This window comes from Petromyzon marinus, chromosome 51 (genome assembly GCF_048934315.1).
Source record: "Petromyzon marinus isolate PM22_M1 ecotype Great Lakes invasive population chromosome 51, UKy_Petmar_22M1.pri1.0, whole genome shotgun sequence".
NCBI lineage: Eukaryota > Metazoa > Chordata > Hyperoartia > Petromyzontiformes > Petromyzontidae > Petromyzon > Petromyzon marinus.
The window spans coordinates 13,880,236-14,133,204 of record NC_133717.1 but is presented as its reverse complement, the minus strand read 5'-3'; the positions used below and the strand labels follow the sequence as shown (position 1 = coordinate 14,133,204).

Sequence of the window (252,969 nt, the reverse complement as noted above, 5' to 3'; positions counted from 1 at the left end):
CAGGGGCACAACGGGGACACGGGGGGTGGTGGCGGCGGTGGCGGTAGGAGGGGGGTGGGTGGACGGGAATGGGAGGGAGGGAGGGGAGAGAGTTCGTAAAAAAAAGGGAAAGTGTTCGTCTGTGCGTTGTGGGGAGGGGGGAGCAGTGGCGCAGTAGTTAGCGCACTGTGCTGCCAACTCGGGCTTCCCGAGTTCAATTCCCGCTCGCTTGTCAACGTCGGTGACGAATAGTCTGGACAGGTTCTGAGCCTCACCTGGGTCGACTCAGACTTAAAACGAGCACCTCAGAAGGCTGGCACGGCACACGAGGGGGTGCGGTGGCCAGCACCGCGCCTGACCGCCTTTGTCTCCCCAGTGGCGATGTTTACACACCACACAAGATACTCATTTGAGTAGGTTTAGATAATCGTCACTGGTGTTGGCCGTGAGCGGGAATCGAACTCGGGTTACCAGGTTCGTAGCGCGGCGTAGCGCTAACCGCTACACGCTACACGTGCACACACGCGCGCACACACGCGCACACACACGCGCACACACGTGCGCACACACGCGCGCACACGCGCACACACGCGCGCACACACGCGCACACACGCACCGGATAACAATGAGCACGTGGGTATGGGACGTCAAAGCGCAGCGCTCATAGGAGAGGAGCGGGCCACGATACAACAACAACAACAATCCATAATGTTTTGTTTATTTGGGGGGTTGGGGGTTAGATCGCGTAAATATAAATGTGTCGTTAAACCCGCCACACCCGACACAGCCAATTAGTAAGGTCTGTCACGTAAACAGAACGTGGCAAGGTTTGTCACGTAAACAATACGTGCCAAGGTTTGTCACGTAAACACAACCTGCCAAGGTTTGTCACGTAAACAATACGTGCCGATTCGTGAGGAGTTCAGCACTCACCGGTTGTGTGTTGGAGCGTAAAACCCACTTCAACGTTTTGCCGGTAATTACAACAACAAAACCAACACGTAGCATCATCAGGCAGCAGCCACAATTATTGAATCCTCCTCCTGTTTCGGGATTAAAAACTGTGATGTCGTCACTTGGATATTACGTGTTAAACTCGCAATCATAATAACAATGACAACAATAGCAAAAAAATAGCAATAACCACACGAGGCCTCATTGTGCGCGTGATATGGACGGCTCGCCAAGCTGCGAGCTGCGGGGACGGGCCCCAGCGGTCCTCAGGCCTCAGCTGGCCCGCGTGGTCTTCAGACCTCAGCTGGCCCGCGTGGTCCTCAGGCCTCAGCTGGCCCGCGTGGTCCTCAGGCCTCAGCTGGCCCGCGTGGTCCTCAGGCCTCAGCTGGCCCGCGTGGTCTTCAGACCTCAGCTGGCCCGCGTGGTCCTCAGGCCCCAGCTGACCCGCGTGGTCCTCAGGCCTCAGCTGGCCCGCGTGGTCTTCAGACCTCAGCTGGCCCGCGTGGTCCTCAGGCCCCAGCTGACCCGCGTGGTCCTCAGGCCTCAGCTGGCCCGCGTGGTCCTCAGACCTCAGCTGGCCCACGTGGTCCTCAGATCTCAGCTGGCCCACGTGGTCCTCAGACCTCAGCTGGCCCACGTGGTCCTCAGGCCTCAGCTGGCCCGCGTGGTCCTCAGGCCCGAGCTGGCCCGCGTGGTCCTCAGACCCCAGCTGGGTCGCGTGGTCCTCAGGCCCGAGCTGGCCCACGTGGTCCTCAGACCCCAGCTGGGTCGCGTGGTCCTCAGGCCCCAGCTGGGTCGCGTGGTCCTCAAACCCCAGCTGGCCCGCGTGGTCCTCAGGCCTCAGCCGGCCTGCATGGTCCTCAGGCCCCAGCTGGGTCGCGTGGCCCTTGAGCACGCGGTACAAACTCGGGTGGTGGAGGGGATCACGACACTCATGTGGCCAGATCATTACGTGCCCTAACCCGCCCCCCTCACCCCAAAGACAAAGATCCCCCGTATAGCCTGTAACAGACTATAGGGACAAGTGCTGTTAGCGAGCAGCTATGAACGCCGGCACAGCACACCAGGGGGTGGGTGGCCAGCACCACGCCCGGCCACCTTTATCTCCCCAGTGGCGATGTTTACACACCGCACAAGGTACTCATTTGAGGCTGAGTCTACCTAGGGGAGGCCCATGACCGGTTCAGTGAATCGTCACTGGCGTTTGCCTTGAACGAGAATCGAACTCGGGTCTCCAGGTTCGTAATGCAGCGTGCTAGCCGCTACGCTACCGCTCTCCACTCACCACATGCACACACACAAATCGATTATGAATTATCAGTAAATAATTGGTATATAAAGTAAGGTTGTGACGTTATGCAGAATTATGGCCAGACGTATATATTACATATATATTGTATGACATAATATGTATTATATAATAAGAACTCTACGGTCTGTGTCATCACATACAAAAATAAAATTAATTGTTTTGTCTGCGAGCCTCCTGGCTTTCTGAGGCCAAACATTCCCCAGCAGCAATTCGTTTCAGCAAGAAAGCCCTGTCCTGGTTTCGGCCTGGCTGGGTCTCATCAGCAGAGTCAGGCTCCTTAAACAAAGCCTTGCAGGTCGCCAGACGCTGCTGGGAAGTGCACTCTGGGCAAAACCATGAACTTCGCTCGCGTAAACAAAACTCTGCCGGACAAAAATATTGGCCTGGTAAGCCAATAGGCCGATTAACTACACCATATATTTATTTGTGTTTGTGGAAACACACCAAGGGAGTTCGTATGCGGTGTGTATATATATGCAAATCTAAAGCTTCGCTGTCAATCCACTGCTGGATGAAGGCCCAACCCATGCACTTTTGGGTAGCTGACCAATACATCAGCACGCTGGTCAGTGCAGTTTGGGGAAGGGCCGTGGGTGTTCATGGCCAGTTCGGATACTCAGTCGCCACTGATGTTAGCCGTGGCGGGGGTATTGAACTCAGATCGCGGACTTCACGGCGCTGTGCTGCTTGAGCCACGGCGCCACCGCTCCAGGCCGCTTGTGATGCTCCTGTTGACACACGCACACACACACACTATAGAGAGTGATACGCATTTTATTTCCAGCATCAGCGTTGTGGGATGCAATTGCGCGAATGACGCTGTATAAAATTTAGTTGTTATTATTATGAACCCAAAATGATGATGGGCTGAGTGCATCCCAGACCCGTGATTTGAACCTTGCGCCCTAACCGTAGCATCGCTATTCATAGGCCAAGGAGCAGCCCCGCAATGTCTCGCGCACGCCACTGCTGGGGCCGCGCGCGTCACGGCCACCGGAGGAGAGGGGGAGCACGGCCGAGGGTCCAGGGGTGGTGACGGAGCGGCAGCAATAGGAGGGAACGCGCCCGAGAGCGCAGACGCCACGGAGGAGACGGAGCGGCGAAATCAGCTCCTGTGTAGGTGCTAAGACAATAAATGATCGGACAAAAACAATGCCACCTTCCAGTGTCCTGCACCTCCGATTATATAGCGCGGTTGGCTGAGAACGGTGCGAGAGAAGTCCAGCATACGTACATCTGTCCCTCACGTAGTAAAAATGTCAAACAAATGTTGTACACATCCTATCAGCCACATGGCGCTTTGGGAATGCGTAGCTTCAGCAACATTGGTTCAACGCAAGCAAAACTCCGGACCGGTGCTGAGATTCAGTGTCTGATCAGCAGCGTCACGCTGCGTGATTGTTTATGCCGCAGGATCCTGAGAGTTGGCGACAGCTTAGCGAGAGGCCTTCGTCCAGCGGTGGATTGATCATGGCTCATGACGATTTACTCAAATTGTGTACGCGATTTTGCTCACGCGGGGAACGTCAGGCATTGGACAGCGATGAGTAATGATTCATAATAATACAAAACTATTTGGTTTGGCCACGTGGCGACGATTTGGCCCCATGCCTCTGTCGTGAGGCCCTCCACGACTCGAATGAAATAACTTGCGGTGGGCGAGGCGCTCGCCCACCGCAAGTTAAAGAACAATTCTTGACAGCGTCAATTGTCGCCGTCAGACACACACAAAGATCCCCCGTGTAGCCTTGACAGACTGTAGGGGCAAGTGCTGTTAGCGAGCACCTATGAAGGCCGGCACGGCACACGAGGGGGTGGGTGGCCAGCGCCACGCCCGGCCGCCTTTGTCTCCCCAGTGGCGATGTTTACACACCGCACCGGGTACTCGTTTTAGGCTGAGTCGACCTAGGGGAGGCCCATGACCGGTTCAGATAATCGTCACCGGTGTTGGCCGTGAGCGGGAATCGAACTCCGGTCGCCGGGTTCGTAGCTCAGCGCGCTAACCGCTACACACACGGGCACACACACACGGGCACACACACACGGGCACACACACACACGGGCACACACACACACGGGCACACACACACACGGGCACTCACACACGGGCACACACACACGGGCACACACACACACACACGGGCCCACACACACACGGGCACACACACACACGGGCACACACACACGAGAACACACACACGGGCACACACACACGGGCACACACACGGGCACACACACACACGAGCACACACACAAACACACATATATACACCGCGCTACGTTTCGCTCGCGAATTGTGCACGAAACACCTACGCGCTCGGCAGTGAACAATCACGACGAAGCAACGGGAGACGGGCGGACGGACGCCGCGCTCTCATCCCACGCGTTGCCCATCTGTGCATGCGGGCCTCGTTCTCATCCCCGCTCGGGCAGAGACGGGAGGCGAGAGAGGGGGAGTAGAGGGAGGCGATAGAGGGGGAGTAGAGGGAGGCGATAGAGGGGGAGTAGAGGGAGGGGAGTGGAGGGAGCGAGGGACGGAGGAGTGGGGGGGGGAGAGACTGGATGGGAGTGGATGGCGAGGAGCCGAGCGGGACGCGCGGTCGGAGCGGGAGAGATGGAGACGGAGGCTGTAGGGAGGGGAAGCGATGATTAATCGCTCCCCTCGCGGCGGCTGTGATCGGCAAGGGCTGGCGGCAGGAGAGCAGCAGCAGCTGATGCTTACGCAGAGCGCAGGGTGACGATTGTGCAGCCCATGTAGCCGTCACGAGCGCGACCGCGCGTTCATGTGTGTGTGCTCACGTGTGTGTGTTCACGTGTGTGTGTTCACGTGTGTGTGTGCACGTGTGTGTCTGTGCACATGTGTGTGTGTGCATGTGCGTGTGTGTCCACGTGTGTGTGTGCACGTGTGTGTGTGCACGTGTGTGTCTGTGCACATGTGTGTGTGCATGTGCGTGTGTGTCCACGTGTGTGTGCACGTGTGTGTGTTTGTAGGGAGCGGTAGTATAGCGGTTAGCGCGCTGCGTTGTGAACATGGCCATTATGAGCCCACTGACACACACACTCCCTAGGACCAAGCCAGGATCTCAGCAGCGCTAATTCAGTGTCACTGACATGGTCATTATAAACCCACTGACACATACAGTCCCTAGGACTAAGCCAGGATCTCAACAGTGCTGGCTTAGTGTCACTGACATGGCCATTGTGAGCCCACCGACACAGTCCCAAGGATCAAAGCCAGTGGCGGCTTCTCTCTGACACAACATTCGGCCCCGTTGATCCACCCGCTCACCCCTGGCACCACTCACTCGAAGCTTCACCTTGAGACTTCCCCACCATCTCCGCCGACTCGCTTCGCTCCGAGCGTGCAAACCCAGACGGACAGACAGAGACGTCGCAACAAACGCGGCGCCGACAGCTGGGGTCCTCTCTCTGATGGACAGACTGACAAGGGGCCGAGGCCGCGGTCTGTGGGAAGGGGGCAAGTTGCTGAGTTGAGCGCTTTGAGTGACAGGGCCCCTCACAATGGCCAGGGGGTGTGAGGACACGCAAGGTAAACACGGCCGGACAGCGAGGCAAGTGACTCCAGTGAAGTGTCAGCGCGTAGCCCCCGCATCCTTCTTCATTAACGCTTTGTTCGCGCTTTCTGTGGCCTCCGCCCGTGACAAATGTGATGACACACAGCCCTCCAAGTTAAGACGCGCGCGCGTGCACACACACACATATACACGCATACACACACATACACACGCACACACGCATACATACACACGCATACACACACACGCATACACACACGCATACATACGCACGCACATATACACGCATTCACACACGCATACATACATACAAAGCTTCAAATCAGTACCTGGTGCGGTGTGTTAACATCAATGGAGAGACAAAGGCGGCCGGGCGTGGTGTTGGCCACCCACCCCCTCGTGTGCCGTGCCGACCTTCATAGGTGCTCGCTAACAGCACTTGCCCCAACAGTCTGGTAAAAGCTCTACGGGGTATCTTTGCTTTGAATTGTTGCCCGTGACACGTTCACGTGATTCCTGCAGCCATTAGTGGCCGCTACGTTCATAACATTAAACAAACGAACAATCAATCGATTGCTAAATCGAAATACCGGTCTGTGAAAGGAGTGGCCGAATCTTGCCACCGCCAATGCACAGTCCATAACACAGAGATCAAGGTACAACTTAACTGGAGCGGTGGTGCAGTGGTTAGCGCACCATAACACAGAGATCAAGGTACAACTTAACGGGAGCGGTGGTGCAGTGGTTAGCGCACCGAGCTCAATTCTCCACCTCACTCCCAACATCGGTGACGAATCTCTAAACGACCGGTCCTGGGCCTCCCCGAGGTCAACTCAGCCTTAAATGGGCAACTGGTGCTGTTTGTGCAAACGTCAGTGCTCTGCACAGCACATGCCCCGACAGCCCGTGCGAGCTACCTGGGGACCCGTGTCTTGCGCCGTTTCCCGCACAATTTCTACCACAGTGCAGAAACGCAACGCGAAGCAAATTATTCAATCGTGAGACTAATTTTTAACTTACAGATTTTATTTTTGTTTGAACAATGCTCTTTTAAAACGTTCCGTCTCCAACGTCCCATCATTTTGCTTAAATAGAATCACCGTATTGCTTACGACGCGTACAAAAATAACATTTTACATTTCCTCCGGATGTTGTCTCGTGTCCATATGAACGCACAGTTGCAGCATTAGAACACATTCGTGCGTGCAGGCGCACGCGTGTGTGCGTGTGTGTGTGTGCCGTTCCGGCCTTCGTAGGTGCTCGCTAACAGCACTTGCCCCAACAGTCTGTATGACTATTGCACCAGCCTGTGTTCATCTACGTGAATGTGTCTTTGTGTATCTTGTAAAAACAAAGTTTCGTAAACCTGTGAACGCAACGTTGTATTTCTTTGCAGTCGCAGATATTAGTCCCGTAGGCATTTTAAATCACTAAACCATTCGCAATGAAAATCACACACGACACCCAAAATAAACATGGAGTTGTCGCCGCGTGGAGAGGTCATGCAGGTAGACGAGATCGATCATTCCTCCTCCTCCTCCGCATCCACAACCTCCACATTGAAAAGCATGAAACATTATCTGGTGATGCTGTTGCGTTGGTTGCACAAGCACAACTAAAAACAACAACAGACTCAACACATTCGTCAACAACACCGTGGCCTTAAAATAAAACACATATACACAACAGGTGACGTTTCAAGCAATGGCCCTTTATGCTTGACACATGAGGAACCACTGGTTAGGATTGCCTGACGGATGGCCGATTGGCCTGACGGGATGTGTAAAATATTCTTCTTTTTTATCATGGAACCTTTTTGCCAGTATCAAGGTACATAAAATAACCAAGAATAGGTTTCTCCCTTTCTGGCAATAAAACAGGAGGTATTAAGATGTCCAAACGCCAAATAGAAACTTTTGGAAGGAATCAAGTCTGCCACGTGGTGAACTTGCGAACAAACATTGCTCTGGTAACAATAAATGGGCATTGTCTTTGAAACGGATTGGCCTGCACCAGAGGTAGACTTCTTCATGGCCTCGTCCCAACACTGGCAGACGCTAAATTGTCAAACTAGTTTCGGCAAACATGATCATTACGTTAAACAGTATATAATCCCCGAATAGCCCTCCACCAACACCACCATCATCATCAACGTATGAAACAAGGAAGTCATACACTCTATTAAATGAACCAGTTATTTATTGTTATGATGTCAAGTGAGATCTGGTTCAAGTTCCATCCGTCAGCTTTGATGGTACACGTGATCAGAATTATAATAATAATAGTCACGATGAATCACACCACGCACGGACGATGCCCAACGCTATCGTGTAGATTTCTGCATCTCTGCGTATTTACTTTATTCCATTAAACATATATACACACACACGCGCGTCAATGTCGCAGCCTAAAAAAAAACACGTACAAGTCCATAATATTAACATCGAGAAAAGGAAACCCCAACAAATTCACCAACAACACTGCCAATTTGAAGAAGGGCCGTTGCCCAAAACGTCGGCTATTGATAAAAAAAAATTGTGGCCACACCGTGCTGTTGATAATGAATGCGTTAAGTGTTGTTGTTGTTTGTGTTGTGCACCGCTGCCAACGCGTTAAGAGTCGGACTAGCATCTTGTGTACTGTTCAACTTTGTTTAACAGTACACAAGAAAGTTAACCTGGGTGTGTCTGCCCAGCGGCAAAAACTGAGCCACGTGCGGACAGACACACACCAACCACGTGCGGACACACACACAAACAACAGCCACGTGCGGACACACATACAAACAACAACCACGTGCGGACACACACACACAACAACCACGTGCGGACACACACACAAACACAACAAGCACGTGCGGACACACACACAACAACCACGTGCGGACACACACACACAACAAGCACGTGCGGACACACTCAAACACACAACAATCACGTGCGGACATACACACACAACAACCACGTGCGGACACACACACACACAACCACGTGCGGACACACAAACACACAGGAGCACCATGGGATTGGAGGACGCATTTCCACCCACCCCCCTCTGTATTTTAAAGCAAAGTTGCGATTCGGCGTTGGAAGTGGAGCACAATCACAATGACAGCAGCCCCGACGCATTTGTCAACAATAACAACAACGATAACACTGTGGCCTTATAATTAATATATAATTAGATAATATACAATAGGCGACGTGTCGGGCAATGTACCTTCTTCATAGTAGTGAGATGAGAGAGAGATTATATTCACGTGGCTGTCTTTTTTTTTGCACGAGTGACCACATTTTATAGAACTTTATTGGGGCTGGGGAAGCACAAATGTGGGCGTGCGTCTTCTTTTCTGAAGCGTCTTATAATCCGGAGAGAATGGGGAAATCGCTATTCACGATCATTTATAGACATTAGCAAAACGACATCTATTCGTTGTGTTGGTCATTCATTAGTGCCTTAGGAGGAGGAAGGGGGGGGGGGGAATAATCGTTAAATACATTTGTCTGGGACGACCAGTCACTGGGAATGGGCATGTGTGTTGTAAAAATGGTTCAGATACGAACGTTGCATGCATGCATCATTTAAAGTGAGATCACTTATTTATCGTAATGCAAGTAGCACTTGTGAAAATATAATCGGTGAATGATTCAGCACGGTCGATGTCGAGAGGGACAGTGCAACGCCGCGTACAAGGCGTCTGTCGGAGTTGTTGGACATCGCGAGAGAAGGAATCTGTGACACCAGGAGGCGCGATTACTGCGCCGGATATGGGCCACGTGACGGTCGGATATGCGACGTTGCAATGCATTCGCGCAGGTGACTCGACATTTTTAAAATGTAAAATCAAATTCTGCATCGGCAGTGTTAAAACTTCGGACAAAGAGAGGTTCCCGTCTGTGCGCTGACTAGCCCCTGGCCATGTGATCGTGGAATTTACACCACGACCAGCAACAGGCAAGGGCGTCAGGAATACTCCTTGGACAATGTTCCACGCGTGCCTTGCCATCCTGTCCCCTGGCATAGGGACGTGGATGGGCGACAGCCAAGTACAGCAAACTCGTGGACAGTGCTGACAAGTACATTGTTATGCACCCTCCCCAGCTTCGACCCACGCAGACCCTGCGTGGAGAAGGATGGTCATCATACCTGTCAACCCCTTATCAGTGCCCTACCATATTACAGACAAATTCAGACCTTATTGGTCACCCCGTGCCCCTTATAAATCTCAACGTTGATCCTACAAAGTCCCACCACAAGGGAGAAACACAAACAAATAGACACAACATGTGGTTGTTGCCCGTAGTGAAACGGCTGTACGCCGCATGAACCTGAACACTCAACTTGCCCGGACAAGAACACGGGGTAAACCGCATGGATTGACAGCTGTGGGTCACATGACCCTCACAGGCCATACAAGTCGTGGCTGGGAGAGGTTCTCGCCCAGCAAAATGGCCTGCACATGGTACACAAATGTTAGACGTGTGTGCACCAGGGCCCAGTCCCCTCCCCATCAGCCTCCCATTTTTTTTCCCAAGTGTCCAACCAACCTTTCTCACTTCAAGAAACCTATCAAACTTCGTATCTATCACAATTTTAACAGTGCTGTTTGTTGCTGGCAGATTGGCGTTATTTGGGATTTATTTGTGTGGACAGCTCCGAAAGCACAACAAATAAACACGCAACGAAGACGTAAACGCGCGCCCAGATGTTGATCAACCAACGTGAAAACAAAGGGACACTTAAAAAAGCGCGCACACACGCACTTTTGTTTTCCACGGACAATCTTGTTGCTGGTGGATGTGGCGAGCCACACACAACAACACCGACGTCTGCGTCTCTCGAGTTGACGAACAGTTCAACCGTGGCGCGTGCGAGGGAGAAAGGGGACGGTTCCTCTGTTCACTTTGCGTCGCCGGGGATGCGCGGCGCCACGATGTGAGCGGGGATCTGCAAGCACAGCGCGCAGGCGCACGGGAGCCCGCCGCCCCACGGGTGGAACACGGAGCCGAAGGAGCAGGGCGGCGCTTTGAGCTGATGGTGATGATGCTGCTGCTGATGATGATGTTGTTGGTGATGCTGATGGTGATGGTTGAGCGGCCCGTGGCTGTGCCTCGCGGCCCCCGTAGGGCCCGGAGCCGCCGCTAAGCCCGCGGCCACCCCGGCTGCCAGCGAGGAGGTGAGCGCCGCGTGGTGGTGCAGGGGGTGATGGTTCCCGATGGGAGCGCACGCGTGGAAGGCCGAGTGGTGGTGGTGGTGGTGGCCGCCGCCGCCGGCACCACCACCACCTCCGCCACCGGCAGCACCGCCGCCGACCACGACGCCGCCGCTCCCGGCGCCGCTGGCGGCGGCGGCGGCGGCCGCGGCGGCGGCGGCGGCGGCGCCTCCGACAACGGCGGCGGCACCGCCGCCGCCACCGCCGCTGCCGCCGCCACCGTAAATTTCGCTCAAAAGCCTCTTCATCTCGTCCAGGGAGCTGTTGAGCATGAGGATGTAGTTCCTGGCGAGGAGCAGCGTGGCGATCTTGGAGAGCTTCCTAACCGAGGGCCCGTGCGCGTACGGCATCACCTCCCTGAGGCCGTCCATGGCCACGTTCAGATCCTGCATCCTCTTGCGCTCGCGGCTGTTGATCTTCAGCCTCAGCTCCTGGCCGCACGGCTCGCCAAGCTGCTCCTGCTGCTGCTGCTGCAGATTGTCCAGGTCCTCCTTGGACAGCCTGGAGCGAGATCCACCCCCACTTCCGCCCAAGCTCTTCATCTTCATCATCGACGACGACGCCGATGTACTACCGCCGGTGGTCTTCGTGGTGGCGGTCGTGTTGGTGGTGTTGGTGGTGGAAGAGGAGGAGGAGGTTCCCCGACCCTGAGCATGGTGGTCTCCGTGGGTGGCTCGAGGTTTGCCCGGCACGCCGGCCGTGTAGGCGGTGGACACCGCGGCGCGGCTCGTGGTGGAGGAGACGGTGGACGAGAGGCCCTGGAGGTCGGACGAGGCGCTGATGAAGACGTCCAGCTCCGGCGAGGAGGATCTACTCGACATTGAGCTGTTGTCCGAGTCCATCTGACGGATGGAGGCACGGAGGGGGAGATGTTAGCGCGACATACTTAGAGAGATGTTAGCGCGACATACTGACAGAGATGTTAGCGCGACATACTTACAGAGATGTTAGCGCGACATGCTTAGAGAGATGTTAGCGTGACATACTTAGAGAGATGTTAGCGCGACATACTGACAGAGATGTTAGCGCGACATACTTACAGAGATGTTAGCGCGACATGCTTAGAGAGATGTTAGCGTGACATACTTAGAGATATGTTAGCGTGACATACTTAGAGAGATGTTAGCGCGACATACTGACAGAGATGTTAGCGCGACATACTGACAGAGATGTTAGCGCGACATACTTAGAGAGATGTTAGCGCGACATACTTAGAGAGATGTTAGCGCGACATACTGACAGAGATGTTAGTGCGACATATTTACAGAGATGCTAGTGTGACATAAGTATAGCCCTCTTTCAGACCACGGCTGCATGAAGGCCTCCACTTTCCTCTGCTGGATGAAGGCACCCCCCTATCCACCGCTGGATCAATGGATGACCCTACCTACGCCGTGTGCTCGCGGGGCGTAGTTTGGCCATGCTTCATCACAGCCGGTCAGTGTGGGTTCGTGAAACAGGCGTGGGTGGGAGAAGACGCTCTGCCCGGTTCAGCTACCACTTTGCCACTGATGTGCGCCGTGACTGGGAGTCGAGCACATCGCTACCGGGTTGGTAGCGTGGCGCGCTAAGAGCTGCACCACCGCTCCCCCACTCAAAACGCGAACGTGTTGACACGTGCTCTTGCTAGGGGTACAATCCAGCAGTGGATTGATCATGGCTGATGCAATCACTGTGACTTACGAGCACTATAAAACACACTTTTTGGCGCTTACACGAACACATTCCATATTCGTTATTTCACGTCTGCATTATGTCATGAAATATACATTATATAATCATCAGCAGCCATTGTAAAGATTAGCAGAGATACAATGTTTTATTACGAAGACCGTGACTATATGTGTGTCTTACCAATGCATGCGTCATATATAAGCAGAGGTCATAACGTTCATAGCAATTAACACGCGCGTAATGCAGCGAATGAGCTCCACACCGGCATAGCGAATGTAATCCAGTGTGTGTGTGAATAAGTAGCCAGCTACCGAGATAATAATGTGTATAAGAACCATCCCGGAACGTTCTAACGTTGGGCCAACGTTCATTCAACACCAGGCAAACGTTAGACCAACGTTCGTTCAACGTTGGACCAATGTTCGTCCAACGGTAACCCATTGCTCAATGGTCACGAGAAATGTACTGTGTGAGTGTGTGCGCGCTCGCTCGCTAACAGCACTTGCCCCAACAGTTGGTAAAGGCTGTTCTTCACGCGGTTGTTCCACCTGATGAAGATTGCTTGTGTTGCGATCGAAACGTCGTGATTTGTTTAGTTTTATTTCTACCTACGTGACTTTACCGAAAGAACCAAAGAGTATGTACGGGGGATCTTTGCGTGAAAGTGTGTGTGTGTGTGTCAGTGCATATCTATATATGTATGCTCTACGTATACATACTTACAAACATTGCACGTGTGTGTGATGTACATATATATTCCCTTTGCTGCATGCGTATATGAACTCGCCTGTACAATTACACGGATTTGACTGTACATACGAATTCGATTGTATATTTAAACGGATGCTGCGTGAATATACAAACTCGCTTGTACATTTACACGAATGCTGCGTGAATATGCGAATGAGTCAGAGTACACGTGCTAGACAAATGTACGTGTGCAGAGAGACGATGCGTAAAAAAGTGAACGTGCATGTGTTCACGCGTGCGCATCTGTGTGCGTGTGGCTAACCAGTGAACGTGTTCACGCGTGTGGGCGCGCGCGGCTAGCCAGTGGACGTGTTCACGCGTGTGCATGTGTGGGTGTGCGTGTGGCTAGCCAGTGAACGTGTTCACGCGCGTGTGCATGTGTGGGTGTGCGTGTGGCTAGCCAGTGAACGTGTTCACGCGCGTGTGCATGTGTGGGTGTGCGTGTGGCTAGCCAGTGAACGTGTTCACGCGCGTGTGAATGTGTGTGTGTGTGGGTGTGCGTGTGGCTAGCCAGTGAACGTGTTCACGCGCGTGTGGATGTGTGTGCGCGCGTGTTCGTGTCGGTGTTCGGCAGCTTCAAGGGAGACCTTGGCGGGCTGGCGGGCTGGCGGGCTGGCGGGCTGGCGGGCTGGCGGGCTGGCTGGCTGGCGGGCTGGCGGGCTGGCGGGCTGGCGGGCTGGCGGGCTGGCGGGCTGGCGGGCTGGCTGGCTGGCGGGCTGGCGGGCTGGCGGGCTGGCGGGCTGGCGGGCTGGCGGGCTGGCGGGCGGGCTGGCGGGCTGGCGGGCTGGCGGGCTGGCGGGCTGGCGGGCTGGCGGGCTGGCGGGCTGGCTGGCTGGCGGGCTGGCGGGCTGGCGGGCTGGCGGGCTGGCGGGCTGGCGGGCTGGCGGGCTGGCGGGCTGGCGGGCTGGCGGAGTCTTCGGCTCGGGGCTCTGCGTGGCCGCTCGCTGCTGCTGCTCCTGCAGCGGCTCTCCCGCAGAAGTCGCTGCTCTGCCCAATGCCTCCGCAGTCTTTATCGGGGCTGCACAATGCAGCAGCAGCGGCAGCGGCGGCAGCAACAACAACAAAAAAACCCCACAATGGATTTTGTTTCTCTCGCCCCCCCCCCGCCCCCCCCCCCTTTGGGGTTCTTTGTGTTCTGGTCGGCTCAGTGGCGCCAATGGCTGGAGGAGAGAGAGAATAATGGGGGGGGGGGGGGGGGGGGTTGGTTGCTCTTGCTCGCTCGTTTGCTTCGTGCGAACACTCCAAACAGACGGTGGGCCATTCCACGTTCATGCGGCAAGAGCTTGGCATCTCAAGTTGTGTCCATCGCTTAGCGACCCCCATAAACAGGACGATTCAGGTTGTTCTGCATCGGACACTCGCTCCAACGAGCGGTGGACATTCCACGTTTCTGTGGCAGGAGCTCGGCGTCTGCATACAACTACGACTGATGGAGTTTGAATTTCCATTGAGTTGTGTTCTGCGATTAGCGATCGCATGAAGAGATTAATTCAGGTTCTGCTCCGTCGAATACTTCAACGAGCGATGGACATTCCACGTTCCTATGGCAGAAACCGGTTATATGCATGGGAAACTCGCTGTTGAATCTCTATCAAGCGGTGTTCTGTTGTTTAGTCCACCCCCTGCGAGATGATAGGTTCGGAAATGTGTTATCGAGCTTGGGGAGCCCTTCAGCCAGCAGTGGATTGATCATGGCTGCTGCGAGAAATAATATTTCAGATATCACTCGCCGTCGATGTTACCCGCAGCCTGGGATCGAACTCGGGTGACTCGCTGCGCTGTTCGTCGTGCAGTGCGCTAACCACTGTGCAACCGCTCCGCTTCCTAACTATGAATCAATTCTTGTTATTTTGAGAAGTGCTGAACGAGTCCGTGATCGTCACCTCGCGTGGAGTGGTGGCGCAACGGTTAGCGCACTGCGCTACCAAAACACCGGTGGCTCGAGTGATATTTAGATCGCACCTGGGCGCTACCCTTTCCCCTTGACGCCGACACGAGCATGGTGAAGTATGGTTACCGAACATCCGCGACAAGCACGCTATTGGGGAGACGCTGCATCCAGCGGTGGAATTATGATGCTAATTGGTATTTAGTTGGTACGGGCGCTGTTGTAATCATAATTTATTTCTGGGTCGATAAAACGCGTACCGTTCTGTGATACTTCAAGTGGGTTCATGGCCTACTGCACTCACAGCTATCTTCACCGCAATGTATATATATTTAATACAACACTCGAACAAAAAACTTAATTCGATTCTTTAATTCCAGGGTGATCCGGAATCGCGGACCAATCATCGTTTCGCTTTTCATATATATGTGAATGTATGTTTAACTTCTTTCGCACCGTACATAGCCAATCGCGCTCATCGGAAGTGCGGGGTGAGGATAACAAAACTAAACATAAAAAGCGGTTCGAAAGGAATGAGTTCAACAAAATACGTGCACATGTTTGCTTATTAAGTGCCGTGATTCATTATAAATGTAGCCCTAACGGACGATCAGTGAGTGAGTGTTGTTATCAGGCAGTGTGTGTGCGTGTGCGAGAAAATCCCTTAATGTTAAGTAACGTCTCTCTAAAGGACAGCCACTGTGAACTTTCCACACAATGGTGGATATTTTATCTACCCCGGAGAGATGATTGATGATGGGCTAAATCGACCCCCCGATTGGAAATTGAACTCTCGACCCTTCGCTTGTATGTGATTGGGTCATCGTCAACATCCTTATCATCATCACGAATATTATCCGAATCATTATTATCATGAACACCATCATCACCATCAAAGTAAAAAATCATCCGTTATCACGAGTAGTATTGTTATTACAATTATAACATCATCGTTAGGAATTAATTTTAGCCGGGTCTGTCCAGGTTGGAGACCCGGTACCGGATTATTCTCATAGCACAAGTAACTACTACACGTGTAGTAGCTACACGTGTAGTAGCTACGGGACCCGCACTTTCAAGGGCCCTGCGCTAAATGCTTTCAAACTTTCAATTTCGGTTCAGTGATTCTGCACTTGCTCTATTACTATAGTACTGTGCCGTCTTCAACTTTTATGAACGACTGGGTGTTTAAGGTTAGTGATTTGTCGCATTATGTGGCTCTATAGCAAATGAAAAAATACAATTACTTTACTATGCAAGTAAAAAATGTGTTTTAATATGTTTGTGTGTTTTTTTTTTATTTAGGGCCCCTTTATAACATCATACTACAGGCCCCGCACGAGCTTCATCGGGCACTGCCCGGCAACCCCACACTCATGGGAGCTCTCGCTACAGCTGTGGCTATAACTGGTCACGTGCCGTCAAACCGAAAAATTGTTCAGTGGAAATTAAGCCCATCGTAATATTATCATCATCATCACCGTCATGAATGTTGAGTGTGTGTGTGCTGCTGAGCGGTAGTGTAGAGGTTAGCGCGCTGCGCTACGAACCTTGGCGACCCGGGTTTGATTCTCGCTCACGGCCAACACCGGTGACGATTATCTGAACCGGTCCTGGGCCTCCCCTAGGTCGCCTCAGTCTCAAATGAGTACCCGGTGCGGTGTGTAAACATCCCCACTGGGGAGACAAAGGCGGCCGGGCGTGGTGCTGGCCACCCACCCCCTCGTGTGCCGTGCCGGCCTTCAGATGTGCTGCTCGCTAACAGCACTTGCCCCAACAGTCTGCTAAGGCTATACGGGGGATCTTTGTCTTTGCCTTTTGTGTCTACGCGCGTATGTGCGGTTGTGTCCGTCTCCGTGTCTGTGTGTGCCAGGTGGCACAGTGCATCTGCCAGTCATCTCAGCCAGGCAACCCGTACCACCTGGGCCCATCCCGTAACCTCCTGCCAGCAGCGAGCCTCCCACACGTCATGCGATAGCCTCACGGTGCACCTAGCCTGGCACACGCGCCTCGAATGACGGCTGCTGTTGTTGTCGCTGCTATTGTTATAATTATATGTACGCGACGGTTCCCGTATAAAATAAAGAAAGAAACAACGGGCTCCCGCCATAGGAACGTGCAATATTCTTCCCCCACCGCTGCGTCCTGGACCCCCCAAGGGTCAGACGAGATGAGCGAATGAACGAATCTCAGTGGGGGGTTCTCACCTGGTTAAATAAAAAAGGACAATCAATCAGTGAGCTAGCGAGCTCGTCAAACCAACCCACTATAAACGCCAGCCTCCCGTACAATGCAACAGATGCTACAAAGGGGGGGGGGGCAGGAGGAGTCGGGGGGGGGCACAGTTGGGGTGTCGTCTCTCGAACCCGCACCGCCGCCGTATCGCATCGTGCACATTATGCGAGTATCAGCGGTTCGAGCGCCATCCATTGCGCGGCGACTGCGGTAACTCTTCCACATGGGGCAATAATAATAATAATAAAAACGGGCCTCGGTTAAGAAAGCGTTGAGGGTGAGACATTACTGATTAAACGGCCAGGGGGTTCGTGTCGAGCGTGGCGCAAAAACACGGCCGCCTGATTTGCCGTGCGGAACAGCAGACCAAGCCAAGTGAAACAAACAACCAGCCCGTTCTGGACCACTCCCCCCCCCCCATCTCTCTCGATCTCTCGAGTGTGTGGAAGGCACCACCGCCAGCAGTGGCGTGAGAAGCAATTGCAGGGGACTGCGCTTTTGCCCTGTTAGCCGAGGAGCGTGACGCATGCTTGCACGTTTTAATGCGGGCAGACAAAAGTTAAACTAAACTAAACCAAACTAAACCAAAGTACTTTTTATTGTTAGCAGGGAAGACACCACCGAGTCATACAGAAGCGACCCGCCTATCGCAAATGATAGCTTAACAAAGTGGCTTATCATCGTGTGGACATTTACAGCAGCCAAATCCTCTAAACTCGTCTTCGAAATGTGGAGGGGAAACCCAGAGGACCCGGAGAATGATCCAAGCGACCATGGGGAGACAGAGAGAGAGACGCGTAAACTCCAAATATACAGCAGCAGACGTCAGGGTCGGGATCTAACACACGACCTCCTGCATACCTGGCGAGATCGTTAACATCTCCTAGCCTCCGCAGCGGTGGGAGTAATAGTGGCGATTTGGCGATATGACGATTTATCGCACTATATATCGCACGATATTCGGTCCACGGGGATGCTGCTGCCGTTGTGTATAATGGTGAAATGGTGTGATGGTGTGATGGTGTAATGGTGTAATGGTGTGATGGTGTGATGGTGTAATGGTGTAATGGTGTGATGGTGTAATGGTGTGATGGTGTAATGGTGTGATGGTGTGATGGTGTAATGGTGTGATGGTGTAATGGTGTAATGGTGTGATGGTGTGATGGTGTAATGGTGTGATGGTGTAATGGTGTGATGGTGTGATGGGTCCCCAGTGGGGTCCCCAGTGGGGTCCCCAGTAGGCTCCCCAGTGGGGTCTCTAGTGGGGTCCCCAGTGGGGTCCCCAGTGGGGTTCCCAGTGGGGTCCCCAGTAGGGTCCCCAGTGGGTCCCCAGTAGGGTCCCCAGTGGGGTCCCCAGTGGGGTCCCCAGTAGGGTCCCCAGTGGGGTCCCCAGTGGGGTCCCAAGTAGGGTCCCCTTTGGCAGACAGAAGAGTCGGGGCACGTGACCAAAACGCAGCGCTGCGGAGGAAGCAGCGAGGGTTTGTGGATCACCGCACAGATGTAGTTGTTGTTGTGAAACTCCCTTCCCGTGTGCGTCCATGGAGGTTCCGCAACCCTGGCTCTCCCCAAAGACGGCGATACGGCAAGTGGACTCATCGCCAACTTTTTCCATCTGTACGGAGTGGATACAGCGTTGCCCCCTCGCGCAAGGCGTTGGGATTCCTCTGCGTGCTCGGGCGTCCTCCTCACTTGATGAAGAATAATAATAAACACGGGGGCAGGACCCTCCAGCAAAGAGTCCCACGACTTAGAATGGCTCTCGTGATCAAATAAATTCGTTTTATAAGTTCGTTAAATAAGTACATTAAAATAGATTTTAGACGGTGAGGTCGTGACCGATTCTATGAATTTCAAGTGCTCGTGGCAAGGCCTCTGTTGAGTTAAACTGCAGCTGAATAACTTTAGGAATTATCTTTGCACGCACAACAGCTTAAGCGACACACAGTACGATAAAACTGTGAAATATAATTACAGTACACAGTTATGGGGGGGGGGGGGGGGACCGGTATGACGATAATCGTCGTATCGTATGGATTTGATGATCGTATCGTGAAAAAATGACATCGCAGCAGCCCTGGTTTAGCACTCAACAATATTTATTATTTCTCAGTGAGGCAGTGACAAATCACAAAATAACAACCGACAAAAACCCCCACAACAATATGCATGCACTGTGCGAACCTACCAGAACAAATGTATAATAGGCGACGTTTCGGGCAAACGGCCCTGATTCTTCAGAGCACGCGAAGTTTATATCGCCCTTGCCTCTCTGTGGACTGCACAAGAAAGTGCCGAGGGTGGTGGCGGGGTTGGCTTCGGAGGCAGAGGACGCGCGACTGGTGAAGGATGACGGGCCTGTGAAGTGCCTGTGAGAGTGTCAGTGTGTGTGTGTGGAGAGTGTGTGTGAGTGTGCGGAGACTGTCTGTGTGTGTGTGTGGAGAGTGTCAGTGTGTGTGTGTGGAGAGTGTCAGTGTGTGTGGAGAGTGTCTGTGTGTGTGTGTGAGAGTGTCTGTGTGTGTGCCTGTGACAGTGTCAGTGTCTGTAGAGTGTCAGTGTGTGTGTGTGAGAGTGTCTGTGTGTGTGTGTGTGAGAGTGTCTGTGTGTGTGGAGAGTGTCAGTGTGTGTGTGTGTGCTTGCCTGTGAGAGTGTCTGTGTGTGTGTGTGAGAGTGTCAGTGTGTGTGTGTGGAGAGTGTCTGTGTGTGAGTGCCTGTGAGAGTGTCTGTGTGTGTGCCTGTGAGAGTGTCTGTGTGTGTGCCTGTGAGAGTGTCAGTGTGTGTGTGAGAGTGTCAGTGTGTGTGTGTGCGGAGACTGTCTGTGTGAGTATGTGTGAGAGTGTCAGTGTGTGTGTGAGAGTGTCTGTGTGTGTGTGCCTGTGAGAGTGTTAGTGTGTGTGTGGAGTGTGTCTGTGTGTGCTTGCCTGTGAGAGTGTGTGTGTGTGTGGAGAGTGTCAGTGTGTGTGTGTGGAGAGTGTCTGTGTGTGTGTGTGGAGAGTGTCTGTGTGTGAGTGCCTGTGAGAGTGTCAGTGTGTGTGTGTGTGGAGAGTGTCTGTGTGTGAGTGCCTGTGAGAGTGTCTGTGTGTGTGTGTGGAGTGTGTCTGTGTGTGCTTGCCTGTGAGAGTGTCTGTGTGTGTGTGGAGAGAGTGTCAGTGTGTGTGTGTGGAGAGTGTCTGTGTGTGAGTGCCTGTGAGAGTGTCAGTGTGTGTGTGTGGAGAGTGTCTGTGTGTGTGTGGAGAGTGTCTGTGTGTGTGTGTGTGGAGAGTGTCTGTGTGAGTATGTGTGAGAGTGTCAGTGTGTGTGTGTGTGGAGAGTGTCTGTGTGTGAGTGCCTGTGAGAGTGTCAGTGTGTGTGTGTGGAGAGTGTCTGGGTGAGTATGTGTGAGAGTGTCAGTGTGTGTGTGTGGAGTGTGTCTGTGTGTGCTTGCCTGTGAGAGTGTCTGTGTGTGTGTGAGAGAGAGTGTCAGTGTGTGTGTGTGGAGAGTGTCTGTGTGTGAGTGCCTGTGAGAGTGTCTGTGTGTGTGCCTGTGAGAGTGTCTGTGTGTGTGTGCCTGTGAGAGTGTCAGTGTGTGTGTGAGAGTGTCAGTGTGTGTGTGTGTGCGGAGACTGTCTGTGTGAGTATGTGTGAGAGTGTCAGTGTGTGTGTGTGAGAGTGTCTGTGTGTGTGTGTGGAGAGTGTATGTGTGTGTGTGCCTGTGAGAGTGTCTGTGTGTGAGTGTGTGGAGAGTGTCAGTGTGTGTGTGTGGAGAGTGTCAGTGTGTGTGTGTGGAGAGTGTCTGTGTGTGTGTGTGGAGAGTGTCTGTGTGTGAGTGTGTGGAGAGTGTCAGTGTGTGTGTGCCTGTGAGAGTGTCTGTGTGTGAGTGTGTGGAGAGTGTCAGTGTGTGTGTGTGGAGAGTGTCAGTGTGTGTGTGTGTGGAGAGTGTCAGTGTGTGTGTGTGGAGAGTGTCTGTGTGTGTGTGTGGATAGTGTCTGTGTGTGAGTGTGTGGAGAGTGTCAGTGTGTGTGTGTGGAGAGTGTCTGTGTGTGAGTGTGTGGAGAGTGTCAGTGTGTGTGTGTGGAGAGTGTCAGTGTGTGTGTGTGGAGAGTGTCTGTGTGTGTGTGTGGAGAGTGTATGTGTGTGAGTGTGTGGAGAGTGTCAGTGTGTGTGGAGAGTGTCAGTGTGTGTGGAGAGTGTCTGTGTGTGTGTGAGAGTGTCTGTGTGTGTGCCTGTGACAGTGTCAGTGTCTGTAGAGTGTCAGTGTGTGTGAGAGTGTCTGTGTGTGTGAGAGTGTCTGTGTGTGTGGAGAGTGTCAGTGTGTGTGTGTGTGTGCTTGCCTGTGAGAGTGTCTGTGTGTGTGTGTGAGAGTGTCAGTGTGTGTGTGTGTGGAGAGTGTCTGTGTGTGAGTGCCTGTGAGAGTGTCTGTGTGTGTGCCTGTGAGAGTGTCTGTGTGTGTGCCTGTGAGAGTGTCAGTGTGTGTGTGAGAGTGTCAGTGTGTGTGTGTGTGTGCGGAGACTGTCTGTGTGAGTATGTGTGAGAGTGTCAGTGTGTGTGTGAAGAGTGTCTGTGTGTGTGTGCCTGTGAGAGTGTTAGTGTGTGTGTGTGTGTGGAGTGTGTCTGTGTGTGCTTGCCTGTGAGAGTGTGTGTGTGTGTGTGGAGAGTGTCAGTGTGTGTGTGTGTGGAGAGTGTCTGTGTGTGTGTGTGGAGAGTGTCTGTGTGTGAGTGCCTGTGAGAGTGTCAGTGTGTGTGTGTGTGGAGAGTGTCTGTGTGTGAGTGCCTGTGAGAGTGTCTGTGTGTGTGTGTGGAGTGTGTCTGTGTGTGCTTGCCTGTGAGAGTGTCTGTGTGTGTGTGGAGAGAGTGTCAGTGTGTGTGTGTGGAGAGTGTCTGTGTGTGAGTGCCTGTGAGAGTGTCAGTGTGTGTGTGTGGAGAGTGTCTGTGTGTGTGTGGAGAGTGTCTGTGTGTGTGTGTGGAGAGTGTCTGTGTGAGTATGTGTGAGAGTGTCAGTGTGTGTGTGTGTGGAGAGTGTCTGTGTGTGAGTGCCTGTGAGAGTGTCAGTGTGTGTGTGTGTGGAGAGTGTCTGGGTGAGTATGTGTGAGAGTGTCAGTGTGTGTGTGTGGAGTGTGTCTGTGTGTGCTTGCCTGTGAGAGTGTCTGTGTGTGTGTGAGAGAGAGTGTCAGTGTGTGTGTGTGGAGAGTGTCTGTGTGTGAGTGCCTGTGAGAGTGTCTGTGTGTGTGCCTGTGAGAGTGTCAGTGTGTGTGTGAGAGTGTCAGTGTGTGTGTGTGTGCGGCGACTGTCTGTGTGAGTATGTGTGAGAGTGTCAGTGTGTGTGTGAGAGTGTCTGTGTGTGTGTGTGGAGAGTGTATGTGTGTGTGTGCCTGTGAGAGTGTCAGTGTGTGTGTGTGGAGAGTGTCTGTGTGTGTGTGTGGAGAGTGTCAGTGTGTGAGTGCCTGTGAGAGTGTCAATGTGTGTGTGTGTGGAGAGTGTCAGTGTGTGTGTGTGGAGAGTGTCTGTGTGTGTGGAGAGTGTCAGTGTGTGTGTGTGGAGAGTGTCTATGTGTGAGTGCCTCTAAGAGTGTCAGTGTGTGTGTGTGTGGAGAGTGTCAGTGTGTGTGTGTGGAGTGTCAGTGTGTGTGAGTGCCTGTGAGAGTGTCAGTGTGTGTGTGTGGAGTGTCAGTATATTTGTGGAGAGTGTCAGTGTGTGTGGAGTGTCAGTGTGTGTGTGTGCCTGTGAGAGTGTCAGTGTGTGTGTGGAGTGTCAGTGTATTTGTGGAGAGTGTCAGTGTGTGTGGAGTGTCAGTGTGTGTGTGTGCCTGTGAGAGTGTCTGTGTGTGTGTGCGGAGACTGTCTGTGTGAGTATGTGTGGAGAGTGTCTGTGTGTGTGTGTGCCTGTCAGAGTGTCAGTGTGTGTGTGTGGAGAGTGTCAGTGTGTGTGTGTAGAGTGTATGTGTGTGTGTATGGAGAGTGTCTGTGTGTGTGTGTGTGGAGAGTGTCTGTGTGTGTGTGTAGAGTGTCTGTGTGTGTGTGTGTGGAGAGTGTCTGTGTGTGTGTGTAGAGTGTCAGTGTGTGTGTGGAGTGTCAGTGTGTGTGAGTGCCTGTGAGAGTGTCTGTGTGTGAGTGCCTGTGAGAGTGTCAGTGTGTGTGTGTGTGGAGAGTGTATGTGTGTGTGTGTAGAGTGTCTGTGTGTGTGTATGGAGAGTGTCTGTGTGTGTGTGTGGAGAGTGTCTGTGTGTGTGTGTAGAGTGTCTGTGTGTGAGTACCTGTGAGAGTGTCAGTGTGTGTGTGTGGAGAGTGTCTGTGTGTGTGTGTGGAGAGTGTCTGTGTGTGAGTGCCTGTGAGAGTGTCAGAGTGTGTGTGGAGAGTGTCTGTGTGTGTGTAGAGTGTCTGTGTGTGTGGAGAGTGTCTGTGTGTGAGTACCTGTGAGAGTATCAGTGTGTGTGTGGAGTGTCAGTGTGTGTGAGTGCCTGTGAGAGTGTCTGTGTGTGAGTGCCTGTGAGAGTGTCAGTGTGTGTGTGTGTGGAGTGTCAGTGTGTGTGAGTGCCTGTGAGAGTGTCTGTGTGTGAGTGCCTGTGAGAGTGTCAGTGTGTGTTTGGAGAGTGTCTGTGTGTGAGTGCCTGTGAGAGTGTCTGTGTGTGAGTGCCTGTGAGAGTGTCAGTGTGTGTGTGGAGAGTGTCTGTCTGTGTGTGCCTGTGAGAGTGTCAGTGTGTGTGTGGAGTGTCAGTGTGTGTGTGTGCCTGTGAGAGTGTCAGTGTGTGTGGAGAGTGTCTGTGTGTGAGTGTCTGTGTGTGTGTGAAGAGTGTGTGTGTGTGGAGAGTGTCTGTGTGTGAGTGCCTGTGAGAGTGTTAGTGTGTGTGTGTGGAGAGTGTCTGTGTGTGAGTGCCTGTGAGAGTGTTAGTGTGTGTGTGGAGAGTGTCTGTGTGTGAGTGTCTGTGTGTGCACGCGTGAGTGTGGGGAGCGGTAGTGTAGTGGTTAGCGCTACGCTGTGTTAAGAAGCCGGCGACCCGAGTTCGACTCCGGCTCACGGCTAACACCAGTGACGATTATCTGAAACGGTCCTGTCTCCCCTAGGTCGACTCAGCCTCAAATGAGTATCTGATGCGGTGTCTAGACATCGCCACTGGGGAGACAAAGGCGGCCAGACGTGACGCTGACCACCTCCCCGCCCTCGTCTGCCGTGCCGGCCTTCATAGGATCTCGCTAATAGCACTTGCCTCAAGTCTGTCGAGGATAGACGGGGAACCTTTGTCTTGTCTATGTTACAGCCCTTTTGTCATTCCACTGCTGGATGAGCGCCACGCTAAGCCGTGTGGGTCGTGGGGGTTGGGATTTGAGAAACTTGCAGAAATTCTTTGAACTGCCGCGACCAGAGATCGAACCGAACTGGCGATCTTTGGATTGCAACGCGTGTCCGTGCGAGTCGCGGGGCTGCGGTGGCAAGGCTTGTTCTTGCAACTTGTCGACCCGTCCCGCTGGACATCTGAGCGTAAAGAGCTTCACGGCTCATCGGATTCCTTGGAGATAAAAAAGAGATGTTGATTCTGTGGATCCCTTCTGTGCGTGTGTTATATGGTATGTGTGTCTAAATAAAACACGCTGTTTTGTGTGTGTGTATGTAAATATTGTGGGGAGCGGTAGTGTAGTGGTTAGCGTGCTACGCTTTGAAGCTGGCGACCCGGGCTCGATTCCCGCTCACGGCGAACACCGGTGACGATTATCTGAACCGGTCCTGGGCCTCTCCTAGGTCGACTCAGCCTCAAATTAGTATCTGGTGCGGTGTGTTAACATCGCCACGAGAGAGACAAAGGCGGCCGGGCGTGGTGGTGGCTACCCACCCCCTCGTATACCGTGCCGGCCTTCATAGGTACCCGCTAAAAGCACCTGCCCCAACAGTCTGTTCACGCTATATGTCGGATCTTTGCCTTTGTGTATAAATAAAACATGCTGTTGTGTGTGTGTGTTGTGTTCAGCTTGTACTCTGTGTACCAACTCGCCGTGCCGTAAAGCATCTTGGTGGGGGCTGCGGGTCACATCGTAAAGCGAAAATGATTGAGAGTGCCAGAATCTCCGATCTGCTCTCTGCTAACATCAACCTCTCTCTGCCCCTCTCTCGCTCTCACGTCATCACCACCATCAACACCATCATCACGTTCCTCCTCTTGGTGCCACGTGCAGTCATGGTCAATCCACCGCTGGATGAAAGCCTCCCCATGCCGACGTCAATTCTCACGATAATAATAGTGATAATTATCCCCCGGGGCACGCGAGGCGCTGATCCCGTTGCTCCTTCTCCTTGGTCGCGGTCTGTCCTTTGCCTGCCATTCCGTCACCCGTCTTGTCCACTGGCCATCATCTCGTCTTGCGATGGATGCTGCCCAATAGATGAATTTGTCTTCATCCACACCGTACAGGGCACAACAAATCGACGTCAGCTCGAGCCTCCCGTAAACCACGTGGCATTATGTGTGGCCACGACCACCCTGAGCCCCTCTCCCCGCCCGCTGTGAAAACAGACGCCGCATCCTTCTCCTCCGTGCAGCAGCAGCATCGAGGTCCTGATGCAGCTTCTCCCTGCTCACCTCTGCTCACCTCTGCTCACCCCGTGCTCCCGTTTCTCCGCTCCTTTCCCATCCCCTTCCTCGTATTTCCAAGATAAATTCTCACGGTTATCTCCCTCGCGTGACACGACGACCCGCGTGCTCTCTCTCCCTCCCCGTGGTGGTCGCGTGGATTTATTATTGTCGCCTTCCTCCGGTCTTCCCCTCCACATTCCGAAACAGCGTGCGTTCAGATTCTTTGGCTGCGACTATAAATTGCCACGAAAGGTAACACGCCACTTCGATGGGCTATCGTTGTGTGGCCAGATCGCCTCTGAAATATACCGAATAGCTCAGAGGGCTTTACCTGGTAAATAACTTAGTTTAGTTGTAGTCTCTCTCTCTCGCTTCTCTCTCGCGGTTCCTTTTTCGAGTGCACATCGGTTACATTCTTGACTCCCGTCTCGTCAAAGAACCGGTTTATAAACCGGTTTAGTTAATTTAGAAACCGGTTTAGTTAATTTAGAAACCGGTTTATAAATCACGACTCGACGACGCATCGCCCCCCCCCCCCCCCACTCGTCCGGGTTTGACCCGGCACGGCGCGGCAATTGGCGTCTCTGCATGTCGGGGGTGGCATGGATTGGATTTGTGCCGACGGAGATCCGATGCTACAGAATAACTGGCATGTATCCGAGGCCCTATTAATCCCACCGCGATTCCTATTATCCGCTGCGGCTGTAGGCGCCAAGAAAACTCCAATTCATCGGCGTTCCTATTTATTCCAATCATCCGTGGTTATCCGCGATTTTATCCACAATGCACAGCAGGAGCAGCTGCTCGATACTCCGCGGGGTTTCCTGTGGACGAGAGGAGCCGCGTGGAAATGACTCCGAGCATACGTGGGTAGTTTGACGCTCTGTCGCTACTCCGATTATCCGCGTTTTTTTGCGGATAAGAAGAGGCGAATTGTAAATTGTATGCTATTATCCGCTGGGTTATATTCTACAATTGTTACCCCGCGATTAATGGAAATAAATTCGCGTTTTTTCCCAGCGGCAACCACCCACCCATCAACCAAGACCTCAGAAACGCTGCCGACTATTCAAGCCCCGATCCCCCTTCTCGGATCGCGCTGCTGCTGCTGTCACCATCCTAGAATCCCACCCAGATCCGGAACAAACAAAAAGAAAACCGCTGTCAAACAGAGTCGGACGATGGTAGACGTCCAGAAGAATAAAGACGTCCTCATGCGAGACTCACACATCATCGCACCACCTCCTGGCCTTGAGATTCCTCCTCCTCCTCCTCCTCCCCCTGGAACGCACCGGTGGCAGAACCACGAACCGCATCAGAACGCCAACAACAGGCCGATATGCGCGCGATCTCCTTCATCGATGGAAAATTAAAGACGCGAGCCACGGTGGTGCGAGTGGCGAGATACTTTGAGAGTCTTTGGGGAGGCCTTCATCGAGCAGTAGAGAGACCATGGCTGATGATGATTACGATGATGACGAGGCACCTTTGATCACATCCCTCCTTGCCACAGAAAAAAGCCGCCACGACCCAAACGCAGCCACGAGTCGCCCCCATCCAGCCTCCCCGATATTAACATCCAATTATTTGTGAAATGCCACATTTGCATTCAGTGCCATACACATGTTAGGCCTTTGTGCGAATGCAAACGCTCAACGCTGATTCATACCAACATTAATCACTGTCTCTTAGTGTGCGTGGAGTCATACAGAGAGGTTGGCTGCCCCTAACAATCCCCAGTTTTGAGACCAGAAATTCGGCCATACACGCACAGACAATGGGAGTTTACGCCGAATTAAGCAGCGGAGGTCTCCCTTTGAACACTAATGATGGACATAAGTCACACCAGGGTGACGGAAAAGTTTGTGTCACAACACTCACGGGGAGCGGTGAGTGGCCTTGGTCAAGCTGTGACTCTCTCTCTCTCTCGACCAGGTTCCCTTGAAGTGGGCTGCAACCCGATCCATTGCCATCATCATCGCCATCATCGCCACCACCATCATCATATTCAACGCCATCATCATTATCACCATCATCATCGCCATCACCATCACCATCATCGCCATCATCATTATCACCATCATCATCGCCATCATCATCACCATCATTATCGCCATGATCATCACCATTATCATCATCACCATCATCGTCGCTATCATCATCATCATCGATGTTCCAAGGCGTTCATCCTCCACGCGCAGAGGAACTCCGCGTCTCGCTCCTCACTCCACTCGCAGCTCCGCCACTCCGAGCGCCGCTCTCCTCTCGCCCTGCGAGTGATTCCCCGGCCGCGAGTGAGACGCACGGCCGAGCGAGTGTGCCGATTCACTCTCCACGTGTCCCTGCATGGATGTGCCTCTTGCTCTTTTTCAAACGTCTCCCATTTGTAGTTAACACGCAAACACGATCATCGCAAGCAATGATTTAAATAAACAAAAAAAATGCCGAGTAAATCGGTTTGCTCTTCTTGATCATGTTTCGCAATCCTTTGAATGCCTTCACCCGCACCTTCGATTAACACGGTTGGCTTCGTAAGGTGCGAAAGAAGTTCAACATTCATACATAGTACATACAATACATAATTTCAGCCCTTACATCAATCATCCGACATCTCTCACCGACAACTGCTGAATCATCATCATCAACAACAACAACAACCAGTTTCAATCCGCTACTGGATGGATCGAGACTTCCCCAACTCCCAAAGCTGTGGCCGCTCCAAGGGAGCGGAGAGCAATGGCTACCGCATATCATTATAACTACCACAGAGCATATTAATGTATTGATTTATATATAAATATATTTTATATTGTGCTTAATGTAGGACCCGATTTTAAAAGCTTGAAATATCGGGAACAACTTCCTCTTGGGGAGCCTCTGGCTACACCTCTGTCATCGAGTCATAGTACGGTGGCTGTGAGATGTTGACTACCTCGCCTGGTACACAGGAGGTCCTGGGTTCGATCCCGACCCTGACGATGCCTGCTGCATATTTGGAGTCTGCGTGTCTCTCTCTCTCATCATCATCATCACGGTGGCTAGAAGATGTTAACTACCTCGCCTGGTATACAGGAGGTCGTGGGCACCATCCCGACCCAGACGCCTGCTGCTGCTGTATATTTGGAGTCTGCGTGTCTCTCTCTCCCCGTGGTCGCGTGGATTTTTCTCCGGGTTCTCCGGGTTTTCCCCTCCACACTTAGAAACACGAGTTTAGAGTATTTGGCTGCTATAAATCTCCACGTGATGATGATAAGCCACGAAGTTGAGCCATCGCTTGTGGCCAGGTCTCTTCTGAACACGAGCTACGTAGCTCAGTGGGACCTGACCTGGTAAAATACCAAAAAAAGTCGAGTAGTAATTAAGCAGTCAATGGGGGGTTTGACCATACTTCACCACTTTGGTCAGCGCAGACTGATACGTGAGAGAGGCCATGACCAGTTCAGACATCGCTCCCCTCTGACGCCAAACATGGACTGGATTCGATCGCAGGCTCCCCGCGTCCAGAGCACGGCCACACGGCCACAGGGGTTGTTGTTGTTCTGTTGCCGGAGTATTCACCTCGACCAGCGCGACAACTGAATAACTCGCCACACTCTACGTACTTTATTACCTCCCGACTAACAACTCGCCTTTGTAAACTAGCGTTATTCAAACAGTTGTAGTCCATCGTGCGTGTATGTATGTATGTTGAACTTCTTTCGCGCCGTACGTAGCCAACCGGTGCTCATCGTAAGGCGCTGCAACCGCAACAAATGTAAGAAACCGGTTTTGTGTTTTTTTAAATAACCGGTTACCGTTTTGGCGCACGTTCGGCACTGCGTCGAGCGATCGGACCTCATCGACGTGAGGTCTGTGACTGAGCCAGGGCGCTGTGACGGTGTCAGCGCCCTGGACCTGGCGCTCACGAAGCGCGAGGGTTCGACTCCCACCCCTGGCCTGGCGGCTGTTCAAGCCAATGTCGCCAAATTGTTCCTGAGGTCAGTGCATTCGATTCGGTTACCGGTTCACGACGTTCCGAACCGGGAAACGAGTTTAACGCGTGGTAGGGCTTTCGCAATCAATATCATTCGTAATAGAGTTTTTTTTTTGGGTTAGATCGCGTAAATATGAAAGTTTTGTTAAAGCCGCCACCACCCGACACAGTCATTTCGTAAGGTTTGTCACGTAAACAGAAAGTGCCAATTCTTTACTGGTACAACAGCATACCGGTGTGTTGAAGAGCAAATCCACAACATTTATAATCTGAGTCCGACGTTTCGCCAGTAATTACAACCAGCATTATCAGGCGGCAAATCTGGCACGTTCTGTATACGTGACAACCCTTACTAATTGGCTGTGTCGGGTGGTGGCGGCTTTAACGACACATTTATATATTTACGCGATCCAACCCCCCCCAAAAAACCAACCTGTATTACGTAAAATTCTTATTTGGTGGTGCGATAAAGAAGCGCTCACGCCACGACCGGCTAGAATGGCCTCCAGCAGAGGGTCCCATCGAGAGGCTCCGGGCTCCGGGCGCGGCTGTCCACTCTCCCACGCTGGTCACACGCGTCTCGGGAGGGGACCCCCACGTTCTACCCCACTACGCGTAACCTGCCGACCGGTCGATCGATCGATCGACTCAACTGCGGCTGGGGAGTGGAGGGAGATGGAATCCAAGTTGGCGAGCCAATGGATCGCACGTCCGGAGCGCGGCTGCCCGTTGGCCCACAGTGGCGTGGTAACTCGCGCGGCTCTGGGCCTCCCCTAGGCTCACTCGGCCTTATGTAAATAATCAACCTCGTGCGGTGGGTAAACGTTGCCACTGTGGAGACAAAGGCGGCCGGGCGTGGTGATTGCCCCCCCCCCCCCACCCTCGTGTGCCACGTTGGCCTTTCATAGGTGCTCGTTAAGAGCACTTGCCCCAAAAGTCTGTTAAGGCTACCCGGGGGATCTTTGTCTCCATTGAGGAATTTGTTGTTGTTGTTGTGATCTTGTTTCTGCTTTACCAGTAAACGCTGGGGAGCAAAACACCGGTAAAACGGACTACCGATTTAATGTCTGGAGCCACAAACACAATCCCAATGTGAGCGTGTCTCTGTTGGACTGAGAAGCGCAGCGAGATGATGGTGCCACTGTGGTGGTGTGGTGGTGAGCAGCGAGATGGTGGTGACACTGTGGTGGTGTGGTGGTGAGCAGCGAGATGGTGGTGACACTGTGGTGGTGTGGTGGTGAGCAGCGAGGTGGTGGTGACACTGTGGTGGTGAGCAGCGAGATGATGGTGACACTGTGGTGGTGAGCAGCGAGATGATGATGCCACTGTTGTGGTGAGCAGCGAGATGATGGTGACACTGTGGTGGTGTGGTGGTGAGCAGCGAGGTGGTGGTGACACTGTGGTGGTGAGCAGCGAGATGATGGTGACACTGTGGTGGTGTGGTGGTGAGCAGCGAGGTGGTGGTGACACTGTGGTGGTGTGGTGGTGAGCAGCGAGATGATGGTGTCACTGTGGTGGTGAGCAGCGAGATGATGATGCCGGTGTGGTGGTGAGCAGCGAGATGATGATGCCGGTGTGGTGGTGAGCAGCGAGATGATGGTGACACTGTGGTGGTGTGGTGGTGAGCAGTGAGATGATGATGCCACTGTGGTGGTGAGCAGCGAGATGATGATGCCACTGTGGTGGTGAGCAGCGAGATGATGGTGACACTGTGGTGGTGTGGTGGTGAGCAGCGAGGTGGTGGTGACACTGTGGTGGTGAGCAGCGCACGGCGCTCCGGGTCGACTCCATCTCGCGGCGCGGCGGCAGAAACCATGGGGCGACGTGCTGTGTGCACTCGGCGCGTTCGTTTCTAGCGTTCCGCTGTAATCGGTTACCGGTTCAAGATTACGAACCGGTAACCGATTTTAAAGTGGTTACCGGTTATTGCAGAACAACCGTAGCTTGGAGTGAGCTATTACAGAGATATGCCGATAGTCACGACACGACAATACCGTAGATCGTACAATATAACCGCGATTATCGTAGCGTCAGATTGGCAACATATCATCATATCGTGATTACAGTGTATCATATATATAGCATCTTTGATCCTGACAAAATCTATTATGGAAAAACTAAATGGCAATAAAGTAATGCAATCTCTACATTACGAGATAATACCCGTGACATGACGTAGTTTTCCTTCACGTCTTCCGAAATAATGCTATTGTATTATGACGTCATCGCGTTCATTGTTTAATCATGGATTGCGTTATACACTTGCGATGATTAAACGCATTTCCAAACATATATAAATGAAGCATATACAGTATTTAAAATATTCATTAAACATTACTTTTTTAATAAATGTACAGTAATATATATTCAACTATATAAATAGAATGATAATATATTACATATATTCAAACAATATTTCAAATACATGAAATATATGAGTATATGCATATTAATACTCCAAACTCTTCGCAGGCCTATGCTGAGCAGTTAAATAATTAATCAACATTCCGTACTAAAAGTACAGCATCAACAACCGCAACATAACAGACGTTGTGGAATAATAATTACGGAATCGATATTTGGGTTTAATCCGCCGACATGTCTGTCACAAGAGGCACCTCTCACACGTCGGGTGGTGGAGGGTCCAACTTCCGACAACGTGGCCGGATTTCAAAACAAAACAACAACGACAACGACGATCACGAATCACGAATCACGACGAACGTCGAATCGCAGTGGCGAGTGACCGCCAATGGTTTCCCATCTCTGCGCAATCCGCCGACCCCCGGCCCCCAAGCTCGCGTCACCGCTTGGCACTTGGCCACCCCGCGCGCAGTCACAGCTCTAATTGCCCTGATTACTTCCTGCAGTAAACGCCGCGCGCATTCGGTTAAACTTTCTCCAAGTGTCCCCCCCGCCCGCCCCTTTCTCTAACGCCTCTCTCATTCGTTCCGCCTCTTCCATTGCCAAAGCAGAGAGCGCTGTCTCGAGGTGACGAGGTGCGTGCGCGTGCGTGGGACCTGACGAGCGAACGTGCGAGTGTTCGAGTGTGCGCTGGCGGTTCGCCTGTGAACCCGGGCCACCCGAGTTCGACTCCCGTTCGCGGTCACCAACAGCTGTGACGAATTATAACCTGCGTCGGTGCTGGGCCCTCCTCTAGGTCGACTCAGCCTCAAATGAGTGCCCGGTGCGGTGTGTAAACGCCGCCGTCGGGGAGACAAAGGCGGCCGAGCGTGATACTGGTCACGCACCGCCTCGTGTGCCATTGAGCACCTTAATAGGTGCTCGCTGACAGCACTTGGCCCACAAGTCTGTTAACGATTATTTCGGGGTTCTTTGTATTTGGGTGCAAGCAAATGTGTGAGTGCGCTTGTGTCTTGGTCTTTGTGTGTTTGTACACGCGCATGTGTGTGTGAGTGAGCGTCCTTGCGTTTTGGTCGCGTTTGTGTTATGAGTGCATGCGTGGTCTTCATCCAGCAGTGGATTGACCATGTCGGATGATGACGATGATGATTAAATGAAGCGCCAACGATACAGACAGAATTAACTTTTAAAACCCACAACTCTCCGACCCCTAGGTTGCTCGGTAGTTCAGACAAAAGCGGTGGTCCAGAACCACCCACCCAATGTATATATTCCGCCACGAGGGAATGGCCTGCATCAGATGGTGCCAATCACGGGCGCAGTTACCATGCAGATCGGCAGACAGATGGACAGAGGCACAAAGCACTAATAATTGTAAGGAGGCACGTGGGTGCACCACAGCCATGTATCACGCCTGATTAGGACCAGGGCCAGGCCAGCAGATGGATGCTGGCCTGGGATAAGGACTCTGTGATTTAGTGGAATTTACTACTCCAGTTTATAATAATGCCTTTTGTTAACTCGGGAAAGTCCGAGCCGTGCCTCCGAGACTCCATTATATATGTTTTATGTGGAGGAGGGTTTAGGACACACCTTTTTATTTAAGCAGTTATGAGTCGCGAACATCGGTGGTCGCGACAGCCTGCGTGTTAAAATGTAACGCCGGCCTCTATGGGGCTAGCCAGAGGGTCCCGTGACGTTTAGCCATCTCTGGCACGTCGAGAGTTTTGCCTTCGCGTGGGAGGAAACGGCAGCGCCCGAAGAAAGGCCGCTCATACGAAGAGATACCTCCTGAAGCAATACCCAGATACGTGTCAAGAACCCGTGCCGTCATCTCCTGGCCATCTTTACCACCGCAGCCCGTGACACCTGGTATTGCCCCGCAGTCTCTGCCACGTGCCAGCTGGGCAGTTGTGAGGTTCAATTCAAGTCCTACCCTTGCACACGGGAGCAAAGGTGTCCAGGAGCTGCATGGAAACGTCTCGGTTTGCTGGCCACGAGAGGAGAGCTTCACGTGACGTCGTCGTCGTGTTTCTGACGTTCCTCCTCCATTGATGGAGCGCAGACCACAGCGGCGTTACTCCGTGGCCCATCGTTTGGGTTGCAAGGCCACAGATTTAACTGTGGCCTGTGTCTTTCATTTTCCATTCATGAAGGAGATGTGTACATCGGCCTATTGATAATGTTCTGGTGCGGTTGATGGTTTCACCAGGGGCATTTGAGGATGATCAGGACGAGGAGGAAGACAGAAGGTGCGGTGTTTGGGTCTCGATCGAGGCGCTAATTCTGGACGTCTACGTTGTTCTACTATTTTTTCTCCAGCGCTCTTCTGGATCTGGGTGAGATTCTAGGATGAGGTTGAATGAACGGCAGGAATGGGTTTATCAAGGGGAGTGGATGCTATTGTGTAAGCAGGTAGGGGTTTTGGTGGACTACCCGTGGCAACTGAGGAAGAGCGGAGGAGTCACTTTGAGCATTGAGAGATTGGCGTGGACAGCAGCAGGTGAAGGGGTTTGTTTACACAACTAATGCCAGCCACCATCGTCCTACCTCTTCACTTACCCAAACATCCATAAACCTACCTACATACCCACCCAATCACTCATAGATTGTACCTACCTACCAAACCACCCACTTATCTACCCATCCATCTACTTACCAACCTACCCACCAATCTACCTACCTACACACACACCTACCTTCCTATCAACCCACCTGACCACTCACCTACCAAGCCACCAACCAAACCACCCACGAACCTACCCACTCACACATCCGCATACCTATTAATCTAACCCATTCGCCTACCCTACCAACGAAGACGAATCACCTGGTGAGACAGAGGCCGCCAGACAGCGACTTGTGTTTTCAGGGCTCAGGCCGCCTCTGCCCACGTCGCTGTCCCTTTGCCCCTGGGAGTGGCCATCACGAGTCCGCGCTGGCTGACGCGCGCACACGGACAGATGGCCACGCAGCACACCCGTGGACATCCGCGGCAGCACCCGTGCAATCGGAAATCTGCGGTGCAGCAGCAATGCCGGCAGACGCAATCACATTAGCAGCAATTGGCATAACTGGCAGACATTTATAGCAGCGGAAGAATGTATTATCGTCGACAGAAACGGCATCGTTATCATTTGCAGCAACAGTTTTGTTATTATTGTTATTATCATTATCAGCAGCAGTAGCGTTATCGTAATGAAAGTGCAGTATCAGCAGCAATAAACTCGTAATTATTACCCAGTGGCGTAGCGTGGTTGGTGTGGGCCCTGGCCCAAGGAATTCAATGGGGCCCACTGTCCGACGTTCCTTCGCCCGCTTTGTAGCTTGGCCCCTGTGGGCCTTGGCGCAGTTGCACCGCCTGCACAATCAGCATCCATCATCGTCATCATCACCACGTACACCACCACTAACGTATCAACAGCATCATCTCCAATTCATTGACCAATTTAAGCGACAAAATAAATACGCGAATTATAATTCGCCCCCTTCCAATATATGTCCCTCCGCATGAAAAAAATACATGGCACGTGCCCCCCCCCCCCCCCCCAATGATCCGATCGAAATCCCTAATTTCGATCAGATCATTGGGGTTTATTAGTAATAAATCGGCATTTTGCGACCCCCACTGCCACTGTGTAGCATATTTATTACGTGCCAGGGACTCTATGAAATGATAGGACAATATTCTGAGTCCATAATTGGCAATAAGTAACGGCAAAGCGGTGCGGTTATAAGTGACACAGAATTGTGCGCAGTTGCGTATAGAGTTCACGACTTCCTTGAAGGCATCAACACCTTCAGCGAGCGCGATGCCGATCACACAACGCGGTTCGAATTCGACCTAGGGACAAGTCCTTTGGTAACAACTCCTCTATCATTTGTCATTGCTGGAGGGGTTGCCCCCCCCCCTCCCCTACCTGAAAATCCTGGTTCCCGTCATCCTCACGACCCACTAGGAGAGAAGAAATGTAACAGCATTGGTGCTAAAATTCTTACAGGAAATGATGGATGTGTGTGTGTCTTTGGGGAGCGGTGGGGCAGTGCTTAGCGCACTGCGCTACGAGCCCGGCGACCTGAGTTCGATTCCCGGCCACAGCTGACAGGCCCGTTCGTGGCGGAGTTGTCCTAACCGCTGCACCACCACTTTCCACACGCAAATAGGCAGAAAATAAACACATTCAGACACACACAAAGACAACGATCCTCTGCCCCAAAGACTGTTCGGAACAAATGCTCTGAGGACCTATGAAGGCCGACAGAGTACACGAGGGGGTGGGTGGCCAACAGCACTCCTGGCCGCCTTTGTCTCCCCAGTGCTGATGTTTACTACACACCGCACCAGGTACTCATTTAAGCCTGCGTCGATCTAGAGGAGTCCCAGTACCGGTTCGGATAATCGCCACCAGTGTTGGTCATGAGCGGGGATTCGAACTTGGCTGGTGGATCTGTGGCGCAGCGCGCTAACCGCTACGCTACCGCTCCCCACACGACCTCAAACACAAAGATCCCCCACATCACCTTGCACCGACTGTTGGGGCAAGTGCTGTTAACGAGCACCTTAGAAGGCCGACACGGCACACGAGGGGCTGGGTGGCCAGCACGACGCCCGGCGGCCGCCTTTGTCTCCCTCGTGGCGACGTTACAATACACCGCACCAGGTACCCATTTAAGCCTGGGTCGACCTGGGGGAGTCCCGGTCCAGATAATCCGTCACTGGTGTTGATCGTAAGCGGGAAATCGAACTAGGGTCGCCGGGTTTCTCGCGTGGCAGCAGCGCCACCGCTCCCCGCTGACCACAACGCGCGCGGCTCCAGGGACGCACGGAGCCAACCGGCAGCCGCGCGTCCGCGCCTCGCCCCGTGCACGCTGCTGGCGCGCCGCGGACACAGAGGGCGTCGTCGCGCCCTTGACAAACGGCCCCGGGGATGAGACGCGGCGGCTGAATGCTCTGCGCGGGAACGCGTAAAACACAGGGCACGTGTTCACGTTTACAAACGTGCACACGTGCGACTCTCCACCGCATGCGGATCATGGCATGGTCATAGAGCCCCCACCCCCCCCCCACGCGCCCCCTCTTTGCATTCATTGTCGCATTCGCCATGCTACTGAGTAATGCATCACAATATGGAATGCATTACAGGTGGTGGTTGTTGTTATTTGCACCTCCCGTATTTGACATTCCTCCTCCTTCACTTCGAAAATCCGATTGCCACAGGGGTCACTTCACTTCCTACTGCAAAGTTCAAATCAAGGTTGTAGGTTCGTCTCAGGCCATCATCATCACGATCCCTATTAGGGGAAGGGGGGGTGTCAATAAAGCGAGCTAAGACTTTGTGCCAAGTCTCCCGTGGTTATCCTTGGGAGAGACTGCCCCCGCCATAGCAATGTGGAATTTCCACCGCTGTGCTCGGGACCACCAACGCTGCACGCTCGTTTGAGCGGGAGTTGGGGGGGAGGCGGAGGTGTGGGGGGAGACCCGTCGACTCTGATGGCGTTGCGACGTGGGCCGAGTCAATATATCGGAATGAACTTTAGTCCCTTTCATTGACAAACCCTCGCGCGTTCTTAGATCCATCATCGTGCGCGTCCTTACAGCCCTCCACACGACCAGTCCCGGAGACTCCCACAGCCGCGCAGCGAGAGGATCCCTCTCGCACAATCGCTCGCTGTTTTTCTTCTCTTCTCCCCTCTCCTTCTTAGACCCCCCCCCCCCCATCACGTCGCGAGGAATATTGAGAGGATGGGAGGAGGAATCGAGGCAGGAAGGAGGCGTTTGTGTTGGCCCAGATAAAAGGAATCTTCTGTCGGGGTGAGATTGATGCCGGAATGATTTGCTTGTGGCTCGGCCAACAATGCTCGGACGGACGCAGAGACGCCGGGCAACGGCACCCTGGACACTTCCACCCGAATCTCGCGTCCCTGTCACCCTCTGTGCCTCGCTCGCTCACTCACTCTAACCAAGGCCACCCAGAGCTTGGGCCACCCTCACTCAAAGGGAACAGGTGTCTGCGGCACGTGTCGCCGCAGTTGAAGAATCACTTGGGGGGGGAGGCATTTCCTGGTGACGGTGAAGTGACGTGAGTAGCGATAAGTGGCAGTGGGGATGCCATCATCCAGCAGTGGATTGACCATGGCTGATGATGATGTACAGTCCTCTCGCATCTATGCTCCCCACCTTCACCAAGCTGCACCTGCACCGACCAGCGTGGTGAAGTGTGCATTTATTTAACACTGTTACTTGAGCAGCAAGCCCAAAGGGACAGCGCATCGAACGGCCAGACACACGCACAGCACTATTGCAGATGTAACAGATCAAAGTTGACTACGTTCCGTGGAATAAGCAAGGTTGTGATTGGAGGAGTTTGGGATAGGAAACGATGGGGGGAGGGGGGATTCCAAAGTGTAGCACTGTTGAGGGAAGAAGCAGAGAGAGCAGTGAGGTGAGCTGCAGTGTGGTGAGTGAGTGAGTGTGCTATGGGGAGCGGTAGTGTAGCGGTTACCCCATAACACCGCTACACTACCGAACCTGGCGACGCGAGTTCGATTTCCGCTCACAGCCAACATCAGTGACGATTATCTGGATCGGTCCTGGGCCTCCCCTAGGTCGACTCAGCCTCAAATGAGTACCTGGTGCGGTGCGTAAAAACATCGCCATTAGGGAGACAAAGGCGGTCGTAGTGCTGGCCACCCACTCCCTCGTGTGCCGTTCTGGCCTTTATATGTGCTCGCAAACAGCACTTGCCCCAACAGTTTGTTAAGGCTATATGGGGGATCTTTATAGTGTAGCGGTTAGCACGCTGCACTACGAACCCGGCGACCCAGGTTCGATTGCCTCTCACGGCCAATCCCAGCAAAGAACATCATCGACAAATATCCTGGGCCTCCCCTAGGTCGACTCAGCCTCAAATAAGTACCTAGTGCAACTAGGGATACAAAGGCGGTCAGGCGTGGTGCTGGCCACCCCCCCCCCCCGTTCAACAGTCTGTTCATGTAATTATGTTGAGCACTGTACGTAGCCAGTCGTGTTCATCAGGGGTGGGAAGTACACGCGACTAAAGAGAGAACATACAAAATCAAAAATACAGGAGTCAGGGTCGGGATCAAACCCACGACCCTCTGTATACGAAGCGATGTTTACACATCGCCTTTATAAGGTGCTCGATAACAGCACTTGCCCCAAAAATTTGTTGAGGCTATACGGGGGATCTTTGTCTACGTGCTGCCAAGTACCAAATGTGTCCTGAGCTAGTGGCACTGTGCTACGCTGTGGGTTTTATGTGTGTGGGTTGCATGGGATGAGTATGTGAGTCGCCCGACGCACGTTAAGCTGTGGACACAAACTGTCGTGGAAAAATAATTTCACCCGGCAAAGTGAAGCAAAACGTGTCGTTTTGTAAGCACATTAATCCCAAGCACCCGCCATGAACCCACTCCGCTAATCCACGCATCGGCATTCTGCCAACGAACTCCAGCGGCCCAGACGCGAGTTCATGAGACGTTCCACTGCAGCCTGGAATCTTACGGGGACGACGGGTAAATTCTATAGGGCCATTTTTGTTTTGTTTGTTAACGCTTCCCAACTAAAGATTTGCATGAGGCCAGTCTGTCTGTTACGGGAGGCGGGGGGGGGGTCACGGTGACTCTCGTAAGGATAACCCGATATGAAGACAACATGAGTGTAAGGTTGTGCTGCGCTTAGGAACCTGTCCTGCGATTGAATCTCCACCGCGGTGATCGAAGGGCTTTGCCAATAACGTGTGGCCACGAGTCAAGGGATGACATGACCCTCCAGTCGGGTTACAGCCTTCCGGGCTGAGCCGCTATCTGAGCAAGCTCGTGGTCTCATGCCCAGCAAACGTGGGATGTTGGACCAACGTTAGGCCAACGTTGGGCCAACGTTGGCCCAGCGGTCCCAACCGCATGTCAACGTTGAGTCAACGTTGTCTTGCTTACTGGGTAGCGGCCAACAGATGCACTGTTCCCTGCACAAGTGGCGCGTGGGAGTGACCGACATCGTCCACAGGCCGTTTGTCGGTCCACCGCTGGATGAAGGCCTGTCCGCGCCGTGTGGGTTACGTAGTTGCGATTTGAGCAAACATTGTCACGCTGGTCTGCGATGTTTGGTGAAGGCCACGAGAACCGATTGCTGGAATTTTCTGCACTGCCCTCTACTGATAACGTAGCCCCACAGCAGCCCATAGCACCTGTTTGTTTGTACTTCGTGGTCGCGCATACAAGCACTATTCAGATTCGTTTCTGCTTAGGTTCTGAGATCTGGCAAGATCGGGCGCGTTCTGGGTTATTTGGTCTTAGGTGATATTCTAATTACTATATGAATATAATATACTAGGGGTTGTTCGGGAGTTCCTGCGGCGGCCCTCACAACCATTTACGGCCTTCGGCCAGGAAAGTCACAAAACAATTGCACACGAACGACGAATTCACGCAAGCATCCGATGCTCCGTTTTGAAGTTTTAAAATGAAACACCTTTGAATTGTATTATGTTTAGAATTAGAAAATTGTATTTCTTCATTAAAAGCGTATATAATTTTACATCTGGAAGACTTAATTGAAAAAGACATTCCGTGTGCATTTTCTCTCGTCGTTAAAGTAGATGGCCTTGCTGGGGGTTCGGTTCGACGCGGACTGTCACCTGGCTGGGATTGCGGGATCGAGATAAGGCGACATCGAGCTGCTGACCGTGCGAGAAGACCGCCGTCTGCAGATCGATTCCAACGTGATCGAACGTCTGTCCCTCCGCCTCCGTCGTTCATGCAGGGGGCGCGTGGGTTTGTAGCGCCCCCTGCATGAAAACGACGGAAAGTGTAGCGTTCATAACAGATAAAGTTCTGCGCTTATATAATTATGAATATATACAGTATTGGGAATGCCGTGAGGTTTAGTTTCATAATCGAGAATCCCACGGGATAATGTGTCATGGCCTTCAATCCCACTGATTTATCTCACTTGACCAGCGATCCCAAACTATTAGTTGTCAAATTCTCTTGGGAATGTATTTTTCAGTCTCCAATTCAATGGGATCACGTTTCATAATCCTGACTCCCACGGTATTCCATCGAGTGGCAAATAATCCAATCGCAAAGTCAACCCAGCCCATCATCCCTCTGGTGTCGTTAAAACAATAATTGTTGGTCATATTAGAGACACATGCCTCCACTATGGGAATGTGGAATTTCCACCACTACACTGATAATATAATAATTTACACCTCTAAAGCGCCTTTCACCCGGAGGTCACAAATCGCAGTACAAAACACACAGACACAGCTAGCCTCATGCCAATCAGAAACAACCCCCAAGACAAAGGATTGAATAAATAGAAAAATTTATTTTAAAATAAGTTGCGTCTTAAGGCGGGATTTTAATAAAGCGAGGGGGGGATTCAGCGGAGCGACTGTCCGGTAGGGAAGTAAATTCCACAGCCTGGTAGGCTCCGTATGGTGCGAAAGAAGTTCAACATACACACGAGGAGAGGCCTGCTCACCCAGAATCGTCGCACAGAGACGTGGCCTGGCACAGGACTGTCGAGTTGCGAGTTTGTTCGCAGTGCGAGAGACTCTGACATGACCTCTGGCTCTGCTCAGTGGGGTCGGTGCCGGTTAGCAAGAGTGCCCCTTAGTGGGTTCTTGCTGCCACTGCACCTCTTGAATCGGATTCCTTAATGACAAGCCTGCCTGCCTTACTGCTCGATTTTAGCCTATAGCTGGGCACATGCTAACAAGTCGAGTTGTAATTTATAAACGTCAGTATTCAATGTGAAAAAACTCAGCTCTGTTGCACAGAATGACTGTATTTTACAAACTTAGATCTATTACACGTATTCATTGTTAAAAACCGTTGACATAAATTAAGAGATCATTGGTTATATTGCACAATTCATTGCCAAGCTCGTTATTTAAATATGGAAGTTGCCGCGTAACTTCGTGGTCATAGCATTGAGCTGGCACCTCTGAGAGCCTGGGTTCGAATACACGTCTCAATCCGCCAGTGATGAACCCGGGATGTAAGTTGGCAGTCTCAGCGCAATCGCAAATGACTGAACAAAAAAGCTAGAATATTTTATCTGGGGGGTACCTCTTAATTTGGAAATTAACGCCTTTAGCGGGGCATATGATTTACGTGGGCACCAGTGCTGGTAATGTTAGAGGCTAATTGGAACATTATTTAGGAGTATGCGTTTAGAGCATTGGGCTGCTATACATGTGGACGTGATACGCCACTTCGTTGAGCTATCATTTTCGGCCAGGTCGCTTCTGAAAAAGAGTTGCATAGCTCAGTGGGCCTTACCTGCTAAAATCAAAATGGTTAAGTTAGTTAAGTTACAAGCAGGGTTGTTCTATGGCTTGCTGCGGAGACATTATTGTCTCGGGACATGATGCCGATAGCACAGGTGGAACGTGATCATATCATACTGTCATAGAAAACGAGTTTTGCTGGCTGGAGGGAGGGACGGGCGGTCACGTCCAAAGTTAGATGCGGTGCTGCTCGTTGGAAGAAATAAAGAAAAGGGCATTCAAAGATGCAGATTTGCACCACTCACGGTGAATGTGTGCCGTCTCGTGGCGATTGATGGTAATTGCAGCCTTACACATCACACGTGCAGTCCGCATGGCCCTGGTGCTGAAGCTGTACATCCAGCCGGGTGGGTCCACAGCTGAGCGATCACTCGCATGAAACCACGTTGCATGCAATTGCATCAGTCAACCTGGTTGCATGCTACTTGGGATGCAACTTCGATCGGTTGCACGCAACTTGTACATTGGCTTCGTACGACTTGTTTGCAAACATGGATCGGTTGCATGCAACAACACAAATAATTAAACTTGGGTTTCATGCAACTCTGTTGCATGCGAAAGAATTGCAATAAATGAACCGTGCCAGTGTCCAGCATTTGTTACTCCCACCTTTTCGGCGTCGCAATCTTCTATTATTAGCATCATTGTTGTTGTTGTTCAACGACTTCAGAACTCCGTTGGCTCCTTCAGCTCAAACGCAATGCTTATTTGTGACACGGAAAATCCCGTTTCACCAGTCACCCAGCCCGTGTGGGTGGCGACGGTCCGCAGCATCCACCACGGACAACAACAAGAAGAAAGAATTGCAATAAATGAACCGTGGTACTATAACAACAAGAGAGTTGTTGCTGGGCTCGAGAAGAGCTCGCCCGCCCCAGCCAACAGCCAGCCTGGACACTCGATGCTCGCATTATGTTGTTGTTGCTGCTGGTGCTGCTGGGGCTGTCGCGACCAATATCATCCATAATACAGGTTGTTTTTTTGGAGGGGGGTTAAATCGCGTTAATATATGAACGTGTGGTTTAACGCGCCACCACCCGACACAGTCAATTAGTAAGGTTTGTCACGTAAACATAACATGCCAATTCGTTACCAATACATTTATAATCTGAGTACTCAGATGATAAATGTTGTGCTTTTGCTCTCCAACACACCGGTGTGCTGTACTAGTAACGAATTGGCACGTTAATTTTACGTGACCCTTACATATTGGCTGTATCTAACCCCCCCCCCCCCCCCAAATACACCTGTATTACACACCATGTATGTTTAATCGTGTAGCCTCATTTTATCCCCACCCCCCCCCCCCCCAACGTGTCGCTCGCTGCACGAAGCGAACGCAGCGCTGCCTCCTGGAGAGCGCGGGCTGAAGGAGGCAACGTCAGCTGCTGCTGCTGCTGGGGCTGCTGCTGCTGCTGCTGGGGCTGCTGCTGCTGCTGCTGGGGCTGCTGCTGCTGCTGCTGCTGGGGATGCTGCTGCTGCTGCTGCTGGGGCTGCTGCTGCTGCTGGGGCTGCTGCTGCTGCTGTTGCTGCTGGGGCTGCTGCTGCTGCTGCTGGGGCTGCTGCTGCTGCTGCTGCTGCTGGGGCTGCTGCTGCTGCTGCTGCTGGGGCTGCTGCTGCTGCTGCTGGGGCTGCTGCTGCTGCTGCTGGGGCTGCTGCTGCTGGGGCTGCTGGGGCTGCTGCTGCTGGGGCTGCTGCTGCTGCTGCTGCTGGGGCTGCTGCTGCTGCTGGGGCTGCTGCTGCTGCTGGGGCTGCTGCTGCTGCTGCTGGGGCTGCTGCTGGGACTGCTGCTGGGACTGCTGCTGCTGCTGCTGGGGCTGCTGCTGCTGCTGCTGCTGGGGCTGCGGCTGCTGCTGCTGCTGCTGCTGGGGCTGGGGCTGCTGCTGCTGCTGGGGCTGGTGCTGCTGCTGCTGGGGCTGCTGCTGCTGCTGCTGGGGCTGCTGCTGCTGGGGCTGCTGCTGCTGCTGCTGGGGCTGCTGCTGCTGCTGCTGCTGCTGCTGCTGGGGCTGCTGCTGCTGCTGCTGGGGCTGCTGCTGCTGCTGCTGGGGCTGCTGCTGCTGCTGCTGGGGCTGCTGCTGCTGCTGCTGCTGGGGCTGCTGCTGCTGCTGCTGGGGCTGCTGCTGCTGCTGCTGGGGCTGCTGCTGCTGGGGCTGCTGCTGCTGCTGCTGCTGGGGCTGCTGCTGGGGCTGCTGGGGCTGCTGCTGCTGCTGCTGCTGGGGCTGCTGCTGCTGCTGGGGCTGCTGCTGCTGCTGCGGCTGCTGCTGCTGCTGGGGCTGCTGCTGCTGCTGGGGCTGCTGCTGCTGGGGCTGCTGCTGCTGGGGCTGCTGCTGCTGCTGCTGGGGCTGCTGCTGGGGCTGCTGCTGCTGGGGCTGCTGCTGCTGCTGCTGCTGGGGCTGCTGCTGCTGGGGCTGCTGCTGCTGCTGCTGGGGCTGCTGCTGCTGCTGCTGGGGCTGCTGCTGCTGCTGCTGCTGGGGCTGCTGCTGCTGCTGGGGCTGGGGCTGCTGCTGCTGCTGCTGCTGGGGCTGCTGCTGCTGCTGCTGCTGGGGCTGCTGCTGCTGCTGCTGCTGGGGCTGCTGCTGCTGCTGGGGCTGCTGCTGCTGCTGCTGGGGCTGCTGCTGCTGCTGCTGGGGCTGCTGCTGCTGCTGCTGGGGCTGCTGCTGCTGCTGCTGGGGCTGCTGCTGCTGCTGCTGCTGGGGCTGCTGCTGCTGCTGCTGGGGCTGCTGCTGCTGCTGCTGGGGCTGCTGCTGCTGCTGGGGCTGCTGCTGCTGCTGCTGGGGCTGCTGCTGCTGCTGCTGGGGCTGCTGCTGCTGCTGCTGGGGCTGCTGCTGCTGCTGCTGGGGCTGCTGCTGCTGCTGGGGCTGGGGCTGCTGCTGCTGCTGCTGGGGCTGCCGCTGCTGCTGCTGGGGCTGCTGCTGCTGCTGCTGGGGCTGCTGCTGCTGCTGCTGCTGGGGCTGCTGCTGCTGCTGGGGCTGGGGCTGCTGCTGCTGCTGCTGCTGGGGCTGCTGCTGCTGCTGCTGCTGGGGCTGCTGCTGCTGCTGCTGCTGGGGCTGCTGCTGCTGCTGCTGCTGGGGCTGCTGCTGCTGCTGGGGCTGCTGCTGCTGCTGCTGGGGCTGCTGCTGCTGCTGCTGGGGCTGCTGCTGCTGCTGCTGGGGCTGCTGCTGCTGCTGCTGGGGCTGCTGCTGCTGCTGCTGCTGGGGCTGCTGCTGCTGCTGCTGGGGCTGCTGCTGCTGCTGCTGGGGCTGCTGCTGCTGCTGGGGCTGCTGCTGCTGCTGCTGGGGCTGCTGCTGCTGCTGCTGGGGCTGCTGCTGCTGCTGCTGGGGCTGCTGCTGCTGCTGCTGGGGCTGCTGCTGCTGCTGCTGGGGCTGCTGCTGCTGCTGGGGCTGCTGCTGCTGCTGCTGGGGCTGTTGCTGCTGCTGCTGGGGCTGTTGCTGCTGCTGCTGCTGGGGCTGCTGCTGGGGCTGCTGCTGCTGCTGGGGCTGCTGCTGCTGCTGCTGGGGCTGCTGCTGCTGGGGCTGCTGCTGCTGGGGCTGCTGCTGCTGCTGCTGGGGCTGCTGCTGCTGCTGGGGCTGCTGCTGGGGCTGCTGCTGCTGCTGGGGCTGCTGCTGCTGCTGCTGGGGCTGCTGCTGCTGCTGGGGCTGCTGCTGCTGCTGCTGGGGCTGCTGCTGCTGCTGGGGCTGCTGCTGCTGCTGGGGCTGCTGCTGCTGCTGCTGCTGGGGCTGCTGCTGCTGCTGCTGCTGGGGCTGCTGCTGCTGCTGCTGGGGCTGCTGCTGCTGCTGGGGCTGCTGCTGCTGCTGCTGGGGCTGCTGCTGCTGCTGGGGCTGCTGCTGCTGCTGCTGGGGCTGCTGCTGCTGCTGGGGCTGCTGCTGCTGCTGCTGGGGCTGCTGCTGCTGCTGCTGGGGCTGCTGCTGCTGCTGCTGGGGCTGCTGCTGCTGCTGCTGGGGCTGCTGCTGGGACTGCTGCTGGGGCTGCTGCTGGGACTGCTGCTGCTGCTGGGGCTGCTGCTGCTGCTGCTGGGGCTGCTGCTGCTGCTGCTGGGGCTGCTGCTGCGGCTGCTGGGGCTGCTGCTGCTGCTGCTGGGGCTGCTGCTGCTGCTGCTGGGGCTGCTGCTGCTGCTGCTGGGGCTGCTGCTGCTGCTGCTGGGGCTGCTGCTACTGCTGCTGGGGCTGCTGCTGCTGCTGGGGCTGCTGCTGCTGCTGCTGGGGCTGCTGCTGCTGCTGCTGGGGCTGCTGCTGCTGCTGCTGGGGCTGCTGCTGCTGCTGCTGGGGCTGCTGCTGCTGCTGCTGGGGCTGCTGCTGCTGCTGCTGGGGCTGCTGCTGCTGCTGCTGGGGCTGCTGCTGCTGCTGCTGGGGCTGCTGCTGCTGCTGGGGATGCTGCTGCTGCTGCTGGGGCTGCTGCTGCTGCTGGGGCTGCTGCTGCTGCTGTTGCTGCTGGGGCTGCTGCTGCTGCTGGGGCTGCTGCTGCTGCTGGGGCTGCTGCTGCTGCTGCTGGGGCTGCTGCTGCTGCTTCTGGGGCTGCTGCTGCTGCTGGGGCTGCTGCTGCTGCTGGGGCTGCTGCTGCTGCTGGGGCTGCTGCTGCTGCTGGGGCTGCTGCTGCTGCTGCTGCTGGGGCTGCTGCTGCTGCTGGGGCTGCTGCTGCTGCTGGGGCTGCTGCTGCTGCTGCTGGGGCTGCTGCTGGGACTGCTGCTGGGGCTGCTGCTGGGGCTGCTGCTGCTGGGGCTGCTGCTGCTGCTGCTGGGGCTGCTGCTGCTGCTGCTGCTGGGGCTGGGGCTGCTGCTGCTGCTGGGGCTGCTGCTGCTGCTGCTGGGGCTGCTGCTGCTGCTGCTGGGGCTGCTGCTGCTGGGGCTGCTGCTGCTGCTGCTGGGGCTGCTGCTGCTGCTGCTGGGGCTGCTGCTGCTGCTGCTGGGGCTGCTGCTGCTGCTGCTGCTGGGGCTGCTGCTGCTGCTGCTGCTGGGGCTGCTGCTGCTGCTGCTGGGGCTGCTGCTGCTGGGGCTGCTGCTGCTGCTGCTGGGGCTGCTGCTGCTGCTGCTGGGGCTGCTGCTGGGGCTGCTGCTGCTGCTGGGGCTGCTGCTGCTGCTGCTGGGGCTGCTGCTGCTGCTGCTGGGGCTGCTGCTGCTGCTGCTGGGGCTGCTGCTGCTGCTGGGGCTGCTGCTGCTGCTGCTGGGGCTGCTGCTGCTGCTGGGGCTGCTGCTGCTGCTGGGGCTGCTGCTGCTGCTGCTGGGGCTGCTGCTGGGGCTGCTGCTGCTGCTGCTGGGGCTGCTGCTGCTGCTGCTGGGGCTGCTGCTGCTGCTGCTGGGGCTGCTGCTGCTGCTGGGGCTGCCGCTGCTGCTGGGGCTGCCGCTGCTGCTGGGGCTGCTGCTGCTGCTGCTGGGGCTGCTGCTGCTGCTGGGGCTGCTGCTGCTGCTGCTGGGGCTGCTGCTGGGGCTGCCGCTGCTGCTGCTGGGGCTGCCGCTGCTGCTGGGGCTGCCGCTGCTGCTGCTGGGGCTGCCGCTGCTGCTGCTGGGGCTGCTGCTGCTGCTGGGGCTGCCGCTGCTGCTGCCGGGGCTGCCGCTGCCGGGGCTGCCGCTGCCGAGGCTGCCGCTGCTGCTGCTGGGGCTGCTGCTGCTTCTGGAGTCAGCGCGATGCACCGCATGCCCTTATACGGAGCTTTGACGTCAGAGACCCATCAGGCATGACCCTTCAATTACACTCAACATTATTTATTTTAACAGGGAAGGCCCCACTGAGCTACATAGCTCGTTTTTTTCAGAAGCGACCTATCACAAATGACAGGCTTATCGCTTGTAAATGTATCGCAGCCAAATACTCTAAACGCGTGGTGATGTTGATGATAAATGTGGAGGGAAAACCCAGAGAAAAATCCACGCCACCACGGGGAGAGAGAGAGACACGCAGACTCCAAATATACAGCGGGCATCATCAGGGTCGGGGTCGAATCCACGACCTCCTGTATACCAGGCGAGGTAGTCAACATCGCGCCACACCGAGGCGCTCCAATAAATTCAATGAACCCCCCACAAGCCACGCGTGCTGCCCCTCGCGAGCCGGAGTGGACCGACTTCTCGTTGCCAGTGAATCAACAGAAGAACGCAGCGTATATTTAGAATCGTCAATAAGAACTGCTGAGGTCCTGCGAATGAAAACAATAGCAATAGTACGTGAAAATTAATTAAGAGACATTTCAACACATTCGTTATTATTAACGCTCCTGTGGTCTGAAAACAGATAAATATATACTCATAATAATGATTTGCGACGTTTCGGGCAATGGCCTTTGTTACACACTGGGCCCGATAAGAATAAAAAGTAAGAACGTAATTTGCTTCTTGTTTTACATTAATATACCTGGCAACCCATGCGGTTTACCCGTAATCTTGAGTTTGCAGGTCCACACGGCGTACAGCCGTCTCATTAACGGCACACAAAACGTGTTGTTTCGCCTGTTTGTGTTTCTCCCTAGTGATGGGACTTTGTAGGATGAACGTTGAGATTTATAAGGGGCACGGGGTGACCAATAAGGGTCTGAATTGGTCTGTAATACGGTACGGCACTGATAAAGGGTTGACAGGTTTGCATCAAAATATTAAATAATTACACATTCATAACACACGATTCGCTTTGTCAATGTGTGCATGGGGCGGGGGGGTTAAACAATGACGTCAAAGCGACGTCAGACACGGCAGTGACGCTTGTGACGTAATACCCCCCGTACCAAGATGGCGGTACAGTTCGCGAGCGCGCGAGGCCAGCGAAAGGAGCGGGGGGCGGCGAGACAGAACCGGAAGCCAAAACCGCCATCTTGAAACGACCAAAGCCAATGGCATTCGCGCACACACGTACGTGACGTCATCAACAACGTCACGCACATTTGACCCCCCCCCTTAGTAAGATGGCGGGCAAAGCGGCGTGGTGGCGGTGATGGTGGTGAGGTTGCTGCTGTTGTAAAAAAAACCTCCTTAGAGCCGCCTGTAGGACGGCGCGTAACGCGGTGACGCCTGTTAGTTGGAGAAAAAGACTGGGGGAGAGAACGAGCGAGAGCGGCTGTGGAGAAATCGCGGCTCGCCTCATCGGGGCTCTCCCTCGGTGTAGTCGGTGCCGCTCGGAGTCGTCGGGGTTAGGGGTAGCTGGCGTTCGTGAGAGTGCCGCGCCCGTCGCTTGCCACTGCGCTCGTTGTAGCTGCGGTCTCTTCGTAGTTGTCGTTGATTGTTTTGTCGTGGCTTGATGCGGCCGTAACACCATGCCTTTGGCGTGCGTCTCAGATCATTGGCCTAAGATGGACGTTCACTCGGACAGTGAGGTGAGTTTTGCCGTTGTTGATGTATCGCCGTTTTGTTTGCTTGCTACCATTGCCGCCGCCTGTCCGTCGTGACTGGTCCACAGGTTCGCTGGAGACAGGTGAGAGGCTATTAATAGCAGCAGTGGGACGGTGCCAGCAGTGCCTTGGCTTAAACATCATCGGCGTGATCTACGTTGGGGTTTGTTGTAAATGCCGTTGATGGTGGTGGTGGTATCGTGCGTGGTAAGCAGCAGCATCACCACCAAATCATCAGATCAGCAGCAGTACCATCAGCATCATCAGAGCTTCATTGCCAGCGAGCGTCATATTCGTCATGTATGTTAAACTTATTTCGCCACATACGTCATCATGAGCATCAATCAATTCAAATTAGTCTAATTGGCGGCATGATAAGAAATATAAAACCAGAAGCAGCAACGTCGGTACTATAGTCAGTTGCATCATCATACCTGTGAATCCCTTATCGTGCCTATCTTATTCCAAACCGTATTGGTTACCCCGTGCCATTATAATATCAACCTTAATCCTGCAAAGTCCCATCACAAGGTAGAAACACATAGACACAAACAAATGTTTGTGCCCGTATCGAAACGGCTGTACGCCGTATGGACCTGCAAACTCAATTTACCTGCACAAGAATACGGGTAAACCGTATGGGTTGACCGGTATGCATCATCAGGACAGTCATCAGTGGCCTACTGTAATTAGTGTAATTTTGCTATCAGCAGTATCATTAGTAGCGTAAATTGGCATCGTCATCATAATCGCCATTAGCAGCAGCAACATAACCACAGTAACAATTGCAATGCATTTATATTATTGAAATTACAATCATGATCACTAAACCGTAATCCACAGCATCACCAGAATTGTAATGATCAGGCATTATTCGTCATCACCATTGTTACCAGAATATCACTCGCAGTATCAAGTTGTTGTTCATCTTCTACGTTCAACATCATCGTGACTGAAGCCATCAGCAGTATAAACAGCATCATCAATAATGTTGTTACTATAAACATCTTTACCATCATCTTCGTTAGCAACATCAGCTCCATCATCATGATTCATCATCATCAGTTGCATAATCATCATTCGTAGTCGCATTCTAAACTTAAACATTATCTCCATCCTGACTAACATCATCATTACCAACAACATTGCATTAATTCTTGAAATGTATCAACATTACCTTCTGGGTAAAGCCCATAACCATAATGATTGTCATCATTAACTGCATTATAACAATAATCAGCTTTGTTAGCAGCAGCTGCGGAATAGTTGCCATCACAAAGGGATTATTATAAACAGCATAAAAAATACTACCATCATCAATATTAGCATCAACTGCATTAACATAATCAAGATAATAATCATCCTCTACATTCATATGATTGCACCACCATCATAATGTCGCCATCATTATAACAATACTCAACATTATTACAATGATCGAGAGCATCACCACCACCATTAATAAACATCATCATATGTTCCATCACAATATTATGAGCATCAGAAGCAGCATTTTGAATATCACTCAGCATCATCTTCAGATGATTGCCAAAGTAATAGTTATAGACCATCATCACCACCAGCATCAGCTTCCCTTTTGCTCATGATTGGCGTGCAGTTACCCACACTTTGCCCAACGTGTCACAAATCTGAGCACTTACATTTTACAGGAGCAGTTTTGGAAAAAAAAACTCGTAGATTTCGGCAGTGGGTGGCACATATTGCAAAAGTAGGTGACGAAATTAGAAACGAGAGATTTGGGAATTGAAACTACGGCAACCAGATGTACTGTGATTTACAAAGAAAATCGACTGCAATGGGTATGGGAAGGATATCGAGCGATGACGTCGGATGACAGATGGGCGACGTTAGGGATGCGGTGGAGGCTGACGGGAGTAAAGCGGAAAGGATGAAGGTGGGGAATGGGACGACAGGAAGAGATGCGATAAGTGCTGGACAGAGGCAGCAGGAGATTGTGAAGAGTAGAAGGGATACACCGAGTCTTGGGGCTCGTTTATGGGAGGGTCCTGCATTGGGATTTAATTTTAAGATGTTTTTAGCCGATTGATGAGTGCGTGTGTATGTACACAAGTGGCCAGGAAATTGAAGCGCCAGGAGAAAACCCACGAGCGCGAGGGGGCAACACTCTATCCCCATACAGAAGGGAACAGTTGACGATTAGTCAACTTGCAGTACTTCCCTTTCCTGGTGAGCCAGGGTATGGCACTTCAACGCCCACGTGGAAGGGAGTTTCGCAACATCAGTGCGGTGATCCACCAACCCTTGCTGCAGCCACCACAGTGCTGGATCATGGGCCACTTGCATAGCCACCACTGCTCGCTCGACAACGACAAGTTTGTGCATGGTGGCGGTCGCTCATCCGAGCACTATCCAGGCCCGAGATCGATCGAGATCAGACGCATTCCATGTGATGTGGTCATAGGCAAGAGGTTTACAATGGCTGTGCATCAGAGAATAAGCCATAATATCCATTCACGACCTGTATTCAAGCTCTGTCGCTCACTTTCTCATCCCCACAGGGCATTCCATGGGTAGCTCGTTGCTCATTGAACCCATAAAGTAGGTTTGAATATTTTTTTTACCTCAACAAAACAGAAAAAACAGTTCACATTTTAATCAGCGACATCAGTCACAGGCTTGGCTTAGGTTTCATTTTCCACTGCTTGGCATTTTCTAGCTAAATAATTAACCGGAATTGTACCTCTCTAGCCAGTCGTTTGTATAGAGTACTGTATGCTGATTTACGATTTTTTTTACTCAGTAGAACACTGGTCTTATAAGCTTGTGAATTTAAACAGTCATCATCATAAATAATGGGAGGGAGTTTCTCAACTAATGGCTATCATCTCTACATTCACAGTCACTACTTTAATTATTAAGATCACTTTCAATACCACACCATAACCACTACCACCAAACCATTACCAGACCCAACAAACTACTTTCACCATCACCACCACAACCATCACAATCGCTACATCGGCAACCACTGCCACCATTGCTACCACCATCGCCAACACCAAATCATCGTCACCGCCAAAATTGTCATCACTGTCACCTCCAAAATCACCACTACAACAAACCATCACCATTATAACCACTGTTATCACCCGCACAAACACAACCCGTAACCTCCTTTTAGCATGGTTGGCTTACTTACGGTACTAAAGAAGTTCAACATATATGTTATCACCACAACCACCATCATCAATCTTTATGATCAGTCATTGTCCGCATCATCAGCACCACCACCACTATTGTGACCTGGCGATGCTGCACAGGTTGATGATGCGATATCAGCAGCGGCTGCCGTGTTGCGCCTGAGTAATGAGACTGGTCCCTCGCCACATGATGTGCAATTTACGCCACCGCCTGAGAATCAAAAACTCAAATGAATGATGCTTCTGTTTCACGTCACACCACCTTGCGTGGCTTATTGCATTTTTTTGTTCTGAGTAATGTTCCCAGTTTACAACACCCGATCGCAATACACAAGTCGAATGTTGCCCCGTGTAATAGTCATTGTAAAAGTAATGTCCTTCATTAACCCAGGAACATGTCACTGAGTGTCAAGGATTTTTTCAGGAGGGTCCGGCTAGATTAACACCTGGGCTTTCACGACCTATATTCATAATATAGGTGTTTTGGGGTTAGATCGCCTAAATATCAATGTCGTTAAACCCGCCACCACCGGGCAGCCAATCATTAAGGTTTGTCATGTTAACAAAACACTCCAATTCTTGACTCGTACAGCACATCTGTACTAATTGGCTATGTCAGGTGGTGGCGAGTTTAACGACCCATTTATATTTATGCAATCTAACCCAAAAAGCCTCTATTAGGGTCCGGCTACTTTGTGGTTTTTTGGCCAGCTCCACGAATGAATATTTGGTGTCATGTGGGAGGAAATCAGAGTACCCAGCAAAGACCCACAGATACTAGAGGGTAGCATTCAAAGCTCCGTGTGGATGGGTTCATTGTTGCACTGCCATAACGTCGCCACCTTGCAGCATAACTCCATTTTTTCCCAAGCAGTCTCCCTTCCAAATACTAACCAAGATCTGATGAGGTTGAGATCATTCAAGGTGATTTCGTCATATACAAATAATTTTTCAACACAATTGTATCGCCCTATCTTGACAAGTACCTTGTTTTATATGCAGTACCTTTTAGCTAATGGCATTGGTTCGTGCTCTTGGGATACGGCTTAGCCCTTTGTTGGGGGAGGGGATAAAATTCGTACCATTTTGTGGGAATGTGTTTTAGAGAGTGACTGATCACTGGCCTATGAATGTGGAGTTTGGTGAAGGTGAGCGTGGGGGGGTGCAAGACCAGTCCGGCTATATTAACTCGCCACTGATGTTGGCCACGTTTGTGAATTGAACTTGAATCGTCCAGTTCACAGCATAGCACGCTAACCGCAGCACCACCACTCCATCCCCCCTTTTTGACATTACAGTATTATACGAGTAATAACTTGTGTTTCGCAAGGTCAAACTGCTGGCTCGAGTGAGCAAAAAGGAAACCTCTGATCCAGCTAGCGAGAAATCCCACGTTCCTGTGGCCACGGTCATAAAATATAGGCTGACCCACTGTGTGGTTCACTGGCAGGTGCCGCTTAGCGACGAGCAGAGAGCATGTTGTGTGTTTCTCTACGTTTTCGTGTTTCCGGGAAATATGAATCATAGCCATCATCGCCATCGTAGCCTCCGTGAGTTGAGGGGCCGTGTGAATTAAATCGGAAGATTAGAGCTGAGCACGGAATGTGGGAGGCGCGAGTTGTTGCGGAGAGCTGAAGTCTGCGTGAGTCACGCAGACAAGCGGCGCGTGCACCCCGGCTCGCGTGTGAATGCAGCCACGGATAGCTCCACGGAGCGCGCATATTGTAATGGTAGGGTCAGAAGTCTGTATCTCAACTCAATCCACCGTCGTCTTCATCATTATCGTCACCGCAATCACCCAAAACTAGAATTGCTTTCACAAACACGACCACCGGTCGCAACACCGCCACGACTCCTACAAACTTCCTATCATCATTTGTCAATCTCGCTCTTTGGCCGACGAAATGGGTACCGTTTCGTTTGATGTCATCAATTTCCGTGTTTCTATGTAGAGACTGGACCCCGTCCTGTTACTCCACTGCTGGATGAGAGATTCCCCATGCCGTGTGGGTCACGGGTGATTTCGTTCACCGGGATGGTCAGTGTGGTTTAGTGAAGGCGACAAGCATAGATGTACAGTACAGCAGATTTTATCGCTCTGCCGCCTGCTGCCAACAGCATAGTTGTTGGCAACAGGTGCGGCCTTTGGTAGCACCTGTATTGTGCATGGCTTTTTATTTCGGAGCGCCACATGTTTAGCTTCCAAGGGGCGCATTGTGGGTGATTTCACGTGGGCTTTCACGACCAATATTAGGATTAATAATTGTGTTTACTTTGGGAGTTATAATGTCAATCGTTTAACTACACCCCCCCACCACCCAGCGACGGAGCCAGTCAATTGAAGTTGACACGGCACCGGAAAATGTGCCAATTTATTTGGGTTTTTAGCAAACTGGAGTGTTGAAAAACAAGCGAACATTGACAAAATAAATCACATTATGCCTACGTGATCTAACCGGAAAGAAACACTTATGAATCACAGTCTGGCTGATTTGGGCAAAAGGAATAATTATGAGCACTATTAATAATTCAGCAATAGCTACCACCCTCTCTTCATACATACGGCAGCTTGTTTGTTTGTAATTCGACAGCACGGCGACTGGTTTAATGTGTAAACTATTCAAAGTACAAAGGGCAGGTGAATGCACTGTAAGGATTAACCCCGTACATAATAATATATAGAAATAAATTGCGCCAGACCACTTATACATTTTTACTTATCAGCAACGTTGTGCAATCTGCAGTTGCCTCTGTGTGTACGAGTTGCCTTATTGTGTAAGAGTTTCCTCGGTATGTAAGAGTTGCCTCGGTGTGTAAGAGTTGCCTCGGTGTGTACGAGTTTGCCTCGGTGTGTACGAGTTTGCCTCGGTGTGTAAGAGTTGCCTCATTGTGTACGAGTTTCCTCATTGTGTAACAGTTGCCTCGGTGTGTAAGAGTTGCCCCCGTGTGTACGAGTTGCCTCCGTGTGTACGAGTTGCCTCATTGTGTAACAGTTCCCTCGGTGTGTACGAGTTACCTCCGTATGTACAAGTTGCCTCGGTATGTAAGAGTTGTGTCGGTGTGTTTGGGTTGCCTTTGTGTGTACGGGTTGCCTCTGTGTAAGGGTTGCCTCCGTGTGTATGAGTTGCCCCAGTATGTACGAGTTTGCATGGCGCACATGTTAAGTACAATGAATATGTTTCCATGTGGTTTGAATGTGTGTGGATATTTATCAATCTATTGCTAGAGAAAGGACTTATGCAATATTGGTGAAGCAGCTTGTTTCACCATAGTTCACCACCCCAGTCGGTGCAGGTTAAGTTTTTCAACCTATTTGGTTTAACCAAGTGAGAATTCAAATGACCAGATTAAGACTCGTTTGCAAGAGAGACCTGGGGCACAAGTCTGTCGTTATAGAGCAGTGATTTCTGTGTATACATCCCAACTAAATTACGTGCGAATAATTTTCCAATTTGTCTAAGTTGGACCCTGACTGCGTGAAGCATTGATAGATGTTGGAGCATAGCACAGCACAACAATTATTTTGAGTACCGCAATGCAGCCTACAACACCTGGTATGCGTGGCGGTTGCTCATACAAGCACCATCCAGGCTCAATCATACTTAGCTTCTGAAATATGATGAGCTTGACCACATTCTTTTCGGTCATTTGGTCATAGCCTAATTTGTTAAACTAAACATTTTGATCACTTACTGCGTGGATTGGCGCCGTTGTGCTCTGTAGCTCTGTGATTTTCTCCGAGCACGCCTCTCCAGCATGACCAGAGCTTCTTCGGGCAACCGAATTCGAAATGCAATGTCAATTCCGATCACCGAAAAAAAGCCTCCCCCTAAGCTCGAAACGTCTTGACAACGTGCCGAACCTCACACGTTTCACCGCCCCCCCCGTAAACGTATCAAGGGAGCCTGCGCTCTTTTTGTGTCGTGACTAAAAACCCGGATTGCAACCCAGGTCGCTTCGGCATTGTCGTCAGACACAGTCGTTGCGAACTTTCCAAGACCACCCCCCACCTCCCAGCCAAGTCTGAAGAAAAGACTAAATCGCTGCAGCGTACCGTGACCTGCGTGATACACAATCGGCAGTTTGCTCGCACCCGTGGTAAAATGTGCTGGCAGTTGACAGTCCTGTAAAAAATATATACCCACTCTAAAACATACAGTAGGTACGTTTATATTTGTATGTTGACGTGCGTCTGCAGTGTGTGTCTTTGTACGTGAGTGTGCGTGTGTGTCTGTAGTGTGTGTTTGTAGTGTGTGTGTGTATCTGTAGTGTGCACATTGCGGTCCTGCATGGATTCCATATTCTGTCTGCTGCAGCAGAGGTTTCAGGGATTTCAAAGGGACCTACATCTCTGCTTTATTGACCTGGTCAAGGCCTATAATACCATCAGGAGGCCAGGGCTCTGGGTTGTTCTTCATACGTTTCGGGGTCCCTGACTCTATGCTCACAATCATGATGGGTGGTTAGGCCCGGGTAAAGTTGTATGACTGGGAGTCAGAGCCATTCCTTGTTCATGTTGGGGTGCGACAGGGATGGCAGAATCTATATTTATCGTGGATAAATCCGATGAGCTATGAAGCTCTTTTTCACAGATGCCCAGTAGGGCGGGTCAGAAAATTACAACAAAACCACAAAGTATAGGAAAGGTAAGGAAATAACTATAAATAAATATAAACTCAGCTTTATTTTACTAGGTAAAGCTCACTGAGCTATTAGTTATTTTTCAGAAGTGACCTGGTCACAAATGATATAGCAGCCAAATAATATCTGGCCCCCCACATTATTTTACGTAATTTTTGACCACATTTTTCGAGAAGCCTTCCATGGCTATACCAGTGGAATCACTATCTGGTACAGATACAATGGGTAGCTGATTGACGCCCGGGTGTGGTCAAGGGATGGCTCCCTACTGGTCCAGCAATGCTATGTATGCTGATGATCTGGCGGTTGTTGCTCACTCTAAGGAGTTGGAAGCTCTGCTGCTGAAGCTGGAGCGTGCCACTAAGAGGTGGTTAGGGCCTTACAATCAGCCTCACCAAAACTAAGCACCTGCCTGGGTATTTTGTATCATCCAATACCAGGCTGAATTGCGTGAGGAGCTCACAATCCTTGAAAGTTTGCGTTGGCTGGGTCTTGTAGCCTGCTTGGCCAGCCACTGCATGCCCAAGCGGCCAACGTTTCGCTAAACGGGCGTGGCACGGGCTGGAGAAGAGATGGACTAATGTGGTATATGAGAATGTGGAAGCTGAGTGGACTTCCCGAAGACCTGTACCAGTGGTGTCAAGATCGGCCTCTGGAGGCTCGCGAAGGACGCGTTACTGGGCAGTTGGAGGCAGGGCACCCTTCCACAATAGTGGATGGCAGAGGAGCGACGCTCACAATAACGAGCGGAGCGCGGGCCGCTTAAATACAGCAAGTTGGCACAGCAGGGTGCACAGGTTTTGCATCTGTCAGTCATCTCAGACGGTCAACCGATGGCACTTGGGTCTGCCCCCTAACCTCCTTTGACCGAGCCTTCGATACTTCACTTGGACCTGGCCTGGCGCAAGCGTTGTGGTAACATCGCCACCACTTAGTGGCGAATGGCGGCTGTTGTTGTTGTGTGCACACGTGTATATATGTGTACCGATGGTGCTCTTCACAGTACTTGCCCCAGCAGCTTATGTCGCCTTTGCGGGGGGGGGGGGGGTCTTTGTCTTTGTAGTGTGTGGGATGAGTGGTGGGGCAGTGGTTTGTAGTTTGCACACTGTGCTATGAACCCAGAGACCTCATTTGGTTTCCTGTACATGGCTACGTCGGTGCAGCAAGTGGTAGCAGAACTTGGTTCTGGGCCTCCCCTAGGTGGACTCATTCTTAAATGGGTATCTGATACAGCACTGGGGACACAGTGGCGGCCAACTCAGCATGGTACTGAGTACGCCGGTCACTCTTGCACCGTGCTTGCCTACATACGTGGGCGCTGAATTGAATTTGCTCAAATAGCCTTTTGTAGGATATGACGGGGATCTGTGTACGCATTTGTGTGGGAGTGTGTGGGAGTTGTGGTGACGTGTGGCGGTTTGCTGCTGACTCCGTGCTATGGGCCCAGCCACCTCAGCTAGTTTTCTGCCTCTGGTATATCGTAGCTCCCCTAGGTGGACTCAGCCGTGAACGGGTACCTCGTGCCGTGTGTGAACATCACCGTTGGGAAGATAAAGGTGGCCAGGCGTGGTTGCTGATATGTAAAATTTAGAGCTGGAATTTGTAGCCACATAAAGTACACAACTTCGTTTCGTCTGATTGGTTTTACGTTGATAACCATTGACTCATTGGTGTTGAGAGCCCGTTCTAATCACCATCAACTCAACTATTTGGTGACGCCGCATTGCCAGTGGTGGACAATTAATTTGGCCCTTAGCGTCACCGTTTATATATTTTCAATTTTAAGACGACAGTGTTTTTGACTAATGTGTAGAGGTTTCTTGTTCTAATCATGGGCGCCTTGGCCTGGATTTTACCTCAGGAACTCAACGGTTACCGGCTCATCGCTTCGACTTCTTGAGCCACCAGGCCCACCTCAGTCACTTTGCCGTTTAAAAAATAAACTTTTTTTGACATTGTATGGTCTCAGCCAGCAGCACTGGTTGGTGGGAGGGGGGAGAGACGAAGACGGCCAGGCAAGTCTGTTGTCGACCACACCAGCCTATGTTACTTGGGCCTCAAAGGGCGTCCCGCTTAACAGTGCACATTGCACGATGTAGCGTGTAAAGCGATATATAGCTTTGTGTTTTAGCGTGGCGAGAGAGAGTGTGTGTGTGTGTGCCCACTGTCCCGTCTCCAGTCGCGCTGTACACGTCAAACAACCGGTTCACCTGCATTTCCCTTTTTAAAATTTAATTATTAATTTCACAACACTCTCACTCAGGCTCAGACTTTTTTTGTTTTGATGGGCAACATCCGGTGTGAATATTGTGCCTGACATCACGTTGGTGTTTCGGCGAGCGGGCGGCTCGGTGGTGTAAGCACACTGCGCTTTGACCCCAGCGACCCGAGTTGGATTCCCGCTCACGGCGAACATCGGTGATGAATATCATCAGCACCACCACTACCGCCACCATCATCATCATCAACGATTCTTGCTGGCGACAAATAAAAGTGGTGAATAATCTTAACTGGTCCTAGTCCTTCCCTCGATCGACTCGGCCTTAAATTACAACCTGGTGCGGTGTGTAAATATCAGCACTAGGGAGACAAAGGTGGCCGGGCGTGGTGTTGGCCATCCACCCCTTCGTGTGCAATGTCGGCCTGGATAGGTGCTCACTAACAGCACTTGTTCCATCAGCCTGTTAAAGGCTCTACAGGGGACTTGTAACTTTGTTTTGTATATTTGTGCCTGAATTGCTTATTTTGCACATTTTCCATGCTGCGAGTTGCATATTTAATGTTTAAAACAATTCCATATGTATTTTAGGGAGATAATTGAACAGCTGTCTTGACCTGTTTGATGATGTCTCATTCATCAACAGCCTCATCGCCATCTCAAATTCATTATCGTAATCACCATTATCGTCGGAATCAAGACTCATCATCAGCAGCAGTAAGTTCCATCATCATCTTAATAAACATGATCAGCTTCATCATCTGCATCACTACTTATCATGATCACCATCATTATCTTGACATCATTATCATCGCCTTTATCATCTTAATACTCATCATCGGCATCATCATGAGAATCTCCACACAACAGTATCACCATTGTTAGTATCTAGAGGATCATTATCATCATTCGAATTAACACATTATCAGGAGCTGCACCATCATGATCATTCCCCCAGGCCTTTGTAGTTCAGGGGTCAATAAAATACGTACCAGTTTGTAGGAAGTTAAGCATGGTTGTAGTTAGGATAGACTGCGTCCACCACCATGGGAATGTGGAATTTCCACCAAGAGAGATTAGCATCAGCCCATTGCCTTTTGAGCTGGGATTGTGCTTTGACTTTAGTAGAAAGCAGTGAAAGTGGAAACGAACCGTGGGGAGTTAAAATATCTATGCCATATCGCTTTTTGAGTCTTCAGGGTTACGCAGGTTTGGGTCGGTCTCACGCTTTTGATGTATGCGGGCCGTGCGTTTAAATTGTGTGATTGATTTTGAGATTGATTTTTTTCTGCAGGGACCATATTGATTATAAATCCATTAGGGTTTTCCCTCGCTCTATAACTTACCTGGAAAGTGTGATTCAAAGCCCGTTAATTAAACGAAGTACAGCATCAAGATTACATTTACAAAGATCTAATGGAACATCTTGGCCGGTTAGAAACATTTAGGCTAGCCTGCCTACGATCCATCCTGGGTTTAACCAGCCTGGATTGTGTGAGGAGCTCACAAATCCTTGAAAGATCTGGGCAAGGTCCCATCGGTGAACTCCTCCGGCAAGCAAGGCTGCGTTGGCTGGGTCATGTAGCCCGCATGCCCAGCCACCACATGCCGAAACAGCTTTTGTTCGGCTGGATCGAGGGGGCTAAATGGGCGCGGCACGGGCTATAGAAGAGATGGAGTGATGTGGTACAGGAGGACATGGAGCTGAGTGGACTTGCCGATGACTGGTACCAGCGGTGTCAAGATCGGCCTCTGGAGGAGGCTCGTGAAGGACGCTACCGGGCAGTTGGAGGTAGTCGCCCTCCAACGACAACGGAGGGCGGAGGAGCGACGCTCACAACAACGAGCGGAGCACCGGGTGGCTAAAGCACAGCAGGTTGGCACAGTAGGGGGCACAGGTGGTGCATCAGCCAGTCATCTTAGTCGACCCGTGGCACCTAGGTCTGCCCCGTTACCTCCTGTCAGCGGGCGTTCGACACTTCACGTGGCCTCAAGGTGCACATGGCCTGGCACAAGCGTCGTGGTGACCTCACCGCCACTTAGTGGCGAATGGCGGTTGTTGTTGTATAGGGAGCTGTGGCGTAGCAGTTAGCCCACCGCGCTACTAATCTGGTTACCTGGGTTCGTAGCACGGCGTGACCAGGTTCATACCAACCTGGTGGCACCGTACGAACCCGGTAACCCGGGTTCGATTCCCACTCACGACCAGTAACAGTGACGATCTGAACCTGTCCTGGGCCTCCCCTTGGTTGACTCAGCCTCAAATGAGTACCTGATGCGGTGTATAAAAAAAATCACCACTGGGGAGACGAAAGGCGGTCGGATGTGGTGCTGGCCACCTACCCCTCGTGTGCTGTGCCGGTCTTCATAGGTGCTCGCTGACAGCACTTCCCCCAACATTCTGTTAAGGCTATACGGGGGATCTTTGTCTGGCGTATGCGTACATGTGTGGCGTGTGTGTATACACGTGTGGCTGCCAGGCATGGTGATGGCCACCCCACCCCGTCATATGCCGTGCCAGCCCTCATAGGGACTTCTCGCCAACAGCGCTTGCCCGAAAAGTCCATTAAGGCTCTGCGGGGGATCTTTATCATTGGGTTTAATGTCGGCACGCTGGACTTTCGATCCAGAGGCTCTCCGGTTCAATTCCATCTCTTAGTGCGCGTTTCCTTAATCTTTCCCTCCCCTGCCCCTGTCCATTCAGCATCGGTGTAAATGGTTTACACCAAAGTTGGTCGATCAAATACGCTCTCGAGGGCTCCCTCTCGTGGCGCCCCTTCTGCTATCGGTGGTTGGAGCAAGAAAATGGACTACACCTTTACATTTTCCAAGTGTTTGTCATGTGCATTTGTCACTCTGCTGCTGAAAGACGGCTTCCCCCGTGCCGTGCTCGTGAACTATCCAATGTACGCTACAGTTATTCAAACAGAATCGTTTAAAATTATATATATTTTTTCCCCTGACAATTATAACCCAGCTCTGCTCTCAGTCTCACATTTTGTGAGATGTTGAAATCTCCTTCCGGAGTATTGAGTGGCAGCCTGGCCTAGCGGTAGCGCGCTCACCTCTTGGCGCAGAGGTTTGAGGTTCGAATCCCTGGTTATTCCCTGCAGGTTTATTCACCATAAGATGCCACGCGCCCGTTGCTTTGCAGTGAACGTTGAAGGTCCCCTGACATCATTCAAATGGAGACAAAGCCACTGCGTGGTGGCGTCGCACGGTCCACACGTGTCAAGTTCGGAAAATCGCAGGGCAGACGACTCGGGATTTACACGTTTAAATGTCGCTCCCCACTGTGAAGCCACTGTAGGCTGTGCCTGCGAACACAACAGCGCCTTCCTTGGCGATAGCCCTGCGCCATAAGAACAGCACAAAAAACAAATGTGCTCTATAAATCATTCTTATCGCGTCGGGGAAACAGCTCGCGGGAGATGACATCACAGAACTACTTCTGTAGGCCTTTCACAAGCCACTCATCCTCACTTTAATGTCCTCTGCCAAGAGTGTTTATCGTATGTCAGTCATCCTGACATTTTTATATTTTTACATTCAAGGCCCATATGAGCTGAACTAAGTGGAAATTATATTTAAAGTCGTGAGTTTTTTTGTCCAGGTGTTGGCGATTGCTGCCGAGACCACTCGAGAGAGAGAACAAACTTTTTCCAGGGGAGATGAAACGGACTTTTTAATCCGTGATTCCAGCGTTGCCAGTTCTGTCTGTGACACGGCCATCATGAACCCACCCCCCCTTCCCCAGAGCCTTCTGGTAGCCCCGCACACCAATATTTCAAAAGCTGTGCCACGCTAATTTCAGGGATTTCCTCTGCTAGCTTGGGGTCACTGGTGGAGAAGGACACCTGGCCACCATGCTCGTTTTAGCAGGAAGCATATATTTTTTATTTGAGATGAAATCGGTCGTTAAATCGTTTTAAATAAAAAATTGCATATTTTTTACCAAACATACGTTGCCAATTTATTATGCGTGAGGGCAGCGGTTTTGCATAGGTTCACACTGTGAATAATAATCCCGGCTATCTGTTGGCATTCACGGCCAACGTCAGTGGCAAATAATGAGGTGGGGAGCGGTAGTGCATGACAAGCCAGCAGTGGAACAACACAACATTAAGCATTACAATGCAACTCCGTTGCTGCTGCTGTATGGGTATACTGTATATGTGCGAGTATGGGTGAGTATATGTTAGTAGGGTGGTGATGGTTCCCATGCTGCGCTGCGAACCCGGCGATCCAAGTTCGATTCCCCGCTCACGGCCAACATCGGAGACGAATGTCTGAACCGATCCTAGGCCGCCTCAAGCTCGACTTGGCCTTAAATGAACACTTGGGTGCGGTGTTTAAACATCGCCAATGGGGAGACAAAGGTGGCCAGACGTGGTTCTAGCCATGCCTCCCTCACGTGTACTCGCAGCCGGCCACGGCGGTGATATCTGAACCAATCCTGCGCAGCGGCTTCACCAGCCCACTCTGGCAAAGCACGGCCACGTAACCCCCACGGCCCACGAGGTGTGGGCAGGCCTTCATCCAACAGGGGGTTGACAAAGGGGCTGTGCATCGACATGTACAGTTGCAACACGGGCTTGTAGGCAGGAGTCGGGAGATTGCCGTTTTGCATTAACGCAAAGTGGATTTATGTCCCAAGCTGCTCTGCCGGGAATTGCTATTTTGCTCATAACGAAAGAATATAACCCGATAGTTTTTTTTATTTACGCTGTCTTCCGCTCACCAAAGATTGTGGCTTCCCTGTGTGTGCTTGCTGTCTAGAATGGAAACGTGGTTTCTGACGACCCAATGGGAGATGATATGCAGCTTAATCAGGTGAGTGTGTGTTTTTTTACTCCATGTATTTGCATTGCTCTCATGGCTCCTCGTCTTGACAGGTCTCGGAAGCTAAGCTGGATAGAGCTTGGATAGTACCTGGTTGGAACACTGCCTGGGAATACCAGGTGTTGTAGGTTTGGTTTTCAAAGGTTTCCAAAAGATGGCAGAACAGCAATAGATGATTTGAGAAGATTATATTATTTATATCCTGTCCATAATCTTTTTTTCCCTGGGTAGATACTATAAACACTGTTTTGGGGGGAGGATCAGCTGTGGTGGTGTTGTGAATGGATTTGCCCCTGTCATACGAATGTGGAATTGCCACCACTGGCACACACTTTGTTGTACGTTTACCCAGGAAGGTCTCGCCGTGTCTCAGGGCTCTGTTGTCAGGAGGGTCCTGCACGAGGAGGCTTGGGCCAAGTTCCTTTTTCTCGGAGCACTTTGCATAACGGAGGAAACTGGAGAGCCCACAAAACCCACGAGGATAATGGAAAAAAAATCTCAAAACACTTCCACTTCCAAGCAGCTATTTGCTCAACTTAGTTTTGTTTAAAGTTAAAGCAGTGTTTAGCATTTGGGATGAAAGCAGAGGTGCCCACAGACGACCCGCACATATGAAGGGATGAAACTCTTTAAACGTACACGTTCACAACTCGTTGACTGTTCTGCCATCTCTCCTCGCCACTACGAATGGAGTGAGTGAGTAACCTTTGTGGCACACTCACCAGACTGTCGGAGAGCAGCAGAGTTGAGTCTGCGAGCCTCGTTAGCGTGCCGCGCCACGAACCCGGCGATCTAAGCATGGTTCCCACTCGCGGCCAACACCAGTGACAATTCTCTGAACCAGTCCTCGGCCTTGGCGTAAATCGAAACACCCTCAAATTTAGTATATGGTGCTGGGTCTAAACAATCAGCAGTGGGGAGACAAAGGTAGTAGCCAGGCATGGTGTTGGCCACCCACCCCCTCGTGTGCTGTGCCAGCCTTCATAGGTGCTCGCGAACAGCACTTGCCCCAAACAGCCTGTCAAGGCTACACGGGGATGTCTTTCGCTTTGTGTTCAACAGAAGTACAGCACTTGCCGCTACGGTCCCATAAGGTCTTTAATTCACACAAATGCAAGGGTTTCATTGTGGTAAGTGCCATTATTAAGGCTGGCACAGCAGTTGAGGTCGTGGTGTGGGCAGCCCCACGCTCAGCCACCTTTGTATCTGCATTGCTGATGTTCATAAATTGCAAGTGGCATCTGAACCTGTTCTGGGCCTCCCCTATGTCAGCTCAGCCTTAACACATGGTACATTAACGATATAGGCGCCTGGCAATGGTATTGGCTGCACCACCCCATTGTGTGATGTATCATCCTTAATAGGTGCTTGCTAACAGTTCCTGCCTGAACGGGCGATCTTTGCCTTTTGTGCGTGTGTGTATTTTGTAAAAGCAGCTTGCTGTTGTGTTTTAACTGCCACTTCAAACAGATGCTCTGCCAGTTTCTGTGTTTCCCTGTGACCCAAGACACTGACATTGTGCGAGTTCTTTCGAATGAATCTACGGGGATGCCTGTCACCCTCTGAATATGTTTAGGCTTTGAAACATTAACTCGCGCTTGTTGGCGATCTGATGAAAGATGCACCTGAATATCGTGAATCCCGGACTCCCGAGTATGGACACTTGCTATTAAAAACTTAATATTTGATCTATTTTATTGCAGGTGAGTGTCAGCGTCAGCAATTGAGGCAAGATAGCTTAGTAAATTTATAATGGCCATATCAGAGACATTGGACCGGCACAGCTGAGATTCTGGGTTAAGCCTTGGGACTGTATGTCAGTGGGTTCATAATGACTGTGGCAGACACACTGAGCCAGTGATCGCTGAGATCCTTAGCCTAAGCCATATGGCTGGGTCTCTGTCTCTTTCTTTTAGGAAGTTCATGATAACATGTCAGACATTGGACTGACCCTGTTGAAAAGCTGAGTTCGAGTCCAGGTTTCATCTGCGTGTAATTAAACCAGGTTCTCAAGCGTTGTCAGTGACTTCGATGATCTAAACCTGGTAACCAGTGACTGCAATTATTATCATAATCATCATCAGCCCTATGAGGTGATTAAAAGGGGCACCGCTTTGTTTAAATTAGGCAGTGGTTGTCCTGTGAGTAGACTTGCCCCCACCATAGGAATGTGGAATTTCCACGATGAGCTGAGAATGTCCACCACTGGCTCACGACTGCCAAGCGCAAAGCATGTTTGAGCAGGGAGGTGACACCTTGACTTTCTTGTTTGTCCCATTTTAATAACAAATGGAAATGTCTAAAATACATTAAAAAGTAACACTCGTGCAATTATTCCACAGTGTTTGTTTGTTATTTGTAATTCTCAAAGCCGAAGTTTATCCAAATTCAGTACAATTTGTGCAGGAGTTTTTTAATTATTAGTTATTTATGCAGTCATTGTTGACCGGTGCTTGAGATCATGAACTCAGCCCCATTGAGGGCCCAGCCGTACTCGCACGCAGGCAGTGGCTCGCACCTGGATTGGAACGCGGCATCCCAGCCGTGCCGCCAGCTTCAGCTCTCTGATTTCCGGATCCAGCCGGCCCACCTCTTCCTCCATTTTGTCCAAGGCAAACATTTAGCACTTCATTTGCAGAATTGATAAATAATTGATTATCACATACGCACTTCAACGCGTGTGTTCTGAGCACAAGCATTGATTTTAATCTTTAGATTGTTATATGTCTTAAGAGTCGTTCACGCTTCGAGCTGCTCTGCTTCAGGATATCATATTTCTCCATGCGTGATTGTAAAAGCAGCCTTATCGCTTATGCATAATTCACACGGATAGCACAACTCTATTGAATGTAGCAGCAACTCGCCCGAGGTAATTGCAGTCGTTTTTCACAAGCTGCTTCCTCAAACCGACCGACTTCATTTGAATCAAACATTGGCAAAGGGGGGGCAGCACTTGCCGCTTAGCTTGATGTATGGCTTGGCATTAAACATTAATAATGCCATCGTGGGAGTGATAGATGTGAACATATTTAATCAGTCCGTGCCGTTTCGGTGGTCGCGGCTGTCGACTCGCAATCGAAAGGTCGCGGGGTCACATCCCACTCGGAGGTCGACTCGGCCCGTCATCATCATCGCCATCACCACCATCCCTTTGTGGTGGATAGATAAGTACCACTTTGTATGAGAAGAAAACAGTGGGCATCCTATGGGCAGGGACCGGTCCTTTCAATGGGAATATTGAATTTCTGGAAGTGGGGAGATTTAAGAATCCCGACACCTTGTCTCCTTCCTGCTAGTCTGTTAACGGGTAAAGGCGCAGCCCTGAAACTGCTTACTCACACCACTGTTGCCGGTAGTGCCTCTACTGTAGAAGGCTCCAGAGAGGGTAAATTAGGGGGTATTTTGGCCCCCTCTTCCATGCTGCCCGGACGTTTTTGAAAGAGGTGGGGGTACTCGCACTTTATCCTACCGCACACGACCTGTCGATCGATTAACTGTGGTGAAACCCATTTACACCGCTGGGTGGACAGAGGTGGGGCAGATGAGATGAAGCAGTCGGTGTCTGGTTGACCGCGAGCACTCGACCACGGGTGGAGGAATCGATGGGCGACATTCATGGGAACGGTAACCGTGGTAGTAGCCATAGAAGAGTGACAAGGGGGTGACTGGCTGCCGGCAAGCGGCGATCGAGTGACTATTTCGAGCGTTGGATTTTCAGTCCACGCTGAGGCTTTAGGTTGAATTCTTAGGGACGGCGGTCAAACGGGTAAATAAAATCCGTTTCTTATTCTTATTATAAGTGGGAATGTCCTTCGTTAGAGGGCACCTGACCAAGGGCGCCGCATTGTCCCGAGATAACGGCGCTCGTCAGGGACGCGTGGCCTGTTAAATAATTAATAAACCCACTGTCAATGCATTCCAATAACCCGGACAATGCAGAGGTGCATGCCTGGGTGTTTTGGTTTGGCCTGCACTCTCTTGTTGGCATCAGATTTGGAGGAGGAGGGGGGGGAGCAGAAAGAAAAATCGATGCTAAGTGGAGCCACAGACGCTGCAATTTTGTTTTACGTCTGCTGTTTTAAAGCGCGCGCTGCCTGCTGTGTGACGTACAGTTCGTACGCCTTGGATCGTTAACGAAAAATAACGTCGAATGCAAAACTCATGCGGCAAGGAAGCGTGGAGATATGCACGGTTTGGAGCTACGTCGAGAGATGCCAAAGAGTGACGCGCGGATAAGAGAATTTGCGGCAGGGTAATGACGTCATCCAAACTTGAGTGATGCTTGTGGGTTCGGGCAGGACACGTCACGCCTAGAGGGGCTGATGGACGACTGGTCAAGATTGATAATGATAATTAATTATTGATGGAGTTACAGCCTAGGCGTGGAACGTTGTACCAAGGAGATGGAGCAATGAAATCAGCTCGCACGTAGGTGCTGGATGGACTTTAACATTCGCAGCACCATGCTAGGTGGGCGTCAACTTAGGGATGCCTACATCCAGCGGCAGGTTGACTCATGATGATGATGACTCGTCTGTATATTCGAGGGGTGTTTCTCTGAGGTACTCGAGTCATAATTACACGGTGTCAAGTCAAACCACCCCCGCTCGGACGAGCATGGACGGCGCTCATCCCCCGTTGGTGAAGCTGAAACCGCGGCGGTGGAAATTCCACGTTCCTGTGGTTGCGGCCAGTCGCGTATACTTGCGCGTAAGACAACCGCATGGGTGCGAATACAGTTTAGTCGTGTTTTCTTGCTGTTTGAAGTGGGTAATGAGTGAAAGGGAATGATGTAATATTTGCTGTTCTCCCTGTGTGTGTGTGTGGCCTTTCACGAGGACAATGTAAAGATAGGGGCAGGTTAAGTGTGCAAGCGAGCTCTGCCGGTGTGGTGTGTTTGAGTTGCTCGTTAGCAGCGGATGGGCGGAATGTGCGATGCACTCTTGCTCAGTTTTAACAGATTCCACTGCTGCTCCACAAGGCTTTGTGTGATTGTACAAAGGTCCATATAGGTCAGTGCTTATCTCGAATTGGAGTGAATGGAAGAATGAACTGCTGCAAATTATTTTTAACATCGGGGGTGAAAGGAAGGTGAGGGAGGTGAGATAGAAGGGGACGGGGGAGGGTGGTGACGGGAGATAAGGTCAGGTGAGGGGATGTCGGGGAGTGAGGTGGGGGAAGGTGTGATGAGAGGGGGGGGGTGAGAATGAGTGGAGGGGAAGTGAGGTGAGGTGAGTGAAGGTTGTAGGTGAGCGTGGTAAAAGAATAAGAGGGGTGAGCGAAGGTAAGTGGAGATGGGGGGGGAATGAGGGAGTATGAGACAAGGTAAGTGACAATGGATTCGCTGAGGGTGAGTCCAGATGTGCTGGGAAGGTTGGTGAGCTTCAGGGGTAGGTGAGTGAAGACGAGAGTGGAGGTGAGGGAACGCATAGCAAAGTGAGAGAAGACGTGGAGGTGAGGTTAGGTGAGCTGTACTCTGGTATGTTGCATGGCGACTGGTTCGGGTTAAACTTTGGTCCTGCTGCCGGCACGTGTGCATGCGTGCGTGCTCAATAACAACGGTATGAGGCTGCTAGACTTCCGTGCAGCCCATGAGCTTGTTATCACCAACACGCTGTTCCAGCATCAGCAAATCCAGACATCGTAATAACAGTGAACTCATGGATCCGTGCCTGGTTCCAGCAGAAAACAACTGCTGGACCATATGGTGACAGGAGAGTGACGTTGACACCAGGACCTGCCATGGATGCTGATCTACCCACTGATCTTTGGCTTGTCATCTGTAAGAAGCGTCCTTCATACTTCCACTGAAGTGGTGGCGGCGTTCCGCTTTCCACAATTGCTTGGTCCCAGCTAGCTGATGAAGGCTGCACGAAAAAAGTTTCATCACTTGCAGCTGGGGTTGGCATCATCCCCGAAGGGAAATAGGTGTGGTTCAGCACTGTGGCTCATATGGCTGCAACATTAGTTACACAGTCCAGACCTCCTCACAGATCCTGGCCGACGGAGGGGGCTTGAGATAAAGCGGCAGGCCCACTCGCGCCGTCGACAGCACCCCTTGTTGAAACATGAGGAGGTTCACCGCACCCTTCCATCGGAGATTCAGAAAGACAATACAATTGTATTAAAACAAAAAACAATCACGACGTTTCGATCACAACGCAAGCGATCTTCATCAGGTGTCAACAACAAATCACGGAGGTAAATACAACAAAAAGATGAGAGAAGAGAATTCAACAAACCTGAAAAAACATTATGTGAAGCACATCCAGTCAGGCCAACAACACAGTTAGACACTTCCTGGCGGACCACGAATTTCAGAAGTGTTAAATTTAGTGGACCAGGAAGTGTCTAACTGTGTTGTTGGCCTGACTGGATGTGCTTCACAATGTTTTTTCAGGTTTGTTGAATTCTCGTCTCTCATCTTTTTGTTGTATTTACCTCCGTGATTTGTTCTTGACACCTGATGAAGATCGCTTGCGTTGTGATCGAAACGTGATTGTTTTTTGTTTTAATATAATTTTATTGTATTTCTACATACGTGACTTTACTGAAAAAACCAATGAGTAATTTTATGCAGTCACGAAAGCTTTAATACTTTATTATTCAGAAAGCCGTACGGTGCTGCAAGGATCAGTGGTAGTCACGGGTTACTGAGGAAATGGAAACTGTCTCAGTAGCTCATGCTCACAAGTCGCTCTTTAAGAAAAAAATGTAACCTGCAGCACCACTCTTATCGCCTTCCTTCAGGGAACAAACAGTGATCCGACCTCCGACCCCCACGCACAGGTTTCCAGGTTTTGCTGATCATTTTTGGGAGGGTTTGGGGGGAGGGGAAACCCCTCAACTCAAATGACATGGGGCAAGGTTGGGGGTGACCTGCTGGAGCTGCCGTGCCTCACATTTTGGAGGAAGTATCCACTCCCTGTGAGTGGTTGTCTGGCGTGTCATCTGTTGAGGAAGCGCAACCCAGAGGTTGAAACTAGGTTAAAGCTCCAGATGGAGATGACCTCTCAAGTGAACTGCTGATGGAGGTTGCCGTTTGTGTGCAGACTGACATCATTGCAGCCCACCTGGTCCACAGGATGGGTTGCGCAGGTTTGTAAGAATGCCCTGGCGGTCCCCGTTATACATATAGTTGTGGTGATCTGTGCCCAACGCCTGACACTGTACGCTGTATGTAACGCTGGGTAGGCAACGTGGATTTTCATGCAATAAAAATATATGTTTTTCATGAAAGGCTTATTAAAATTGTAACTAATTATTATTTAGTCACAAGAATAATACATTTTATCCAAAAATCTACCAGCGCCGCTTTTGATAAAAGCCAAGTGCGCCCCCCCGTTTCGGATTTTATCTTTTCATTTTGCACGCCATTACAGAATACTAATAATAAATAATCTATTCAGTTAATATGTGTGTGACAATACTTTTTTGGACGTTGAAATGAAGAAGCGGAACCACTTTTTAATGTAAACTCGGTGCAGTTTCACTTTTACGACTTTTGCTCGCAATTAGAGTGACAATTTGTGAAGATTAGTGTGAACACTGACCTCTCCCCTTACAATCAATAACAAATCGTAACTCTTTTTCAAATTCACATCAATTAATAATGCAGGAAGTTATAGTAACAGGTCAAATTCATTCTGGTAAAAGCGACCTACTGCTTACATTTTATGCGAAGATTTAAAAATTAGCGAACAACGATCCTGTCCTAGTTTATAAATAGTAAAAAAAAAATTATTCACGTCAATACAGAGACTCCAGTAAGTCGATGCTTATAATAATAATAAAAGCATTCCTACAGCAATTGCACATTTGCAACAAACATAAGTCGAGAAGCAAGTGTTTCTTTTTTATTCACTTTGTCTCAGGTGAGGAAAACAATTAAGTTAAGAATTTTGATTGAAAAATTTCGTTAACTTTCTTCTTGATAGATAACTCAAACAGCTCTCACGACGCTACGATCAAGGTGGATTACATAGAGACAATTTCGATGAAATAAATTCGATGCAGTCTTAATTTTTTTTGTCTTTTTCATTACATTTCACTTTTATGTACCCCAACAGGCTACACGGAAGATATTAATCTTTTTACATGCACACGTGTGCTTGCGTTCGCGTATTTGTGCGTGTGCGGGTTTCTCCTCGGCACTGATAAGCACCTGCGCCTGGTCCGTGCCTTCCTTCCACCCTCCGCCGCCTTGATGCAACCCGGACACTTTTCCTGTAACTCTGGAAATGCCTGTTCCTGTTTAGTTATTTTTCTTGTTTTTTTTTCATCGTTCAACAAACGTTCAAAAGTGATTGTGATGGGAGTGGCTTGGTGACTCCCGACTCAAAGGTTGGGCATGGCGTGGCATCACATTTCTCCATTTAATGGGAAACCTGCTCATTGCCATGGCAGGGGTCAGTCCACTTATAGGGTAGCCAGCTTCTGCCAGAGTGATGCTGATTTTATTGGCACTGCATGAATGATGGTGGTGATAGTTGTAACACTGGTTTGTGATGATGATGATGATGATGGTAGTAGTGGTGGTGGTGGTGGTGATGTAGCTCGCATGCCCAGCCACCGCATGCCGAAACAGCTTTTGTTCGGCCGGATCGAGGGGGCTGAACGGGCGCGGCACGGGCTAGAGAAGAGATGGAGTGATGTGGTACAGGAGGACGTGGAGCTGAGTGGACTTGCCGATGACTGGTACCAGCGGTGTCAAGATCGGCCTCTGTGGAGAAGGCTCGTGAAGGACGCTTCTGGGCAGTTGGAGGCAGTCGCCCTCCAACAACAACGGAGGGCGGAGGAGCGACGCTCAAACAACGAGCGGAGCGCCGGGTGGCTAAAGCACAGCAAGTTGGCACAGTAGGGGTACAGGTGGTGCATCAGCCAGTCATCTCAGTCATCTTAGTCGACCCGTGGCACTTGGGTCTGCCCCGTGACCTCCTGCCAGCGGGCGTTCGACACTTCACGTGGCCTCAAGGTGCACATGGCCTGGCACAAGCGTCATGGTGACGTCACCGCCACTTCGTGGCAAATGGCGGTTGTTGGTGGTGGTGATTGTGGTATTCGTGTATGATTTTGTCAGCGAGCGGGTTTGGAACTCTGGTAGCCGGGTTCGTAGTGGAGTGCAATAACCACTACGCTACCACTCCCCCACATACTTTGACATACACACCGACTCAAAACAAAGACGAAAGATCCCCCGTATTGCCTTTACAGAGGGTTGGGGAAAGTGCTATAGTGATCACCCTATGAAGGCTGGAACAGCACACATGAAACCTAGCCGCCTTTGTTTTTCCAGTGCTGATGTTTACAAACCGCACCAGGTACTCATTTGAGGCTGAGTCGACCTAGGGGAGGCCCAGGACCGGTTCAAATTATCGTCACTGGTGTTGGCCGTGAGCGGAAATCGAACCCGGATCGCTGGGTTCATAGCGCAGCGCGCTAACCGCTACACTACCGCTGCCCTACTGGTCACACACACACACTATGACACGCACTGCTGAAGTGCATTCTCACCGCGTCACCGTCTCTTGGTAAAACGTACGCATTTTAACGTAATTTACCCGAAAGTCGTTTGGAGTAATGTGATGGTTAGGAATTCCCCCCGCCCCCATCTCGCGATAAATAAAAATTGACCACACTGAGTCGTAAAATTCTGGGGCAGCAATAGCAGCAGCGGAGGCGGCGGTCGCGGCTCTGTGTGTGACGCCGATGGGAGAGGAGATGAAAGGTCGTGTTTACTCGGCGCCTGGCGCGGGAGCCAGCGGAGTTCACGTGGTAGTTACTGCCGGGGGGTGGACGCGGCAACTATTATTCACCATGGCCAGTGTCACCATGGGCGGTGTCCACCGTGAGCAAGGTCCAACACTAGCATTGTCCACCATGAGCCACTTTGAGTAGTGTCCATCATAGGCAGTGTCCACCATGGATGGTGTGGACCAAGGATGGTATCCACCATGTGCAGTGTCCACCATGGGTAGTGTCCACCATGAGCAGTTTCACCATGGGTAGTGTCCACCATGAGCAGTATTCACCATGGGTAGTGTCCACCATGAGTAGTATCCACCATGGGTAGTGTCCACCATGAGTAGTATCCACCATGGGTAGTGTCCACCATGAGTAGTATCCACCATGGGTAGTGTCCACCATGGGCAGTATTCACCATGAGTAGTGTCCACCATGGATGTTGTGGACCTAGGGCGGTGTCCACCATGAGTAGTGTCTACCATCGCAGGCAGAACGCTTAGCTTAGCGACTTTTATACTCGTGAAATCCTGTTACTTTTCATTCTGTAGTTTCATCTGATTTATAAAAATGTTTATTACTGGGTTAGATGATGCAGCTATCGTCAATATTTTATTAACTTTAACCCGCTACCAACTCGACAAAAAACAATAAAATCAAGTTGTCGGCAAACCAGTTACATTGGAGAGCAAGCAAAACTTGTATAATTTTGGATAACTTTTCGCTGGAGATTACAGCTAGCATCACCAGATGTGAGCAAAAGTTCATCTCTCACCTGTTTCATTTGACGTAGAAAAAAATACCCCAAAATGTGTATTTTCCAGGAAACCTACTCCCACATACTTGCAGTGGCATTTTACGTTGAAAAAGCTGTAATGGTGATCATGCGATCTTACATACTTGTGATCGAGAGATACAAATTATTCAAGAAAGCGATTGTTACAATTTGCCAGCCAGGCTGGTATCTTGGGCATATTTTTCGGCCAATTGCTCAAGGATCCTTTAACTTCTATATGTCAGCGGTGACCACGCATAGTGCAGACTGGAATGTCATTATTATTTTGCCTGTTCATCCAGGAAAGCCTCACAGTTTCATTACTTGTTCAGGGAAGGTCCTGCCAAGTATTCGAAGTAGGTTGCGATGGTTCCAATTTGTAAATCGAAATCGAGTAATTTGCAGATAAAAAATTTGCATTAAAAAATGTTTGGACCAAATTGTATTCATCATCATCATCGGCCAACCTCTCTCTGCTGCCACATGAAAGCCTCGCCAGACCGCTTCCGCCATAGCTCCCAGTGCGCGTGACACAACGATGCATCCCAGCTCACACGTGAGCGAGCCGATTTTGCCGCTCCGTCTCCACGGTGGACGTGCCCTCTCTCCCAGGTGACTTCCCACCGCCGGCAGCCGCCGCCCCACTGTTTGGTTCCCTCTTTAGTGCGAGCCGCCGCCGCCGTCCCGTTTAGCGACGTGTCCTCTGGTCCAGTCCACCAACTTCACTTCTCCTCGCCAGCAATACGACGTCCTCAAGTGGAAGCGTTTGTTTCATGGTCCCTGTGTTCCTCTTTCTGTTGCTCGGTGCGACTCCCAAGCGTGCGTGCGCCCGCGCTTCTTTGCACGCTTTTCGGCTTGAGTTCCATGTTCCCCCCCGCTCCATCATTGTTTTTGTTTCATGATCCATTGGGCTCACAGCAGAGGTAATGTGTACCGATTAAAAAAGGTCTTCTTTTGCACCATTCCTACGTTTTCATTATTAAACTCGGGGTTTTTTTCCCAAAAGATAAGCACGTTGTAATTTTTTTGTGGTGCGTCCCATCCCGCCTATTCGAGTTGTTACATTTTTAAGTGCGCGAGTAATGGGGGGGGGGTGATGATGGGGGTGTGGGAGTTGTAAAGGGAGAGTTTCACTTTAACATTTAAAAAATTAATGACCTAAAAGTGTACCGTAAAAATCTCATCGGGCGCTCCAGCGTTTGGGTCAAGCAGCGGTGGTGGCTGCGTTGGTGGCTCATGACGAGGAGGGTGGCAAGCTCATGATGGCCGTGTCGGAGAGGAGAAACGGAACCGTTGTCGCGGGGTTCCTGAGCCATGAGCCAAAGACGCAGCTGCTGTGTGTGTCGTGGGTGTGCGTGTACCCCACAACGTGCTTTTGTGTGGCTAAGAGACACCCCCACAGCACGTTAAGGTGAAGTATGGTCATATAACCCTCCCCCCCCCCCCCCCCCGATACGGTTTTCAGAAAATTAGATCATACTCGTAAATAAACCAGCAGCACTGATCAGAGCACTCAACCCACATTGGGGGAAGGTCGAAAGTTTAATTCCCAGTTGGGTGTCGATTCGGCAAATATTTTATCACAGTCGATAAAATATTTGCCGCTTTGTGGAAGGTCCCACTCGTGATTGTTCTGTGCATAGGCTGCCCCCCTCCCCCCATCCTCCTTCCCCACGCCATAGTAATGTAGAATTTCCACGTGCCTCAGCGGTCAATTACATGTGGGGAGGGCGTCCTTTGTATTCAGTATGGCTGTGAGCATTTGGCACTCTTGAGTAGTCTCAAGGTGTACCTAGCCTGGAACGAGTGCTGTGGTGACATCACCTCCACTTAGTGGCCAGTGTTAGTAATTGCTGTTTGTGAGTGTGCGAGTGTGTGCGTGTTGGCACAGTAGGGGGCACAGGTGGTGCGTCGGCCAGTCATCTCAGTCAGTCGACCCATGGCACCTGTCTGTCCTGTGACCTCCTGCCAGCGGGCGTTCGACACTTCATGTGGCCTTAACGTGCACATACCCTGGCACAAGGGCCGTGGTGACGTCACCGCCACTTAGTGGCAAATGGCGGTTGTTATATGTGTGTGTGTGCCCTTGCACACATATAAAATATTCAACAGTAGCAAGCAAAAAGCTGGTGTTGAGTTTTTCTGACTTGTCAGAAGGCACTTAATTTTAAACATCCGAGAGATGAGAAATTATGTAATACTGCAACTGTAGCGTCAACAAAATAAACAGACAGTACACCTTCACACGTCCGTCTGTCTACGTAACAGCAATACAAATATGTCTTCCTTCTGGGAGCGCTTCATTTTAAGCAGCAGAGCTTCAAGGCAAGCAATACTCTGTACCGGTTTTGACACACAGTGTCTCATCAGCAGGGCTTGTCATTTGAATCGGTGCTGGGTGAACTGCCAATGTTGCAGACGAGGACCGTCTGGCTCACACGTGGGGGTCTCAGTTGTGGGGGTCCCAGTTGTGGGGGGTCCTAGTTGTGGGGGGTTCCAGTTGTGGGGGTCCCAGTTGTGGGGGGTCCTAGTTGTGGGGGGTTCCAGTTGTGGGGGTCCCAGTTGTGGCGTTGGCATCGTTTGCGCTTTGATGGCTTGGAACATTCGACTCGGTCATCGTTAGCATTGAACACCATCGCACACCATCGCCACACTGTTGCCACACCGTTGCCACACCGTCGAACACCATCGGCATCTCCACCTCGCTGCCGCGCTTGAGGTCCCGGCAAACCGTGGGAAATCTTGGGGTACAGTCCAAAGCATTTTGGAAACACTGCTTCTCCCGAGTTAGCTCTGGACGCATCTCAAGAATGTTTCAGACTTCTTAAGAGAAGCCTGGCCGAGTTGGCTGACGTCAAAAGCTTTTTTTATTCGTGATAACGTTTTTTTTTGGTTGACTTCGCATGAATGTAGAAGTGTCGTACACCCACCTCCATCCGATGCAGCCAATCGGTAAGGTCTGTGACGTGAGTGGAACGTTCCTATTAGTTACCATTCCCACCTCCCGGTGTGTTGGAGAACCAAACCCTCAACATTTACAATTTGATTGCTGTGACGTTGCGCTGGTGATTAAAGAGCTTTCTTTTTTTATTCGTGATAACGTTTTTAATTGTGATAACGTTTTTGTCGTCAACGTCCAGCAAGCGTAAAGTTACTGTTAGCAAGGTAATGACGTTCATCAAGGCAGTGTCGGAACCGCTTGATCTGTCACAAAGAAGATCCAGTTGCCCAAAACATCAGCCTGTTAGTGGCGAAATACGTTCCCCATTAACTTAATAATTTTCTGAACTTGATGACACTCGTGTAATGACATTTAAACGTCATTTTAACTTGATGACATGAACTTAATGACCTTTGTCATTAACTTATCCATCATTAACTCTGCTTTAGAACGGTAAAGTACGTAATAGGCTGATGTTTCAGGCAATGGCCCTTCTTCAGGGGGAGTACCAGAGGGCGGGTAGTACTGATAGTTGGAGATCGCACGTCACACTTGACATGCTTGTAGAGAGCTGACACCAACAGTTTTGCCTCGAGTCGTTTTTACAAAAGTTAGTCTGCTAATCAATATCTGAAACTGATTTGTCAATTTGGTCCAGATGTCCCAGTACAGTGTCTACATTCTAAAAATAGAGCCTCAACACATGGAAGTCATTCTCTCTTTGCCCTCCTCTGTGCCCTGAAGAAGGGGCATCACCTGAAACGTCGGACTATTCAACAGGCTTTCTCCTGTAATGATGTGGGTGATGAGGAGAGCTATACCGTTGCACCACGGCAGCAACAAGATTGTCTACTTGAAAATAATTTTCTTTAATGGACGTAAATATAAATGTGTCGTTCAACCCGCCACCACCCGACACATTGTGGATTTGCTGTCCAACACACAACCGGTGCGCTGTACTAGTAACGAATTGGTATGATGTTCTGTTCACGGGACACACCTTACTAATTGGCTGTGGCGGGCTTAACAACCCATTTATATTCACGCGCTCTAACCCAAAAAACCTGTGGGTTATGGATGATATTGGTCATGAAAGCCAACAACGTTTTATAATTATCTTGATTAAGTTTTTCCACCGACGCAGTTCACACTGCTACAATGAACACATGGCCCGGTGTTACAGCTCGGCGTGTGTCCTTCCGTACAGAGCTCTCGTTGAGATATCACGCAGGCTTGGGCCGTTCTTCCATTCACACAACAGGGGTGGGAAGAACAAATTATGGGTGGGGGGGGGGGGAAGTGGTTGACACATCGCAGTGCAAAAAAGCAGCGCGAGCGGAAACAAAAAAAGAGTTTTAAAAGTGCATCGGAGGATACCCAAATTCTCCGCGACTGTTCGCGGCAAAGAAGGGGTTAACGTTTTGTGAGGTTACGCCGAAGCGGAAGTGCGTGAATTAGCGAGAGCGTGCCAGGCTTATAGTGCGCACGCACACGCGAGACGCTCGCAGATCCTGCCAGCTCCCCCCGCCTGCCTGCCGTCCCTGTGCGTGCGGTTTAAAACCCCCGTTTCAACCGAGCAACACGGGGCCTTATCGACGGGCCCCGATATCAATAATCCCAGGCTCCTCCGCTTTCAAAAAGTCTGGCCGTTTGTTGGCGTGTCCGCGGCCCGCGGGTGACTTTAAAAAAAATTATTACAAATTTTTTTCGTCTTTTTTTTTTTTGGGGCGACGTTGATATCGTTTGGTTGGGCAGCGCGGGAGGCTGCCCGGCTGCGCGCGACCGGTGTATTAATCCAGGATGTCACAGCTGTTAAGATCGGCGGTGCAAAAAAGCATGGTGAGTACCGAGGCGGAGGACGCGGTTTTACTTGCCTCGTGGCGTTGTGGTCGCGCCGACTCACGGTTTGATTATTTTTAAATGCTCCTCGTGGGCTGTGCCGGTTAAGTCAAAAGTTTAGCCTCTCAAAAACGAGGCTTCGAGCGGTGTGATTGTGTCTCGTCGGGCCATGTAAAGTCCACGTTGCCGTGAAGGGGGGGGGGCGTGATAGATTAGGACGATGGCTGTTGATTGCGCGCTAAGTAGTTGTATTCTATTTTATCGACCGTGGAGTGATGATGATGATGGTGGTAGTCGCACTCGTAATCGATTGTGAGTGAAGTGTTCTGACAAGAGGCTCTGTCAGTTGGAGTGTCGGCTTGGTTTGTTTGTAATCCCTGTGTTTGGGATGTAACGACGACTGCCATTCCAACGTCGCTTGTGCGACTCGATGGTGGACTGACGTTATAGGTTATATTAAAAGGTCAGATGTGCGAACATTTACAGGCAATGACAGTCACGGCATGCGCAGGTAACTGTCTGTTCCGTGTGTGGGCAGTTTATCGGTCGGGGTGGATGTGTGACGGTCGGATTTGTGATCCATTGTATGAAGTTAGCAAACTTAAAAGCAATGGGTTCGCTACGAACTTGTTGTTTGGTTTTTATCGTAATATTGGTTATCGGTTGTTTCTTCGTCAGTCCACTGCTGGATGAAGGCCTAGCCCATGCCGTGTCGTCAGTCTGGACACTTGTTTGAGCATACTTCACCACGCTGGCCAGTTGCAGGTCGCCGAAGGCAGGGGGTGCTGGGTGGTTTGGGCTCGCGACCCGTTCGGGTTTCTCTCGTCACTGAACGGAGGCTGTGGCCCGGATTTGGCTCGCGGGTTCACAGCGCGCGGCGTGCTGACCGCTCGTGCACCGTCTCTCGACGCCACGCGCTGTGAGGCAGGATGAGCCCCAACGGATTCCCGGCCGTGGCTGAACCTCGGGGCTGATCCCTGTCTGGACCGGGTCTGCGCCCGCTCTTCATCAGACCGCACTCACCGGTATGGTGAAGTATGGCCAAACAAACTCCCATGATAGGCATGGCGTGGGGAGGCCTTCATGCAGCAGTAATTTGACAAAGGAATGTGAGGTTTTTACTTGTTAATGTAGTTATTTAATTATTAAGGAAAGCATCGATTTTTCTGATGTTGATGTTTCTGATGTTGATGTTTGCCGGTTTGATATTGATATACTCAATTACCTCCCTACTCACCTTAATACCTACTCACGCACCCAACTACCTCCCGACCTATGTACACACCTAACTGCATACCTACTCACACACGCATCCACTCTTCTACCTCCCTCCCCACTTACCTAACTGCATACCTTAATTATCCACCCACCTGCATTCCTACTCACCCACCCAACTACCTCCCTACCCAAACACATAACTGCATACCTAATCACCCACCAAATTATCTATCCACCACTTACCTAAATACGTGCTTACCCACTTAATGTCTTACCTACCTGTATATATACTCATCAACCTGACACCTACGTACATACTTAATCAACTACCTACCAACCTACCTGCATACCAACTCACCCACCCAACCACGAGCCTAAATAGGCCTGCTCATTTATCTGCATACCTAATCGCCAACACACCCAACTACCTTACCCACCTCCTCACAAACCAACCCGTCCACCCCGGCCACTCTACCTGCTACCCAGAGGCCTCTGCAGTGTCCAAATCAATGAGCTGCTGCGGTAGTCCTCGCCGCGCGTTGACCGACCGCCGGGCCATCATAGCAGTGGCTCGGCTCGTTTAATGTTTGATGGGCGTAGTAGTAACGCTGCCCGGGCCATCCCTGCCGCGGCCCCGAGGTTTGGGGGGGCAGTAGTTAAAGCAGATAAGTAGCTGCTGTGCACCGCGGCAATCGGCGGGGAAACGCTGATTTGTGTACAGTAGAGGGCTCGGCGGATACAGAGGTTTAGAAATCCGTGGGGGCATTGGCGTGCGCGTGAGCATTTGCGTCGTGGAAGCGATGGTGTGTCGCAACACATTGGTGGTCGCATGGATTAGTTTGTTTGGCTTTGTTTGCGCGTGTGTGTGCGTGTGGCTTCGTGCGTGTTAAAATGTGTCAGTGCATTCGGAGAACGGTAGTGCAGCGGGTTAGCATGCTGCGCTACGAACCGAGTTCGATCTCGCTCGTGGTCAACACTCGTGACGATTATCTGAACTGGTTCTGGGCCTCCCCTAGGTCAAATGAGTACATGGTGCGGTGTGTGAACATCTGCACTGGCTAGACAAAGGTGGTCGGGCAGTTCCGGTCTTCATAGGTGTTCGCTAACAGCAGTATGGAGGGTGTCTTGTCTTGTGCGTGTTAATGTCTGATATTGCATATTAAGGCTTACAGATCCTTGAAATATCAGGACACAGTCCCATCAGTGGGCTCTTCGGACAGGCGAGGCGGCTTCGTTGGCTGGGTCACGTAGCCCGCATGCCCAGCCACCACATGCCCAAGCAGCTTTTGTTTGGCCGCATAGAGGGGGCTAAATAGACTCGGCACGGGCAGTAGAGGAAATGGGATAATGTAGTACAGGAGCATTTTGAACTAACTAGAATTTACTGGTACCCAATTGTAGAAGACACCACTTGGCAGTTTGAGGCAGTCACCCTCCAGCAACAACAGAATGCAGAGGAGCGACGCTTACAACAAGGAGTTGAGTGTTGGGTGGATGAAACAAGCTGGCCCAGGTGGTGCATCTGCCAGTCATCTTCGTCTGTTGGCAGGTAACAACTGGGTCTGTTCTGTGACAAACTGCCAGTGAGACTTTGACACGTCATGTGGTCAGCAAAGTGCACTTAGGCTGGCATGAGCGTCGTGATGATGCCACGATCATGAGTGTGTGTATGGGTTATTTTTTACGAGTACGTATGCTTGTACAGTGAGGGAAAAAAGTATTTGATCCCCTGCTGATTTTGTACGTTTGCCCACTGACAAAGAAATTATCAGTTTATAATTTTAATGGTAGATTTATTTGAACAGTGAGAGACAGAATAACAACAAAAAAATCCAGAAAAACGCATGTCAAAAATGTTATAAATTGATTTGCATTTTAATGAGGAAAATAAGTATTTGACCCCTCTGCAAAACATGACTTAAGTTAGTACTTGGTGGCAAAACCCTTGTTGGCAATCACAGAGATCAGACGTTTCTTGTAGTTAGCCACCAGGTTTGCACACATCTCAGGAGGATTTTGTCCCACTCCTCTTTGCAGATCTTCTCCAAGTCATTAAGGTTTCGAGGCTGACGTTTGGCAACTCGAACCTTCAGCTCCCTCCACAAATTTTCTATGGGAATAAGGTCTGGAGACTGGCTAGGCCACTCCAGGACCTTAATGTGCTTCTTCTTGAGGTACTCCTTTGTTGCCTTGGCCGTGTGTTTTGGGTCATTGTCATGCTGGAATACCCATCTACGACCCATTTTCAATTCCCTGGCTGAGGGAAGGAGGTTCTCACCCAAGATTTGACGGTACATGGCCCCGTCCATCGTCCATTTGATGCGGTGAAGTTGTCCTGTCCCCTTAGCAGAAAAAACACCCCCAAAGCATGTTTCCACCTCCATGTTTGACGGTGTGGGATGGTGTTCTTGGGGTCATAGGCAGCATTCCTCCTCCTCCAAACACGGTGAGTTGAGTTGATGCCAAAGAGCTCCATTTTGGTCTCATCTGACCACAACACTATCACGCAGTTGTCCTCTGAATCATTCAGATGTTCATTGTCAAACTTCAGACGGGCATGTATATGTGCTTTCTTGAGCAGGGGGACCTTGCGGGCGCTGCAGGATTTCAGTCCTTCACGGCATAGTGTGTTACCAATTGTTTTCCTGGTGACTATGGTCCCAGCTGCCTTGAGATCATTGACAAGGTCCTCCCGTGTAGTTCTGGGCTGATTCCTCACCGTTCTCATCATCATTGCAACTCCACGAGGTGAGATCTTGCATGAAGCCCTAGGCCGAGGGAGATTGACAGTTCTTTTGTGTTTCTTCCATTTGCGAATAATCGCACCAACTGTTGTGACCTTCTCACCAAGCTGCTTGGCAATGGTCTTGTAGCCCATTCCAGCCTTTTGTAGGTCTACAATCTTGTCCCTGACATCCTTGGAGAGCTCTTTGGTCTTGGCCATGGTGGAGAGTTTGGAATGTGATTGATTGATTGCTTCTGTGGACAGGTGTCTTTTATACAGGTAACAAGCTGAGATTAGGAGCACTCCCTTAAAGAGTGCTCCTAATCTCCTGTATAAAAGACACCTGGGAGCCAGAAATCTTTTTGATTGAGAGGGGGTCAAATACTTATTTCCCTCATTAAAATGCAAATCCATTTATAACATTTTTGACATGCGTTTTTCTGGATTTTTTTGTTGTTATTCTGTCTCTCACTGTGCAAATAAACCTACCATTAAAATTATAGACTGATCATTTGTTTGTCAGTGCGAAAACGTACAAAATCAGCAGGGGATCAAATACTTTTTTCCCTCACTGTATGTGTGGTTGTTTTTTTGCGCTTTTGCATGTGAATGTACATGGATATTGCATGTGTGTGAGATTACTGGGAGTCAGTGTGTGGAAGAGTATCTGTCGGGATTGAGTACCTGGTGCGGTGTGTGGCAAATACCGCCACTAGGGAGGTAAAGATGGCCGGTGTGGTTCTGGCCAACCCACGCCCTCGTGTGCCGTGCCGACCTTCATAGGTGCTCGCTAACAGCACTTGCCCCAACAGTCTGTTAAGGCTATCGAGATAAGTTTTGTCTCTGTGTTGGGATTGGTGGCATAGTGGTTAGTCGCACTGCGCTGGAAACCGGCCACAACAAACATTAGCAATGGATTATATCTGAACCAGTTTTGGGCCCCCCTAGGTTGACTCAGCCATAAATAAGTAACTGGTGGAGTGTGTCAACATCATGATCACACCACCTCTTCGTGCACCGCAACAATCTTAATAGGTGCTCTCTAACAGGACCTTCCAGAACAGTCGATGTCGGCTACACAGGGGATCTTTGTCTTTGTATATGGGTGATCTACAAATTGCCCTGACATCCATACGAGCCTTAGCTTGCACTCATCTCTCCTGTCAATCCTGACTCGGTGATGAGAACTCCACATTACTTGGATATGGGCAGCCGAGCGAATAACTGTTGTTGACCACCCACAAAGTGGAAATTATTTTTATCTACCCCTAGGTGATAATCATTGTTGTGGTCGTGGTAATCAAGATGATGGTGCTAATGATGGTGATGATGGTGGCTGTGGTGGACTGCGGTGGTGTTAGAGGTAACCATGAATATGGGTGCAGATGGTGACGCTTTATAGTGGTGATTACGATGAGAGTGTTAATAACAATGGTGATTGTGCTGCTGGTGATAATTATTGTGACAGCGCTGCCTTTGATGATGATCACAGTGTTTACTCAATATGACGATGGTGCTGTTGATGATGGTGGTGGTGGCGGCAATGATGATGGTGGTGGTGACGCAGCTTACTCTCGTGACGATGGTGATGTTCTGAATCTACCCACGTGTGCACGAGCACAATTACTCTTGCACTCAAGTAACGATGCTTAGAATTCAGCCGCCGCACGCGCGCGCGCTAAAAATAGACTCTCTGAGTGGCCGTCTTGCTGCTGCTGTTCCGGGACAGAATGGGCTCCCCCCCCTCCACTTCTAACCCCGTGCATCCCCACGCTTCCTAATGTGCCGCCAATTTGCCCTGAAAAGCGTGCAGGTGTCTCGGCTGTGTAGTTGGTCATCGTGTCAAAGAAGCCCTTCCCAATGCAATCAGTACCGGCACGGTTGCCCCCTCCTTTAGGTTGGCTCAGCCTTGAATGAGTGCCTGGAATGAATTTAGAATTTCAGCACTGGGGAGACCAGGTAAGGCCCCGCTGAGCTATGTAGCTCTTTTTTGGAAGTGAGGTGACGAGGGAGAGGCTGCATCAGGGCCTTGACTTTGCTGCTATTGTACGGAGGAGGATGAGCGGAGTACGTTTTCACGGCGGGAGAGGGGAGGGGTTCAGAGTGGCCGGGGGGGGGAACCACACAGGAGTCACGTGACTTACTGAAGTCTTCAGCTGGTTTAGGTAAAGATTTTTTTCTACAAATAGTACACTTTTTATGTGTTTATGCACATACACATGTATGTACTGCTCTATGTACACACATGCATGTGCACATTTATGGGTGTACCTTACCCATCACAACTGCATTCATATATATTGTATTAAGCTATGAACTATGTGTATACATATGCATTATAAAGGAAAGCCTTTCTTTTTAATGCGTACGATAAAGCTTTTATTGAAAAGCAATTTAACCGATTTAATACGCTTAATGGATTTGATTGAACGGTACTAGAATTGCTCTCAGCAAATATATCATTAACCTAATTACAGCGTTGTCTACCGCGGTATAGACTGCAAAGCTTTACCGCCACCATCATTATTATTATCATCATGGGGCCGTGATCTATCCACTGCTGTACCCGAAACGTCTCCTGTTATACTGACCAGGAAAGAGTTTGTCCTTTTCATAACGACTGTTGTACAATAAATGCCTTGTGCATACAGTACTGTGTATGACAGAAAAAACGAAGATCCCCCGTATAGCCTTAACAGGCTGTTGGGGCAAGTGCCGTTAGCGAGCACCTATGAAGGCCGGAACGGTACACGAGGGGGTGGGTGGCCATCACCACGCCCGACCGCCTTAGTCTCCGCAGTGGCAAGGTTTTTATCCATCACACCAGGTACTCATCCCAACCCCCACGGCCCACACGGCTTAGCGTGGTGCTCATCCAGCAGTGGAATGACAAAAGGGCTGTAACATAGACAAGACAAAGGTTCCCCGTCTATCCTCGACAGACTTGAGGCAAGTGCTATTAGCGAGATCCTATGAAGGCCGGCACGGCAGACGAGGGCGGGGAGGTGGTCAGCGTCACGTCTGGCCGCCTTTGTCTCCCCAGTGGCGATGTCTAGACACCGCATCAGATACTAATTTGAGGCTGAGTCGACCTAGGGGAGGCCCAGGACCGGTTCAGATAATCGTCACTGGTGTTGGCCGTGAGCGGAAATCGAACCCGGGTCGCCAGGTTCATAGCGCAGCGCGCTAACCGCTACACTACCGCTCCCCACACTACACAGACACACACACAAAGACACACATACACTCTTTCACACGTCGCTCGTAACAGCAGCCATCAGCAATCCTTACGCCAGCTCGCCAGCCATTTGTCGTTAAAGCATTTCCAACACTCTGCTCAGTCCCCCGAGAAATTAGGACTTTCCCCGCGCAACCCTGCCTCTGCTTCGTGTCAGCTGGCGCTATATTCGAGGCCCGCGGCACTCGGCCACAAGTAAAACGATCCCTCGCCCCCCCCTACTTGTCATGACGGCATCACACCCTGGCGGTGGCTGGCCACTGAGTGAGAGGTGATGGGGAGCTGTTTTCGCCTGGCAAGTGGGCATCCTCTTCCCGTGTGTGCCTTTGTGTCCGTGTGCCAACTTGGCCCGCTTAGCCCTGAAGCCGGACCTGCACCTGAACGATCGGCTGCACAACTCGCTTGCACGCGGACGCCTCTGCAACCGGGTTGCAAGCAGTGGCACAACTAGTTGCTCGCTTGAAAGTAGAGGCAGACTCTGCGATTTGTGGTGAAGCGGTCCATCGTTAGCACATTTTCCAACTAATTTTGCCAAAAAAAAATCGCCCACAGAATGCTCTAATGAATGCTGCAGGTCACTCTTACAATTGAGGCTCATACTGGCATTTAGAGTTCTCACCCTGTTAGACAACATAAACGTGGTGCTTAAAACTATGAGTCGTCGTTTAACTTCCTGTTCTAAACATTCGGTCACTCATGGACAAGGGCAGGATATGGCCCTTGTTTCTGGGGATGCTTCGATCGCCGTCCTGTCTAGCGTCTACGCAGCGTCGCCTCGGTCTACGTCAACATCTTAGCCACTGAACACGGGTGAAGGATGTGGCGACTATAATGGGCATCTCTTCGTCGGTGACGATCGAACCGTCCGTTTAATAGAACTGACCGCGCCAGGAGAGTCGGCCGCCAACCGCCATTACCAGAAACAGCCATGCGCGTGCTTTGCAACGCGGGAACCTTGTAGTACAGCTACTCGCTCAGGCGACGGACAAAGCAGTTGCAGGCGATGATTGAGTTGCATGATCTGGACAACGGTTTTGTCTCGGAACTGACAGCTCGGGAACGGGGCCGGGCTTCAAGGCCACGCCGGGACGTTAGCGTTGTGGGCGATGTGCAGCTGCTCACACGGCGATCGCCGACACTGCTGCACCTCCGATTAGCACGGCTGGCTATGTACGGTGCGAATAAAATTCAACACGTGCAAACACCATACCTGTCAACCCCTTATCAGTACCCTACCTTATTACAGACCATTTCACACCTTATTGGTCACCCCGTGCCCTTATAAATCTCAACGTTCATCCTACAAAATCCCATCACAAGGGAGAAACGTGAACATATTTTTAAAAATGTGGCCGTATTCAAACGGCTGTACAGCGTATGTGCCTGAAAACTAAATTTCCCTGTCAACCGTATGGGTTGACAGGTATGATACACACTCCAATAGTGGCGAGATGTTAACTACCTCACTTGGTATACAGGAGGTTGTGGGTTCGATCCTGACCCTGACACCTCGATATTTGGAGTTTGCATGTTCTCATTCCCCGTGGTCGTGTGGATTTTTCTCCGGATCCTCCGGTTTTTTGCTCCACATTTAGAAACCGGCGTTTAGAGTATTTGGCTACGACTATAAATTTCCACGTGATAAGCCGCTTTGTTGAGCTATCATTTGTGAGAGCCGGGTCGCTCCTGCAAAAGAGCTGTATAGCTCAGTGGGCCTTACCTGGTAAAATAAAAAATAGTTTTTCGTTTTTTAAATAGTTTATAGACTCCGTACTCTTGAACGCCACCAAGTGGGAGCCTCTCTACGGCCGCCGATCAAGCTGGGCTCAGTGCGAGTTCACAGCTGGGCGATGGCCTCCCAATGCCGCACGGATCATGCTCGTCGTTTGACCGTACTTTCACCGCGCCGGTCGGTGCGGGTTCGTCGAAGGCGTCAGGGCACAGTCCTGCAGCAGTCGTCGCTGCTCTGCCCTCTGCTGCCGACTGCATAGCGCCGCAGCAGCCTATAGCAAACCTGCTGTTGGCACGGTGGTCACCCGTCAAAACAACTATCCAGGCTGAACAAAAAAAAAAACCTGCTGAGCTTTTCGAGATGGAGCGCATCCCGGGTGACTAGGTCACAGTGTACATGTGGCCGTTGTGCACGCACGCACACAAGACAAATACGAAGGTGCCCCAACGGATGTGTACACTTCACATGGCGCGGAGGGGAGTTGGATCTTTTTATCTTGGTCTAAGTTGTTGTTAGCGAGCACCTATGAAGGTCGGCACGGCACACTTAGGGGGTGGGTGGCCAGCGCCACACTCGACTGGCCTTTGTCTCCACACATTTACACACCGCACCAGGTACTCAATCAAGGCCGAGCGGACCTAGGGGATACGCAGCCTCAGGAACCGGTTCCAATATGCGCCTCTTTTGTTAGCCGTGGCGGGGAATTGAATTTGGGTGGTCCGGTTTGTAGTGCATTGTGCTGACCGCAAACGCTGCCGCCACCCCCATTAAATATCTCCGACGGGCACGCATTTAGACACGCGTACGCACGCATATTTGCACGCCCACACTCTCAAGCTCGCACACAATTAGCAGAGTGCTGTAATGTGCACTATTCTTGGCTAATTCACAAGCTGTCCAAACACGAATGTCATTGAATGATGTTCCCTTAATTCCTCGCAGTGTAAATCCCATTGCAGGGGTCTAATTGTGTTAAATTTATTCCCGGCTTGCTTATAAGTTGTATATATATAATGTTATACTTGTGCAAATTGTTTGGTACGTAATCGCACGTTTGATTATTGTTACATTATGTCGGCACACACTCTTGAAGGCTGGAACATCCAGAGGCGAATGTTTTAACAGTCAAACATTTCATTTGGATAACGGTAACGGTGCGGCCCTGCAGTAACTTGTTCCGGCCGCCGCTTGCGTTTGTGCGCCTAACTCGGGGGGAAACTCGAGAGAGCGCTCAGTCTCTCCTAGGTTGACTCGGCCATAAATGAGTACCTGGTACTGTGTGTAAATGGCGGTGCTGTGGGGAGACAAAGGAGAACGCTTCTTGGTACTGGACACGCCAGCCTCTGGTTTGGTATTTGCGCCATTATTGCAGTGCGAGGCTATCATGCGGGCGTTCTATTTCACAGATAAGGATAGGTAATCCTTTCAAATTTGGACTTACGTTTCGAATGTGCCCATGGGATCTTTAGCGTCCACCGGTACTCCTTTTGGTATGTACAGCCCCGCAGTATTAACCAGGGCGGCCGTTGGGCTTTGAACCACGAACCTCTGCTGCGAGCGGTCAACGCGGCCACCACCTGGCCTTGTCAACGCCCATGTTAGGCACTCTCTGACGGTGTTTTTCCCCAGATGTGTTCCTGGCTAAAGCAACAATTGTTTTGAGTTCTTGTGTGTGCATGCGTGCGTGTTTGCATGCATGTTTGTGTGCGTTTTTCGTCGTCACAGAGCCAAGATGAAGGTCACATCAAGGAGATAAACATCACCCATCACGTGAAGGAGGGCTCCGAGAAGGCCGACCCATCACAGTTTGAGCTGCTCAAAGTTTTGGGCCAGGGCTCGTTTGGAAAGGTACAATTTCACCCAGCCAGACTCTCGCATCTACGCCTCCTCTTAATCTCTGTTAATGCTTCACATGTGATCATTACAATAATTGCTGCTTGTATATTGGCTTTCATAACATCTCAAGGTACGTTACATCAATGACAGTGGGCAGGGCGGAGGGAGCAGGGTGGTTGGGTAAGAAGTGGGCCAATTAAAATAGAAAATGCCTTCTGACAGAGAAATATTTTTAGGCGAACCAGACTCCCTGAAAGCCTTTGGTAGAGAGTTCCACAGTCCGGGTGTCACGGGAGTGAAGGCCCAGAGAGTTCCACAGTCCAGGTTCCACGGGAGTGAAGGCCCAGAGAGTTCCACAGTCCGGGTGCCACGGGAGTGAAGGCCCAGAGAGTTCCACAGTGCGGGTACCACGGGAGTGAAGGCCCAGAGAGTTCCACAGTGCGGGTGCCACGGGAGTGAAGGCCCAGAGAGTTCCTCAGTGCGGGTGTCACGGGAGTGAAGGTCCAGAGAGTTCCACAGTCCGGGTGCCACAGGAGTGAAGGCCCAGAGAGTTCCACAGTGCGGGTACCACGGGAGTGAAGGCCCAGAGAGTTCCACAGTGCGGGTACCACGGGAAGGAAGGTCCAGAGAGTTCTACAGTGCGGGTACCACGGGAGTGAAGGCCCAGAGAGTTCCACAGTGCGGGTGTCACGGGAGTGAAGGCCCAGAGAGTTCCTCAGTGCGGGTGTCACGGGAGTGAAGGTCCAGAGAGTTCCACAGTGCGGGTGTCACGTGAGTGAAGGCCCAGAGAGTTCCACAGTGCGGGTTCCACGGGAGTGAAGGCCCAGAGAGTTCCTCAGTGCGGGTTCCACGGGAGTGAAGGCCCAGAGAGTTCCTCAGTGCGGGTGTCACGGGAGTGAAGGCCCAGAGAGTTCCACAGTGCGGGTGTCACGGGAAGGAAGGTCCAGAGAGTTCCACAGGCGGGTGTCACAGGAGTGAAGGCCCAGAGAGTTCCTCAGTCCGGGTGCCACGGGAGTGAAGGCCCAGAGATCGCTGCCCATGGACTTGTGGGGATGCGGAGATTACGTTTCACAGTTTAAGTTTTCCATCGCAGTCTGATCACAAATTATCTGGCTTTGAGTGGCGGTGTAGTTATAAGCAATGAATGCCTGTCCCAGTTAAGGGTCTCTACTCTGCGCATCATCATCATCAGCAGTAGCAGCATCATAATTATCAGCGGTCATTGTCATCGCTGGTTGCTGTTTGTTGCTGCATGGTGGTCAGTAGAGCACGGACTGTGCTGTACTGACCACCATGTGACCCTGCGGCATGCAGCACCTGCTATGCACGGTGGTCGCCCATCCAATCACTATCCAGGCTCAAGTTTGCTCAGCTTCCGAGAGCGCGGACCTGTGACCGCGAGCGTGAAACGAATTGAGTCAGGTTTGCTGACACCCCGATCGCTCGTCATGGGGCATCCGAAAGTGCATACCCTCATACCCGCTAAAGACGACAATACCTGGGGACGGGTCCCCATTCGCCGATACGATACGAGACTGTGGCATGGAAGAAACGTCATAATCTCCTCGATGGCGTAAAGCCGATAACGGCGCGTTTTTTTTCGGAATTTTGAATCGGTAGAAATCGTTTTGCACCACAGCCCCGAACATGGGCGGAGTGCCGAGCTGCGTCCCCACAACGATTGATTGGACTCGAAATTTGGTGGGTGGAAATGGGTGGGGGAATAAAAAAAAATTATAAAATATATTGCCATGTCCTTTTCCCAAGTGCAGGGTGACCTTGTGTTTAAAAATAGAAGGCTTTTAATCTGGATGTGGAGCAGTGGTTGGTGGTGGCCCACGGAACTATGGGAATATTTATTTATTTATGTTTTACACATTGGACACTGCGTGCTGTAGGAGTAAGCAACAAAACAATCGTTAGTGTTTTACGTTTCAGTTTTGAAACGTAAAACACTAACAATATTGTTGTACATGGATGACCAGGTGACACGCCAGGGGTGGGGGGAGGGGCTGATACCGTGCGTCATAGACACTGGAGCCGCTACCGCTGAAAACCTGGGTTTGTGTCCAGGCTTCAACCGGCTGTGGTTAAAATGGTTTCTCAAGTACAGTGTGTTGATGGCCCCAACCTGATCACCAAAAAGCAAACCAGATTAATTGTATATATTATTGACTTAATTCACTCCACGCCATAAATACAAATAAATACAGGACCCTACCGTCGAACTTGCCGGTTTCAACCGTTTACGCCGCCATTGGTCGACCGTCAACCGAATCGTGACCAGGCCATGTAGCCGATGCGGCCACCTGATGGACAAAGATTCAACGGCCGGCAGTAGCGCGGCAACGAATCCCAAACCATCGACCACATCGTAAACACTCTGCTGCTGCCGCTGCCTTCACACCTTTAAAAGAGGAATGGACGAGATCCACTCTGCTTCTGAACGGACAATTGAGTGGATATCAAATCTAAAACTACATCTTTAATCTGCTGCTATTAATCCATACGAAAGAAAAATACTTAATTCGGCTTCATGCAGAGCTCCCTGAGAGTTTTCACTTTTGTTTGACTGATTGATATGGAACGGACACTCTTTACAGGGCACATGAACGGTGTGCTCGCAGCGTGGATAAGAAGCTGTTGAAGGGGCTTGAGAAGTTCAGGAATTCTTTGACTTCATCGTTCGTGGCCGTCCTGTGACACACGCTCAAAGTGGCAGCTTCAAGTGGACATTGTTAATCTCGTGACACAACGCAGATTGCGCACCCAGGGGTATGATCGGAAGAAATATAATTTTAAAAAATCGGTCAGCTGCGTTTGTAACTGTAATTGACATCAGATTTGGTTGCCACTAAATGCAAAGCATTTGGCGGTTAGAAAACGGCCGTGTGTCGCGGTGGCTGTCGTGCGCGGATCAACGAGAAGGTAGCGATTCACGTCCTGGTCAGAGGTCAACTCAGCCACTCATCATCATCATTCCTCTGGGGTGGATAAACAACTCGTACCACTGTGTGGGAATTCAAAAGTGGTCATCCTATGGAGAAACTCTTTTCTCCACAACCCACAACCCTGTGGCTGAGCTGCACCAGCAGCTGCCTGGAACCCTCTCCCACTGCACGTGCGCAGCATCCAGGCACCATCATCCACATTCAAGCAGCAGCTCACGGCTGTCACCTTCCCAGTCTCTCACCTGCTTCGGCTCTCACCTGTCCAGGTTGATACCTGGTCATAGGTGCTACTCACGAATAGCACTTGCTACAGACGTCTGCTAAAACTACAGGGGGACCTTTGTCTTTGTAGGTGTTTCTGGTGCGGAAAATCAAGGGTCCCGATGCTGGGCAACTGTACGCCATGAAGGTGCTCAAGAAAGCCACGCTGAAGGGTAAGTGTGTGGCGGTGGCGGCGGTGGGGGTGGTGGCGGTGGTGGTGACGATGGTGGTGATGGTGGCGGCGGTGACGGCGGTGGCGGTGAGGGCGGTGGCGGTGAGGGTGGCAGCGGTGAGGGTGGCGGTGAGGGTGGCAGCGGTGAGGGTGGCGGCGGTCGCGATGGTAGCGGTGATGACCGAGTGTCGACCTCGCAGGGCAGGGGCCTTGCGATGACCGTGGCGAGGCAGCAATGCTGACGTTCTGCCATCGAGACGCAGATTTTATCTACTCGCCTGGCTGCCCACACACACTGCCTACACGCCTGCCTACTAACCTACCGACTCGCATACCTAGTACCCACCTACCTACTTACTCACCTACCTCGTAAACCTGCCCACCTACCAAGCCGCACCGTTTGGATGTCAGGTTCCGTCTTCCATTGAGATGTTTCGCGCAGCCTGTCCTGGGCTAATAGTTGTATAGCTGTGACACTTGACTTGGACACTTTGCGGTGACACTTTGCTGTGACACTTTGCTGTGTGACACTTTGCTGTGACACTTTGCCGTGTGACACTTTGCCGTGTGACACTTTGCCGTGTAACACTTTGCTGTGACACTTTGCTCGCGCGCTGTGTCCCCTCCAGTCCGTGATCGCGTGCGGACGAAGATGGAGCGAGATATCCTGGTGGAGGTGAACCACCCCTTCATAGTGAAGCTTCACTATGGTAATCCCTCCGCCGTACCTCACCGTAACACACCACACCAGTGCACCGCGGCGGTAGCAATGTGCTGCGATACGACAGCACGCCATGCCAGCAACGTCTCCCAACACCGAACGTGTTTACCGGCACTCCAGAACGGACACGACGATGTTTCCGCACAGAAGGGAGGAGGCCCTCTTCCATCAGTGGATTGACAAGAGGGCTGTGTCTGTAATAGAAATATGGGTTGCATATTAACAAGCCATACTTGCGATTTCTAATTTTTCCCGCACAAATACCCTCCCATCTACCCACTCCTCCACCCACCTTACCCACCCACCTCTCTCCCTTCCTATTTACTCGCCTACATACCCATTTATGCACCTACACAACCACTTATTTTCCCACCAACGTATTTACAGATGCACCCAACCACACACCTTCATATGCCTACCTACCCACCCAGCCACCGATCCATCCAACTACCTATTTATTCGCCTCCCTACCTCTCTACCCACACACACCTACCGACTTAACCCACTCACCTAATCAGCCACCGACCTACTTAACCACCTACCTACCTGTCCAACTACCTGTTTATGCAGCTACCTACCTCACTACTCACCCACATACCTACCCACCAACCTACTTACCCACCTACTCACCCAGCTTCCTACTTACCCACCTACTCACCCAGCTACCTACCTCCCTATTCACCCACATACCTACCCACCTACCTACTTACCCACCTACCCACCCAGCTGCCTACCTGTCCAGCTACTTATTTACTCATCTAGCTGTCTCCCTACCCACTCACCTACCTACCCGACTGCCCAACTACCCACGTACCTACCCATCTCCCTACCTACTTAATCAACTACCCATCCACCTACCTACTTATCCACAGACCTACCCACCCACCCAACTCGCAGTACAGCAAATTGCTAACCGCCCATTGCAATCACTCGCCATGCCACCTGCCCAATCACCCACTCACCTGCCCCGTTCTGTTTGTGCTGCAGCGTTCCAGACAGAAGGGAAGCTCTACCTGATTCTGGACTTCCTCAGGGGAGGAGACCTCTTCACTAGACTCTCAAAGGAGGTGAGCAGGCCCAGCTGTACGTGCGGATCACATGTCATACACACACTCGTAAAGAAAAAGATTCCCCGTATATCCTTTCATAGACTGTTGTAGCAAGCGCTGTTCGCGAGCCCCCATTAAGGTCTGTACGGCGCATGAGGGAGTGGGTGGTCTGCACGTTACACGGCCGCCTTTGTCTCCCCAACGGTGATGCTTACACATGACATCAGATACTCATTTAAGGCTGAGGTAACCTAGGGGAGGCCCAAGACCAGTTCAGATAATCGTCCCTGGTGTTGACCGTGAGCGGGAGTCGAACTCGGATGCCGGGATTGTCGCGTGCAACCTCAGTCCTAACGTTCCCCATAATGCATTACAGCGACAAAGATCCCCCATGTAGCCTGAAACATACTATTGGGGCAAGTGCTGTTCACGAGTAGCACTTATGAAGGCCGACACAACAAAGACATAGACAGAATCAAAATCACTATGTATTTATACTGGAGGAATCCGATTATCCATGAAGCTCTTTTTCACAGATGTCCAGTCTGGGCGGGTAAGAACGCTACAACAACAAACAGTACAAACACATGATAGTAGTGCAAAGTACGAGAAAGGTAAACACATCACCCATACAAATACAACTCAACCATCCTACCAGGCAAAGCCGTCGTCCGACCACGGGACAAATTAAGTTTCGTGCAGAGGTCTCACAGTGAGCAGCATCACCTGACATCGTGTCGGAGAGCCGCCCTGAAGATGACGTCATCGTTGTCATCGCAGAACTATTTCTGTCGTCGTTTCCATGGTTCCCTTCGCTTTGCCCCTCCCGTGCCCCCCCCCCGCAGGTGATGTTCACGGAAGAGGACGTCAAGTTCTACCTTGCGGAACTGGCTCTGGCGCTGGACCACCTGCACAGCCTAGGCATTATCTACCGCGACCTCAAGCCTGAGAAGTGAGTCACACCGTTGGTTTCATTCATGAAATCTTAACGAAGGGGATAATTTGCGTGTCATTTGAGTCTGGTTTAGTTTTGTGAAGTGTCGTCGTTTATGCAAATTGCATCTCGCAACCGCTGAGGAAGCGGATGAGCTGGAAGGGAGCGGCGAGGCGGTGAGCCGGTGCTACTAACTATTCGGCAAGGTCTGTGTATTTCCATATATTGAGATGTTTTCATCCGCTTAATGATTGTGTTCGTACATGTGGGTGGAACCCAGAGAAAAAACCACACACGCCAGCGAGCCACAACACTATCCCCGTACAGATGGCGATTAGTCTACTTGCTAATGTGTAACATGGAAACATTTCCTGACTTCACTGATTGGCTGAGCTGATCACATGGGAGGGGGGGGGAATTGCTCGCCCTTTACACCAGCGTCTAATCACTCCGAGCGATTGCCTGAACGTTTGACCGCTCGAGTCGACCAGACTAAGAGATGAACTCGGTGAAATCCACAGACGACTTGAGGCTCTTGACTTTAAACCCCACGCGGTGTCGTCAACTTGGCTGAGACTCTACGACCAGCATAACAATTATTCTCACCGAACCAACGTCCCGCCGGAGGGTTAATCGCGTTTCCCAAACCTTCCCAGCAGAAGAATAGTTACCCAGATGCTGCCCCCTTAGCTTTGCTCCCTCATTGAATCACCACATTACAATGAACCTCACCTTGCTTGTGTACCTGTTGAAGACGCAGGTAGCGGTTTAGTTGGAGTTTCGACCCCTATTGCCAAAATTCTGGGTACGTTTTTGATTCAGCAATTCATAATTTTTTGTGAGTGTCGTTTGTTTGTTTTGCCGGTCTCGTATTATTCTGCTGCACATGCTCCTGTCCTGTTTGTTAAGAGCTCGAAGGTTATACTAGCCGTGTAGATTTGCATTAATTGCAAGTCGTCAATGTTGGGGGGCAGGGCAGCGCAGTGGCTCACAGCAAGAAGGGGGGGCTGGGTTCAATACCTGACTCGGGCACCCTTCTGTGTGGAGTTGATACATTTTACCCATTTTCTGCAGAGTGTGAGAGTGTGTGTGTGTGCGAAAGAAAGTGTGTGTGTGGAGTTTGTATGTTCTCCCCCTGGTCTACAGAGAGTGAGTGTAAGTGTGGAGTTTGTATGTTCTCCCCTGGTCTACAGAGAGTGAGTGTGTGCGTGAACTTTGTATGTTCTCCCTCTGGTCTACAGAGAGTGTGTGTGTGTGGAGTTTGTATGTTCTCCCCTGGTCTACAGAGAGTGAGTGTGTGCGTGAACTTTGTATGTTCTCCCTCTGGTCTACAGAGAGTGTGTGTGTGTGGCGTTTGTATGTTCTCCCCCTGGTCTACAGAGAGTGAGTGTGTGTGTGTGGAGTTTGTATGTTCTCCCCCTGGTCTACAGAGAGTGAGTGTAAGTGTGCAGTTTGTATGTTCTCCCCCTGGTCTACAGAGAGTGAGTGTGTGTGTGTGGAGTTTGTATGTTCTCCCCCTGGTCTACAGAGAGTGAGTGTAAGTGTGCAGTTTGTATGTTCTCCCCCTGGTCTACAGAGAGTGAGTGTAAGTGTGGAGTTTGTATGTTCTCCCCCTGGTCTACAGAGAGTGAGTGTGTGTGTGTGGAGTTTGTATGTTCTTCCCTGGTCTACAGAGAGTGAGTGTGTGTGGAGTTTGTATGTTCTCCCCCTGGTCTACAGAGAGTGAGTGTGTGTGTGTGTGGAGTTTGTATGTTCTCCCCTGGTCTACAGAGAGTGAGTGTGTGTGGAGTTTGTATGTTCTCCCTCTGGTCTACAGAGAGTGAGTGTGTGTGTGTGGAGTTTGTATGTTCTCCCCCTGGTCTACAGAGAGTGAGTGTGTGTGTGTGTGTGGAGTTTGTATGTTCTCCCCTGGTCTACAGAGAGTGTGTGTGTGTGGAGTTTGTATGTTCTCCCCTGGTCTACAGAGAGTGAGTGTAAGTGTGGAGTTTGTATGTTCTCCCCCTGGTCTACAGAGAGTGAGTGTGTGTGTGGAGTTTGTATGTTCTCCCCTGGTCTACAGAGAGTGTGTGTGTGTGTGGAGTTTGTATGTTCTCCCCCTGGTCTACAGAGATGGAGTGTAAGTGTGGAGTTTGTATGTTCTCCTGTTCTGCATGGGCTTCCTTCCATAGCTACTTAAACCATACCGTGTAACCGATATTGGCCAATACATCCCAATTGCTGAAAATGTACCTACGAAATACTCAACAGCAACAACATTACACACAGCGACATCGCCCCTCCTACTGCGACAACACTTGGCAAGACCCTCCTGAAAACAAGTCTTAAAGATTCATTGGGGCTTTCCTGGTTAATAACAAGCGGAATACTAACGATACGTCTATCGGAAGCGTCGGAATCGTTTCTACTCGGTGAATCGTTGGATCCATCCCTTCTGTCCGTCCGAGGTCACTGCACGCCGTGCTTTGACAAAACCACGAAAACCCTGAAACCAAACACTGCTAAGCTTGCCGCACAGCTTATCAACCTGCCAATGCTGAGATGTGTGTCGTTTGCGGGAGAGATAAGCAATGGAATACTTTAAAAATAGTTTCCATTTTAACAAAAAAATGGAATGTAACGCCGCTTATCAGCGTGATTAGCTTGCGTCAGTAAGAACGTGCGGGTGCGCGTGGGTGGCGGTGCGCATTCCTAAAACGTGCGTCTGTGCGCACGCACGCACCCACCCATTCGCGCGCGTTTCCGTGCGTGCATTGCTTGGCGCGGTCGAATCGCCTTACACTCATGAATGGAATTTGGGGGGGGGGAAACCCCAAACATAGGACCACAAAGCTTGGGAAATATTCTGGCGCCTTCCTGCTTGTCTGTGGTTTTTCCTTGCGATTCTGTGCAAAACCTACGTGCTTTATGAAAACACAACGTTATGTATTGCTATTATTAAACTAAAAAGGAGGCTCCTTTAATGCAGTGGCTTGCCAAACTGATTTTATTTTTGTTCTTTTCCCAACAGCATTCTGCTGGATGAAAGTGGACACATTGGACTCACGGGTGAGTTCTGTTCCTTGTATGTCGTGCCGGCCTTCAAAGGTGCTCGCTAACAACACTTGGCACGTGACCCAACAGTCTGTGTTGACTATGTGGCTGGGGGATCTTTGTCTCTGTGAGCACGTGTATGTAAGCATGTGTGCGTATGTGAATGTCTTCAGACTTTGGGCTGAGCAAGGAGTCGATCGACCACGAGAAGAAGGCCTACTCGTTCTGTGGCACCGTGGAGTACATGGCGCCTGAGGTGGTGAATCGCAAGGGCCACACTCACTCGGCGGACTGGTGGTCCTTCGGGGTGCTCATGGTAACGAGCGCGACGAGCACACGTACACGCACGCGTACACAACAACAACAACCGCTGCCGTTCACCAAGTGGCGGTGACGTCACCACGGCACTTTGTGCCAGGCTGGGTGCATTTTGAGGCCGTCGCGTGCAGTGTGGAAGGCTTCGCTGGCAGGAGGTCACGGGACAGACGCAGGTTCTGTGGTTTGACTGCTGTGCCAGGCTAGCTGTGCCAGGCTAGATGCAGGAGGCCACGGGACAGACCCAGGTGCCATGTGTTTGTTGACTGAGATGACTGATAGATGCACCAGCTGTGCTCCCCACTGTGCCACCTCGCTGCCTTTTAGCCGACCGGCACTCCGCTCGTTGTTGTGAGTGTCGCTCCTCTGCCCTCCACTGTTGTTGGTGGGCGACTTCCTCCAACTGCCCAGTAGAGTGTCCTTCACGAGCTTCCTCCATGTTTATACCCACGAACACTCCCAAAAAGCTTGAACAAACTCAACACATTCTTCAATACCACTGTCCATGTAAAATAGGCGAGGGATTACCGATTAAGGGAACCTATTTTCTTTTACACGCTTGCTGCAACGCAAAGCAACGCAAAGCAACAGGATCTCTGACCATCGTGCCTCCCGGGGTTCGCAGTCCTAACAAACACTGCCCTCTCGACACGATGCGGTCGGACCGGCGGCAGCGCGTTCGCTGCTCGTCACAGAGGGTCGTGGTTCGAGCCCGCCAACCGCCCCGGTTAATAATACCGGCCGTATGAACCTACAAAAATACCACGCTCCATCAGCTTCACGGTGGACAGCGAGGGATCCCGCAACGTCTTTAGAGAAAAAAAGTCGGCCACATTGTCACGGCGAAAACTTTGCAAGGCTTGTGAAATTACCTGGAAATGTCCTATTTATTTTTAATTGGGTACAACCACTTTGACAACATCACCCCTTAACTTGCAGACTCTACCCATCTGTGAAACATTAGCACCTTGACAGCCCATGCACTATAAGAACGGCGCAGATTCCAGATGTGAAAAATGTATGAATGTTATCAATTGAATGACCACCGTTTCCCGCGTTCCTCTTCTTACAGTTTGAAATGCTCACGGGAACGCTCCCCTTCCAGGGCAAAGATCGCAAGGAGACGATGACTATGATTCTGAAGTGAGTTTGATCACCCTCCCAGATATTGCGAATATCTGGGGTGGTTAGCGGTTTATTTATGTTGTGTGTGTAAGATTTTCGCGGATGTGCTCCGTAGCTCTCCGATTTGTATCGTTAATTTTTTTGTTGTTTTATACTTTTACGTGACTTTACCAAAGAGTATGGATCCTTGCAGTCACGCAAGCTTCAAATCTAGAATTGTATTTTTCGTTACAACTCCACATCCGTTGCTCAGAAACCAAATTCGGTTGAAACTCTCGAACAAAATACGGACTCCCTTCCTGGACTGGCTTGTCAGCTTGTTGGTATTGTTGTGACCCGTGCTTTGCAGGGCCAAGCTAGGAATGCCGCAGTTCTTGAGTGGAGAAGCGCAGAGTCTTTTGCGAATGCTGTTCAAGAGGAACCCAGGCAATCGCCTAGGTGAGTGCCTTTGTCTTGTGCGTGTGCGCACGCGTGTGTGAGCGTATGTGTGTGTGTGTGTGACTGTGGAGAGCGGTAGCGTAGCGGTCAGCGCGCTACGCTATGAGCCCATCGACCTGAGTTCGAATCCTGCTCATGGCCACTAACACCAGTGACGAGTATCTGAACAGGTTGTGGGCCTCCGCAAGGTCGACTCAGCCCAAAATAATTACCTAGTGCCATGTGTGAAACCATTGTCGCTCGGGAGACAAATGCGGCCCGGCGTGGTGCTGGCCACCCACCCCCTCGTGTGCCTTTCTGGCCTTCATAGGTGCTTGCCAAGAGCATTTGTCCTAACAAGTAGGGGGGATCTTTGTCTTTTTTTCGTCAACGGTGCAGCTTGGGTGGATGTCGAGGGGGGGGGAGGGCCTTCATCCAGCAGTGGATTGATCGTGGCTGATGATGATGCCATTGTTTAAATGCATCGGATACATGTCACATGTGCGGCCCTCTTGTCAGTTGATTGCTGGACGAGGGCTCCCCCACGCTATGCAGGTCATGGGGGTTATTTGACCACACTTCACCATGTTGGTCATTGCTGGTTGGCGAAGTCTTTTAGCACAGGCGTGGAAGCATATAGTTACAGTACAACAATGGTTTGTGCTAAATTGCCATTTGCTTCCAACAACATCATAGCCCTGCGGCCTCTAACACCGTTCATGCATTGTGGCCGCCCATCCATGCGTTATCCAGGCTCAATTTCGCTTAGCTTTCGACGGCGGATGAGCTCAGGGACATTGTGCGTCGTTTGGCCATAGTCTGCATCAGTTTTGGCGCTACAGCGTGGTGATCCGTTCATAGATACCCCACTAAAATAAGTGACGAATTGTAGAGAAAGCAACATTTTAATTCACAGCCTCTACACTTCTCCCGCCAATCTGTTATCATCTTTACGGGGTCCTCTTTTTTTGCCGATATCAAAGTGATGAAAAACAATAAGCTTTCCCCCTGCTTTTTTCCTCCTGATGACGATTGCTTGTGTTGCGATCGAAACGTTATAGTTTTTTGTTAATTTTTTTGTTCTACGTGACTTTACGTGAAAGACCCAAAGAATAAGATTTACCCTTTACGACAAGAATTACGAGAGGTGTTCAGATGTTCAAACACTAAATAGATATCTTATAATAATTTAATCATTATTTTAATGCATAAAGCACCCTTAACCAATCGTTCTCAGGGCACAAGGCATCATCAAGTCTGCATTAACCACACGTCATGCTTGTGGTAAAACATGCAGACAAACGTGCTTCAGTGATAATGTACACATTGTCTTTTAAACTGATTGACCTACTCCAGAGCCAGCCTCCTTTACGGCCTTGTCTCACCCTCAGTGTCGGATCAGAGAACAACGCCAACAGGGCGAACAATAATAAATCATTAATAGCTCGGGTTGAGCAGTTATATCTGCTCAATGCACCTGTATTATTGCTGGAAAGAGTAAAGCCCCCTATTCCTTTTTCATCATTCTGTTATCACTCTCCTGATACACCATGGAGCCCCTCTTGAGGCGGGGGGGGTATGTTGACCTACTCTTTCACACTGTACATGTTCTCCCCATGTTCTGCATGGGGTTTCCTCCCGAGCTGTGCGGTTTCCTCCGACAGCTAAAAAACAAACACATGGTTGAGGTTTCCTCCTCCCTCCCCTTGCAAGTCGAGCACGCCAGACCGTCGGAGCACGACCGCGGCAGCATCTTCGAACGGCCGTCTTAACGGGAAGAAGGAAAAAAATTACAATTGTATCGCGTATCTTAACCTACTCGGGGTTTGTTTTTTCATTGTAAACAAGATTGCAAAGAAATAAAAATTATAAAAAAAATGTTCCAGTGCGGCAAAACACGAAACCTCCTCCAAAACAAGGAACTTGCGAGAGAAATGGGCATATTTCTTGTAAATCACGCACACGTTCCTCGATCCTCCAATCCACATCACCTCTCATAAGGGTCGACTCGGCACATGCATCCATCCAGGGTTTGTAAAACTCTGTATAACCTTTTGATTGACCTGAAGTGACTTGCCACAGCCCATGGGAATGTGGAATTTCCACCACTGATTTAGGGCCACCAATGGAGTATGAGCACCGACCAATCACTTGTTTGAGCAAAGAGACACTTTGACCCATCGAGAGTTTAATGGAAGTGTTGAAAGTCGTTCTATGTCGCCCGTAGTGACCAGCGAGATCTCGGCCACAGTGCCCCTGTGACACAAGGCGGCAGGAGGCAGCAAGTGCTATACTGTGCAGATGATTCCCAACGAGGGTGAAACTCAGTTGTCTCGTTGTCCTCCGGCTGCTGCTGTCTAAAATGCTTTGTTGGTGACACTGTTTACCCTTTTGAGTCGGTGGTCTAGACAAGGCTGTGTTGAAGCGGTGCGGTGGTGTCACATGAGATGCAAGGCATGATGGGAGGGAGCGATCCTGTGCTTACAATCACGTGGTTTTGTTGCCTAGAAATCCCATCGTGTTTGTCCTGATGTGCCGTGTTATACTTTACTTTCAGGAGCTGGATCTGATGGTGTGGAAGAAATCAAAAGACATCCATTCTTTTCCACTATTGATTGGAACGTAAGTTTTTGTATACGTTTTACTTTATTTAGCTGATGGTGAATGAGTGGGGTATGTAGGTTAGAAGGAGAGTGGATGGGCAAGCTAGTGGGTGAGTGGATTGATGCGTGGGTGATTGAGTGCAGTCATGGGTGGGTGCTTGAGTGAGCGGTTGGCTGACTGAGTGAGCAAGAGTAACTTAGTGCATTTCTTGGCTGGAGATTGATTCAGGCTATTATCATGAGCACCACATTGTGCAGAGTGATCAGTGGTTGTCCTATAAACAGACTGGCTCCTGTCACAGGAATGTGTAATTTCCACCACTGGCTCAGGGCTGCCAGCAGAGATGAGTACCACCCCCATACATTCATTTGAACAGAGGCATTTTGACTTGTGTTAACTTGTCATTCAATGCTTATCATGCAGTCCATTGAATGCACTTTTAACAGCCATATGATGAATATGTAAATGAAATATATTACAGCACTTTGTTAATCCACTGCTGAATGAAGACCTCTGCATACCCTGTGGGTATTAGCATTTGTTTGACCGTACTTCACCACAGTGGTCAGTGCGCACGTAAGTAAAGGGTGGTGGCAGGCCCAGGACCAGATCATATGTCGCTTGCCACCGATGTTCGCCATAGCCAGGAATTAAACTCGCGTCGCCGAGTTTATAATGCACGCAAATGCGCTAACCACTGTGCCTCCGCTCCCCCTGTACGGCCACTCGGAGGATCGACGTCTCATTCTGTACCGTGTGTGTAATTTTACAGAAGCTCTATCGGAAAGAAATTCACCCGCCATTCAAGCCTGCCGTAGGCCGACCGGAAGACACGTTTTACTTCGACCCCGAATTCACAGCTAAAACACCAAAAGGTGAGAACCGGGTTCCCTGTAAAGGTGGCGGGGAGGAACCCTCGTGATAGAAGGCCGAATCGGACTTTCAATTACTCTTGATGGAAAAAAGCAAACGCACAAAGACAAAACCACATTAACATACAAACACACAAAGACAAAAACACATTAACACACAAAAACACTAACACACAAAGACAAAAACACATTAACACACAAAGACAAAAACACATTAACACACAAAAACACATTCACACACAAACACACAAAAACACATTAACACACAAAAACACATGAACACACAAAGACGAAAACACATTAACACACAAACACATAGACAAAAAGACAAAGACACAAACACACAAAAACCCATTAACACAAACGCACAAAGACAAAAACACACAAAGACAAAAAAATATTAACACATAAAACACATCAACACACAAATATAAACACACATTAACACAAAGACAAACACACATTAACACACAGACAAAAACACATTAACACACAAAAACACAAAACCACAAACACACAAAGACAAACACATTAGCACACACACAATCACACAAAGACAAAAACACATTAACACACAAACACACAGCCAAAAACACATAAACACACAGACAAAACTACATTAGCACACACACAAGCAAACAAAGACAAAAACACATTAACACACAAAAACACATTAACACACAAAGACAAAACCACATTAGCACACACACAAGCAAACAAAGACAAAAACACATTAACACACAAACACACACAAAAAATCAAGTGCAAGTCAACTGAGTATAAAGAGATTTTTGCAGTGCTAGAAGTCATTGACCTCGACGATAAAATGGGAAAACGGCGCTATAGCCATGACATCAATAATACCCTCTAGTATCCGATAAGTACGGCTAAGGTGTTAAATATTTATTCGTTGATTTTTCATATGTATAAAGTTCCATCAGTAAATCGATTATTTGAATGTAAGGATTATTATATTTTAACTATTTAAGCTAAAGTGACTAAATGTATTGCCAACATGAGATCACGCAAGGCACTTTTAGCGGAAGTGACATCACACTTTGTCATCATTGCACAAAACGATTTGGGTCATCCGAAGATTTCTCAGATTAATGAACATCTTGCACATCCGCCTTGCTCGATATGTGTGTCTGTACAACATAAGAACAGCATAGTCAGCTAAAGCGGCCTCACGTTGTGATCCCAGCTCACTACCCGATGCAGCGGCTTTTGGCTCGTCATCGAACAAAGGCGGTCACCGCCATCGCACGCTTTCAGACGCGCTTCTGCGGCGAAGCCACTGGAGCTATGGACTTTTTTAAATCATCTAGATTGAAAACTTTATTACTCTAGAACTGCTTTTTGTGTTTAGTTTGTTGTCCTTCCCCGCACCATTGATTATCGTGGCTGTGAAAGAAGTAAAACATGCATACAACGTACGTACACACAAAGCGGGTTTGAGCAAAACGGCGTTGTGTGTTGACGTCCAATTCGGCCGTGAAATTCTCTCAGGCCGGCGGTAAGGAGGAGCTTATCGGTCGGAGGTCGGTCGATATGTTGGCACGTGTAAAAAAAATGGTAACTTCATAAACGTGACTTGTTTTTATATTCTTAGTTTTTTCGGTAAAGTCACGTTGAAGAGAAACAACAAAATAACAAAATATATATAAAACAATAAAAAATTCTCACGACGTTTCGACCATAACTCAAACGGTCATCATCAGGTGTGTCGGTTTGCATAAATTTATTTTGAAAACGGCATATTTATTTATATATATATAAAAAAATAACGTTTGCGTCACGCGCAACGATTGGCAGTTTGCCCAGGACTAGTCCATTTATTTTTTGAAAAGAGGAGGGGGGAGACGAAATTTGTTTTTATGTATGCTGTCTGAAAGCCACTGTAAGCGTGAACAATCAATCAAGAACTGAAATGATTTATCAAATCTTTCCAATGATTGCTAAGATAGAATCCATCTTCTCGGTTGAAATTGTCTCTGTGCTTGTATATGTGGATAGCCTCATGAACGAATCTCTCATGGAAGCCAGATGGCTTACAAAGAACCTCCGTCTTGGAAAAGTCAATGGCATGTGAGCCTACTGAATTAGAACAATGATCTGCTACGGCCGAGGTGTTGGTCCTACCGTGTTTAAGGTCTGCTTTATGTTCACGAATGCGGTCCGAGATATGGCGTTTGGTTTCTCCAATGTAACTACTACCACAGAGGCAACTTAGTTTGTAGACACCAGGGTATTGTATGTCCGGAATCACATCTTTTACAGACGGAACCAGATCACGGATTTTATGTAATGTGTTGAAACGGACCTGGATCTTGTGTTTATTCAAGATTTTGGAGATCTTTTTTGTGATCCCAGCAATGTAGGGAGAACATTTCTTATTTGTGGTTTATTTGTTGTCAGATTCCCCAGGCGTCCCTCCCAGCGCCAACGCTCACCAGCTGTTCCGCGGGTTCAGCTTCGTGGCGACGCCGCTGGGCGACGTGGAGGAGACGTTCGTGATGGCCACCACTCAGCTTCACCCCATCGTGCAGGTGGAGCAGCCGAGCGCTACGAGCGCTACGATCGCTCGTGCCGGGAACGCCCCGACGACGCGATGCCCGGTTTCACAAACACGGCCGACCGATTCACCGCCCCCCCCCCCGCCACTCCCGACGCGATTATCTGGCCCAACCATCTGAGTGTTAAATTCTAAGCTGTTGCTCTACACCAACATCAGCCGTACGAATACGAAGTAGTAACCTCATCCTGGTCAAACTCTTCCTCATCAAAATCAGGCAAACGTGAGGTGGTGCAGCGGTAGCGCGTCTTGTCGCTCTCGCTAAGGAGTACCTTATGCGTGATTAGTTGCAACTCCACGCCACTAAAGGAGTACAAAGCCGGCCCGCAAGTGTTTAGTTAACGAGTCGGTTCAGCGGTGGGTGAAGGGTACGCCGCTGTGACGCTGCCTTCTGCAGGGTCTCATTGCCTCTGCTCGATCACATAGCTGAAGAAGGCAGCGATGCAATGGATATTCGCCCACTGCCATACCTAGGAGTCTTTGTCAAGGTTTTTTCCTACATCTTGGCAGGCTCTGCTAGAATACTAATTTTAATCATTATTATAACGCAATCTGTAACACAATAATTCACGGATGTAAATGACCGCGACTCAAGAGGCGAGGCGCCAAACTCGGTGACACTCAAACGCTGGGAGAAAGGGGTGGGGCCTTAAAGTATTTCTTTAAAGTCGGAGTGGATTGAACGCTGCCACTGCTGCGAGTGCGCAGCAGGACCGTGATGATGGCCGCGTCACAACGGCGGGGGCTGCCACGGAGAAACGACGTCCAGTAGTGACCACGGCCACGCTCTTCTGTGTAGACAGGAGGAGGAAGTTGTGAGTCACGCTGCTGCTGCTGCTGCTGCAGAGAGTTCCACCATGAGCTTGTAGTGCAGGGCGGAGTGACAGGAGCGATACGGTGGACGACCGACGGTAGCGGCACGGTGGTGGCACAGGCAGGGGATCTTGTCGCTGGGTCCTGCTGGCAATGATGAGAAGCCAGTTGAGAGAGCACAGGCAGGAGATGTTGTCGCCGGCCTTGCTGGCGATGGGGGAAAAAAAAACGACTGTGGAGCGTGGCAGCAACTGGCTATGAAACCGGGACTTAGCTTTGAGTACTAAAGCTTTGTTTCCCAACAGCAGCTGCACGGCAACAGCGTGCAGTTCTCGGACGGCTATGAGCTGCGGGAGGACATCGGTGTGGGCTCCTACTCGGTGTGCAAGCGCTGCATCCACAAGACCACCAACATGGAGTACGCCGTCAAGGTCTGTGCGCGTGTGCGCGTGTGCGCGTGTGCGCGTGTGTGCGTGTGTGCATGTGTACGGGTTTCCTCCGAGTTATCTGGTTTTCTCCCATAGCTAAAAGCCCACAGAATGTTGCCAAAAAGCATCCCAATGCTGTACCTGACGATGACTCAATTGGGATCGCACGCGGTGGCAACATCATTACCCCTTTACTGCGCAAACTTAACAGGCGTGTATCTACCAAATAAGGTCTGTTTGTGTTTTTTGGGTTGTGGATTCCTTTAAATATATGGTTTGCATCCTGTTTTAAATGTAGAAAAATAAATAGATGGAAATCTACGAATGAATGAACTATCCTTCTGAGTTTAAATATTCCAGCGTGCCTTAGGGACGTCGTATCCACATGCCAACTGTTACATTCTCTAATCTTTTGTTTATTTTGTTTTATTTTGCTGAACAGATCATCGACAAGAGTAAACGAGACCCGTCGGAAGAGATAGAAATCCTTCTCCGTTACGGACAGCATCCCAACGTCATCACGTTAAAAGACGTAAGCTCACTTTAAAATCCACAAATTGCCATAGGTTCGTCTCTGATAACTTAGGCTCGGCCTGCGAGGTGGCCTGGAGGGTTTTACATGGCCGTGTCAGAACCGTGAGCGTGCATAGTTGGGCCAACGTCGACCAACGTTGGATTTTTCCTGGAAGGGTGCTGAGCGCAGCTGCTTGAAGAGTCTGGGTTCAAATCCAGGTTTAACCCGCCTGTGATTAGTGTAGTGAATTTATGGTCTCAGCCCATTCCCCAATGACTGCACACACACCCACAAAACCCATGATACTAAATTTGTTTTTGCACTTAAATCGGCTGAATTCCCGCTTTCAGAATGAACAAATATTTGACTGTCGTGCGAGAAACACGGCTGTCGTTTCAATAAACTCAGCCTGTTCCAAATTTATCGAACGGGCTGGACCCCTCGTTAACTCGTTTACAAACCCCCATCGCGGCTTAGCGACCGTTTGGGGCCGTTACGCGCGTGACCTTTACGCTAATTGGCTTAGGCTGGCCACGCGCTGCCGCGGCGGCGCGGGGGAAACAGGCGCGTGCACGTAGACACGGAGCGCACGTACACACGGGGCATGTGTGTACAAGGGGAGCGCACGTACACATGCGGAGCGCGCGTACACGCGGAGCGCACGTACACGGGGTGTGTGTGTGTACAAGGGGAGCGCACGTACACACGGGTGGCGCACGTACACGGGGCGCGCACGTGCATGAGCGGAGCAGCGGGAGCTTAAAGCGATGACACGAGCCAAAGAGTTCTCGCGGCTGGAGGGGCTGAGCCTGCAGGTGCTGTGGGCAAAGCGCACTTTAGGGTCGGCGTGACACGAGTTTTCAAAGGGGCTGTGTGGGCAACATCGCACGCACGCACACACACACACACGTGCGTACGCGGGATCTGGCGGCCTCTGGCCTTCCCCCAGCGCTGGTAGTCACGCGTGACCCTGGTTGCCATTTCAGGCTGAGTAGACCTACAGGGGAGGTGCTTGTCATAAGACAATGCACACACACGTACGTAGTCACGAACACACACATACGTACAAATACACACATCCATGAATACGCCTACAAAAAGGAGAAAGATCTTCCATATAGCCTGCAATAAAATGCTTTTAGCGAGCACCTATTAAGGCTGGCACGGTGTACGACAGAGTGATGTTGCCAGCACTACTCCCGGCCGTGTTTGTCTCCCCAGTGATGAGGATTACACAGTTACTCATTTAAGGCTGATCCAGTTCAGACATTCGTAACTGATCTTGGCTGCAAGCGAGAATCGAACTCGGGTTGCCGGGTTCATAGTGCGGTTGTGCTAACCCACTGCGGCACTGCTTCCCACATACACCGACAAGACAAAGATCCGCGTGTAACTTTTCACAGAATGTTGGGGCAAGTGCTGTTAGCGAGTAGCACCTATGAAGGCCAGCACTGCACACAAGGATGTGGGTGGCCAGCATCACGCCCAGCCGCCTTTATCTCCCTAGTCGCAATGTTTGCACACTGCAGCAGGTACTCATTTGAGGCTGAGTCGACCTAGGGGAGGCCCAGAACCGGTTTAGATAATCATCATTAGTGTTGGGCGTGAGCAGGAATAGAACTCGGCTCGCTGGATTCATAGTGCACGCTTGCTAACCAGTGCGGCACTGCTCGCCACATACACCTACAAACACTCGCACGCATGCATGAACTCTCATAGCCCCAGTCGTAAACAGCGCCTGTGACAACACCTTTGTCAGTAATGGCCCGTGAGTGGATGCCCTGAAAGGGCTTTTAACTCTCCCTAGTTGTATGTACACGGTGTACGGGCTGCTGAACAATGGCCCAGCGGTCAGAGCACTCGCCACCAAAAGCACTTTGCACATATCCAATGGTTCGATTCCTGCCCCAGGTACACGGGAATTAATTTCCAGGCGACAATGATGGTGTAATTTACAACATTAGCCTACGACGTGGCTGCTATTTTGGCCAATTCATCGTTGGTGAGAATTGCAATCTTGAACTACGGTAAGTAATTATCAGTGATGTAGCTCTAGATTTATGAAGATGATGATGATTAAAATGATGGTGATCACTAGGTCTACGATGACCATGACAGCTTGTACCTCATCATCTCTAGGTGTACGACGATGGGAAGAGTGTTTACCTCGTCACAGAGCTCATGAAGGGCGGGGAGCTGCTGGATAAAATCCTGCGGCAGAAGTTCTTCTCGGAGCGCGAGGCCAGCGCGGTGTTGCAGACGATAGCGCGCACCGTCGAGTATCTCCACTCGCAGGGGGTGGGTGCGCTTCTCTCGGCCGCACTCGCGCGCACACACAGCAATCACTCACGCATGTACACATAATAATCACTCACGCACGCACACATACACACAGCAATCACTCATGCACGTACACATAATAATCACTCACTCACGCACGCACACATACACACAGCAATCACTCATGTACATACAGCAACCACTCACACAGCAATCACTCACGCATGTACACATACACGCAGCAATCACTCGTGTATGTACACACAGCAACCACTCACACAGCATTCACTCACGCATGTACACAATGATCACTCACGCACGCACGCACACATACACACAGCAATCACTTGTGTACGTACACACAGCAACCACTCACACAGCAATCACTCACGCATGTACACATAATAATCACTCACGCACGCACACGTACACACAGCAATCACTCGCACAGCAACCACGCATACACACAGCAATCAATCGTGCACGTACACACAGAAACCACTCGCACAGCAATCACTCACGCATGTACACATAATAATCACTCACGCACGCACACACGCACACATACACACAGCAATCACTCATGTACGTACACACAGCAACCACTCACACAGCAATCACTCACGCATGTACACATAATAATCACTCACGCACGCACACATACACACAGCAATCACTCATGTACGTACACACAGCAACCACTCACACAGCAATCACTCACGTATGTACACATAATAATCACTTACGCACGCACGTACACATACACGCAGCAATCAATCGTGCACGTACACACAGAAACCACTCGCACAGCAATCACTCACGCACGCACACACACACAGCAACACCGCGCCGACCACACGTGCACAGCCACTCATCCTGCCTTGCGACTCCCTCCTCCTCCTCTTGTACCTCTTCCTCTACTAGGTGGTGCATCGAGACCTGAAGCCGAGCAACATCCTGTACGTGGACGAGTCGGGGAACCCGGAGTCGCTGAGGATCTGCGACTTTGGCTTCGCCAAGCAGCTGCGCGCCGAGAACGGGCTGCTCATGACGCCGTGCTACACGGCGAACTTCGTGGCGCCTGAGGTAAGAGAGCGCGTAGCCGGCTGATGTTTCACTCATGGCTTCCACTCGAGGATTGGCATGTGTGGCTGCATTGTCTGGGCAAGCACGGAGCCCTTACCGTTCCAATGCCCTGCTGCTGTGGTCTCAACCAGGAGGGCCCCCCCTCCAGCGGCAGCTGTCTTAACGCAAGCATTGGCCTGCAACTGAGCGTTAGCCAGTCAGGGCAACTGTTGCTATGTCTCCCAATTTGAGAGTAATTTTTCCAATTCTGAACCGCGATGCCCATGCCCTATTCTTCAAATGCACGTGTGTGTGTGAGGCCATGTTGTGTGTGTGAGGCCATGTTGTGTGTGTGATGCCATGTTGTGTGTATGAGGCCACGTTGTGTGTATGAGGCCATGTTGTGTGTATGAGGCCACGTTGTGTGTATGATGCCATGTTGTGTGTGTGAGGCCATGTTGTGTGTGTGAGGCCATGTTGTGTGTATGAGGCCACGTTGTGTGTATGAGGCCATGTTGTGTGTATGAGGCCACGTTGTGTGTATGATGCCATGTTGTGTGTGTGAGGCCATGTTGTGTGTATGAGGCCACGTTGTGTGTGAGGCCACGTTGTGTGTATGAGGCCATGTTGTGTGTATGAGGCCATGTTGTGTGTGTGAGGCCATGTGTGTGTGTGAGGCCATGTTGTGTGTGTATGAGGCCATGTTGTGTGTATGAGGCCATGTTGTGTGTATGAGGCCATGTTGTGTGTATGAGGCCACGTTGTGTGTGTGATGCCATGTTGTGTGTGTGATGCCATGTTGTGTGTGTGAGGCCATGTTGTGTGTATGAGGCCATGTTGTGTGTATGAGGCCATGTTGTGTGTATGAGGCCATGTTGTGTGTATACACATTGTGTGTATGAGGCCACGTTGTGTGTGTGATGCCATGTTGTGTGTGTGATGCCATGTTGTGTGTATGAGGCCATGTTGTGTGTGTGAGGCCACGTTGTGTGTGTGATGCCATGTTGTGTGTGTGATGCCATGTTGTGTGTGTGATGCCATGTTGTGTGTATGAGGCCATGTTGTGTGTATGAGGCCATGTTGTGTGTGTGAGGCCATGTTGTGTGTGTGATGCCATGTTGTGTGTATGAGGCCATGTTGTGTGTGTGAGGCCATGTTGTGTGTGTGATGCCATGTTGTGTGTGTGATGCCATGTTGTGTGTGAGGCCATGTTGTGTGTGTGATGCCATGTTGTGTGTGTGATGCCATGTTGTGTGTGTGAGGCCATGTTGTGTATGAGGCCACGTTGTGTGTGTGAGGCCACGTTGTGTGTATGAGGCCACGTTGTGTGTGTGAGGCCATGTTGTGTGTATGAGGCCATGTTGTGTGTATGAGGCCATGTGTGTGTATGAGGCCATGTGTGTGTATGAGGCCACGTTGTGTGTATGAGGCCACGTTGTGTGTATGAGGCCATGTTGTGTGTGTATGAGGCCACGTTGTGTGTATGAGGCCATGTTGTGTGTGTGAGGCCATGTTGTGTGTATGAGGCCATGTGTGTGTATGAGGCCATGTGTGTGTGTGAGGCCATGTTGTGTGTATGAGGCCACGTTGTGTGTATGAGGCCACGTTGTGTGTATGAGGCCATGTTGTGTGTGTATGAGGCCACGTTGTGTGTGTGATGCCACGTTGTGTGTGTGATGCCATGTTGTGTGTATGAGGCCATGTTGTGTGTGTGAGGCCATGTTGTGTGTATGAGGCCATGTTGTGTGTATGAGGCCACGTTGTGTGTATGAGGCCACGTTGTGTGTATGAGGCCATGTTGTGTGTGTGAGGCCATGTTGTGTGTATGAGGCCATGTTGTGTATGAGGCCATGTTGTGTGTGTATGAGGCCATGTTGTGTGTGTGAGGCCATGTTGTGTGTGTATGAGGCCATGTTGTGTGTATGAGGCCATGTTGTGTGTGTATGAGGCCATGTTGTGTGTGTATGAGGCCATGTTGTGTGTGTGAGGCCATGTTGTGTGTGTATGAGGCCATGTTGTGTGTATGAGGCCATGTTGTGTGTGTATGAGGCCATGTTGTGTGTGTGAGGCCACGTTGTGTGTGTGAGGCCATGTTGTGTGTATGAGGCCATGTTGTGTGTATGAGGCCATGTGTGTGTATGAGGCCATGTGTGTGTATGAGGCCACGTTGTGTGTATGAGGCCACGTTGTGTGTATGAGGCCATGTTGTGTGTGTATGAGGCCACGTTGTGTGTATGAGGCCATGTTGTGTGTGTGAGGCCATGTGTGTGTGTATGAGGCCATGTGTGTGTGTGAGGCCATGTTGTGTGTATGAGGCCATGTTGTGTGTATGCGGCCATGTTGTGTGTGTGATGCCATGTTGTGTGTATGAGGCCATGTGTGTGTATGAGGCCATGTGTGTGTATGAGGCCACCTTGTGTGTATGAGGCCATGTTGTGTGTATGAGGCCATGTTGTGTGTATGAGGCCACGTTGTGTGTGTGAGGCCATGTTGTGTGTGTATGAGGCCATGTTGTGTGTGTGAGGCCATGTTGTGTGTGAGGCCATGTTGTGTGTATGAGGCCACGTTGTGTGTATGAGGCCACGTTGTGTGTGTGAGGCCATGTTGTGTGTGTATGAGGCCACGTTGTGTGTGTGATGCCATGTTGTGTGTGTGAGGCCATGTTGTGTGTGTGATGCCATGTTGTGTGTATGAGGCCATGTTGTGTGTATGAGGCCATGTTGTGTGTGTGAGGCCATGTTGTGTGTATGAGGCCACGTTGTGTGTATGAGGCCATGTTGTGTGTGAGGCCATGTTGTGTGTGTGAGGCCATGTTGTGTGTATGAGGCCATGTTGTGTGTGTATGAGGCCACGTTGTGTGTGTATGAGGCCACGTTGTGTGTATGAGGCCATGTTGTGTGTATGAGGCCATGTTGTGTGTGTGAGGCCATGTTGTGTGTGTGAGGCCATGTTGTGTGTATGAGGCCATGTGTGTGTATGAGGCCATGTTGTGTGTGTGATGCCATGTTGTGTGTATGAGGCCACGTTGTGTGTGTGAGGCCATGTTGTGTGTGTGAGGCCACGTTGTGTGTGTGATGCCATGTTGTGTGTATGAGGCCATGTTGTGTGTGTGATGCCATGTTGTGTGTATGAGGCCATGTTGTGTGTATGAGGCCATGTTGTGTGTGTGATGCCATGTTGTGTGTGTGATGCCATGTTGTGTGTATGAGGCCATGTTGTGTGTGTGAGGCCATGTTGTGTGTATGAGGCCATGTTGTGTGTGTGAGGCCACGTTGTGTGTGTGATGCCATGTTGTGTGTATGAGGCCATGTTGTGTGTGTGAGGCCATGTGTGTGTATGAGGCCACGTTGTGTGTGTGATGCCATGTTGTGTGTATGAGGCCACGTTGTGTGTATGAGGCCACGTTGTGTGTGTGAGGCCACGTTGTGTGTGAGGCCCCGTTGTGTGTGTGAGGCCATGTTGTGTATGAGGCCACGTTGTGTGTATGAGGCCATGTTGTGTGTGTGAGGCCATGTTGTGTGTATGAGGCCATGTTGTGTGTATGAGGCCATGGGGAGCGGTGGTATAGCGCTTAGCGCGCTGCACTACGAACCTAGCGACACAAGTTCGATTCCCGCTCACGGCCAACACCAGTGACGATTAATTATCTGAGCTGGTCCTGGGCCTCCCCTAGGTCGACTCAGCCTCAAATGAGTACCTGGTGTGGTGTGTAAACATCGCCACTGGAGAGACGAAGGCGGTCGGCCGTGGTGCTGGCCAACCACCCCCTCGTGTGCCGTGCCGGCCTTCATAGGTGCTCGCTAACAGCACTTGCCCCAACAGTCTGTTAAGGCTATACGGGGGATCTTTGTCTTTGTATGGAACTAAGGTGGAGAGAGCGGTGGTTCTCGTGCAACAAACCCAGTGGGCCGAGTTCATTTCGCAGCCATGGCTAACATCAGTGGTGTGCAGAATTTTTACTGATCTGGTCCTGGGCCTCCCTTAGGTCAACTCAACCTTAAAAGAGTACCTGGTGCAGTGTAAGGACAATTGGCATTCCTGAGACAAAGGTGGCTGGGCTTAGTTCTGCCCACACCACCCCCGTGTTGCCATGCTGACCTTAATAGCTGCTTACTGACAGTACTTGCCCCTGCTGTCTATATGGATACATTGATTTTACGACTTTGTTTGCACGCGTGGGTATTTTGTCTGTGTAGGTTCTCAAGAGGCAGGGCTACGACGCAGCGTGCGACATATGGAGCCTGGGAGTTCTGCTTTACACCATGCTGGCTGGGTACGCTCGCACCTCGCACTGCATAACCGCAGTGGCTTCAGCCGTCAACGATGACTGCAACCAACTTAAGTGAGGGAGCAACTTGGGCGGCGTGGCCAGGATCCGCAGATGGAGCGATAATTATCGCTCTATCTGCGGATGCTGGCCGCTGTTATAACAGGCAGCAGCCAGTCAATGAGCTGGCACCAACAGTCGCCCAAGCTCTGCAATTCTGTATACATTAAAGGTGTTCAGCCAAATAATGTGCGTTCACACACATGGGCGTTCTTCCCACTAACACAACTGCATGGTGATAGCACCATGCAGTTGTGTTAGTGGGAAGAAGAAAACTCTTTTCCACTATCTTGAATAATTACAGCCACTTTGTCAATTCCACTGCTGGATGAGGGCCCCACAGTGGCAGTTATTTGACCATACTTCACCACACTGGTCAAGTGCACGTTGATGAAGGCGGGGCAGGGGAGGAAGCGTAGCGGTGGGAGACTATAAAGGACAGTAGTAGAACCCTGTGACACCCAGCTTGTGCATGGTGGTCATCCATCCACGCAGTGTCCAGGCTCACTCCTGCTTAGCTTCTGAGATCAGACTGGACACTCTCTCAGCGATTCTTCTCAATCACAATCATCACAATCTTCATTTAGACTGCAGGAGGCATCCGGCGAGCTACAAAGCTCTTTTTCACAGACGTCCAGTTGGGGCAGGTCTCAAAGTTACTACATTACCAAACACGAATAACGTATATAAGTACAAATTTCTGAAGTATGTCGACGACAATAATATAAAACATTGCTGCAATGAAGTTGTTCTATTCAAAAGTTGCTTCTGTGAACTTTAAATGGAATCGCTCTACTTTTTTTTACGAGCATCACCCATCATTTATTTGTTTATTGACAAATGTACCGAGTTTATTTTTCGAATTGCCCTCCTCTGCATTTGCAACCCCCCCCCCTCCTGGCGGGTGCCAGGCACACGCCCTTCGCCAACGGGCCCGACGACACGCCGGGCGTGATCCTGACACGCATCGGCAGCGGACGCTTCCTCTTGTCCGGCGGCAACTGGGACACGGTGTCCGAGGCCGCCAAGGTAGCAGACGCACGCGATTGTTGGCGCAGGAAAGCTGTGGGGATTCTCCCGGCTCCTTCGGGAAGGGGTCCTGGGCCGTCGGTCCACACCGCGCGCGTGCCTGACCATTGTTCAACGCGTCCGACTTGGACGCGCGTTTTGCGTGGCGCGCACTCGTGCAGGACCTGGTGAAGAAGATGCTGCACGTGGACCCGCACCAGCGCTTCACGGCCGCCCAGGTGCTGCGCCACCCGTGGATCGCGCTGCGCGACACGCTGCCCCAGTGCCAGCTGACCCGGCAGGACGCGGCGCTTGTCAAGGTAGGAGGCAAAGACAAAGATCCCCCGTGTAGCCTGAACAGACTGTTGGGACAAGTGCTGTTAGCGAGCAGCTATGAAGGCCGGCACGGCATACGAGGGGGTGTGTGGCCAACACCGCGCCCGACCGCCTTTGTCTCCCCAGTGGCGATGTTTACTAGACACCGCACGAGGTACTCATTTGAGTCCGAATCGACATAAGGGAGTCCCTGGACCGGTTCAGACAATTGTCACTGGTGTTGGTGGCCGTGAGAGGGAATCGGGTCTCGTACGCGCAGTGTACACACACGGAACAAACCCACTTTATAAAATCACACCACAGTCGGCCACACACATTCACAAACGCTCCCTCTTCCACCCGCCCCCTCGCCCCTCCCACAGGGCGCTATGGCCGCTACCTACTCAGCCCTGCACCACACGCTGGCCCAGCCGGCGCTGGAGCCAGTGGGCTCCTCCACCCTCGCCCAGCGCCGCGGCATCAAGAAGATCTCGTCGACGGCGCTGTGAGGCGGCGGCGGCACCACCGCCTCCTCCCTGCCCCCCTCCCCTCTCCCACGCGCCACTTTCTCCTCCTCCGTCGCCGCACCGCAGAGCGCAAGCCCCCCTCCCCCTCCTCCCCGGGCATCGTCTCTGCGGGGACGCGGGCGTGGAGAGCGCCGGCCTCCCAGCTCGACGTGGGGGGGGGGGGGGGGGTGGGGGGCGGGTGCGGAGCGTCGGCGTTGCCCGGTCGGCGTGGTTTCGTTGAAACCGGCGAGAACGGCACGCCGCGCCGTGCCACACGCGCGGCGGTGGCGGCGGGCAGGGAGACGCCCCGGGCGGTCGCGGAGATCGCGGCAGCGCCACCTGGGCGGGCGCAGAGAGAGCGGCGCGGCTCACGGCCCGCACCCAGACTCCTCATCGCGCTCGGCGTTGCCGGTTGGACCTGGCCACCGTTAACGTTCCCCCGCGGCGGTTGCGGGGGGACGCGCGGACAGGTCGAGCGCGGTGCCGGCGCCGCCCCGCTGGGACGCGAACGTCTCCGGCAGCCGCGTCACGAAACGAGCGGGAGCGGGCGCGGCGTGGGAGAGGGCGAGCAGCGGGCGCGGCGTGGGAGAGGGCGTGGAGCGGGCGCGGAACGAGCTGGGCGCGTGGTCGAGAGCCGAGGCGGAGCCACGCGCATTGCGTTCTCGTGCAGCCCGCACCGGTACGGAAACGTCGGTGGCGGTGATGCCGCGCGACGGACCGGCACACGCGCGCCGTCCGGTCGAGTGCACGCGGGCCGAGCGCCACCGCCCCGTTGAGACGGAACCGACCGCCCAACGTACAACTTTCCCTTTTTCCGCTACGATCCCGATGGAGGCCACCCCCCCCCCCCCCCCATGCCCCGGCTCTCGCGAAGCGTTGCGGAACGTAAATTAGGAACGGTCGCAACCCGCCGTGCTGCATCCTCTCTTCCAAAAGCACCACCCATAGCTCACATCCCGCCTTCCTCTGCTGATTCGCGAACGATTTAAAAAACGAGCGAATGTTTACGCACGACGCAGCAAAGTCTTTTCCTTTTTTTTTTACAAGCGCCTTCAATTCTCACCTGGGACTTGACCACCCCACATGGGCTAAATGTTTAATCTGTTGAATTATCATTAATTGTTCGTATTTGTATTAAAAATATTACAAAGCTTTATTTAATGAGACAGGGGGTGGGGGGGGTTGTTTGTATGACGTAGTCTTGGTGGGGGGGGGGGTGGGAGGCGGTGATGGGGTGGGGGATACGATTTCAGGTTGACTAAAAACACCGCCAAAGTGACCCTGGTCTAAATCGCCAACTCGGTTTAAAGTGCTGCCCATAAGGGGACGTGGGGGGGGGGGCTATGCTGGGTTTAAATTGAGTGTTTTTGTACAAATTCAGGAGAAATGTGCTTCCCCAATTTTCTATAGAAGTCGGACACAGGACAGTTTTGAGTGTGCGTGCTTTTGCCGTTTCCATTGCCTGTTGTGCGTGCGTGCGTCTGTGTGTGTGTGTATATATGCGGTGAATGCTAACGCACATCTGAGTGCCAGATATATAATTGATGCAAATTGATTAAAAACTGCGGTTCAAAAAATTAAGGATTTGGGAAAACTAGGATGCTCAGGATTTACCAGGATTCATGGAAGTGCCTCAGGCTCAGAGCCAAGTTAAGGCACCCTTCCCAGATGAAGGACCTGAACATATATCTCTAGATCAGTGGTTCTTAGCCTAGGATGCACACACTCCCTGGGGGTGCGAGACGTGGCCAGAGTTTTTTTGAAGGTAAATCATCGGAAACACAAATTAAGCACGGGCACGTAAGTACAACTACTTTTTTTCATCAAACCTCTATTTATTAACATTGTACATTTTTTTTACGATTGAGAACCTTAGGGGGGGTTGCAAGGCTGCGGTAAAGGTTCAGAACCACTTCTCGAGATCAACTCAAGCCTCCCGTAAATCACGTGGCCTCTGTGGCCATCCCCACCTCAGAATCCCCTCCTCCGACAACCCCCCGTGTGAAAACATACGCTGCTCCACTCTCTCTCTCTAACTCTCATCCCAGACATCTTGAACCCTGCCCTCTATGGTCGTCCTGGGGACTTTTGTCCTAGCAGCTCCTCACATCCCCGTTTCCCGGTCATCCTCTTCTCTCCGTCCCCCTACCGTTCCCTTCTTCGGCCATGCATTAACACCTTTGACCCCACTCCCCTTCCCGTGGTGTTGCCACGGATGCATCATTTTTATTTCGGATAAAAATAACGAGTCCCATTGTAACGGGAGGTTGCTTTTTTGTGGAGTTCCCAAATAAATACCACTGCTGACAAAGATGGCAATCGACGGAGACCCTTAACAGGAAGTTTCTGTAAACACACAGATGGATTTTGTTCAGTATACGTCTCCATCTGTTGCCACATACACCAGGTGTAGTCCACTAGCCCACGCCAGATATTTCACTTGCGGGGTACCACTTAGGGTGGCATAACTTCAGTGGTTTCAGTTTCTTTTTGTGGGCCAATAACATTGAATAGCATGCCAACAGTTTCAAATGAGTGGGCTACGAAATGATTCACTCTTATTAGCCGCATAAATGCATCGCTACCGCTCACGTTTGGCCAACTTAAGCGGTACAGACTTTTACTCCGGCCCATGGACTAGCAGGGGATAGCAGCCACTCCCTTCAGCCCGTATGACCAGCGTGGTGAAGTACAGTCAAATGAATCCCAGACATTTGCACTCCCACCCTATTCTGGCCCACCAATGTAGCCCCGCAGCCTATAACACCTGTTGGGAATTGAGGTCACACATCCAAACACTGTCCTGGCTCAACTCTTCTCAGCTTCGAGGTCTGACGGTGATTGTCGTAGGCCCGTAAGAATACATACGTAGTATATATTAACGTCCACATGTGTGTGTTCATGTGTGTGTGTGCACATTTACGAATACACGTGTACATATATGCACGTGCGTTCGTATATTCTAGATCTGTGTCCGCTGTACGTGCGTGTGTGTATGTCCGGATACTCTATACCTTAAGACAGTTCAGTAAAGCTTACCACTATTTTTTTTTACCATATTACAAAATAAATTAACGTTCATAAAATACATTCGAAGCCATATTCCTGTTAAGTCATGACATCTGCAACGGCCATAATGTAGTTCGCTTGATCCCCAGTGTCAATCAAGTCTGGGAAGTCCGTTTCGCTTCGTATTTTAGAGTTCATCATCCGCGATTAGGAAAGTCAATGTCACAATTGCCACATTTGTTCGAGACGGTTTGTTGAACGCCGACGGCTGCAATTGGGAGCGTCTGATCGCGTTAAATGCGGAGGGGGGGAGGGCATTAAAGCGTCGTAGCTTTAAATAATTGTATAAGTCTAGTTTAGGACTATTTTTAGGCGTTCACATTGCATCGGTCAACTGTTGCCGTGGCCTCCGTAGTAAGTCACTGCACGTCGTCAAGAATACGTTGAGCTGGCGACGCTGGTCGCGGCTGAAGCCGGCGGGAGACGTTCGCGCTCCCGAATTGCTGAGCCGCGTGCGCATATCGCCTGCCAGCGCCGGTGGCGTTCGCCACGTTGGCGACGTTCGTTTCGTCACGCGGCAGCTTCGTTCATTGGCCGTTGCCGGGTGGTGGAGGGCACACGGCACGGGTTTTTTTTTTACCCTACGCGGCAAACCCGACCCAAAACCATTTGCGAATCAAAATAATCGGTCACGAAAGCCTGAGTGTTGAAAATGCTTTAACTCGACCTTATTCTTTGTTTCATTTGTCACTTTTCAATCATTCCTGTCTCTTGTCGAAAATGCCCAGCATCTCGTGGTTTTAACGACCAGGCAGTTTGAAGCATGCAACAATTTTGACGGTGATGCCGGCATGCACGCGCGTGACCTACGACCTCTGCTTTTAACTTGCGTCACGGGGGAGGTGGGGGTCGTTTCACGTCCACTGGCGATGCAGACGGCCGCGGATTTTACGGTCCACAATGCACCTCGCGGTATTAACGAGGGCGGCCGCTGGCCTCGGAACCTCGGCAAAGCTTCTCGCTCCATTAGCCGAGATGGCGGAAGCGTTCCGCCCGACAGCATCCACAAGAGTCAGAATCAAGTCGATTGTCGGCACTCCCGAGCCCCGCATGGCACCGTGCGTACCGCAAGAAGAGCTCGGAGTGCCGAGCGTGCAGGCGCGTGTCTGGGGGAGAGGCGTTGTGACGTGGCTGGCGCCTCTAATGCCGGGGGTGCTCGGCTCGGGGCATTCTCACGACGTGGATGTCCAGCATGACAACACATCGGTCGAGACCCCCCTCCCAAAAAGTTGCACACCTCCTGGTTCTGACATCGCTCCTCGAAGACGCTGGCGGGACCGTCAACGGCACCAGAACATCGACAGGCCAAGGAGCACATCTCTATGAACGGAAAATGTAAAGACACGAGCCACAATGGCGCGACCGTGGCCATACGGTGAACCCACTGTGGTCGTGTGCACTCCTTTAACGCGGGAGGAGGCGGTACGGCGGAACGACACGAACGCGCCCTCTGTGCTGAAGCCCTCTCGTGGACAGCAGCAGCAGCAGACCCCGACGTTGGCTTTAGCTCCTGAACATAATTCAAAGCGGAGCGTTTTCTGGGTTATTCGTACGACAAATACTCTGTGCAGGGAACTCGAAAAAATTCAGAAAACTAAATCGGGGTTTTTTTTTTACAATCATCTCTTTACTTTGGACGAGGGCTCCACCATTCCACTGCAAGCGGAGGAGGAAAGCCCCCACCAGCCACACCTGGGGTCCAGCCGATGCCATCCAGGAATCCAACCAATGCTGTCCTTTTCAAACGGACACTTGCAAAGTACTGCTGTATTATAATGCATCCCGTCTCAGACTAATGAAGACATATATGCAAACGTCTCAACACCTGTGTGTGTGTGTGTGTATTCGGTGGGCTGTGTAGGGTGATTAGGCTTTAAAGAGTGACATAGCTCCCCCCGGTTGTGGCATTCGCAGCACGTACACACGCGGCTGAATGCGTCCATAGATGAATGCACTAAGGGTCGCCGTGAAGACCTGTGGCAGCATTGTGTGTGTTGCCTAGGTTGTCAATACAACACGTATACACGTACCTTTATGCAGTACTGTATACGCTCTATACGTGTGTGTACAATAAATTAGAATAATTCACAGCCCTTTTGTCAATCCACTGCTGAATGAAAGGGAGGTGGAGGGGGTTGGTGAGGCAGTTGCGTTTCGCTATACTTCACCACACTGGTCCATGCGTGTTGTGGAGGAGGCACAGCCCAGGGACTCTTGCCACTGATGGTGGCCGTGGGCGGGAATCGAATTCACGTCGTCGCCGGGTTCTTGGCGCACTGTGCTAATGCGACGGGTCTGCGTGAGCGCGCGTTGTGTACATACTCTGTATATGTATATACTTGCACATGTTCGTGTGTACAGATAAAACTGTCTGTCTGTGGTGCGTGTGCGCGCATCCCCGAGTATTGTGTTAATTGTTAAATCGTAGCCCACTCATTTCAAGTCCAGCGTTTCAGTTTTTTAAAATGTATCACTTGGCTTACACCGTCGCCTTCCTTGTGTCTTCTATGTATGGGCAGAATTAAGATGTTCTTATTTTTAAACTAAACTTTTATTGTGGCCCTAAAATCCTAATCTTGAAAAAAAATCCATTGTTGCCCACACTCAACTCCTACCGTTATTGGCATTCATAGAAACAGGGGAGAAATTGACAAACATTTCTGAAGCTATTTCTAAAATACGCATGCTCGGTCCGATGTGGGGAGTTTGGAGTGCATCTTGCACCGTTGTGGGGGGGGATGCCCCCTCTTGGGCGAGGCAACAGCGAGCCGCTTGTCCCCCGGAAATATGTGAGTCTGCCCCAGGACGTTAAAAGTCCCCGGTTCATCGTCAGTTGCCGACTCAGAATAATATAATGAATCACCCACCACTCGAGGCAATGAATGTACAGAACATGCAGCTCCCCGCCTCCCCTTTGAGATATTAAAAGTCCAAATCCCCCCCCCCCCCTCCTTGAAGCCCGTCTCACAGGCCCGAGTGCAGTTGGACCGCCTACACACTACTCAGTGGCTACGCCGCTGGGTCACGTGGGGATGTTTTTAATGATTTGGGGGGTGTTGGTTTACGCCAAATCGTCTTGCGGTGGCCGCGTGGAAGTTGTTTTGCGAAGGTCTCGCGAACAACTGCGGTGGTTTGCGCCGCGGTTGGCCACCGAGCAGTACGGACGCGGCGGCGGCGGTGGTGGTGGTGGACACCTCCTTTGGACGGGCGGTGCGTCACAGGCCGGACGTTTTGGTCGCCGACAGCACGGGCAGGAGGTGCCGGCGAGCTTCGCCAAATTGTGCCCGTCGCTCGGCGTCCATGACGACGTCCGCCCGTCCTCCTCCCACCTCCTCCTATGCCGGACGGCGCAGGAGGAGGTGGAGGAAGCGCGGTCCTCGTTTGCTGTCAAAAGCGCGCTCGCCCGGGCAGACGGGAAACGTTTCAACGGTCGCACCGAACTGAAGCAGTGGTGGAAATTCCACATTCCCGTGGCGGGTGCGAGTCTCGACAGGCCAATCGGTGTTGACGTCATCGCACGTTGTCCACACGCACGGTCGGCTCCCAGAAGGGTTTATTTTTGTTTGTTGTTGTACATATCGCTTTTGCTCAAATTGCAATTTAACGAAAGGAGAAGCGTCGGGCACGTTGGCGAGTGTGCGTAGGCGCGTGGAGGCCGCCCGAAGGCCGCGTCCAAATACATCGCCACACGCGGCAGACCAAACCAGAGACTCAAAAGATGATGAACGACGTCCGGTGATTAACGACGTCCTGCGGTGCACGCGTACGCCACGTTGTTTTTATTACTCGGTGCGTTGAAGTTGATGGGGGCGTTCCACCTACAAATTAAAAAAGAAAAGAAAAACTGACAATCTCCGCCGATAAAAAATAATAATTTGAAACTGATTTCATCCGAGTGTGTAACGACGGGAGAAAATCGATGGCTGAAATGACGTATTAATTTGTTTTTACTATTTAATGCCTTTTGAATGTGCGTTCGTTGTTGTGGATGGCGACGTGGGTTTTCTTTGGAGTGACGCGGAATTGTGAAGGTGCCTGAGAGATCCGAGTGGCCCAGACGCGTGCCACCACCTGGCCACGACGCCCTCCTCCAGACGCGAGCACTGCGCCGGGGGGCAGGGGGCGAGTGCGCTGAGCGTTCACGCACTCTTGGTCACAGACGTAAGCGCAGAGTGGTGACCAGAACGCGATTTCAAAGGTTGACGGAAAAAAAAAGGTACTGACCAAAATGTAATACTGTATTTATAAAAAAAAACAAATGTCGCATTCATATTTTTTTTCTAGGGTTATTCTATTAAAGTGATGAGGAAATGTTTTTTTTATATTACGCCGTATTATTTTTGGTTCACGGTTAGTATATTTTGGGTTTCGCTCGGCGTTCTATAAATGTCACATCTAACGGTAGCCCTCCACCACCAGACAGCGCCCATCAAAGCTAGTTGTCACGTCATCGCCAAATGTGCCCATGGTTAAGAAGCAGGCCAGATAGACAATTTTTTTTATTTTGCCTCTGCGCTGGAGATGACGCCCAGCATCTTCGGGCGTTCACAACTCGGCTCTCTCAGCCAAAAGAAAACTCATTTCGAATCATCACACGGGGTCGGAAAGCAAAAAGCCTGCGTCTAAAATTAACCGCATTGTTTCGCCACGTAAATCTCACCTTGCGGGTGGGCATGGGGTTGGTTATCCTGATTTATGACGAAAACCGTGGTCAATCCTGATAACAGATTGCGCCTCCTGCCATGGAAACGTGGAATTTCCACCAATGGGGCTTTGCACTCCCCCCCCCCCCGATGCGGATGAGCATAGTCGACGCTCACTTTGTCAGGGATAACTCCTATTTTTAATGTCACGATTACAAGTTTGGTGCCCACGGTTTAAAAATCAATGAAAGTATAATCCTCCCGGAGCGCACGCAGCAGTGGGGCAGAAGTCGCCTCCGTGATGAGACGCCGACGACGACGACGTCGAGAGACGCCGACGACGACGACGTCGAGAGACGCCGACGACGACGACGTCGAGAGACGGCGACGACGACGTCGAGAGACGGCGACGACGACGTCGAGAGACGCCGACGTCGAGAGACGACGACGTCGAGAGACGGCGACGACGACGTCGAGAGACGGCGACGACGACGTCGAGAGACGCCGACGTCGAGAGACGGCGACGACGACGTCGAGAGACGGCGACGACGACGTCGAGAGACGCCGACGACGACGTCGAGAGACGGCGACGACGACGTCGAGAGACGGCGACGACGACGTCGAGAGACGGCGACGACGACGTCGAGAGACGCCGACGACGACGTCGAGAGACGCCGACGACGACGTCGAGAGACGGCGACGACGACTCGCACCCCTTTCCCCAAAGCGATCGGCAACCGAAGAAAAGAGAGCGAGGAAAAAAGGGGCGGCCACTGAAAGCGAAACGTCTAATTTAAACGTGTATCCGCACTTGTGGTTGTTCGTAGTTAGGTTTTTATTTAAGTGTTTTTATTGCACGTTACAAAACGTCGCGTCTTTTTTTTTTAAGAAGACGGGGGGGGGGGGGGGGGGGGAAGCGTGTCCACTCATTCAGCGGCACAATTTCAACAACAACACAAAAAAAGTCTGTACGCTTTCCCGCGTACGGACCCGTATACTGTCGAGCACGGTTGTGTACATTTCTTTAAATGTCTTGAACTTATGGTGAAGCTTTGGGTTAAAGGTTTATTGTAAAGGGTGGCGGGTTTTCAATGTGCCTGTAGTCGCCGCCTGTCGCTCGTTAGCCATCGTCTCTCTCTCTCTGGGCTCACCTTCAATCCTGGCGATGGCATCGAGAATACAACATCTCCCCAAACATCGGTCGTAGCAATTGTCGACGGGAATACCGCGGTGCGTGCGCGCAAGGCCGTGACTTGCAGGGCAGAGAGGTGGGTGGCAGTACCAGCAAGTGGGTTGGTAACCTACCTGTACAAGTAGGTTGGTAACCTACCTGTACAAGTAGGTTGGTAACCTACCTGTACAGAAAAAAAAGCGTGCGTTCGTGTCACGGCACGCGCGCGTGTGTTTTGTCTGGAGTGGGGTCGCGGTTGGCGCGCTGCGCTGAAAAAACCGGCGACCCGAGTTCGGATTCCCGTTCATGGGCCAACACAAGTGACGATTATCTGAACCGGTCTTGTGCATCCCTCCCTGGGCTCACTAGGCCCCAAATGAGTACCTGATTCGGTGTAAACATCAGCACTGGGGAGACAAAGGCGACCGGGCGTGGTGTTTGTCCACCCACCTCTTGTGCTGTGCAGGCCTTCATTAGGTGCTCGCTAACAGCACTTGCCCACAGTCTGTTAAGGATACTCGGGGGATCGTTGTCTTGTGGATAATCCGGTTTCCACCCCACACGAAATTAAAAAAAGTCAAGTCCATGAATTATACAAACTTTCCAAGGCAGGGCCCTCCTGGAAAACGGAGACTCAGCGAGGCTTTCCTGGAAAAAAAATAACGAAGCTCTGCGAAGAACTGTTTAATGACTGCCTTTTTGAATGCAGCGGGAAAATAATTTTGCAAGGTTCACTTAAAACAAAAATTAACTTGTAAAAAATGTCAAAACAGCATCTGACACTCGCATGTCCCTACTGTTAAAACGTTGTACAAAGTCGTCCCGAGCATCTCTGATGAAGGGTTCTTCTGCACGTTGTCCATCACCGCACGCTAAGAAAGACCATCGCTCATAAAAAATGAAAGTAAAAAAATGCAATGTACAGAATGTTATTGTTTTGAAGTGTACATTTTCTTAAAAGACTCAATGGTGTAAGCAAGATTTAATGTTATGCTGCTGCATCAGCAAACGAAAGTGTTTTTTTTCAATTAATATTTTTTCTATTTGGTTATTGTTACAGCTGGCAAAAAATGCAAATAATAAAAAACTGGCCACTACACCACCCCCCCGCAAGTAGATACATCAAGGACAATTATTTTAAGATTCATATGGTAAGACTGAGAGCACACACCTTTTCCATTGACACATCCGAACCGAGCCAACGTGGGGTTCCTCGCAGAACTGGTGGTGTTTTTATTTTCCATTGAGCATTTGCAGAGCAGCCACAACGCATAACCGTGCCATGCTGGCCTCAAGACATCCGAGTCGATTTCTGGCCCAGATGTACGGTGGGAAAGAGTTAAAGGGAAGACCGGCTTTGAGAGGATGTTCAGACTTCTTCTTTCGTGTGGATTGATAACAGCAGATTAAAGATGCCGTTTTTAATTTGTTATCCACTCGGTTCAGGAAACGGTTTTGGGGGATCCGTGTGTCTCGCACAGCTCTGAGAGGTGTTGGCACCTTGTGCTTGCACGGGATGGAGTTTCCCCTCTCGACCGCACGAGGTTTCGCCCCCCTCCCTCCCCTACCTCCAGTTGCTCTGTGAAGCTGTTCACTCACAAGGATTGTTACTCTCTTAGCGTCATTCTAACCGAACCCTCCATGTCGACTTCAACGCATGTTTAATTGCATTGCATGCGCCGCGATAAATTTTCACCTTTTGTTATTTTTCCCCCGTTCAGATTTTTTGCCAGCTGCTAAAGGGATGATGCTCATTGTAGACGTTCTGTGTAATGTAGAGTGCGGGTACGGTCACGCAAAAACAAATGAATCGATGTAATTATTTTGCTCGACCAAAATCGCTTTAGTGTAAAGATTTTAAAAAACGACTTTACGAGATGTGATATTTTTATACACCTGCAAATCTTTATACTTGGACACTGCGGCATGGCTTCTGAATAAAGGCAAAGTACATTTCACCCAACATCTACCATCTCTCTCTCTCTCTCTGTGCATAACGCCGATTCTGCTGTCGCCTTACGAGACTCGGAGGGGCACCCATTGGGGGCCGGAACGGCACACGAGGAAATTGGGTGTCGAGAACCACGTTCAGGCTCCTTTGTCTCCCCCAGTGGCGATGTTTACACAACGTATCGACCTCGGGGGGGGCAAAACCGTTTCAGACAATCATCACTGGCGTTAGCAAGCCGTGAGCGGGAATCGAACTAGCAACAAGCATTCGCTGGAGGTTCGTGTTGCACAGCGCGCTAACCACTTGCGCCACGGCTCCCTCATACGTAGCCCCCGCATGTCCCCATGGCCCCCTCGACACAAAGATGCAGCGGCCAGTCGGATGGTTGCCACCCCTCTCCACCCGGTACGCTGTGTTGTGTGCACGCGTTACCCACACGTCCAGAGCAGCCACGGGTTCAGCTCGGTGGGCCTGGGTGATCCACTCCTCGCACTCGACCCCCACCGCTACCAACACTGGCACCTCCCCAGGGTTGCCCACGGTCCGATGCCGAGAGCTCCCAGGCATTCTTCGTCACGGTGGAGCGCACGGCGATGTTGAGTAGCGAGGTGAGAAGCCAGGATTTTCAAGAGTGACCCTAAGTGAGTGAGTGGGTGAGCGAGTGGGATCGGGTGAGAACTCGGAGACCAGGATGGTGTAAGGCGGATTGTTACACGGCAAGACTGTCAGATATGGCAGCAGATTGGGGAGGCCCTCCTCCAGCAGTGGATTGACCATGGCTGATGATTATGATGAGCGATGGCCACTCCTTAGCTCGTTGTATTCTCCAGTTAGTTACTGGGCACCGCCATGGGAATGTGGAATTTATACCAACGCTGACAATGTAAAAATCGCTCGAGGCAAAAGATAACCACAGCATGGCTTTATTTTTATGTACAAAATAACATCGATACTTATGAAAAACACATTACAAACAACAGCGTAACTTGTTCTGAGAAGTCCTAACCATCTCAATTTTTTTCAACTCAACTTCAGACATTTTCATGAACACATTTCTTTTTTTGTTTGAGGCAATCGCTAGCATCTGAATTAAAATATTTCCACTTAAGACCCCTTTTGATGCATCGTAAGTGGCTCTGCATTAAGGATTACACTGAGATTTCACACGAAAGCGAGTTTCAACTTTCATGACGTGACGTATTTACAATGTACGATTTAAAAAACAACCTTTTGTGAAATTAAGGACACTCAAATGTACGCAAAGGACTTTGATGAAAAAAAACCTCGTTGGGCTGTCATGGATGGCCCAAAACACACAAAGTCTGCTTTGTGGTTAATTTGAAAGTTTGTTATTGTTTTGACTGTCTCTGACGTGTAAACGGGCATCAAAGTCTCGAGTCGAAATTCGTTATGAGGTGTGAGCTGGAGAAATGTTTGGATTTTTTTGGGACAATTTATTTTAAAGAAATATGGAAAACGACCACACACACAAAGTCCTTTCTTCCATCATTCTCTTAAAAACAATCGTTTCGACAGCCAGACAAATATCAAGACATTCTTCATAAGCCAGCCTTTCTAAGCAGCGTTAAAGCACCACACAAAGACAAAGATCCCCGTATAGCCTTTAAGGCTGTTGGGGCGAGTGCTGTAAGCGAGCACTTGTGAAGGCCAGAACGGCACACGAAGGGGGTGGGTGGCCAGCACCACGCCCGGCCGCCTTTGTCTCCCTAGTGGCAATGTTTACACTGCACTAGCTACTCAATTGAGGCTGAGTCGACCTAGGGGAGGCCCAGGACCGGTTCAGATCATTGTCACTGGTGTTGGTCGCGAGCGGGAATCGAACTCGGGACGCCAGGTTCGTATTGCAGTGCGCTCACCACTACGCTACCGCTCCCCACACGAACGCACGCGCACACACACGCACAACACTTTGCATCGTTAAGAATTTAAAACACGTTTATAAAAACCCGTTGCAGCCTTGAAAGTGAGGAATATTTATACAGTTTAGCAACACGAGTTATCTCGAAGACCGAGACTGCAAAATTACTAAACCGGCTGGGAAAGGTTGGTGGTAATGGTAGGAGGAACGGGGATTTCGTTCATCACTTCCTGCAATATTTGGTCGGACGATGGACATTAATGTGAAAAGAAAGAAAACAAGCCAACCGGCTTCTTCCCATCTTTTTCAAACGGCAGGAAGCAGATTCCACGCTTTTAAGAGAGGCCCGTTCCTACGCTCGGCGTTCCACGTGGGTGGCGGTGGGCTCAAAGCGGCAGCGGTGCCCACTCCAAATTCGTGGAATCCGACCCATCGCTAACCACGGGCGTCGCTTGCACGGAATCTTGAAAGCTAAGCAAGGCGGAGCCTGCACACCAGTTGTATGCAAAGCAGCCGTGTGCAAAACAAGGTGTTGAAGGCTGCTACGGAGCTACACTGTCAGCAGAGGGCCGTACAGAAACATCCACTGTTGTACTGCACTCCGCTCCAGCGGGCTATGGTCTCCGGCATCACCAACCCGCACAGGCCGGCGTGACGGTCAAATAACCCTCACGACCCGCGCGGCGTGTGGGAGGCCTTCATCCGGCAGTGGAGTGACAAAAATGCTTTCACATGCATACAAAAGTCGATTACCTAGTATTGTGTAAAAAAAAAACCATCGTTATTAACGTTGGAGATGCTCCCAGTTTCTAGTAATAATTACAAGGACGTTAAGCTGTCAGCGAAATGAAAACACCGATTAACGCTCGACAAGACCGACAGCGTAAGAGTTACTTTATTTTGTTGCACTTCCTTTAAGGCAATATTTGGCTTCAAGGCAAATAAAAAATCATAAATTAAACCGGAATATATAAAATAAAATGGTACGATGACAATCAGAAATACTTGGCGAGGTTGGTAAATGTAAGAAGTCGGAACATTAGGGTGTAACCGCTCTGGCGACATTTGACTCTGGAAGTTTTCTCTCATGGCACAGAGCCGGGTTGGGGCAGCATGTGGCAGATTTCCACGGTGGTGAACGGGGGAGGAGAGATACACGGGGTAAGTCACTGGATAGGTAGTTTGGTGGGCACGTTGGTCTGTGAGTAGACGGATGGTGGGGATGTTCCAGATTTTTCTGAATAAAAATTAATCTAAAAATCGGGCCCAGACACAACATTTTGAGAAAGATAAAAAAAATAAGTATGACATCACAGGAGATGAGGTCACTGAAGTGACGTCATTTCGGTGACGTGTTTGTTTATGAACAAGCGTTGTGACGTAAACAACAGTTCAGTTAACGTTGCTCGCTTTCCCTCTCACTTGCAATGAGCTAAATCGTTATACGACATTCTATCCTTGCGTGCAGCACTATGTTCAGGAACTCGAAAGCCAATGTCAAGGCCTGCAGGCCACGACGAGAGGGCTTCATCAGAGAAGAGAGTTGTCATTTTGCTCTTCTGTCTCCATTGAAGGAGTGCACTACAGTGGGTTTACTGTAACGGTCCATTAGTTTGGGTTGCATGGCCGGTCACACTCCTGGGGCTTGTGTCTTTAACTCTCCATTCGTGAAGGAGATGAGCGCATTGGCCTGGCGACGTTCCGACGAGTTTAAGTTAATTCTATTCGGTGCATGGGATGATCCCGTTTATGCGGTTGCCCGGCTATTTTTACATGAGAGGCGCGCAGTGCGTGAGCGGTGTCTTCACGACAGCGGCGTCTTCACGACAGCGGCGTCTTCACGACAGCGGCGTCTTCACGACAGCGGCGTCTTCACGACAGCGGCGTCTTCACGACAGCGGCGTCTTCACGACAGCGGCGTCTTCACGACAGCGGTGTCTTCACGACAGCGGCGTCTTCACGACAGCGGTGTCTCACGACAGCGGTGTCTTCACAACAGCGGTGTCTCTTCACGACAGCGGTGTCTTTTGGCAACGCCAGAGCAGGGAGGTGCGACGATTGGCTCTCGGAGCGAGGCGTTAATTCACCGCCTCGACCAGGGTACACGTGTAGGGTTTATATTTCTTTATGGGTTGCGTCTTCTGTTAAGAAGGCGTGGCACGATTTGTACTCAGGGGGGGCTGGGGGGGGGAACTCGGGGGGGGGGGGCCGAGAGGGTGCAGTTTGGGGAAAGGGAAATGAGGGTGTGGGGTGGTGTCACAGCGTCCGGCGTGCGGTTTTCACCGTAGACGGTCCCAGCGCCAGATGGAGGCGTCGTCGCACACCGCGATCAGCACGGAGCTGTCTCGGCTGAAACTCGTCTGCCTTATTGCCGAGATGCACTTGGGGTGAGCCAGCGTGGAGCACCTGGCGGGGCGCGCACGAGGGAGGGTGACGCGCAAGGGGTTACAACAGAAGTTCGTGCACACGGCCGTGGCAACCGTGGAGGCGGCAGCGAGGGTTTGGCGGATCGCACGGATATTGTGAAACTCCCTTCCCCGGCGGCACCGAGGAGGTGGCATGCCCTGGCTTGCTAGGAAAATGCGGGTTCAGAAAAGTGCGGACTGATCTCCATCCGTTCCATCTAAAACGGAGTAGTGCTGGCCCCCTCGCATGCATGGGTTTTCTCCGGGTGCTCCGCTTTCCTCCCACGTGTATAAACACCAACTGGCTGAAAGCATCTGGATACACAGAGGACGGCAGAGGCTGGGCAACTGTTGGTGCCGACCCATCGCCCGACCGCCTTCCCTGCTTGTCTGCGGTTCCTCGCCGCTCGAGTCGTTCTCCATCTCCGAGAGCGAGCGAACACTTTGCGTTACAAGTTGAAATAATGATCATTATTATTCTTATTATTGAGGAAGGTGGTCAAGGTGGCTCAGAGATCGGAGCGCTCATCCCAAGATCTCAGTGGTGCCAGCTCAGTGGCCTGACCTCCGAGCGAGGGATCAGCAGAGCGCTCGGTCATGGAGCTCTCTGCTGACCTTTTGGGTTGGCAGCCAGGTTTTCCCAGCTGCTTGTGGATAAACTATACGAAACTATTTTATTTCACCAGGTAAGAGGCCCACTGAGCTGCAACGTAGCTCTTTTTCATAAGCGACCTGGCTGCCACAAATGATAGCGCAACGAAGTGGCGGCTTATCATGACGTGGAATTTTATAGCAGCCAAATACTCTAAACGTGTGACACGTTGATTCTAAATGCAGAGGAAAAAATGGAGGACGTGGAGGAGACTGCACGCCACCACAGGGAGAACAAGCAAACTTCAAATACACAGCAGACGTCAGGGTATTTCAGGCGAGGGAGTTAACATCTCCTAGCCACCGCGGCGCCCCCTAAGCCACATCCTCAAAGTGGCGAGTCAATGGTCTCGGCAAGGTCACCAAAGACTGCACGAAAAAACCCGACATCGCCTTAAGGTTGGTTCTTCGCTTCGGTTGCTTAAATCCCAGCTGTGAAAACCAAACATTGCTTTGACGGTCATGCAACAGGCGTGCAGAGCAGGTGCGGAAAACGCTGCCCTCTGCTGCGTGATCAGAGATCACATGACGGGATCTCACAGGTCAAGAGCTCTGTGGCATCCGCTTCCGGGGGGCCGCTGCCTCAAACCAAGGGGGTCGCGCGCTGCGCCGGAGGCGTTCCCAACGGGTTTGTCTCACGACGCCGTTACCCGGCCAGCCCACCATCTTGCCGCCCTTCACTCAAACTTGCCCTCCCCACTCCACACTAAACGGTCACCATCGCTTACTGCCACCGCTACTGTTCCCTCTTCATATGCTCATCGCATGGCTCTCACTAATTCCCCATTCATTACATCAATTCATCATCATTTACGGCCATCAATTTCGCGTTCACCGAATTCACGCATCACAGATTTGCCCCCGCATTGCTTCCACTCATCTAATTCATTCACCTCATCTCCACCATTACGTTCACACGCGCGTTGTTGTCATACCGTCGTTAATTCTTCGTCAAGTGCCCCTTGCCCCCCCGGGTGAAGGCGTCGTATAAATTCCGGTAAGTTAACGTGTGGGGAAGGAACTGGCAAAAGTCACGGCAAGCAGAGTACTCGGCACAGCGAAGATTGTGACCGTGATAAAAAGAGAAAAATGAGATTCTTACTTCGCCTTGTGAGGGTCTTCTACCTCCAGGTCCCACACAAAGAGCTTGCCCACCTGATTGCCGAGTGCCAGCATCTGCACGGGGAAATAGGGGAGGGGGGGGGGCAGGGGGTGTGAGATGGGCATCAGTCAGTCCGCGTGGCGACAACAAGCATCACTCACCCGATGACTCGGCCTAGATTGAGTGTGCCTTGTCAGATTCACCACAAGCCCAGTCATAGCCGGTACGTGGAAGTTACTAAACTTTTACATCAGAAAGTCTTTGGGTTTTTTTGCCTCTTCTTGAATATTCCATTTGGAGGGGTGGGGATTAGGAGACCCGGGAGGGCTCCGAGTTCCAATCCTGACTGCGGTGGGGCATGGTCCCCTTGCTTCTTGCAGAAGTATGCACTCCGACACAAACAGAACGGTACAAAGGGAAACCACACAGGGGAGACGGCTGCCTGCAGTCGCGCGCACGGTACACACACAGTACACACAGTGTACACACACAGTACACACACACACAGTACACACAGTACACACACACACAGTACACACACACACAGTACACACAGTGTACACACACAGTACACACAGTACACACACACAGTACACACACACACAGTGTACACAGTACACACAGTACACACAGTGTACACACACAGTACACACACACAAAGTACACACACACAGTACACACACACACAGTACACACAGTGTACACACACAGTACACACACAGTACCCACAGTACACACACACACAGTACACACACAGTGTACACACACACAGTGTACACACACAGTACACACAGCACACACACACCACACACACACACACAGTGTACACACACAGTACACACAGTACACACAGTGTACACACACACACACAGTACACACACAGTGTACACAGTACACACACACACAGTACACACAGTACACACACACACAGTACACAGTGTACACACACAGTGCACACAGCACACACACACAGTGTACACAGTGTACACAGTACACACACAGTACACACACACAGTGTACACACAGTGTACACAGTACACACACAGTACACACACACAGTACACACACACAGTGTACACACACAGTACACACAGTACACACACACAGTACACACAGTACACACACACACAGAGTGCACACACACAGTGTACACACACAGTACACACACAGTGTACACAGTACACACACAGTACACACACACACACAGTACACACAGTACACAGTGTACACACACAGTACACACACACACAGTACACACAGTACACACACACACAGTGCACACAGTACACACACACAGTGTACACACAGTGTACACAGTACACACACACACAGTACACACAGTACACACACACAGTACACAAAGTACACACATACAGTGTACACACACAGTACACACAGTACACACACACAGTAGACACACAGTAGACACACAGTACACACACAGTGTACACACACAGTACACACACACAGTGTACACAGTACACACCCACACACAGTACACACACATTACACACATACGCACAGTACACACACAGTACAGACACACGCACAGTACACACACACATTACACATGCACATTACACACACGCACAGTGCACACACAGTACACATGCACGGTACACACACACATGGCACGCACGGTACACAAACACACACACAGTACACACACAGTACACAAACACACACACAGTACACACAGTACACACACAGTACACACACACACGACACCCACAGTATACACACAGTACACACACGCACGGTACACACACACGCATAGTACACACACACGCACAGAACGCACAGTATGCACACAGTACACACACACACGCCACGCACAGTACACACACACACGCCACGCACAGTACACACACACACGACACACACAGTACACACACAGTACACACACACACGACACGCATAGTATACACACACACACACACACGATACGCACAGTACACACGACACGCACAGTACACACACGACACGCACAGTACACACACAGTACACACACACGACATGCACAGTATACACACACGCACAGTACACACACACACAGTACACACACAGTACACACACACACGCACATTACACACACAGTATACACACACGCACAGTACACACACACATTACACACACACACGCACAGTACACACACGCACATTACACACACACGCACAGTACACACGCACAGTACACACACACACACGCACGGTACACACACAGTACACACACGCACATTACACACGCACGCACAGTACACACGCACAGTACACACACCGTACACACGCACGGTACACACAGTACACACACACAGCACAGTACACACGCACGGTACACACACACGACACCCACAGAATACACACACACACACGACACGCACAGTACACACACGGCACGCACGGTACACACACACGACACGGTACACACACACACGACACACACGCACAGTACACACACACGGCACGCACAGTACACACACAGTACACACACACGGCACGCACGGTACACACACACGCACAGTACACACACGGCACGCACGGTACACACACACACACGACACCCACAGTACACACACAGTACACACACACGCACAGTACACACACGGCACGCACGGTACACACACACACACGACACCCACAGTACACACACACGACACTCACAGTACACACACGACACCCACAGTACACACACACGATACGCACAGTACACACACAGTACACACACACACACGCACGGTACACACACACACACGCCGCGCACAGTACACTCACACGACACGCAAAGTACACACACACACGACACGCACAGTACACACACGACACGCACAGTACACACATACACGATATGTACAGTACACACACAGTACACACACACGCACAGTACACACACAGTACACACACACGCACAGCACGCACAGTACGCACAGTACACACAGACACACAGTACACACACACGGCACGCACGGTACACACACACACGACACGCACAGTACACACACAGTACACACACGACACACATAGTACACATACACACACGACACGCACAGTACACACACAGTACACAATGCTGTTCCACGTCCAACCGCATAGCCACCGCATGTCGAGTGAATTCAAACCGCACAAGAGAGCAAAATGTGGGTAGAAATGGATTTGCCTGCATTTTTGGGAAACCGCACAAAACCGTTGCCGTTTTACCGGCAAGCCACTCGGTGTCAGTCCTGTGGACTGTACGCAGGTGAGCAGCGACAACCCGATGCTCACGTTGGGAGCAGGATCACACTGAACTCGCTGTGAACACGCTCTTCGCTTGTCGCACGCCCGCGGTGAAAAGCAACATCCGCGCCCGGAATTAGGAAATCTTTAATTCATGTATATATCAATATTTTTCGATTTAAAGCTTTCGTGACTGCAAGGATTAATCTTCTTTGGTTCTTTCGGTAAAGTCACGTAGAATGAGAATAAAATAATAAAATAATAAAATAAAATAACACAATAAAGTTCTCACGACGTTTCGGCCACAACACAAGCGGCCTTCATCAGGTGAAGAGACGAGACTGTCTGGAGGACAGCGCTGGAGCGAGTTCAATATTGGTTGGCAAATTCTTCAAGTCTGCAGAGAAATGGGAGGGTTACAGGTCAAAACGTGGTTCTCACCTTCTGCCAGAAGTCCATGGCGAAGCGCATGTACCAGATGTCGCACTGCGTGTAGTCGAAGCGCCCCAGGATGGTGACGTTGGAGTCGTTGACGCGAATCTTGTCCACGTCCTCCTCCATCTTGCCCGGCTTCCAGCACACGATGGCGTTCTCGCACGACTGAGAGAAACACAAACGCACACACACGCACGCACACACGCACGCACGCACACACACACGAATACAAAGATCATCCGTGTAGCCTTAACAGACTGTTGGGGCAAGTGCCGTTAGCGAGCAGCACCTCTGAAGACTGGCACGGCACACGAGGGGGTGGATGTCCAGCAGCACCACTCCCGACCGCCTTTGTCTCCCCCAGTGACCATGTTCACACATCGCACCAAGGTACTTATTTGAGTAGACCTAGGGGAGGCCCAGGACTGGTTCAGATAATGGTCACTCGTGTTGACTGTGAGCGGGAATCGAACTCGGGTCACCGGGTTTGTAGAACAGCGCGATACACACGCACGCACACAAGCACAGATTGGGTGGGAGCGTAGGCTGACACACATACACAACCACCTAAGCGGCTTCCTAAGTGTAGCCACTTCATGGACAACAAAAAAAGAACTGGTAAAGGTGCAGCCCTGCAATTGCTCGTTCGTGCCCCTGCCGGAGGAGAGGCCTCCACTCGTGGGGAAGCTATAAGAGAGCCCCCTTTAGCAGGCCCACCCTTCCGTGCTGGTCAGACATGTTGGAAGCAGTGGGAAGATTGCCCGCTCTTCAGCCGTGGTGTACAGAACGGCCACGCTGACCGGCGCTGGGCGGACAGGAGGCCCAAGGGGAGTCAAGAAAGTTAGCTGGGCTGTTTCAAGCCGCCGTTGCCGGGAGATCGAATCGAACTCCGGCGGGAGCCCTTCGATTGCGAGCGCGGTCGCGCTGGGCGCCAGACCGCCGCCGGTGACAGCACGCCGTTGGGGAAACATCGATCGGCTAAAACTGTGAAGCGGGCGGAGCGTGGGGGTGGGGGGGCGGTGCACAGCCCGGGGAGAAGTCGACCGGTGCCCCCCGCCCCGGCTCTCCGCCCGCTTCGTGCGCCCCACCCCCCTTGGCACCTTGGAGAGGATGAGGTCACCCAGCCAGCGCACGCAGTCCACGTAGTTGCGGTGGATGTCCCGCGTGGAGAAGTCGGGGTAGTGAACCTTCTGCGACGGGAATGGCCTGCCAACGCAAACACGTGGAATAACAAGATTGATGATGATTGTGAGAAGAAACAAAAAACTCAACTGCGCGTTAAAAAAACAGAGCTCCCCACTTCTAGACAGTATTTGGCCTACTTGTCCAAGCCAGCTAGGCATTTTGGGAGAGGTGGGAGTAACCAAAATTTACCCCACCACACACAATCTTCCGACGGACTTTGGTCTACTTATACTGCTGGGTGAAGAAAGACGGTCAGTGGGGGGGGAAGGAGTGGGGTGGGGATAAGAAACTTTCACCACAGTTTTAAATTTCCGCGTGGAGATACAGAATCGATCCGGCGACCTCTGTGCTAACCGTGGCGCCATTGCCAGCCATAACAGAATTGAGCCATGGGACCCAAACAATGCTTTATCAGTACCACCCAGGGTGACAAATCCTGACAATGATTTCCTCGAGGCATTTTATCTCTCGACCACAAATATGTACGATAGCAGTGGTAATTTTCTGGTGAGAAAGTTTCAGCGAGGGTATTCTACGGAGTATGACAATATGAAGGAGTGCCTGTTAAAAACAAACGGTGGTATGTATATGCGAAGGTTCCCGCCCACGTTTGGACACTGCCCGCGGTGGGACAAGGGGCCATGGTGAACAACGCTCGTGGCGGACACCGAGAGCAATTGCCACCACCGCGTGGTACCGACCAACTCCGCTACGTGCCCCGCGATGGCCCGCTCCCCGCTCTCGCCTGTTGGTCTTGTTGGGGTTGTATTCATAGGAGCCGCGTATCGCCCTCTGCATCCTCTCCGAATCCAGACGCCACAGCTTCAGAGAATGGTCCATGCCACACGACATGATTTTATCTCCGTAGAGGTCAAAGTCCTGGCACACAGAAAATAGACGGATGCAGCAGGCATTGCGCGCGTGGTGACCGCCAAGTCCCGGGCCCTTTATTGTGGAAACAAACGCTCGCGCTTACGCATTCCGTTTTTGGCGGGCGACGGATACGCCCTCGCGGTCGCGCATTTGCCGCTCGTTACAGAGGTTCGCGGGCGGGTGAGCGGGCGACTTGGTGAGTGGCTCATTGAGTCGGAGTGTGAACCTACAAGCGTGCGAGTAAAAGGATGAGCGAGCGAATGAACAAGAAGCGAGCAATCGAATGAACAAGGTGCGAGCGGGTGAACAGATAAGCGAGTGAACGGATTAATAAGGAGCAAGTGAATGAACAAGGAGCGAGCAAATGAGCGAGCGAGCGTGTGCCACTCCTTCAGGCGGACTATGAATGTGCGTGGCGATGAAGGGGGGGGGGGGGTGGACACGAGCGGGGTTTGTGGGGGGGGGCCACGCGCTGGGCGAGGAAGGGCGACAACTCACGGCGCTGAGGACTTCGTCGCGATGTCCTTCCACGCCGCCGAACACGGCCACCATCGTGTCCGTCTGAATGTTCCACAGCCGCAGAGCGTGGTCTGTCGGCATCCACAAAGCCCAACGCGTCAGTGCTCCGTCGACCCAAGCTGCTGCCACCACCGATACCCACTTACGGTACAACACTGACGATGCTCCGACTGTCGTTCACTGATAATCCGTGTTACTGCCTGATAAAAAATACTGCTACCGCCACCGTTGTTAGTGATATTGATGCTACTCGCTTTGCAGACCTTTAATCAGAGGAATGTAGAAATTGATGTATTAAAACCAATCCTTACGCTCAGACACATTGCTTGTGGCTATGCTGCTGCTAAGAATAATAAATAGTTCTACTCATGGTAACACTGCTGCTATCGAAAGTAACGTTGCAACTGCTACGTTAATAACGCAGATGCTACTGCTATTGGTAATATGCAGCAGCTGCTGCTATGGCCATCATGAACCCGCTGAGCGAGCCAGGCAGCCAAGCTCGAGGAACAGCACCCATATCGCAACCCCCCCCACCCCCAACTCCCTGACGTGCCGCGGTGTTTTGGGAAGTATAGGAGAGAACCCCCACTGTTCGCGAGGACAGGCGAACTCCCCCCTCCTCCGTGACGGCCAGCGGTCGATCCCACCCCCCATCCCACGCCCCCCCCCTCAGCCCCCTCCCCTCTCCATTGGGTCGCCCTGGCGCGGCAGGGTAAGCGGTCGGCCGTCAGCCCCCACCGCCGGACCTCTCGACTTCCTCGGTCGCACGTGCGCCGCAGCTGGGCAAACGGCGTGCGGCGTGGACCGAGTGCTGGCTTGGAAGTGCGCGCCGTGGAGTTTAAAAAGATTGAGGAGCCCTCTCCCTTTATATGTATGTACTATATGTTGAACTTCTTTCGCACCGTACGTAGCCAACCGTGCTGATCGGAGGTGCGGAGGAGGGACCAGCAAACGCACGAAAAAGCAGCTCTACAAGAGACGAGAAACTAATTTCTTCAGAGCCGCACGCGGATTGTTGAGAAACAAGAGCCAAGCGTCTGCCATGGCAGCGAAATTGATGGGAGGGGTGAAAACGAGCCAGCCGGGTCAGACCCCAAAGACGAGCGATGGAAAGGTTTGCAGCCACCTGCCGCTGGGATTGGGCCACCGCCTCCGTTTGCTCACCTTTGCTGACCGAGAGGAGCAAGTTGGGGTCCCTGGGGTGGAATTTCAATTCGTTGATTGCGTTCCCGTGGCCCACGTAGTGCTGGGGGATTATTGAGCGTCGGTTATTACATCGGCCGGTTACAAACGAGCAAGCGAGGCGGCTGGTCGCAACCGTGCGGACACGCGCAAAACACGCAAAATGATGCACAAATATGCGACGAAAAGTAACGAGACACAATATACAATCATACATTGAGCATTTCTTACCGATGACACACCATTAGGACAAGTTCTGTTAGCATGGATCCTTTTAAGTTTGGCACAGTGCACGAGGGTGGTGTGAGCCAGCACAGTGCCCAGCCACCCATATCTCCCCAGTATTGAGATTTACACACCGCACCAGGTACTCATTTGAGACTAGGATGACCTAAGCGAAGCTCAGGACCGGTTTCGATATCGTTCGATGTTGGCCGTGGCCAGGAATCAATCTATGAAGTCGTCTGGTCCACAGCGTAGTGCGCTAACCACTGTGCAACCAGTACCGCCCACAAAGATCCCCCCTATATACTGTCGGGGCAAGTGCTGTTAGCAAGTAGCACCTATGAAGGCCGGCACGGCATATGAGGGGGTGGGTGGTCAGCACCACGCCCAGCCGCCTTTGTCTCCCAAGTACTGATGTTTACACATTTCACTGGTTCATCGTATTAGGCTGAATCGACCTTAGGGAGGCCCAGAACCAGTTCAAATATCGCCGCTGTTGTTGCTCATAAGCGGGCTTGAACTCTGGTTGCCGGGTTCTTAGCGCAGTGCCCTAACCATTGCGCCCACCGCTCCCCACGACAATGATACGGTGGAGCGCACACACACAGTCACTGGTGATGGCACAAAACACCTGGAATTCTGATGCGGAGCCGTCACTTTTTTTGAGAGTTAATTTGCAATCGCATTTAATATCATATAGTCTCGGTTTTTTTACACATTAGTGCAATAGTAAACTTAAATGTGCAAGGATCAAAATACAAATAATCTGCCCAAGTCAACTTGCGCAAGAGCAAATTTATTATTTAACGCCGCCTTACATTTACTCAACATTTTCAATTTCTCATGTGACACGCGTGTTTTGTTGCTCCGATTTCAATCGCGCTTCACTGCCGTGCTTTTAGCTGTTTTGCCTTCGGCGTTCTCGCGACCCGGCAAACATCGCCCTTGCAAACGAGGCTCGTCCGCTTGTCTCTCGATTTCTCACGTGGCCCAACAAAATCGGCGTGAGAGTCGAAACTACACGCGGTGGCAGTGGGGGGGGGGGCGCTCGCTAAACGCTCACCTTCACGCACTGCATGGTGATGGGGTTGATGATGCGGATGATGCCGCGAGATCCGGCGATGCCCAGCAGGGGGTGGCTCGTGTTGCGGTCGTACGTCCACGCGCACGTGTAGAAGTTCTCGTCCGCCTGCGACGGGCAAGCGACGGCGCGTGCGCCCTCGGTGTCGGTTACGAGTGTGCGGTGCGCGGGCAGACGAACGCGAAGCCAAACGCGCGGGTGCAATGGCGAGCGGGTATCAAACTCGGGTGAACTAGTTCAGAGCGCAGTGCGTTCAATAATGCGCCAACACTCCCCCAATCAGTGGAACGCAAATACGTGAACACACACGTGTGGGTGTATGATAATATCAGTTTTGCCAGAAGTGGGGGTCAATTGCAATTACAATATAAATATTAACTCAAATAATTATGAGTGCCAAAAAGACTGACATGGTAACATGCACATGACATGGGAACGAGAGGGTTTTACAGGGGGTGAATAGAACAAAGGCTGGGAAATTTGATAAACATGACGTATACATAATAATAATAATAATAAACAACCAGAACTCTATACAATGGACTTGCAACTGATGTTCGCTGTGGCCAGGAATTGAACTCGTGTCACCAGATTCGTAGTGCGGCGCAGTGTCCAACGCGCCGCAGCTCAAAAAATGACAACTGATGTCATTACCATGATGACGACAATAACGACGATGGACTGATAATGGCGGGAATTACTGCCGATTACGATCACAATCGACGATGGAGACGATGCGTGTGCGATGACGACGATGATGACGATGACGACATTGGCAGTGGCATTTCAGCGGCAGTGAAGGCGCCCGCGCGAAGATTAAAGTCGGGCAGCCGGGTCCGCCACTCACCTCTACGTCAACGTACGACTGCATGAGCCTAACCTCACCCTGTGAGTGGCATTCGTACAGCGTGACCTGGAACAGAGAGGGGTGGGGGGGGATTACAGAGATGCAGATGTACGCACGCATACATACATACGCACGTACAAGAGGAGCTCCCCACACAATACGGGTTATTTCGTCATACCTCACCACCGCCGGTGAGTGTCGGTCGGCAAAGGTGCCGGGTGGTGTAGAGAGAGCCAGAGCGCAGGAATTGAGTACAACGAAAAGGTTTGCTGTCCATCGGGTAGCAATGCCTATGACAAGCTGGCGTGCATGGTGGTCACCCATCCAGGCACTACCCGGGCTTGTCCACTACTTAGCTTGTGCGAACAAGATCGGGCACATTCCGGCTGGTTTGGTCACAGGCAACACGGGTATACACGTTCCAAAATATATACAATGGATTACACGTGTTTACTGTTGGGATAACAGCAGAGCAGTGCTTAGAAATGACACACAAAGGCACCTCTAGGCCTGTACAACTGGCATCCCAGGTTCAAATCTGGGATTTCAGCCACCCATGATTAAGCCGGGTTCTCCATTGTCTCGTTCTTTGAATTTTTGAGCTCGCTGGCCCAGGATTGGGCAAGGACATGGCCCAACTTTTTACCCTGGCAACCGGAGAGCACAGACATTTAGATGTTGGTTAACTTAAAAAAAAAAACTATATTTATTTTACCAGGTAAGGCCCACTGAGCTGTATAGCTCTTTTTTAGAAGCGATCTGCCTATCACAAATGATAGCTCAACGACGTGGCTTATCACGTGGAAATTTATAGCAGCCAAATACTCTACATGCATGTTTCTAAACGTGGAGGGAAAAACCAGAGGACCCAGAGAAAAATCAACATGACCACAGGGAGAGAGACATGCAAACTCCAAATATATACAAGGCGTTCAGGGTCAGGATCGAACCCACGACCTCCTGTATAGTTAAGATCTCGCCACCGTGACTTATCGTGATAACAACAATTGCATACATTTAAGAACTCACAAAAAGTAAGTAACATGTACAAACATACTGTCTGGGGGACTATTTAAATATTGAGCCAGGCTACGTTAAAGACCGGCAGAACCATCCTGATCTCCAGAAGGAACACAGTCACGATGTGAGTGCAATATCCAGCTAGGTGGTCTTAGCCCGGTCACCACTACAACAAGTACCGTGATGCTATATTTTTTTACGCTTTTCGACCGAGGTTGAAAGCGGTTATGTGTTTAGTGCCGTTTGCTCGTGGCGAAGGTGGTGTGACGCACAGCATGGTACTTACCCTGTTACTCCCCACAGTGGCAAACACCAGAGGATCTCCTTCCTTGCTGTGCCAGTTGAACTGAACCCCAAACAGAGGCTGCCCATGGTCCTCCTGTGCACAAAAAAACACAACTTTACGAATTTACCTGGTTTGATTAAGAGTTCACGTGCGCATCCGGCGGGCAATAACCACACGGCCACCGACGTATGTAAATCAACGCTCGGCAGGTGACGGGTGACATGGACGACGAAGACGGAACATCAAGGGGGCATGTCAAAGCCCGTCTATCATCAGTACGTTGTGCGAGTACAAACAAGGCCGGAGGAGCTTACGAGAAACCTGAGCGGGCTGCACTAGCAGACTGCAAACACAAGATTATATTTGCACGTGCCAACAAAAAGGTTCACCCTGTAGAATACTTACATTTGGTCGTCATGTTAAAATGGGCGCAAGCAGTTTTCTTCCCGCCGTGTTTTGGACGGCGAAGCAGAGCTATGGTGTGAGTCGGAGCGAGGCCGTGCGCTAGTGGCTGTTTGCATTTTTCATTATTATTGAAGAGTTTTAATGTTAAAAGACCATCCTGAGTGTGATCATCTTTGACTACACTAGTTAGTAAAGTGCCGAATTCATACCCGTCAACCCATACTGTTTCTTGAATAGGGAAATTAATTTTCGGGTCCATACAGCGTACAGCCGTTTCAATACGGGCAACATTTTTTTGGTAAATTTGTTTTTTTGTCCCTTGTGATGAGATAAACGTTGAGACTTATAAGGGCACGGGGTGACCAATAAGGTCGAAATTTGTCTGTAATAAGGTAGTCACTGACAGGCATGCGAACTCAGAAAGAAGACTACAACTCTTTCATGGCATGCAAACAGATTTCACAAAGATTCTTAAGTTCACAACACATACTTTAAATCATGCATGTCAGGATTATGTAAATATGTGCATGTTTTATGCAAACGATGTTACACTTATCTTATATATTTAAATTAAATAGTGCCTTATTCAAATAGCGCCTTATTCAAAGGCACTATTTAATAATTGTACGTAATAGTGGTCGAGATAATAGCTAACAGTGAGCAAGACTGTACCAAAAAAAATCATCCAATGTTGAACTGAATTGCAAATATTGAATAAATAATCATCAAGGAGCTCTTGTAGTGAACAGTTACATGCGTAATCCCGATTGTGATGCTCACGACGCATGCGTTCAGCTCTGTGTAAGAATAATGTCTTTACGCAATTATGCCATTTCAATGAAAATTATGAGAATAAATTTATGCTGAGGTAACAAAACCGTACACGAGAGATAAAACAAAGGAGGCACTCATTATTTAGCCAACATATTAATATATGGAGGATGACAGCGCTTGGGGGGAATTTGGCACCGGCACACAGCCTGGCTGCCTTTTCCCGCTTGTGCCATGGTTCCCCGCTGCTCAAGAGCAAATTTTCCCCGTTCGTGAGCGAGCAAACATTTTGCACGGCGCGTTACAAGTTCAAATTATCGGGACGTAAAATTGCCCTGCGATATCTGCTGCTGGCTGAAGCGCGTCCACCGGTGGCGAACGGCGGCCGCCATTTGCCGTCGTGCGACTTGAGCGAGCGAGCGAGCGCACGCGTGCGTGGCGACCCGGGCCGCGCGCGTCTCCGCACCTTGAGCGAGTTGACGCACTTGAAGGCGAACTTGCACTTCTTCGCTCTCCACTTGCCCTTGCACCAGCTCTTGCGCCCGGGCGCGAACGCCGTGTTGGTCGGAGTGTCCGGCCGGTCGGGGTTCGCTCCGCTTCCCGTGCTCACGCCGTCGTCCTGCGGGGGTGACAAAGGGGCTGCCGGTGAGCGGAGGTGGACATTCGTTCGCTCAGCGACGGGTGGAGGCGAGGGCGGCGGGGGGGGAGGAGTGCTGCGGTTAAAGCGGTGGACTCTCGAGCGGACGTTCTGGCGGTCGACACGTGAATGTGAAGTTGAAGAGTTCTAAGCGCTGTAGGGTGGTGGCAGGGTGGCTCAGTGGTAACACTTGTCCAGGGGTCCGCAATCCCCGGGCCGTGGACCGGTACCAGTCCGCGGCCTGTTAGGAACCAGGCCTCACAGCAGGAGGCGAGCGGTGAGTCCGCGCGTGGCCCGCCCATTATTTTATTATTTACCACTTCCATCCGCGCCTCTTTCCCGCACTGCGCACTTGTCTCAGTCACAGTGTTGGTAAGCCCACAAGCTGACCCCTAGTAGCCACAATGTGTAAAAAACAAACGTCGCTGGAGAGCTTCTTTGAAAATGGGAAAAGACCCAATGATGAACCACCCCCCCCCCCAGTCCGTGAAAAAAATTGTCTTCCACGAAACCCGTCCCTGGTGCCAAAAAGGTTGGGGACCGCTGCACTTGTTCATAGGGTTTTTTTCGGGTTACATCGCGTAAATATACATTTTAAAAAATACATATATTCATTTGAGCCAATTAGTAAGGTTTGTCACGTAAAACAGGTAATACTTGTGCCTACTTTGCTGTGCCTCACAAAGTAGATCCTGAGATCGATTCCTACTCGGGCACCTATCTGTGTGTAATTTGTATGTCCACTCCTTGTTCTGTATGGGTTTCCTCCGCTGTGACTGGTTTACGCTCATACCTAAAACACAAAATTTAAGTGGTGTTGGCCAAACATTTAAATACAGGAAGCTTCTGAACAAAAATATTCTGCCTCAAGTGTAGCTCTCCTCCTGGGTAAAGAAGCAACCATTATAACTCTGTCAATCATCACCATCGCCTCTCTAGTGTCGCTAAAATATGTATCACTTTGTAAAAAATAAATAACGGTGGTTAACGTAATTTTGATTGTTCAATGGTATTTACGTGTGGCAAATATGTATATTTTAAAATAAAAGATTTAAAGACCAATAATATTACATTCTACAGCATCAAAACTTCATATGCAAGATTCACATTGGTAGTACAGAGTCCACACGGATTTTGTAGGGATTTCGCCCATGTAATATCCACTGCCAAGGAGGGCCTCCCCATCTCGGTCCCGCCAAGAGTATATTCAACCATACTTCACCACTCTGGTGAGTGCGCGTTGAAGGTGGGGAGCACAGACATGGGAACAAAGACGTAGATAACGAATACGGTACTGTACTTAGTAAAACAAACATTTGAGTACAGCTTAGCCCTTAACCCTGCTGAACGGTGTCCTCCCCACGCCGTGTCGGTTACGTGGATTGCTTGACCATACTTCACCACGCTGGTCAGTGTGGGTTATGTATGAGGGGGGGGGTTCAAATCGCACTCGCCGATAGCCGAGGCAGGGAATCGAACCCGGGTGGCTGGGTTTTATACTGTAGCGCAGTGCGCTAACCACCGCACCACCGCTCCCCCATTCATTTACTAAACGGTATACAGACCGGCGTATACGACAGAGTTCACAAGTTTGGCGGCGCGTGAAGCTGGAAACCATTTCAATGTACGCAATGATTCAAAATTATTTAAATAACCCATTAAATGTGTAAAGGAATGCCACTTTATCCAATGCAATACTGCACGCGAGCGATGTGAATGTTAACTAGCATGCCACGGGCTACCGGGACAAATTACTCCGTATAACTTCGGAAATGTTTGCACACATTACACACCTTATAAAAAAATATTTAATAAAACAAGTTCAATGCTCACAAATAATTAAAGTTGACTCGCCAACGGAACGCGACCATTGATCCCCGTGTTTACATTCCGTACATAGGACAAACCCCCACCGGTAGGATCCCCAGCAGCTCCACCAATCGCGACCGCGCGGAGGCACCACCACGTGACCCAACAAGCCAACGAGAAGCGCGGAAAACAACGGGGTTGCCTATCCGCACTAGGCAATTCGAGACCGCGTGGGTGCGCGTGTTAAATAACCCCGAGCGTGGTCATTTAAAACCTCTCTCGGCGCAACCGAGGATCGTGGGAAGCGCCCGCGAGCGCCACCGGGGTGAGGTGAAACACGTACGCTCTCGTCGCCAGAGCCGTCGGGGTTGCTCAACTCGTCCATCGATCGCTGTTTATTCGCCTCCGTTCCCGCCATCATTTCCACGTCCGCCATCATTGACCCGTCCGGCCCCGCCCCCCCTCCTCAGCCAGACTCCGCCCCCCAGCCAGACTCCGCCTCGTCGCGGTGACGTCATCGCGGTGGGCAGGGCCAAAGCCGGCGCGAGGGGGTCGCAGATTTCGACGCGATTGGCTGATGCCGGAAAGGCTGTAGGGGGGGGGGGCGTCCGCCCGTGGTTGAGCACCCGAATTTTGCTTGGAGCCGCAAAAAAAGTGGGCGTGGCGGGAGGGATTAATTAACATAATTTTATGCGTAATTTGCAAATGCACGAGCGGTCACATTATCATATGAGTAGTAGGTGTGGTATCATTGAATTATAATGTTCCAAAACACAAATCAGTCGGTTACCGGGTCAAACGTAACGTAACAGGAAAAACAATGGCAACACATCACATAATGTAAGGTATATTACAACATTATACAGCATTTGAAATATTTAACTTAAGTGAGGATTATGATTGAATACAATTTTGCAAGTAAGGTATACAAACGCAAATGGTAAAATAGTTTCCTTGAGACACATTTAATTGCGATAATAATTACAACAATCACGATATTGCACCGAGTAAAATAATGCAGCGAGAAAATATACATAACGAAAGAGTGCAAAAAGGCATAAAAGCAATAATAAAAATATTGTCTTCTATTTTTATTATTTTATTGTTTCCCTTCTACGTGACTTTACCGAAAGAACCAAGAATAGCTTTAAATAAAAAAAAGATGTGTTACATTGACATACTGCACGACTGTGTTACATTTACTGCACGACTGTGTTACATTGACATACTGCACGACTGTGTTACATTGACATACTGCACGACTGTGTTACATTGACATACTGCACGACAATAATATAAAATTCAAGCTAATGCGTTAATATCGCAAGGTGTATGAGATGGGCGGCACTATACCCACGTGCAGAGGTAAACAATTAAAACAAACATGAATATTCAAATATAAATTAAAACATTTTATTACTGCCATCGGTGCGTTTGTAGACAAATATCCAGCATCAGTTTAACACGTGGTGGTAGCCTTTCGCGACCAATATTATCCATAATATAGGTTTTTGGGGTTAGACCGCGTAAATAAAAATCCGTCGTTAAACTTGACACAGCCAACTAGTAAGGTTCGTCACGTAAACAAAACATGCCAATTCATTACTAGTACAGCACACCGGTTGTGTTGGAGAGTAAATCCACAACATTGACAATTTGAGTACGACATCTCGCCAGCAATTACAAGCAGCATCATCCGGCGACAGCCAGATTTGTTAAGCTAGCAAACTCTGGAACCAATTTTGACTTCCTGGGTCACAAAAGGCGAGCCAGGATTACAATATACACACAACGAGATCTATTAAACAATCAGACAATGTCTCCTCCGAACGCCCGTCTCTCCTCGGGTGTAAATGAAAACTCTTTGTTTACACAACCCTTCAGCAGCACGACCTTCTTGGTGGTAGGGCGTAATGTCTGCCGATGAGACACCGCGTGTCAAAGCCAGCTCAGAGTGTCGCTTGCCTCGAAGCAATGCCGCTGGATGTGTAACGCGCTCCCCAGGAGGCCCTGCCACTGATGGGATGTCTAATAAACAATATAAAGCACGCTGTCTTCTTTGGTTCTTTCGGTAAAGTCACGTAGAATGAGAATAAAATAATAAATTAATAAAATTACACAATAAAATTCTCACGACGTTTCGGCCACAACACAAGTGGCCTTCAGCTTTAAATCGAAATTTAATCGCACGCTGGTTATGCGGAAACGCACGTGTGAAGGAGACATGAATTGTAATTACTGTATTTTGTTTATATTCCCCAAAACTCATCAGCGCACAGGAACAATAAAAACAAATCTGCTCTAACATATAACACTCCCTACGGGGTCTCGCGGCGCACTTGGAGTGTGGTTTGACCATACTTCACCACGCTGGTCAATTGCGGGTTGTTGACCTTGGGAGCATAGAATTTCAGCACAACAACAGAGGATGTTATATCATGGCACGTATTCCCTATTCTTAGATTTTTATACTGGCAAAAAAGGTCCCATGATATAGCTGTGCTCACCCCGAGCTATAAATTATCTGATACGGGTGGCATTGTCTTTGTACTGTTCGCCTTTCTGGCAGTGGTGGTGAGACTCGGCTATAAAGAAAGCTGTCTACGGTGTAGGACAATCAGTTTCAAAGACAACGCCACATATTAATTATTATCAGAGGGTGTTTGTTTGCATGTTCACCACAAGTACTGTGCATGGTTAATGCAGATTTTATTCCTTTAAAAAGGTTTATATTTGGTGTGTGAACATGTTTTATTGCCAGACAGGGTAAAAACCTATTCTTATTTTTTTATAAACAGAAGACGTCCGCATTCACCTCTGCTGCGAACAGAGGGGAGCGCCCCACCGCAAGCCACACAACGTGGCAGTCGAGAGCCTCGCAGCGTTGGGTAATGTGGCAGCAGTTTAACTGGGTCATTGGCGAACCGCCTAACGGGTTTTTGGGTGTGACTTGACACCATTCGCTCCACAGCCACAAATAAGGCCGCTCGGCCATTTCAATTTTGTTCTTAACCAGGTAAGTGCCCCACTTGAGCTATGTATCTCTTTTTCAGAAGAAACCTGGCCATCAGAAATAAAGTGGATTTTCATCGCGTGGAAATTTACAGCAGCAGCAGCCAATTACTCGAAACGCGTGTGGATTCTGAAATGTCTTAGAGGGGGAAAACCCCGGAGAACCCAGAGGAAAATCCACGTGACCACGGGGAGAACACGCAAACTCCAAATATACAGCAGGCGTCAGTTTCGGGATCGAACCCACTACTCCCTGTCTCGTCAGTAATCATGGCCATCCTTCCACGTGGCTCTGTCGATATTTACTCAGCGACTTTGCAACATATTCTCCTGCAAGTTGCATCCAAACAGCCTGCAGTGTTCCAAATGCGACCACCAGGGTGCCCACTGGCTCCCTGTCCGTAACCGTATCAATTTTAAGATTCTCTTGGTGATATCCAACGATTGTTTAAGGGCGCTTTATGAATGTAAATTATTATTAGTCTTATCCAGTGTGTTCAACTTGCTCGAGCTACATAATTCGCTATATTCCCCGGCTTCTTATGGTACCTCGAATGTTCCCAGTGAAACCACATTCACATTTCCGTTCCTTGCTTTCTCATACAAACACAAATCTAACCCTATCTTACTCTACTTATTAGTAAGAATTTTCTTGTAGTATTAACCTCCCTGCTATCCTGATTACATTTATGTATGTATCTTGAGCTTCTTTCGCACCATACGTAGCCAACCGTGATAAGTTTGTGGGGAATAATAGCCATTTTCTATACTTGTGAGGCATAAGCAATTAGAAATTAACACTTACTACCCATGAACAAAAATCGTGTTACATAGTGGTATCTGAACGGGTCCCTGGGCCTCCCCGAGGTCGACGCAGCATCAAATGAGTACCTGGTGCGGTGTGTAAACATCGCCACTGGGGAGACAAAGGTGGCCGGGCGTGGTGCTGGCCACCCACTCCCTCGTGTGCCGTGCCGGCCTTCATAGGTGCTACTCGCTAACAGCACTTGCCCCTACAGTCTGTTAAGGCTATACGGCGGGGGGGGGGGGGTCTTTGTCTTAATGGGTGGTTACTCGCCAAAGATACCTGGGAGTCCTATGTTAGCCCTCAATAGAAGCGGCCGTAGTGTTGGTGGTCGTTAATTCGCTGGAAAGAGCAGTCCAGAGGTCGCCGGTTCGAACCTCCGTCGGCATGAGCCTCCACACCGCAATCAGCCCATCGGCAGGTCGCTTGCGGCGGGGTAAAGTGCAGGGATGCTCACGCCTTCTCAACAACATCTGGCCGTCGTAAGCCATGAAATAAAAACACATCTCGAGAGGGGAGAGCTTTTTCTAGAAACCCCCGATCGTGGATGTCCTTTCGCCAGCATTGGCGTGTACCGGAAATTTCAGGGCTGCACCGTGCCCAACTACAACCTTTTGTACTCGTCGATAACGTCACGGTGTTGTGGCAGTCGAGAACAAAAAAACCCACACGCGATTTCGAGATAGGGCTTAAATTTCAGCCGAAGCTGTCTCTCCCCCTGCGGCGGGGGCTGGGTCCAGAAAAGATTCCATTAATGAAAAATAATATACAGAGAGCCGAATTTAAGCCCTGGTTATGAACCGTCCACTGAAGCCAGAGAGAGAGAAAGGAGGCGTAAACATTCAATGACATCACTGTCAATGGGTCTGCCCTTGCAACACGCGAACAATGACTCTAGCTTGCTCGCTCGGCTCTGTCAGTCTTTGTTCAGCACCACAAGGCGACACGTGGGGGCCCAGCACGCGTGGAAGGTAGGCAGTGGTGTACTCCACACACACACACGACATAGACGACATACACCACACACACACGGCACACACATACCACATACACGACACACACCATACACACACGACATACACACACCACACACACACCACACATACATACCACATACGCTACACACACCACACACACCACACGACATACACCACACACACATACCACATACACGCATAGCTGCCACACGTTACACGTACACACATGCAAAATAACAAAGACAAAGATCCCCCGTATAGCCTTTAACAGACTGTTGGGACAAGTGCTGTTAGCCGGAACGGCACACGATAGCCGTAGGTTAATGCTGGAGCAACCGTGCCCGGACCTGCTACTCATTTGAGGTTGAGTCGACCTAGGGGAGGCCCAGTACCGGTGCAGATAATCGTTACCGGTGTCGGGCGTGAGTTCGGAATCGAACTCGGGTCGCCGGGTTCGGAGCGCAGCGCGCTAACGGCCACACCAACACAAATACACCCCACACACACCTCACACCGACACATCGACTTACACACACACGACGTTCGCTATATACGAACATTTCCAGCCCTTTGGTAAATCCACTGCTAGATGAGGGGGCTTCCCCCCAAACACGCCGGGGGAAGGGGGGCTATTTTGACCATACCTCACCTTGCTAGTCAGGCGGGAAGCGTATAGTACGTTGGAGACAGTGCTGCATTAATTTCTCACCATAAACCGAGGCTCGTGGTACAATCGCAACATTGCATACAATTAGCATTGTACAGCACACACATGCACACGCCACTGTATTGTTTACGCCTATTGCAAGTCCGTACACGATGGGGATGGGAGCGGTGGCGCAGTGGTTAGCGCACCGCGCAGCGTGAACCGGAGCTGGACTCGTGGCCAGCAGCAGGCTGGACGTGCCATCCATCCACGGCACGCCGGTTCAATCCCAACTCCCCGAGGCGGCAGTCGCAACAATGGGGAAAGTTTTGTGTTTGTATTAAATCCACCCAGCAATCAGTACCAATGGGTACAACCACAGTCGTCCTGGTGGGTCGCTCGCGGGGCCGCGGGCTAAAGAGCGCTACTCCCGGCTCTATCGGGACGCAACGAATCAAACGTTTCGCGTCAATAAACAAAAAACAGCGGGCAGCCAACAACAACGACGTCTCTTTCCTCCACGAAGAAGGTGAACACCCCCCTGACACAACCCGCTAGCACCCCTCCCCAAGGCCTTCCAAGTCGTGCGTAATGTCATCGGACTTGACCCGACGCTTGCGCGGTCTCGCGCACCAAGCGGCACTTTGGGTGACAGAGGTGATGGCCGCAACGCTCCTGGAGCGCCGCGTGCTGCCCTGCTCGTGGTGGAGAAGGCTAAAAAAACACGGGGGGGGGGGGGTGACCTTTGTCTTGTGAGGAGTGTGCCCTTTGAAAGAGGGGGCCTTGTTGAGACTTGCCACGGTGTTCCGACGAGACCAGCTACTAGGGTACACGAGTGCGTGTGCGGATTTTTGTTTTCTTCGTTCAAATGACCATCTCATTGAGATGCCTTAGAACAGCCACCCGTTCGCACTGTTGGCGCTGTCCCGTGTTAATGAATCGCTGGTTCTCGTCATGGGAATGTGGAATTTCCACCACCGATTCGGGGCCGTCAGCGTCGATTTGAAACCGCTTTACACTGGAGGTGCGATACGCTTTCGTTTCAAGGACTGGTTTCTAAAAAAAAAAATGCCATCAGCGAGTCTAAATAAACACTGTGTTGTGCGTGTGTGTGGTTGTGTTATACTGTATCGATGAGTGCCTGGTGCGGTGTGTAAACCTCGCCACTGGGGAGACAAAGGCGGCCGGGCGTGGTGCTGGCCACCCACCCCCTCGTGTGCCGTGCCGCCCTTCATAGGTGCTGCTCGCTAACAGCACTTTCCCCCAAAAGTCTGTTAAGGCTATACAGGCGATCTTTGTCTTTGTGGTATGCTGTGCCGGTGTGAGATCATAATCGCCGCAGAATTCTAACCCCGGAGGGTCGTGCGTAGCGCCCTGAAGGGTTTGCAACTCCGCAACACATACCTCTGCAGTGTTTATCGGAGCGGATTCCTTGGGCCCTCCCGTCGAAATGTGGAGTTTCCACGACTGATTCGGGACACCCCGACGTGCAGTGAGGGAAAAAAGTATTTGATCCCCTGTTGATTTTGTACGTTTGCCCACTGACGAAGAAATGATCAGTCTATAATTTTAATGGTAGGTTTATTTGAACAGTGAGAGACAGAATAACAACAACAAAATCCAGAAAAACGCATGTCAAAAATGTTATAAATTGATTTGCATTTTAATGAGGGAAATAAGTAGCGATTAGCACCTATGAAGGCCGACTGCACAACACACGAGAGGGATGGTTGGCCAGCACCACGAACGGCCGCCTCTGTATGCACTCCACGTTGAACTTCTTTCGCACCGTACGTGGCCAACCGTGCCTCCCCAGTGGTGATGTTTACACACCGTGCCAGGTACAATTTAAGGCCGAGTCGACCTAGATAGAGGAGAGCCGGGACCGGTTGAGATATTCGTCACCGATTTTGGCAATGAGCGGGAATCCAACTCGTGTCGATATTGTTCATAGCGCAGCGCGCTAACCACTACTCCCACCACTCCCTTACATTAACCTCTACCAGCCCACACACACACACGCATGACTCTGTTAACAATTCACAGATCCTGTGCTTGATGGGAGTTTCTGTACAACCTCTTATACATCACGTGCAGACTGGCAAACAATAACACAAGATGGGAATCTTTAACGTTTTTTCGTTTCTTTGTTTTTGCGAGACCTTTCAGTCGCAAGCCGAACCGACCGGTCTTAGCGGTGGCAGCTCTCATAGCAAGGGGCCAGGGTAGGGTGGTGGTAGTCGGGGGGGGGGGGGGGAGTCACGTCTCCACCCCTTTGACCTTTGACCTGTAATGAGCGGTGGTCATCTCGTGACAATTATCACCCCAACGGGGCCGCGAGGCTTTCAAGATGCGACTCGCCGAGGACCTACCTCTGTTGTGCTCCCCCCCCCCCCCCTTCAGAACGGTGGTCTGCGCCGCCGGTAACAAACAACAACAATAATCCGTGCCGTCGTTGTGCAACACCTGGCCTGGCGACAGCAGGTGTCACGTGTGAGTTCCCAAGGTTGACTGCCGCGTGGGTCCGCCCTTGACGACAGCAGAACGCTGGCGGCAGCCCCCCCCCCCCCCAACTCTGCCATGTAAAGGCGCAGCCCTGCAATCGTTGACGTATCCCCCCGGTGACGCCACCGCCACTTAGTGGTGGTGAATGGTGGTGGTTGTTGTTGTCGGTAGCGTAGCGGTTAGTGCACTGCGCTACGATCCCGGCGAGTTACGTGTCCCGCTGGGCCTCCCCTAGGTCGACTCAGCCGCAAATGAGTACCTGGTGCGGTGTGTAAAATCATCGCCACTGGGGAGACAAAGGCGGCCGGGCGTGGTGCTGGCCACCCACCCCCTCGTGTGCCGTGCCAGCCTTCATAGGTGCCGTTGCCACCCCGCACCTCCGATTAGAACGGTTGGCTACGTACGGCGCGAAAGAAGTTCTCCATACATACATAGGTGACCGCTAACAGCAATCTTTGTCTTATACGTGTAAGTATACATAAATAACTTTCTCATGTATTCAAATCAATTTCTGCACGATAGGTTGAATCGTGGCATGCGAGAATAGGTTCCATTCAATGCAAATATTACTTGCTGGCTCATGGAACAGAGAGCGAGAGAGACAGAGAGGCTACGAGACTGACAGAGATAGAATAATAATTATAAAAGTAATAACATTAACGACCCTGAATGCAATTGTCTCCCTGAATCGTGATCGCTCTGGGTGTTCGCAAAACACCCAGCACCACGTTGGACCGTGACAGCGCGTTTCATCAATCCACTGCTGGATGAGCCGCCCCCCACGCCGTGCGGGGCCGTGCCAGGGCTTTGTGACCGTGCCTCGCCAGGCTGGGCACTGCTGGCTGGCGACGTAGGGGAGCGTCGACGCCACCAGTGCAGTACAACAATTTTATGTTTTTGCCGCACTTGGCCCCTTGCTGCTCACCTCGCGGACCCGTGGCAGCTGCCTATGGGCGGGGGTGGGGGGGGTTGGTGGATCGCACAGAGACGGCCCTCGTTCAGCGGTGGATTTGGAGAGAGGGGCCGCACGCGTCACGCGAGATTCGCCGCACGACACCATATACCAGCTTGACGCGGCACCGTGTTTGTTGTGTCAGACGAACGGCAAAGGTAAATGTTGCCCGTGTGACATCTGTTCGGTGTTCACAGGCGCGAGCCAGGTGTCATTCAGGCGTTCTTGCTCTCAGATCGTGCCAGGACCCGCACAACCCCCCCCCCCCCCAGCCAGCCGCACAGCAGCTGTGCGTGCGTCTGTCACCCGAGACAGCTCGGTGGAAGCGATAATTGTTTAGACTGCGCTGACATATGCCTGCCAAGGCCGACTGAGCCGGACAGGTGACACTTGTCCTTCCAAGCGCGCGCGCCGTTCAATCGATCAGCAGGTCACGTGCGGTGGGGAGGGGGGTAAAGTGTGAGCGATCCTACCCTCTTCCAACCGAGACCTCTGGCCAGTGTGGAAGAGGAGGCCAAAGGCCACCGCCCGCTCCGTCGAGGCACTCTCTTCAGAGCCCACGCCCCCCCACGAGCGGAGGCGAGCCTTTTCTGGCTAAATCAGTGGACGGTAATAATGTTGATTAAGACTTATTGCAGGACTGTCCTTTAAACCTTGAAGATGAATTGTAATATATTTTTTCGTTGACAGACGGGTTGAAGTCGTATTTGTGCTTCAGCTGATTTATTTTTATTCCAAGAAGTGTTGAGAAAATGTGCAGGAAAGCCACGGCCGGCGGAAGCTGTCCGCTAGCATCGCTCGCACGCGATTCCGGGGGGGTTAACGGATCACTCGAGGACATCGATGGATCGAGACATGCGGGGAGGGCACCGAACGCCCAGGATCGGCAGCAACTTGGGGCAGTGGGGGGGGGTTCACTCCGCGCCGGCGTCGGAGTTGAGGGGACGTCTCTATCCCAGCGCGGGTTACTCCAGTTGTGGCGTCATTTATTGGTTTTGTGCTGTCGACAGTTTAGACATGAACGTGTGTTGACATTCCTCTCCAGCAGCAACAACAACAACACCACAGGTTTCGGTGGCGCCATCTCCACCACCATCGGCCACGTTCGATTCACGTGACGAATTTATTGATTGTCCTTGTCGCGTGGTGGAGGGTTTTATGACACGCACGTGTGGACGGTGAACTTCTTTCGCACCGTACCTATAGCCAACCGCCGCTAATAAGCCACTTTGTTCAGCTATCATTTGTGGCCAGGTCGCTTTTGAAAAATAATTGAACACCTCAGTGGGGTGTATCTGGTAGGAGTGGGATGGTTTAGTTTTGTATTTGTATGCGTTTGGGTGATTTGTTTACCTCTTGCACTTTGCACTACTATCATGCGTTTGTACTGTTTGTTGTTGTGGCGTTCTTACCCACCCCTACTGGACATCTGCGAAAAAGAGCTTTACATATATTCTGATTCTGATCATCATCGGAGGCGTGGGGAAAGTAAAACATCCCGGTGGACCGTACGGGGATCGAACCCGCGACCGCGAAGCAACTGAGCTCACCGGCGAGCTCACGCGACATATTGTTCACGCGACCACCTCACCCAAACAAGAAACAACAACTGTGAATCATAACGTTGGTCGTGAAAGGCTACGTACGAAAAATAATTAAATTTTGATTTAAAGCTTTCGTGACTGCAGTAATTCATATTCTTAGCTCTTTCGGTAAAGTCACGTTGAAGGGAAACAATAAAATAATAAAATACATATAAAACAATAAAAATTCTCATGACGTTTCGACCATAACACAAACGGTCGTCATCAGGTGTGCCGTTGGTTTTTTTCACGCCTGATGACGACCGTTTGTGTTATGGTCGAAACGTCGTGAGAATTTTTAGTTTTATATATTTTATTATTTTATTGTTTCCCTTCAACGTGACTTTACTGAAAGAGCTAAGAATATAAAAAGAATTATCGCTCGCGAAAAGGGATCCTTGACACTGAATGCAAATCGCATGCAAACGACCAATGTACCCTTCAGGCTAATAGAACAGAACCAAGATATAAAAAACAAATATTTTAGATGTTGAGAACGAAAGAAAATAAAATCGATTGCAGTATTGAAACCGAGCAATGAGATGGAGCTCGCGTGCATTATCGCTTTGCGCGTTCACGAGAGGGGGGGTCCTTCATCCAGCAGTGGACCGATCATGGCTGATGGCCGATTGTATTGTGACCCCCGATGAAAAAAAATTCAACTCGTGAGATGGCTCAACGTACAGGCGTGATCTGTGTGTGATCCACCAACCCCTCCATCACGTTGCCGCTGCGCATATGTACGTTGTGGGAGCGGTGGCGCAACGGTTAGCGCGCTGCGCTACGGACCCGGCCACACAAGTTCAATTCCCGCTCGTGGCCAACAGCAGTGCCGATTATCTGAACCTGTAATAAACCTTTACTAGGTCGACTCAGCCTTAAATGAGTACCTGGTGCGTTGTGTGAACATTGCCACTGGGGAGACAAAGGCGGCTGGGCGTGGTTCTGGCCACACCACTCCCTCTTGTGTCGTGCCGGTCTTCAGAGGGGCTCGCGAACAGCACTTGCCCCAAAAAGTCTATTAGGTCGACATGGGGGATCTTTGTCTTTGTATGTCTTTGTTATGGTCACATCCACACCTGACGTTCACTTTGGTTTGTGCTTTGTCTTTAGCTCTGGTTACCAACGGAAACAAGTGGGATTAGAGGAACCTCTAGCAGCACCACCACCACAACCATCTAGAGCTCCACCATCACTGGCACCACCACAACCAACAGCACCATCAACAATATTCCAACTCCTGCGACCACACTACCACCATCACCAGCGACACCAAAACCACAGCTGTTATATTACCACCACCACTACTGTTCTACCTCCTCCACCGTCACCAGCAACATCTCAAACCCCCACCCGTCTCCACCGCGCTCCGCGCCGCGCTTGGCGATGTCCCCGTGCCGGCCGTGCGAGGCCTGCGGCAAGCTGCTCGCCGCGCTGCTGCGGCTGCTGCGGCGCATCGTGGACGGCGGCGGACGCTGCGTGCGCCGCGGCGTCGCCCGCCTCAAGACAGCGGCGCTCGGGAGGGAGGCCGGCGGCGGCAGGGGCCGGTGCGGCAGCGCGGGATCCTCCCGCGGGAGAGGAGGAGGGGCTGGGGGCCTCCGCCGCGAGTACGACAGCGGCGCCGACGACACCGACGACGCCGACGACGCCGACGCTGGCCGCAGAGGCAGCCGTGCGGAGGACGTTCTGCTGAAGGCCCCCCCTTCTGCCGGCGTTGGCGAGGAGCTGTCTGCGCGCGAGCTGTCGGCCGCCACTCAGCTTCTGCGGAGCATCGAGAGCGGTGAGGTCACCCCCCGCCTCTTTTTTTCCCACCACGCAGCCGCACGGCGCTGGGGCTCCACCACGTCGAGCTTGGCTCGGGAGGCGCCGGGACGTCGTTTAGTTATTTATTTTGTATTTTTTATTCACTCCACCGGCCGAGTCGAGCCGCCAGTTGAGACCAACTGTGTTGAGCTTAAAGCGACCGGATTTGTTGGGGGCTCAACCGGGACACGCATGGTGGTCTGGCAAGCCCTCGCTCCGTCTGCCCTGCCCAGGGTTGTTACATAGCCTCACGCCCACCCCACCACCGCCGCCACCGACAACACCACCACCACCACCACCGACAACACCGCCGACAACAATATCGGCTCCCTCTTGCGGAAGCCCTTCCACCGGCAGTGTCACAAGCGCCGTGTGCCGTGTGCCCTGTGCCGCGTGCCCAGCAGGCGAGCCGGGGGGCTCCCTGGACGAGAAGCGCCTCCAGTGGCTGGCGGCCCTGGCCTCGTCCTCCGACCCGAGAGCGCAGGAGCCCGCGGCTCTCTACTTCCTGCACGCCGGACGTACCGGTGAGGCGCCCACGCGCGTTGCAGCCACGCACGAGGAGGGCGACGGTGCAGCGGCGCGGTGGCGGTGAAACTTGTGCCGCATAGCAATAACCGGCTGAGTTCGATTCCCAACCCGGGCGCCTTTCTGAGTTTGTATGTTCTCTGTGGGTCTACTCCGGGTTCTCCAGGTTCTTCCCATGGCTAACTAAATCTCTGCAACAAACACCCAATGTAACTGTCGCAGTATTGGCCAAAGTGACACTGCTGAACAATTACAGTGAAAAAATACTCAACTGGGATCACACAGCAGCGCTTGTGCCAGGCTAGGTGCACTTGGAGGTAAAGAGTCGAAGGCTGGTTGACTGGCAGGACAGACCCAGGTGTTGTGGGTAAACTGACAGAGATGACTGGCTGGTGCATCTACTTGTGCTTGAAGTGGCCTCTAAGAGTCTGGCAGCCAAGGGGAAGAGAAGAGCTAAAGGCCACACGGTGGCAGACTGTCTGGGCAGGTCTTGGAGGCCACTGCGTCTATTCTGGTGCAGCAACTGTGGGATTTGGCGGGAGGGTACACAGGTTTGAGATGTGGTGGTGGAGTTGTGGCTACAATGACATCTCGATCTTAATCTCCAGCCCGTGCCGCGCCCGTTTAGTAGACCCCCTCTATCCGGCCATAAACAGAAGCTACTTGGGCATGCGGTGGCTGGGCATGTTGGCTACACGACCCAGCCAATTGCACACAAAAAGACAAAGATCCCTCGTGTAGCCTGGAACAGATTGTTGGGGCAAGTGCTTTTAGCGAGCACCATATGAAGGCCGGCACGGCACACGAAGGGGTGGGTGGCCAGCACCACGCCCGGCCGCCTTTGTCTCCCTAGTGGCAATGTTTTTACACACCGCACCAGTACTCATTTGAGGCTGAGTCGACCTTGGGGAGGCCCATGACCAGTTCAGATAATCGTCACTGCTGTTGGCCGTGAGCAGGAATAAAACCCGGTTCGCCGGGTTCGTGGCGCAGTGCGCTAACCGCTACACTACCGCTCCCCACAACCGAAATATACACATGCACACACCCACATTGAGCCACTCAGCCACTTCTAGAACAATACAAATCAAAATAAAGATTCCATATTTAAATAGACACCGCCGCTCACATCGACTAGGGGGTTGAGGTTTCCGTGCGGCTGCTGTTGCTGTTTGGGGAGCAGCTGACTGCACTCTGCCGGAGGACAGCGTGCCGTTGCTGCTGTCCCTGATGCGGTCAGAGGACGCGAGGGTTCAGAGCTTCGCGTGCGAAGCGCTGCATCATCTGCTCAAGAGTCGCGCCGGTACGACACTCGCTCACTCACACGCACGCTCGCACGCACACTCGCATGCACGCACGCACCCCTCACTTAGCCGTACACCCATTCTCCACCGGCGCAACCACGCCAAGGCCGTGTTGAGCCAGCCCGGCGCGGGAGTCTGGAGGTGCCCGGTTGTTTTTCCACTTGCAGAGCCGAGCTGTGCCACCGACGGTGCGGTTACGCCGTGTACTCGCCGCGTCCCGACGTCGTGATCCCCGCCCCTGGCCCTGCTTGGCCCCCGAGCCAGCTTCAGGTGTTTTGCGTCGGGAGCTCGGCACGGCAAACTACCGGTGGAAAACAACCGGCGCCGTGAGGGTCCTGCGCTGGCCCGGCTAGAATACACCGCAGCATGTACTCATTTGAGGCTGAGTGGACCCGACAGAGGCCCCGAATACCTCTGTGTGTTCGGGTTCTGGCATGGCGCGAAGTCCGACGATTCGTTCCACGTGCTGGGGGCCTTCTTAAGTTTCTCTAAAAGCGAACACGTCCTGCCCAAGCCACCTTCACGTTCTCCACGATGGACCGTCACCCGCCGATCTTGCACACACAACGTTGCACACGCCTTCCTGGCAATCCCTCCACCTGCGTCGTCTCTGCCCTCTGCTCTGCCAACCTATGGCACAAGTCTCTCTCTGTCGCAACAAAACCGTTCGGCGCTGGTGGTGCCGCAAGTGGGTAACGAGGCGTTGCTGGCGTGCAGTCGGCGCGGAGGTGGCGGTCCAGGCCGGAGCGGGCGGCGCGCTGGTGGACGCGCTGGAGAGCGGCGACACCGCGCTGCAGGCGTCCGCGTGCGTCTGCTTGGGGACGCTCCTCGACTCAGGTACCGGTGCCGGTGCCGGCGCTAGCAGCGCCAGCCCCAGCGCCAGGGTCGCCAACGGCGGTCATTGCCGTCGTGATCTTAGCCGGGCGGCGGCGTCTCGGCACGTGGCCGATAACCCAGGAGTGTGGGGGAGGCAGCGGGGGTTGGTGGGTCACCACACCGAAGCTGCGAAACTCCCTCCCCGTGGGCGTCGTGGAGGTGGCGTGCCCTGGCTCGCCACGAGGAGGCGGTGCAACAATCTGTGGACTCATCGCCATCTGTACGGGGCTGGAGTGTTGCTCCTCCCACCCTCCACCCCCCCTCTCGCACAACAAGCAATTAGTAGCACCGTGATCAGTGAGTGGCAGCAGCTGCAATGATTATAATCATCAGCATCCTCAGCACTGTCGTCATCAGTAGCAGCAGCATGATCAGACGCAGCATCAATTATAATTGCGGTCATCATCAACACTATTGTCATCCCCGTTTGCAACAGCAGCAGCACCCACAGTATCAACATCAACAAGATCATCATCATCGCTGTCATCATTACCATCATGCCACTGCTGGCGGAAGGGCCCCCACTCGACGTAGCTCGAGAGAGAAAGTATTTTGGCCTCCACTTCCACCTTAAAGGAGGTGGGAGTACCCACACTTTACCCGGCCACACGCCACCTGCCAAACAAACGACTGTGCCGCCGCCCGTTTACACCGCTGGGTGGGTAGAGGTGGCCGCGGGGATTTGAGAAACCCACGTGGCCGACCGCTCCACCCCGTATGGCTTTGTGTGCGAGCGGGATTCTGATGATTGCGGCGGTGGTGCTGGTGGTGTGCAGGCCGAGGCTGCGAGCGGGAGCTGGTGGCGGCAGGCGTCGTCGCGTCTCTGGCCGTGCTCGCTAAGTCGTACGAGCTCCCCGTGCAGCGGAGCGCGGTCACCGCTGTCCACTCGCTCGCTCGCACGGGTACCTACTCGCTCGCTCGCTCACTCACCCATACGGGTACCTACTCGCTCGCTCGCTCACTCACTCATACGGGTACCTACTCGCTCGCTCGCTCACTCACCCATACGGGTACCTACTCGCTCGCTCGGTCACTCACTCATACGGGTACCTACTCGCTCGCTCGCTCACTCACTCATACTGGTACCTACTCGCTCGCTCGCTCACTCACTCACTCATACGGGTACCTACTCGCTCGCTCGGTCACTCACTCATACGGGTACCTACTCGCTCGCTCGCTCACTCACTCATACTGGTACCTACTCGCTCGCTCACTCACTCACTCAAAGGGGTACCTACTCGCTCGCTCACTCACTCGTTCGCTCACTCACTCGCTCGCTCGTTCACTGACGCGCTCACTCATACAGGTACCCACTCGCTTACTCGCTCGTTCACTCACTCATACGGGTACCTCCTTGTTCGCTCATTCACTCACTCACGTGGGTATCGACACCACTCACTAACTCACAATGTATATAAACACAAAGGAAAAGTTCATATTCATTCTGGCACAAAGAGGCGGTATGGCCGGGACCACGCCCTGCCGCCTTTGATAAATATCAAAGGCGGCAAGGCGTGGTCCCGGCCATCATCTCTGGTGTTGGCGGGAATCGAACCTGGATCGCCAGGTTCGTAAGGCAGTGCGCTGACCGCTGCGACGCCGCTCTCCGACGTGCGTGCATGCGTACGCACACGCGCATCCCTATTGCGTACCGGCTATCATCGTCGTAACCGGCTCCTTAATTTTGCTGTCGTTATGTCTACGAGCCAAACATTTGACGCTTTGGCGGTGGTGGCGATGGGGTGGTGGCGGCAGCGACGCTGGCGGCGGTCGCGGTGCTGTGCCCGCGTGTGCCCCCAACGCGCGAGCAGTCCCATCGGAGCCACCACGGCGCTGCGCTAGAGCCGTGGGGCGATTCGTTTGTTTCGGGGCGGCGAGGCGGCGCAGGGGATTCCGCAGCGTTGAAACGCTTTTGACGGCCCTCTGCGTCCTCTCCCCGCCCGGCCTCCCTGACCGATCGCTGACGCTCATCGGCGGCAGGGTGACGGTGGTGGCGCAGTGGTGACGCTCGTGCCCACGACGACAAGGGAGCCGGGTTCGATTCCGGACTCGGGCGCCTTTCTGCGTGGAGTTTCTCTGTTGTCCCCCAGTTCTGCACAGAACGAGTGTGTGAGGGGGAGCGGTGGTGCAGCGGTTAGCACCACGCTGCGCCACGAGCCCGGAGACCCGAGTTCGATTCCCGCTCGCGGCCAGTTCCAGTGAGGATTATCTGAATCGGTTGTGGGCCTCTCCTAGGTCGACTCAGCTTCAAATGAGTAGCCGGTGCGGTGCGTCAACACCGCCACTGGGGGAGAGACAAAGGCGGCCGGGCGTGGCGGTAGCCAACCGCTCACATTGTGTGCCGTGCCGTACACACAGGGCGGTACAGTGGCAACGTTTGTGTCTAACAGCAAAGAAGGACCCGATGGGCTCAATTCCTGATTCAGGCCCCTTGCTGTTTGGCATGTGTATGTTCTACCCTCCTGTCGCACAGAGCGTGCGAGTGTGTGAAGTGTGTGAAGTGTGCCCTCCCCTCGTTCTGCAGTGTGAGTGCGTGGAAGTGGGATTTCGTTTCCCGCTCACGGCCAATATCGGCGACAAATATTACGTGAACTGGTCCTGGGCCTCCCCTAGGTCGACTCAGCCTCAAATGAATACCTGGTGTGGTGTGTAAACATTGCAACTAGGGAGACAAAGGCGGCCGGGCATGGTGCTGGCTACCCAACCCCTCGTGTGCCGTTCTGGCCTTCAAAGGTGCTCGCTTACAGCACTTGCCCCAACAGTCTTTCAGGCTAAACGGGGGATCTGTGTCTTTGTGGGAGTGTGTCAGAGTCCGTGAGTGTGTGTAGAGTTTGTATTCTCTCCCCCTGTTCTGGGTGAGCTTCTTCCGGGTTCTCCAGTTTCACTCCCACGACTGAGACAGACACGCACACAATGCAACTGGCCAACACATCCCAGATAGGCTGAACGAAAAGTTGCTTGCAAATTAACAGCAAGAAAAGTTTTGCAGGACCCTCGTGGGAAAGTATCGTGCGACTCGGCGAGACTTCGCTGGGGAAACAAGCGTAAATGTAAACATAAGTAACAAACAACACGTATAACTGCTCGTGCACATGAACTAGCACACACACACACCGCGTTCTGGTAGGAATATATTATTTTTACACATTATGTGATGGTGATACCGCTGCAGCATCGGAAGTGGTGCACAACCCACAACAACAATCCACATTCATAAATAAAAAGTTTCTATAATAGACGATGTTTTGGCCTACTGTCCATCTTCATCAGAGTACACAAATTAGCGTTCACTGTAATACTGTTTTTATATCTCGTAGCTTTGCGGCTTTGTCCAAATCCTGGCGACCAGTACTCCTACAAAACGGCGTAAGGTCGGGCCTCACGGTCATTACAAATTTTATCGCCGGCGTTTTACAAAGGTCGACTCTTTGAGCGTCTTCCCCTGCGGTTGCCTCTCAGACGCCAACACAGACGCAGCATTCGCGAGCGGGGAGAATCACCAAACGAGGACTGCCCACCCACCCACCCACCTCCGAAATTACTGTTCTTGAAGCTCAAATCGTTTGAATTCCTCGCAATCCGTTCTCTGTTTTGCACCTGCAAAATGTCACTCTCTTTAAGTTTCCGAGAAGACTCCATTAATCTTGCGACCTGACAATAGAATAGTCGAACCAGAGAGAGGTGCGTCGCTGTCAACTCAGTCAAAGGTGACAGCCTCCCCCTGAGCAAGCCGGGGCAATGCTCCTCTGCGGCGGCCCCCGAGGGCAGTGCCGGGAAGTTCCCTCCGCCGGGTTCGCGGGCGCTGTGGCCGGCGCACGCCAGTCGAAGCGCCGGTTTGGCAGGCACCGATCAAAGGCTGAGATGGCCCACGAATGTGCCGTGCCGTGGCGTGCTCAACCACATTCGTAAATCCCGCTGCTGGTGTTTTGATGCGCCGCATGAGGTGCTCGTTTAAGGCCGAGTTGGCAGAGGTGGTGGTTGTGGGGGTGCCGGATGAAGCAAGTGCGGGGCCTGTAGCATTTGTTATAAAGGGGCCAGAATGAAAATAAAAACACGAATGTTTAACTTGCACAGTAAAGTAATTGTATTTTTTTCATTTGCTATACAGTCAGATAATATGACAAATCGCTAACCTTAAACACCAGGTCGTAAAAGTTGAAGACGGTATAGTACTATAGTAATAGAGCAAGTGCAGAATCACTGAACCGGAATTGATAGCTTGAAAGCATTTAGCGCAGGGCCCTTGAAAGTGCGGGGCCCGGAGCATTTGTAGCTACTTGTGTAGCTACTGTTGCTACTTGTATAATCTGGCACTGCGTGGTGGTGGGGGTGGTGGTGGTGTTGGTGGTGCTGGGGGTGCCGGTAGTTCAGATATCGCTCGCCGCCGCCTTTGGCCGCACTGCTCCTCACATCAACGCGTCCGTCAATACGCGCGCCGTGTGACCCAAGACGGAAACATGTATACATCGGCAACGTTTCGGGCAATGACCCTGGTCCATGGCACATAGAGAGGGCCAGTAGAGAGGCAGGGTGGATTGTCACAAATAGTTGGAGACTGCACTTTACAACAAAGATCGAAAGTTCCTCCGTGTAGCAGGCAAGTGCTGTTAGCGAGCACCTATGAAGGCGCGCGAGGGGGTGGGTGGCCAGCACCACGCCCGGCCGCCTTTGTCTCCCCAGTGTCGATGTTTACACACCGCACCAGGTACTCATTTGAGGCCGAATCGACCTAGGGGAGGCCCAGGACCGGTTCAGATAATCGTCGCCGGTGTCGGCCGCGACCTCGGGTCGCCCGGGTTCGTAGCGCGGCGTCCTGCCCGCTACCACCACCGCTCCCAACATGCTTCACACATGCTTCACAACATGCTCCGCAACATGCTTCACACATGCTCCACAACACACGCACACACGACGAGTCGACAGGCGCCGCCCGCGGTGAGAGTCATCGCGAGGGATGACAGCCAGAACAGGGCGGACAGCGCGCTGCATTCGGGAACGGGTTTGTTGGGTGCACACAGTGGGTGTGAGTGTTTGTGTGTCTGTGTGTGTCTGTCTGTGTGTGTCTGTGTGTGTCTGTGTGTGTGTGTATGTCTGTGTGTGTCTGTGTGTCTGTGTGTGTCTGTCTGTGTGTGTCTGTGTGTCTGTGTGTGTCTGTGTCTGTCTGTCTGTGTCTGTGTGTGTCTGTGTGTGTCTGTGTGTGTCTGTCTGTGTGTGTCTGTCTGTGTGAGTGTGTCTGTGTGTGTGTCTATGTCTCTGTGTGTCTGTGTGTGTCTCTGTGTGTCTGTGTGTGTGTCTGTCTGTATGTCTGTGTCTCTGTGTGTCTGTGTCTGTGTGAGTGTGTCTCTGTGTCTGTGTGTGTGTCTGTGTGAGTGTGTCTGTGTGTGTGTGTGTCTGTGTGAGTGTGTCTGTGTCTCTGTGTGTCTGTCTCTGTGTGTCTCCGTGTGTGTCTGTGTGTCTCTGTGTGTCTGCGCGTCTGTGTGTTTGTCTGTGTGAGTGTGTCTGTGTGTGTGTATGTGTGTGTCTGTGTGAGTGTGTCTGTGTGTCTGGCAAAACAACCCCCTACCTCCTCGCGGTGCCGGACGGGCAACTCTGTCGTGGACAGTGCTGTGGGAGGAGGGCCAATTCCGATTGGCTTCTCCCCTCACGGCGTCTGTGACCACCACAGTGGCTAAACGGGGACTCTGCACGGGTGCGAGAGGCTGGTAACCCCTCCACCTTCAAAATTTCACCACTAAACCACGACTGAAATATGTAACTAATAATCTTGTGCCGGAGGCCGTGGGGGGACAGGCGTCTATGACGTCTCCTGGCCAAACCCCAATTGGCGGAGCCAGGAGATTGAATCTCTACCCTCGGGGCTCCTCCAGAAACAACGAAAAACCACTTCGTGTGGCCACGTTGAATGTTCGAACACTCACTGCGGAGGAGAGGCTGCCACTCCTCTGTCGGGAGCTGGACCGGTACCGCCTGGATCTCTGTGGCATTCAGGAGGTCCGGTGGACCGGTTCTGGCTCCTGCCACCATGAGGGGTGGACAGTCCTCTACTCGGGGCAGCAGACTACCAAACAACAGGGTGTGGCTCTTCTTTTGAACAAAAGAATGAAGTGGGCGTGGGAGCATGGCGGTGAGGTGTGGGAAGCTGTAAGCCCCAGGCTACTTTGGGCTCGCCTTCCCATCAACCGGAGGCGAGGTGTGGTGGTCGTGGTTACTTATGCTCCCACCGAAGACGAACCTCCGTGGAGGGATGCAGGCAAAGCCGATGAGTCAGATGCCTTCTATGACCTCCTGTCACAGGTGCTGGCTAAAGTGGCCCATCGGGACAGAGTCATCTTGTTGGGTGACTTCAATGCCCGAGTTGGTCATGATGCTGGCACCTGGTCTGGAGTGATTGGAGGGCATGGGCCAGATCAGCTCAATGACAACGGTAGGAGGCTGCTAGATTTTTGTGCAGCCCATGGGCTTGTAATTACCAACACGCTGTTCCGGCATCGGCGCATCCACAAAACATCATGGATGCATGCCGGGTCCAAGCAAGAACATCTGCTGGACTACATAGTGATGGACCAGCGGATGCGAGCCCATGTCCTTGACACCAGGACCTACCGTGGAGCTGATCTGCCCTCTGACCATCGACTTGTCATCTGTAAGAGGCGCCTACCATTCTTACACTCCGGTGGTGGGTGTACATCCAGGACCCCATTCCAACCTAAAGTGGCCTGGTCTCAGTTATCTGATGAAAGTTGCAAGCGAGAATTTCATCATTGCTTGCGGCTGGGAATGGCATCGTCCCCGACTCCTCCTGATGTCGAGGGTAAATGGGCGAGGTTTAGGACTGTGACTCATGCAGCTGCAATGGCTGCTTTTGGTACGCGGTCCAGACCTCCCCAGAGACCCTGGCTGACAGAGGAGGTGTTCAGGATGGTTGAGAAAAAGCGACAGGCCCACTGTCATCGGCTACAGAATCCCACGTCAGAGAATGAGGAGGCTTACCGCAGCCTTCTCTCGGAGGTTCGGAGAGCCGTGAGGTGCTGCAAGGATGGGTGATGGTCGCTGGTTGCTCAGGAGATGGAGTCTGCCTCAGTGACCCGCGATCACAAGAGGCACGTGTGTTGTTGTTATTGAGAGGCTCGTGTGTTGTTGTTGAGAGGCTCGTGTGTTATTGTTGTTATTGAGAGGCTTGTGTGTTGTTATTGTTGTTATTGAGAGGCTTGTGTGTTGTTATTGTTGTTATTGAGAGGCTCGTGTGTTGTTGTTGTTGAGAGGCTCGTGTGTTGTTGTTGAGAGGCTCGTGTGTTGTTGTTGTTGTTGAGAGGCTCGTGTGTTGTTGTTGAGAGGCTCGTGTGTTGTTATTGTTGTTGTTGAGAGGCTCGTGTGTTGTTGTTGAGAGGCTCATGTGCTGTAGTTGTTGTTGAGAGGCTCGCGTGTTGTTGAGAGGCTCCTGTGTTGTTGTTGTTGTTGTTGAGAGGCTCGTGTGTTGTTATTGTTGTTGTTATTGTTGTTGTTGAGAGGCTCGTGTTGTTGTTGAGAGGCTCGTGTGTTGTTGTTGTTGAGAGGCTCGTGTGTTGTTGTTGAGAGGCTTGTGTGTTGTTGTTGTTGTTGTTGAGAGGCTCGTGTGTTGTTGTTGTTGTTGAGAGGCTCGTGTGTTGTTGTTGTTGGTGTTGAGAGGCTCGTGTGTTGTTGTTGGTGTTGTTGAGAGGCTCGTGTGTTGTTGTTGAGAGGCTTGTGTGTTGTTGTTGTTGTTGTTGTTGAGAGGCTCGTGTGTTGTTGTTGGTGTTGAGAGGCTCGTGTGTTGTTGTTGTTGGTGTTGAGAGGCTCGGGATGAGTGTGGCACGCGGGCGGCTCGCGGTGTGCGCCCCGTGGCACGGAGTAGGCGCGAGTCCGTGGCGAGGGGGGGGGGGTCCGGGTTGTACCCCTCAGACCCCTCATCAGCGCCCCACCGCATGGCAGACCAATTCAGACCCTGATTGGCCATGCCCGTGGCACCTTTCAAATCTCGTACGCCGTGTGAACCTAAAAACTCAATTTCCCTGCACAAGAATACGGGCAAACCGTATGGGTTGACAGCTCTGGGTTGGTGTTGTTGTTGTTTGTGTGTCCGTCTGTCTCTGTGCACTCCCTCCCCGTGGGGAGCGGTGGCGCAGTGGTTAGCGCGCTGGCGGGTTCGTGATGCACACTGCACTACGATTCGGGCGACCAGAGTTTGATCCGGTGCTGAGCCTCCCCTAGGTCGACGCAGCCTTAAATGAGTACTTGGTGCGGTGTGTTAAACAGCAACACTGGGAATACAAAAGCAGCTACGCGTGGTGTTGGCTACACCACCTCCTCATTTCTATAGAACGGATTTTTGTGTTGATAGTTTGTTGTCCTTAACCCGCACATCCCGATGAGCACGGTTGGCTACGCACGGTGCGAAAGAAGTTCAACATACGTACGTACAGGGCGTTGCAGTGGCAACATTCGTGTCTAACAGCAATTCCTGATTCGGGCACCTTGCTGTTTGGGATGTGTATGTTCTACCCTCCTTACGCACAGAGCGTGCGAGTGTGTGAAGTGTGTGAAGTGTGCTCTCCCCTCGTTCTGCAGTGTGAGTGCGTGTGCGTGTGTTGGGGGAGCGGTAGTGCAACGGTTAACGCGCTGCGCTACGAACCCGGCGTCCCTATTTCGATTCCCGCTCACGGCCAATATCGGCGACAATTATCTGAACCGGTCATGGGCCTCCACTAGGTCGACACAGCCTCAAATGAGTACCTGGTGCGGTGGGTAAACATCGCCATTCAGGATACAAAGGCGGCCGGGCGTGGTGCTGGCCACCCACCCCCTCGTGTGCCATTCTGGCCTTCATAGGTGCTCGCTAACAACACTTTCCCCAACAGTCTTCAGGCTATACGGGGGATACTCTTTGGTTCTATTGGGTAAAGTCACGTAGGTAAAAAAATAAAATAACAAAAATCACGACGTTTCGGCCACAACACAAGCGGCCTTCATCAGGTGAAGGGATCAGGCTGTCTCGAGGACAGCGCTGGAGTGAAACACAGCCACGCTCAGACCGCGGACCTTTAAGCTGTGTGCGAGCAAACAAGGTGTCCTGACAAAGAAATTAGCATAAAAATTAGCATTTGATTGGCCGATTTTAGAAAAGAGGTGGTGTACGTGCCGGTGGACTTGCCGTTTGGCGCAGGGGGGGGGGGGGGGGGGAGTTTACCTATTAATGGTGTGAAAAGGGAATTTATAAGAGCTGCGAAAGTTTGGGGTACCACTACTTGAAAAATATACTGTACCATTGAAATTAGTTTTAATGTTTAGTTCGATTTAGAACATCTTTCCAATGGTTGCTTAATTTGAAACCATCTTCTCGGTTGAAATTGTGTCTGTGTTTGTAGATCTGAATTGCCTCGTGAACAAATCTCTGATAAAAACCCGTGGGTTTGCAAAGAACCTTGGTATCGGAGAAAATTATATCGTGATCACCCACAGCGTTGTAACAGTGATCAGCCACGGCAGAAGATATAATTTTCTCTGATACCAAGGTTCTTTGCAAACCCCAACCGAGAAGATGGTTTCAAATTAAGCAACCATTGGAAAGATGTTCTAAATCGAACTAAACATTAAACTAATTTCAATGGTACAGTATATTTTTCAAGTAGTGGTACCCCAAACTTTCGCAGCTCTTATAAATTCCCTTTTCACACCATCAATAGGTAAACTCCCCCCCCCCCCTGCGCCAAACGGCAAGTCCACCGGCACGTACACCACCTCTTTTCTAAAATCGGCCAATCAAATGCTAATTTTTATGCTAATTTCTTTGTCAGGACACCTTGTTTGCTCGCACACAGCTTAAAGGTCCGCGGTCTGAGCGTGGCTGTGTTTCACTCCAGCGCTGTCCTCGAGACAGCCTGATCCCTTCACCTGATGAAGGCCACTTGTGTTGTGGCCGAAACGTCGTGATTTTTGTTATTTTATTTTTTTACCTACGAAAGCTTTAAATCTAGAATATACGGGGGATCTTTGTCTTTGTGTAGTATGCTCTCCCCTGCAGTGTGAGTGTGGGAGTGTGTAAGGGTTGTATTCTCTTCCCCCCATCCTGTGTGGGTTTCCACCGGGCGCTCCGTTCTCCTCCCATAGCTAAACCCACACACGCAGTGGAACTGGCATTGGCCACACATCCCCATGTAGCGAGGAACAACCTGGAAAAACAATCCTAGCATGCATTCCGACCTTTAAGGCCTCGCACGTGTGCCAATGTGGCCCCATTGGGAGCGGTGGTGCAGCGGTTAGCACACTGCGTTATGAATCCAACAACTCGAATCCGATGAGCTACAAAGCTTTTTTTCACAAATGTCCAGTAATTGATTTCCGCTTCCAGCCGGCGTCGGATATCGGAACCTGTCCTGGGGCTCCCCAAGGGCCGACTCAACCTTACACGAGCACCTGCGTAAAACGTCAGCATTGGGGAGACAAAGGCGGCCGGGGCGTGGTTTCTGGCCGCCCGGGCCTCGCGCGTGCCGTGCCGACCTTCGCGGCTGCTCGCTAGCAGCACTTGCCAGAACAGTCCACTGAAGACTACGTGGGGAGGGGCAGGGATTCTTGTCTATGTCATTGTAGGCTGAGTAAGCCTTCGATGAGAGTCTGCCGTGGTGAAGTAAAGAAGAATACAAAACAATGGGAACAGCTGGGGACAACAGCGGGGGGACTTCCCCAGGCCACGCCTCGGACAGCCGTGCCGGCTTTCACACGTGCTCGCTCAACTGCACTTGCCCTAAATAGCCTGTGGTAGAGACTGCATGGGTCATCTTTATCTTTGTTTCCTGTGTGCGTGTGTGCGCAGAGACCGGGAGGGCAGCACTGCACAGTGAAGGGGCCCTGCCTGTACTCGTGCTGCTGTTACAGTCGGGTGACCCAGAGGTCCAGGTAAGGCTGAGGTCATCGCTCCCTCACCTACACCTCACTCGAGTGTGCATCGTCGTCGTCGTCGTCAGCCGTGCCCAATCCACTGCTGGACGAATGCCACCCCAAGCCGCCGCCACCGCCTGTCCCCATCTTGCGATGTTAATAACTCCCCCAGCCCCTGCGTACTGCGCACTTTCCACTGCGTGCCTGCCACTAAATCTTGACTCGTCCATCATCCCACCTCGCCATCCCAGTAACACATGGCACGTTGGGCCAACGTTGGGCCAACGGCTGGAACCACACGGCAACGTTGGCCCAACGTTGCCATGCGTTTGCTGCTCCGATTAGCACGATTGGCTACGCACGGGTGTGAAAGAATTTCAACGTGCGTACGGACATACAGGGCAGTGCGCTGGCAACATTCGTGTCGAACAGCAAGGAAGGACCCGACGGGTTCGACTCCTGACTCGTTTTTCTCGTTCCGTCAGTGTCATCCCAAGCGTGTGCCTCTCTCCACGATTCTCTGCACGCTTCCTGGCGCGCACTTCAATCGCGAGACGCTGCCACGGTGGCGAAACGCCGAGCCCCCCCGGACTTGCAATCCGGAGGTCGCCGGTCCAATTCCCTCTTCTGGCACGGCAGTTAGAACGATGGCGGCGCAAGTTTCTTAAACCCCCCCCTCACCCAACGGCATAAATGTGGTTCACCACAGTCGGCCCGATGGGCAGGTCGCGACTGGTGTGGTGAGGTGTGGGTAACTCCACTTATTCCGAGACTAATCGTCGGCGGAAGGGTCGGCCTCTTCGAGCTCCCAGGAGTGGAGGTTCGTCCGTCGTCCAGCGGGCGGGCAGTTGCAGGGCTGCGCCTCTGCGCAGGTGTGAACGCACTTTTTCTCCCACCCCCCCCCCCCCCGCCGCCCGCGATGCCGAGCGCAGCACCGCAGCTGCGCGGCGCTCACGCTGCTGTCCGCGGACGCCCAGAGCAGGGCGCAGCTCCTGTCGATGGGAGACCGCTTCGTTGTGAAGTCGCTCCTCTCGCTCACGTCGTCGTCCGTCGAGAAGGTGGGCACGCGAGTCGCGGCGGGACTTGAGCGGGGGCTGTGGTTAATTTTGCCAACGGCACCGGTGGTGAAAATATTCGTCAATTTTTGTTAAAAATCTGAGTCGGCGATAGCCGGAAATCATCGCGAACGTGGTGATGATGGTGATGATGATGGTGATGATGATGGTGATGATGGTGATGATGGTGGTGATGGTGGTGGTGATTGCGACTGCTGCCAACGAAGACGGGATGCGCGGCCGACTGTGACGAGACGAGACTTCATCATGAGACCTTTTCACCAGTATCAAAGTATGAAGAGTAAGAATAGGTTTTACCCTTTCTGGCAATAAAACAAGAGGTGTTAAAATGTTCAAACACCAAACAGAAACCTTTTTGCTAAGGAATCATGTCAGCCTTAACCACACCTCATTGTGGTGAACATGAAAGCAAACCTGCTCTAATAATATAGAAAACACATTGTCTTTGAAACTGAATGGCACACACCAGAGACAGCCTTCTTAGCTGCCTCTGCCCTACTGGTGGAGTTGTTGAGCCACGATTGGGCAAGAGCACAGCAACCACCTGGGCAACCGGAGAGCACAGATCTGTCTTGCGTCGTCGTTCATCACCACCTGACACGTGATCAAGAAAGCGGGATACATAAACAACAAACAGCGGAGACGTCCGCACGCTAGCGACGTAGCGGCCCGGTCGCAGTCGCACGCAAAACCCGCGGGCCGGCCAGCTGAGGAGCGGAGCTTCGTGTGAGCGGCGACGGTAGCGGCACGCGGCCGTCTGCCCCCCCTCGTTGTGTTCACTGGAAAGGGAAAACCCTGACACCGGTTTCACCTTCCCTGCTTCTCATCGGCAGGGCGCGGGCCACTGCGGTGTCCCGACGTCGCAAGCTGGTGTGAGCACGGCACGAGCAATGTGGTCCAATTCTCTTGCCCATCGCGTCAGGGCGACTGCCGGCATTATTTTATTACACGGCAGTAACCTTGTTGGTGAGGATCAATCAAGTCAAAGCCTGTCCAACATCTGGCTCATCAACATAATTAACACAGCGGTACACAACACGGCAAATGCGTCACCGGTTTTTGTCTGTGTGTTTGCAGGTGTGCGTCCAAGCGTGCGAATGCTGTCGCGTTTTGGTAACGGAGGGTAAGGTTTAAAAACCGTTTCACTCTCGTTTCATTTTCGTAGCGTGAATTGGTTTGGTTTGCAGCGCTTGCGATTTGTACAGACCGAGCGGGGAGTTCTAGGCCCAAAACGTCAAGGCCCAGAACAGCCCGGGACTTGAAATGAACGTGACTATTTTTTGATCAAATAATTTCATTTAATCAACTACAAAGGAGCGCGTAACGCAATCCATGCGCATGCACGATTCTTCTTCCTTGTTCACGTTCCTTCGTTGGCACAGGGAGGGGACCGCCACCTGACCGTTGAATTTGTTTTCGGTCCCTGCCGCAGAACCCGCGCAGCTGACGCTCGTTGCCATGGACGCACTGCCTCAGCTGCACGGCATCCTGGGATCGGGCAGCAGTGCTGCGAGGGGGGCGGCACTTTCACTGCTCAACCGCCTCTCCTCCAACCCCCACCTCCAGGTACAGCGCGGTGGGGGCAGCGGGAGACTCACGCACCCCCTTTACCACCGCACAAGCGAGCCGGGCCCGTGCCGAGCCAGCCTGGCGCGGCTCACGAGGCCCCCGGTTGTTGTTTTTCCACTGCAGGAACCGAGCCGTGCCGGTGACGGCGCGCGGCGAACGATTCGAGACGCGGTCACCACCGCTCAGCGGCCGTGTTGGCGCGTGCGCACGTGTTTTCCCGCGTGCACACGTGCGCGCGTGTGGTCACGTGTGTGCACGTGCGCGCGTGTGGTCACGTGTGTGCACGTGCGCTCGTGTGGTCACGTGTGTGCACGTGCGCTCGTGTGGTCACGTGTGTGCACGTGCGCTCGTGTCGGCGGGGCGCAGGTGGTGATGGTGGAGCACGGAATGCTGCAGGCGCTCGCGCGCGTGCTGGCGGAGGAGTGGGCGAGTCGGGACGCGGTGGTGAATGGCACGGCCGCGGTCGCGCACCTTGGCTTGGCCCGCGGCTCGCAGGTGAGGGTAGTCTCCGGGGGAAGGCTCCGGGGGTAGTCTCCGGGGGTAGTCTCCGCGGGTAGGCCCCGGGGGTAGGCCCCGGGGGTAGGCTCCGGGGGTAGGCCCCGGGGGTAGGCCCCAGGGGTAGGCCCCGGGGGTAGGCCCCGGGGGTAGGCCCCGGGGGTAGGCTCCGGGGGTAGGCCCCGGGGGTAGGCCCCGGGGGTAGGCCCCGGGGGTAGTCTCCGGGGGTAGGCCCCGGGGGTAGGCCCCGGGGGTAGTCTCCGGGGGAAGGCTCCGGGGGTAGGCCCCGGGGGTAGGCCCCGGGGGTAGTCTCCGGGGGTAGGCTCCGGGGGTAGGCCCCGGGGGTAGGCCCCGGGGGTAGTCTCCGGGGTAGGCTCCGGGGGTAGGCTCCGGGGGTAGGCCCCGGGGGTAGGCCCGGGACAACAGAAGCACGAGCCGCCTCCTGTAAATGTGCGGACGGATGGACCTCACGTTTCCCCCGCTACGGCGAGAAGATGCCTATTCCCTGCCTTTAGAGGCTCAAAGGTAAAGGGGCAGCCCTGCAATTGCCGGCTCATGCCGCTGCTGGCAGAAGGGCCTCCCTTAGAAAAGGCTTTAGAGAACCCCTCACTCCCAGCGCCGGGCGGTGCAGGATGCAGCAGCGAGTGTTAGTGGATCGCCGCACAAAATGACTACAAAGTTGTGACGCTCCTTCCTTCCTTCCCGTGGGCATCGGCGGGGTGCAGCACTCTGGCCCTGCCAGCAGCACAGCAAGGCGCGGGCTGATGTCATCTGTCCCTTCTGTGCGGGATAGAGCGTTGCACTGTCGCATGCGTGGGGGCGACACTGCAGAGCGATCGTTGGCGCCGGCTCTCTGCCTGGCAGCCTTCCGGCTTGTCTGTGGCTCCTCAGCGATTGCGAGATGCAATTTACATTCACGACACCATATACAATTTAATCATTAGACGATGTTATTATGAATATTATTATTATTGGGATTTTTACCTCATTACTTTTCCACGCTGACCAGACGTCTTGGAAAAGGCGGGAGCACCCACACTTCATCGCCACACCACACTTCACCGCCACACCACACTTCACCACCACACCACACTTCACCGCCACACCACACTGCACCGCCACACCACACTTCACCGCCACACCACACTTCACCGCCACACCACACTGCACCACCACACCACACTGCACCGCCACACCACACTTCATCGCCACACCACACTTCACCGCCACACCACACTTCACTGCCACACCACACTGCACCGCCACACCACACTTCTCCGCCACACCACACTTCACCACCACACTGCACCGCCACACCACACTTCACCACCACACCACACTTCACCGGCACACCACACTGCACCGCCACACCACACACCACCCGCCAATCGGCTTAACCGTGGCCCTACGTACCGTTGCAGGTGCTTTTAAGCAGCCAATGCGTGGATGTGCTACTTGACCTGCTGGGCACTCTGGATGCAGCCAATCAGAAGGAAGCTCTCGTTGCGACTCTCTCCTCATTGGCCGAGCTTTGCATTGACGGTGAGATCAATGTTGTCGATGAAGCTACGTTATTTCTCTGCACGGTCCCCTTGAAGTGGCGCACACTTGGTTCATCGCCATCGCCGTCATCGTCACTGCCATCATCGTCGTCGTCACCGCCATCGTCGTCGATGTCATCGTCATCGATGACCCACGGCTGTCATGCGCACAGGAAGTGCGCCTCTCACTCCTCGCTCCACTCGCAGCTTGCGTTCCGCTTCCATCACCACTCAGAGCGCCACTCTCCTCTCCCCGCCGTGAGTGCTTCTCCAGCCGTGGTGAATGAGTTTCTCATGGATGTTCCTGATTTGCAGCATGTTTCAGTGACCAAGATTATTTACTCCTTTTTCTTCCTCCTCTTCCTCTCCTCCCCCTCCGACCCTTTCTTCCTGGCGTTCATCGGAATCCCTGGGCGGCTGCCCATCTCGTCCTCTTTCTTTCCCGTCGTTCTTCTGCGCTCCGGTGTCTATTCCGCACTCCCCACCGCGTCCCCTTGTTGGCGTTGACCGTCCGAGGACCGAGGGAGGTCGAGAAGCTCTGTTGTAGAGCTCGATCCTCGTGAATCCCATTCCGCTGCGCCGTCCTCCGCCCAACGGGGCGACGGACGGTGGCCGTGCCCGACGACCCTGCGTCTCACGAGCGCGACGGCGACGGCACGACGTTCCGAACGCGTCGTTTGCCGGCCGTGCGGCGACGGGAGGGCTGAGAGTCCGGATCCTCTGCCCCGCTGATTTCTCAGGAGCTGTGAGGAGGCGCCTCCTGCTGGACTCGTCAGGGTGCCCGGTCGCTCGCGTGGTGGAGATGGCCGCTCACTGCCCGCACACCCAAGGGCGGATCCACGCGATGGACGTCATCTACCACCTGGCCTTGGAAGGTGGCATAAAAGAGAAAGATCCCCCGCATAGCCTTAACAGTCCGTTGGGGCAAGTGCTCTTACTGACCCCTTGGTGGCGGCGTTCGCCGGGGAGGAGTGGCGACTCTAATCTACGTTCGTCTCGAGTCGTGTGACGTGTGACGTATCATGTGACATGTGTCGTGCGTCGTGTGACGTATCGTGTGACATGTGTCGTGCGTCGTGCGACGTATCATGTGACATGTGTCGTGCGTCGTGCGACGTATCATGTGACATGTGTCGTGCGTCGTGTGACGTATCATGTGACATGTGTCGTGCGTCGTGTGACGTATCATGTGACATGTGTCGTGCGTCGTGTGACGTATCATGTGACATGTGTCGTGCGTCGTGTGACGTATCATGTGACATGTGTCGTGCGTCGTGTGACGTATCATGTGACATGTGTCGTGCATCGTGTGACGTATCATGTGACATGTGTCGTGCATCGTGTGACGTATCATGTGACATGTGTCGTGCATCATGTGACGTATCATGTGACATGTGTCGTGTGACGTGTGACGTATCATGTGACATGTGTCGTGCGTCGTGTGACGTATCATGTGACATGTGTCGTTTCTTCGTGTGACGTATCATGTGACGTGTCGTGCGTCGTGTGACGTATCATGTGACATGTGTCGTGCGTCGTGTGACGTATCATGTGACATGTGTCGTGCGTCGTGTGACATATCATGTGACATGTGTCGTGCATCGTGTGACGTATCATGTGACATGTGTCGTGCATCATGTGACGTATCATGTGACATGTGTCGTGCATCATGTGACGTGTGACGTATCATGTGACATGTGTCGTGCGTCGTGCGACGTATCATGTGACATGTGTTGTGCATCGTGTGACGTATCATGTGACATGTGTCGTGCGTCGTGTGACGTATCACGTGACATGTGTCGTGCGTCGTGTGACGTATCACGTGACATGTGTCGTGCATCGTGTGACGTATCATGTGACATGTGTCGTGCGTCGTGTGACGTATCATGTGACATGTGTCGTGCGTCGTGTGACGTATAATGTGACATGTGTCGTGCGTCGTGTGACGTATCATGTGACATGTGTCGTGCGACGTGTGACGTGTGATGTATCATGTGACATGTGACATGTGTCGTGCGACGTGTGACGTGTGACGTATCATGTGACATGTGTCGTGCCCGCCCTGCGCAGATTTTCCCTCCCAGCATCTGGGGCCGCACCTCCCGGCCGTCATCTCCACGCTGGACGACGTCCTGTCGCGCCGGCGAAGCAGCGACCCGCGCCTCCTGCAGGCCGCGCTGCACGCGCTCAGCGGCCTGACGCGCGGTAACTCCCCCACCGCCTCTCGCCCGCACCCTGACCGGCCACGTACAAACAATTGCGGTACGACTAGTTTCGTTACCTTCGCTGGTACCGGTTCCTGTTCTGGCCCATGGACCAGACGACGACACTGTTGATGAGTCCACAAATCTTTTGGCGATCCTGCTGCTCTGTTGGCAGTGGTGCACAAGCACCATCAACAACAACAACAACGGAAGTACTGAACTGGCTCGTCAACACATCTGTCATGAAGAAGGGCCATTGCCGATTGCGGTACACAGGGTGTTCTTCTCTTCATGTCGCGGTGTTGCTGCTGCTGAGTGTTTCGAGTTGTTTTTCCCCTGTAATTAAGATGATCTCATTACGATGGCGATTGTGATGTTCTCATTGCTAGTACTGCTGCTACTGCTGCTACTGCTGCTGCTACTGCTGCTACTGCTGCTACTGCTGCTGCTGCTACTGCTGCTACTGCTGCTACTGCTGCTGCTACTCTTACTACTGCTGCTGCTACTGATGCTGCTACTGCTGCTACTGCTGCTACTGCTGCTGCTCATGAAAACGATGACCCTGCCACGATTGTCGCTCATTATAAGAACGACGATGATTGATGATGACGATGATGATAATGCACACACCCCACCGCAGACCCGGCCGTGTTAGCCATGGTGCAGACCTCTCCTCTGGGCCGGTCCCTCCGCTCTCTGCACGAGGAGGTGGAGGAAACGAGGTGCCTGCTTCGACGCTCCATCGGACACAGCAGCAGCAGCAGCGGCGGCGGCAGCAGCAGCGGCAGCGGCGGTGGCAGCAGCAGCGTCAGCAGCGGCAGCAGCAGCGACGGGGACTCCTCCCCAGAGCCGATTCAGAACATCGACCCTCTCGGTCGTCTTGGCCCTGGGACGCGTCGGCTCTCCGACAGGCCGGGGCTTCCGCCCGCTCTTGGTGGCACTGCCCAAGGGGCGAGCCAAAGTCCAAACGATGACCACAGCGGCGGTGACGACGACGACGTAGATTTTGATGTGATTACTGATGCTGTTCATGATGACGAACATGGCGGTGATGGCGATGTTGAAGCTGGGGCTTGGATCGTGATCTCCTCCGATGACTGCCAACTTTGAACATTTAAACGCAGGCCGACGCTCTGGAAACAAATCGACGAGGCACATTTTATCGACAGTGAAATTGAGCTCTGTAATTTGAAATGCAGAAATGGCAGCAACTATTACATTTGTCGTTTTACGTATCTGCTTAAGTGACAAAGGAGCACTTTGCCCGAGTTTAATCAGGCGCCGCTCTCATTCCAGCGACAGTGATGTGAGTCGTCGTTCTTCATCGCGGTTATGTGGAGCCACTATTGCGGTGGGCTCGTGTGCAGGGTTGGTAGACCACGTTGAGATGGAACTCTTTTTCGACTAAAAATAGATTTTGTTTCTGGAAATGAAGCACCTCGTTTCATTCGTTCACTAATTTAGCAATTTGAACTTTAACAGGGACTCTCAGAGGCGGCGGAAGAATAAACGAGGAAAGGGAAAGGTATATATATTCTTGGTTCTTTCGGTAAAGTCACGTAGAAGGGAAACAATAAAATAACAAAAATATAAAACAATAGATTCGCGCCGTCACGTTCTGTCGGTGTCCGAGGGGTTCGATTTGTTTGGTAAACGAAACAAAAACGGAGTAACGTGAAGAATTCTGGCGAAGATAAAAAAAGATTGCGGGATAAAAAAATGTTTTGTATAAAATCCAGAAAAATCTTGAGAAAACCGCACACTCGCCCGGCCATGGCTCCCAGGGCCTTTGCGTGGCTGGAGAATCACTCGCCGGGGGGAGCGAGGAGAATGGCGCTCTGAGTGGCGACGACCCGGAACGCGAGCTGCGAGCTCCGAGTGGAGCGAGGAGCGAGACGCGGACCGCATGGGGATTAAGGCCGTGGGACATCGACGACGACGACGATGATGACGACGATGATGACGACGACGATGACGATGAACCAAGTCTAAAGAAATAGCGCAGCTTCGTATGTAACGCTACCGCGTAGAGTTTCGCGGTTGTTGCAAACCAGGATGCTCGTAACCAGTGGCACAGTAGTGTGGGCCGGTATGGGCCACCGTCGCAAGGAACGTGGCCTTCCCTGTCCAACGTCCGTCTCTCTTGGTAGCCCGGCGCCTGGGCCCCTCTGGCCCGTGGGTTCCGGTGCAATTGCACTGCCTGCACATTCACGTGGCCACATGACAGCTACACTTAGAGCTCGTAACAAGCAACGTGTCCATACGATTTTCATTTATTTCCTTTTTTGGCAATATAACGCGTGAACAAGTTCACATAATGGTCCATTCCATTTTGCTTTCTGATGTTACCGTCGTGTGAATCATTCGCGTGATAAACGTTTGAGGATTATTATATTTTTTCACGTTCTCAAGTGCATTACTGTAGGGGACCGGCAAACAAATAGAGCCGGCGGTGGCCGATGCACCACGCATCGCGATCGACGGGCGGATTGCGTGCGACAATTCTCGTTGCGGCTGATGACGGCGAAGAGACAAACATCCCCGACTTGAGAATTCTCACGTTAAATATGTGACGTCTGCCAGTGGGTGGCGGTAATAGCATGATTACACGTGTTATTAATCTGTCGTAAATATGATTCAATGTTTAGCCGTCTCTACATTTATGATTATTTTTTTTAAACCAGCGTCCCAATGTTCACATTGTCAGAATCAGAATCTTTGTTTCGACTCGAAGGAATCCGATGAGCTATGAAGCTCTTTTTTTCACAGACGTCCAGTCGGGGCACGGGGTGAGCAAAGGTGCATTGTGACAAGGGACGGGGGTGGTGGTGGTGGTGGTGGTGGTGAAAAACAAGACGATAAATTAAATCTATTTACCCAGCAATAATGTCACTTCCCTTATGTAGACAACAACAACAACAATTATTGGGCATTCCCGGGGGTTAAATCGGGGTCATTGTTGGTGAAAGTTTGGTGGTGAAGCACAGAGCCCCCACCCCGTTGAGACCCACCAGCTGTGGCTGGTCGCCGTCGCTTTGGCGAACCGGCCACCGCTCGCAGCTTTTTTGCCTTTTAACAAAAAAAAAATCTTCTTTGGTTCTTTCGGTAAAGTCACGTAGAATGAGAATAAAATAATAAATTGATAAAATAACACAATAAAATTCTCACGACGTTTCGGCCACAACACAAGCGGCCTTCATCAGGTGAAGGGACGAGACAGTCACCTGATGAAGGCCGCTTGTGTTGTGGCCGAAACGTCGTGAGAATTTTATTGTGTTATTTTATTTTATCTTATCAATTTATTATTTTATTCTCATTCTACGTGATTTTACCCAAAGAACCAAAGAAGATGAATCCTTGCAGTCACGAAAGCTTTAAATCGAAAAAAAACACAATCGACTTCGCTGAAGTAGCAACGCCCGTTTAGTCACGTGTGACGATGCCTGGGCGCGATGTACGGTGGGCTTCTAACGCTCCTGGCGGTGTTTCTGACCAGAGAAATTGTTATTTGTACGCCTACCTCCAATGTGTGTCGCGTTAGTTTTATACTCCTCAATCGTCTTGTAACGATCCGTCGATTAAAACGACTCTGCGCTCGTTACGCGTGCGTCGATCGTGCCCCTGTCACTCTCACTTTGCTGTTCGCGAAAATTGTACGCCAACTGGAGCACTGCGGACGGCACAAATCCGTTGCTGTATTGTACTTCTATGGCGCCTACCGGCCTTCGACAGCCCGAGCCGGCGAGCGCGGTGAAGGATGGTCAAGTAACCGTGGAGTCCCGCACGGTGTGGGAGAGGCCCAGTCATCCAGCACTGGATTGACAAATAGGCCGCACGTGTTTCATTTAGCAATCAACAAAAAAACCCTCAATAACGCTGCCTCTACAAATATAAAAAGCGAAATGTCACCGGTGACGTTTTTAGCAAAGGCCATTCTGCATATGAAGGGACGTTGCCCAAAACGTCGCCTGTTTATATATATACAATTTTGTCCAAGGCCATGGTGATATTTGACGGGGAATTCGTGGAGGTTTTTGCTGTCAACTGTGCTTGCGCAACCCACTACCAACACAGCAACACCAGCATCACCAAATGACGTTACATTGAGGAGCATGGAGCGAAGGAAGCTGCACACGAGCAGGGCTGCTGGGAGGGGTGAAGGTCGGGAAAGAGGCCACATTTCCCTGGGCCTCACACAAAAGAGGGCTCCACAGCAGGACAATGTGTTTTTTTAATTTTCGATTTAAAGCTTACGTGACTGCAATGATTCATCTTCTTTGGTTCTTTCGGTAAAGTCACGTAGAATGAGAATACAATAATAAATTGATAAAATAAATTATTGTGTTATTTTATTTTATCAATTTATTATTTTATTCTCATTCTACGTGACTTTACCGAAAGAACCAAAGAAGATGTTTTTTTAATGTTTGAAGGTCACAGATAAGGGCCACCACCACCACGTGGCATTCGGCCCTGGGCCTCCACGGACTTCTGGGTGGCTCTGCATTGGAGGCAGAATAAAGAAGAGGTGACGCCGCTTAGACGGGGACAAATATGATGCGAGTGGACCGATTCCTGAGTCGAGGCCACACGAGACGGAATCCTGACAATTCACCGAATCGCGGAGAGCGAGGATTGTTGGATTGTTACGTGGCCATCAACGATAGACGGGAACCAGCGGTTCTCAACCTGTGGGTTAGGAGACCAACTTAAAACTTGTAGGGGAGGGCTAAAGTGCAGGCTGGGGAGTGGATACCGTGCAGGGGAACACACCTCACTAACACACCTCACTAACACACGCCTCACTAACACACACCTCACTAACACACGCCTCACTAACACACCTCACTAACACACACCTCACACACACCTCACTAACACACCTCACTAACACACCTCACTAACACACACCTCACTAGCACACCCCTTACTAACACACACCTCACTAACACACCTCACTAACACACACCTCACTAACACACCCCTCACTAACACCCCTCACTAACACACCTCACTAACACACCTCACTAACAGACACCTCACTAACACCCCTCACTAACACACACCTCACTAACACACACCTCACTAACACACCTCACTAACACACACCTCACTAACACACCCCTTACTAACACACACCTCACTAACACACCTCACTAACACACACCTCACTGACACACCTCACTAATACACCTCACTAACACACCTCACTGACACACCTCACTAACACACACCTCACTAACACACACCTCACTAACACACACCTCATTAACACACCTCACTAAAAAACCTCACTAACACACCTCTCAAACACACGCCTCACTAACACCTCACTAACACATGCCTCACTAACACACACCTCACTAACACACACCTCACTAACACACACCTCACTAACACACCTCACTAACACACACCTCATTAACACACCTCACTAACACACACCTCACTAACACACACCTCACTAACACACCTCACTAACACACACCTCACTAACACACACCTCACTAACACACGCCTCACTAACACCTCACTAACACACCTCACTAACACACACCTCATTAACACACCTCAATAACACACGCCTCACTAACACACACCTCACTAACACACACCTCACTAACACACACCTCACTAACACACACCTCACTAACACCTCACTAACACACACCTAACTAATACAACTCACTAAAACACCTCACTAACACACCCCTCACTAACACTCCTCACTAACAAACACCTCACTAACACACACCTCACTAATACACGCCTCACTAACACACACCTCACTAACACACACCTCACTAACACACGCCTCACTAACACACACCTCACTAACACACACCTCACTAACACACACCTCACTAACACCTCACTAACACACACCTCACTAACACACACCTCACTAACACACCTCACTAACACACACCTTACTAACACACACCTCACTAACACACACCTCACTAACACACGCCTCACTAACACACACCTCACTAACACGCCTCACTAACACACACCTCACTAACGCACGCCTCACTAACACACGCCTCACTAACACACACCTCACTAACACACACCTCACTAACACACACCTCACTAACACACCTCACTAACACACACCTCACTAACATACGCCTCACTAACACACACCTCACTAACACACCTCACTAACACACACCTCACTGACACACGCCTCACTAACACACGCCTCACTAACACACACCTCACTAACACACGCCTCACTAACACACCTCACTAACACACCTCACTAACACACATCTCACTAACACACACCTCACTAACACACCTCACTAACACACCTCACTAACACACACCTCACACACACACATCACTAACACACACACATCACTAACACACCTCACTAACACACACCTCACTAACACACCTCACTAACACACGCCTCACTAACACACACCTCACTAACACACCTCACTAACACACCTCACTAACACACGCCTCACTAACACACGCCTCACTAACACACACCTCACTAACACACGCCTCACTAACACACCTCACTAACACACACCTCACTAACACACACCTCACTAACACACCTCACTAACACACCTCACTAACACACCTCACTAACACACACCTCACAAACACACACCTCACTAACACACCTCACTAACACACACCTCACTAACGCACACCTCACTAGCACACACCTCACTAACACACACCTCACTAACGCACACCTCACTAACACACGCCTCACTAACACACCTCACTAACACACACCTCACTAACACACACCTCACTAACACCTCACTAACACGCCTCACTAACACACACCTCACTAACACACACCTCACTAACACACCTCACTAACACACACCTCACTACCACACCTCACTAACACACACCTCACTATCACACCTCACTAACACACGCCTCACTAACACACCTCACTAACACACGCCTCACTAACACACACCTCACTAACACACCTCACTAACACACACCTCACTAACACACCTGACTAACACACACCTCACTAACACACACCTCACTAACACACCTCACTAACACACACCTCACTATCCACACCTCACTAACACACACCTCACTAACACACGCCTCACTAACACACACCTCACTAACACACCTCACTAACACACACCTCACTAACACACACCTCACTAACACACGCCTCACTAACACGCCGCACTAACACACACCTCACTAACACACGCCTCACTAACACACGCCTCACTAACACACACCTCACTAACACACACCTCACTAACACACACCTCATTAACACACACCTCACTAACACACGCCTCACTAACACACGCCTCACTAACACACCTCACTAACACACATCACTAACACACGCCTCACTAACACACGCCTCACTAACACACACCTCACTAACAGACACCTCACTAACACACACCTCACTAACACACACCTCACTAACACACCTCACTAACACACACCTCACTAACACACGCCTCACTAACACACACCTCACTAACACACACCTCACTAACACACGCCTCACTAACACAACCTCACTAACACACGCCTCACTAACACACACCTCACTAACACACGCCTCACTAACACACCTCACTAAAACGCCTCACTAACACACGCCTCACTAACACACGCCTCACTAACACACGCCTCACTAACACACGTCTCACTAACACATCTCACTAACACACACCTCACTAACACACCTCACTAACACACGCCTCACTAACACACCTCACTAAAACGCCTCACTAACACACGCCTCACTAACACACGCCTCACTAACACACGCCTCACTAACACACGCCTCACTAACACACCTCACTAACACACACCTCACTAACACACACCTCACTAACACACACCTCACTAACACACCTCACTAACACACACCTCACTAACACACACCTCACTAACACACCGCACTAACACACACCTCACTAACCCCACAACTGTGCCTAGAGGTGGTGATGTAAACGTTAAACGCGTGACAGATCATCATGATGTGTAACTCCATCCTCACAATTGGTGGCGGAACCTCAGATTCAAACCCAGCTTAGCCGGCTCACTGCCTTCGACGTGGCCATTATGACCCTCCCCAGCCGCTGTAAAAAAACAACAACAACACTGGAGCGTTCCTTTTCGCTATCCTGTCTCAGTGGCACTTTTGTGACAATGTCTTACGTGACGTTCTCAGGATGATTAAAGGTGAAATGTGTGTCTGTGCCCGCCGGTTATTCAGAGACTTTGGCCATTGGTAACCGCTTTACAACGTCGTTGAAAGCGTGAATGCTGCATAGCTTATAGTCCGTGCGTCAGTAACGTGTTGGTCACACCAACTCTCGTAACGGCATGCCGCAATGTTGAACGTCCACCTCCGTTGGCAAAGTTGTGTAACTATCGTGGATTTACCCCGGATAGGACTACGGGACACGTTGATCAAAGCGGAGGCATTTCCCCAACACGTGGGAGACGTGGACCACAGCGAGCCGAGCATGTATTTTCAATATGAAAATGCGTTTTTCCCCCAACAGCGACCCGGTCAACTTAGCGCACACTTACGAGAACAAACGCGCGTTGTAAAGCTTCACGATTTTAAAACTAATTTCTTTGGAATTTCAGTTTGCTGTCCTCAAACCCGCGCCTCCGATTTATCAAGGTTGCTTTACGTTCGGTGCAAAATAATGTCAACAGGTAAGGCCCCACTGAGCTAGACAGCTCTTTTTCAGGAGCGACCCGGCCACAAATGGGTAGCTCACCAAAGTGGAACATTTAAAGCAGCCAAATACTCCGAACGCACGTTTATTCTAAACGTGGAGGATAAAACCGGAGGAGTCGGAGGAAAAATCCACGACACCATGGGGAGAGTGAACATGCAAACTCCAGGCGTCGGCGTCGGAATCGAAATTCACGGCCCTCCTGTAGACCAGGCGATACAGTTAACATCTACACCACCGTGGCACACCGGCTGACCTAGCACTGACCGAGCCAAATTGCCACCGCTCCGTGGCTGGCCGTGGCTTGCCGTGGCTGGCCGTGGCTGGCCGTGGCTTGCCGTGGCTGGCCGTGGCTGGCCGTGGCTTGCCGTGGCTGGCCGTGGCTTGTCGTGGCTGGCCGTGGCTGGCCGTGGCTTGCCTGGCTTGCCGTGGCTTGCCGTGGCTGGCCGTGGCTTGCCGTGGCTGGCCGTGGCTTGCCGTGGCTGGCCGTGGCTTGCCGTGGCTTGCCGGGGCTGGCCGTGGCTTGCCCTCCAGCGTAGCGGCTGGCAAAGCGAGTGGCCCGGCTCAATCGTGATCTCCGTCAAGGCGGGGATGGGACGCTCGCGCCGGGGGCTCCCACTCGTCCAGGGCTTGCACCTCCATCATCTCCAGCGCCCTCTGCATCTCCTGGGCCTTCTTGTGATAGGGAGTGCTGTGTGCACGGGGCGGGGGGGGGGGGGGTGACACCAGGGCACAGGGGTGCAGCACAGCGGGTTGGGTAGGCGAACTCTGTCGTAACTTTATTTTTCTCTTCCTGCCCCCCCCCCCCCCCTTCACTGGAACAAACTCCCCCCTCCACATCAGTCACCTTCGCTCACTCGCTTCCGCTCCTCACTCAGAACTCACCGGTTGTTCCCTAGATCACTCCACGACCCCTTAATCCCCCCCCCCCCCCCCATCGCTTCCTCTCTCACATCTATTTAATTCCGTTCATCTCCACCATTACATTCACACGCGCGTCGTTCATCAATTATCTGTAATACAGCGTCTTGGTGAAGGCGCTGGCTGTATCAACGTTCCGCCGAGATGTCGTCACCGCCGCTCGCCACGAGGCGGCGCCAGCGCCAGGCTCGGGGCACCTTGAGGCCACGTGCAGTGTCTGACGCTCGTCGTCGGCACGAGATCTCGGGACAGATTCAGTCAGCTTCTATGGGTTGAGCGAGATGAGCTGTGGCAGACGCACCACCTGTTGCCCATCCCCCGCCCACCACTCGCTGCGTTTTATCTGCCCGGCACTCCACTCGTTGTTGTGAGCGTCCAAGTGACCAGCAGCCTCAAGGTCGCACCTTGCCTGGCACTACCCAGTAGCATCCTTCACGAGCCTCCCCCTCTGCAGAGGCCGATCTTGACGCTGCTGGTACTGGTCTTCGGCAAGTCCACTCAGCTCCACATCCTCCCGTAACCAAAACAGCTCCATCTCTTCTCTAGCCCGTGACACTCACTCACCCATCCACCCATCAGCTCCATCTCTTCTCTAGGCCGAGTCACTCACTCACCCATCCTTTTTGCAAACCAATTCAGACCTTATCGATCACCCCGTGCCCCTTATAAATCTCAACGTTCATCCGACAAAGTCCCATCACAAGGGAGAAACACAATCAAACAGAGACAAAGAAAACATGTTTTTTGTCTGTATTTTAACGGCTGTACGCCGTGTGGACCTGCACACTTAATCTCCCTGTACAAGGACACGGAGTAAACCGTGTGGGTTGACAGCTGTGATGTTTGTGTCCCCTCGTTTTATTTATTTTCATTGTTGTGCCTCGGGAGGGCAGCTGAGACCTTGTGGCGGGAGACTCCCTGGAGCCTGCGAGGCTGATCGCACCTCGAGGTCCTCGCCGCAACTCCGCACGACTCAACGTTCCGGAAACTGTTCATAATTGTACTTTGTAAAATGTAAATTAGTTCATTTAGTATGCTGTGTATATACAGTATACTGTGTATAGACAGGGTGCTTCAAAAAAATATGGGACGATCGTTTTTAATGAAAAAAGAACGGATAGTAAACCGTAACGTGAAAACAAATGTGATGTTAATAGCTTCAAACAAAGTCTCCACGTGTTCACCGCCGTTGTCAACGCGTGGCCTGGGATCTTCTCCAGATGGTCCCCAGAGCCCAGAGGCAGCAGCACAGTTATTGTGGTGGTGTTGCAAATTCTCAAAAGTCTTAATATTTTTTTGAAGCACCCTGCATATAAAATACACTTATGATCATTGAAGGGTTTTTGTCTGTTACGCAACTGCCCGCAATGCATTGTGCCGGCAACGGCTAATAATTGTACTTTGAATGTAAAAATAACAGCAAAGTATGCTGTCGAACGTCTGCTGTCAGATCACGGGACAGACCCAGCAGGTGCCGTAGTTTGACTGACTGAGATGACTGGCAGATGCACCGCCAGCGGCGCTCCGACTGTGTCAACTTGCTGTGAGCGTCGCTCATCTGCCCTCCGTTGTTGCTGGAGGGCGACTGCCTCCAACTTGCCCAGGAGCAGCGTCCTTCACGAGCCTCATCCAGATGATATAAACACTACAAAGATCCCCCGTATAGCCTGAACAGGCTGTTAGCGAGCACCTATGAAGGCCGGAACGGCACACGAGGGGGTGGGTGGCCAGCACCACGCCCGGCCGCCTTTGTCTCCCTAGTGACGATGGTTACGACACACCGAGTACTCATTTGAGGCTGAGTCGACCTAGGGGAGGCCCAAGACCGATTCAGATAATCGTCACTGGTGTTGGCCGTGAGCGGGAATCGAACCCGGGTCGCCAGGTTCGTAAAGCAGCGCGCTAACCTCTACCCTACCGCTCCCCACTCTCTACACACACAGACACTCTCCCTACACACACACACTCTCCCTACACACACACCAGACACTCTCCCTACACACACACACAGACACTCCCTACACACACACAATACACTCCCTACACACACACACCCTACATACACACACAGACACTCCCTACACACACAAGACACTCCCTACACACACACACAAGACACTCCCTACACACACATACTCCCTACACACACACAGACACTCCCTACACACACATAGACACTCCCTACACACACACAGACACTCCCTACACACACAGACACTCCCTCTACACACACAGACACTCCCTACACACACACAGACACTCCCTACACACACACAGACACTCCCTACACACACACAGACACTCCCTACACACACACAGACACTCCCTCTACACACACACATACACTCCCAACACACACACACAGACACTCTCTCTACACACACACACAAAACACTCCTTACAAACACACTCCCTACACACACACAGACACTCTCTCTACACACACACAAGACACTCCTTACACACACAGAGACACTCCCTACACACACACAGACACTCCCTACACACACACAGACACTCCCTACACACACAGACACTCCCTACACACACACAGACACTCCCTACACACACACAGACACTCCCTACACACACACAGACACTCCCTACACACACAGACACTCTCTACACACACACAGACACTCCCTACACACACAAAGACACTCCCTACACACACAGACACTCTCTCTACACACACAGACACTCTCTCTACACACACAGACACTCCCTACACACACACAGACACTCCCTACACACACACAGACACTCCTTACACACACACAGACACTCTCTCTACACACACACACAGACACTATCTCTACACACACACAGAAACTCCCTACACACACAAGACACACTTTCTACACACACACAGACACTCTCTCTACACACACACACCCTACACACACAGAGACACTCCCTACACACACACACACCCTACACAAACACACAGACACTCCCTACACACACACAGACACTCTCTATACACACACTCCCTACACACACAGACACTCTCTATACACACAGACACTCCCTACACACACACAGACACTCCCTACACACACACACAGACACTCCCTACACACACACAGACACTCCCTACACACACACAGACACTCCCTACACACACAGACACTCCCTACACACACACACAGACACTCCCTACACACACAGACACTCCCTACACACACAGACACTCCCTACACACACACAGACACTCCCTACACAGAGACAGACACTCCCTACACACACAGACACTCCCTACACACAGACACTCCCTACACACACACAGACACTCCCTACACACACAGACACTCCCTACACACACACAAACACTCCCAACACACTGCCCAGCAGCCTCCTTCACGAGCCTCCTCCACAGAGGCCGATCTCGACACCACCGGTACCCAGCGATTGGCAAGTCCGCTAAGCGCCGTGTCCTCTCGTACCGCACCAGTCCATCTCGACATACATACACGTAGCAGTCACATGCAATTCGGGGCCGCATCGGATAAGAGGAGCTCCAACTGCGCGTGCAACGACAAGAAGAGACGAGACAGCACGAGGGTTGGCGTGGCAGCGTCATGCACCGACCGCGCCAGAAGGGGGCGACGTGAACCCACGCGCGGTGCCCTGAGTTGGATGATGTTTCAGTGACCGTCACTCTTGACTCAGGAGAGATACACCTTCAATAATATTGGTCGCGAAAGCCTACGTGTTACACCTTCAATTATTAAACCCCGAAACCCCCATTGGACGTGGGGTTAGAGGCGCAAGCCCTGCAAGTGCCGGCTCACGCCACCGCAGTGCGGGAGGTCCTCCGCTCTAGAGCGCCCGCAACAACGATGCAAATTTTTCTCGTTTCGAAAAAAAGAACAACCCCCAGCACACGACTCATGGATCTCCGTCACGTAACGAGATGCCAAATGTGTCGTGTTAGGGTCACGCACGGTGGGCGTCGGCCACACGACACAGAATCACACGCAGCGTTCTCGTGACCACCACCACCAGCAGCAGCCACGCCGGATCGTTCTCATCGGGTCAAAGTGAACTGCTGCTGCTACTACTTCTGCTGCTACTACTGCTGCTGCTTCTGCTGCTACTACTGCTGCTGCTTCTGCTGCTGCTACTACTGCTGCTGCTACTACTTCTGCTTCTGCTGCTGCTTCTGCTGCTGCTACTGCTGCTGCTACTACTTCTGCTACTGCTTCTGCTGCTGCTGCTACTGCTGCTGATACTACTTCTGCTACTACTTCTGCTACTGCTGCTACTACTTCTGCTACTGCTGCTGCTACTGCTGCTGCTACTTCTGCTACTGCTGCTGCTACTACTGCTGCTGCTGCTGCTACCGCTGCTGATTCTGCTGCTACTACTGCTGCTGCTACTGCTGCTACTGCTGCTACTACTGCTGCTACTGCTGCTACTACTGCTGCTACTGCTGCTGCTACTACTTCTGCTACTGCTGCTACTACTGCTGCTACTACTTCTGCTACTTCTGCTGCTACTACCTCTGCTACTGCTGTTGCTGCTACTGCTGCTACTACTGCTGCTGCTACTGCTGCTACTACTACTGCTGCTACTACTGCTGCTACTACTGCCGCTACTGCTGCTACTGCTTCTGCTGCTACTACTGCTACTACTACTACTGCTGCTATTACTGCTACTACTGCTGCTACTGCTGCTGCTCACCTTTATTCGAGAGGTCCGTGAATTAAACGGAGTGCCCACTCACCCACTCGTACCACAGGCGGGGTTTAAACTTCGATGTTTGGGAGGGGGGGGTTCGCTTTGTCCCTCACATTAGGAATCGAGGGTGTACATAATTAATTAATTGAGATTTCATCTTTATTGTAAACTACTAAAAATTAATGAATAAAGGCATCCAGTTTGGAAGGGGGGGGGGGACTGCCCCACCGTGCCCCTCCCCACCCGAAAACTCACGGATTAAGCAATCATTCACTTTCATAGCGAGCGGCGGTGGGTAAAGGCGCAGCCCTGCAATTGCTCACTGACGCCACTGCTGGCGGAAGGGCCTCCGAACGAGCTCGAGGCCGATCCCCTCTCAGAGCAGGAGGGTGTTTGGCCGAAGTCTTCGACGTGGCCAAAGTACCATGCCCGTCGCCCCCTCTCACGCGTGGGTCTCTCACGGCACTTGCCCCGACAGCCTGTTGAGGCTATACGGAGGATCTTTGTCTCTGTGTGGGGGAGCGGTGGTGTAGCAGTTAGCGCACTGCGCTACGAACCCGGCGACCTGAGTTCGGTTCCCGCTCACGGCCACAACCGGTGAATCGGTTTTGGACCTCCCCCTAGATCGACTCAGCCTCAAATTATCACCTGCCGCGGTGTGTAAAAACATCACCACTGGGGAGACAAAGGCGGCCGGGCGTGGCGTTGGCCACGCACCCCCCTCGTGCGCCTGCAGTGGCGATCTTCGTAGGGCGCCGCTCGCTCACGGCACTTTCACCCCCGCCGCACAGTCCGTTCCAGGCTCTACTGGGGACTCTTGGTCCGCACATACCGAGGTACGCTGGGAGGCGGCTGCAGAGGGATGAAGGTGTCAGCCACGTGCTTCACTCCTGCGCTGCGGAGACGGGGAGCCAGCGGGCGGGGTTCACTTCTCTCGTGTGTGTCACGTTGGTACATTGCTCGACTTTATCTTTGCTTTCGTCAATCCGGTGACTCACCGGGTCACACTTGCAAACGACGTATTGAGGTGTCCAGTGCCGGATTAAGCTAGTGCTGGGCCTGTAGCACATGTTATAAAAGGGCCCTAAATTAAAAAATAAAACACACATTAAAACACTTTTTTTTACAAGCACAGTAAAGTAATTGTATTTTTTCATTTGCTATACAGCCAGATAATACGACAAATCGCTAACCTTAAACACCCGGTCGTTCGTAAAAGTTGAAGGCGGTATCGTACTACACGTGTTGTAGCTACTACACGTGTTGTAGCTACTACACGTGTTGCAGCTACTACACGTGGTGCAGCTACTACACGTGGTGCAGCTACTACACGTGTTGCAGCTACTACACGTGTTGCAGCTACTACACGTGTTGTAGCTACTACACGTGCAGCTACTTGTGCTGTGAGGATAATCCGTCACTGGAGGTGTCCTCACCTGCCTAAACATTTACACCCGACTTCCAATAACAAAACCTAACTATAAGAATAAAAAACAAAGTTCGTGTACATATGGCAGCATGGTTTGCGCAAATGCATCACACAACGCTGCGCAACCAGCAAATTCGGAGGCGCGTATAGATTACGATGGTTCCAGCCAATGAAGGAGTGTGAACGCATTTGTAAAGAAACCGGAACCCATGGGTGTGAGGGGGCAACGCTATATCCCACGCAGGTGTAAACAGGCGGAGTCCACGTCTTGCTGCACCGCCCTCTCCTGGTGAACCATTAGAAGGCGCCTCCTCGATGCCCGACCTCCAGGGGGAGTGTCGCGACATCTGTCGCGGTGATCCACCAACCCTTGCAGCTGCCCCCATAGTGCTGGATTACGGGCAGCAGTCACGTGCAGCAGCAGCAGCCGCGTAGCCACCACCACTACCACCGCCTCTACCCGGCTAATAATGAATTAATGCTCTCCCGTGGGGGGGGGGGGGTTGACCCCCACCCCTTCCTCACCTGAATCTCGGGGGGGCCCTGGTGGAGCCCAGGAGGTGGAAGCCGGCGCTGTACTCCACCGCACGGTACGCCTTGTCGCCCGCACTCACCACCGGGACGCCGTTCCGCACTCCGCACGCTGCACAAGGAAGACAAAGGTCCCCCGGGACGTTTGGGGGGGGGGGGGGTGGGGGGCAAGTGCTGTGAGCGAGAACTCAGCGGCTCGCCCACGAGGGCGTGTGTTGTATGTGTGGCACACGCGGGTGGACGTAGAGGGGGCGGTGATACGATTCAGCGGTCGTGCATTCGACGCTTGTTGTTGCATATGTTTGCGGTTCGGAACTGGGTGGCCGCCCTGGTTAATACCACGGCGCGTATTAACCGCTGGATAATAAAGATCCAAAATTGCCAATTTCGTAAAATGCCCGCAAATGACTCAATTGCGATTACACATAGCGAACTTGGCAGTACCCACCTGAAAGAGAGCCTTGGGACGTAGGTTTTCCTGGCTAAACAAGCGTCTTGGTAATATACATAAAGTGTACCTCTCTCCGTTCCAGAGGACTGGTAAGGAAGGCATCTCTTCCCGACGTAGCACACCTTGTCCAAGCCACGGGGATCGTAAAACCCCCACTCTGTGTGTGTGTTACGGTTCGCCTCTGTTTAACACACACAGGAACACGCACGAACACACCCGTGAAGACTATAACAAAGATTCCCCGTATAGCCCGAACATACTTTCGAGGCAATTGCTGTTAGCGAGTAGCACCTACGAAGGCCGGCACGGCACACAACGGGGATGGGTGGCCAGCACCACGCTCGACCGCCTTTGTCTCCCTAGTGACGATGGTTACGACACACCACACCGAGTACTCATTCGAGGCTGAGTCGACCTAGGGGAGGCCCAGGACCGGTTCAGATAATCGTCATTGCTGTTCGGCCGTGAGCGGGAATCGAACTCGGGTCGCCAGGTTCGTAGCGCGGTGTGCTAACCACTCCGCCACCGCTCCCCACAACTGCACATACACACATACACACACGCAACACATGAAATCACTGCAGAATTTTAGCCAAATATAGACCGGAGCAGCGCGTGCTGCGAGCAAGCACCCTTAAAGACACGCCAGGAGGTGGTGGTGGTGGGGTTGGCGGCGTGGACATTCCCCCCGTTAAAAAAAGCCAAAGGGATTTTCCAGTCCACGTGATCAATCTAGCCTGTGCAGTCCACGTGATCAATCTAGCCTGTGCAGTCCACGTGATCAATCTAGCCTGTGCAGTCCACGTGATCAATCTAGCCTGTGCAGTCCACGTGATCAATCTAGCCTGTGCAGTCCACGTGATCAATCTAGCCTGTGCAGTCCACGTGATCAATCTAGCCCGTGCAGTCCATGTGATCAATCTAGCCCGTGCAGTCCACGTGATCAATCTAGCCTGTGCAGTCCACGTGATCAATCTAGCCTGTGCCGTCCACGTGATCAATCTAGCCTGTGCAGTCCACGTGATAAATCTAGCCTGTGCAGTCCACGTGATCAATATAGCCTGTGCAGTCCACGTGATCAATCTAGCCTGTGCAGGCCACGTGATCAATCTAGCCTGTGCAGTCCACGTGAGCAATCTAGCCAGTGCAGTCCACGTGAGCAATCTAGCCTGTGCAGGCCACGTGATCAATCTAGCCTGTGCAATCCACATGATCAATCTAGCCTGTGCAGGCCACGTGATCAATCTAGTCTTGTGCAGTCCACGTGATCAATATAGCCTGTGCAGTCCACGTGATCAATCTAGCCTGTGCAGGCCACGTGATCAATCTAGCCTGTGCAGTCCACGTGATCAATCTAGCCTGTGCAGGCCACGTGATCAATCTAGCCTGTGCAGGCCACGTGATCAATCTAGCCTGTGCAGGCCACGTGATCAATCTAGCCTGTGCAGTCCACGTAATCATTCTAGCCTGTGCAGGCCACGTGATCAATCTAGTCTTGTGCAGTCCACGTGATCAATCTAGCCTGTGCAGGCCACGTGATCAATCTAGCCTGTGCAGGCCACGTGATCAATCTAGCCTGTGCAGTCCACGTGATCAATCTAGCCTGTGCAGGCCACGTGAGCATTCTAGCCTGTGCATGTTCTCGCTTTTGCAGCCCTGAGCCAGCGGTGGAAATTCCACATTGCTCTGGGGGAATGGTGGGTGTGGGTGGTGCTGAGTCGACCCATGAGATGGCCACTGCTGACTTCACCGCCCGAGTTGTTTGGATGATGGGCTGAGTCGAAACTCGCAGCCTTCCTATTGAGGGCGGTTCGCCGCACCACCTGCGCTGATCTTACGTACGTGGGAAATGTCTGATGAAGCTGACTTCCTCCGGAAACAGGATGGACTTGGTGGGTCGGCTGGACGCGTTCCTGCAAATAAAACACGTGATGGGCTATGAACTAGTCGCGATGTGGCGTCTGCTGCAGCGCCGAGCGGTGTTACGTAAATTTCGAGGCAAGATATATCCCGAGGTAAACGCAGCTCCTGGAAGTGCTCAGAGGTCACAAGGAAGACACAAGTGCCTTCGAGCGATGCATGCAAGAAATGCCTTTAAACTTTTAAATAATAATATATAACAAAACAAATTCACTTATTTATCGTTGAGAGTGCGAGGGCGTGATGATTCACGCAGCTATTTTGGCCATCATTCTGCCACATTCTGGCAGAATGGCGGGTGTTTTCGCACAAATTGAACCCATTGCTCACTTTTCAATTCAGAGGGCTTCCGATCGTGCCCGACGAGAGACGGCGTGGCGCGCCGCGAGGGGCACGCTGCGTTCGGTAGGAGGCTGCGATGACAAAAAGGCGTCTGGCCCATCGGTGGACATTTAGGGCTTTGTCTCTTCTGGAGAGCGCTGAGGATCGGTTTATTTTGTTTAGCCAGGTGAGAAATTAAGAGTTTAATCCATAATAGAGGTTTTTTATTGTTAGATCGCGTGGCTGTAAATGTGTCGTCAAACCCCGCCACCATCCGACACAGCCAATTAGTACGGTTTGTCACGTAAACAGAGCATGCCAATTCTTTACTAGCACAGCACAGTGGTGTGATTGGGAGTAAAACCCACAACATTTACAATTGGAGTACGACGTTTCGCCAGTAATTGCAACCAGCATCATCAGGCGGACAGCTAGAGTTGTGGAGAAATCCTCCTGCTTCGGTCTTAAATTGAGAGTTTAACTAATTAACTGAAGCTTAAGAGTTAACGTTCATTTGTCTGTCACACGGATTATCCCGTTTGGGCAGCGTCCTGACTTCGTGGCACGGGGACCCGTGGTGCTGTGGGAACGCAGCAGCAACAAAACTAAGATGTACTAAAAGAAACGTCGATATTGCAGAAAACGAGTACGGTCGGGTCCTTAAGGAATGTTGCAGACCCATATACGTCTACGTTGGCAAGAGTGAATGAGTGAGTGAGTGAATGAGTGCGAGTGAAAGAGTCAGATGGTGGGTGGGTGAGTGAGTGCGTGACCGAGCGAGATGAAGAGTGACTGAGTGAGTGAGTGACTTCATGTGTATTTTGTTTAAGCCATGCAGAAGAGAAATCACGAGACCAGGGTTGAGTTTCATTCGCAATAGTGACCTGGGTGACGGAAATAACAAAACAAATATAACAAAAAAAAACTAACGCGTCCGTCATCAACAACGTGGCCGTAAAATGAACTCTATATAATAAAAATAATCGGCGACGTTTTGAGCAGTGGCTCTTCTTCAAGGCACAACCTCTCTGACCTCTCTGTTCATGGCTATCACGAACGGCCACTGCCTGGAATGTCATTTGTGATAAATTCATCTTTTCGGGCAGAGTTGGGCCGGGTAACCGCTCGGATGGGCGATCAACACCGCGTGCCACGTGTGGTCAGCCGAGTGCCGTGCAGAAAATCCACCGTTGAACTGCACTTTGCTCCTCAGGGTATGCCGGCCATCCAGGCAAAGGGCCCTTCTTCATAGTGAAAAGAAGCCATTGCCCGAAACGTCACCAATAGTTTTTTTCTTTCCCTTTTAAGGCCACACACAGTGTGTTGGAGGAATGTGTTGAGCTTTGTTGTTCAGTGAGTTTGTGCACCAACAGCCAATGCAGCATCATCATCATCAAGTTTTCTCTTTCACGAGTGCCTTGCAAGTGCCAGAAATCCGGAGTGCCAAGATCAACTCCACCACGCCTACATAGAAAGTGGCTAAATTGCCTGCAAGTCCGCACAGATGGGTAATGAGTCCCACTTGCTGTACTGACTCCAAATTTTGACCCCAAAGGCACTAGATATAACAGTTGTCCACCACAAGCATGACACCTCACCTGTGCTGAGTGGATGACCTCAAGCCGAGTTCCATGGCTTATCTCCCTCCTGGACACACAAACAAAAACATTCGCTTAGAGCAAAACACAAAGACAAGGATCCCCATGCGTAGCCTGGACAGGCTGATGGTGCAAGTGCTGTTGGCGAGTTAGCGGCTATGAAAGCCCGCACGGCACAAGAGGGGGTGGTGTGGCCAACACCACGCGTGGCTGCTCTTGTCTCCCCAGTGTTGCTGTTTACCACACCGCACCAGGTACTCATTTAAGGCTGCGTCGACCTAGGGGAGGCTCAGCACCGGCTCGAAACTCTGGTCGCCAGACTCGTAGTGCGGTGTGCATCACGAACCCGCCAGTGCGCTAACCACTGCGCCACCGCTCCCTACAAGGAGCGAGTGCACAGAGACAGACGGACACACAAACAACAACAGCAACAGCCGTCCTTCGCCACCGAGTGGCGATGACGTCACCACAGCGCTTGTGCCAGGCTAGGTGCACATGGCAACACTCCCTATTAATAACACACGCACGTACACTACCGCACACAATACAGTGCTGTACATTCTTAGAAAAACAATCTTCGAAAACTTAAGTCTGTAAAATAATATATGAACAACAACAACAACACATGCCATTCATAATAATAATAATAGTCAGGGTCTTCTTACGGAGAGGTGAGTAGCTCGGAGCGCGCCGTGAATTGGCTCAGGCGCGCTTGAGTCACCTTGCCCGGCACCGTGATTGTTGAATGCCTCGTGGCCGTCGCTATGGAGACTTGCTAAGAGACCTGGCCCTGAGTCTGCTGCTGCTGCCACGCTTGGGTGGCGACTGGAGGCGCGCGCTTCCTCATCGCAACCGTCCGTCGACTTCGAGACCCCGACGTCATTTTGCTGCGGCAGTCTAAGCGCGGTCGAGCCGAGTCGCGACGTTTTGAATGGGACGAGTGACACTAAGCACGAAACACACAGCAACAAAGCGACAGATTCGTGAAGAACAACACCGCGTGTATGTGTTGCGGTGTGGTTTTAAAAGGAAAAAAAAATATATGTAATAGGAGACGTTTCAGGCAATGGCCCTTCTTCATGTCAGGTGCACAGAAGCCGGCCGTAGAGACGGAGTGAACGACGAGAGTCGGAGATCGTTGGCCTTGTTCACGCCAGGGGGTTCTGATGAGGATTACATCCACAACATTGTTTTATCATGACTACTTTTGTAAATAGGGAAATGAATAGCTGCACTCATAGCAGCCCACTGAGTCGCAGACAACCCTTTTACAAAAAAACAAAACGCATTACTACGAAGCTCATCTATGTTTAAATCTATGACATGTTTCTGCCAAAAAGGATGAAAAAACAATAATAGTGTTTTACTCTTTCTGGCAATAAAGCAGGAGGTGTTAAGATGTTCAAACACCAAATATAAACCTTTGGCAAGGAACCAAGCCTGCATTAATCACACAGTGCTTGTGGTGAACACGCAATCAAACCTGCTCTGATAATATTTCCATTGTCTTTGAAACCGAGTGGCCTACACCAGAGATAGCCTTCCAGAGACAGCCTTCTTAGCTGTCTCTGCTCGACTGATGGAGTCTTTGTACTGTTCGCCGTTTGGCGTCGTTCTCTGGTCTGACGCTGGTGAGACTAAGCCCTAAAGAAGGCTGTCTCTTGGGTAGGTCATTCAGTTTCAAAGACAATGCAAATATTATGAGAGTGTGTTTGTTTGCGTGTTCACCACAAGCACTGTGTGTGGTGAATGCAGACTTGGTTCCTTGCAAAATGTTTGTATTTGGTGTTTGGACATCTTAACATATCCTGCTTTATTGCCAGAAAGGGTAAAACCTATTCTTATGTTTTCGTACTTTGATACTGGCAAAAAGGTCCCATCGTGTAGCTGCCAGAATGATGGCCAGGAGCTTAGTACAAGAGCGGGGTTTCTGCATGGCACTCTGCTGACCACGTGCAGCAGCAGCTGCCCCGTAGCAGCCGTGGCATTAGTGGTGGTCGCCCATCGGAGCACTTAGCTGGCTCAACTCTAGCTGAAAAGGTGAGCGTATATAATAATAATTATTATTTAGATGTGTTTGTAAGGCGTCTTCCACTAATGGCTCAAGGTGACTTGTAAGAACAAGGATGAGGAAAGGTCCAGAGAGAAGAAGTATCTAAATGGAATAAAGTGACTTGAGAAAATGTATTTTAAGACGAGACTTAAAAGTCTCCACATTATCAGATGACCGAATTTCCAGCCGCAGGGAATTCCACAACCGTGGCGCGGCCACAGCCAGTGACGTTTAGATCAATGGCCCTGACACCACGTGGAGAGGCCAGAGAGGTGGTGCTATGAAGAAGGGCTATTGCCTGAAACGTTTGCTCTTATATAATTTTTTCCTTTGAAGGGCACAGTGTTGCTGACGAATGTGTTGGTTTGTTTTGCTATCTGTGCTTAGGCATCGTTGCCTACAGAGTATCAGAAAATATTGTGGTTCCACTCTGCATTAGTTTATGAGATTTGATGAGATTGGTGCATTCTGGGTGATTTGATCATGTGACATTTTAATCGTCGGAAATGCAAAATACAAAGTTTATGAATGGGAATGAATTTTAAAATCTCTCTCACTGAATCCAGGAATGTTTCACCGTGTCTCAAAGGCACTTTTTCATGAGGGTCTCAAATTGGGATGTGAGGCAGATTCCTTTAACGAGTGCTCTGCATGTGGGATAAAACTGTAGTCGGTGGGGAAAGCGCACGCACGTAAACATGCCCCAACCAGGACAGGCTCACGCACCCGCTTGCTCCACTGTGATGCCACAACACGACCAATTTATTGACCATCACTTATTCCATATCCAAAGTAGCAGCACGCAGTAATCTTTGCGTGATTCACCAATCCCGCCACCCATGCCTCTCCACACTTACTGCTTTAAAATATGACATAGTAAAGGTGTTTTTTGGGTTTTTTTTTTTATATATAGCTGCCCTCTTTTGCGCCCCGGACATCTCAGAGTGCTTTCCATCGCATCTCAACAACATGTCAAAGAGGCAACCCCCCAGTGGCAGCTGTCCCTGCGCAGCACTTGGCCTGCAAGTGGACATTGGTCTGGCAGTAGGGATGGAAGCCGATGATTGCAACGTGTGCATACTCTAAATTCAGTCACTTTGCAGTATTCTTTTAGAATTGGGCAAATTTGAGCGTGATGCCGTCACGCAATGGCCTACTCTTGCACATGACGTCACGGGATCTTCAACGTCCACCGTGAAACAGACGACCCGTGGTATTTTTATTCATATCAGAATATGTATTTATACTGGAGGAGGAATCCGATGAGCTATAAATCTCTTTTTTTTCTTTCTCACAGATGTCCAGTAACAGTACGACGGTAAGGGTGCAGGCCTGCAATCGTGTGGCACACACCACTGCTGGCCTAGCGATAGCGCCACCAACACCACCACCCCACAATTAATAAGCGGTCAAGACACGCGCGGTATTAACCGGGGCTGCCTGCCAGGGGTTCTAACTGCGAACCTCATGCGAGCAGGCAGCGAACGCTCTAACCACTGTGCCACTGGGCCCACATCAGCACCCCGCAAATTAATCAGCATTACAGAAATAAAAATACAACAAGGGTGATGTGGACATCGGATAAGTCTTAAAACACACACACACACTTCAGCCTCCGTCGTTAAAAAATGCATAGCGTGTCACTCGTTATTGAGGTCTCATTGTCGATTTTTTGTCATGCCTCGTGGCTTTCTGTTTGTTAAGCGTTTTTTTTTAATGCACCGGCCCCATAAATTTGTATACAATGTGTGTCGTTCGCTCGCATTGAGCGAAGGGCAGTCATGCGAATTGACACACACAACGACAAAGATCCCCCGTATAGCCTTGAACAGACCGTAGGGGCAAGTGCTGTTAGCGTGCACCTATGAAGGCCGGCACGGTACACTAGGGGGTGGGTGGCCAGCACCACGCCCGTACACATACGCACACACACGTGCACATACACACGCACACAAACACACGCACATGTAGTGCACATACACACGCGTGCTTCACCGCGATAACCTTTCTGCGGGCGGAGAGGCTTTTAAGGGAGAGAGGGAGAATGAGGTTTGAGTGAAAGAGCTCCGTCTGGAAATGACGTCTGGCTTCAGCGGCAAAATCGATTGCAACACAAATTTGAATAAAATGTAGCGACCGGGCGAGTGTGCGCATTCACCAAATTCTGCAGCAGCAGCAGCAACAAAAAAACTGTGTGCTGTGTTTCTGAGAAGAAAACAATTTCAACACGTGCTATGCTGCCATGTGATGCGGCTTCAGAAAGGGGCTTGAGCCTTCTGATTAGCCATTCAAGCGGCAGTGGGTAACGGGTAGCAGCCCTGTAATTGCCTGCTCCTGCCACTGCTACATTCTATTCAATTTAGAATTCATACAGCGCCCTTGCCACCAGTGCCGGATTACTGGAGTAGCACAAGTAGCTACATATGCTACGGGCCCCGCGCTAAATGCTTTCAAGCTACCAATTCCGGTTCAGTGATTGTGTACTTGCTCTATTACTAATAGTACTATACCGCCTTCAACTTTTATGAACGCCTGGGTGTTTCAGGTTAGCGATTTGTCGTATTATCTGGCTGTATTGCAAATGAAAAAATACAATTACTTTACTGTGCAAGTTAAACATTTGTGTTTTGATATTTTTTTTTTAATTTAGGGCCCCTTTAGAACAAATGCTACAGGCCCCGCACGAACTTCATGCGGTACTACTGCTTGCCACTGCTGGTGGAAAGCTCCCCCCCCCTTCCGTCACCTCCTCCACTAACAGCCCCTCTCAGTGGGTTGATGCGGCCTGCTCATCCACGCTGGCGAACGAAATCAAAGGTGGGAGTACCCACACTCTACCCCACCCAAGGGACACCATCGTGCTCCACACGGACGCACACACGTGTACGCACACACACGTGTACGCACACACACGCGCACGTGGAGATAGACGGACATATGCTGTACACACAATTGCACACACACACGCGCACATACATGAACAAACGCATTCAAATGCACGCACAGCACACATTTGTGATCACAGGCACATAATAAGCGTACACACAAATGCATAAACAAACGCATGCATGAACAAAAACAAAAATAAAGATCATCCGTATAGCCTTAACAGACTGTTGGGGCAAGTGCTGTGAGCGAGCACCTATGAAGGCCGGGACGGCACACTACGGTGTGGGTGGCCAGCACCACGCCCGACCGCCTTTGTCTCCCCAGTGGCGATGTTTACACACCGCACCAGGTACGCACCAAAGACACCGCACCAGGTGCTCGTTTGAGATTGAGTCGACCTAGGGGAGGCCCAGGACCGGTTCAGATCACCGGGGTTGGCCGTGAGCGCGAATCGAACTCGGATCGCCGGATTCACAGCGCAGTGCGCTAACCGCTACGCCACTGCTCCCCACAATGCATGCATGAACACACACACGCACACACACATTCTCTCGAATGCGCGCGCATACACACGTGCACGAACAAGACAAAGGCAAAGATCCCCCGTGTAGCCTTTACAGATTGTCGGGGCAAGTGCTGTTAGCGAACACCTATGAAGGCCGGCACGGCACACGAGGGGGTGGGTGGCGAGCTCCACGCGCGACCGTCTTTGTCTCCCCAGTGGCGATGTTCACACACACCAGGCACTCGCGTGAGGCTGAGTCGACCTAGGGGAGGCCCAGGACCGGTTCAGATAATCCCCACTGTAATGGGTCGTGAGCGGGAATCGAACTCGTGCCCTCCATCCCCCCGCCTCTGGGTTCATAGCGCAGCGCGCTAACCGCTGCGCCACCGCTCACGACGAACGCTCAGACACGCGCGCACACGCACGCACACGCACGCCGACGCCCGGCACGAGGCTGCATGCGAGTGAGAGCAGCGCGATAGCTCAGTGACTCAAAATGTCTTGCCCTTAGCTAAAGAGCAGAGCAGGCAGGGTTTAAAGTCGTGACCTCCTCCTCCTCTTCCTCCTATCCCTGGGTAGAGTGCGGCACAGGAATGCCTCTCCAGCCCCTTGCAAAGAAGGGCTCCAATTTTGAGATTGGCTCATAAGTCAATATGTGTTTTAATATGTCACGTTTATATGGAGTGTGCAATGTAACAGCGCCATACAATCACTGCTGACCTCTAAAGCTCTAAATTATTTTAGTCCCCCCCCCCCCCCCATGGATAATACCGTAATGTCATTATGAATGCACACACTTGCATGCACTATGCATTATTAGCGGAGTGTGTATGTATGCATGTGATATATACATGTGCATACACCGGGATCGTAGTACATACAGCAGAGCGATAACCAACCACTGCACCACCGCTCCTCAGAGAAACGCACACAAACACGCTTGCGCTTCTGCGGCCGTCTGGAACGCTCTTCCTTCCGCTATTAAGAAGCTACCGGAGCTGTGGACTTTCACTATCATCTAGATTGACAAACTGATTTTCCTCGAACTCTCGTTTTTTTTTTATTGAGTTATGTTGTCCTTACCCACGCACCTCCGTCCCATTAGCACGGCTGGGCTACGAGCGGCGCGAAAGAAGTTCAACGTCCTCACACGCGGGGGCGGGTCAAGCCAGTTGGGCGCATGGGAGTCAAAAGCCACCGCGGTGGCTCTCCGAGTCCGATGGCGTTCACGGCGAGCGCTGCGATCCACTCAAAACTGTTGGCATCTCGCCCCGGGGGCGAAGGAGGGGGGGGGGGGCGGAGCGTCTTTGGCTGCCCGCTGGCCGTCGTCAGGATCCTCCACAAGCCGAGGCCCGCTGCACCGCGCCGGATTAACGGCGACCGCGTGTACCCCTGCGCAGCGTGAACCCGGCCGTAATTGGCCCAAACCTTGAAGAAGAAAAAAAAATCCACGACGAATGCAGAATGAAGGTCAACAAAGCCCTTTGGAGGAATTTAAATAAGATCAAATACCGTTAAAATGGCGGCAATTTATTTAATGCCACGTTTGCGCCCACCCCCCCCACCCCCCACGTGTGTATCATTCGCGTGAACTGCGCCCTTGATGCGCCCACTGCGTGTCGGCGGGGTGACTCTGCCGACGATGGTTCCTGAGCGCGCTGCGACTCGCGATCCAGGAAGCACGCCCGTCCGATCACCAGGCGCGGCAGTAGCAACGACGGCGCGGATTTCTTAAATCCCAGCCACCGCCTCTTGTCCACTCGGCGGTATAAGCGGGCACCTTCACAGTCAGCCAGGAGCGGCAGGTCGCGCCTGGTGGGGTGAAGTGTGGGTGTTCACACGCTGCTTCAAAGACGTCTGGCAGCTATGGAAGTGTAGACGGAAATAGCCTCTCGAGACGATCTCAAGAGCTCTCTTGAGCGGAGGCCCTTCCGCCGGCAGTGGCGTGAGCGAGGCGATGCAGGGCTGCGCCTATACCTATGTCACTGCTGAGTGTGCGTGTGTAAATCTGTGTAATTGGGAAGTGGTGACACAGTGCTTCACACACACAGCGCTACGGTGCCAGAAACATCGGCTAGATTTGTAGCCATGGATAACATCAGTGGCAGAAGCTGTCCTCGGCTTCCCCTAGGTCGACTCGGCCTTGAATGAGTACCTAGCGTGGTGCGTAAATCATCAGCACTGGCAAAGCGAAAGTGACCTGGCGTGGTGCTGGTCACACCGCCCCATCCTGTGCTGTGCTGGCGTTATTAGGCGTTCCTGAACGGCACTTGCCCCTTCCCTCTGTATGGCCACAATGGGAATCTTTGTCTTTGTAGGCATAACTGAAGAGTGAGAAGCACAGTTTCACAACTTATGTGCTCAGCAATAATAATCCATGCATATGGAACTTGGCATGGAGTGGTGGCGCGTGGGTTAGCGCGCTGCGATGTGATCTTGTAGCAAGTGATAATCTGAACTAACGAAACTATTTTAATAATTTATATTTGACCAGGTAAGGCCCACTGGGCTATATGGATTTTTTTCAGAAGCGACCTGGGCACAAATAATAGCTCAACGAAGTAACTTAACACGCGGTAATGTATAGCAGCCAAATACTCTTAACCGCATGTTTCTAAATCTGCAGAGGGAAAAAACGGAGAACCCGGAGAAAAATCGTGGTGAGCATGGGGTGAAGGACGCAAACTCCAAATATACAGGCATCAGGGTCGAGATCGAACCCACGACCCCTGTATACCAGGCGAGGTTGTCAACATCTCGCAACCGCCGTGCCCCCAACTGATCATTGCACGTGCCTAGTACCAAGCTGCGCTGCCTAGCATGGTGAAGTATGGTCAAACAATGCCTAGCATGGTGAAGTATGGTCAAACAATGCCTAGCATGGTGAAGTATGGTCAAACAACGCCTAGCATGGTGAAGTATGGTCAAACAATGCCTAGCATGGTGAAGTATGGTCAAACAATGCCTAGCATGGTGAAGTATGGTCAAACAATGCCTAGCATGGTGAAGTATGGTCAACAATGCCTAGCATGGTGAATTATGGTCAAACAATGCCTAGCATGGTGAAGTATGGTCAACAATGCCTAGCATGGTGAATTATGGTCAAACAATGCCTAGCATGGTGAAGTATGGTCAAACAATGCCTAGCATGGTGAAGTATGGTCAAACAATGCCTAGCATGGTGAAGTATGGTCAAACAATGCCTAGCATGGTGAAGTATGGTCAAACAATGCCTAGCATGGTGAAGTATGGTCAAACAATGCCTAGCATGGTGAAGTATGGTCAAACAATGCCTAGCATGGTGAAGTATGGTCAAACAATGCCTAACATGGTGAAGTATGGTCAACGACGCCCCGTGATGGAGATACTACGTGATGTCGCTATCCAGCTTGAAATTGCCAAAGGGCTCTAAGCTGTAAGCGAGAGTTGTCGTGGCTGTGGTAAATTGTCAGCGTGCTCACAATTAGCGTGGCTTACTTACAGCCGGCTGCCATGAAGTCTTAGCGGTGGCACACACCCACGGGAAGGTGTGGGGGGGGGGTGCGCAAACAATAGCAGCAGACCTGGGAGCGGATGAGCGGGAAAAGGGGGAAGGGGACGCTGGGACGGAAGTCCCCAAGACGGATAAAGAGGAGGAGGAGGAGGACCCGGCTCAAGAAGAGCAGCACGGAGAAAGGAGGAGCAGCCAGTGCAGGAAGGGAAGAAGTAATGACGGGGCCAAGATGCCGGGAATGAGAGGGCGATGATGATGATGACGATGAGAGGAGAGGAAAGAGAGGAAGAGAGAAGGAAGGAGCGAGAAAAACGGAGCTGCACGGAGTAGCGGAGTGGGGTTTTACAGCGGGCAGGGAGAGGGGAGGGGTTCAGAGTGGGGGCGGCCACAGAGAGGTCACGTGGTTTACGGGAGGCTTGAGCTGATTTAGATATAAAGTTGTATTATTACTGTGTAGTCTATGCAAACTCACAACGTCTCCCAGGTCAAATGAGCATGGTGTGGTACTCAACTCCTGATAAGCCAGCCGTTGGAAATTTCACATTCATATATGGCAAGGATGAGTCGACCTATAGAATATTCACTGTTGATTTACCGCTAGTATTGTATTATTTGCAAGAGGTGGGAGTGCCCACACGTTACCCCACCATATACAACCTGCCCATCTACTGTACTTTGGTGGATAGAGACAGGTATATTGGGGGGGATTAATTACGTATTTATTCTGGAGGAACCCGATGAGCTTTAAAGCTCTTTGTCACAGATGTGCAGACGGAGCGGTTCAGAACGTTACAAATACAAACAGTAAAAAAACACGATACGAGTTCAAAGTATTGAAAAAGAAAGCAGATCAAACAAAAAATACAAATAATAATAAAGTTTTTTATTTTCCAGGTAAGGCCCACTGAGCTACTAGCTTCTTTTTCAGAAGTGACCTGGCCACACAAATGATAACTCAACGAAGTGGCTTATCACGCTAATATTTACAGCAGCCAGATACTCTAAACGCGTGCTTCCACTGCTGGGAAGCCTTCTGTTTATAGCATTCAGAATCCACAAAACGCCTCTCGTCAAAGCTGCACTTACAAGATTGCCCAACACATCACCCATCGCTCTAGACGGTGGAGGAGAGTGAGTAGATTTTCTTTAAAGAGAAAAAAAAACCTTTCCGCTGCCACCATTTGAAACGAAGTGCTCTCCGGAATGTACCCAATATTCACCGGCTCAGGTCGCCGCGGTCCGGCGAGGCGACGGTTTTTGTCGCACAAGCCGCGCGGTCATCCATTCTCCAGTGGGTTTTTTTTTAATGTCGCCTGACATGTCCGTCGTAGCCCATCGATTTTTTGTTTTAGAAAATTTTTACTCGGTGAATAAAACGTGGGCCCGACGTTGGCCAAGCGGTACCAACCGCGTGCCAACGTTTACTCAACGTTGGCATGTTTACTGGGTAGTACAGCAAATGAACACTCATGCACTACCCAGTAAACTGTGTATAACATGACTAAAATATTTCTGAAATTGAGAAACTCAATCCATTACAGTCGTAAACAGCTACTGCCTGTTATCATGGGAAAACGTCTCCTTTTGTTGGCATGGCGATTTTGATGTGAATCATTTACCAGTACCATGTGGAAAAGTTAATATGAGGTATGTACGTACGCTCAACTTCTTTCGCACCGTACGAATCCAACCACTCTCTGAAGATTGGTGCGGTACACGAGGGGTGATGTGGCCAGCACCACGCCCGCCCGCCCGCCTTTGTCTCCCCTGCGCTCTTTCTGGACCCCGCACCAGGTACACGATTTAGGCTAAGTTGACCTAGGAGAGGCCCAGAACAGGTTCAGATATCCGCTACCGTTATTGGGCGGCAAACGAACTCGGGTCTTCGGGCTCGTCGCGCAGTGTGCTAACCGCTGCGCCACCGCTCCACCCTGTGGTAATTCGCACGCACAAGATCCTCCACATAGCCTCAACAGAATGTTAGAGCAAGTGCTGTTAGCGAGCACCTATGAGGGCCGGTACGGCACATGAGGGGGTGCGTGGCCAACACCACGCCCGACCACCTTTGTCTCCCCAGTGGTGATGTTTTACACACGGCACCAGGTATATATTTGAGGCTGAGTCGACCTAGACGAGGCCCAGGACCGGTTCAGACAATCGTCACCGGTGTTGGCCGTGAGCGGGAATCGAACTTGGCCTGGTGGGTTCGCAGCTTGGCGCGCTAACCGCTACACCCACCCACCCACGCACCACAACCACCACCAACAACAACAACGTTACTGCTGAGCATCGCACGTCTGTAGCTCATCGGTGGTACGCATCCAAGGTCAGCGACGGCGAGTTGGAGCTGTGTGAAACCCCACCCGGCACAGGGGTCTCTCTGCCCCTTCACGCGACGATCGACTCCACGGCTGTGCCCTTCAGCTTTGCTGGCAGAGAACGCCGGTGCCTGCCACCCATCCCTGCATTTACATTTGCTGATTACGCCATCGTGCTAAGTGCTTTGAGAGCCCTGACATCCCCATAGCACTCGGATAGGAACGGAAGATTTGAACCATCAAGTTCAACCGAAGGCGTCCTTCTCAATGGCAAGTCATTTTTAAAAAATACATTTCTATAATAAGACAAGCGTGCGGAGGTAGGGTGTGCTCGATAAATCATCGACGGAAAACTCACGGTCGTAAAGGCTCGGCGAAATGCTTTAAACAACAACACGAGATGTAAATAGAAAATCAAACGCGATTCTCAACGGTAGAATTGCACGTGCGCATGCACAATGCTGCAAATGTGAATTCGCTCGAGGGCGGGTGACTTCATACTTCAAATCACGGGGTCGTCAACACACACAAGGCCCACAAGAAGAATCCCGGCGGCCAGCAACAAGCGGCGCTCTGTAGAAGTCGAAGTACCATCGGCCGGGTTGCTCAGCGGCAGAGCGAGGGCCTCGCGATGGAAAGGTTTCGAGTTCACATCCCGGTTGGAGGAATTGACTCAGCCCGGCATCCGTTTCGCTTCCGCCGCCATAGGAATGTGGAATTTCCACCGCCGGTTCGGCGCTGTTAACGCGCGATGAGTGCGACTCGATGCTCATTTGAGCAGGAGACTTTTTTGAAGTTGTAATCGATAAGTGGGCGCGTTTATTTAATTGAGCAAGGTGAAAAGAACGCAAACGAAAGGGGACAATGGAAGAACATTCTCGAGAGGAGCACGGTAAGGAATGATTTAGAAGAAGTGTTGCGAACTGCAGGATGGTGAGTTGGTGCGTGGGTGAGTCGGTGAGTGGGTGAGTGAGTGGGTGAGTACATGAGTGGGTGAGTGAGTGAGTAGATCAGTGGGTGAGTAGATGAGTGGGTGGGTGAGTAGATGAGTGGGTGAGTAGATGAGTGGGTGGGTGAGTAGATGAGTAGATGAGTGGGTGAGTGGGTGAGTTGGTGAGTGGGTGGGTGAGTAGATGAGTTGGTAGTGGGTGAATAGATGAGTGGGTGAGCAGGTGAGTGAGGTGTTGCGATCTGCAGATGATGGTTGAAGAGCGTGCATGAGAGATGAAACAGTCTGGTGGAAGAATCAGCGTGCGAAGTTGATGGGAACAGGAACCACAGTAGGAGCGCTAGAGGAGTGGCAAGGAGGCGCCTGGCTGCCCGATTCCCATCGTCTCGCACTCCCCTCATAGTTTTCGTGGCAGTGAATCGGTCACAATACATTCGGTTTGCCACTTGCTTTGGCCAAAGTCCAGCTCAGGGAGTAAAACATAAACAGTAATGTCCTGCCAAGCGACGGTCTCGCACAACTGTTTAAAGGATCAAAAGGCCGCCCGAAGGATGTTTTATTTCTTCCTCCGAATGAGCCGTGAAACATTTTCCGCCGCAGCCATCCTGACACGAAGCACGGGAATCCCCTCTGACGTGCCACGGGAATCCCCTCTGACGTGCCACGGGAATCCCCTCTGACGTGCCACGGGAATCCCCTCTGACGTGCCACGGGAATCCCCTCTGACGTGCCACGGGAATCCCCTCTGACGTGCCACGGGAAGCGCCTCTGGCGTGCCACGGGAAGCCTCTCTGGCGTGCCACGGGAAGCCTCTCTGACGTGCCACGGGAAGCCCTTCTGGCGTGCCACGGGAAGCCTCTCTGGCGTGCCACGGGAATCCCCTCTGACGTGCCACGGGAAGCCGTTCTGGCGTGCCACGGGAAGCCTCTCTGGCGTGCCACGGGAAGCCTCTCTGACGTGCCACGGGAATCCCCTCTGACGTGCCACGGGAAGCCTCTCTGACGTGCCACGGGAAGCCTCTCTGGCGTGCCACGGGAATCCCCTCTGACGTGCCACGGGAATCCCCTCTGACGTGCCACGGGAAGCCTCTCTGGCGTGCCACGGGAAGCCTCTCTGACGTGCCACGGGAAGCCTCTCTGGCGTGCCACGGGAAGCCTCTCTGACGTGCCACGGGGCCTATCGTCAAAGGTGCCGGACGTCACCACCGCCCGCGTCTCCTCCGCTACGGCGCGCTCCCTCCTGAACCCACCCCCACCCCACCGGCAGATCCGGCGGCCGCTCGCCCAGTGGATACGCGACGACGTTCGACGGTTTAACGCAAGCATGCGGCCTTAGGCCTACTCTTCCATTTGTGTCGCCGGGTTTGTGGAGATCGTTCCAAACACACGCTTTGGTCGCGTGGAATTTGGATTTTTTTCCCCTTCAAAAACAACACGGCAAGACGTGAGCAGCCGACCCTGTCCAGTGCCGGCAACGACGGTGAGCTCTGCAGAGCGAAGGCGGACGGACGCGCGCGCGACCTTGTCAACGGCGACCGTGGGCGTTCATTGTCGGGGGTTTTTCCGCGCGCGCGTCAACGCGAACGAAGAAGACCAAGTCTGAGATGTTACAGGACGGTCGGTCCAAAGTGGCGAGCGCTGCGCCGCGACGCCTGGCGACCCGGAGCCACCGTCAGGCCCCTTGGCCTCCGTGCTCGGCAGCGCCGTTACTGAACTAGAAGAAAAACGTCGCCGAGACTTGCGTCCGAATCGTGGCCTGGCGTGTTTTATAACGAGTTTCATAACGAGTTTTATAACGAGTTTTATAACGAGTTTTATAACGAGTTTTATAACGAGGGTGCATTTCATGGTGTGAGCCCGGCCGGTCACCGGCGCACGCACGAGAGATCCAGGGTGATGGACGAAATTTGGGGTTTTCGCTGAATTTGGCTTCGCCTGACACGGAGTGGCGACTCAGTGCACAGACACGGCGCGAGCTCCCTAAGCCAAGGCGGCAGGCGCGTACACACGCCACGGTGTGTGTGGGGTGTGGGTGTGTAGGGTGTGTGTGCTGTGTGTGTGTGCTGTGTGTGTGGTGTGTGGTGTGTGTGTGTGGTGTGCTGTGTGTGTGGTGTGTGCTGTGTGTGTGGGGTGTGTGTGTGCTGTGTGTGTGCTGTGTAGGGTGTATGTGTGGTGTTTGTGTGCTGTGTGTGGTGTGTGTGTGGTGTGTGTGGTGTGTGTGTGGTGTGTGTGCTGTGTATGTGTGTGGGGTGTGTGTGTGCTGTGTGTGTGTAGGATGTTTGTGTGGGCTGTGTGTGTGCTGTGTGTGTGCTGTGTGGGGTGTGTGTGCTGTGTGTGTGGTGTGTGTGCTGTGTATGTGTGTGGGGTGTGTGGTGTGTGTGTGGGGGGTATGTGTTTGCTGTGTGTGTGGGGTGTGTGTGGTGTGTGTGCTGTGTGTGTGTGGGGTGTGTGTGTGTGGGGTGTGTGTGTGTGGTGTGTGTGTGGGGGGCGTGTGTGCTGTGTGTGTGGGGTGTGTGTGGTGTGTGTGTGGTGTGTGTGCTGTGTGTATGTGTGGGGTGTGTGTGGGGTGTGTGTGCTGTGTGGGGTGTGTGTGTGCTGTGTGTGTGCTGTCTGTGTGGGGTGTGTGCTGTGTGTGCTGTGTGTGGGGTGTGTGCTGTGTGTGTGGGGTGTGTGCTGTGTGTGTGGGGTGTGTGCTGTGTGTGTGTGCTGTGTGTGGGGTGTGTGTGCTTTGTGTGTGTGGTGGGGAGCGGCAGTGTAGCGGTTAGCGCACTGCGCACCAAACCCACTCAGTGACCCCGAGTTTCGACTCTCGCTCACATCCAACACCAGTGACGATAATTATCTGAACCGGTCCTGGACCTCCCCTAGGTCAACTGAGCCTCAGATGACATATGGGCCAAGTGCTGTTAGCGAGCACCTATGAAGACCGGCACGGCACACGAGGGGGTGGGTGGCCAACACCACGCCAGACCGCCTTTGTCTCCCCAGTGACGATGTTTACACACCGCACCAGGGCCGGTTAAGATAATCGTCACTTGGGTTGGTCGTGAGCGGGAATTGAACTCGGGTCGCCGTGTTCGGAGTGCAGCGCTAACGACGGCGCGACCGCTCCCCATAACTGTAGCTACCCACACGAGGCGGGGTTGCATATCCAAATTATTACCGCGCTTGACACATGCACACAGCACACGCCACGTTATAATGTCAAAAATAGAATGGTTTCATTTTTCTTTTTTAAATGTCTGCCCAATTTCATTGTGCATCCCATTTATAGAGAACGCACATTACTGGAGAAAAAAATACATTCATAGAAAATCATCCTTGAAAGCTGTAATTTAAACCCGCTTTAGAGTTGACAATAATCCTAAAAACATGCGTAAACATGTTATTTGGTGATGCTTCTGCTACGTTGGCAATGGCACACAAACCACAATTAATTTATCTCGAGCATACAAATGTAGAATGCTTGCTGTGAAGGGTCATTGCCCGAAACCTCATCAGTTTTTTTTAAATATAATTTTAAGGCCACGGTGTTATTGACGAATGTGTTGGGTTTGTGTGTTAAAACAGCAACTCTCTTCGCGTGTGTTGAGGCTGAGGGTTGCAGGCTGTCAATGTGGGTTTAATTATACACCGACATTGTGTCAACATTCGTAACTGTGAGAGATGCTGTGGATCACAGGGAGATTCCAGACAGAATTGAGAAACTCCTGAAGAACCACTTTCGATGACGAGGCCACATTGTACGAATAAAATAATGAGCCTCCTTCGCCAGCGTTGATTATAATCACCATCACAGCCACCACAATCATCGCAACAATATTATTGTCAGTAATCATCAGGATCAGAAAAACAATATAATTCACAAACATTGTGGTGTGGTCAGAACGACGTCTGACCACCTTTGTCTCCCCAATGTTTTACACACTGCACCAGGTATTCATTTAAGGCTGAGCCAACATAGGAGAGGCACAGATACCAGCTCTGATATGACTCCACCATCTCATGTTAGCCGTGCCCAGGAATTGAACTCAGGTGGCCAGTGTCTACGCTCAATGCGCTAACCACTGCCCCACCACTCTCCGTAGACATACACAGGACAGACAACCCACACTTGCACACAACGACAAAGGTCCCCCATGTAGCCCTTAACAGACTGCTGGGGCAAATGCTGTTAGCGAGCACCTATGAAGGCCGGCACGGCACACCAGGGGGTGGGTGGCCAACACCCCGCCCGGCCGCCTTTGTCTCCGCAGTGCTAATGTTTACACACGGCACCAGGTACTCATTTGAGGCCGAGTCGACCTAGGCGATGGCCACGACCGGTTCAGATATCCGTCATCGTTGTTGTTGGCGGCGAGCGTGGAACCGAAGTCGTAGCGCGGCGCGCTCACTGCTGCGTCACCGCTCCCAGCAAGCATACGGCCACAGCACCGCATTGGGGGGAGGGGGAATCTCCTCTGCTCGAATAATGTATGTTCCCTCGGTATTGCTGACCTTTGCTTGTACATAATACTCGCACAGACGCTGCGCGCTCTCCCTCCCTTGCAGCGGCAGCAGCAGGCTCTGCATAGAGATGAACACTCACGGGGCCGGGCTCTAATACATTACTGGGCCCCGTCACGGAGGGGCACTCTTCACTCGCTGCGACAGCTGACCATTATACTCCCCTGCGAGGGACCAATAAAATCTTCTGACGACAAGAGGGTACCCCCCCCCCCCCCCCCCCCACGGAACTCTAAAGCAAATCTCCACCACTTGCGTAAATGAGCGTGCTTAATTGAGGCTCGTGAAATCTACGCGATAATTTGCATAATTGGGCCTCATTGAAATGCAAATGAAAATTGTTGGGGACAGAGAGGCTCAGTCACTCGGAGCGAGTCGCGTGAGCAACGATCGCGATGCAGAGGTGGGCTGGGTGCCTCGCTACGATTCATAATCGCCGTGTCGGAGACACTCATGGAGCCGGTGCCGTCGAGCGGCTGGGTTCAATTCTGAGTGCTGGATTTCAGTCTCTGTCTCTCAGACGGCGCTCACAATGACCATGCCAATTGCTGAAACTGTCTCTTTCAAGGAGTTCATAATGCCCATTTCAGAGATTGTGAGCCAGTGCTGTTGAGACCTGGGTTCAATTCCTGGAACTGGATTTCCGCCTCTGTCAGGTGGGTTCACAATGGCCATGCCAATCCCTGGAAATGTGTCTCACTCTTTGTCTTTCTCAAGGCGTTCATAATGGCCGTCTCGGAGACACGGAGCCGGTGCTGTTGAAATCCTGAGTTCAATTCGTGGAGCTGGATTTCAGTTTCTGTCTCTAATTTGGGTTTCGTAATGGCCATGCCAATTCCTGGAACTGCGTGTCTCTCGCTCTCTGACCGCAAGCCAGTACTATTTGGACCCTGGGTACAATGCCTCGAGCTGGGTTCGTCGCATTTTCTGAACACCAGTTTTGTAAACAGGCGAATGATTAGTTACACGAATACTGTCATAGCTATTGAGTAACAAACTGACCCTTCACGAATCAAAAATGTATTATTACGAAACAAACTAATAAAAAAATGACAAAATGTTGCTGGCACTTTATTTCTATATGGTATACATATATAAACAAAAACAAAGATCCCCCTATAGTCTTAACAAACTTAGGGCAAGCGCTGTTAGCGAAGACCTATGAAGGCCGGCACGGCACACAATGGGGTGGGGTGGCCAGCACCACGCCCGGCCGCTTTTGTCTCCCCAGTGGCGATGTTTACACACCTCACCAGGTACTCATTTGAGGCTGAGTCGACCTAGGGCATGGCCGGGCCCGGTTCAGATATTCGTCACCGTTGCCGCTCCCCACACACACGCTCACACACGCTCACAACTCAGCATAAGAGTGGGAGGCAACCTCCACGCAGCAAGGCGCCCGTGTCAGGAATCGAACCCATGCGGCTGCACTTCTCGCTGCGAGGGCTCTCAGGTGTCAGCAGGAGGCCGGTAGGCACGCGCGCGTGCCCAGAAATCCCATTTCACAGCACACTGACCCCATAGCCAGCGAAAAAAACTGCGTGTTTTTTTCCATATTTTTTTTCACAGGCTTCCATCCTCTCGTCGCCGCTGCTGGCCGAGAGCGAAGGAGCTGCTCTGTTTAGTGGCGGCTGAGCGGGGAGTGTCTTCCCGTTATTTATGTCCTGTGAAGACCGAGCAAGCGGAGAAGGCATCATTTTCAGAAAACCAAAAATCCAGCGAAGCGATGTCCCCCCCCCCACCCGGCACTTCACGAACTCGCACGGCGTGAGGGCGGCGGATCGTCCCGCGGCACGCTGAACTTCTTTCGCACCGCACGTGGCCAGCCGTGCCACTATCGCAGGATGCGCGGGTTTGCAATTATGGCGAGAGCCGTCCCTCGGGTACAACGGCGAATCGGCGCCACCGCCCGGGGCCCCGCGCTTTGGGGGGCTCCCCCTCCCCCCCCCCAAAGCTTCGACGTCACGGAGTCAGATGTAATAATTCGGGTTTAGTTTGAAGGCGTCGGGAGGGGGGGGGGGGCTCACACGGTGTGAGTCGCCCCGGGCCTCGCACCTCAACCCTATGGACGGCCCCTGGTTATAGGCAATGTTGAGTCAGAGGTTTCACCATCATCATCATCGTCACCAGAAGCAACGGCATCAACGTTTGAAGCATCATCATCATCAGCAGCAGCATCGTCGTCAGCTCACACCACCAGCACTACCACGGAGGTGGAGCGATGCAATGAGCTCACGTGCAGGTGCTCGAGAGTCAGTTACTCAGCAGGACCGTGAGAGATGGCGACGGTTTGGCGAAGTGATTCATCCAGCAGTGGATCGACCATGGCTGTTGATGATGACGATGAAAAACACTGTGATCGCTAATTATTTCGCCGCCCATGAAATGCAAATCCAATCGTCACCGCCACAAGGTGGTGACGTCACCAGAACGCACGTGCCAGGCTAGGTGCAACCTTGAGGCCACTTGATAATGTGGAAGGCTCGCCGCTGACAGGAGATGACTGACAGATGCACCATCTGTGCTCCCCACTGCGCCACCTACGCTGTGCGTTTTATCCGCCCGGCGCTCCGCTCTTCGTTGTTGCCCTGCGCTGGTGCCGGAGGGTGGAGCGCCTCCACGCGCCCCAGGAGCAGCTTCCTTCACGAGCCTCATCCTTCACACACACGCGCGCATGCAACCTTCTCTCCCTTGCAGGGAGCCGCATGGGTCCGCTGGTAAAAGCAAGCGAACACAGCCGCCACTTTTCCGTGGCAAGCCTGGCAAACTCCTTGGGATAACTGCAACCATCGTCACGGGCTCTGACCAAACACCCCTCCCATTTTACGAGAACATAACGCTCCGTCGTGGGTCGTATTTTTGTAAACTGTGTACAGACACAGAGCCATAAGTTTGCTCCAAGCTAAGGCTTTTGTTTCCGCTGTTTTGTTAACACGTTTTGTGAACGGAACATTCACAATGAGGATGTTGCTGTTTTATGTGTGTGTGTGTGGAGGGCGCAGTGATGCCATTGTGATACCAACCGAGTGGATTCCCAGGAACGGATTATATCCGTGGCGAGCGGCTATCTGAACTCGTCCCAGGTCTCGCCTCGGTCAACTCAACCAGGAAGAAGCCACACCTGGTGTGGAGTGTCTAAAAGTGAAACACATTTATGTCGTGCTGCTGCATTGGCGTGGTGCACAAGCACCAACAACAACACACATCCAACACATTTGTATGTATGCTGAACTTCTTTCGCATCGTACGTAGCCAAATGAAACTGGAACTGAAAGCCGTGCTAACCGGGGGTGCGGCCAACCACTCAGAAGGATAAGGCTAACAAAGACACATACACACACAGCCAAATTACTGTATACAATATATACATACTATTAATACGCGTACAGTACACACAACATTATAAAACATCATTCATTGTGGACATATTTCGCAAAGTGACAGAGATGTCACCACAGCTCTTTTGCCAGGTGAGGTGCACTGTGAGGTCACGTGGCAATTATCGGAGGCTCGCTTACAGAAATGCTCAGAACATCTCAAGTCCTGATCATGGGGGCGAGAGATCAAGATCACCATTCTTCCCCTTTCAGACGCGGAGAGGAGTATTCACTGCAAGTTACTCCTTCGATGATGGTTTTAAAGTGTGATTTGTGATCGCCACCTGTCCAAGCGGTTCCCTTGTCCCAAGCACGTGGCCACCGCTCATCCTTGCGGCACTAAATGGCTCTGAGCGCAGACTTGTGGTAAGCCCCCCACCCCCCACACACTTCTTTGGCTTGCGGTATTGCAGGGGGTCAGGAACGGGCCCGCTGCTCTCTCTCGTTGGCTAGCTCCGTCGGCCACAACAACTTCGGGGGAATTGTTTTTTTCTGGGTGCCCAGTGCAGCCAGAGCTGCTGCACGAACCCTAACCCCCCCCCTCCCCCACCGTGGAAGAATGTCACGCGCAGCTTACAGATGACGAGCCGACGGTTCGCGGACAGATCGGCTCCACGGTGGGAGCTGGGTGTCGAGAACATCGTCCCGCATATTCCGTCACGATACAGTCCAGCGGACGATCTTGCTTGGACGTGGCGTGCACACAAAATATGCTGTGGGGATGCGTGAGCGATGGGAAGTGTTGGTAATTACAAGCCCATGTGCTGCAACGGAAATCTAGGAGAAATATAGCAGCCTGCTATTATTGTTGAGGTAGTTACTCAACCCCATTGTGACCCACTCGGGCATTACTAGTTATTCATTAAGATAATGCTCTTCCAAGGGGCCACTTCATCCAACTCTCAGGAGGGGAGGTCATAGAAGGCATCTGACTCATCCGCCTTGCCTGCGTCCTTGCACTGATATTTATCTTCAGTGGGAGCGTAAGCAACCACTGCCATCACGCTTCGCTTTCCATTGATGGGAAAGCGAGCACACAATGGTCTGGGACTCAGGACCCCGCCACCACGCTCCCACCCAGCATTCATTATTTTATTCAGAAAAACGAGCTTGGTTTTTTTTATGTTTTTCTACCACCCCCTCGTAGTGACAGTAGCCAAAATGATTTTATCGAAAATCCTGTATTCTGCAGGGGTATAGGCGATACCGACAAGAGGAATGGCAGCCTCTCCTTCTCGGCGAACATTCACGGATTCTCCGTGACCAATCGTGCGTGACCATTGCCTGTTGTTTCTCGAGGCTCGCCAAGATTCAGTCACCTGGATCCCGTCAAAAATAAGGTTTGGCCAAGGGAAAAGCACCAGACGCCTGTTCCTTTCGGGACTCTGACACGCTCTTATCTTGATTTGCCCAACTGTGTTTCCTTTGTTATTATAATATGAAATGTAACGAGGTTTTATACCAACCAGCCCCTTTGCTCGGAACCAGAGCCTCCGTTTGCCACTGCGGTGGATGCGAGTTCCGTCAAGGTGATATTCAGTCGACTAATGTCAGCCTTTCCCAAGACTGACCATTCCTCTCTACACACCACGGAGTTTCCAATCTGGTGGTACACCGCAAATATGCGCAGACATATACACGCACGTATTCACACATCATACTTGCCACACTGTGTAGGCCATACAGATCCCCTTTGGACGGCCTACATAGGCTGCTGGAGCGGGTGCCGCTAGCGGGCACCTATGAAGGCCACAATCATCCCTGGGTTTTGTGGTCATGCTGTAACCACGCTCTCCGATTGAGGCTTCGGTTCGTGTGGCGACCTTCGTGGTGTTGGGCTTAACGTGCGTTTCCCCCCCCCACTGCTTGAAGGCGGCGCTTCATTTTCGGGAAGACAGCTTAGCGAGAGTCGTGGCCGTGCGGGTAGTAAAACCCCACGGCCTTTCACCAGCTGCTCATTGCCAACTCCCGCGCCGCACGAGGAGAAAGACGGCGTGGCAATAAAACCCCTGAAGCTCTGCCCCGATTTTGTTGCCATACGTACTATGGGGCCGTCCATAAATGACGTCACGCGATTTTGGACGATTTTTGACTCCCCCCCCCCCCCCCTCGTCACCTACGGCATCACAAAAAGTCAGACCCCCCCTCAAATATGACGTCACAAAGCTCTACCACCCCCCCCCCCCCAAAAAAAAACAAAAACATGCTTCAAATCGCTTTAAACTATTGTCATTGTAGTGCGTATTTAATGTGGCGCTGCACTCTGATGATGTAGGAGAAAACAAGTATTAAAAAGTGTATTTAATTAAGTAGAACGTGTTGTCTATATTTATTTAAAGTTGCTCATTTTGATGTGACGTCACATTTCTCAACCCCCCCCCCCTCGTCACAAATGTCTGACCCCCCCCCCCCCAGGTGCGTGACGTCATTTATGGACGGCCCCTATGTTGAACTTATTTTGTCACCGTGCGTAAGACAGGTCGTGTTAATCGGGGTTGCCCCAGGACAACAATGTAAACACACACACACACAGAGTACAATGCGTCAGGTCTGCGTGTATTGTGTCCCCCCCCCCGCCCTCAGAGTTAGTGAAAGAGAGCAAGACGACTTACAATCGAACGACGCCGGTGCCAGGCTTATCGGTGGCGGCTCACAGGACGGTGCAGAGACGAAGGTCCCCTCCCTCGTGTAGCCTTCAACAGACTAAGACGCAATAGTCGTAGGGCTTTCGCGACTTATATTATCCATCATAGTTTTTTTTTTTTGGGGGGGGGGGGTTATATCGCGTAAATATAAATGTGTTGTAAATATCAACTCTGGCTGGCGCCCGATGATGCTAGTTGTAATTGCTGGCGAAACGTACTCGGATTGTAAATATTGTGGGTTTACTCTCCAACACAACCGTGTGCTGTACTCGTGTAATGAGCGACAGGTCGTGTAAGAGGGTACTTCTTCTTTATCACTCACACTGGGCACAACACGGGCCAACACTTATTCTTCCTCACACTGAGTGCGACACTTAGATATTAACGTCTCTACCGGCTACACACAGTAGATCGTCAACGTCTCTGTGGCCTGTGTTGGCACACACCACCATCACCGTCACCATCATCATCAACGTCGTGCTTGGCGTATGCGAGCGTGTGGCAGTAAAATACCAGCTTAAGGAACGAGCGATAATAATACGATGATCATCATCAAAGCATTCGCGGTGTAGATTTGTAAAGCGAAAGGGAATGCATATTCTCTGCGAGCGAGATTTACATCCACGTGATATACTGGGCATCTGTTAAACTGCCAGGTAATTTCTGTGTTTTTTTTTCTCTCCATATAACTCATCGGATACATCCAGTATCAAGAAATATTCTGATTTGTTTGCGTCTTGCGAGCGTGAATTGAGTGTGACCTGGGGCTTTAGTCTGCTAGTATAATCGCGAATGAGCAGTACATTCGCGGTGTCATTTTCAAATGTGGAAAAATAAGAATAGCCGATGCCACGGGGTATAAGTATGGGGAAGGGCCGTACGTAGGGAGGCATCAATAGCGCATTGATCAAAATGTGCCTTGCGAGGGGGGGGGGGGTTAAGGGTTAAAGTGACCTTGGAGGGAGATGAATCTTCCCGCAATGATGGCACTGTATGGCGAGATGCGTCACAATATTGACGGGCAAAGAGAAAGGGAGAGAGAGAGACAGAGAGAGCGGCGATTCGTGTGTCCACGGGAATGCTCAGAAGCCCAAGATGATTGTTGAGAGAGGGCACCGTGCTTGAATGAGCTCGAGATGATGTGAACACAAACAAAGACAAAGATCCCACCCCCGTGTAGCCTCAACAGACTGTTGGGGCAAGTTGCTGATAGCGAGCACCTATGAAGGCCGGCACGGCACACGAGGGGGTGGGTGGCCAACACCACGCCCGAACGCCTTTGTCTCTCCAGTGGCGATATTTACACACTGCACCGGGTACTCATTTGAGGCTAAGTCGACCTAGGGGAGGCCCGGAACCGGTTCAGATAATTATCGTAACCGGTGTTGGCCGTGAGCGGGATTCGAACCCGGGTCGCAGGAATCGGAGCGCAGCGCGCTAACCGCTACACCACCACTCCCCACATGTACACACACGGGTGTGTCTGCACACACCCACACGTATACAGGCACACCTGCACGTACACGCGATGTACACACGTATATATGCATGTACACATATGTACACAGCCTACGCTGGGTTGTCTGGCTTTACCTAAGCTTATTACGCGAAATGATGACGCTCTTCCAGGTGTTTTGTGATATTTAGCGACGATGATTGCGATGATATCGCGGCGATGAGCAGTTCAATCGTGATTTAAACATGTGACGTTTTTGTTTTTGAAGTGCAAAGCTAAATACAGTTATGACTGGATAGATGATGATGATGATGATGCGGATCATAATGATGCTGATTATGATGATAATGCTAATACGGATTATGACGACGACGGTGATGATAATGATGATGATTATTGTTTCTTAGCAATAAACTACGGAATGTTCGTAACCCTTATTTAATCGCAGGACATAACAGGTAATGGACGGCGGAGGCGATAGGGGCACTTAACCGAGTCAGTGGCAGTACATTAAACCATTCGTGGATGCTGCTCATTGAATCTCGCTGGGGGGATTCCACGTGGCGTTTCGCAGATTGTGTTTGTTAGAGAGACGCCGAACACGCAGGCAGAACAGACACCGATAAAACCACACAGCGCCCTAAATCGTGGCTCTGCCGTATAATTCCGGCGCATCCCAGCTGCGAGAGGGCCTGGCGTCCTTACGGAAGAGCGGTCATGCAAACAGATAATTGACACCCGAAGCAGTTTTGCCGTATGTTTGCAGATCGCACTCTGTGGTCCGGTATAGATTTGAATTCCTATTATTGTCATTACATTTGTTTGCCAACGGAAAGCCTCACTTTGTCTCAATAACTATTTTTTATTGCTGCTGCTGCTTCTGCTGCGTGAAATCCCAATGGAGGCATTTGCAGGTGACTTTTGATCATTGGGATATTTGGCCAACACCGTTCACGCGGCTTTGTCTCCGTGGTTTGCATTCGCACGTTCAGGGCTAATACCGTGTCGGAAATGCTGAGCCAGCAGTGCCGAGGAGCGTGAGTTCAAATCATCTGGGTGTCAACCACCGGTGATTAAACAAAGGCCTCAAGCGCAGCCACTTGATTAATTCTCATTTATTATTAAATAGTTGATCATAATTATTTATTCGGCTTCTAACATTATCCGCTCCAAATGCTCAAAAGGATGTGACCCAGTCCGACGATGGGCACGGCCTGCGTGGCAATGAATGCTACTGTAGCTATGCTTGATTTCAGTGTTAAATATTGTATAGAATACATTATACACTACATACATCAACTTACATTTTTAAAAAAACACTGCACGTATATACATCAGCCCATGTGGAGTCTTCGAGATTAGAGTGTTAAGTACGGTACAGTAAATACAGTTATTTTTTTAAAGCAGGATTTTTTTTCGTCTATTTGTATGTTTACGCGTGCCAATTTGAAAAGGTAAACAAATTTAAAACACAATATATAACACCCAAAAACATAAAGTCATACAAAAAATAAGCTATGTTGAATAATGATTTGATCATTATCCGGCGTTATTTCAAATCCGGCACCACCCACCCACAAAGTGGCCGGATAAAATGATCGATTATGACCTCTCCTCGATTTGTGAACCCAGCCAAAGGCTCACTTGAGGCTCAAGACTCTTTGTCACGAGGGTCCTGCTACGTTTCCGCAATAGGGGGTAAGGAATTGCTCCGCGTTTTGCCAGCTGAGTAATTCGCGGTTCGATTTTCGGTTAAAAAAAGAAAAAAAATTGTTAACAGTGACGCCAGACACACGTTATGGGGCTGGTGATGTGACTGTTTCACTGACTCCCGTGAGATAATGATGATGGCGGTGGTGGTGGTTATGATCATATCGCTGATGCTGCTGCTTTCTATTGCTGCTGTGGGTGTTGGCGCAGCTGCTACTACTGCAGCTGATGATGCTTATTGTGATCGTGCTGATTATGATGTTGCTGTTGTTGATGCTCGTGATCGTACTGCTGCTGAAGATGATGTTTGTGTTCGTGGTGGTTATGATTATTGTGCTATTGCTGCTGATGATGATTATTGCTGATGGTATTATTGATGTAACTGGCACTGCCAATAATGGTAACACTGATGAGTCACAGTCACGCAAGGAAGTGACACCCAATACACCACGTCACTGCCCCCATCAATGACAACAAAGACAAAGATACTCCTCATAGCCTTGAACAGACTGTCGGGGCAAGTGCTGTTAGCGAGTAGCACCTATGAAGGGCCGGCACGGCACACGAGGGCGTGGGTGACCAGCACCGCGACCGGCCGGCCGCCTTTGTCTCCAGTGCTGATGTTTTACACACCGCACCAGATACTCATTTTAAGTCTGCGTCGACCTAGGGGATGTCCAGGACCGGTGTAAATATTCCCACTGCCACTGTTATTGATCGTGAACGGGAGTCGAACTCGCGTTCCCGGCTTCGCAGCGCAGAGCTCTTAAGCGCTGTGGCACCGCTCCCATAAAAAACACACAATGCAAAGATCACCCACACATGACCTTGACAGACTGCTGGGGCAAGTGCTGTTTAGCGGGCACCTATGAAGGCCGGTACGGCACACGTGGTGATTGGTGGGGGTGGGGCGATGTTTACACACCGCACCACGTACTCGTTTAAGTCTGAGTCGACCTGTATAAAAAGGCACTCGCGTGCACTGTGAATCGCCCAAAGCCCCGGGCAGCAGTGAGAACGCCGTCGCAGCGGTTCTAACGCACGGCTGTGCACATGCGGTACCATTTGGCTGGGGCTATCTAAGCATCGGTCAATAAGAACGCGTGGCCCATAGTGATGAGTATATTGCTGCTGAACGTCGCTTCTGAATGCAAAGTGAATGCCACCCGCTGCAGTTTCTTGCGCGGTGGGTGGATTGGTGGGTGGGTGGATTGGTGGGTGAGTGGATTGGTGGGTGGGTTGATTGGTGGGTGGGTGGATTTCTCACCAACTCGTTCAGTTCGAAGTGGGAAGAGGTCGTCGAAGATGAGGCCGCGCTGATGTCGCCGTCGCTTCCTTCCTCCTGCCGGAGCACTTCGTTGTTGTGTACGTGACGCGTATCGACCTACAAAAAAAATACCACTACTTGTAATCTTATTCTCACACTTACAGTGTCACCACCACCACGACCGTCTGGTCTGGGATGTAGGTCTGGTCTGACTAGGTCTGGTCTGGGATGTAGGTCTGGTTGGAGATCTGGTCTGGCTGCGAGTCTGGTCTGGCTGTAAGTCGTCTGGTCTGGCTGTAGGTCTGGTCTGGCTGTAGGTCTAATCTGGCTGTAGGTCTGGTCTGGCTATAGGTCGTCTGATCTGACTGTAGGTCGTCTGATCTGACTAGGTCTGGTCTGGCTGTACTGTCGTCTGGTCTGACTAGGTCTAGTCTGGCTGTAGGTCGTCTGGTCTGGCTATAGGTCTGATCTGGCTGTAGGTCTGGTCTGGCGGCAATGAATCACGTTACTAGTGTAGGAGACACTTGCCCAGCTACACCGATACTAAAGACAGCAGTGGTACTGTCCGGTAGTGCGGTGGAGCGGTGGTTGGCGCACTCGTATCCCCATTAACATTTACATCTTGTAACTTGCATTATCTAGTTATTTATTCATTTATTTATTATTATCATTGCTACATTTGTTCACCCTGCAAACCCTCACGGAGACTCGTGACTGTGTTACAGGAGGGTCTTGCCAAGTCTTCGCAGTTAAGGGGGGGAGAGGGGGCGATTATTGCCGCTGCTGCAGTGCGTAATTCCAAATTGATAAAAAAAATTGCCGTGTGCTTTTTTTGCTTCACATTTGGAATAATTTGGGCAAGGACGCTGCGCACGCGATGGCTTATACTCGTCGTGCGAACAATGTCACAGGGTCACCGTGAAGCGTACGGCGGCGCGGAGCGCAGTCACGGCCTGTTACCTCACACCGCAACGCGGTGATAACCAGGGCGGCCGCTGGAGCCGAACCGTAAAACCTCCGCTGGAGCCGCTTCACCGCCGGTCAGCCTCATCGTTGCCGTGAGCAGGAGGCGCTCGTCACCCAGCTATCCCGAGGCGGCGGATGTTCTTCTCTCGTTTGTTGGAGCGGTGGTGCAGTAGCTGAGGGCACTGGCCCGCACCTCCGATGAGCAACCCACACCTCTGAGTAGCACGGTTGGCTACGTACGGTGCGAAAGAAGTACAACATACATACCGATACCTCCGTTGCAATTTGTTTGTGACTAGGTAAGAAACAGTAGGAAATTCCACATTCCTCTAGCTTGAAGAATTCAATTCCGAAGAGCTCTCCCACAAGCGGCACAAAAGGCGGACGTTGAGCAAACGCAGATCGATGTCTGACCGAGACACGTCCTGGGTGGAGATTAACTGAGCTCTGAAGCGAGCCCCTAAGTCGCCTTTTGCCAGCTGAGGTTCCCGCAAAGTTCACCACGTCGCCACTGCGTTCAATGATGCTGGGGCACGCCCGTACGTGCTGGTGGCACGCTGCTGCTGCTGCCGCCAGTGTTTGCTGCGTCCGTGCTGCCAAAATGTTGCCTGGCTTTGGCAAAGGCACTCAGCGATGAAACGGCGGGGAAGGGCAGAGGAACGCGCGGGTGTCTTGGTGTGCGACCGAGAGCCGCTAAAGCTGCCTCCCGGTGCTGCGCGAGTCGTCGTTGTTGTGATTCAATGGTGAGTCTGCACCAGGGGAAGGCGAGCCGAGGGTTGTAACGCGTGGTGGGGAAAGAGGAAATGGGTCGGGAGAGAGAAGGGAGAAGGAAAAAAATGGGGAGTACGAGGAGCAGGGAAATGAGGGTGAGGATAATGTGTGGAGAGGGAGGGAGAGGAGAGGTGAGGAGGGGTGAGAAGAGGGGTGAGAAGAGGGGAGGGGAGGGAGGGAGAGGTGAAGGAGGGATAGGTGAGAAGAGCAGAGGAGAGGTGAGCAGAGGGAAAGGTGAGGGAGTGAGAGGCGAGGAGAGGTGAGGTGAGGGAAGATCAGGTTGCGTAATGGCCTCGACGCAGCTGCTACTGCTGCATGGTGGAGGAGCGGCGTGTGTTTTCACAGCAGGCGGCTACAGGGAGAGGGGAGGGGTTCAGAGTGGAGGCGTGGCCACACACACACTGCAGTCACGTGGTTTACAGGAGGAGCCGGTGGAAATAGAATACAATGAAATGAACACGGTTGCACCTGAGAGCGTGTGACGGGGCTGGCACAGCAATTGGCAACGTCTCCACGAAAAATAACAAGCGACTTTTGGGGTTCTCAACTCGGACAAATGATGAATACACGAGCCAGAGTTGCGGTGCCCGCTCCCACACCAACAGCGTGTCCCCTTAACCCCACCTCCACTCAACACAGCCACCCGCTCACTTATCGGCAAACTCGCCCGCTCACCCGCTCGTTCACGCGCTTGCTCGCTCATTCACTCGCTCACTCATTCACTCGCTCACTCATACACTCACTCATTCACTCGCTTATTCACTCACGCATACAGTTGCCCATTTTCTCGCTCCTTCGCTCGCACACCAACTCAATCATGAATTCACTTTCGCTCACACACTCGCCCATTCACTTGGTCACTCACTCAGACACTCATTTACTCACAAACGTATTAATTCACTGATAAAGTCACTCATTCACTCCCTCCTACAGTCATTCACTCAATTACCCACTGACGTGCCAATATACTCACTCGCTTACTCATGCATGCTCACTCACCTATACACTTACTCACCCAATCTTACACTCGCTCTTACAATTATGGTCAAACATGTTTTTGTTATTAAATAGTGTAGGAGCCAGAGGACATCCATGTTTCACTCCAAGGCAAAACAGGGAATGGCTCTGACTCCCGGCCACACAGCTTGACTCGGGGTCTGTCCACTGTCATGAAGGTCCTTAATGATTGTGAGCAGAGGATCAGGGAACACAAAAGCACAGTGACCCAGAGTCCTGGTCTCTCTCCATGGTGTCATAAGCCTTGACCGTGTCAATATAGCAGATACGAGGTGGGTCCTGTTGAAGTTCCCTACACTTCTGTTGCTGCAAGTTATTTTAATAATCTCGCTTAATTCAAGAAACGTGTAAACGCTTATCTATTACAATTGTGATAGCAGTGCTGTGTTTGTTACTGGTCGCTAACTGTATTGGACCATTGGCCCTGTGCCTAGCAGTAAAGTTTGTCACGTGACAGTTTTATTTCTCATCGCTGTAATTGAGCCAAATTAAGTCCAAAACCAACTTTAATGTTAGTTGGATTGTTCTTTTTTTTAGCAGTGATTGGTGACCCGGCTGAGACCATCAAGTCGCGCGACTTGAGAACTTCGCTGAATCATAGGTAGTGACTGAAACCTGGAATCGAATCCGGGTTTTTGTCAGTGGTGCCGACTCTGACCAACTGGCATCTCGGCCATCGGGCCACTTCAAAACCAAATTGAATACGAGTACGTCGTCGGGCGAATCTGAGAAATCGCAAACTTCGATTGAACATCGGTGATTTCTCCGTGAGTATTCGGAATATAAACACTCCAAAAAGGCGCGAGCCCATCGTAGCGGGAGCCATTTTTTCAAGATAAACACAATCCCATTGTTATTTGACAGTCTGAGAAGTGACATTCAACATGTTAAAGAAGCGCTGCAAATGAACGGTTACAATGATGCACAAATCAACAGGGCAAAAACCAAATCAAATAACACGAGCATTGAAATTGCCCGAGTAATTAAAAGATCAAAATACCGTACATTGCGGGAGTAACTGATAAACTAGCCAGATGTTTGGATAAACAAAACATCCAAGTCAGATTTGGTATGGTACATAAAATACAGAAATTCATATCTGGTACAAAAGATGTATTACCGAAGCTATCAACAGTGTGTACATGATTAACGGCACGTGTGGAAAATGTTATGTTGGGCAAACAGGGCGAATGATCAGCACGAGACTAAAAGAACATCAGAGAAATATTAAATACTCCCAAATACAACTGTCAGCATTAGCAGAACAAGCGTGCCAACAACGACACTCAATTGATTTTGATAATGTTGAAGTCCCGTGCAAAACTAGCTACTACTGACCAAGAATAATTAGATAATATATCGAAATTGAAATAAATAAAAATAATTTTAACCATTCGGATAGCTACCGCCTTAGTGCTGCGTGGAAGCGAAGAATAAAATAATACATTATTTAAATGCATGCCAATTAAGAGCACCATACTTCAATAGGGATTACCATTGGTACGGCTATTTTAATACACACAATAGACAGGAAGGACAAGATAAAAGGGCTCGCATGATGAACATGAATAATGTACGTTGATTCATTACCCCCCCCCCCCCCCCACTTTGCGCAAAAGCGCAGAAGGGTGGTCAACACATCTACGCCTCTATATAAGGAACGAAACAGTTAGACTTCTCCACAAATCTGTCTGTCGCCTGATGAAGCTAGTTGTAATTACTGGCGAAACGTCGTACTCAGATTGTAAATGTTGTGGCTTGGCTCTCCAACACACCGGTGTGCTATACTAGTGACGAATTGGCATGTTCTGTTTACGTGACAACCCTTACTAGTTGGCTGTGTCGGGTGGTGGCGGGTTTAACGACACATTTATATATTTACGCGATCTAACCCCAAAAAAATCTCTATTATAGATAAACCTTTCTTAAACAGGGCTCGCTCGCTGGCCTCTGAATTCTACACTAAAGAGACTCCTCTACTTACGAATAAGTTAGGTTCCAGAGGTCTGTTCCGAAGTGAATTTCATTGTAAGTCTAAGTTTACGCCTGTCAATTCCAAACATGTTGTACGGCATGTACACTAAACATGGGGAATGGCTTTAAAAGTTGTAAAATCTTCTGCAGGTGTAGATGTCACTGGTTCTTCACGTTCTGCAGATGTAGATGCCACTGGTTTTTCACGTTCTATAGATGTAGATGTCACTGGTTCTTCACGTTCTGTAGATGTAGATGCCACTGGTTCTTCATGTTCTGCAGATGTAGATGTCACTGGTTCTTCACGTTCTGCAGATGTAGATGTCACTGGTTCTTCACATTCTCTAGATGTAGATGCGACTGGTTCTTCACGTTCTGCAGATGTAGATGTCACTGGTTCTTCACGTTCTGCAGATGTAGATGCCACCGCCGCCATCTATTGCACGGCGGTTGAACTTACGACTCTCAGTTCGAAAAGGCAACTGGACATATGGACAGGGTTGTTCGTATCTATAAAATTCGTAAGTCCAATGTTCGTAAGTAAAGGAGTCCCCGTATTTACAATCCTTAAGTTATGTTAAATATAAATATATCATCATCTAGACCAGTGCTTCTTAACCTGGCGTGCACGCAGCCCCTCTGAGTGCGAGATGCCCTATTTGGGGGCGGGAGACATGGCCAGATTTTTTTTAGAAGGTAAATCATCAAAACACAAATTAAGTACAGGCACTGAAGTACAACTTCTTTGTTTCATCAAACCTATGTATTTATTAACTTTATACATTTTTGTTTAACGATTCAGAAGCAAAGGGGTGCAAGGCTGCAGTAGATCTTAAGAACCACTCCTCTAGAACCACGGTACTTTTATTTTTCTTCCAGCCCACTTTGTGACGCCTCAGCTGCGCCACCGTTCGAATCAGGCGAGCGACGCATTTTTATTGTGGCGCTTATATCGTACGATACGCGTCGTGGCATCGATGTATCGCAATAATCCCGAGCGCGTGCCACGTTTGTATGTTTACAGGAGGGTGGTTTTAATTTCGTGTGAAATCCCAGAGTTGTCTGACAGAGCGAGAGGAAGAGGCGCTCATTAAGTTTTAATAGTGACAACGATCCCTCCAAGTGAGATTTGCCTGTCGTTAATTATTGTGCACTAAATTATTGAGTGAAAATAATTGCCCCGCTTTTTTTTTTCCCCGGGGCTCTCATTACGGGCGGCCGAATCACCGCGCACGACGCAGCTTCTAATGCGCCTGAAAGCCACCAATTTCAAATCGCCATTATCCTTTTAAAACGCTTTTTTTTCATGCTGTTAAAAAGGAGTGGGAGGGGGGGGTAATTTAGCGTGTTTGGCGTAGAATCCGTTTGGTAATTATTAGTCGGTTCGTTCGGTGGTGCTCTGTCCGTTCTGCCACGTGGTGTGTGCACGAGGACGTTGAACGAGTTTGCGTGCGCGATTGGCGGATTGTTACACAGCAGGAGCACGAGAGTGTACTTATGCTGCAGGAGGAATCCGATGAGCTATAAAGCTCTTTTTTCACAGATGTCCAGTAGGGGCGGGTAAGAACGTTCCAACAACAAACAACACAACAACATGATGATAGTACAGAGTACTAGAAAGGTAAACACATCACCCAAACACACACAAATGAAACTAAACAACCCCCATGATACCAGGCAAAGCCCACTGAGATATTTTTCAGAAGCGACCTGGCCACAAATGATAGCTTAACACCATCATTTGGACATTTATTGCACCAAAATGATCAAAATAATCACAATGCGTGTTTCTAAAGGTGGCGGGGGTTGTGGCTCGAGGTGGGGGGGGGGGGGGGTTGGGGGGGGGGGAGGCCTTCATCCATCCAGCAGTGGATTGACCACGGCCGATGACGACGATCGCCACACACGTGCAGTGACATAGCACTGACTGCTGTCCAGCAGCAGGCAACTGCGGTGAACAATTAGCGCACTCACGCCATCGAGCCTATACACGGCGGCGTGTGCCGGCAGGGCCACATTAGTGGGGCAAGGGTCACGGAAGGCCTCATCATCTGGAAGCCCCCGGAACCCACTAGCGGGTTCCAGACGGGAGGCGCGGCCAGGGCGGAGCGGAGAGCGAGGGCTCCGGGCTGCGATTCCTGGTGGTGGACTCGTCTCTCCGTCACTGTCGCATTCGCCACCTTCGTGGCTGCCGTCTCCGCTCGATAATCGCGCGGCCGGGGAGTTGTTGGCCGTCTCGGTCGACGCCGTCAGCGTAACGCGGTCAGGGTTTTGTCTCGGCTGGGCTGAACGACTTGGGAGGAACTTGAGAGTGTTCATTAATAAAGAAGGTGGCTCCGCCAGAATCCTGTCTCCCGCTCCGTCGACACCACGCACGCACACGGCAGCGCTCGCGTCAATCCCAACTCGATGGGCCAACAACCCCAGGCCCGATGCTGTGGTTAGGCCGTTTGGGACCTCTTTTGTGAAGCGTTGCCGAGTTCGGGGGAGGGGGGGGGGCACAGCTCCGTCTCTTTTCCTTTTTAAAAAACTTCTTACTCGAAGACGGAAGCAGCGCGCCCATCAAACCTCCCCCCCCCCCCCCCCCCGTTAAGTTGAGTGTTCGCTCGCAATCAGTAAAAGCGACAGTGCAAAAGGCGCAGCCCTGCAATTGCCGCTCTCCACGTCACTGGAGGGCCCCTAGAGCGGTGTTTTTTGGCCTACTCTTCCACGCTAGCCGGTGATGCTGGAGGAGGTGAGAGTGCCTCCCACCGCACGCGCCCTGCGGCATCGCCTGACTGCAGTGTGGCCATTCACACCGCTTGGGTGGACAGAGCAGCAACTATAATAGCGGGTCCTTTTTGGGGGGGTTATATCTGCGTAAATATATAAATGTGTCGTTAAAACCCGCCACCACCCAACACAGCCAACTAGTGAGGGTTGTCACGTAAACAGAACGTGGCCAATTCGTCACTAGTACAGCACTAACCGGTTGTGTGTTGGAGAGCCACAACATTTACAATCTGAGTACGACGGCTTATCTTCTTGGTTCTTTCGGTAAAGTCACCACGTAGAATGGAAATAAAATAATAAAAATAAAATATAATAAAATAAAATTCTCACGACGTTTCGGCCACAACACAAGTAGCCTTCTTCAGGTGAAGAAACAGGACGGTCCTGAAGACAGCGCTTGAGTGAACACTGCCAAACATGGACAGCGTTATTGCACAGGACAGAGCTGCGCACCGTGGCTGTCTTCTCCGAAGCTTGTCCCTCACATTAACACGCTAATTCACATGTTCATTCCTCCCACACAGCTTAAAAGACGCTGTCAATGCGTGGCAGTGTTCACTCAAGCGCTGTCTTCAGGACCGTCCTGTTTCTTCACCTGAAGAAGGCTACTTGTGTTGTGGCCGAAACGTCGTGAGAATTTCATTTTATTATGTTTTATTTGTATTATTTTATTTCCATTCTACGTGGTGACTTTACCGAAAGAACCAAGAAGATGAATCCCTGCAGTCACGAAAGCTTTAAATCGAAATTTACGACGGCTTATTTGGAGTTTCTCCAATTTTCTGGTTTGAAGAAAAGTATCCTCCCCATAGAGGTGAGCCAGTTTAAAACGAAAAAAAAACCTCTTATTATGAATGACATTGATCGCGATAGCCTACCACGTGTTCAACAGAGCAGCCACTGCCTTCAACCGGCGCGCCAGGAGCTGGAGTCGAACCGGCAAACTTCTGGGTTGCAAGTAACAGTGTGCCAAGCGCTAAGGCAACATCCACACAGAGTACTGTGTTTTTAAAAAATATATTTTTTTCTTCAGAAATTAGTAAGCAAAACAAAAACTATTTCCACTCCCAAACAATAACTGCGGTACTTATCACCGTCCTGCAGCGCTGGAGTTGCTCCGCTTATCTGCGCTGAATAGGGATGGGTAAATAAATAAATAACAATATAAACAAATCTATCTGCGTGGCAAATAAGGAGCATCAATAATGATTAATAATGAGCGTTATTTATTCCTTACATAATGAATTAGTGAAACGTACAGTACTTAGCTTAGAGATGCTACTGTCGAAATGGCTGTGCACACACACACACAGTCACACAACACACAGTCACACAACACACACAGTCATACAACACACACACAGTCACACAACACACAGTCACACAACACACAGTCACACACACACAGTCACACAACACACACAGTCACACAACACACAGTCACACAACACACACAGTCACACACAGTCACACAACACACAGTCACACAACACACACAGTCACACAACACACAGTGACACAACACACACAGTCACACAACACACACACAGTCACACAACACACACAGTCATACACAGTCACACAACACGCAGTCACACAACACACACACAGCCACACAACACTCACACAGTCACACAACACCCAGTCACACAACACACACAGTCATACACAGTCACACAACACACAAACAGTCACACAACACACACACAGTCACACAACACACACATTCACACAACACACAGTCACACAACACACAGTCACACAACACACACAATCACACAGTTCCACACAACACACACAGTCACACACAGTCACACACACAGTCACACAACACACACACATTGTGAGTACACAGTCGGTCACACACAACACGTTCACGTGCAGGGATACAGCAGAACCAGGGCAGTATGTTGTACGTACGTTGTAGTGTGTTGTACATACGTGTGTTGAACTTATTTGGCACCGTACGTGACCAGCCTTGCTAATCAGATGTGCAGGGGGATACGGACTAAGCAAAACAAAGTTCTAAAGAAGTGGAATTTCAATGTAGATGACGATTTAAAAGTGCAAATGTCCCCAGTGGCTTCCTAATATCGGATGGAGGAGGAGTGGGGGAGTGGGTACAGATGGTGTGCATCTACCTGTGGTCATCTCAGTGAGCCAACCCATGGCACCTGCTGGGTCTGTCCCGAGACCTCCTGTCAGCAGCGAGTTTTCGACACTTCACGTGGTAGCCTCAAAGTGCACCTGGCCTGGCACAAGCACCGTGGTGACGTCGCCGTTACTTAGTGGCGAATGGCGAGTATTAGTATTGGGTGAGTGGGTGAGTGAGTGGGTGAGTGAATGAGTGGGTGGGTGGGTGAGTGAGTGGGTGAGTGGGTGAGTGAATGAGTGGGAGGGTGGGTGAGTGAATGAGTGGGTGAGTGAGTGGGTGGGTGGGTGGGTGAGTGAGTGGGTGGGTGGGTGGGTGAGTGGGTGGGTGAGTGAGTGAATGAGTGGGTGGGTGGGTGAGTGGGTGGGTGGGTGGGTTGGTGAGTGAGTGGGTGGGTGAGTGGGTGGGTGGGTGGGTGAGTGGGTGGGTGAGTGAGTGGGTGAGTGGGTGGGTGAGTGAGTGGGTGAGTGGGTGGGTGAGTGAGTGGGGAGCAGTGGTTAGCGCGCCGCGCTACGAGCCTGCTCGCGACCGATAATGCTGGCGAATATCAGAGCCGGTCCTAGGCTCCCCCTCGGTCAACTCATACGTAAAACACCAGGGCTGATGAAATGTACCACCGACCGAGCCTATGTTCCAGCGAGCCGGCCGAATGTTTAAACAAAAATCAAAGGAGCAGGTCAACGCGAGATCTGAGCTCCCGCCAACACACCCTGGCCGTTGTGATCGTCAACGAAACGTCGGACAAAATCACAAACGGTGCGCCCGCTTTTCAAGGTGATCTGGGTGGTGGCGTCTTTTTAGTTTTGCTGAAGAGAAAAACTAAAATTAAAAGCTGGAGACTTTCTGGCGGCGTTACCACTCGATGTGTTTGGCTGCGACAGGCGGCGGAGGGTGACGGCTCGAATCGACGTTGCGGCTACAGCTGCACGACCCAACCCCAAAATAAACCGCACGGCGCGTGCGGGAGGAGGCCCTCATCCAGCAGTGGATCGACACAGGGCTCGAGAATTCGGACACGGGAATTCGGACACGGAAATTCGGACACGGGAATTCGGACACGGGAATTCGAACACGGGAATTCTCCGCCGTGCCGGCTCAGCGCTGGGACCTTCCAGCCACTCGGCCCTAACATCCCACGCGAAGCATCGCAAGCGTGACATGCAAATGGGTGATTGAATGCCCAGTGATGAACGAGTCACGTCTAATGGATCGCACCTCAAATGCGAATTAGAAGTAGAAAAAACGCGGAGCAGTTAGCGGGAAAACTGCATTAGGATGTATTCCCACCAATGTCCTTAGCCCTAACGAGCACACGCGCGTTTGTAAATGTCGAGCCCTGTGTCGATCCACTGCTGGATGAGGCCCCCCTCCCGCACGCGCCGTGCGGTTTATTTTGGGGTTGGGTCGTGCAGCTGCAACCGCAACGTCGACTCGAGCCCCCCCCCCCTACTCCGCCCGTGGCCAAAGCTACAAAACCATACAAAGCAATATCGACAAACTATTTTGTATTTACCCAGGCGATGCCCACTGAGTTACGTTGCACTTTCTCAGAAGCGACCTGGCCACTCAAATGATAGCCCAACTTAGTGGCTCCTCATGGTGTGGAGTTTAATCGCAGCCACTCCCGACGCGTGATTCTAAACGTGGAGGGAAAAACCCGGAGGACCTGGAGAAAAATCCACACCACCACAGGGAGAACGTGCAGACTCCAAATATACAGCAGCAGCGGCAGCCGCCAGGGTCGGGATCGAACCCACGGCCTCCTGTACACCAGGCGAGGTAGTTAACATCTCCTAGCCACCGTGATGGTGATGAGAGAGAGACACGCAGACTCCAAATATACAGCAGGCGTCAGGGTGTAATCCACGACCTCCTGTATACCAGGCGAGGTAGTTAACATCTCCTAGCCACCGTGATGATGATGAGAGAGACACGTAAACTCCAAATATACAGCAGGCGTCAGGGTGTAATCCACGACCTCCTGTATACCAGGCGAGGTAGTTAACATCTCCTAGCCACCGTGATGGTGATGAGAGAGACACGCAAACTCCAAATATACAGCAGGCGTCAGGGTCTAATCCACGACCTCCTGTATACCAGGCGAGGTAGCTAACATCTCCTAGCCACCGTGGCACCCGCTACGAGTTGGGCCCCTCCCCCTTGACCCCCACCATGTAATTTTACAACAACATTGTCAAAAGAACACAAACAACGTCTTTAAAACGCGGTTTACATTTATTGCTTCCCTCTCTCTCTCTCAGGAAAATGCTAAATGATGTGATTAGGCAAGAAGAAGCCGCGACATCTACAGGCCTGGGTGCACGACCGCGCGAGACAAATCAAATATTGTGGAGGGGGTCCCACCTGACCGATTACCGCACCCTCTGAGCTGATAATGTAGTTACTACGCCGCTGACCATATCCCTCTGTGTGTGTGTGTGTACACATCAATTAGCTCTGCTCTCTCTCTCTCTGGCTCTGGGCCAGTGTTAAGTGACATCACACCACACGCGCACCGGACAGCGATTGCCTTCGTGTCGCCCAGGACAGCAGCAAAATCTCGGACAATTTGGCGTCCATCCGTTAGAATCAAACCAATCTCATTTCTAATTTCAACCGTTTGGGGCTACTCCGCAATCCCATATCCTTAAACAACAACAGCAGCAACAACAACAACAGCAGCACGTGTTGGTCAATCAAGCTACGCGTGCGTCTGTTAGTGTGGGGAGTCGTGGCGCAGCGGTTGCGCCGCTGCTTTGGGTTGCGTGCATTTGATTCACGGACGCGGCTATGTCGCTGGCGTCATCCTCACACCTCCCGTAGGTCAACTCGGCCTCAAGCGAGCTGCCGGTGATGGCTGTTGTAGAACACCGCCTGCGATGCTGCCCCCCACCCCCCTCACTAAGCCGCCTCGCTCACCACTCGCTCGGGTGGCACTGCCCGACTTTACAGGGCGCTCGCTCACAGCCCTCGCAGTTTAATTTAATTTCAGTTTCATTTATTTGGTATAGCCCTGTGAGCCATTCGGCTCTTGAATCGGGTGCAACCGCAACAAACATAAAACAAAAACACGAACAAGAAACATCTTAAAGTGAGTAATCTTAAAGTGACTTTGTGCAAACAGAAAAATCCAGGAAAAAGCAGAAAACTCTTCCAGAAAAAGCACCGTACACCAAAGCTGTGTGCAAAAATCCCAGTGGGATGCAAGTCAAACAACAACAACCACAAGACAACTTAGATTAAAGCCATCCGTTTAGCTCCGTACTACAACAAACAAACATGGCCAAACCAAAAAACGTTTTCGAAATCACCAAAATAAAGCCATAAAGCAATGTAACAGTGACCATAGGAACTGTGACCGAAATTTCACAATAAACGACAGAAACAACACGCACCACCAAATCCTGCAGCCATAGCAGCAATCGCCCTTGGCTCAACGGGCGGGAGCGGTGGTGTCGTGGTTAGCGCTGCGCTGCGCTACGAACCCGGCGACCCGGCTTCGATTCCCGCTCACGGCCAACATCAGTGGCGAGTGTCTGAACCGGACGTGGTGCTGACCACCCACCCCCTCGTGTGCCGTGCCGGCCTTCATAGGTGCTGCTCGCTAACAGCACTTGCCCCCAACAGCCTGTCAAGGCTATACGGGGAGAGTCTTTCTTTGTCTTTGATGTGTTAACGTACTTAATTAATAATTAATTATTATTCTTATCGCTACGAATGAATTCCGGTGCTCTTTCTCCTCCACGTGCGAGCCTCTCGTCGTGCGTTCTCGGCTCGTGATCCGCGAGCTTCTCGGCTCCAGCCTCCCGGCCGGCCCGAGCCGCAAATCGCCGCCTCGGTCTTTGGTGAAAGGAAACATCCTCCAACAGAAAACAACTGAAGAAGAAGGAGGAGGAGGAGAAGAGAGGCTTCAGGTGAACCGGGGCTGGCGGGACACGGTGGACGCATTGGGTGCCCTGAATGGTCGAATGAATTAGATTGGCACACTTCGTTCGTGTCAAAGGTTGGGGAGGGGTGAGGGTAGTGGTGGTGGGCAGGAATCCGGGCAGCGGCGGTGTGGGGAACGCGAGGGCTGCAGGAATATTGACGAGCGCCGAGCGCAAGCATCGCTCACAGCGCACCCAGCGACTCGCCATCGATTCAAAGGCGTCAGCGTCGAAGGCGGAGGTGGGGTAAGAGGCTTGGGGGGGTTGCGGGAGGGGAGGGTGCGGGGTCGGGGTCCCACCCCGCGTGTCTGTAGACAACCGCGCGGCGTAGCCCCCCCCCCCCCCCCAACGCGACAACGCAAACGTCGAGGTCGGCGCGCGGCTCACAAAGCCCGGGCCGCCGGCTCCCCGCACCGGCGGATGAGTCGGACCCCATGGGTCACAGCCGCGGCACCGGAGCCCTCGGCAGCCACTCGCTGTTCCGGGGGTGGGTTTCCCACCGCCGGACGTTTTCATAATAATGATGACGATACACATTTAATAATGATGATGACGATACAAATGTAATAATAATGATGACGATACAAATTTAATAATAATGATGAAGATACAAATGTAATCATAATGATGACGATACAAATGTAATAATAATGACGACAATACAAATTTAATAATAAAAATGATGACGATACACATTTAATAATGATGATACCAATACAAATTAAGAACGCGCGCAATGTTGCGGACCGAAGGCGCAAATTCCGTGGCGCGGAGCTCAGTTTTCAGATCGCGTCGCGCGGTTCCAGGGAGACTCCGTTGTTAAATGTTCAGCTGCAGAGATGCGCCTTGCGGGTGTGTGTTTTGAACGCAGAAAATGATCGATCGTTACGGATGTGAATGGGGGGGTGGGGGGGTGGCGTTCCAGGTGACGAGGGGCGGTGCTGGGGGGGGGGGCTGCGAGGGAGAAACAACGACAAGCAATGAACACGGTTCCCTGTCCTCCGGAGTTTCAAGGCGTCAGCAGAGAACTTTGGGTACGTTGGGGGTTGCCGGCAGCAGAGGCAAGCGATCCCGTAGGTAGTTGTGGTCGACCCGGGCAGCCAACGAAGGGCACGAAGGGTGGAGAGTGGAGGCAGGGCGAGGGGACCGTGGATCGCTTGGGCGGCGCGAGGAGACATCGACATTCGTGGTTGGGGCCAAGGCTCGGCCAGATGGGGTGGGGGGGAGGGGGGATGATGGGGTAGCGAGGGGGGGCTCACGCAGAGGGATCCCTAGCGGAGCGGGGAGGAGGAGGGGAGGGAATGGTGGACGGAGAAGAGGCGGCCGAGGCTCTGAGAGAGTGAGGTGAGGCGGTGTGGTCCCCACGCGTGCCGCGTCGAGCACAAAACGAGGACATTCGTGACTTCACAAGTGGAAGATATCTCAATCTTGTGCGCATCGAGCACCTTAGCTCAAGGCGCTTTAAGCAAGTACACGCATGCGTGCATGTTGAACGTCTTTCGCACCGTACGTGACAGCGGTCACGTGGGGAGGAGGGAGGACAACAAACAAAAACAATTTCGATTTAAAGCTTTCGTGACTGCAATGATTCATCTTCTTTGGTTCTTTCGGTAAAGTCACGTAGAATGAGAATAAAATAATAAATTGATAAAATAAAATAACACAATAATATTCTCACGACGTTTCGGCCACAACACAAGCGGCCTTCATCAGGTGAAGGGAGCGAGACTGTCTGGTAGGACAGCGCTGGAGTGAGAGAGCCACGTTCAGATCACGGCTTTTAAGCTGTGTGAGAGGAACAAAGAGCCTTGACGAAGGAATTAGCATAAAATTTAGCATTGAAAAGGCTGAATGATTAGCTTGTGACTGGTCACAGAAATAGCTATGTTAAAAGTTAAAGCATACACATCCGCAGAGGCACCCATTGTTAAAAGGAATTAGCATAGAATTTAGCATTGAAATAGCTAAATTAAGGCATTCGCTTGTAACTGCTACAGAAATAGTTACGTTGAAGTCAGAGCATACACATTCACCGAGGCACTTAGTACAAATCAAAACAGGAGAATTTAGCATTGAAATAACTAGGCGAATTTAGCATTGAAATAACTGGGTGATTTGCTGGTGACTGGTCACAGAAATGACTACACATCTGAGCTATTCACAGTACTATATAGTGAACCAATAAAAACTAAAATATAAATTACCTTCATGATATTGACTTCACCAACTGGCTACCATGAGAGATTCGTTCATGAGGCCATTCACATATACAAGCACAGAGACAATTTCAACCGAGAAGATGGATTCAGGCTTAGTAACCACTGGAAAGATGTGTTAAATCATTTCTGTTCTTAATTAATTGTAATTTTACGATGACCTTCAGACCGCAGCTCTTTCGCCAGCATTGCCTCTTAATACCTCTCACACCACGGTTAATGGTATGGTTTACAACATGGAGTATACTAGGGCTTCGCAGCTGTCTCTCTCCCCCTCCTCTGTTCCGACCATGGACGAACTCGTCCGTCTGAACGGGGCCCGTAGCTATCCGTGGTACGGAAATTTGAGGGTAAGAATCCACCCATTTTTTCGCCATATAGCATTGTGATATATAACGACTTATGGTTGGTAGCTTAGCTGATTGGAGAATATAGAGTTTATTGATAACATGAAGGTAATTTATATTTTAGTTTTTATTGGTTCACTATATAGTACTGTGAATAGCTCAGATGTGTAGTCATTTCTGTGACCAGTCACCAGCAAATCACCCAGTTATTTCAATGCTAAATTCGCCTAGTTATTTCAATGCTAAATTCTCCTGTTTTGATTTGTACTAAGTGCCTCGGTGAATGTGTATGCTCTGACTTCAACGTAACTATTTCTGTAGCAGTTACAAGGGAATGCCTTAATTTAGCTATTTCAATGCTAAATTCTATGCTAATTCCTTTTAACAATGGGTGCCTCTGCGGATGTGTATGCTTTAACTTTTAACATAGCTATTTCTGTGACCAGTCACAAGCTAATCATTCAGCCTTTTCAATGCTAAATTTTATGCTAATTCCTTCGTCAAGGCTCTTTGTTCCTCTCACACAGCTTAAAAGCCGTGATCTGAACGTGGCTCTCTCACTCCAGCGCTGTCCTACCAGACAGTCTCGCTCCCTTCACCTGATGAAGGCCGCTTGTGTTGTGGCCGAAACGTCGTGAGAATATTATTGTGTTATTTTATTTTATCAATTTATTATTTTATTCTCATTCTACGTGACTTTACCGAAAGAACCAAAGAAGATGAAACAAAAACAAACCGGAGGAATGAGTGACCGTGACAGAGGTCACGTGGGGTTTGGGACGAGTGACCGTGACAGAGGTCACGTGGGGAGGGGGGGGATGAGTGACCGTGACAGAGGTCACGTGGGGTTTGGGATGGGTGTCCGTGACAGAGGTCACATGGGGGGGGATGAGTGACCGTGACAGAGGTCACGTGGGGTTTGGGATGAGTGACCGTGACAGAGGTCATGTTGGGGGAGGGAATGAGTGACCGTGACAGAGGTCACGTGGGGTTTGGGATGAGTGACCGTGACAGAGGTCACGTGGGGTTTGGGATGAGTGACCGTGACAGAGGTCACGTTGGGGGGGGAGGGAATGAGTGACCGTGACAGAGGTCACGTGGGGTTTGGGATGAGTGACCGTGACAGAGGTCACGTGGGGTTTGGGATGAGTGACCGTGATAGAGGTCACGTGGGGTTTGCGATGAGTGACCGTGACAGAGGTCACGTGGGGGGGAGGGGTCATGTAAAGGCTACAGGGGAGAGACGGGATGAAGTGGAGGGTCGAGGGGACGCAAGAGGAAGGGAATGGGCGATGGAGAACAGGTGGTGAGACTTTACGAGCGATGGAGAACAGGTGGTGAGGCATATTCTTAGTTTTTTCGGTGAAGTCACGTTGAAGGGAAACAACAAAATAATAAAATATATATAAAACAATAAAAAAATTCTCACGACGTTTCGACCATAACTCAAACGGTCATCTTCAGGTGTGTTGGTTTGCATAAATTTATTTTTAAACGGCGCATTTATTTATTTATAAAAACGTTAGCGCCACGCGCAACGATTTGGCAGTTTATTTAGGACTAGTCCATCTATATTCTGAAAAGAGGAGGGGGGAGACGACATTTTTTTTTATAATGTATGCTGTCTGAAAGCCACTGTAAGCGTGAACAATCAATTAAGACCTGAAATGGTTTATCAAATCTTTGCAATGATTGCTAAAATAGAATCCATCTTCTCGGTTGAAATTGTCTCTGTGTTTGTATATGTGGATAGCCTCATGAACGAATCTCTCATGGAAGCCAGATGGCTTGCAGAGAACCTCTGTCTTGGAGAAGTCAATGTCATGCGAGCCTACTAAATTATAACAGTGATCTGCCACGGCTGAGGTGTTGGTCCTACCGTGTTTTAGGTCTGCTTTGTGTTCACGGATGCGGTCCGAGACATGTCGTTTGGTTTCTCCAATGTGACTACGACCACAGAGGCAACTTAGTTTGTAGACGCCAGGGTACTGTATGTCCGGAATCACATCTTTTACAGACGGAACCAGATCACGGATTTTATGTAATGTGTTGAAACGGACCTGGATCTTGTGTTTATTCAAGATTTTGGAGATCTTTTTTGTGATCCCCGCAATGTAGGGTAAAGTGATGGTTTTGAAAGGCTCAAGATCCAGGTCCGTTTCAACACATTACATAAAATCCGTGATCTGGTTCCGTCTGTAAAAGATGTGATTCCGGACATACAATACCCTGGTGTCTACAAACTAAGTTGCCTCTGTGGTAGTAGTTACATTGGAGAAACCAAACGCCATGTCTCGGACCGCATTCGTGAACACAAAGCAGACCTTAAACACGGTAGGACCAACACCTCAGCCGTGGCAGATCATTGTTCTAATTCAGTAGGCTCACATGCCATTGACTTTTCCAAGACAGAGGTTCTTTGTAAGCCATCTGGCTTCCATGAGAGATTTGTTCATGAGGCTATCCACATATACAAGCACAGAGACAATTTCAACCGAGAAGATGGATTCTATCTTAGCAATCATTGCAAAGATTTGATAAACCATTTCAGGTCTTAATTGATTGTTCACGCTTACAGTGGCTTTCAGACAGCATACATTATATATATAAAAAAAATGTCGTCTCCCCCCTCCTCTTTTCAGAATATAGATGGACTAGTCCTAAATAAACTGCCAAATCGTTGCGCGTGGCGCTAACGTTTTTATAAATAAATAAATGCGCCGTTTAAAAATAAATTTATGCAAACCAACACACCTGAAGATGATCGTTTGAGTTATGGTCGAAACGTCGTGAGAATTTTTTTATTGTTTTATATATATTTTATTATTTTGTTGTTTCCCTTCAACGTGACTTTACCGAAAAAACTAAGAATATAGGTTGTGAGGCTTTAAGAGAGGAAAGGAACCAAAGGCCTCAGTGGTAGCAGCAACATCGATAAATATTAGTGATAACTTTTGGATTACCAAAAATTCAGTTTTTTAAATTTTTAAGGACAATGTATGATCTTTATGTCGTATTGTTGGACCATTACAAATATGCACTAATTTAAAGGTGTCTTCACATTGTAAATGTTGTGGGTTTACACTCCAACACACCGGTGTGCTGAACTGGAAACAAATTGGCATGTTTTATTTTACGTGACAAACCTTACGAATATATTTTATACCTACGTGACTTTACCGAAAGAACCAAAGAGTATAAACCTTACGAATTGGCTGTGTCGGGTGGTGGCGGGTTTAACGGCACATTTATATTTACGCCATCTAACACACAAAACAAACCGCCAGTCACTGCCCGTGGTGCTAACGTTAAGAAAAAAACTGCGACTTTAGTCAAATTTTCTTGCTGTGGTTTTCACACCTGATGACGAATGCTTGTGTTGCAATCGAAACGTCGTGAGAATTTTATTGTTTTATTTGTATTATTTTATTATATCCCTTCTACGTGACTTTACCGAAATAACTAAGAATATAACCCCGGCTCTGTTGTGTCTTGTTGTGTTAACCTCGCAGTTAGCAGGGAAAGGGCGGATGAGTGACCCAAGTGATGCCATTACCACGTGACAATGGCAACGTCATTGCCTTGGTCACTGGGTAACAACTTTCTGACAAATACTGAAACGATAATTTACTTGGGTCGTCGGAAATGTTTTATCTAGATCCAATCTTGTGATGCTTTGGAATGAATCTGAATATCGTGAACACGTCTCGAGCAGATATATACAGCCCGTGTATAATTAGCGTGGATTAACACACAAAAAAATACGACGTTAAAATGAGAATATTAAAAGACAGCTTCTTCTATCACCGGAATCCCATAGCGTCAGCGATCGTGATTAATATTGTAATTGCAGAAGGGGTATTCCCATGAAGGTGTCTTTGGCAAGGTGGTGTGTAGGGTAAACCCCTGCTGCTGAAAATATCCAGAGCCACGGGGGTTAGCGGGGAGGGGTTGAGTGATGTGTTTGGGCTGTGCGTGTGTGCGTTCTCTGTGTGAGTGTGTGTATGAATGTGTGAGTGTGTGTATGAGTGTGTGAGTGTGTGTGTGAGTGTGTGTGTTTTGTGTGTGTGTGTGTTCTGAGTGTGTGTGTTCTGTGTGTGAGTGTGTGTGTTCTGTGTGTGTATATGAGTGTATGAGTGAGTGAGTGTGTTCTGTGTGTGTGTGTGTGAGTGTGTGTGTGTGTTTTGTGTGTGTGTGAGTGTGTGTGTTCTGAGTGTGTGTGTTCTGTGTGTGAGTGTGTGGGTGTGTGTGTTCTGTGTGTGTGTGTTCTGTGTGGACCTTCATGATGGTGAGCGGGCCCGGGTAAAACTACGTGGCCGGGAGTCAGAGCCATTCCCTGTACACCTTGAGGTGCGACAGGGATGTCCACTGGCTCCCACATTATTTAACATCTATTTTGACCACGTAGTTCGTGAAGCCTTCAATAGCTGTACCCGGGGAATCTCCATATGGTACAGATATAATGGGAGGCTAATCGATGCCCGGGTGCGGTCAAGGGATGGCTCCCTATTGCTCAACCACGTTATGTATGCTGATGATTTGGTAATAGCTGCTCAGTCAGAGGAGGAGTTGGAGACGCTGCTGCTGAGACTGGAGCGTGCCACTAAGAGGTGGGGCCTTACCATCAGCCCCACCAAAACTAAGCACCTGCCTGGGTATTTTGTACCATCGGACACTCCACCCCCACAACTCCCAATCGGTGATGGGGCAGTTGTGGAGAGAGTGGAGAGTTTCCCATACCTGGGCAGTGTGCTTATGACTGGCTCCAGTTTAACAGCAGAGGTCTCACTCCGAATCAGTCGAGCGGCAATATCTTTTCATCGGTTGCGTAACGCTGTGTGGAAGCTACCTGGTCTGTCGCTCCGCACTAAGCTTCAGGTCTTCTCGGCCACGGTCATTCCCTCCCTTCTCTACGCTTGCGAAACGTGGACCCCCCCTAATGGAACATCTTCGCCGGTTAGAAACATTTAGGCTGGCCTGCCTACGATCCATCCTGGGTTTAACCAGACTGGATTGTGTGAGGAGCTCACACATCCTTGAAAGATCTGGGCAGGGTCCCATCGGTGAGCTCCTCCGGCAGGCAAGGCTGCGATGGCTGGGTCATGTAGCCCGCATGCCCAGCCACCGCATGCCGAAACAGCTTTTGTTTGGCCGGATTGAGGGGGCTAAGCGGGCGCGGCACGGGCTAGAGAAGAGATGGAGTGATGTGGTACAGGAGGACGTGGATCTGAGTGGACTTGCCGATAACTGGTACCAGCGGTGTCAAGATCGGCCTCTGTGGAGGAGGCTCGTGAAGGATGCTACTGGGCAGTTGGAGGCAGTCGCCCTCCAACAACAATGGAGGGCGGAGGAGCGACGCTCACAACAACGAGCGGAGCGCCGGGTGGCTAAATCACAGCAGATTGGCACAGTAGGGGGCACAGGTGGTGCATCAGCCAGTCATCTCAGTCAGTCGACCCGTGGCACCTGGGTCTGCCCAGTAACCTCCTGCCAGCGGGCGTTCGACACTTCACGTGGCCTCACGGTGCACATAGCCTGGCACAAGCGTCGTGGTGACGTCACCGCCACTTAGTGGCGAATGGCGGTTGTTGTTGTTGTTCTGTGTGTGTGTATATGAGTGAGTGAGTGTGTGTGTTCTGTGTGTGTGTGAGTGTGTATGTGAGTGTGCGTGTGAGTGTGTGTGAGTGTGTGTGTGTTCTGAGTGTGC

At 51.5% G+C, this 252,969-nt stretch overlaps 5 protein-coding genes and 1 long non-coding RNA gene across 12 annotated transcripts; 2 read left to right on the top strand and 4 right to left on the bottom strand.

The window, feature by feature from the left end:
- Positions 1–10,680: 10,680 nt before the first annotated feature.
- On the bottom strand, positions 10,681–14,033 carry LOC116953313 (uncharacterized). Its single transcript, XM_076074887.1, has 2 exons — positions 11,095–14,033; positions 10,681–10,728 (listed from the first exon to the last, which is right to left on the bottom strand). Exons 1-2 carry the CDS (start codon positions 11,833–11,835, stop codon positions 10,681–10,683), a joined length of 789 nt encoding a protein of 262 aa, XP_075931002.1. The 5' UTR covers positions 11,836–14,033.
- Positions 14,034–33,994: 19,961 nt separating this feature from the next.
- On the bottom strand, positions 33,995–35,791 carry LOC142931270 (uncharacterized). The gene is made up of 2 exons (XR_012947287.1): positions 35,654–35,791; positions 33,995–35,431 (listed from the first exon to the last, which is right to left on the bottom strand). It is a non-coding gene; the product is annotated as an uncharacterized LOC142931270 (long non-coding RNA).
- Positions 35,792–49,594: 13,803 nt separating this feature from the next.
- LOC116953403 (ribosomal protein S6 kinase alpha-3) lies at positions 49,595–120,438 on the top strand. Of its 4 annotated transcripts, none has more exons than XM_032973577.2 (22): positions 49,595–50,025; positions 64,861–64,914; positions 90,858–90,980; positions 94,272–94,353; positions 94,982–95,062; positions 96,061–96,140; positions 96,968–97,074; positions 100,064–100,101; positions 100,260–100,402; positions 101,474–101,544; positions 101,876–101,964; positions 104,501–104,565; positions 105,320–105,422; positions 107,838–107,968; positions 109,116–109,238; positions 109,678–109,767; positions 111,889–112,047; positions 112,954–113,115; positions 117,291–117,367; positions 118,333–118,450; positions 118,612–118,749; positions 119,128–120,438. In XM_032973577.2, the coding sequence occupies exons 1-22, from the start codon at positions 49,966–49,968 to the stop codon at positions 119,251–119,253; spliced, it is 2,220 nt and encodes a 739-aa protein (XP_032829468.1). In that variant the 5' UTR covers positions 49,595–49,965; the 3' UTR covers positions 119,254–120,438. The 4 variants fall into 4 exon arrangements, with proteins under 4 accessions (XP_032829468.1, XP_032829467.1, XP_075931118.1 ...); XM_032973576.2 differs by having other exon boundaries at positions 109,113–109,238; XM_076075003.1 differs by lacking the exon at positions 64,861–64,914 and having other exon boundaries at positions 109,113–109,238.
- Positions 120,439–130,991: 10,553 nt separating this feature from the next.
- On the bottom strand, positions 130,992–151,106 carry EED (embryonic ectoderm development). The gene is made up of 12 exons (XM_032973664.2): positions 150,955–151,106; positions 148,632–148,784; positions 146,990–147,082; positions 145,684–145,749; positions 144,819–144,944; positions 143,513–143,594; positions 142,325–142,416; positions 141,699–141,832; positions 140,869–140,974; positions 139,775–139,933; positions 136,122–136,195; positions 130,992–134,369 (listed from the first exon to the last, which is right to left on the bottom strand). The coding sequence occupies exons 1-12, from the start codon at positions 151,048–151,050 to the stop codon at positions 134,243–134,245; spliced, it is 1,308 nt and encodes a 435-aa protein (XP_032829555.1). The 5' UTR covers positions 151,051–151,106; the 3' UTR covers positions 130,992–134,242.
- A 3,564-nt stretch (positions 151,107–154,670) lies between these two features.
- On the top strand, positions 154,671–186,985 carry LOC116953298 (uncharacterized). 3 transcript variants are annotated; one of them, XM_032973380.2, is made up of 15 exons: positions 154,671–155,399; positions 162,205–162,871; positions 163,296–163,418; positions 164,603–164,722; positions 165,441–165,560; positions 166,376–166,501; positions 176,425–176,507; positions 177,422–177,547; positions 178,643–178,688; positions 178,998–179,131; positions 179,501–179,629; positions 181,051–181,171; positions 181,911–182,045; positions 183,241–183,375; positions 184,015–186,985. In XM_032973380.2, the coding sequence occupies exons 2-15, from the start codon at positions 162,478–162,480 to the stop codon at positions 184,482–184,484; spliced, it is 2,262 nt and encodes a 753-aa protein (XP_032829271.2). In that variant the 5' UTR covers positions 154,671–155,399; positions 162,205–162,477; the 3' UTR covers positions 184,485–186,985. The 3 variants fall into 3 exon arrangements, with proteins under 3 accessions (XP_032829271.2, XP_032829272.2, XP_075931117.1); XM_032973381.2 differs by having other exon boundaries at positions 154,672–155,399; positions 163,299–163,418; XM_076075002.1 differs by lacking the exon at positions 154,671–155,399 and adding an exon at positions 158,311–158,544.
- Positions 186,986–191,867: 4,882 nt separating this feature from the next.
- On the bottom strand, positions 191,868–231,747 carry SPATS1 (spermatogenesis associated serine rich 1). 2 transcript variants are annotated; one of them, XM_076075004.1, is made up of 7 exons: positions 231,122–231,747; positions 203,955–204,003; positions 201,958–202,028; positions 200,183–200,296; positions 199,659–199,776; positions 198,537–198,599; positions 191,868–192,791 (listed from the first exon to the last, which is right to left on the bottom strand). In XM_076075004.1, the coding sequence occupies exons 2-7, from the start codon at positions 203,987–203,989 to the stop codon at positions 192,665–192,667; spliced, it is 528 nt and encodes a 175-aa protein (XP_075931119.1). In that variant the 5' UTR covers positions 203,990–204,003; positions 231,122–231,747; the 3' UTR covers positions 191,868–192,664. The 2 variants fall into 2 exon arrangements, with proteins under 2 accessions (XP_075931119.1, XP_032829497.2); XM_032973606.2 differs by lacking the exon at positions 231,122–231,747 and adding an exon at positions 204,620–205,561.
- Positions 231,748–252,969: the final 21,222 nt, after the last annotated feature.

Excerpts from the sequence above, each read along its gene's own strand:
- LOC116953313 (XM_076074887.1), bottom strand. The coding sequence starts at position 11,835 with ATGGACTCGGACAACAGCTCAATGTCGAGTAGATCCTCCTCGCCGGAG. Across the intron at positions 10,729-11,094 it reads CCGGGAGCGGCGGCGTCGTG|ATCCCCGCTCACATCGTGGC; the intron begins GTCGGCGGCGGT and ends CTGTGCTTGCAG.
- LOC116953298 (XM_032973380.2), top strand. The coding sequence starts at position 162,478 with ATGTCCCCGTGCCGGCCGTGCGAGGCCTGCGGCAAGCTGCTCGCCGCG. Across the intron at positions 176,508-177,421 it reads CGGGTGACCCAGAGGTCCAG|CACCGCAGCTGCGCGGCGCT; the intron begins GTAAGGCTGAGG and ends TGCCGAGCGCAG. Across the intron at positions 183,376-184,014 it reads GCTCAGCGGCCTGACGCGCG|ACCCGGCCGTGTTAGCCATG; the intron begins GTAACTCCCCCA and ends ACCCCACCGCAG.
- SPATS1 (XM_076075004.1), bottom strand. The coding sequence starts at position 203,989 with ATGGAACTCGGCTTGAGGTCATCCACTCAGCACAG. Across the intron at positions 200,297-201,957 it reads CTTCATCAGACATTTCCCAC|AGGCGAACCGTAACACACAC; the intron begins GTACGTAAGATC and ends TGTGTTAAACAG. Across the intron at positions 199,777-200,182 it reads GTCCTCTGGAACGGAGAGAG|CGTGCGGAGTGCGGAACGGC; the intron begins GTACACTTTATG and ends TTCCTTGTGCAG.
- EED (XM_032973664.2), bottom strand. The coding sequence starts at position 151,050 with ATGATGGCGGACGTGGAAATGATGGCGGGAACGGAGGCGAATAAACAG. Across the intron at positions 143,595-144,818 it reads TCACCATGCAGTGCGTGAAG|CACTACGTGGGCCACGGGAA; the intron begins GTGAGCGTTTAG and ends ATAATCCCCCAG. Across the intron at positions 134,370-136,121 it reads GAAGACCCTCACAAGGCGAA|GTGCTCCACGCTGGCTCACC; the intron begins GTAAGAATCTCA and ends GCGCCCCGCCAG.
- LOC116953403 (XM_032973576.2), top strand. The coding sequence starts at position 49,966 with ATGCCTTTGGCGTGCGTCTCAGATCATTGGCCTAAGATGGACGTTCAC. Across the intron at positions 97,075-100,063 it reads CGCGACCTCAAGCCTGAGAA|CATTCTGCTGGATGAAAGTG; the intron begins GTGAGTCACACC and ends TTTTCCCAACAG. Across the intron at positions 100,403-101,473 it reads GGTCCTTCGGGGTGCTCATG|TTTGAAATGCTCACGGGAAC; the intron begins GTAACGAGCGCG and ends CTCTTCTTACAG.